The 288358-nt window shown below is 44.0% G+C and overlaps 6 protein-coding genes, 1 non-coding gene and 2 pseudogenes across 10 annotated transcripts in view; 4 read left to right on the top strand and 5 right to left on the bottom strand.

Moving 5' to 3' along the window:
• Psmb7 (proteasome 20S subunit beta 7) overlaps window positions 1-21722 on the bottom strand; it is a 59593-nt gene extending 37871 nt beyond the window's left edge. Inside the window, exons 1-5 of the mRNA XM_038336437.1 lie at window positions 21633-21722; window positions 21147-21240; window positions 20153-20250; window positions 18380-18520; window positions 10882-10997 (exon numbers count right to left, since the gene is read on the bottom strand). Coding sequence (XP_038192365.1) covers window positions 10882-10997; window positions 18380-18520; window positions 20153-20250; window positions 21147-21240; window positions 21633-21694 — 511 coding nt within the window. The 5' untranslated portion in view covers window positions 21695-21722. The remainder of the gene's footprint in view (window positions 1-10881; window positions 10998-18379; window positions 18521-20152; window positions 20251-21146; window positions 21241-21632) is intronic.
• Window positions 13898-14436, top strand: LOC119818702 (60S ribosomal protein L27a-like). Its single transcript, XM_038336438.1, has 2 exons — window positions 13898-14321; window positions 14374-14436. Exons 1-2 carry the CDS (start codon window positions 13898-13900, stop codon window positions 14394-14396), a joined length of 447 nt encoding a protein of 148 aa, XP_038192366.1. The 3' UTR covers window positions 14397-14436.
• Window positions 21723-51835: 30113 nt separating the features above from the next.
• Window positions 51836-54482, top strand: Adgrd2 (adhesion G protein-coupled receptor D2). Its single transcript, XM_042055396.1, is given in 8 exon segments — window positions 51836-51918; window positions 52605-52651; window positions 52654-52688; window positions 52691-52735; window positions 53550-53600; window positions 53602-53654; window positions 53854-53956; window positions 54207-54482. Coding segments are annotated over 8 exon segments (693 nt in total).
• Window positions 54483-67902: 13420 nt separating this feature from the next.
• Nr5a1 (nuclear receptor subfamily 5 group A member 1) lies at window positions 67903-83598 on the bottom strand. Its single transcript, XM_038337696.1, has 6 exons — window positions 83497-83598; window positions 83258-83399; window positions 80597-81225; window positions 75149-75268; window positions 73464-73611; window positions 67903-68150 (listed from the first exon to the last, which is right to left on the bottom strand). Exons 1-6 carry the CDS (start codon window positions 83596-83598, stop codon window positions 67903-67905), a joined length of 1389 nt encoding a protein of 462 aa, XP_038193624.1.
• A 5792-nt stretch (window positions 83599-89390) lies between these two features.
• On the bottom strand, window positions 89391-89693 carry LOC119818366 (annotated as a pseudogene).
• Window positions 89694-99930: 10237 nt separating this feature from the next.
• Nr6a1 (nuclear receptor subfamily 6 group A member 1) lies at window positions 99931-249676 on the bottom strand. 3 transcript variants are annotated; one of them, XM_038337697.1, is made up of 11 exons: window positions 249429-249676; window positions 222847-222888; window positions 213621-213665; window positions 125963-126205; window positions 121570-121625; window positions 116060-116214; window positions 113206-113433; window positions 111738-111992; window positions 105033-105154; window positions 103238-103390; window positions 99931-100989 (listed from the first exon to the last, which is right to left on the bottom strand). In XM_038337697.1, the coding sequence occupies exons 1-11, from the start codon at window positions 249526-249528 to the stop codon at window positions 100901-100903; spliced, it is 1488 nt and encodes a 495-aa protein (XP_038193625.1). In that variant the 5' UTR covers window positions 249529-249676; the 3' UTR covers window positions 99931-100900. The 3 variants fall into 3 exon arrangements, with proteins under 3 accessions (XP_038193625.1, XP_038193627.1, XP_038193628.1); XM_038337699.1 differs by having other exon boundaries at window positions 113206-113430; XM_038337700.1 differs by lacking the exons at window positions 213621-213665; window positions 222847-222888; window positions 249429-249676 and adding an exon at window positions 140656-140781.
• Window positions 154261-155168, bottom strand: LOC119819477 (annotated as a pseudogene).
• On the top strand, window positions 195268-195375 carry LOC119820057. Its single transcript, XR_005286336.1, has one exon. It is a non-coding gene; the product is annotated as a U6 spliceosomal RNA (small nuclear RNA).
• A 3325-nt stretch (window positions 249677-253001) lies between the features above and the next one.
• Olfml2a (olfactomedin like 2A) lies at window positions 253002-284556 on the top strand. 2 transcript variants are annotated; one of them, XM_038336740.1, is made up of 8 exons: window positions 253014-253300; window positions 260925-261188; window positions 267468-267575; window positions 268709-268918; window positions 271269-271530; window positions 274601-274813; window positions 277999-278184; window positions 280537-284556. In XM_038336740.1, exons 1-8 carry the CDS (start codon window positions 253034-253036, stop codon window positions 281139-281141), a joined length of 2115 nt encoding a protein of 704 aa, XP_038192668.1. In that variant the 5' UTR covers window positions 253014-253033; the 3' UTR covers window positions 281142-284556. The 2 variants fall into 2 exon arrangements, with proteins under 2 accessions (XP_038192669.1, XP_038192668.1); XM_038336741.1 differs by lacking the exon at window positions 274601-274813 and having other exon boundaries at window positions 253002-253300.
• The last annotated feature ends 3802 nt before the right edge of the window (window positions 284557-288358 follow it).

The following is a 288358-nucleotide window of genomic DNA, read 5'->3' as shown; positions in this document are numbered from 1 at the left end:
TTCACAATACCTCAAAAAATGGCACCGAGGGCAGAGCAGCACATGCAGGTAACAGTGCAGATATTATATTATGTTCACAGACATAATATCTCAAGTAACAGTGCACAGTGACCATGTGTTCACAGACATAATATCTCAGGTAACAGTACACAGTGACTGTGTGTTCACAGACATAATATCTCAGGTAACAGTACACAGTGACTGTGTGTTCACAGACATATCAGCACATTAGAAGGATACGATTAGTAGGTATGGCTCTCAGCTCCCAAGATTAAAAGGCCAAGTTTGATTTGCAGACTTGCCAAAAATAAAGACACTACCACCATCAAAATCACACCAGCTTCATTTTTAAAATAACAGATCTCAGGTTCCAAGACATTAGGTCCAAGCAGAGCTAGGCCTAAAGCCAAAATTTCCACAGCTTCTTCCAAAACTCTAACTTAAACCTCGGTACTTCCTGAACAGTCCTCTCGGGGCCACTGCTGTCTCACAAAGCTTCCAAGAAATCAAGTTTCCTGGACCAGCACAGATCCTTCCTGGCCTCTGATTCAAAGGATGCAGGGCACAAAAAGAAATCTATAGTGATATATAGAACTTCTAAAACTCCCAAAGCAGCAAAAAGACCCCCAGCAACACTTCAGTGACGAAGTCCATAGACCAGTCTTCTAGGAAGGTATCCACAAATGCCGAAGAACTAAATACAGCTGCAGCTAAATCCATAGCTGACTTAGGAACTAAAAGTGAATATGAAACATTTCCCATCCTGAAGCATGTTGATTTGATCCACTACAGGAAACCTTCCCAAATTAAGCCCCAGGGAGACAGCAAGTCTGCACAACAGGAGTGGTCGCACTCATCCATCCCTGCAGCGCTGGGGAGGCTGGGCAGGGAATCAGGAGTTTTGAGGTCAGCCTAGGGTATATAGCAAGCCTCCAGAAGGGGGGATATCTACACAAAGAGTGTACTTTAGTGTAAAATATAGAAAAAGTGATCCTCAAATTCTCTTGTACAGCAGGCTGGCCTTGAACTCATTGAGATCCACCTACCTCTGTCTCCCAAATGCTGGGATTAAGGGCGTGTGCCACCACTGCCCAGCTAATTCTCAGCTTCTCTATATGTGGTGGTTTGAGCACAAATGGACTCATGTATTTAAATGCTTAGTTATCAGGGAGTAGCACTATTAGAAAAGAATTAACAGGTGTGGCCTTGTTAGAGGAAGAGTATACGAAGGGTGGGCTTTGAACTTCCAAAACCTCATGCCAAGCCTAGGCTCTCTTCTCCTCTGTTTGCAGATGAGGATGTTGCTCTCAGATACTTCTCCAGCACCATACCTGCATGCCACCATGCTCCCTGACAGGATGATAATGGACTACTCCTCTGAAACCATAAGCAAGCTCCTAGTTAAAGGTTTTCTTTTGTAAAACTTGCCTTGGTCGGCCGGGCGGTGGTAGCGCACGCCTTTAATCCCAGCACTCGGGAGGCAGAGGCAGGCGGATCTCTGAGTTCGAGGCCAGCCTGGTCTACAAGAGCTAGCTCCAGGACAGGCTCTAGAAACTACAGGGAAACCCTGTCTCGAAAAACCAAAAAAAAAAAAAAATTGCCTTGGTCATGGTGTCTCTTCACAGCAATCCAATAGTGACCAAGGCACTGTTCATATTCCAGCTTAATTTCAGGATTCATCTGTCTGTAAGACAGGACACTGGTTTGTTTCTGCCTCTCTGCCCCCAACTTCTTAACTATTCAGGGCCCCTGTAAACTAGGGCTTAGGAGGGATATTCCAGTAATTAGGAAATTGTGTACTCAGTTTATCTGGAGATAGACTTTTCCTCAATAGCCCTTGTAGTGACCCTGCATCTTCCCTAATGATGTATACCAATGTTTATTCCTTACCTAAATTGTCCAAGGGCCTCATTTCCAGGAATGTCATGCTTGAAATGTATTCATGTTAATTCTCTATGTGGATAAGCAGGCAAAATAAAAATTTTGTATACCACACCAATGCTGCTATAAGGAACACTGCCAACCTAACAAAAAGAGGGTCCCCAAGCTTCTCCTGACATGACTTCAATCTGCCTAATAAAGGAAAGATGGCAAGTCCACAGAATAAGCTAATTAATCTGAGAATTAAAAGCCTGTATTTGTCTATCAAAAAAAAATTGAAACATTCTCTCTTCCTTAATTTTTTTAAAAAAGCCAGAAACTCTTGTCCAGCTTCCACAAATCACATTGGCAATCTCTTCCAAATTAGTTTCCTAAAAACGACGTAGTATATGAAAACTTTAGCGTTCCCTCTTCTAGTTTATGCACTTCCTTGCTAGGTGTCAAGAACCCTCTGGGAGCCTCTCTCTCTACTTCGGTGGGTAAAGCCCAACGGTGGTGAAGCATCCCCCATAGCTGTGCTGCTGCGGGGTCTGAGTGCTGCTGTCCCTGCGGTCAACATGCTCTGGGGCAGGGCCAGACCACAGGGTGGTCAAGGCATTCTTCCCCCTTCCCTCCAAACCCAGTAAGACCAGCGTGTAGCAGATCACCTATGCTAGCGAGCCAAATGAGAAAGACAGGATGGGCGACATCTATTCAACATAGAAATAGACTTCAGGCACCTGGCTGGTCGCCAACACAACCCTGCGGCAAACTTTAGGTACACCTTTTTAGAAGTTGGGACTATTGGTGCTTACTGTCAAATCACCAAAAAAACAAACCAAACCAAACCCACCTTATTACAAAGTTTAGCTTCTACTTCTCATAATAAAGTCAGTTAAAAACAACAACAACAACAGAGTTTAGGTAAGTATTCATTTTCTCACTCAAGCTTCGCTAGCAGAAGCCTGAAACTCCCCCAGGGTATTCACAACCCAGGCAAACATGGACTATCTGGCTTGAGGATGGCCCTCCACCTGCTTCTTCATCGGAGCTTTGGGCTGTTGTTCATCCAAAATAATGAGCATGAATGAAAACAAAACACATCAAATCCCGCCAATTCTGCAGCTCTCCCTCAATCTAGCTCTCAACTCTCAACAGGACAGGAAGAGGAGGAAAGGCAATCAGAAAGAAGACACAAACCAAACCACAGAAACAGAACCAAGTTAGGAAAAAAGCTTTGCACAGCACCTTCCACAGGACAAGGCACAAGGCAGGCCCAGGCAGGGCGCTATGAAACTGCATGTGCTGGTTTTGCAAAGCCTCCCACTTCACAATGGACATGGACTGGAAAGAAACAAAAAATAAAACTATGTTGTCTTAGGGTTGCAGAATTATAAAAAAATTGAAAAATGTTTTGATTTTATAAAGCTATTTCAATAAATACCAGGTGGTGGTTGCTGTTACCATGCAAGGTGGAAAGGAAAATCTACACATAGAACAATCAAAAACACAAGGAACATATAAAGGTCCTTTGGGAATTTGGGCAAATATTTTTACTACTTAGAAGCAAGGCTTAGTTTAATGAAACTCGAGCTGTAAGTTGGTGACATCATACCACCAATGTTGTACTAGAACTTACTTGAGGAAAGCCAAAAGTTCAAATCCTGCTTTGCAACTTACCAACCAAGAATAACAGCTTTGGGTTTCTCATCAATAAAATAGCAACCACAGAATCAGTTGGATGGAATTTAACAGGTGATAATGTGGCAGCACCCAGTAGACTGTACAAAAAGACACTATATAAATATGCTTTATTTTTAATAAATTTAAAACACTAGATTCAATAATAAAAAAGGACCAGCCACATGAACAATGCTTTCTGCTAATTTCTTACAGCTAAATTAGAGCTACACACACAGAACAGAATCAACACTAACTCTACTCCAGAACTGAAAACCACTAGTCCACAGTAGACAGCAACTAAGGTTACTAAGTAAGTTCACTGGCACAAACAAGTTACAAAAGCAAGATTCTGGTAGACTCTTAGGACAAGATTCCACTCTCAGAAAGCACAGAGTTTTGAAGAAACTAAAAGGCTTGACAAGGCCAGGAGGAACGGAGTTTGGCTAAGGTCTGAATCCTAGAATTAGGACATGCGAGAATGGCTTCAGGCTGGACTCAGGTAACAGGGAAGATGTTTCAGACTGCAAAACTACTCCTGCAGAAGCAGCCTGGAGGTAGCAGTGAAAACATTCAGGTGAGAACAAGGGGTTGTTGCCACAGACTATACAGAGCATATACACAGAAAAGCAGCAAGAAACGAGACTAGAAAGGCTGCCCAGGTAGAAGAGTTACTGCCACATCGCAGCTACCAGCAATTCAGCGGTATGGAAGAAGACAGCAAAGAACCAACATCAAAAATGCAGGGGCCGGGCGGTGGTGGCGCACGCCTTTAATCCCAGCACTTGGGAGGCAGAGGCAGGCGGATCTCTGTGAGTTCGAGACCAGCCTGGTCTACAAGAGCTAGCTCCAGGACAGGCTCTAAAAGCTGCAGAGAAACCCTGTCTCGAAAAACAAAACAAAACAAAACAAACAAAAAAAAAATGCAGGGTCTGGCCTGTGGTTCGGCAAGCTACTGAATACTCTCCGCATCCCTCTTGCCGCTGGGCCAGTCCACAGCTGTCACATACCTGGTCAGAACACAATCTACCTCCATTTCCAAGCCTCTTTCGTATCAATGCTCCCTTTGATGCCAGACTGATGTCTCACAGCAAATCTAATCATACTAGATTAGGTAGGATTGCCTGGGGTTAGGAACCTCCAGGACAAAACCAAAACATCTTGTCTAGCATCACCTCTGGCCCATCCTCGCAATATTCACACATCTTCGTCCCTTCCTATTTCGCTTCTACTGGGCCCCTAGACAGAATCTCCCCCACTCCTCAGCACTGCTCCTGCCTCACCTACAGAGCTTGGGAAGCACAGGGCCAAGGAGGACTGCAGGTAGAGTGAAGCAGCAAACTTCTTCCTGGTTTTTTCCCCCTTATCAAACTGGCAAAAAAAAAAAAAAAAAAAAAAAAAAAAAAAAAAAAAAAAACCAAGTGTCAGGAAGGCTGCTCCAGAAAGGTATCTTTGTTTCTCTTGGAGGGAGGGTAAACTAGTGCCATCTTTTTGGAAAGCAATTTGGCAATAGCTCTTGAAAGGTAAAACACCCTGTCCTGTCTACCATATGTCACTTCTGGGGACTGCCTGCCAAGCAGCTGTACTTTCTTCCTGTGTCTGAAGAAGTCCACCCTCACATAAACAGGCTGAGCTTCAACCTCAGAGCACCCACCCTTTCCTACACAGTTCTCTGGCAGTGCACGGACTGCAGCCTCAGCTCAGAGCCTGTCCAGCTACCGCTGTGGCGGCTCTACAGACCTGCCACAGTCCATTCTCAAGTGGGTTTTTTTGTTTGTTTGGTTTGGTTTTTTGGCACTGTTCTTGGCCCCAAACCCAGTTTTTGTCCTCCCAGGTAGGCTAGAAACCACCTGCTATTAAAACAAAATACCTCTTTTACTGTGACATCATGCAATATTTCTTATTAAATTGCTATTGCTTATAAAAGAATTCATGAACACATTCTAATCTAGAAATTTAATACTAAGAATGTACCAAAATCAAGTATGCATTCATAGAAACCAATCGATACACTGGTAAAACTCTGAAAAGCAAAGCGTTCATTGCTAAGAGAATGATAGGTAAATCATGGTACAGCCATATAAAGCAATCAATTAGAGCAACTACAGAAATAATGTTCTTCTTATTATTTAAACCCACAGAGAAACAAAACCCTTAAAACCAATTTATAGAGGGGCTGGAGATGTAGCTCAGTGACAAAGCACTTTGCTCATGTACAAGACCTATGTTTGATCTCCAATACCACAAAAAATAAAACATACAACAAGCAGTGGGAGAGGATTATGAGAGACAGCATGGCTTCATCTATGCATTTTCTTTTTTAAAAAATTATTTTTAGATTTAATGATTTTATGTGTATGAGCATCATAAACATACACATGTACATATGTGCAGAAGTACTAGGTCCCCTAGGACTAGAGCTATAGATGGTTGTGAGCTGCGATGTGGGTGTTAGGAGTTGAACCTGGTTCCCCGGCAAGAGCAGCCTGTGGTGTTAACCAGTGAGCCAACTCTCTAGCTCCCATCTATTTTTTAAAAGGACAACTATACAAGCTAAGAAGTAAGTCATAGAGAAGAATAGATGAAGATGTACTATGGTGATATTTTGTTTGTGCTTTAACAAAAAAAGCTTGCCTGAAGATCAGAGTGCAGAACTAGCCACACAGAGGCCAGGCAGTGGTGGCACACACCATTAATCTCAGCATTTTGCAGACAGAGGCAGGCGATCTCTGTGAGTTCAAAGCCACCCTGGGCTACACAAGATAGAATCAGTCTAAAAGAGACTCAGACCTTTGGTACCAGCACTTGGGATCACACGCCTTTAATCCCAGCACTCAGGAGGTAGACTAGAGAGAAAATATAAGGCAGGAGGATTCGTAGGGACAGGATAGCCCTTTAGTCTGAGGAGCCAGCAGAGTTAAGTCATAGAGAAGAAGATGAAATCTACGGTGATATTTTGTAGAGGTAAGAACTAGTGGCTGGATGTTTTGCTCTGTTTCTCTGATCTTTCAGCATTAACCCCTATATCTGACTATGAGTTTTTATTAGTAAGACCAATTAGAATTAACACACAATATACCATGACATATCTTGGGGATAAGAAAACAACACCTAACTAACAGACAGGCCTTGAGGAGGGCATAAGGCAGACTTATCTTCCCTAAGTACTTCACCTCTCAAGTCACAGCTCTTGTCATGAACATACTACTCGCACCACAATGTTTCAGTGTCACCTGTCTCTCACCTTGGGTACTTACATCATGGGGTCTCTTAGAGTTGAGTTGCATGTACTCACCTGCATAATGCCATTCCTTTTTTTTTTAACCCAAGAGAAAGTTGTTTTATTAAGAGCAAAACAAGTTGTCCAGACAAGGAATTCTGCTTGGGATTAGAGTATGATTCCAACACATTTTCAGACTGTCAACTTGCTCTACAGATTTTGACTTGTTAGTTTCAACAATTACAAGAACCAATTCCTTAATATCCATCTATCCACCCACCCACCCAACCCATACACCAATCAATTAGCCCATCTATCCATCAGTCCATTGATTGATCGAGAAATGCATCCATTTATCATGTTAGTTTTGTTTTTCTGGAGAACCCTGACTAAGTGTTAACATGTTTGATAAGAGCTCATCCTAATGTTATTCTTATATTTCAGGATATTGTCTGAACACTTTATATGCATTCTCATTTAATTATCATAATAGTCACTTAATGCCATTCTTAGCCACAGAGCAACAAATAAGCTTGGAGGTGGCACTGTGCTGAGCACTATGTCCCTAGCACCAAACACCATGCCTAACACTAGTGCTGTCAAGTGAGTATCTGACAAATGACTGTAAGGACCCTGGTCTCCTTTTTAAGACTCAGCCAAACCTCCTCTGCTTTACCAGTTCAGTTCAGAAGTGACCCTTTCTCCCAGGCTTCCACTGTCTTAGCTGACACCTATTATCTGCTTCTCTGTAAAGACTATCCCTATCCTGAAGGCAAAGACCCACCCTCTCACACATCTCACTCAAAAACCATTGTGGAACTGGCCAGGAGTGCTGGCACATACCTTAATTCCAACTCTTGGGAGGCTGAGGCCAGCACTTCTGTGTGAGTTGAGGCCAGCCTGATCTACATAGCAAGCTATCAGGCAGCCTGGGCTACATAAAAACCCTGCCTAAAAAATAAAATAAAGGGGCTGGAGAGATGGCTCAGAGGTTAAGAGAGTTGCCTGCTCATCCAAAGGTCCTGAGTTCAATTCCCAGCAACCACATGGTGGCTCACACCATCTGTAATGGGGTCTGGTGCCCTCTTCTGGCCTGCAGGCAAACACACAGACAGAATATTGTGTACATAATAAATAAATAAATATATTAAAAAATAAAATAAAATAAAATAAAATAAAAATCTACAAACTAAATTAAGACTTAACATCTAATTTAATATGCAAGTAAATTGTTGAATTTGACAGTTTGCTCATCATTTGTTCCTCAACTTAATTCAGTCCTTCAGGAGAGCAAAGCAGAGAGTGTAGAATAAGTAGGCTAAAGTAGAACTATCTTACAAGCTAGGCATGGTGGTAAACTCCTTTAATCTCAGTACTTGGGAGGCAGAGGCAGGAAGATGGATCTCTGTGAAGTCAAAGTTAGCCTCATCTGCAAAGCAAGTTTCAGGACAGCAGGATTATAGAGGATTTGTCTCAAAGTGAACAAAAGAGAGAGAAGAAATATTCTACAAACTCAATTATGGACTGTTGTCCTGAACTCAACCAGGTTCAGAGCAGCATAAAACTGTGGCAGGCCACAAGCAAAATGGACACTTGACTGCTTACTTCAAATGACGTTTTCTAAAGTCAACACGGAAGACAAATCATTACAGTTCAAAAGCAAGAGAAAAATTCCATTTCCCATTTAGAAAATGCTTGTTATCTGGCCGGGCAGTAGTGGCGTGTGCCTTAAATCCCAGAACTCAGAGGCAGAGATACGTGGATCTCTATGATTTCAGGGCCAGCCTGGTATTCAGAGAGTTCTAGGACAGGCTCCAAAGCTACACAGAGAAATGCTGTCTCGAAAAAACAAAACCGAAAAAACAAAACCAAAAATAAAAAGACAAAAAAAAAACAAAAACAAAAAAACATGCTGCTGGGCAGTGGTGGTTCATGATTTTAGTTCTAGTAATCAGGAGGCAGAGGCTGGTGGATCTGAGTGGAAGGCCTGGTCTACACAGTGAGCTCCAGAACAGTCAGGACTAAGTAGAGAGACCCTGTCTCAAGCCCCCCCACCCACTTTAAGTGAAAGAGATGAAGCTGAGTCTGATGGTACAGTTCTAATACTCCTAGCTACTCAAAAACGCTGAGGCAGAAGGATCACAAGTTCAAGGCCAGTCTAGGCTATAAAGCCAGAATGAGCAACTTAGTAAGATAAGATGGCATCTCAAAATTTGAAGAGAGCTGAAGCTTGGTACTTAACTCAGCGATAAAGCACTTGCTAAGCACATTCAATCTCTGGTACCACCAACAAATAAAATCTTCCCTTTACTACCACTTCACGGAATTAGAGGGAGAGAAATAAAAACACTTTGATACAAAAATAATTCTTAAATACATCAATTTAGAACAAATTTTAAATTATAATATCTTCATTTTTAAGAGAATTACTATTGTAGAATATAAGTTAAAATATTATATTAATGCTGTTGAACATTTGTTTAATGATGCAAAGATGTGTTGCATTTATTTAATTCTGTGAAACTGTGTTACTTTGCCTATCTAAAACACCTGATTGGTCTAATAAACAGCTGAATGGCCAATTGCAAGGCAGGAGAAAGGATAGGTGATGGCCTGGCAGGCAGAATAAATAGGGGTAGATATCTGGGAAGAGAAGATCTAGGAGCAAGGGAAGGAGGATGACTCCAGGACCAGCCACACACAGCAAGCCACAGAATAAGAAGTAAAGAAAGGTATATAGGATAAAGATAAAAGCCCAGAGGCAAAAGGTAGACAGGATAATTAAGTTAAGAATAGCTAGCTAGAAACAAGCCAAGCTAAGGCTGGGCACTCATAAATAAGAATAAACCTGTGTGTGTGTGTGTGTGTGTGTGTGTGTGTGTGTGTGTGAGAGAGAGAGAGAGAGAGAGAGAGAGAGAGAGAGAGAGAGAGGGGAGGGAGGGGGAGAGAGAGAGAGAGATTTGGGAGCTGGGTGGTGATCCCCTCCAAAAGCGCAAAAAGTAAAAAAAAAATAAAAAATAAAAACAGCCAACAACACATTACAAAGACCCACCCACCCATGTATACAAACATGGTTGTACACTGGGAGGTGAAGACAGGAGGATCATGAGTTTAAGCCCATAAGAATTTGAAATCTTATCTGAAACAAACAAAAACAGTAATTACAAAGATCCACCCAAGTGGTAAGGTTCCCCAGCAAGGAGGGAACTACATCTACTACAAAGCACCTTTTAGAGGGCTAGCCAACACAATGGAATAGCAAAGTCTCCAACTGGCAACTTCCAACTGTGCAAAGCAACCATCTTCCCAGCTCCAGAGCCAAGTCAGAAAGACAGACAGCAAATAGCAAGAAAACCAGCAACCACACACAACTGGATTTACACAATTCTATTCAGAAATTTAACATAAACTTTTATTTGAAAATCTCAATTTGTCTAAGCACAATTTTATCACTTCCAAAAAGTTTTTAATTAGAGCAACAACAAGAAAAAATTACTAGTGTTGGTAAACCAGGCGATAGAGCAGATTCTTCCTGGATCAAACTGAACAAACTGGTGCCCAGGTACAGCTGACAATTCACAGGCAGGAACGAAGGTTCTCCACAATCCCTCAGACATTAGGTAGGTGACAAAAGGGACCTGTCATTTAGCTTCATAGAGAGCTCCTCCAGCTGGTGAGATGGCTCAGTAGGTAAAGGCACTTGCCACCAGGCTGGATGACCTGAGTCTGATCCCCAGAGCCGCATGGGTTCTCCTCTGACCACACATCTGGCACATGTGCACCTGCCCACACAAGACTGTCTATAGTACCAGATGCTGAAAAGTGAGGCTCCCGCTCTTCCTCTCACCTGCCTCATCTTCTACCAGGACCTGTCCAAGCTTTCACTGGACTTTCCCTTGCTTTCTGCCTGCCCATCACTCCCAAATCCTCTGAGCATATTTATAACTTTTTGCTTTTAGATCATTGCAAATTCTTATATAGATACAAGAAATAACAAGGGGTTCCCACATAGCATTAACACCTGAAGTGACTACAATACAATATCATCTACACTGCTGTCCTTCCTGTGAATAGTCCGCACTTCCTAACATTGCTATTGTCAAGAAAAACATAATACTCACCCATGGTGACATAAGGCAATTTATCAGTTGATCCATGAGGATAGATGCTGTAGAGATGAGGTCCAGTAACATCTACTCCCCCCAAAACTAGGGCTGCACCAATGTAACCTTGATACCTGGGGATCAGAATAGACATAAAACATTTAGTCCAGATAGCATCACTGTAGCTTACGCAAAAGCTGCAAGAGTCAGACAAGAGTTTTCCTTACATGTTTCATTAAGAAGCTATTGCTTGCACGGGAACCAAGCAGGGAAGGGAACTAAAATCAGTTGAACATCTACAATTGGCAGCTGTAAACTGTGAGGTATACCACATGACTCATTTCAGCTCAGTCACCAAGCCACCTAAAAAAGCCTATCATGCCCATTTTAGTGAAGAAAGACAAAAAAAAAAAAAAAAAAAAAAAAAAAACAACTAGAAACATGGAGAACTTTTGTTCATTGTCCCTGAGTCAAGGCTGGCTTATTCCAAAGCCTATCAGCATTATCCCCTTCAGTTCTCTGGGGTGGCTGATAAGGTAGTGATCAGGTCAGTCAGCAGTGAGAAGCTTCTCCTGTGTTCAAGCCGTTCAGCTGTTCTAACAAGCAGCCCCAGCAGATGGTATCAACAGGTCATGTCCCAACACCCTCCCCCTGAACCAACCTACCCACAATAATCACAGACACTGAGCAAAAGTGGGAAGTGCTCCATCCTTCATGCCATGGAGTTCTGCTGACTCACAAAATAAAGCTACAGTTGTTCAGAAACCCACCCATCTCCCGACCTGTAACTGCACACAGGTTGATTCCTTTCCCTCTACTGGCTCAGATTTTCACCATCAGGACTGCTGTACTAGATGAACATGGTGGATTTAAAGTTTTCCACTCTGAACCTTTAGCTCTTGACAAGAAAAATGAAGCCAATATATGATGAACTGCCATACAGCCTAATTCTAAGACGCAAATAAAGGAGCACACAAGAAAAGCCATCATCCAGACCAGAAAGGGCTCCATGACACCCACTGGCCCCTGATCAAACTGCTGACAATCTAACATTTTTAAAGTGGAAAAAGTCGAGGCTAGGAAAGAATTTTATGAGCAGCCTGAAGAGAGGTCAGAGATTGCTCAGCAGATAACTGTGCTTGCTGCCAAACCTGATGATCTGAGTTGAGATTCAGTCCACACGACCCATATGGTGGAAGGGGAAAACTGACTCTTCCAAGGTGTCTTCTGACCTCCTCCACATGTGTCCCATAACACATACAGACATGCATGCACACATACTAAAAAGAATGTAATTTTTAAAATGTTAAACTATTTTAAGGTAGCTGGAGAGATGGGTCAATGTTTAGAAGTATGTACTGCTCTTGTAGAGGAACCATGTTTTGTTCCCAACACCCACACCAACAGGCTTACAACTGCCTATAAGTCTCACTCCAGACAGACATCCAAGGGCGCTTGTACCTGAATGCACATACCACACCCACACCCATACACAAAATTAAAAACAATTCTTTAAGACTCGATCTTTACTACATAGTTTGCAAGGCAAGCAGCCTGAAGAGGGAACATAGGCCCGCATGGTGGAAACATCTGGTCCAAGGCTTGTTAGCAGCAGAGTCAAAACTGGAGCCTGAGATACTGCACAGAAAAGCCAGAATGGCGGCATGCACTGTGCCCAGCAGTGCCAAGCCTGTTCCACTGCCTGTTGAGGAGGGCATATGAAAAATGTCAGTCCCCCTAAAGGCTATAACAACCACTGCATGACTTCAAAAAGTCTAAATGTTTAGACAAGTGGCTGGCATCCTTAAAATCTGAACCAGAGGGTAAAGTTCAGTAGCAGCTCACATGCCCTGCACATGAAGGACGGAGTCTGAGCTCCAGCACTGAGGCAGTAACACAAAAGCCTTGATCCAGAAACCCTACTTCCAGGACTTCAGCCCAAGAATGTGTCAGAAAAACAGACAGAAGTGTGTTTACCACAGCACTGTTAGTTACGTAAAAGCAGCAAAAGAAATGGTGAACACAGAGAATATGACATGCGCATTAAGTAGTCATTCACTAGTCATTCACTTCCGCATTCACTAGTGACCGTGGAACGATCTTTGGTTCCAACAGTGAGTCAACAGCTAAACCTGTCTTTATGAATCATGGAATTTTTTGGAGCCAAGGAATTTATTCTAGAAGATAGCCTAAGTAATTAATTATGCAAATACCCAGAGATTCATGGAAATATCTTCAAAAGGGCTATATTGTTAATGTTCAAAAACTAACAACACTAAAATTATATATATGATTATATATAGTGTGTGTATATATATGGTGTGTGTATCTATATGTACATATATATATCATATATCATACATTGATAGTTGGTACTTAAAACTTTTGTGGGTTAGACCTCTTTGAAATTTATTAAACTTCAGGAACCTTTGCCTGTAATAAGCATACACACTTAAATATTTTATTTCATATGGTTCTAGGTCTCTAAAATGTTTCCCTGGGCTCAAGAGAAGAACTCATGAGCCTGAGCTCTCTACTAACAGAAACAATATGCACAATCAGCACTGTATACAGGGCAAGCTATAAAGCAGTACATGTGTTAGCATGGCATTCCTGTTCATGCATAAATATGAGGCTGTAGGTAAAGCATAAAACAGCTGAAAAATATTCAAATAAAAACCTTTAGGCTCCATGGTAGGCACCGTTTTAGCTATCTGTGTGGATACATGAAGCCCATACTACACATGTGAATGCCAGTAAACAACTTACAGAAGTCTGTTCTCTCCACCACCATGTGAGTTCTTAACTATCAAACTCAAGACTTTTGGGCTTGGCAATAGATACCTTTACCTGCTTAGCCAGCTCAGCCCTTTCCTTTATTTCGTTCTCCCCATTAAGTCAAGGAAACCACAACTATCAGTGGCATTTTCCAAGAAAAAAAACCTATCCTTAAGAAGTGTAAAACAGCCCGCCCCCACACTTGCTACCTCGCGATACTTCGTGGGTTCCTCCCTCTTTCCTTTCTGCCACCGCCATGCCATCCAGACTGAGGAAGACCCGGAAACTCCGGGTCCACGTGAGCCATGGCCATGGCCGCATCGGTAAACACCACAAGCATCCAGGAGGACGCGGGAACTCTGGAGGCATGCATCATCACAGGATCAACTTCGACAAATATCATCCAGGTTACTTCGGGAAAGTTGGTATGAGGCATTACCACTTAAAGAGGAACCAGAGCTTCTGCCCGACTATCAACCTAGATAAACTGTGGACACTGGTCAGTGAGCAGACCCGGGTCAACGCTGCCAAGAACAAGACTGGAGTTGCTCCCATCATTGACATCGTGCGATCGGGCTACTACAAAGTTCTGGGGAAGGGAAAGCTTCCTAAGCAGCCTGTCATCATGAAAGCCAAATTTTTCAGCAGAAGAGCTGAAGAGAAGATAAAGGGTGTTGGAGGTGAAAGCCAAATTTTTCAGCAGAAGAGCTGAAGAGATAAAGGGTGTTGGAGGTGCCTGTGTTCTGGTGGCTTGAAGCCATTCAGGGAGGCCAATTAAATGCTAACATTTAAAAAAAAAAAAGTGTAAAACAGCCCATCGGTCGTCGTGCATGCCTTTAATCCCAGCAATCAGGAGGCAAAGGAAGGCAGATCTCTTGTGAGTTCAAGGCCAGCCTGGTTTATAAAGCGAGTTCCAGGACATCCAGGGCTATACAGAGAAATAAATAAATTCCTATGATCCCAGGCTGGGCAGTAGTGGTGCACACTTGAGAGGCAGAAGCAGGCAGATCTCTGAGTTCAAGACCAGCCTGGTCTACAGAGTGAGTTCCAAGACAGCCAGAGTTACACAGGGAAACCCTGTCTCAAACACACACACACACACACACACACAAAGCAAAAAAGTGCAAGATCAAGCTAGAGAAACATCTTGGCGGTTAGGAATGCATGATGTTTACAAAGGACCTGAGCTCAGTTCTCAGCATCGCATCAGGAGGCTCACAACTGCCAGGAACTCCAGCTCCAGAGATCCAACACCCTCCTCTGCTCTCTGTGAGCACCTGCACGCATGCCGTGCGTGCGTGTCTGTGTCACACATACACAAAGTCACAATCGGCAGTTCTTGACCCAAAGTACTAAAGTCAGATGCAAAGTTTTTTTCCCTTAAACTTTATGTAAGTCACCCAAAATGTCACCAGATATGAAGGACGATACTACCTTTTTTTTAAATTTTTAAATGTTCCCCTCAAAACATTTGACAAAATTTAACTCTGGCCAGGCATGGTGGTGCACACCTTTAATTCCAATACTCAGGAGGGAAAGGCAGTAGATCTCTGTGAGTTCAAGTCTAGCCTGATCTATATTTTAGGCGCCAGGTTAATCAGAGATATAGTGAGATCCTGTTCTCACAAAATAAATAAACCTTTACAAACTGTACTAAATAAAAATGAACCACTGGAGAGAAAAAAAGAGAAACCGTAGAATTCTTAAAATGCTATAGAGATTAAATATCCGCTAAATTATTTTGCTAAATACCTTAAATAACAATCACAAATTGTTTTATATGTAATAGGCCATATGAGCCACCAGGGGGTGCTTTATATTGAAATTTATAAAAAATATAAATATATATTTATTATTTTATATATAAACATATAATTTTTAAAAAATCTGTGTTTTAAATGATCAGATAGTCTCATGCTGTAACTGGAGCATTTATTTGGTGGCAATAATTCCCCTGCATTAGCATGGTGGCTTCATATACAAAGGGCTAAGGTGCAGAGGAGAGATCACCTTCCTGCTTGTGACTCCATTTCTGTTCTCTCATCTATAAGTAGGAACTACATCACTATCCTTCCTCCATAAACACCACTGAGAATATAGAACAATGCTACAAGGACCTCACATTATTAGGAAAGCCAGAGCACAAGGACAATAAACCAGAGCCAAAAAGAAGCTAAGACAAACGAAAATCCCTACACCAAAGGTGACACTGACCATGCAATCCCTGATAGGTACTGCCACATTATCCTACCTTCATTTCAGTTTTTTAAAAAATGTGTGTTAGTGTTTTGCCTGCATGTTATGTCTGTGTAAGGATGTAGGATCCCCTGGACCTGGAGTTAGACAGCTGTGAGCTGCATGTAGGTGCTGAGAATAGAATCTGAGTCCTCTGGAAGAGCTGCCAGCACTCTTAACCACTGAGCCATCTCTTCAGGCCCGTATGTATGTATATATGTATGTATGTATGTATTTTTATTTTTTTTTCCAAGACAAGGTTTCTCTATGTTGCTTTAGAACCTGTCCTAGAACTCTTTGTAGACCAGGCTGGCCTCAAAATCAGAGATCCACCTGCCTCTGCCTCCCAAGTGCTGGGATTAAAGGCGTGCAACCACCACCACCCGGCCTAACCCCTAATAATCTTTTAAAAGACAAAAATTTGTATTTTTAATTTAAACCTCCCAATTTATAATTATTGGCCACTATTTTGTCTTAAATACCATGTGACCTACAGGAGACTTTTTTGGTCAATGATCTCATGAGAATCATAGGGCAAGTGTCTGAAAAGGATGGATGCCCTAGAGACAGATGAACCAAGCTTGTGGGAACTCATGAACTCTAGACAGACAGCTGTGGAGCCTTGCATGAGACCGAAATAGGCTTTCTGCATATGGGATACAGCTGTCTTGGTCTATCTGAGGGGACCCTAGCAATGGGACCAAGATATATCCCTAGTGCATGAGCTAGCTTTTTGGAGCCCATTCCCTATGATGGGATGCCTCCCTCAGCCTTGATGCAGTGGGGAGGGGCTTGGTCCTGCTTCAACTTAATGTGTCAGACTTTGTTGACTTCCCATGGGAGACCTTCTTACCCTCTAGGAGGGAGAACTGTAGTTGGAATGTAAAATGAATTAAACAAAGAATAAATGAATGAATGAACGAATGAATAAATGAATCGATCGATCGATAAATAAATAAAGTAAAAAGAATGGATGCCCTAAAACTAAGGCAGGCCCAGGAAAACAGATACTATTTTCACTATAATAGACCTGTGAAGGCTGGTCTTGGTGGTCAACTTAACACACCTAGGAAGAAGGGACCTCAACTGAAAAACTGCCTCCATCAGATTGGCCTAAGAGCACTTTTCTTGATTACTAATTACTAATTATGTAGAAGGGCCCAGCCCACTACAGGCAGTATTGTTCCTAGGCACGTGGTTGTGATATACATATATACATACATACATATATATATATATATATATATATATATATATATATACATACATATATATATAAAATCTAGCTAAGCAGGTCAGAAGGAGCAAGCCAGCAAGCAGTGTTCCTGACTTGAGTTCTTGCCTTGGTTTCTTTCCCTGTAAGATATAACCTGTAAGATGAACTAAACCCTTTCTTTCCCAAATGGTTTTTGGTAAGGGTGCTTATCACAGCAATGGAAAAGTAAACTAGACAAATACCGCTTCCCATTTATGCAGAGTAAATGAGAAAACCAACTTAAGACTTTAAAACTTAGGGAGGCAGAGGCAGGCAGATCTCTGTGAATTCAAGGTCTGCCCGGTCTACAGAGAGAAGTCTAGGACAGTCAGAGATACACAGAGAAACAAGAAAGGAAGAAAGGAAGGAAGGAAGGAAGGAAGGAAGGAAGGAAGGAAGGAACGAAGGAAGAAAATATTTTAAAACTATCAAAACCTATACAAACACAAGGAAAAAAGAAACAAAACTCCTATGAACTGTGTGAGAATTAGCAAAGAAAGAAGTTCAGATTAGGCGAATTACTATACCTATTAAGCCTCAACTTATTTATAAATGGGACACAGCAATACCCCTTAACTCAGAGATAAAGAAAATATGAGACAGTGCACAGAGCATTTCAGGAAGGGTCTGCAAGACAAAGAGAGAGAGAGACTGGGTGAAATCAGTATTATTTTACCCACTTCACCCACTCATAATGTCACCTCTCACTGTACTGTTACTTTGCTACTAAAAAAGGAAAGAAAAAATATTTGTGTTTAAGTGCTACAGAAATGGGTAGGATTTACAAGACAAACTCAAAGTACTGTTTGACTGTGAGCAAAAGTTGTCTTATCCAGTAATATTTCTGTTTCAAGAAATTATTGGCCACAATTCGGGGCAAATCAAAAGATACATCAGACCACACAATCCATTTAATTACCAAAATGCTTTAAAAATTAAAAACGGCAGCCAGGCAGTGGTGCAAACACCTTTAATCCCAGCACTAGGGAAGCAGAAACAGGAGGATCGCTGTGAGTTCAAAAACAACCTGGTCTACACAATGAGTTCCAGGAAAGCTAGGAGAAACCCTGTCTCTAAAAAACAACAACAAGAAAATAAACAAAATTAGAAATGGCTAATTGATTTCTGTAACAAATGTGCTCTTCTAAACACTTCACCCCTAATGTCCAGGCTTTTCTTATGCTAAAAATCTAAGATTAAAAAAAAAAAAAGACAACTATTACAGAGACGTCCGCCCTGAAGCTCTACCTGAAAAGCATCTGCTTCAACATCCGATTAGCAGTCACAACTCTCGGGAGGCGGCCGGTGGTGAGAGAGTGGAGCTCCAAGTTGGAAGAAATAAGCTGGGTTGTCATGTCTGTGTCTGCAGCTGTCCCAGCACCACAGCAACTGAAAAATACCATAGAAATTTAGTTGGCATTTAATTATCAGAAGGCTAAATTAGAAATAGAGCCTCCCTGAGTGGTGGTGGTATGTGCCTTTAATCCCAGCACTTGGAAAGCTAAGGCAGGTGGATCTCTTTGAGTTCAAGCCCAGCCTGGTCTATAGAACAAGTTCTGGGATAGCCAGGAATACACACAGAGAAACCCAGTCTCAACCCCCGCCCCCCACCCAAAAAAGAGAAAGAAATAGAGCTTCTTGGTTAACTCTACAAAGTTTAGATACATGAGAGTCGCTCTGAGTAGTCTGCAATGCATTTTCTCTAACTAGTTTTAAACATGAAACTGAGAACACATACCCTAATAGCATGCAAAATATATCCTCTATGGTGCAATGGAACATTTCAAATCATTCCTTTCTCTGCTTCAAACAGAGTGCACATTTTAGTCCTACTACAAATGCATCCAAATTGTACAAAAGAGCAAGGCAGTGTGTGAAAATTTTACAATTCAATATTGACACTGGACAGTCTTGATTTATTCAGAACTAAGAGGAATGGAAGAGAAAATTTATAATGCCATAAAATAACATAGGTACAACAGGCCATGGAAAGCTGGAGGGCAGAACATTTCTTTTGCTTTCTTCTTTAGAGAGAGAGAGAGAGAGAGAGAGAGAGAGAGAGAAGGGGGAAGGGAAAGGAGACTTGTGCCATCTAAGTATGTGGAGGTCAAAGAACATCTTTCAGAATTTGGTTCTGTCCTTCCACTATGTGGATTCAGAGGATCCAACTCAGATGGTCAGGCTTGATGGCAACCTTCATTACCTGCTGAGCCACATCAACAGCCCTGAGAGCAATGAATTCTAATTGTTAAGGAATGGTTTTCATGAGCTGGGTTTTGGAAGGACAGCAACAGTCTAAAAGCAGAAAGGACAAAAGGGTGTTTTTATTTTATTTTTTAAAATGTTACTGATGACAGTATGTGCATACGTCTGTGTGAAAGTGTGCACACAACTGTTTGTGGGTATTCTCAGAAGCCCAAAAAAGTGTGTTAGATCCCTTGTGTGAGCTCTAACCCTGTGTTTAACAAAGGTACAGTAGAACCTGTGAACATTAGTATGTTCACAGAGGCAGACATTCCAATTAAATAACTGTGCTTGTCCAGATGAGAAGAAAGAACTGAAATAAAGGTCTCAGCAGAGGGAAAAATAGGAATAGATTCGAGAGGCACCTGGGAGGCAGAACCTTCTACCAACTAAATCAGACTGAAGCAACAGAAGGACTTGACCATGAGGAGTACCAATGACCAGTGTGTGAAATGCTTTGAGCTACTTGTTTGACAGAGTCTTAGTTATCTGGCCTCAAACTCCCTAGTAGCAAAGATGACCTTAACCTGATCCTCCTGCTTCTACCTCCCCAGGGCTAAAATGCAGGCATGCATCACCACTCCCCACTTTCTGCAGTGCTGCTGACAGAAGCAAGAACTTTGCACATGCTAGCTAAGCACTACAACCGACACACAGTCCCAGTCCAGAAACACAGACTGAACCTCAAGCAGGTTGCAGGGAGGATGGCGGTTATGGTCGATTTTCAGTCCTGACATATTAGAAAATTTCAGAGTAGTTCAATTCATCAATACTTACTAAATATTAGGAGATATGAAGTGAATTTTTGAACAGTTTTTGTCAGCAACAACCATCCCTTCAGTTGCTCTTGTGTCTGCTCCAAGAACTATGCCATCCTATTAAAAAAAAGAAAAAACACTGTAAGCGTGTTGACCTCCACCCCAAGAACCACATGAAGGTGAGAATGGGCTCCACCAAGCTGTTCTCTGACCTCAACACTTGTTCCCTGGCATATGCACACTCACACATACCTGACAAAATTAAGTAAACAATTACCTCTGTCTATTAGATTTCTTTCTTTTTTACTTTTTGGTTTTTCAAGACAGAGTCTCTCTGTGTAGCTCTTGCTGTCCTCAAATTTACACTGTACACCAGGCTGACCTCAAACTCACAGAGAACTGCCTGCCTGTGTATCTCGAATGTGGGATCTCTTCACCTGTAACAGCATTAATCACTAGTCTTTATGATCTTTACAGTTAAATTCTGGATTTATCTCCATTTAACAAATGAGGTTTAACTCTGTGAAGAAAGCTGAGGACATATGGTTACCTATTTTTAATCCCTTAATCCCTGCATTTGGGAAGCAGAAGCAGGTGAATCTCCGAGTTTAAAGCAGTCTGATAGACATGGCACGTTCCAGGAACAGTCGGGGTTACATAACAAGACCCTGTCTCAAAGAGGGGAGAGGGGCTGAACTGCCCAAGACTGGAAGCAGCATCAATGCCTTAAACATCCAGACAAATCCATCTGACCCCAAATTCTACCTTTTCCCAATACATCATCCTGCTTCCTACCCGTTTTCCTTTAAGAAAAAGCAAATTGCCTTCATGTCAAAAACTTCAAAATGAGTAAAGAATACAAACTATTAAACACGTAAAGCCTACATACAAAATCAATTTCTAATGAAAGCCCTTTCGTGACGTACCCTGACATTTGCACTACCAGATCTAGCTGAAAACTGAGGAGTCAAGTGGCCTAGCTGCTAACATGGGTCTGGTCTGTCTCGGCTTACCTTATAGACCACCCCCGCGATGGTAGTGCCAGTTTTTCGGGCTTTCGGAAGCTTGAACCCCTTCTTTGCAAAATCAGCTTCCAAGACGGCATTCCTGAGGGAAAGCGCAGAAATCAAGTGTTGGAGGACAAGACCACAATTGCGCCGTACTGGCCCGAGTGTGCTTAGGAGGGAACTCGGTTTGCTTTCGCCCCAATCTGTTCACTGGAGCCTCCCACCATCCGCACTATCCGCACAGAGTCACAGATCGGGGCTGTGACCCGCCTAAAGCCACGGGGAAGAACAAAGTCCTTAAGACTGGCACACGGAGAGTGCCGCGCGGGCCTCGGAAGCCGTCCGCGCTGGAGCGCCGATTCCCTGAGTCACACGGCCGCGGGCGCCGTCCCCACGTCGCCTCCCGTCCCCGGCCCAGGCCACGGCTCAGCTCCGACCAGGGGCACCGAGCTCCCACCCACGCCTCGATCGCTGCCCGTGGCATGGACACACCTGCGGCAATTATCAAAAGAAAACCCTCCGACTGGGGCCTGAAACACCGACACTGCCGCCATCTTCCCAAGAAAGTGTTTCCGGGCCGAGGGCGGAGCGAACAAGAAGAACAGAACACTTCCGGCGCCGCGGGCTAACGGGATGGAAGGGCGGGGCAAACTTCGAACTGGCGCGGCGGCCACAGAGTTCTGGGTTCTCCCTCTCTAGAGAGGCTCGGCGGCGTTTCAAGTACATCGCCTCCAGTTCTGGGGAGGAGAAACTGACGACAGCCGAAGGGATGGGGTTTATTAAGTCAGATAAAATCCCCCAATTATCAAGTCTCCTAACGCTCCGATCATTTTCTACCGTTAGCGTCCAGGTGCTTGACTCCCAGGTCCGAGACCCAGGGGAGCGTTCACTTCCGCAGAAAGTCAGACACGTGAAAAGACGATCCATGCCATGAGTCATCAGGGAAATGCAACTCAAAATTCCCAAAGAGATACTGCTTTGGACCTACTAAATGGCTGGAATTAGGCAAAATCACAAGTATGGAGAGAATGTAGAGAAATTGTAAGTCTCCTATGTGACAGGTAAGAGTGTAAAATAGAAGCTCCAGAAAATGAATTGGAACTTGAACCAAAGTTTGTCCTGGATACACACCCAGAAGAACTGAAAACCTAAGTTCAGAAAAACTTTCACACGAATGTGCACAGCAGCGAGTTTCAGAACATGCCAATCTGGAAACAATTCAAACACCCATCAATGAATGAAGAAATAAACAAAATGCATATCTACACAGTGGGATAGTATTCAGCTATAAAAGGGAAGAAAACATGATACCTACTAAATCAGAGATGAACCCTGAAAACAATTTAATAAAATCGTGAGGCCAGACCTGAAAAAAACACATATTGTATAGTTCTACCCACGTGTAGTATACATGTGCACACTTGTGACAAGCATGTTGGCATGTCTGTGAGTGCATTGGTGCATGTGCTCCCCACTATTACTCTCCACCGTGTTCATTAAGGCATGGTCTCTTGGTTGAACCCAGAGCTCACTAACGCAGATGGTTAGCCATCTTACTCCAAAGATCCCTCTTTCTTCCCTTTGAGCACTGGCATTACAGCATTTACATGAATCCTGCGCATTCAAACGCCAATCTTCATGCTTTCATAGCAAGTTCTTCAACCACTGGGCCATCTTCCCAGCCCCGTACATCTCCATTTTTATGAAGTATCATTCAATAGGCAAATCAGAGAAACAAAGTGAATCAGTACTTGTGAGCACTGGAGAAGGGCACCGATTTTATAGTGTCAGAATGTATGTTATGTCATTTTATCACAATCGTCTCCTGTTGGAAATTTAAGGCTTGTGGAAGTCAGGGAAGTTTTTTAAATTTACTTAGACAATAAATGACAGTCTCCATAACTGTGAAATTAATTCATTTGCAATTCATTAAGCACCTCTGGGCTTGGCATGGCTCTAGCTGTAGACGAATAAATGGCATACCAAGTGTCAAGAAACAGAGTCACAACTATCTATTTAATGAATGGTCACTAAATATTAAATTCTCACTGGACATGATGGTCCATGCCTTTAGTTCCAGCACTAAGGAGGCAGAGGCAGGAGGATCTCTCAGTTCAAGGCCAGCCTTGTCTAAGAAGTGAGTTCCAGGTCAGCCAGAGCTACACAGAGAAACCCTTTCTTGAAAAAAATGAACAAATGAACAACCAAAAAAGATTAAATTCTCTTTGATTGCATCTCTGGATCTCTTGAAACAAAGAAAATAAATTCTATTTTTGAAGCCTTATCCCCCTATGCTAAAAATAAACTAGGAGATTAGGTCCTAATCCAGACTACTTTGAGTCTTTATAAAAAGGGGAAGTTTGTTGACAACCACAGGTGTTTCCACAGCTGGGGAAAACAAAGGCCACCCACCAGAAAACAGGCAAGAGGCTGAGCCAGACTCTCTCGCAAAACCTCAAAAGAAAGTCATGCTGCTTATATTTCCAAACTCCTGAACTGAGAGACAATATGTTTCTGTTGCCTATGCCATCCAACTTAGAGTATTTTGTTATGGCTGCCTAGCGAAGCCAGGCACATCACAAGTTTACAAGCCAAAGAAGAGAAGATTCCCAGAACAAGTCCCTCTGGTGTGGGAGGGTAAGTGGAGTGGGCTGCTTTAGAAGCCTGGGGATGTAAGCTCGTGAGATAAGCAAGAGGAATAGATGAGAAACAAGACCAGACTCTAGACGTGGCTTTTGGGAGTTGGCCAAAGCCTGCAGCAGAGGGCGGCACAGAAATGAAAAGATGTTTCTGTCCTTCTGTGGGGTCTGGGTGGAGCTGTAGAGCCACTGACATTGAGGTGTTGTTGCCTCCGAAGATGGTCTGCAGAGCCCAGCAGAGGGCGACTGACGGCCTTCAGGAAGCCTGGGAGTAGACAGTGACTGAGCCAGAGGCCAGCAATGAGTGACAATTCCAGGCAGACCAGGCATCAGATGCTGTATTTCTGGATATGATCAGTGAAGCGCTAGGCTCGGCACTAAGAGCTCGGCTCAGCTTTCTTGTTTAACTTCATTGCTGTTCCCTGGAACTGCAGTCCAGTGCAGAATGCCCATCCTCATCCTGGTCACTGCCCCACTTACTCCTTGGCTGTCAAGTCTAACTGATCAGTGAAGGTACTACTGCTGCCCTATGAGGCTGTGTGACCTCAGGGAAATCAATAGGTTCTCTGTGTCTCAGTTCCCAAACACTAACAACCAACAACTGTGAGCAGACTTGAGGTCCTGGGCTCTGTGCTATAGACAAGATCTCGGGATCATCTCAGGTACCAAGAGTACACCAGACAGACACTGGGAAAACAGACAACCTGGCGACAAGCACGATGTCTACCTTCAAGGGCTGACAGTCTCTAAGAAGCCAGGATCTTTTTTATTCAACTATACAGATGAGGCATGAGTGTGAGATCTTAGTTCAAGCCTGTACTGTTGATGAATGCAGAGTCAAGAGTCAGCCTCAGGGCACCTTCACCATCAGCTCTGACAACTGCAGCTCAGCTGTAGCCTGGCTCCTGGATCCACGAGGTTTCCTCCTCCCCAGCGCCTACCCACACTCAGCTGCTTACCAGCCATGGGATCTCAGGCAGATCTCTTTGTAGCTCCACATTTTTGTCTACAAAATGATAAAAAACATTGCAGTTTCCCTCCGTGCATGAGTGCGGTATGAACACCTGTTAAGCATTCATTCACTCACTCATTCATTTAGTTTTATTAAGCCCCTCTTTGATGCCAAGCTTTGTGCAAGATCATAACCTTGAGGGGCATTGCTGTAAGGATGGTATGTCCAGTTCTCTGTGCTAAGTGACCTAAGGGACACGTGGGAGCCCAGCTGGAGGGCTTCCGTATACACCTAAGGCAGCAGGCAGGCACTAAAACAACAGCAGGTAACGAGAAGACTTGGAAAGCAGGCAGCACCTTCCACGCAGGAAATTCAAATATGCATGGCCCCAACATGCCTCTGGATTTCACAAGCACCAAGAGAGCAGTAGCCCCCACCCTACCCAATCTACAGACTGCCTGGGAACCCATTGTGAGATGGGTACAGAAGGCCCACCCCAGCCTCCATCATGATATACACAGTAGAGGGCTCCCCAGAAGAGCTGACTTGGCCATCTTCCCATTGCAGGGAAAGTGGTCCATGATGCTCCTGGTTACCATGGCAACTGGGCCCTTGTTTTTCTTCCTTCATAAATAAGCTATAAATAGACAGGGCAACCTGTGTGCTTTCCTTTGCATGAATTAGCGCAGCTGTTCCAAGCTCCAGGGCCCTTGGCCCAGCACCCAGGTGCCAAACTGCCCTGCGTGGCCCACAGAAGCCCAGCTCCAGTGGGAGGGGTGCAGTTAGGGACAAGACAATGATTCCAAGTGTGGATTCCCTCCACCTGAGACCCACAGAACTATAGCCATTATACTATAAGCACAGACTAGGCTAGCTGGGCCCTGTGTTTGCCAGCCCTGGCTGACAGTGAGCAGAAGTGGAGACCCTCTTCCTGCTTCTAGTTCAGCCCTAGCAAGGGCGACAATGAATTATCAGGATAGCCCCCTTCTATAGGATGGGAGGACTTCCCAACTTCCCAACCTGACTGAGTCATTCTGGTTGATATCTGTTTGTTGCAATCTTTCAATATGCCAAAGGTTATATTAACTACCTCCCAAGTTACATACCCATTCCTCCCTGCCTCCTCTCTCTCTCTCTCTTTCTCTCTCTCTCCTTCTCCCACTTCCAATGTGGCAGATTCTCTCTCACTAACCACGAGACAGAGAACAACAGGTGAACCTTTAAGTCAGGAGCTTAGAAGGACCAGGGACTGGCCTGTACTCACACAGTGAGACAATTGGTCAGGGCAGACTCCAGCCATACAGGGTCCTGGAATGTAGGAAGAAGCTTGGTCCTCTCATGAGAGCACTGGGGAGCCATGAAAGGTATTTAACCAGAGATGCAACACATGGCATTTAAGTAGAGCACCACCCAAAGACAAGGCGTCCTGAGGCCACTTTTCCATTTGTTTGTTTGTGAGACAGGTTCTCAAGTAGCCTAGGCTGCCCTCAAACTTGCTGCTTAGCCAGGGATGACCTTGAACTTCTGACCCTTTGCCTCTACCTCTCAAATACTGAATTTACAAATGTCAGCCACTACGCCTGTGTGGTGGTTTGAATAAAAAATGGCCCCCGTAGCTTTATATGGATGCTCAGTCATCGGGGTGTGGTACTGCTTGAGAAAGATTAGGCAAGGTGGCCTTCTCGGGTGAACATTGAGGTTTCAGAGGCAGAAGCCAGGTCTAGTGTCTCTCTCCTCCTCCTGCCTGAATTCTCAGCTACTTCTCCAGCTCCATGTCTGCCTGCATGCTGTCATGTTCCCTGCATGCTCACTGCCATGATGATAATGAACTAAACCTCTGAAGGAAATCTGTTTCCTTTTATAAGAGTTGCCTTGGTCATGGTTGTAATGGTCTGTCCTGTCCCTTTAAGAGACACTTTAAGAGACCGCATACTCCCCTCACCCCATTCCTCTCTGCCTTTCACTGCTCTTCCTTCTTCTCCCCTTCCCCCCTTTTCCATCCATAACCCACTAAATAAATACCCACATTCTCTGCATGATATGCCTATCCATCTCTGTCTCTCACCAGCCGCAAGTCCTCGCGGGACCAGCTAACCTGCCGAAGTCTCTCACCTGCTGTGCAGCTCCCTGCCTAGGACCCACTGCCCTTCATGGCTTGCTGCCCGCTGCCACCACTCAGGGACCTGCAGCGTTTTATTTTTACCATTACAATGGTGTCTCTTCATATCAGTAGATTGCTAACACAACCTGGTTTATGCGGTACTCATAACTTTGTAGATGCTAGACAAGTACTCTACCACCTGAGCCATATCCCAAAGCCCTGGTTTCTTCATCAGTTTTGCAGAGCTTGCCCAGATGGTGTCCCCACTCCCAGGTAATACCCATTACCTTCTCCGTGGTTCAAAACTTCCTGGTTCTTCACTCATTTCTCTATTCAGCTGTTCCTTCATCAGACTTCAACCCTGTGTTGCATACTTTGCTGGGTGCAGAAACAGGGCTCTGCCTTCAAGAGAAGCAGACACATAAATAAAGGAAGCAAAAGTAGCAGAGGGTTCTGATCAGGACTGCAGAAGCTCATGAAGTTCCCAGGGAGACAGAGCTCAACTCCGTTCAGGGAAGAAAGTCTCAATAAGTGCTCAAGGGGAGTGCCACTGCAGGCGAGCCCCAGCACTGGATAGCTGAGGCTGGAGAGAGGAGGTGGCTTCAACAGACTTGTGCACAGAATTGTGCAACTGCTGAGCCTGGGGTAGCAAACACTAAAGTGTGTTCTAGGGGCGGGGGGCAAGTGGAAACTTAGGTGTGGCCAAGGCTGCAGGGCTAGGTGCCCATGCCAAGGTTCAAAACTGGATGTGGCTTTTTTTTTAAAAAAAGATTTATTTATTATGTATACAATGCTCCTTCTCCATGTACACCTCTATGCCAGAAGAGGGCATCAGACCTCATTACAGATGGTTGTGAGCCACCATGGTTGCTGGGAATTGAACTCAGGACCCCTGGAAGAACAGCCAGTGTTCTTAACCTCTGAGCCATCTCTCCAGCCCCTGGATGTGGCTTTTAATCCCAGCACTCAGTAGGCAGAGGCAGGCAGATCTCTGTAAATTCAAGGCCAGTCTGATCTACAAAGTGAGTTCCAAGACAGCTAGAGCTGTTATACAGAGAAGCCCTGTCTCAAACAACAACAATAAAAAGGACCATTGATAGTATATAGCAATATTATAATGAAACTCCAGAAATAACTTTACTACCAAACAATGGGAGAATAGTTAAATAATTTACAATGCAGTATATGAGACCATTAAAATTTGCATTTTTAGCTACAGGAGAAATGAGACAGTGTAATATGTGTGGGTGGACCAGTGTGGCTGTCCCTTGAGTGTTGAGTGTCCTGTGTCACCAGGTGAGGTTCCTCACTGGAGAAACTTCAGCTCACTCTTATTTCTTTCCTCCTTTCAGCCTTCTGTACTTCTTTTCAGATGCTGTAAACATTTGTTACTTCCCCCTGTGTTTTTATTTTGAAGCCTTCCAACCCTCCCCAGAATGCCTCATCAAACGCATAGCCCTGCTATCTTGCAACTCACAAGAGACCCCATCATTTCTTTCTTTACTGAGTATGTTATCATCCATTTCTGTAGTGTGTGCACACGTGTGTGTGCACACATGCTGTATGTGTATATGTCTTGTGGTCGGGCAAAGCCTGTGTGTGTGAGTACAGAGGCCAGGGAGACATTACGTTCTTCCCCTAGAGCTCCCTATCTTAGTCCTTTGAAATAGGGGCTCTCACTGACCTGGAGCGAGGCTGGTGGCCAGGAGCCTGGTGATTGTCCTGTTTTCCTTGCAGTACTGGGGTTACAGACATATGTGGTTCCCCATTTTTTATGTGGATGCTAAAGATGAAGCCCTCATGCCAGTGTGGCAGCATTCTTACACCCTGAACCATCTCTTCAGGCCCTATTGTCCATTCTTGGACGATCATTGTTGCTGTTTTGTCTTTGGTTATCCCAGACTTAATCCATGGGAGCCCACAAGTGTGAACTCTTTGCCTCCTGGCCCAGGGAACCACACCCAGCAGTAGAGTGTAATAGTCAGTAGGTCCTTCCTGCCATGTGAACTACAGAAATAACCCCCCCACCTCAGGACTCACAGGACTGGGAAAAGGAGAACAGGCGTGGTGGCAGCAATGGAAAGGGACATGGGGCAGACAACACAGCACTCACTAAGGGCTGTCCCCAAGGACAGAGCTAGTTGCCTGAATGTGTTGCAGGCCCAGGGCACCAACTTGCTTAGGCAGCCCCTCCCCCGCTTTCATATCTTGCCATTGACTTCCTGAACACGGAAAGAAATTAATCACAGAGCAAGGACGAAGAGAAGCTGCATTCTTTTGCTGCTTTGCTGCTTCCCTGAGGAAAGAAAAGAATTGAAAGCAAGCCCTGATTTTCAAAGGAAAACGTATATGATTGCCTTCAACAATGTTGGTTAGAAAAGGGGGGATATTATGTGTTACATCTGTGAGTGTGGCTTACGGATGTTGAGAAACAGCATTACAAGTGCGTGAATGTGTGTGTGAACATGTTCATGTGTGTGAGCGACTGTCTGTCTGCTCCAGGTTCTCCATTTTTCTTCTCCCGTCCCTAACTAACATTTTTCCAAGACAGTTCTAGCTGTCCTGGAACTAGCTCTTGTAAACCAGGCAGGCCTTGAACTCACAGAGATCTGTCTGCCTCTGCCTCCTGAGTGCTGGGATTGAAGGTATGCGCCACCAACTGCCTGGTCCTTCTCTAACTTTTGAGGAGAGGTGCAGGTGATTCTAGAGGGCAATGTGTAAATGAAGACAGCATGATGAGTTTGAGCAGACAATTGTTCAGCTGAGATCTAGAACCTTCCACCTCTTCCCAGAAAGCACTTACAACCATTTTCCATAAGGCAACCATCTTCTGGCATTTGGAAGCCCCAGATCTCTGGTATATGTTCTTGGGAGGACATACCCTGCCCTCTTACCTAATTGTGGCAGTCAGCCCACAGTGTGTGCTGCCCTGGACCTTTCTTCCCAGGGAGAAGGAAGGAGGCTATGCCCTCCTCCACACCCTGCTCCCAGGCTGCTGGCTGAGAAGAGGACTCAGCCCAGGCTCACGTGCCCTCTGGAAGAATGATCTGCCAGGGCTCAGAAACCCCAATGGCCTTGGCAGGAACTGTCTAGCCAGGAGTGACACTCTCAGTTCAGGCAGCCCCTGAGCCCTTGACTGGGAAGACCCCTGGGGACTATAGTGCTGTTCACTCCAGCTAGAGCAGAGAGGCATTGGTCCTCATGCTGAACTTTGCTGTCAATCTGCCTGCCGCCCTGGGTTGTTTACTGGAAACTGGCCTCCCTGCAAGGATTCAAAGCCCTGGCCCTGAGCATGTCTGCGGCAGAAAGCCGGCCAGGCAGTAATTGGCGGTCTGGCCGAGCTAAGTGGCCAGCGCTGACCCACCATCCTCCTCCAGCAGTTGCCTTTGAGTGATTTCACAGTAGCCTTCCAGGCCTATAGGGACTTCCTGCCCAGTGCAGAGCCAGCATCAGGAACAAATTACTCATTCCCTGAGAAATCTATTAAAAGGTGACAACAGTTTGGGGATAGGTGGCCCCCAGCACATGGAACCTAATGCCACAAGTCTTCTCCCTTAAACTGACCAGCTCGGAGTACACTGAGCTAAGTCTCTAACTTTTGGGGCCAAAATGATTCAGAGCTGAGCCAACTGCTGTCCTTGGGTACGATCTGTGGGTTCATGAAGGGAAGGACATGGGACCTTTGTCCCCTCCCTTGGTTCCATTTTCCACGCCACTGTGTGTGACCTCAAGTGAGTCATCTAGCCTCTTCAAGTCCTCATGATTCTTTAAGTAAATAAGAAGCCCAAAGCCTAGGCTGACAAAGGCAAGTTCATGTGCACAGCCAGGCAGGCACACAGCAGACTCCCGGCAGGACATAGTGGGTTGGATTTATTTTCTTTCTGGTTGAGAGAGAATGACCTACTATGCTCACATCTTGATGGAGGGCAGTGGCTGAGCCATGAGCTAGAACCAAGGTAGGGTTCCAGCTAGAGGGATGATGGAGCAGGCCATGACAGTTTCTAGTTCTCCTCATAACAAGTTCCTGCCATTTGCTGCCCATCTCGGGCTGAGCCAGACACCACTGGTGCGTGACCAAGCAAGTTGGGGATGGACATCTCCGTTGTTGCTGCATGCAGCCAGCTGAATAATGATGCCCTGGGATGATGTAATAGTTACTCTTCTCTTGCTGTGTAGTAAGGCAGTAAAGGGTTGCTTTGGCTCAAGGTTTGAGGGATACAGTCCACCTTGGTGCAAGGAGATCATGGCAGAAAGAAATGATGAAGCATCTGGTCACATATAGTTATGGTCAGGAAGCAGGGAAAAGTTCAGCCCGGTTTCTCCCTTTTCTGCAATCCTGGACTCCAATCCATGGGATGGTGCTGCCCACATAGGGTACATCTTCTCCCACCAGAAAACCCAGTTGAGAAAATCCCTCACAGACAGACCCAGAGATTTGTTTTCATGGTGAGGCTAGAGCCCAACAAGTTGTCCATCAAGATTGATCACCCCAGTGTGTTTCTATAAATTTTGTAGGTATAAACTGCTGGCCTTGAAAAGGTTAGTATAAGAACCAGGGAGATGGTGCAGCTGGTAAAGTTGCATCCTGGCAACTGAGTTCAATTCCTGGACCCACACAAAGGCAGGAGTAGAACTGAACCACCAAGTTGTCCCAACCTCTACACTTGAGCCATGGCAAACATGCCTTCCTCTTCATGTCATACACATATACATGCAATAATAATCATTTAAATGTGATTAATATGGAGTATTTGGGAGGTCCCAGTATAACCACAGGGGTCCTTCGAAGCAGAGGCAGAAGGCAGAAGGAGCAGAATTTAAAATGTGTGTCAGAAGCCAGGCATGGTGAGGCACACCTTTAATCCTAGTTCTCAGGAGGCAGAGACAGGCAGATCTCTGAGTTCAAAGACAGCCTGGTCTACAGCTCAAGTTCTAGGACACCTTAGGGCTACAGAGTGAAACTCTATCACAAAAAACCAAAAGACAAACAAAACAAAAAGAAACTGTGGTAGAAGGGACATTGCGTGGGAGTGAACTTGCCTGTCCTGTTGGAAGGAGGCCATGACAAGCATGAGGAGGAACTGGGTCTTGTTGAGAATAAGGCCTGGCTTCTGTACAAGTAGCAGGAGACTTTGGTCCCATTACCCCAGAGATAACCTGGCCAACAGCCTGAGTGCACTTATAGGTAGAATACTCCAGGTCTAGGAAGGGTGGGCAGCACCCAGAGTCATCCTAGACTCCTGCCTACAAAACCTCAAGTCATCATATATGGGGCTTTAGTTGATTTGTGCTCACTGTAACATCATGGAAGAGAGCCTATAGGCAGGAAAGGGGCCAGGGGCTTCCCCAGGACCCGCTTCTACCTTCCAGGGTCTCAGACTCAGCATCAGTCAGACGGGCTTTCTCCTGGGCCATGGCCAAGCCCAGCAATGACATGGCAGCTGGTTTCCATGCTTGGGACCTTATAGCTCCTAACACCCTGCTCTCTCTCCGTATTGTGTTTTTAAAAATAACTTTATCATATTTATTTGTTTGTTTGTTTGGTTATGTATTGTGTGTGTACATGAGTGCAGCCACCTATGGAAGCTGAGAAAATTTTCCAGACAACACTTCTCTCTTCCCACTATGTTGGACTCAGAGATGGAACTCGGGTTATTAGGCTTGGTGGCAAACAGCCTACCCACTGAGCCATCTTGCTGGACCTCCATGTTCTGCTCTGTTCAATTGACACTACTCTCCTCAGAGGTCCAGAAATTCCCTAAGCCTGACCATTGGCACAAAACAGTGTCCACACAAGTCCATCACAATCAGGGAGTGGAATCCCGAGAGTGGGTGATAGCAGGCAGTGTACGGCTGCTTCAGGCAGGGCTCCTTACAGACACAGGGACTATGATGAGGCAAATGCCCACTTGTGCTTTGGAATGATCATCCATACATATGTACACACACCCTTTAAGTGCTTAATTCCCATTTGTATTTTTAGCTTTTTATTATGCGATCACAAGTGGCCCTGATGTCACATCTTTTCAACTCTGAAACCCTAGAGTTAGGAGCCCTGCTTGTCATGCCCAAAAAGTATCCCAGACGGAGCCTTGAATGGCACAGCGAGGGTCACACGTTGTGGTTCAGACCCCATCAAATGAACTCTGTGCTACCTGCTTGTTATCAACGCCCGATAGCTGGAGTGAAGGGAGTTCTCCAGAAGCATGTGGTTTGTCTGCAGAGGGAGTGATGGATATCTTCAGCTTGCCTGTCTTACACATCCATACTCTCCCTGCATTACAGAGACTCTATCCTGGAGAAGGGTTCCTGAGCCACTTCTCAAAAGCAAGACCATGAAGGACCTGACACAGGTTTGACCTTTCTCAGGGAAGTTCACTAGAGCCAATAGGTGTGGGTCAAGAGGACAAGGGGACTCCAAGGCCATTCAAAGAGTACATTCAAGTCAGCACCTCCAGGCACTCCTAGAAGGCACCTGACCCTGGGCCACAGTGCGGTCAAAGCCTGCCTCCATTACTCCAGCTGTGGTAGGTCACTCGCTTTCTCTTTGATCTGCCTCCCCAGCTGTTCACCTCCTTTTTCTTTCTCCAAACCTTCTGTCTTCTCACTTGAAACATAGCTTCAGAGAGCACCAGCTCACCAGCTCCCACTGTGATCCTCCAGGGATACAGCCCAGTCAGAGAGCACCAGCTCGCCAGCCCCCACCATGATCCCACTGTGACTGCCAGGGATGCAGCCCAGTCAGAGAGGACCAGCTCGCCAGCCCCCACTGTGATCTGCCAGGGATACAGCCCAGTGACCAGAGAGCCATTGCCCCTTTGGTCCTGGAGGCAAGCTTTCCCCGGGGCAATACTAAGGAAGAAAAGAGGCTAAGAACCAGATGGGTTGAATTTTCAGAGTAGTGACCATGTGAAATAGAAACTCCTCCAGCCTGCATGGCTCACTCCAGAAAGCTGCCTGGTGAAGATTCAACCAGTAAACAACCCCTTGGGTTCCCACCTGGAACCATGATGCCAGAATTATCTTCTCTGGAGATCACACGGCCTTTTCTGGAACAAAGGACAGGGCTAGTAACCCTGAAAGACTAAGCCAGGAAAAATTATTTTTTTACTACTATTATTTGTTGTTGTTTTTTGTTTTGTTTTGTTTTGTTTTTTGAGACAGGGTTTCTCTGTAGCCCGGGCTGTCCTGGAACTTGCTCTATAGACCAGGCTGGCCCTGAGTTCAGAGATCTGCCTTCCTCTGTCTCTCAAGTGCTGGGATTAAAGGAGTGTGTCACCACTTCCCAGCTGATTCTTTTATTTTTTTTATTTTTTTGAGACAGGGTTTCCTTGTAGTTTCTAGAGTCTGTCCTGGAACTAGCTCTTGTAGACCAGGCTGGCCTCGAACTCAGAGATCCGCCCGCCTCTGCCTCCCGAGTACTGGGATTAAAGGCATGCGCCAACACCACCCGGCCCAGCTGATTTTTTTTAAAAAAAATTATTTACACTTCATTTCCTTAATATTTATTATTTAAATTTTTATTTGCATCCTGTGAGTATAGTCACATATTGCTTGACATGGGAAAACAGCTTATTCTGAGAGTTGCATCATTTGGGGGTTTTGTCATTGTGTGAACAGTAGTCACACACAAGCCCAGATTGACTAGCCTGCACCCCTCTGCTCTAAGGGGACAGACCCAGAGAGCAAAGTATTGGATGCTGTGGGCAACAGTGAGGTAATGAGACTTATATATCTAAGGACACAGCAGGGCCACCAAATTCCTGGTAGTAGTACATTTTCAGTTCCCTGAGCCAGTGACCTGGGCCAGAACAGACCTGAGACAGCAAACTCCACAGTTCCCATTATTTTCTTAACAAAAACAAGCAAACAAAAACTTTAAAAGAAAAAATCCTCACATAGGCCAGTCTGGACTCGAACTCTATGTAGAGGATGATCTTGAACTTCTGATCCTTTTGTCACGGTCTCTTGAAGGTTGTGATTACTGCCAGGTTTTACGTGGTGCTAGGAATCAGGAACTTCAGTCACCAGCTCAGGACCTAGTGGGCAGGAGGGGTTCAGTGTGTTGAGGAGAATGGGAAAGGGTGGTGGAGGCAGGGGAATGGCCCACCCAGGCCTTCCTGGACTTTACAGAGACTAGTACCGCTGGTTGGAGGGCCCTGGGAGGATCAGAAAGTCCTATTAAGTCTCAATTCTAGAACCGGGACTTTCTGGACCCTCAAGACCGCCATCTAAGGAGATAAAGGCAAACCTACGCTGTACCGAGGACGGGCAAAGCCAGGAGGAGGGACTTGGAGACACTGAGAGGTATCTTGCCCGTTTCTGGAGACACCCCCTCGGAGCCCTAGCCACAATTGAGCAAAAGCCTTGGTCAGTGGCTGCGATTGCCCAGAGCTCCCTCCCCCGCCTCTCAGCCTTCCTGCTGTTCAAGCTGCGGTGATGAAGTTGGAACCTGCCTCTCCGGAATGGCTCGCAGGCGTTCAGACCGGATTGGCATGAGGCCGTCGAGCAGTTGGTGGCAGGAGCCAGGGGACTCGGAGAGCAGGTTTTCGCCGGAGGGGACATGAGCTTTATTTCCCTCTTGGTTGCTGACAAGGAAGCAGCTGGCCTTCCCTGATTATTTTTACCCGAAGTCACAGCCGCGGCTGCCGAGCCTCCCCAGCGCCCGCCGGCACGCTCCCAGCTTAGCCACGCACCGCCAGCGCCACCTGCCGCCGACTGCTACCGCCGCAGAGAGAGCGCAGCGGCCTTCAGACCAGTGCTGGCCACCGCCCTCCCAAGTCTGTGGTTATTTTTGTCATCTTTTTCTACGTCCTACTCTCCTCACTCCCCTCCTCCCTCTCTTCGTGTGTGTGTGTGTGTGTGTGTGTGTGTGTGTGTGTGTGTGGTGTGTGTTTATAGACAGTCTATGTAGCTCAGGCTGACACTGGACTTCCCACTCTCCTGCTTCTGGGATCACAGGCCCACATCACTACACATGGCCACGGGAGTGGTTACAGTTAGCACAGCACATCCACATCTGTAGGGTCGGTCCATCCTCAAAAATGCCGGATATATTGGGAGGACCCAGCGGTTAAGAGCACTTGCTGCTCTCCCAGAAGACAGGAGTTAGGTTCCCAGCACCCACATCAGCTGGTTTACAGCCAACCTGTGACTCTGTTCCAGGGGATATGATACCCTCTTCTGGCCTCCTCAGGTACCTGCACATATATGGCATTCACTTATATAGACACATGCACACAAATAAATGATAAAAAAATAAGTTTGTCGTAAGTGTCAATGCACAGGTGGAAAGGGCTTGCCTAGAATCACACAATGCAAGAGTAGGGGAAATTAAATCACAGTATGCCTGGCTCTAAATCTTGGCACCACCCTTTGACTGTGTATCGGTTATGAATGCTCACAGCTACAGATAATCACAGCGCTTTAAGTAAATGGGGACTTATTTTCTTCATTGGTAGGTGAGTTGGGGAGCCACTTGACTATGTCAGGAACTCAGAGTCTATGCCGATATTGCTGCTCCCCCAGCCCAGATAGATTGTCTTTGAACATGCTTCAACCTCACGGTCACAACAGCTACTAAAGTGCTGGGCATCTTGTTAGAATTCAGGTGGGGGTAGAGAGATAGGAGGAGGCAAGGAATGAAGCTATGATAATCCGTTTTGTCAGGAAAGCAAAGTACTTCCCTCATCTCTCCCCCCAGAACTGTAGATTACATGAACTACCCAAAACTGTGAGGGAGGCTGAGAAAAATCAACATTTCTTGGCTAAAAGAGAAGGGCAGTAACGGCAAATGCTGGGTCAGCGTCCATAGCATCTGCCTGGCCCAGGCAAAGTTACTTAGTTGCAATTATATCGCACAGAGATTTAACTCTTGCTTCCCACTTTGTTCTTTACTGTGTAGCCACTCGCAGCTTCTGTATCACTGTGCTTTTGTCTGGGGCTCCTTAGACAAGTTTTATCATATGGCTCTGGCTGATCCAGAATTTTCTTGTAGATCAGGCTAGCTTCCAACTTGTGGCAATCCTCCTGTCTCTACATCCCAAGTGCCAGGATGATGGGCATGAGTTGCCATAATCAACACTATGTTGTCTTGGTAACTCTCATATGTAGTGGTTTAGTGTTTCTTCAAGTTAACATGTCATATTGTACTTACAGGGCATTTACCAAGAGACTTTTTTCAATGCACCTGTGTATTACAGGAGTACATGTGCGTACATGTGTGTGCATAAGTGCACATGTGAAATCGTAGGAAAACCTTGGGTGCTATCCTCCAGAACACAATCCACTTCTTTTGAGTCAGGGTCTCTTATTGACCTTGGGCTTCCACTTAGATGGAGCTAGTTGCCCAGTGAACCCAAAGGGCCCCCTTTCTCTGTGTCCCCAGTACTAGGACTACAAATACATGCCTGATTGTTTTATGTGATGCCTAGGCAACAAAGGCAGGTCTTTGTGCTTGCGATGTAAGTATTTTAAGCAACTGAGAAAACCCTCCCAACTTTGGACCTACCTTTTTTTAAAAAAAATTATAGAGAATATTCTGATCACTGCTTTTAGAAAATTGTGATTTTATTATTTATTCTTAATTTATGTGTGTGTATGTTTAGCTGCATGTATGAAGTGTACCATGTATATGCAGTACCCTGGAAGGCCAGAAGAAGGCATCAGATCCCTGGCACTGGAGTTGCAGATGGTTGTGAGGCTGAGGCGCCATGCAGATGCTGGGATCAGGATCCTGCAGGAAAAGCATGTGCTCTTAACCAGGGAACCATCTTTCCAGCTCCATTGCCGCTTCTTTCATGCACCAAGCATTTACCATAGGATAAAACTCCTAGCGTCAAAGACCATAGTATCTCTTTTTTTTTTTTTTTTTTTTTTGTTTTTTGAGACAGGGTTTCTCTGTGGCTTTGGAGCCTGTCCTGGAACTAGCTCTTGTAGACCAGGCTGGTCTCGAACTCACAGAGATCCGCCTGCCTCTGCCTCCCGAGTGCTGGGATTAAAGGCGTGCGCCACCACCGCCCGGCCATAGTATCTCTTTGATGCTATCAGTGTTATTCCATTGCTCTCCAAGAGGGCTATGCTGGTTTACACTGTAACAGTACCTAAGTATTCTTACTGACTTTATCACAACTGTGCCAGCACAGAATTTTATGGTTTAAAGAACTTTCCTTTTTGCCCAATTAGTATCATAAAATAATATCATAAATTGTCATGTTTTTATACCTTTGATTAAAACTGAAGAGAAATACATATGCCTCGTGATATGTATTTATTTATCATCATTATTTTGAGACAGAATCTCACCAGACTGGTCTAGAACTTGCTACTATATCTATACATAGTGAATATATATCTATATGGTATAGAATTTGCTACTATATCTATATATAATATATATAAATATATCTACTATATCTATATAGATCAGGCTGGCCTTGAACTTACAGAGATCTGCCTGCCTCTTCCTCCTTTGTGCTGGGATGAAAGAGTGCACTACTATGCCCACCTCCCTAGTAACATTTCCTTCCTTCCTTCCTTCCTTCCTTCCTTCCTTCCTTCCTTCCTTCTTCCTTCCTGATGTGTGAATCTAATTTGTTTTTTGGGTTTTTTTGTTTGAGACAGGGTTTCTCTGTAGCTTTGGAGCCTGTCCAGGAACTAGCTCTTGTAGACCAGGCTGGCCTCAAACTCACAGAGATCTGCCTGCCTCTGCCTCCCGAGTGCCGGGATTAAAGATGCCACCACCACCCGGCCAAATCTAGTTAGTTTAAATCAATAAGAACCCAGAGTCAAGACAGGCAGTCCGTCCTGACTAAACACCACTGGAGTCCCTGCAACTTTCATTTTTATTTTTCTCTTTTTATATTTACACACTGTACATGTATGAGAATATGGAAGCCAGAGGGCAACGTGACCGGTCAGCACGGTCATCTACTGCTCTCCACCTTAGTGTTCTGAGACAATGTCCCTCACCGAACTTGGACCTTGTCATTACAGCCAGGCTAGCTGGCCAGCCCCTGGGATCCTTGTCTTGGTCCCCTGAGTACTGAGGTCCTGGTACACACCATTACACCTAACTGTTAGTAGATACTGTGAATCTGAACTCTGGTCTTGGTGCTGGAGAGCAAGCACTCCTCTCAGCCAGCTCCCAGCCCCACACTTGGAATTGACCTGACTCTGTAACTTGTCCTCTTTGATGAAGCCTTTGTTCATCTTCTGGAGGGAGAGACTCATTTTTCCCGATATGACTATGGGAATCTGCTCTGCCCTCATTGCTCCTGACAGTCTTATTGGGTTCTGTAAGCTACTGGGGGAGAAGAGGAACTCCTAGATGAGGGGCCTGGGCTCATAAATTTCATGCATATGTTAAAAGCAGTTCGTCTGGATTCAAGTTCAATGCCTTCTCTTCTCCAGCATTGTCTTTCCCCAAAATAGCAGGTGTTCTTGCTGAAGTTCGCATAGCACACCACCCATCTGGTCAGAATACCACTCAACGCTCTTCGGTGAGTTCACGGTGGGACAATTTTTATCACAGTCCGTTTGAAAACATTCTTGTCCCCCAGAAGGAACACCATTCCTAATGTACAGAGGCACCAACCCCACAAATGTGAAAATGTCTTTAAGCTTGGAGGAAAGAGGTGGGTGGGGGCTGTGTGAGGCTAGCCCAGAAGGCTTAGGCTATGCATGGACTTGCTACATGGCTGCTGTTTCTTCCCTATTCTGTTTTTTTTGTTTGTTTGTTTCCTTGTAATACATATAAGCATAGTTTTTGTTTGAGGCAGAGTCTCATGTAGCCCAGGCTACCCTCAACACTTTAAGTAGCTTAGAAAGACCTTGAGGTTCTAATCCTTCCGCGTTCTTTCCCCAGTGTTATAGCACTGGTTTACAGCGTCTGGTTAAGGCCTACTCTGTGCAGTGCTGGGGATGGAGCCCAGGCCTTTGTGCCCACTAGGAAAGCTCTCTACCCACTGATCAAAGGGATCAGCAGATGCCGAACCAGATCAATAAAGGGGGACAGGAAGACAACCTAGAAAGGTCGAAGTTGAGACCTAGAGGATGAAGAAAATGAAGTAGAGAAGCCTTGGAGTTCCTGACTCTACCTGGGTAGAGAACAAGAAGATGTTCACCTCAGTCAGAAACCAAGGGAAGAAGGCAGGAAAAGGGGGACAAGCAGGGATGGGTCATGGCAACCATGGGCAGGAGGCAAGGCTTTCTCTTGGACATGCCAGGAAGCCATAGAACAGTTTAGAAGGGAAGAGCTGTGTGGCATAGGAACTTGAGAAGGCTTATTCCTTGAATCCCGTGGTGGAAGAGACCGGGGCCAGAGAGAGAAGAAGTTGAGTGACTCTGGGCCCATCCTAGATACTCTGTATAACCCTGACATTCACAAACCTTCCCTCTTCTCAGAGAAGGAGGTGACTCTCCGAGGACTTGAATAGAGATACTTGTCAGAGTCACAGGAGAGTTAGTGAAAGCCCAACTCCATTCCTGGTGACCCTAGGGTGAAGACATCCATACTGCTGCCGCCTTCTGGCTGCAGGTCTGAGATTGGGCCAGACCCAGGTCCAGGTCCAGGGAGAAGGGCCAGTGTCCTCAGGTCACCCCGAGGTGCCCCTGAATGCTCTTACCCTTCCCATTTCACTCCTCAGACAATAGGCCTGATAGGTATTGGTCCCCTTCAGCCTCTGGGAAGAACAGAATAGGTAGGCCATGATCCAGACAGATCTGCCTGCCAGTCAGGGCCTTGGGTAGAGGCCCATATCCTCCACCCCCACCCCATGCTTCTTGGCCATCTCCAGGAGTGACCTTGGGAAATGTAGGCCCTGTGAAAGGGAGAGAGTTAGTAGGGGGCCCAGGCAAGGACTCTGTAGAGAAGAGAAAGGTAGATGTCAGGCTACAGCTTTGTCATGGGTAATGCTAGCATTTAGAGGCTGAGACAGAAAAATCACAAGTTTTAGGCCAGCCTTGGCTACATAAGCAAGACCGAGAAATAAAATAGGGCCAGGTATGGTAGTGCATGCCTTTGATCCCAGCACTCAGGAAAAAGGAAGTCTGATTTCTGTGAGTAGAGGGCCAGCCTGCTCTATCTGGCAAGTTCTAGGTCAGTCAAGGCTACATACTGAAACCCTGTCTCAAAAATAAATAAAGAGCCGGGCGGTGGTGGCGCATGCCTTTAATCCCAGCACTCAGGAGGCAGAGGCAGGCGGATCTCTGTGAGTTCTAGACCAGCCTGGTCTACAAGAGCTAGTTCCAGGACAGGCTCCAAAGCTACAGAGAAACCCTGTCTCGAAAAACAAAAAAAAAATAAATAAATAAATAAATAAAAAATAAAGAAAGAAAGAAAATAAAAATAATTATTACAGATTGTAATGTGCTGTGTATTTTACTACAGTTTAAAAAATGAAATTAGAAAAAATAAACAATTATGTTGCCAGCAGGCTACTTTAACAAGTGTTAATTAGGCTTTGGCCAGAATACTGAAAGTATCCGAGCTTTACACCAAGTCAAAGGCACCAAGCTGGCACAGCAATCCCACCTCTTTTGTACTGGTTGCAAAGAGAGCCTTACACGTGCGGAAGCTGAGGATCAATGACAAGAAAACGTTCCTCACACGGGAGACGATGTGAACCATAGCAGTGCAGACCCAGGCCTTTTGGTGGTGGGGTCATCCCGCCAGAGTTCCCGCCCTAGCAAAAGTCCTTGCTGTTAAAACCACTTTGGCCAGTGGGGTGGGGCCTCCTCAGCCCAGGCTTAGCTTTCCCTGCTCTCCTGGAGCTGCCTTCTTTCCTAACTTCCATGCTAACTGTCCACAGTTCTGTTGTAAAGCAGAACGTGCCAGCTGTCCTCAGAGCGGGGTAGATGGAAGGCAGGGTAGGCTGGGGAGCAATTCAGGTTAGTCATATACTGAGGGCTGCTCCGCTCTGGTCCCGCTAACTTGGTCTCCTAAGGCGTCCAGAATTTCAAGGGCCCCTCAGCTTCCCCAAGTTCATTTTTTAATTCAAGTCTCACAAGGTGACTCTTTCTGTTGGGGAGCCTTCAACAGCGATGGCTGAAGCACAGAACAACAGGCAGGTCTCCGCCGCCAGGGCTAGAGGTTCTGTCCCAGACCCGGGGGAGGGGAGGGTCTCAGGGAGGAGTTACAGAGCCCCGCCCCCGTCCTGCGCCAGACTGGTTGACCTACCATTTGGAGGCGACCCCAGACATAAAGTTGACTGGGAAGATAGCACCATGGTAAGAACAGGGCCTGGGAACAGGGAGGGTACGACAGTAAAGTGAGACCCAGGTTCTAGGTCTCATCTGCCTCGAAGGGATTTCCCTAGAGTTCTTGTGGAGAGGAGACCTATGGTGGCCGTCATTTTTTTTTTTTTTTTGAGCAAGAGAGGTGGGCCCCAAGGGGTTGGAGGGTACAGACAGAAGCAAGGGACACAGCACTCACTGAGCCCTACGACAATGTACACAGCATATAGCAATAATTGAACCTCACCACCCACTTTCATTGGAATGGGGTACACAGACACAGGAATTATTTAAAATGGGACAAAGTTACAGGAAATTGGCGATTTTCAGAGTGAGCAACGATGTTCACTTCTGAGGCCTCCTAAGCACAGGACTGATTTTCTGTATAAAAAAGGTCATGGATTACTATTCTGAGGGGCCAGACTCCCAAGTGGCATGAGGCCACGACAATGTGTTGTCTAGGACATTTGTGCATGCCAGGGCTGGACCAGAGACCCAGGAGGCAGAGCCATATAGCTTGCCAGGAGCAGCCTCCAAATCACCCATAACTACCACATCCCCAATTTATACATCTGGGTTATGATAGGCCTACCACCAGTGTTGGGTGACTGGAGTGACTGAGAATCCATCTTGAAGAAGGGACTTTTGAAGGTGTGGGAGACTGGTCCAGGTAGTGGAGACAGTGTCATCAAAGGTCTCAAGAAACCGGAGTGGGCATCTGGAAACAGACCGGGCTTAGATGGGTGGGGTACAACCCTCAGGTAGGACCAGCACAGCTACGTGGCCGACCCTATCACAAACAAATACATAGGAAAACAAATCCAGGCAGCTGCATGAGGAACGTAGGACAGGCAAGGCAGAAAGCCTGGACCACCAAGCTGAGAACCCCATGGTCTGAACTCCTGGGTTGTGTCTGCCTCACTCTAAAAAGTGGATTGTGCCGGGCGGTGGTGGTGCACGCCTTTAATCCCAGCACTCGGGAGGCAGAGGCAGGCGGATCTCTGTGAGTTCGAGGCCAGCCTGGTCTACAAGAGCTAGTTCCAGGACAGGCTCTAAAAAAAGCTGCAGAGAAACCCTGTCTCGAAAAACCAAAAAAAAAGAAAAAAGTAAAAAGTGGATTGCTGGAGCTGGAGAGATGGCTCAGTGGTTAAGAGCACCGCCTGCTCTTCCAAAGGTCCTGAGTTCAATTCCCAGCAACCACATGGTGGCTCACAACCATCTGTAATGGGGTCTGGTGCCCTCTTCTGGCCTGTAGGCATGCATGCATAGAGAATATTGTATACATAAAAAATAAATATTAAAAAAGGAGTGGATTGCTGTAGCCCTTAAAATGCCCCATTTCCTAGTGTCCATCCTGAAGACCATCCTTTTATATAAGCAAGTGCCACCCATTTTCCTGAACTCTAACCCCAGGGCTTGGCTTTCAGCCTGGTGAGGTCTGGGAACCAAAGAAAGGGGAGGTCTGTAGCAAGGCACAGATGGCTGAGTTGCTTTCTTTTGCTGTTGTTCAGAAAGGGAGTCTCATGGAGCTGGGCCGGTTTGGCATGACTATGAAGTCAATGTTGTTCCTGTATTCCTGTCCCTCTCGCCATCACCTCCCAAGTCCTTAGACTGCAGTGTGTCCCCAATGCTCAGCTCACTTACCTCTGCTTTATTGCTTTGTTTTTTTTCTTTTCTTCAGTAGACACTGGCCAGGCGTGTGGTTCCCACTGTCCCTTACGTGTCATTGCCGCATCCAGAATGATCTCCTTTGGTCACTGTCTCTTCTATCTTCTGGTACCTAATTTCTGGAGAGAAGACTTCAGGGGTGAGGTCAAGAGAGCCCATGGTTTTTTACTTTCCAAGTGGCCACCAAACATCATGATTATAAACAAAACAAAAACACCTACTAGGTGCTATGCTAATGACATTCATTCATGGGAGGGGTGTGTGCCCAATATCAAACACATGGGCTGCAGAGCCTGCAACTTCCATGTCTCCCTTTGAACATATAGTAGACATTCAACTGCCATAGACATTGGGGAGCTTCATCTTCTCTCTCAGATCAGAAGTCTCTCTGGGACCTCCTCTAACTACCCAGGTGAATCAAGGAACCCTTTGGCTGAAGGTTGGTATGAGGGGTCCTCACAGGAAGGTGCCCTTTAGAGACAACTCAGCTGAGTCAAGTGGTTGGCATATTGGTCTGAACTATGCAGAAAGGGGAGGAGGCAGGGCTTCCTTCAGACCCCGTGGGAGGCCCCAAGTCATTCCTGTTGTACAGAAAGACTGAGGGGCCAGGCGGTGGTGGCGCACGCCTTTAATCCCAGCTCTCGGGAGGCAGAGGCAGGCGGATCTCTGAGTTCGAGGCCAGCCTGGTCTACAAGAGCTAGTTCCAGGACAGGCTCCAAAACTTCAGGGAAACCCTGTCTCGAAAAAAGCAAAAAAAAAAAAAAAAAAAGAAAGAAAGAAAGAAAGAAAGAAAGAAAGAAAGAAAGAAAGAAAGACTGCGGGGAGCAAGTCACGAAGTAGATAGTTCTGTTCTGGCCCATCAAACTCAGAGCCCTTGGTCTTGGCCCTTGTCCTCATCCAAAAGGGTGAGGTGCCCACAAAATTCTCTCCTGAGCTCATTCTCTAATGAGCTCCATCCCCAGTGCCCTCAGGTGAGGTTCTGCGGACTGCAGAAGGGGTATGCAGGTTCACAGGACAGCAGCTGAGCTGGTGGCAAACCCAAGAATACTGTGACCAGAGCCTTGGACACCTGGCATTGGGGCTCCTAGACAGGACTTTCATTCCACGTTTGCCCAACTTGGTCTGGCTAGGACAAAAAGAGGCCTTTCTGTGAAGACAACCACAGAGACATAAGCTCAGAATCTGGAGCAAGGGAAGGTATATAGAGTCCATACAGAGGCCCCTCCATCTTTCTTCTCTGGCTGCATGACCACCTGGAAGTGGGGGTTAACCTCTGAGCAGGGGACCTGGAGCCCCAACATCTTTCTTCTCTGGGCTGGAGGTATCCCAAATTCCATGACAGTCTCTGGAGCCCCTCATAGCCTGTGCACATTTAGTGAGATGCAGACAGAGGCACAACCATGCTCTTCGCCCTGGCCTCCCCCCACTGTAGCCAATGGTCTGCAGCTGCGTGCCTTGCTGAACCCAGAGGCCCCTGTGCTCAGGGACTCAGCACCGGTCACCTGGTGCCTCCCAAGGTATCCTTTTGCTGGGTCAGGATCAGAATTTCCCGAGTGATGGGTTCTTGGTCTATGACACATTTAGTGGCAACCTCACCGACTTTCACCCCTGGGACCCGGTGCTGAGCCCAGCGCAGGTGAGACAAGCTTGTGCCTGCGCGCCACCCCCAGGGGACCTGCTCTTACAATGGGACCCAGAAACTCTAGGCTTCATCCGCCTCCAGCTCCCCTCCCCCGCCGCTGTTCCTGGCCATGCGCATGCGCTTGCTCTGTCCTGGTAGGATGTGGGCACCTCCCGGCCCAGCCCAGCTGCTATGCCTTCCCCTGGGTAGCCCACTGGGTCTAATACCAACCCTTCTAGACACTCCAGCTCAGCCTTTGTCAATTTGATCTCTTCCAGTTCTGGCCATGCCCTCTCCAGGCCAAAAGTGTTTGTCCTGAAGCTGCCAAACCTTAATAGCCTAAGGCTTAGTGTGGGCTTGCTCAGTGCTGTCTTTAGTGCCCAGCTACCATCTCAACACACTAGCCATGGTGCAGTGATGCTGCCTGCTGGTTCCCAGTCATGAGCAGGCACCTTTTGAACCTGCATGGGTAAATGGGTACAGTACCCACTGGGTGGAGAGCCAAGATGTGGTCTTGTTATCTTGCTACTCTGGCCAGTGCCCACATAGGAGTGCCCCACGTGGAACCCAGGATCCAGCACCAAAGGCTCTCTCTGAACTCTGCTTGCACCCACAGCCCTTTCTCTGCTGCTACAAAATAGGTGCATCTTAGCTGCTGAAGAGCCGGACAGGCAGAGAAGCCGGGGCATTTGTAATCGCCAAGGTTCAGATCTACACAACAGGCAGGTGTCCCAACAGACCTGGAGTGAATCTTAGCTACATGACTTTGAACATTCTGCCATGCTGTGCCTCAGTTTCCCAATCCAGCACACTGTTCAGTTCTCCAGACACCATCACCAACGTGCTCTTCCCGTCTAGAGCAGCACATGGGGATGGTCATCGTACAGGCTGGCCCCTCTGTTGTCCAGGGCCCAACCTGGCCTCCACTCTTTTGCAGAGACTTATCAGCAGCTTCAGGACTTCCAGTTACCGCCAGATCAGGATGTCATCAGCAGAGTCAATGCTTTGGCCAATGCCACTGTGGTAAGGCCATCTCTGGAGTCTGGAACGCCTGCAGCACCGTGGGTCAACTCCCTGGACCTTATTTTCCTCACTCACATGAGGTGTTACAGAAATTCAGTTTGTTCCTACTCTTGTTTTAGAATCTCTGGCAGCTGGGAGCTTGTGACAGATTTGATCCACTAACAAGACTCTGGTAGTGCCCAACTGTGACCCTGGAAAGCTCCCTCTTGTCAATTGTTCCTCAGCCCATGGCTTCTCCCAACCCCCTTCTCTGAAGCTCCTGGGATCCTGTCCTTCGGACTCCTGGAGAGAGTCCTGGCAGGAGAGATATCCCCTGGGGCCTGCTGCCCTGCTGGCCATCCTGCACTTTCTGAAGAGGGCAACTGCTCTCAGAGCTGAGGAGCCAGAGCTGCAGACCAAGCTCTGGGAGGAACTTGGCAGAGGCTTCATGTCTGTGGCCAGTCTGGTCCTGGAGGAGTGTTAATTAGCCCGTGTTTGGCTGTCTATCACCGAGGTGAGGCAGGCAAGGCCGGGCGGGATCTGGTCTTGCAGCTCCCTTATTGTATAACTGGGTGAGTCAGCTCCTGTTTCTGGACTGCATCTCTCCATCCCGCAGGAGACGCTCCTTTCGTCACTGAGTGGAAATCCCACTTGAACACTGCACATAGCTAAGAATGGTATTAAGAGGCACTGGTGGATAAGGACCTTCCCCATATCCAAGAATCTGCCAACTGCCTCAAGTGGGGTGTCCTCCACGTGGAGTGGTGCGCCCAACACGTCCTAAATCACAGGCAGGCGCTCTGGAGAACAGGAATTGCCACTGGAAGGAGAGGCTATTATAAAACTCATCCTTGCAAAGTGCTAGCGGGCTGAATCCAGAACAGGGTACGAGGGTTAGGAGAAATGGCACAAGCCAGGAGAATGTTGCTAAGGAATGGGTCACCAGATAGGCAGAGATGTATGAAATCCGCCTTTAACTATGGATTTGGGGCACTGTGGTAGAGGAGGAAATACCAGACTGTGGACCTCAGTTTTCTCATTAGAGAATGGGCACACTTGCCTTGTTAAGACTGGATGTCTTGCCTAGCAGGAGGTGGAAAACAACTCAGTGAATTTTCTTGGTCCCCTCCACTCCCACATGACTTTGGGTTTTGTTTTTTTTTTTTTTTTAATAGGAGACTTGACTACCTATTCACCCTGAATCAGTAGTGAGGGGCGAGTGGCCCAGAGGCAGCTGGCTCCAGCTGGCAAACAGGCCAGTAACCACACGCCATGCTAGACCTGCAGGTTGACTCAGTAGACAGTGGTTGGAGGGGTCTGAGGGAGGCAGTAGAAGCCAAGGGAGGCAGTGGAAGCCAAGACTTGATCTTGAGGCCATTAAGGGTTTGTAGCCAGAACTCCAAGTGTCTCTGACTCCCAGGTCAGGGCCTGTGGTGGTGGAGCCTGGAGTGGGGGTGGGGGCAGAGCTACAGCTTCCTTCCAAGCGGCTGGTGAGCCTGTGTTCTGGAGACAGTGTGAGCACTGGCATCCCTGCTGAGTTCAACGCTGACCTCTGAACAGACCCACATTCACCCCCAGCCTTGCCTTACTGGTGAGCAACCATCCACTCCCACAACTAGCCCAGAGTCCTTCTCAGTGTGCTCCCTGAGAGTTCACTCTCTGTACCTCCATGCACTTCATGCCATTCAGACTCCTGCCCACGATGCCCTTTTCCCCTTGATCTCTGAGCAAATTTCTCCCCTCAGAGCCCTGCCTGAACAGAAACACACACACACACACACACACACACACACACACACACACACACTTGAGTTCTCTCTTTGCGGGCAGGTCTTCCTAACATCTTGAACATGCCCCTGCATAATAGGACTGTCCCTCCTCTTCCTGTTGCCCCTGGGGTCCCAGGTGTATCTGAACATCTCTGCCCAGGGCTAGACCCAAATTCACATTCATCAAGTGCTTATAGATCCATTTGGGGATTCCTATAGCGAGTTCACAGGTCCCACCCCACGGTAATACCCTTCTCTCAGGACTCCAAAAAGCATTGGTCTAGGGGCTCCACCTCTCTGGCCTTGAATAGCAGGCCCCCAGTCCTACGTGGGTAGAGGGGAAACCCACCCTGCAGCTGGACAGCCTGGCAGAAAGCCCTCCATCCTAAAGTTAAATGGCTCCATTTGATCCCTGGCCTGGAAGTTCAAAGCCTGCACACTGCAGGGCACACATTCACCGCTTCTGGCAGGCACCCAGATGTACCAGGGCACATCCACATCCCCGCAGGTGAAGTGAGGCTGTGGCGGGTGAAGAGGAAAGCTGTCTGGCTGTGCTTCTCTGAGAGGCTGCCTTCGCTTGCAAACTTGATGACAGTAGGCAGAGTCCTACTCAGAAAGCTCTGAAGAGCTACCCACTTGAGTGATGGACTGGTCACTGTGGCTGTATGAGGGAGAGAGCTCTCTATAAACTGGCGTGGAAAGGCTTTCACGGCATGGGGTTTGATGCTTGTAAAACCCAAACTCCCAATTTCTTCTTTCTTTTAAGCTCTTGGGACATTTAAAGAAAGCTTAAGTCTCTGTTTCTCACAGGGGGTCATTCTGGGGCACACATACCTCTACTGTAGCCACTGTATCAGTCCGTCTGCATAGCCTCCTAAGACTCTTCATCTGCCTGGTTACAGTTTTGTTCCTCACCCCCTAGACACCTGAACCTAGAAACAGATTTTCAAGTCCTTTACACAGCATGGAAGTTACAGTGTCGTGCACACAGTCTCCAGGATGCTCTCAGTCCCCTAGTTCACTCATGGAATCCAATACAATGTATTGTGTGAAGTCATATTCTCAGGTCTGCTTTAGGAATGCATGACAAGAAAGTCTCTTCATGTCCAGGATAGAGGCAATTTTTGTTTAATATTTTCTTTGATCCTGTTGAAGACATGGAAGCAGAACCTGAGAATACAGTGAGTAGACTATATAAGTATGCAGTTTACCATACTACTTAAAATGTTTTCGATTGCGTTTTTAGTTATTTAAATAATGACTTTATTGATTTTTTTGAGGATCTTCTACTCTGATTTCCATAGCCACGGCACTGGTTTACGTCCCCACCAGCAGTGCGCAAGTTTCCTTTCCCTACGTCTTTGCCAGTGTGTATTGTTGCTTGTTTTCTGTTTTAAAAGATGTATTTGTAGCCAGGTGTTGATGGTGCATGCCTTTAGTCCCAGAACTTGGAGACAGTGGCAGGCAGATCTCTGAGTTCAAGGCCAGCCTGGTCTACAGAGTATTCAGTACAGTCTGGACTATACGGAGAAACTCTGTCTCAAAAAAAATAATTTATTTGTATCATTTTAGGTTATGTATACATGTGGGAGGTACAGGTACCCACATAGGACAGAAGTGTTGGATTCTTGCTCTCGCTGCCCACCCCAGACAGGTACCCACATAGGACAGAAGTGTTGGATTCTTGCTCTCGCTGCCCACCCCAGACATGGAGTTATAGGCAGTTTGAGTTGCCTAACATGAGTGCTGGGAAACCAGCTTCCAACCTCTGCAAGAACAGTGCGTATGCTTAACCCCTGAGTCATCTCTCCAGCCCCCATTGTTTTCTTGATGATGCAATGGGCAAGATGATCTCAAAGCACTTTTGATTTGCAGTTCCCTGGTGACTAAGGGTATTGAACATTTTATTATATATTTATCAGTTCTCTTTGAGAACTGTCCATTAGCCCATTTATGGATTGAATCATTTGTTTGGGGAGAGTTGGTGTTTAATTTTTAGAGTTCTTTATAGATTTTATGTTAATCCTTGTCATATATATATATATATATGTCATATATATATATGTGTGTGTGTGTGTGTGTGTGTGTGTTTGTGTAGTTAGTTAGTTAGCAAAGATATTCCCATTCTGAAACCTGTCTCTTCACTTGACCCAATGTCTCTTTTTGTGCATTTAAAAAAATTTAATTCCATGCAATCCCATTTGTCAATTCTTTATTTTATTTTTAAATATTTTTATGTATGTATTTTATATGTAAGAGTGCTTTGTCTGCATGTATGCTTGTACACCAGAAGAGGGCATCAGACTGTGAGCTGCCATGTGGGTGCTAGGAATTGAACTCAGATCCTCTGGAAGAGAAGCCAGTGCTCTTAACTCCTGAGCCATCTCTCCAGTCCCCCATGTGACATGAAGGCCTGCTTGTTGGGGCTTCTGCACTGCCCAGTTCCCACAGCTGGTAAATCCCAAAGAAATCACACAGAGGTCCACATAAGTTATAAACTAATTGGCCCATTAGCTCAGGCTTCTTATTAACTCTTATAACTTATATTAGCCCATTATTCTTATCTATGTTAGTCACATGGTTTGGTATCTTTTTCAGTGGGGCAGGTCACATCTTCCTTCTTCAGTGTCTGGGCAGGACTACAGGAAGAGCTTCCTTCTCCCCAGAATACTCCTGTTCTCATTGACCCACCTCTACTTCCTGTCTGTTTGTCCCACCTGTACTTCCTACCTGGCTACTGGCCAATGAGTGTTTATTTAAAATATAATTGACAAAATATAGACCATTGTCACACAACACCCCCATTTGTCAATTCTTTTTTTTTAGATTTATTTATTATGTATACAACATTTTGCCTCCACATATGCCCCTACACCAGAAGAGAGCACCAGACATCATTACAGATGGTTGTGAGCCACCATGTGGTTGCTGGGAATTGAACTCAGGACCTCTGGAAGAGTAGCCAAGGCTCTTAACCACTGAGCCATCTCTCCAGCCTGTCAATTCTTATTTTATTTTATTTTATTTTATTTGAGAAAAGATCTTGCTGTGTAGCCCCGGTTAATCTGAAACTTGCTATGTAAACAACACTAGCATCAAGTTTAAATAGGTACACAGCCTCTGCCCCTAGATGCTAGACTAAAGGCACACACACCACCATGTCCAACCCCAATTCAGAGTTCCATGCATTCATTATATTAAGGTTGATAAATTATGATTTTTTTACATTTATTTATGTGTGTACACATGCATGAAAATACTTTACATTAGCCACACCAGTGTGTATGTGAGTTTGTGTATGTGTGTATGTGTGTGTGTATGTATGTGGGTGGGTGTGCGTGTGTGTGGGTGTGTAGGTCAGAGAACAACTTACAGGAATTAGTTCTCCCCTTCTACCATGTAGGCCTTAGGGACTGAACTCAGGTCATCAGACTTAGTAGCAAGCCCCCTTACCTGCTGAGCCATCTTACCAGAATTGTTTTTTTATACAAAGTGAGAATTGGGGATCTAGTTTCGTTCTTCTACAGGTGAGCATCCATCTTTCTCAGCAGCGCTTGTTGAAGCAACTGTCTTTCCTACAATTTATGCTTGTGGTAACTTTGCAGAAAATCACATAATTACACACACGTGCATGCACACACATGTACACGCATGCCCATATGCATGCACACACTCACATGAACACACACACTATGTTTATACCTGCCCCATGCTCCTGTACACATTCCTACCCCGAGGTCTTTCCACAGAAGATTCTGAAGCCTGTCTGTTCCTTTGGAACTGCAGTGTCAAGTGAGTTCCATATTCATGTATTTATTTCTGTCTTTGTATGTGTATGTTGAGAGTGTTGGTCACAAGTTGTTACAGATGATGGTTAAATAAAAGCATTAAACAAAGGAGTGTTTGTTTTTTTAAAAAAAAAACAGGAGCCGGGCGGCAGTGGCGCACGCCTTTAATCCCAGCACTCGGGAGGCAGAGGCAGGCGGATCTCTGTGAGTTCGAGGCCAGCCTGGTCTACAAGAGCTAGTTCCAGGACAGGCTCCAAAGCTACAGAGAAACCCTGTCTCGAAAAACCCAAAAACATAAAAAATAAAAAAAAAAATAAAAAAAACAGGAAAGTGCTATGGGACAACAGTCTTGTATCCTATAAAGATTTGCCACTTGTATTGTTTTAATAAAATTCTGATTGGCCAGTAGCCAGGCAGGAAGTATAGGCAGGGAAACCAGGCAGGAAGTATAGGCGGGGTGACGAGAACAGGTAAATTCTGGGAAGAGGAAAGGCTCAGTCTGCAGTTGTCACCCAGACACAGAGGAAGCAAGATGAAAATGCCTCGCTAATAAAACTAAGCCACATTACTAACACAGACAAGAATAATGGGTTAATGTACAATGTAAGAGTTAATAAGAAAGTCTGAGCTAATAGGCCAACTAGTTTATAAGTAATATAAACCTCTGTGTGTTTCTTTGGGACTGAACAGCTGCAGGAACCTCAGTCAACAGGGCTCCTGGGCCACCAGCGGCTGCTCACGGTGCACCTGAATTCTACCACCTGCTTCTGCAACCACACAGCCCTAGTTTTGCCATCCTGCTGCAGGTGTTTGAAGTCCAGGTGAGCAAGGGAGAGACAGGGTAGCCACAGCTGCAAAGGGAGGTTATTGCAGGTAGCAAGGAAGGAAGCCATGCCAACTCATCCTGAGATCCTGCACAGGCAGTTGGAGGTGAGTCAGGGACCAAGGCCCTGCTGGAAATTGGGCTTGGAGAAGACCCATGTGGGGAAATGGTTGGGTGTCTGGTAGGGATGTATGGAGCTATGGGCTCTAGGATCTAGGGTTCAGGAGGTTGTCCTGGTGGTCATGGGGAGCCTGCAGATAAATCATAAGCCCAGAAGAGTGTGAGAGGAAGAGGGGACTCAGTCAGCGGGAAGCAGACTCCAAAGCAGGCCAGGCAAGATGGACTCCCTGGAGCCAGAAAGGAACCCAGTGTTCCTGTGCTAGGAGGTCAAGTTAGACAGCCGGTGTTGTGAAAAGACGCTGGTCTGGAAGAGGCAGGAAAACTTACATGCTTATGCCCTGTAACTGTCACATCATAACCCATTGGTGGCCTCATTTCTAACAGTTGTCTGGGATCCTTATGGTATCACCTGCCCCCTAGGACCATCCCTAGGTGTGTCACTCACTTCCAACCCAGGACTCTGCTGGGTCAGGGGAAGCTTACCTGGAGGGGTAGCTTTTAGGGAGATCCAGCAAGAAAGATACACTCAAGTGCTCATTTATTAAACATCTACTGTGTGCAGGCCTGGTCCCTAGTGGTTAGTACCATTGCCATCCTTGATCCCTGAGGAAGACTTGAAGTTCCCAGGCAGGGTGAGTCTGGTGCAAACCAGGATGGGGATGGATTGATTCCTCACTGTAATTCCCTGTCAGGGAGGTCCTGAAGAGGCATCGCTGCTGAGGACTCTGTCATTTGTGGACTGTGGGCATGTCCCTGTGTGCTCTTGCCACCACCTTCCTACTCTTCCTGGTGGCTGGGTAAGGAAGTGTCCCATATCAGGGCTCTATTTGTCTCAGATTCCATAGCAATCCCCATGATTGGCCTGGGGCTTCCCCTAGGGTGAGCTGTGCCTCTTGCTGCCTGTTTGAGCCCAGTAACAGGGGACGCAGACAAGACTAGGCTGAAGGGCTTAAGGCTCATGATGCTGCCCTCACTAGCCAACCCTTCTGCCTACAGGGTCCCCACTTCTAAGTAGACCACAATTCACAAGAACCTCATTCTTTCCCTGACCTCTGCTGAGGGCTTCCTCATGACCAGTGAGTGGGCGAAGGCCAACATGGTGGCAGCCAACTTGTAAGCTCTGGGACCAGCAAAGCATGGGAGGCCTTTCCGTATCTCCTCCCACTGTTATTTGCTGATGGCATCCTTGCCCTGGTAGGGAACAAATCCCAAAGAAGAAAGACCCAGATGGCACAAGTACAGAGCCCTTCCCCTGACTCCTATTTGGACAAGAATGCCAAACCTGGTCCTGGGATCAAGCTGAGTTGTGCCCAGAGCTGATCTCAGTGGTGACCTCCATCTTTCTCCAGGTGGCCTGTGTGGCTGTCACAGCTGCCATTATCTTCTCTTTCTGGCTGCCTTCTCCTGGCTGCCAATGGAGCAAGGTGGTAGCTGTGAGCATGCACCCAGGCCCCAGGATGAAGATGCTGCAGGCTGGGCTGAGGACCCCTGATCCCATTTCTTGTTTTTTTCTCCATTGCTTTCCAACACTGCCCCACACCTTGACCCATCCCCAACCCATCAGTACCATTCACCATCCAACAGCACCTCAGAACTGCCCAATACATAGCACCCAGCACCACTGAGCACTCAGCACCCATCACAACCCCAGACTGCTTCTCCCAGCAGTACCTAATACTCGTCTCTAATGTGAGCTCAGTTATTAGACTCTAGCTTTCCCCAGCCTTTTTCTCTCAAGCCCTGCCACTCAGCAGCCTCAGCTCCCCACCTCCACTGTTGCTCCTAATCTGAACCAGCTAACACTTGCCCGTCGCTACCCTTCCTGCTCACTGGCTCCCATCCCTAAGGCTTCAGGCCAGTCGTGACTCTCATTTTGCAACCAATATTATCCCTCGCCACACACACACACACACACACACACACACACACACACACACACATGCTTAGCTATGGTTCTCAGATTGACCCTGGGATACCAGGGGACAACTGTGGGCTGGATTCTTGAGAGAAATGGGTGGTGGCATGGCCTGAGGTCATTTTTTCCTTCCTTAGGCATTCCTGTGGCCATTGTGGCCATTTCCCTAACAGTGCAACCTCATGACTACATGACGTCTGGACGTGATGGTGAACTTGGAGGTGTGGGTGCCACAAGGGAAGGACATATCAGGAAGAGGGGATTTCCCTTGCCCTCTGGCACCCAACCTCCAGGCCAACACCTGCATCCTGGTCCGTGTGGTGATGGTCACCGTGTCCAGCGCCCACCATCATGAACGCATGCTGAGCCCACAGCCTGGTCTGCAGCAGAAGATCAGGTTCCGGATGTGATGAGTCCCAGCAGGGAGACAGGATGAGATTGGGGTGCAAGGCAAGCTGACACCCCACATGAGCCCAGTTGAGTATGGTGAGTCTGTGTTGGGATGTGTGGCCAAGTGTGAGTGAGACCTTGTGAAGCAGAGGAGCACATGTGTCCTTACTTAGATGGCACTTATGCTTGGGCACTGTGTCTACCAGCCACTGTCCTGGGGCCTCACTCTCTGCAGAAGGTGCTGAAAGTTAGCTTGAGACAAGACAGGAGGACTCCCCAAGTCAGGACATCCCAGTTTAGGGTCAGGGGAAAGATCCAAATCTCCAGCTCTACCAAGAGCCCTTCCTACTCCCCATGGCTGCTGGAGCATGATGGGGTGACCTCCTTCATGCCCTTTTTCACTTGACCCATCCCCATACAGCATGACCACTCAAGTCAGCAATTCCCTGGGAATACAGGGAGCCCAGGCTCCTGGAGAAGGGGTGCAGAGCCTTCCTGGCTCGGCCCATATCTCTGCCCAGTTCTGGGCAGTTGCTCTCATTTTTGCAAACTAGGCTTGGGGTGAAATCTCATCTCTCAGTACTACCACCCCTACTAAGAAGGAAGGAAGGTCTATCCAAGGGCTTTGCAAAATGTTCTTCCAGCCAGCAGCTGCAGGCCCTCTTCCTGGCTACTGCTTCATCCACCAGACCTGAGGGAGCATGCTGGCCTCTCAGATCTGCTTCCTTTCCTCATGGGGCTCTGGTAAAGCCGGTGCTGGCTCTGCTACCTGTCCTGGGCTGACCTGACTGGCTGGCTTCCTGGTACACCTGAACCCAGCCCGGGCCTATGCTGCTGTGGGCCTCAATTCCTTTCAGGTATTTCTAGACCCTGGCCATGTAGGATGGCAGAACTCTGGTTCACTGAGTGTGTATGCTTTGCCAGAACTAAACAGGGGGTAAGGCTCAATCACAGAAAGCATTCTACAGCAAAGTGGAGCATGCTACAAAAAAAGAAAAAAGAAAAAAAAGGACATGGCAAGTGGTGTCCTCACATCCACAAGTAGGACATGAGAGAGGACTTTTGGTTCATTGGACAGCTGAAGAAGCTGAGTCCTACCAAAGGGGAAGTCAAAGGTCATGGTATCTGGACCCCTTCAAGGATCACCAGGACTCTCTCTCCTTAGGTGACCCTAGGTCACTGCAGGGTTGTCTCAGGCCACCTAATCTGTGAAGACAAAGGTTTAGGGAAGGGTTCAGTCAGGAGGCTGATATTTAAGTCATACAATGAAGCCATCATGGGCTTGGTGGCAGAGAAACTGAGTGTCCCTATCTACAGGATTTACAGATCTGTTAGGGACCCAGACTGGGACAGATGGTGCCATCTTGGGGGCTAGGTGGTAAGAGGATGAGGGCCCCAAGGAGTGGTCCCTACCACTGCTGCCTTGTCCCACGGGGGATGGTCCCCTTTTTCCATGCCAGATCTCCCTACCCTCCCTCCCATTCAGGGTCAAAAAGAAGAACAGATCAGGACAAGACTGAACAAAGGCATGCTCCCAAAATCAAGGGCAAACTCTGTCTAGGGCCCTGTGTCCTCAGAGCAGCAAGATGCCCTTGGAGATGAGGTCTAAGCCGGTAAATCCTGCTTCTGATGCCTGTGAGATTTCTCTGGCTCAGCTCTCACAGTTTAATCTCAAAAACAAACAAACAAGCCGAGAGGGAGAGGCAGAGGCAGGCGGATCTCTGAGTTTGAGGCCAGCCTGGTCTATAGAGCTAGTTCCAGGACAGGCTCCAAAGCTACAGAGAAACCCTGTCTCGAAAAACCAAGTCAAACCAAGCCAAACCAAGCCAAAACCAAAACAAACAAACAAAAACAAAACAAAGCAAAAAACCCTTATAGAGACACTGAGGCCTTGTACAGTTAATTACTTGCCCGAGGTTGCAAAGCAGGAGGAAATAAGATGAGTCCTACATCCTGCTGTAACATATATTTTGTTGTTGTTGTTTTCTGAGGCAGGGTTTCTCTGTGTAGCTCTGGCTGTCCTGGAACTCATGATGTAGACCAGGCTGGTGTTGAACTCACAGAGACCCACCTCCCTGCCTCTGCCTCCGAGTGTTAAGATTAAAGAAGTGTGCCACCACTGCCTGGCCTGTATCTGGATTTTTAGTATCTTGGGTAGCTGACTTTGCCTGCAGACTTTGCCTGCAGATAGGTCCTTGAGAGGGGAGCCCTAACTCATCCGTTCATGTCACAGTCAGGTCACCCACCATGTAAGGTGCTGGGGATACAGCAGGAAAAAGTCCCATTGAAGGTGACATCCAGAAAGTAGAGGCTGCCTAGGACCCAGATAAAGGGTGGTGAGGTAGGGTTAGGGTTAGGGTTAGGGTTAGGAGAAAGAAAAAAAGAAAAAGAAAGAAAAAATATAGAAAAAAAGGGTGGTGAGGGCACAAGGCAGGGATGGGTAAGGACCTGGCCTACGTGGACCTGGGAGACTTGGCTATTCTCTGCTAGGTTAGCACTGAGAAAAAGAAAGGATTTCCTAGGGAGATGGCTTGGTAAGGAAGTAATTGTCACCCAAGGATGTGGACCTGAGTTCTGATCTCTAGTATCCAATTAAAACGTCGGTGTCGCAGCATGTACCTATGATCCCAGCTCTGAGGACGTGGAGATAAGAGGTCCTGGACCTTACTAGCCAGTCAGACTAGCTGAATAAGTGAATCACAGGTTCAGAGAGACCTTGACTAAAGATCAAGTGGATGAAAATTGAGTTTGAGACCCCACATCGACCTGTGACCACCAAAAGCATGCATTTGCATGTGCCCCACATTCCTGCAGAAACACATGTACACACCCACAGAAACATCTGCACGCGAGAGGGTGGGGCAAGAAGAAAGGGCCTCACTAAGGAAGACCCCGTCAATGGTAGAGTAAGCATGGTTCCTAGGACCCTGTGGGCCTAAATGCAGAGAACTGGGTGCTGTGTCCCCTCTCCTGGCATAGCTTGGGGTCCCCAGTACTCAGAGGCTCTGTCCCAGGTCTGCTCCGTGTGTATGAGTGACCCTGGGGAGGTTTCTCTAGCTCAACACAGGTGACAGAAACTCGTTGTCATGGTGATCACTCCAGCTTGCTGCCACTGCCCCTTCTTGTCCAGGATTGTCTCCAGCCCTGCTTGGAGGGCGGACTCACGTCAGAGGCGCAACAGTAGACAGGCATACTAGATTCTCCGTCCTCCTCTCCCTCCCTATCCTCCTGACCTGTGGCTTCTTTCATTTCTAAACTTTCTCTGATTCTTTCTGACTCTCATGTTTTCTCTGTCTCCCCTCCCCTCAGTTGATATTGTTTTCTGCCATTGCCACTAGGCTTGTCTCCATCCTCTAAGCCCTCTCCTCCCCAATCTGTAGCCCCTTCCCTGCCTCTGTCCCTGGTTCCTGTGGGCATGGTACTGTAAGACAGGCCCCTGACTCATGCCAGGCTATGTCCTAGGGACCTGGGTTCCTTGTGACTTCCCCAGGCCTGGCTCTCCTTTTCTCCCCTGCTTTCTGTCACACCGCCCATCTCTTTGTCTCTCCTCCTCCACTACACCTGCAGCCCTGCCCTTCTGTCTTGGGCATAAACTGGGCAGGACAGTGATATAAGGTCCAGTGAGACCAGAATGGGCCCAGCCTCACTTGTTCTTCAGAGGTGATTTTGTTTCCTTCTGATCCATAATGGCAAGAGAGCAATATCTCATTTCTGTAACCAGCTGTAGCTCACATCTACCCTGTTAGACCTGTCTAAGGGGGACTGAAGTCCTCCACACATCAAGGAACTTCCTGGTGGTGCGACCAAGATAATCTTTACAAAGAACTGAACACACTACCTGATGCACACCAAAGCTCTGTGAATGGAGAGTCATTTGCTCATTCATTCATTCATTCATTCATTCACTCATACTTCACAGATTCTTCCCATCCCCAGGCCAGTTCTGGTTCACACCCCAGAGAATTGTGGGTATTCACAGTGTGGTACCACCAAGGCTGAAAGACCAATGGACACAATCAAGGCAGTGTGGGAACAGAGCGGCTATTTATGGGGAAAGACTGATTCTCAGCTAAGGTGTGAAAGCTATATGCAGAGGGGTCATTGTAGGACCCAGAGGAATGGGCAACATGAGGAGGGCTGGTGAGAAATGGGGCAGGAGGGACCGTGGGACCAGACAGTTCCGGCCTCTAAAGCTGCTATAAAGAACTCCAATTTGTAGGGGCGGAGCTATGAGTGATATCAGGCATAGTGCCAGGCATCAGGGTAGGTCTGGAAGTTAAAAAGATGCTTTTCTTTGCTGGAGATGAATATGAAAGGGAAGTGTATAGGGAAGGCAATACCAGGGCTGAAGAAGAGACAGGTGGCTCTGGGGCTTCGTGACCTGTCCTAGGGGCTAACGGTGGGGGTGTCAACTCAGTTGTGCCTGGGAACCAGGGACCCAAGGGTTGGAAGACCTAAGAGTTCAATATTCTCTGGTCTTGGCCTCAGGCTTGAACAGGTAGCTGCCTTTTATGTTGTCTGATAGTCTCTGAGTAAGTTCCGGGCTCCAAGTCTAACTCATCGGACCACACTACCTTGGAACTCTCTGTTCATCAAACAGGGCCACATGAGACCCAAATATGGTGGTACTTTGTGGGTGGCAAGCTCTGCCCTTGCTCTGAAGGTGGAGCACTTCCCAGCCAGTCCCTGAAGGAGGCAAGAGACCAGGCCCCTCTGTAGAGGCACAGGGTGAAACACGTGGTTCTGGGTCTTCGGGAAAGTGCCTTCTCCACTCCCGTGGGGGCTGCAGTGGGAGTGGGTAGGCTACAGACCAAAGGGCTAGAGGGAGGGCAGGGCAGGCTTTGATTCCTTCCTGTCTCTCGCTGTCCCTCAGTGTCTCTACTGTGGTCCTGTGCCCTTGATCCGAGCAAAGTGGGAGGCCAGGCCACAGAGTGGATGGGGTTCCTTAGTGACATGAGGTCTGTCCTCACGGCCAATACATCCTCCTTGTCTCTGCTGCTTATAATGGGGAGGTGAGCACAGTGAGTGGGCTGTGGGGAAGAAATCAAGGGAGGGTGGACTGGGGTCCCTCTAGCCCTGGTTACCACAGATGCAAGGATGGACCCAGGGAGGTCTGACCTGTGCCACCCTGCAGGTACGGAAGATATTATGGAGGATGGCAGAGAAGGCGGCAGCTGAGGTGTTCAGGGGAGAGCAGGTGCCCCTGGCCAGAAAGGCAGGGCTAAGCCTGGCACCTCTTCTTTTTTAAATTTATTTATTTATTATTTATACAGTGTTCTGTCTACATGCCAGAAGAGGGAACCAGATTGAATTACAGATGGTTGTGAGCCACCATATGGTTGCTGGGAATTGAACTCAGGACCTCTGGAAGAACAGCCAGTGTTCATAACGTCTGAGCCATCTCTCCATCCCCTGGCACCTCTTCTTTCAGACACTCCCTGACCCTTCTGACCCATAGGCTTCAGGTCCCCAGACCATGACTCAGGAGAATCCCACAGCCTGGGATCCTCTGAGAAGATGTGCTGCTCTTAGAGGTACAATCTCTCCACCCCCTGCCTAGCGTTGTCTGGTGCCTTGATTTCTCCATCAATCAACCAGAGCTAGGAAAACAATGGCAGATTCTATAAGCCCACTTGAAAGACAAAGAAACTAAGACCTCAGAACCTCTCTAATATTGGGCCTCAAGGAACAGCTTGGAAATGCCTTGTCATCCCCAATACCACCACCAGGGACTCTGGGTACCCCAGAGGTGGGGCTTACCCAGCCCTCCTAGCATGGACGTGGGCATGAGCCCCTGACACAAGAGCTGGGATTAAGTACTTGGGCCTCAGTTTCCTCACCACTAATCAGAGTAAAGTTCTGAGCAGATGTTTAGGGTGTTGATAGTGGGGGCTCAAGGAGGGAAAACACATTTCCTGTCTTAGCCTGTGCACAATTCACCAACTACTAGGATGCTATAAACCCAAGACCCCCACTGCCTTCTATTCCATTACAGATCCCAGGAGAACAGTAAGGTTGGAACAAGGGACCAGCTAGTGTGATGGACTGGGCTGGGAACACAGCAAAGGTCAGGACTGGCCCCAGAAGCCTTGTCCTCAGCACTGGAAAGCTACAGCCTGGAGGCTGGCAGACCTAAAAGCCAAGGCCCTTTGGGGAGGGACAAGGGCTCCTAGGCAAAGGGGAACGGGAGAAAGGGCCGATCTACCATGTTCTGTTTCTCAGGCCATGGAACTGACAGCATTCGGGACTTCAGGTACTGCTCTTGCTGGGCTGACCCTCACCCTCACCCCTCACCCCTGCTCATCACACTGCTCCAAGATGAAAGTGATTTGAAACAACTACACAGAACCTCCCTGAAGAGAGAGACTAAATGGGTGGAATCCTTTCTAGAGCTGGTGCTAGGCAGATGGGCCTTGTCCAAGAAGCCTACCTGTCTCCCAGCCCCTGATCCCTGGCCCAGCCTCCAGGCTCCACCCTGTGCACCTGGGTCCTTAACAAAGGGCTCCTTATGAGCCTTTCCAAAGCGCAGGGCAAGTGCTTTTCCCAACCTAAGGGGTCTGTGGGCTGCTGGACCAGGCTGAAGACACTGCAGGCCCTATTCAGGTCTTGGGATGGGGTTCAGCCTCACCCTAGGGGACGGTGGAGACAGGCAGTCACAGTGAACCACACTGACCCTGAGTTCCCACCGTCGTAGACCAACACGGCCTAATACTATAGCCAGGACTGGAACTATCCTATCCACCCTATCCTATCCACCCTATCCTATCCACCCTATCCTATCCTATCCTATCCACCCTATCCTATCCTATCCACCCTATCCTATCCACCCTATCCTATCCACCCTATCCTATCCTATCCTATCCTATCCTATCCACCCTATCCTATCCACCCTATCCTATCCACCCTATCCTATCCACCCTATCCTATCCTATCCTATCCACCCTATCCTATCCTATCCACCCTATCCTATCCTATCCACCCTATCCTATCCTATCCTATCCTATCCACCCTATCCTATCCTATCCTATCCTATCCTATCCTATCCTATCTTCTATCCTATCCTATCCTATCCTATCCTATCCTATCCTATCCTATCTTCTATCCTATCCTATCCTATCCTATCCTATCCTATCCTATCCACCCTATCCTATCCACCCTATCCTATCCTATCCTATCCACCCTATCCTATCCACCCTATCCACCCTATCCTATCCTATCCTATCCTATCCTATCCTATCCTATCCTATCCTATCCTATCCTATCTTCTATCCTAGCCTAGCCTAGCCTAGCCTAGCCTACACTATACTATACTATAGCCTGCTTTAGGAACTCTTGCTGGGGTTAGCTCAGCGTCAACCCCAGGCCCCTGCTTGCTCCAGTCTAGTAGCCTGTGGAAGAGCCCACAGTGTTCAAAGGAGCTGCAAGTAAGTAGCCAGTGGTGCAGCAGGAACCAGGCTCATTCCCACAGAAAGGAGTAGTCATAGGGATGTAGTCACAGACCTAGGCTTGAGGCGGCCTTGGCCATCCGCTTTTGGTCAGCTAAAAGGGACGGGAGCGCCCCGTGCAGGCCGATGGTGGGGTGCAGGGCTAGGCGGGATTAGAGCACGCAGCGGCCGGCACCCACCACCCAGCCCCCCCTCCACCCAGCCCCCACCCACTGGCACAGCCATCTACGAGAGAACAAGAGCCACTGCAGCGCCTCTGTGCTCAAATGACAGCGCCTTTGTCTCTGCTGAATGGGTGCGTTGCTAAGGCTTCTCGTAGCAACGGAGTCCTTTCCACCTCGGCCCCACCCTCTGGCCCCCAACCCTAGTCTGATGATCCCTGCTTCTCGCCCCCAGCTCCTCCCAACCAGGCACTCAGGCAGCCTGGAAAGGTGCGACGAGCGGGGGCGGGGGGGTGGGGTGCGGGAGTAAAGGGGGGTTGGGAAGGGAGTTGCTGGCTGTGTGTCCTTTCCAAAAGCTCTGGGGACACACAGGTGTTCTAACGGGGTTGCAACTGAGTCTCAGGGAGACCATGAGAGGCAGGCCCAGGTGGCAGGGTCTCCCCCACGCCTCTATTCTCAAACTCTGTCTAATTTTGGCCATCCCTGCCAGTCCTGCTCAAAGAAAGGGTCACTTTCCTTACAGGGGTCTAACGGGCATGTGTAGGGTTTTCATCCCAGCCTTTGGACCTCAGAGGAACCCCAGATTCAATGAAGCGCACAACTGGCAGCTCCAAGTGAGAGAAGCAGCTTCAGTCCAGCCTGTCTGGTACTTCTGTCTGTCTTGGTTCCTTCCATTTCCCCGATGCCCTCTGCAATGTCTGGTAATAAACTAGGTGTTGGCGTTTTCTGCCTGTGCTGTCCGGGGGTCCTCCTGAAGTGGGAGGGGTGGAGGCACAGGGCTGTCTGGGAAGAAGGGGAGACAGAGAAGCTGCTGCTTTTGCTTTTCACCAGGGTTGGTAGTTATAGTTAGCACTTTAAAAAATATTTATTTAGTATATGCCTATGCCCGTGTGTGTGTGTGTGTGTGTGTGTAGGTCAGTGACAGTTAACACAAGTCACTTCTCCCCTTCTACCATTTAGGTTCTGAGCATAGAGTCCAAGTTGTTTAGCATGAGTTACCTTCTCTGCCCAGAGTTGACCAGCTCAGCATCTGCCATGTCCCTGACCTGGCGCTGAATTTGCTCACTCTGCATAGAGACCACCTTCACCCTGTCTGCGACACAGGCCTTGGGCCTCCCTGCTGACATGGGCAGTGGGTGTGGGCCCCAAACACCTAGGCAGTGTTTCCTGGAGGTGCCAGGCACCACTGTTTACAGGTAGCTGGGGCTCTCTTGGGGGTGGGTGAATTGCTGTCTCACTGAGGAGGAACCTGCCTGGAAATCAATAAGGAGCAGTCCAGGGTACCCACCACTGTGACTTCACCAGCCAGGTCTTCATCTCAGAGAATAGGACTGGCTTCAGGACCAGGGGAAGCAGAGATGTGTTGGGCTTAACATCAGGCCTGGTGTTGGGGAGGTCCAAGACAGGAGCCAGAAAACAAAGGACCCAGACTGGGACTTTGTGCTCAAAGGTTGCCAACACCATCCAGCATGCCTCCCTGAGGCGACAGAGCTGGGCGGAGGTGTGCATGAAGCAAGTGAGAGGGAGGGGTGAGTGAGGAACTCTCAAGTCTCAATGAGGCACAGACAATGCCAGGGGCCTTGGTGGCTTCCTCCCTGAACCCTATGTGGGTTGCCCCTGGGACACAACTTCTGGGGATCATTGGCTCACCTACAAAAGGTGTTCAGGCATTTCTTTCTGGAGACCTAGGATGTGGAGGATCGTAAGTGCTGTCTTTCATTTGCAGAATGGGGAACAGCAGGCTCTCTCAGAAGACCTGTGATACTGTCCTGTGCTAGTTTTGGCATGACATCCACCCTGCATGTCCATGTCCCTGTCATGCCCAGAATGTCAGCTGTGACCAGAGACATGCAGGGCTGTCGACACAGAGAAAGCTATGTTCAAGGCGTTGAAGGCTCTGGGTGGGAGGCCAGAGATTCATAAGCGAGAACACAGCAGAGCCCCTGCCATTCACCTGGGAAAACAGGCAGAAGCCCAGGAGGATGAAAGGCTGGGCTAGTGGCCACTTCTCCTGCAGCAGGGGCCCTGCTAAGTATCAGCAGAATGCATTCTCAGCCCTGGTAGAACCCACTGCCTGTGGCTCAGGGGAGGGGAAGGAGCATGCAAGGAGGTAGAAGTGACTGGGTCCAAGGTGGCACAAAACCATCTGCACTCCTTCCCTCGCAGAAGGCCCCTGCCCCAGTCATAAAGGTTTGGGGAGCAGCAGACAGGACTAAGGGGCTCTTTCCAGAGCCTTCATCCTGCACCTCTCTCTCTCCCTGCGCCCTCTCTGCTCCAGGCACAGTCAGCTGGCATCTCCCTCTTCCTCTTATAGCCACACTGCTCTTTCTGCCTGGACTGCCTTGTTTCTATCAAGCCGCTGAATCCCTAGGCATCCTTCAAAACCCAATTTGAATGACCCCCTCAGCCACAAAGCCTTCTCGTGTGAATCAAACCAATGACTTTCTTATCTCTGCTCAATTACATAAGGGATCACATCATATAATCTGGTTAAGACAGTCTTCTTTAAGCCTGGGCATGGCCCTGGTACAGGCACAAAGCAGGAGAGCAACATCTTTTCTGCCACCTCACTCTAGAGGAGGTACCTTTTCATGGTTGTTTCAGAGACCCTGGGTGGACCAAGTGTAGCTCTATATTAATTAGGTTGGTTAAAAAGGGAGGAAAAGTGGAAGTCTGCCCAGAAGCTGGGCCCTTCCTAAGCTGTGTGAATTGGCTTTGAAGAGCAGATCCAACAGGAACTGAGGTGCTGGAGCAAGAGATGCCGGTGTTGACCTAGCTCACTGCTGCCACCTAGTGGGATGGGAGGAAGAGGACTCATCAGTGGGGTGGGAGACAGGGCAGAGGTTGGAATCTGGTTCCCCACACTGTTGGAGAAGAGCTCTCCACCCCTGCTGGAGTTATTGCAAGGACAGGGAGCTGAGGGAGGGCATATGCCAGGCGTTCATGGAGTGAGTGCTCTTTCAATACGGGGTTAGAACTGACGTGGCAGGGTGGAGCTGAGCTGAGACTCCAGAAAGTCACAGCATTTTCCAAGCCTTGTGTATGCTGGGGTCCTAGGTACAGGGCAGGATCTAAAACCCAGCAGTGCCTGCTCTCTCTATACCCTGGGCTCTCCAACCTATCTTCCACCTCACCTTTAAAAGATATTTTCAATGCATATAGTATGTATGTATACATATATCATTCAACATATTTAGATCATATCCACCTCCCACTGCCCAACTCCTAGGACTCCCTCCACATCCCCCTACTAGCTTTGTCTTTCTTAATTTTTATAACCCTGTGAGTCCATTTAGTAAAGCCTGTACGCGCATGGATGCCGGGCCCTCAAAAGAGCACTGGAGTATGAGTAGCCTCCCAAGGTCACATCCCTAAAGAATCTGACTCTCCTCCAAGAACCCATTGACAGCCAATAACTCCTGAGCCAGGAGTGGAGAGTTCATGAATTCATCCCCATCCATGTTGGACCATTGACTGGTTTATCTTGGGCAAGTATTTGTTCGTGTGTGGTGTGTGTCTATGTGCGCGTGCACACAGTGTTAACATATGTAACATAACATACAGGCCAGAGGACAACTTATGGGAGTCAGTTCCCTCCTTTTCCATGGGGATTCCAGGACTCGGGCCATTTCAATGGCTCCCCTCCTCAGAAGTTTGAGCTGAACACCATTTTGATGACAGGCAGATTGCCCTCACCACCCAGAACCGACCCCAGGGACGACATCTTGCTTCAGAATGCAAATTCACAAATGCTACTGGAAACTAATTGCAAAATTTATTTCAGGGCTGCAGGGGTGCTGGGCTTGTAAGGGCACTTCTTGTTTCAGGGTAGTGGGTCTTGGCCTTGGCGGGGACACACATTTCAGGGGCAGAGGTGGTGTCTAAGTCAGGATGGTGAAAGGCAGGAGACAGCCTTGTCCAGCTGGGCAGGCTAGCATAAGCTGTAAGTCTGACATGAAAGCAGGAAGGGCAAGGGAACCCCAGTCTGGAACAGAGGACGGCTTAGGCCTCTCCCCTCAGTGCCTGGCCCCGCAGAGTGACTTTCAGGATGTAGAGACCAGAGAACTGAGGCCAGCTTCAAGAGTTGCGGCAAGGGATCCAAAAGGATGGAGTCATGAGAGACTCCTCGGCACTGTCCCCATCTAAAGACTCCTGAGTCCTCCTAGGTCCCTCCCCCGCCCCGTACCCGCCCCCTGCAGGGACTCTAGACCACTGCAGGTCTCCTGCTGTTGACCTAGTGGAAAAGGTAGCGGACAAGCTACAGGTCTCTCTGGAGTGAGTTGGGTACACAAAAATAAGCGGGTGCCACCTGGACTCTTGGAAAGAGAAACAGAACTTTGGTGCTAATCCCCATATCCCAGCTCAGTCCTCAGTCTGTCTCCTGCTGTTTCTCTCTCACACACCTTCCAAGGACTGTCCAGCGGGGAAGGAAAAGCAAATACCAAAGAATCTTGGTGACTGCAGCCCCGCAGGTAAGTACCAGCCCAGCCGGTAGTGACTGGGAGGGGCTGGGGCAAGACTGTTGATTCCACCAGACTCCACCCCCCTAGGTCACAGCTGGGAAGATGGTTTACAGCAAAGCCTTTTTTCAGGGAATGGGTCAGAGTTAGACAGGTGGAGGGCTGGAGAGGGGTCTTTTTGCCCTCTAGGGAAAACAGGCCCTACCCAATTTAGCAGACTCAGTTTACAGCAGTGGACTTCCTTCTCTTCTTGGGAGGAAGTCTGGAGACCCCTCCCCTGCCCTCACTGATGCCTGTAGACCTTCCCCTGCCTCCCATTACAGGAGAGAGGGAAAGAATGACTGGTGACCCAAGGGACATCAAAGTCCACCAGGGAATCACAAACCTCCTCCCCGGACCTGTACCTCAGATTCCAGGGAAGAAGCTGGGGGCAGGTGGAAGGAGTGGTTAGAAGCCACCTCTTTGGGGCACTCTAAGTGACAGATACGTTCCAGTGGCTGGTGAGGGCAACCTGCCCCAGGCAGACCCTGCCCATCTTTGCCCGCCATCCCAAACACACAGCTCTGGAGCTCAAGGGCAGGGGCCTAGGGACAGGGCTCCCGGATCATCTAATGCAATGAGTCATTTGGAGGCAGTGGTATCCCTACCTACTGCCTGCTGCCAGGTGCCCAGGCTCAAGTCTGCTTGGCCTGCAGCATCTCAATGAGAAGGTTGTTGCGGGGCATCTCGTTGCCCAAATGCTTGTGGTACAGGTACTCCTTGGCCTGCATGCTCAGTGCCCTCACCTCCACCAGGCACAATAGTAACTGCTGGAATTTGTCCCCGCAGTGCGGGTAATGACACAAGGTGTAATCCAGCAGGGCGGCGTTGGCTTTCTCCTGGGCATCCTTCACCAGGCTGTGGTTGTTCAGGAATTTCACATCTGCAACAAGAGCAGTCCATCACCCTCCGGTCACTATGCCATTCCCACAGCTGGGCTGACACTGTCACCAGTGTTACCAACACCACATTCCCAGGGGATACCAAACCCAGGGGTGCAGAGACTGCCATGACCCTCTTAATGGCAATCCTGTGGCCACCACACCACCACTGACGTCACTTTATTAGTGCCCCCAGGTTTGTCCTTGTGTTTTTTGTGATTTTTTTCCTTCTCTTTCTTTCACTATCTCCTTGGCTGGCCTGGAACTCACTATGTAGACCAGGCTTGAACTCACAGAGATCCAGTTATTTTTCCCTGCCTCCCAAGTGGATTAAAGGCATGTGCCACCACCCTAGAAAACCCATTTTATCACCAGTATGGCCACCACCATCACCAACCACTAAACCGTAGCACTAGCCCCATCATCACTGCTGCTGTCACCATGGATCGCTGACAGCCACCAAGATCATCAGCAACAGCAGCAGGTGCATCGCTCTCCATTTTCTCATCTACAAAATGGGATGCAGTGGTCCCTCCAAAGACGTAAGGTGCTGACTCGTGAGAAAGCATGTCAAAGCCTTCCTGTGGCCATCACCACTGGTCCCCAGGCATCACTATCAACATCACTGTCAAAAGGATCTATCTTGGGTGTCAGGCCCATTGAGTACTCTGCACAAGCCCTGCAGATGCTCCACAAATTCAGTACTGGGGCTCTGGGGTCAGCTTCTTTGCAGCACTGTTCATGATGAGAAAGAGGGGCATGGTTGGCTGTGTGCCAGTTACATCTGCGGAGCTGTAGAATGGACAGATGTGGAGCACAGAGCCATTTAGAAAGGCAGAGCAGAGTGGGAGGTGAAAGACAACAGAAGTTGGCAAGGCAAAGCCATTTGTGTAAGTTTAAAATGACGCTGAGGCGTGGCTTAGAGCAGACCGTGACCTGGCACATGCAGCCCTGGTTCTCTCCTCCGTCCTATCAAAAACTGGAAGAGTAGGATGCGGGCTGGCTGGCTAGCTCACCAGCCCTCCCCACACAGACGTGCTCAGTGAGAACAATGGAAACCCTGAAGCCGTGGTGAGACATGGAGGGCGAGCCACTGTGAGAGGGAGAGGAGCAGGTGGCTCAGTGGACCACATGTGACTGGGGCTTCTGTGATCAGTGCATCCTTGGGCCTTCGTCCTGGGCTAGACACAAAAGAGGTCTTTGGAGTCAGTTAGGAGTAGCTGCCCTATGAAAAAGTGCCTGCCTATCCTGCAGAGAAGGGGGCTGGAAATGGGGTGCTTGGGCCTTTTTCCTTGTCACTCAGGCCCGTCACAGCTCTCAGACTCTGTTAGCTCACACCCTGCCTAGATGTTTAACATCAGCCCCCAGCCTTCAGAGCCTACCCTGGCCTCCCTGAGACATAGCTTCCTGGATGTCGGAAGATGGGTCACTCATCTGCTTTGCTCCCTTGGGGCACTCCAGTCTCCACTGTGGGGGAGTTGGGCCAACATCACTGTCGGCCCTCTAATCCCTCTTAACACCCACTGCGCCAAGAAAGCCGAGGTGCCTGGCAACCCTGATCCTCAGCCGCCCCCAGCACAGCCGCTGGGGCCTGTGTTGTCCAAAGATGGATTTAGGGAAACCGGAGCTGGGCCTGAATCGTATGGCAGTATTTGGCAGCTGACCTCCATCCTGGCTCCCATCATCCTCCAATACGTGAGCCAGGGTCATTTTCTTCCTTGCCTCCCTGGAACAGCCTCCAGGTCATGAGCCATCTTCACGCACTTTAGGAAAAAGCTCCCTTTGGAGAGCTGCACCTAGGTCAGAGCCCTGCTCCCACCCCGCCTCCATGCCCCTGTACATTGAGACCTACCCAGCTCTACACAGCAACCTGCTCCCTAGTAGCCTGGCCAGCTTCAGTACCTTTACGGGTGATCCTAGGAAGTCATCCCACCAAGCTGATTGAAGCAAGAGATGCCTACTGATCCCATATGCCTTTGCCTCAATCCCTTTCCCACCCCAACCCTAGCCCTGTACCACCCGTCATCACCCCCATACTGTCCTTGGGCTAGTCTGATTGGCAGTCATAATAGGAGAAAGATGGGATCTATCTGAAAGATAACCAGAGGGAAGAGTGAGGAGGAGGAGGATGGGCCAGGATGCTGCTCAGATGGTGGGGTAGGAAGGGACGGGGACACCAGGGCCCAGGCCTTCTTGGCTTTACCAGGATTTACTGTTCTCAGCAACAGCATCAGGGGCTCAGGATGGCAGTGGAGTAGAAGGGGGAGGGTGCAGAACAAGCACAGCTTTCAGGGACAGCTTCTCTCCCAGTGGGCCTCTGGTCTCTCAGGTCCCACAAACTAAGACCTCCATGACGTTAGACCTAACTTCTCCCTCACCAAGAAACCACTTCCCATACCCCCAGTCCCCAGCTTGTCACGGAGAGATGGAATACAGTCCCATCCCTCTGAGTGTGGTACCTTCGCCCCTCAGACCAGGAACAGCAGTCCCACAACCTGGACACTCAGCTCTGCAGCCAGAGCCCCTTCCGAACCTCAGCTTCTCCCTTCTATAAGATGGGGCAGGTCAGGAGCTCCAGCCTGGGGCTTGAGCCTGCAGACTACATCCCTGGAGGCGGAGGTGAGTGGGAGATGGCACCCCAGCCTGGGAGTAGCCGCTAGCTCCATGAGCTGGAGCCCCCAGGATCTCAGAAAGGCCCCCTTTTCACGGTTTAATTGAATATTTGAATAATCCTTTCATTCCAGCAAGGCATAAAGAATGTTGTCCCAATAGCAGTGACTCAGGCAGGCGCCCCCGCACACAATGGCCCCTCGAGTGGCACTGCTATTCAGTCCGTCTTTTGTTGGCTTGGAGCAGTGGATAAATTGCAAACGCTTAAGGGAATGCTGCCGTGCGCCTCAATGGGAATCAGGAAATCGAATGTTAGGTCAATCCATTAAGCTTCGATTAAGTCCTCGGCGGAACAATGCCGGCCGGGCCCATCTTCATAAACACTGCGATTGCCAGGAGAGAGGCACTAATTTTAATTAAGCCTCCTTACCTGCCTCTGAGCTACCCGAGATGCTATTTAGACGCCAAATGGCACCCTTCTGCAGAGACAGGCGAGAAGGAGGCGTGTAGAGGGGGTCGGGGTGGGTGAGTGGGTAACAGTCACTGCCTGATGTTCAGGCTGTCCAACCCAGTACAGCGATGCTGAGGGTTCCACAAGCAGGCTGACTGGAGGTCTGTGGATGAGTGTTAAGCCCTGCTTTGAGTCCCAATCTCCTTGAAAGCTCAGCTCTGATGAGGAGTCCTGTGCTTAAGATCCAGAGGGTCATACACCATCACCCAGGTACAAGTGTTGCCTGCTGCAAGGCTCTGGGCTGTTCGCCTACCGTCTGACCCCAGGCTTCTGCTAGAAGGGCCCCACCTTATATGGTGATATGCAGATGTGAGGTGGTTGTGTTATTCCCAGAATGGGAGCCATGCCAGAGGAAGGCCACACAATAACCATGGCCACGCACAGTTCAGCCCCTATGCACCTTGGCCTCATCGCTACCTTTTCCTCTCCCCACAACTTCCAATAGACTGATCCTTCTGTTTGTTTCACCAGGACACTCCTATTCACACTGCAAGGTTCAGCTCAGATGGATCCACCTCATCCTGCATCCAGACCAAGCCCTAACTCTGCTCATACTGGACCTGCTCACCTCTCCCAACATGGAATCTCTTCCCAAGGACCCTGTGATCCAGTGTGCCTCTGTCACACTCATTCTAGGCTCCAGGAAGTTGAGGTTCCAGGATCACTGCCTCCTGTGCCTTGACACCCCCATCCTCACCCAACTTCAGACCCACTAAACTCAGCCACCGTGGCCAGATCTGAGTCCCTGTGCCCAGAGACAAGAAAGCCCTGAGGCAGACACAAACCATGTGATAAAAACTGAGCCCGTAGCCTGGATTGTTCGTTCACTTTGTTCTCTGGCTCATTTGTTTTTGGACTTAATAAGGATGATTAATAAGACCATCAGCACAAACTTCCAAGGGCCAAGACTGTGGTAGAATTGTCTCATTATCCTTGCAGCAAGTCAAGAACACTTACAGCTGTCATTTCACACAGGGGGAAACAGAGGCTCAGAGAGCAAATGTCTTGCTCAATCACACAAAGCTAAAGAGACCAGAATTAGAATCCAGGCAGCCAAGCCCTTCCACAGGCTTTTTCTGCCCTCCCCACTGTAGCCCTGATCTCTCCAGGTTACAAGAGGTAAAGTTAGCTTGTGGGGGAAGGCTGAGAAGCTCACATGGCTTGGAAGAAGAGCCTGAAGTCACCTCAAAGGAAGCCAAAGTCACTCTGGACCTAGTACCTTTGGTTGTACGGGAAAGGGGAAGGCAGGTCCCTCTTAAGGGAGCAGTATGCATGGATGAAGCTCTGACTGTACTGATAGCTCCTCTCTGCCCAGCACCCTCCCAAGCCTGGTCAGGGCCCCTAATGCTCTGCTACACTCCAAGGTGGCAGCCTCATGACAGTCATTTTTTAACACTCTGTAGAGCACCAACCAGGTCGAGAGTCCTTGTCCTCTGTCCCTAGCCACGTGGTCACGGCAAGTAGCCCCAACTCTGCCTGAACACTGGGCTTCCTACAAGTTCCCTTCTTCCCTCTACTTCCAAACACTTCCTACTCCCCAGGAGCATCATTGCCAAACTGCCGCAAAGACATGTCTCCATTTTGTCCAGTTTTGATCCCATAGCTGGTCCCTGCTGAAGAACCAACCCTCTTCCCAAGTCATCCTCTAAGGCTCTTCCAGGCTTTCCGCACCAGGACGCAGGTTCTCTGAGGCACACCCTCCTAGTTGCTAGATCTCGCTGCTATGCATTCCACCCTTCATAAGGCACTTGCTGTTTCCCTAACAGGAGCTGGCTCTGAGAACAGCAGTTGGGGTCTTTCCCATTTGCTGTGCTACCCCCAGTCCCTGGCACCCGGCAGATGTTCAGCAGGTGTCTGTAGAACAGGTGAAGGGGACCCAGTAGTTCTCAGAGTTAGGGAAAGCAGGGACCCCAGGATGGGAGCCAGGCAAGAGAGTCCTAAATGCAGCAGACATTTAAGTATCCTGGGTACACGGAGCAGAAGGGTCATCACCCCATGAAAGACAAACGCTAGACAATATCTCAGCCCTTAGGGACTTCACACTGAGAAACTAAGCTCCCTGCCCCACCGGGAGCAGCCAGGCCCTGATTGTGCATCTTATGCCACTCACTGAAGGAGGAGCCTTATCCCTTGGGCTTTTTGAACACAGTGGCCCCCAATTTCTTTGCCACCCTCTGCTGCAAAGGCCACTCACCAAGGCTGAAGAGGATAAGGAACTTGAGACAGACGAACTCCTGGCGGTCCAATTGCAGCGCATGCAGCTGTAGCACTAATTCCTGTGCCCGCAGCACCAGGCTGTGAAGCAGGGAGCCAGCCTGCACCGCCACTGTGCTCAGCTCCACCTGCATCGGCAGAGAGTGGGTCAGGGAGGGGGGGCAGAGATGAAAGGGCATGGGGCAGAAGGCTCTGATCTACCACGCTGAAGGCCATTTTGCCAGCTTTGTTCTACCTTGGCCTAAGCTGAGCACCTTTGGCGGTAGTGGAGCAGGCACCAGGCAGCAGGGACACTGGAGAGCTGAAGGATACTTCATTCACAAAGGGCTGCCACCAGCCCAGTTGTGCGAACTGTTCTTGTACAGCTAACTGCAACAAGTGCCCTTCCCTGGGGCAGAGGAGGGGGCAGTGGGGTGGTTCTACCTGAGTGATCACCAGATAGGTCCCAGTCTATCACCACAGCGTTCTCTCTCTCTCTCTCTCTCTCTCTCTCTCTCTCTCTCTCTCTCTCTCTCTCTCTCTCTCTTCCTCTATCTCCACACACACACACACACACACACACACACACACACACACACTCATAAGGCTGTTACATGCTCGCTGAAGCTATGGTACTCATGTCTGCACACCTACACCCACTCCTGCCCTTCAATGGCCATTCACAACAATGCAGACACACCTGCACATGTACTCATGCTTACACAGTGGCAGGAAGTCATGGACACCCACGCATCTCTGTATGTGCAGAGTCACACAGTCAGACACAGGTGTGTGGGTACACGCCCATGCGTCCTCACTCATACCCCAGATCTTGTATTTGCATTTTTGTCACCCAGAGTCACCGCTGGAGATTAGTGTTCCCATTTCTGCTCCAAAGGCCTGAGACCTGGGCGGTGAGAAACCGGGCTGAGGACACAGGTCCTGAGGGGCAGAAGTAGGGCCAGTCTGCATTTCATTACAACATCCACTACGCCCACTATTCAGCCTGTGTCCCTTCTCCTGTCTCCAGTCTTTTTTCTCCCACACATTCCCTGTGTCTCCTCTCCCATTTGCGGGCTGTCTTCTTTAAAGATTTCTCCAGACCCAGCACTTTGGGCTCCTTCATCTACATCCACTGGCAACCCCAAAGTCCCCCCTGTGGGGGTTCAGGAATTTCCAAGCCTTCTCCACGCCTTCCCACCCCTGCCATGTTATATTTTCTATACAAAAGGTGCCAAAATTCTGACTCTGATCTCTCGGCCTTTTGCCTTCTCTTTCATTCATTTGTGTGTTTGTTTACTCACATGTTCATCGTTTATGAGAATGGAGAGCCTACAGGGTCTTGCCTGCTAACCAGCAATGGCTGCAACCCCATCTCTCACACTTCCCACCCCACAGGCCCCTGGCAATACTCTGAACCCTTCTCAGAGTCCTTGATCCTATTGCTTATACATGTGGGAGTGCAGACTGCCATCCATCCCCTCGGCGCCAGCTAACTGATCCAATCCCCCTGTGGTGTCCTACAAGGGCCTCCCCTGGCCATCCCACACTCTGGATCCTCAAAGGTTCCAGAACACAGAGAGGTCTGGCCAGTGTATGTCCCCAAATTTGGAATTCAGGGTGTACATAGTCAGCTTGGAGAGGTCTGGGACCATGCAGGACTGGGGATTGGAACAGTTCAGTCACCTCCTGCCCAGTGACCAGCAGGATGCTGTCCTCCTTGCCGTACTGGACCTGGCGGTAGATGTGGTCCAACACCAGCAGCTCACTCCAGCAGTTCTGCAACAGTGTCATCTGGTCGGCCACCTGCAGGGAAGAGCCACGCAGAGGTCCAGCTGGGGCCTCGCCTTCAGGCCCTTCAGAGTCTTAGATGGGTCCCAGCTGCCCACCTGAATACTTTGTTGGGGTCCAAGGAGAGCCTCTTTTAGGTCCCAGCTCTGTCTCTCACAAGCTGTGTGACTTTACACATGCCCCAGGGCCTTTCTGGGCCTTCATTTTCTCAATGGTTCAGTGATTCAAGTGTGTGGAGATGACTGGTCCCATATCACACACCCAGTAAACCTCAGAGATTAAGGTCTAATGCTGCGAAGACCAGCCCTCGTCCCTTGTGCTGTTGGCATGTGGAGGACCTGTGGCCACATCTACCCTAAAAAGGACCCTGGGGAAGCTGCAGAGGTATCTAGACTGCTGGGGAAGAAAGAAGGGCTGCCTGGCTCATGGCCACCTCAGCAGTCTGCAGCAATAACCGAACAATGACCAAGGTGGATCCTAACCATCAGGGTGTATTGGGCCTTGGGGCCCCGAAGAAGACAGCTCCTGTTGAGTGTCCCCCAACTCTGGGGGCTGCTGTATCCTTCCATGGAAAGGGCAGATGCCCCTGAGAGGAGCAAGTCCTGTTTAGAACCGTGGAAAGTGGCAGCCAGGGACATGTCATCATCCTCTTATCCCCCCACATACCCAACCTCCCTACCTACCCTTACCTCCCCATCCTTACTCCCACTCTCCTCCTTTTCCCCAAGCCCAAAGCCTTTCTTTTCAAAATAATCCTTTTACATTTACGTGTGTGTGTGTGTGTGTGTGTGTGTGTGTGTGTGTGTGTGTGTGTACGTACCACAGTACATGCAGAAATCAGAAGACACCTTGTGGATGTTGGTTCTCTTCTTCTACCATGTGGGTTTCCCAGCCCTCCTGGACCACGCATTACAATGACTACTAACCTTGACTACAAGCAGTCTTTGCTGGGTGACTTGTCAGCCCTGTTTGCAGTCATCGCTCGTTTTACAGAGAGAAGGAATTGAGCACTGCACTTAGCCAAGTTACCTAAAGTTGCACAGTTGATGGTGGCTCCAGGTCCATTCTCTCTACCACCAGTATAGAAAACAACTTTCCCTTGCCACCCTATCCACCCAGGGCTTCAGAGTCTCTTGTAGACTGGTCCCATGAAGCCCTTCTCAGCCCCTCTTTCTCACTACCTTTTGGAACTGGGATGGCAGCAATCCATGCCTGTCTTCCCTGGTACTTGGGAGTGTGCAAGGGCAGGACTGGTGTCCTCCACATCACTGCTGGCCCTTCAGGCATCAGTGAGAGGTTGATGAAGGTGCACATGATCCATAAAACATTCATCTCTACCTCAAACCAGACCCAAGGAGAGACGACTAGACGTAAGAACTAGCCCTGTCCTTTGGGATAGCAGCCTTTTCCTCTTCTGTGGGGCTTTCCTCGGGCAGATGCAGAGAAAGAAGGCGGATGTGCTGGCTAGTTCTATGTCAACTTGACACAGTCATCGAGAGGAGGGAGCCTCAAGTGGGGAAACGCCTCCATAGGCAGGCTTGTAGAGAATTTTTTTAATTAGTGATTGATGTGTGTGGGGGAACCCACCACCATTGAAAGCTGTGGTCCTGGGTTCTATAAGAAAATGGACTGAGCAAGCCATGATGAGCAAGCTAGTAAGCAGCTCCCCTCCATGTCCTCCACATTAGCTCCTGCCTCCAGTTTCCTATCCAGTTTGAGTTCCTACCTTGGCTTCCCTTAGTGAACTGTGAATCAGGATATGTTAGTAAATAAACCCTTTCATTTCTAAATTGTTTTTGGTCATGGTGTTTTATCACAGCAATAGTAACCCTAAGAGAGGGTTAAAAAAAAAAAAGAGCAGCCCGACAGTCATGCAGACTCCTCAGGACCCTGTCAGCTCACTACTGCCCCAACACGCAGTGCAGGAGACCTGTAGGAGGAACCTGCTTCTGCCTATCCTTACCATCTCCTTTCTGGGTCAAGAACCCAGGCCATTGTTTGCGCTGAGCCCCATCACTGTCAGAACAGAGAGCCAGCCTGTGTAGGTTGCTCCCCATCATCAGACAGGACCATGTAGGTGACACCAGGTAGGGAGATCTTGGAAGATCCTGGGAGACCCTGAGAACTGCTGGGTCCAGGCAGGGCTGGGATGCTCCACCCCCATCTCACCATCGGAGCAGATACCCTTGTGCCCAGATGGAAGGAAGAAGCGGAGCAGGAGAAATGAAAAAGAGGAGCGTTAGGAGATAAGCAGACTGAGCCTTGGCAGAAGGCAGAGGGGTCACAGTGACCTAGGTACCCAGCTCTGGAGCAGACTCTACCCAGACCTCAGGCCTGGGGCTGGGTGGCCCAGCATGTGGAGGCTGGTCAGCCCTGGGCTGTGATGTGGGCACTATGCTGAGCACTCCAAATCTGAATTTTAGCCCTTCGCCTGGCTGTGCACTTCCCTCAACCCTTTTTTCCTGATCTGTGATGGGAGAGGGCACCTTCCTCTTCCGCATAGTGAAGATCTGTATCAGCCCCAAAGGTTCTGAAGAATGTGCTAGGCTTCTTCTTCTCCTTGGCCAAGCAAATTTTCCTGCCATTCCTATGCCCACCTCTTTCTGTGGGTGGGGAGATGGACACATGGACATCCAACTTCAACACACATGGCAACTGTCAGCCCTCTCCACAATAAATTAGTGTGTAAGAGTGTCTCTCAAGCCAAAGATCTAGTTTCTACTTCCTATTGCCACCTTGGGAACAAGGTCATCTGCAGTTCTGGTTTGGGGTCCCTGGCCAGCCCAGCCCCTCTGTTGGGCCCTCCGATGGCCCACCATAAATCTTGGAACCTTGACACTGCAGTCTGCCTCCAGGAAGGGTATTGATGGCACTGCACTGACCTCTCCCTCAGCAGCCTCTCTGGAGCCCCTGGGGTCTGATCAGTCTGGCAGGCAAGGCCAACAAGCTCAGTAATTCTTCAGGGTCTGACATGCCATGGCTGGCCATGGCACATGCTGGCTGAGCAATTGTTTATCAGCCCAGTACTGACAGACTTACTGTGTCTCAATAAACCATCTATCTGAGTGATTATCTGCTGCCAATGGGGCCCCCTGGGGGGAAGCAGCGTGAACACTGAGGGGAACAGATGTCAAGATGAGCTGCTACCCCTCCTCCAGTCTGCCCTTCATGGTGACCATGCAGAGCACCTGGTGAAGGCAAGTCTACCACGCTTCAGGTAAAATGTTGGTATACCACCAGGACCAAAGTGTGCACCCTTCATGCTACCAAGGGGCAGACCAGAAGGGAGGGGCCAACTTCACTGATGGGACTTCCTGTGTACTGAGCCACATGTCAAATTCTTTACCTGTTCTAGCTTATCCAGCCTTTACAAGCCTCTAGAGAAATATTACACCTTACAAATATACCATCTTACAAATAAGAGCAGACTTACTTGCTAAGTCCCACAGGCTGGGTACCCTGCCTGTCTCTGACCATCTCTGGAAATCTTTGGCGCCCTCAGAGGCAGCGGCAGTTTCCCACTGGGTGCTCTGTTTCTCCAGAACCCAAGGATCTATTCATTGACAGCCCACACATCCCCTCTAGCTTCCTGGATCCATTTCAGGAGTCACCCAGGCTCGGAACCACAGAGCTCCTCTCCCAGTCACCTAAGATGCATCCTGCCTGGAGAAGACAGTGGCTGATGTGTCATGGTGAGAAGCACCTCACTGGGCGTCCTTGGCTTTTCTGACCTGCATGCCTGGGCTCTGCGTCACAGACCCAGCAGCCTGGGGAACCATGGCTCAAGAGGGGCTGCAAGGGCTGGGTTTGGGCTTTTTTCTCTGCAAGACCCCTCACAAACATTGCTGACGGTGGCTAGGATTCCTGGGCTCCTTCACAGGTTCTGGGAAGGGGAAGCAGGAAGATTTGGGCCACAGAGAAGCCAAAAGCAGGAAAAAACACTCAGTAACGCTGGGACAAAAGCCCTTCCCATCCTGCGTGACCTGGACCCCCTACACCAGGAAGGCTGCCAGAGGAAGTGCCCCGCCCCTGGATCCAGAGTCCTGGAAAGCTGAGAATGCTCAGCTCCTCTTACTCTCTGTGCAGGGGATGTCTGCAGTGTCTAGGGGTGGGGGTGTCATCTTCCAGAGCACTCAGCCATGAATACAGGACAGGTGGGAGGACCCATTATCTGACCTATGTTCATCTCCTACATCAGTTGGCCTAGAAGAGCCAGTGAGAGAAGTCACCCAAAACAGGGACATGGCATGTCCTTGGCCATGGCCGGCCCTCCACAGTAGAAATGAGAGCCATGGTCATCAGTTCCTGACTCCCAGGGTCCTCTAGGTTAAATAAACCTTGGGGTGCCCCTATAGGGTTCAGAATGCTCATGCTGCATCTTATTCCCCTCCATGCCAGCCAGCCAGGCAGTGCCCCTGTCCATCTGGCCACATGCCCAGAGGAAGCCCAGGCAGAGTGGCGTCAGCATTGACGGTCGCTCAAGGCTGCAGTGGCTCCAGCAGGGAAGGCAGTGGCCCTGCTGTTTATAGCTAGCCTCAGAACAACCAGGGGGGCTTGACCTAGAGGGTCAGGCTTGAGTTGTATCCATGCCAGCAGCAATGAGGCTTGGTCAAGAATCTGGAGTCTTGGAGGTGGTGAACGTCACCCCTCAGGCCTTAGGGTCTTCACGAGACCAGATGAATGCCTGGGAAGTTCTTCCTATGACTAGCCTCTGTTCCTCCCACTGTTTCCACTTTCCTTAGTGTCGTTTTAAACTCTAGTTTTAAAAAAAGGCAGTTCAAAGAAAGGATTTTCTATCCAGTTGTTCTGCATTTGCACATTTGTGCATGCACACGCATGCGTGTGCACACACCCACTTTATCACAGGGACAGTGAGTTCCTTCACTTCAGCTAGGTAGGAATCAGGCCCACAAACACCCAAAGTCATAGACTTAGAGCCTCATTTATGACAGTTGAGAATGGCAGGGATCGGTGTGCTTTCTGAATGAATGAGAGGATAGGATGGCTGGACCTACTTCTGGCATAGGCTGACGATTTAGGGGACAAGATAAGTGTTTTGAGGGAGCTCAGGGTCTCCTGTAGGAACCCGAACTAGGAGAGAAGCAAAGGCTGGAGGAACATGGAGGTACTGAAAGATCTCAAGTCACAGAGGGGACATAGGAGAGACAGGGAGAGGGATGGGCAGGGGGCAGTGGGTACCAGGAAGCTGCATTGGCTCCTGTGGTAGTACCTCTCCAGACACTGCCTGAAGCCACTGGGTAGGACTGCCCATCCAAAGGGTTATGCTGGGCAGCCGAGGGGAGTGGCTGGAGCCAGGGTCAGGGGTCTGTGGGGAGCACCTACCTCTAGCTCCTTGAACACCATGCACCTTCGTGCCCAGTCGACAATGGAGATGAAAGTCTGGTCAGCCATCCTGCAGAGGAGGCTGAAGTGCGCTGGCTGGTCAGAGCGACTTTTGGTTGGCTCCTGCAGGCAGCCCACTATGCGGGCACGCACCTGGTCCTCCTCTGGCTCTAGCTGCAGCAGCTGCAGTATGAGCTCTGGTACGTTGGGCCCTCCTGAGAAGGGCTCTGGATAGCTGTAGGGTGGCCCTGGCTGCTGAGGGGGGCTGGCATAGGGCTCTGGATACTCAGACTTGATGGTGCGGTTAGAGAAGGCAGGATAGAGGTAGCCAGCCAGAGGCCCATGGGTACCAGGCACAGCCATGGGCAGAGCTGGGGCTCCAAAATCACCCAGTGGCCCAGTGGGTGGGCCAGAGACTAGGGCCTTGGGCTCAGGGGCATGCAGGCCAGGGGGTAGCATGTAGTCCGGAGGGGGAGGGGGCGGCGGGGGCACCCCCATCGGAGGTCCAGTTTCCAGCTTGAAGCCATTGGCCCGAATCTGTGCTTTCTTCTGCTGCTTCAAGGCTCGGTCCCTCTTGTACATAGGCCCAAACTTGTTCCGACCGCCCCTCATTCGATCAGCACGCACAGCTGTGAGCAAGAGCAGTCAGTCAGCTTCCGCCTTCCCAACTACTTCTCACAGATCTTCCCAAAAGGATATGTCCCTGTGTCTCTGACACACACACACACACACATGCACGCACGCACGCACGCATCGTTCTTCACCTCCACTCAGTGGCCTCCTCTGCCCACAGGTGAGAGCCTAAGATAACCTTAGCTTGGCAATCTAGGCCTTTCTCCACCTTCTAGTGACCTTATCTTTCTCTCCTCCTCCCTACTCCTTTGTTTCTTCACTTAACACACTTTCTCACCCACCTTGCCCTCAATTATTGGTTCCCTCTGCCTAGAACCCTTTTCTGACTCCCACATCTCCTGTCTTATAGCATAACCCAGTGGCCAGGTTGCCACCTCCAGGAAGTCCAAGAATTCCTCCAGGCAGAACCTCTGTCCTGTCCCATAATATACCTCAGGCTGAGAGCACCTGGGGCTCAGCTCTGGGTTCATGGGCCCAGCCTAGGGCCTGGCATGGAAATGTGAGGAAAGGGGGCCCTAGTCTGCTTTGCTCACAGCGGGGACCCAGCTACTTGCTGGAGCCGCCTTAGTTCTGTCTAGCTCCTGGTACAAGATGATGGGGCTTTCCCCGCTGCCTTCTACTGTGGAGCCTAATTCAGTGTTGGAGAAAGGGACCTATTTTGCTGACCAGATGTTTTTATTCTGGCCAAGAATGTGTCACCAGCCAGACTTAACAGGTGCATCTCTGCAGCTTGAGTGTGGCTCCAACCCCTGTTCAGACAGGACCCCACCCAAGCTCTGAGGGAAGGGAGAAAGTTGGAGAGAGGGGTGGTATTTCACAGAACTCAGGGCTTGGGAGCCTGCCCGACACAGACCTTCCTGCAGGGAGGTGGCCATTCTGCTTTGCTCCCTCAGCCTGCCCCGGAGGCTTCTGCTATCCACGCTAGCTCTCTGCCCACTCAGGACCTGGAGGTAGGAGTGATGGCTCCAGGCACAGGACAGGGTCCCTCCTTCAATCTGAGTCCTTCTCTAGGTCCCATAGCTCTCTCAGCCTTTGGAGCCTTTCCTGCAAAAACTTTAGCCAACAGCTGCTCTCTGGGCGCTCAGCCCGACTGGGGCCAGCGGGGTAGAAGCTATGACTGTCCACTCTCTGAGCCTGAGTCTCTCCTGATGGACCATTGCTGTCCTCTCTGGAACAGAGATAGGGAACAGGGGTAGAGAAGAGGCAAGGATAGGCCACTGTCCCCCTCCCCTCCCCAACCTTCTCAGAGCTGCACTAAGGATGCATGGGAAGGAATCTCAGTTCCTGCGAAACTTAGATGCCTGGACAGACAGACAGACAGATGCACAGGGTGGCCAGTGATGAACAAATAGCAGCAGAGAGTGTGATAATAACGACAATCACAGCTATCCTGTATTTGCCCTCACAGCAGGCAACTCCAGCTTTTTGTAACCCCCCAGTCTTCCCACTGAAACAGGGCAGGCATTACTTTTTAGCTCATTATTCAGAGAAAGGCATCTGCAGCTCAGAGAGGTTAAGGTATTTGCTCAGAGTCCCCAGCCTACAATTGAATAAGCTGGAATGTGAACCTTCAACTCTGGCTAGTGTGGGGATATATAGGGTGGCCCCTCACAAAGTGGGTCTGTTGCGGCTCTGCTCCGTATTGGAGAAAGGCTCACTCCCTAGTGAGGGAGGAGGAGGGAGTACTGGGTCTCAGTATGCAGTCCTTTACTGGTAATCACCGTGCCTCAGACTCCTCATTCCTGGGATTGCAAGCATGGCCCACCGTGATCGAAGTCTCGCTTTTGATATTTCGGAACTGAGCCCAGACAGGTTCTGCCTGCGAGGCCTCTTCTGGCGCTTGCCTTCCCTGCAGAGCTGGGGCCCTAACGTCACGCCAAGGGGCCAGCCACCCAGATCTAGAAACTACGGGGCCAGCCACCCAGATCTAGAAACTACGCTGCTTTCCCTTCAGCCTCTCTCCCAGGCCCGCCCGCGACTCCCTGGAGCGGTCAGCAGTCAGGGGTCCCGGGTGTGCAGAACGCGCACCTTCCAGGCGCATGCCCACCGTCAGACACTTCTGGAAGCGGCAGAAGGGACAGCGCTTACGCTGCGTCTTGTCGATTTTGCAGCTCTGACTCTCGGTGCACGTGTAATGCTTGTTGTTCTGGACCGTTCGCTTGAAGAAGCCCTGTGCGAGAGGAAGGGAGTGAACGCCAGGTCCCGACCCTCGGTCGCCATCCGCACCCCTGCTACCTGCAGCCTAACCCTTCCCTGCTAGCGCTCACCTTGCAGCTCTCACACGTGAGCAGCCCGTAGTGGTAGCCCGACACCTTGTCACCACACACCGGACACAGCTCGTCCAGGTCCTCGTCATACGAATAGTCCATGCCCGCGGTGTCCGCCTGTGGAAGGAGGAGCGGATCAGCACGGGCCGACGGCAGCTGGCCTGGGGCTGCCCTGGTCTGTGCGCCCGGGATGGCCCACAGCACCGGTCTGGTGCGGGGGTTTTCGAGCGGTGTCCCCTCGCTGCAGCTCAGCCACCAGCCGCGCTCCAGTGCTGCTTCCACGCCACCTCTGCCGCACCCGATCCGGGACTCTAGGATTCGATGCGTTTCCGTTCTGATTCGTTTATCTGAAAACAAAACCCCGATTCTGAGAAAATCAGATAGGTTCGGGTGCGGGGAAGACGGACGCCAAGCAATCAGGGTGAAGTGGGGCGTGCAACTGGAGTGGTTTGGGGGCTTGACAGAGACCTGAGGCAGAAACAAGTCTAGAGAGACCCCAGCCGATGCTGCTCAACGAAGAAAGGATCCTGGGCGAAGGAGAGAGGAATGCCGAGCTAGAGACATTGGGAGAGATTCCTGGATGGTTGGTTGATAGTTACTGGTTGGTAGAGAGATACTGATAGATGATAGATTATGTAGATAGACGATAGATAAATGATAGGTCAGACAGATGATGGATAGATGATGATCAGTGACCGACAGATGGTATAAAGATGGTAGATAGTAAATAGACGAAAGACCAATGCTGGGTAACGAAAGAGAAGGGATCAGAGGTTCGGAGTGACAGACTCAACGAGAAAACCCGTGAGACATAGAGACAGAGACACAGGGAGAGACACCGAGCAACGAGAGACATCCCTAAGGAGATGGAGACAGCAAAAGTGACAGAGACAAGGACCTGGAGAGACGGAGACCTGGAGACGGAGGTGCCCAGCGAGAGGGTCGGGGACCTGTAGACAGACTCTCGGCGGGCGGCGGTGCGGGCAGCGAGCTCAGAGGTGTGGCCGTGTGGAGGGATAGGGGCTGACCCTGAGAGGCAGAGAACCCTGTCGCCGGACCACTGAGTCCGCAGACAAAGCCGCACAGTGACGGCACCCACCGGCGAGCCCGAGACGTCGGGCCGGCAGCAGGAATGGAGGGCGCAATGGGGTCGCGGGCGTTGGGCGGAGACCTCGGGCGGAGACGGCGCGGGCGTCCAACAGAGGTTGGGGTGCAGGCTGCGGGAGACCTCAGGCGGAGAGTCCAGATTCCGAGAGCTGTAGCCTAAGACGGCGAGAGCCGTACGACGGCGTCGCCCACCCAGGCCGCTCCGGCGAGCAGAGCCCCGCACCTTTCGGCCGCGCCGCCGCCTGCAATGAAGCCGCACCCGGGCGCAACGCCGCCCGCCCGCGATGACGGCCACTTGGGCCGGGGGCGGGGAGACCGGCCCGCTCTGCCCCCGCCTCCCCGCGCCCGCCGCCCGCGGGGCCTCTCGAGGCGCACCTGGGACCCGGGCCCCTCCGCCGCACTGCGCGCTGCGCGAACCCACCTCGCGGTTCTGGGGTGGTCGCTCTATATGCGCGCGTGCGGTATCCGGGGGCGGAGGCGCGGGCCGCGTCCTCCCCACAGATCCGCTTGGCCTTCACTCTCACCTCCCGGCCCTCCAGCCCCAGTTCGGTCCTCCGAAACCCGCGAGCTCTAAGGGAATTAGGGACCCCGAACACCCCAGAATCCGGTCAGGCGTCGTGCGCCGGGAAGCTTCAAGCCACAGCCTACGCAGAAAGAAGGCGAACTGTCGTTTGCTAGTCCAGTTTAGGGGTGACCAGGGCCAAGATGGGAACGCTGGTCGTTTTGCGGTGGAAGTGTTTTGTGTGGAAGTGACTAAGGGGACGTGGGTAAGTCACGAGGCCAAGGTAGAAAGTAAGCTTTCGAGTTGACACTGCCACATTTGCTTACTCAGGCTGCAAGCACCCACTCTGGCTCTGTTTCTTAATCCGAAGTCAGGTGCTTCAGAGGGTGGTTGCGGATGGACGAGTGATGCGGTGGAGTGGGTAATGAGAGTTGGGGTGAACCCCATTTCTGCGAGTCTCCCTCAGGATGCTCGTCTGGAAATGGGAAGCGTGGTCATCCCATTCTGCAACATCCCTAGGTCTGGTAAGCAGCCTGAGCTCCAAGGGCGCAGAGACCTAAAAGCAGAGGCGGGGAGCTGCACCCCTGCGCCCCTGTGAGCTCTCTTCTAACTACGGCGTAGGGGGAGGAGGAGCTCCCAGCAGTCCGCGAGTGAGATGGTAGAGAGATCGCTCTGGGCTGGAAAAATCCACCAGATCACACGGCTTTTCAAGTTAGTTAACTGAGGCCGAGAGAGCTTGAAGAGGTCTGATCAATCCCGCCCAGCCCGCTTGGCCACCAAGGGTGGAAGACAGTGCTGGGGGCTGGACATGAACACCAAAAAGCCGCAGTGGGGAAGCACAGAAGTTATGCCTTGGCAGAGCCCCACCGATCCAAAACTCTGTGTGGATCTCACCTGGTGGCTCAGGCTTCTGTGGATGCTGAACTAGGGTGCTCGAACAAAGCTGAAGACCCACTGCAGCAACCAGAGTCGTTAAGCCCATGGAGGGAGGCACGGAATCTGACCGACTTGGCTGTCCTGTCCTAGCTCAGGCAAGTCACTTCCCTCCTTGGGAAAAAATCCGGTCCTACAGACCAGGGTTCCTGGGTAAAACTGTGTGAATTAATCTTGGAAGGAGAGAGCGCCAGAGGCTGTCAGGCCCTGTCCTCACACCCGAGAACCTACAGCCTGTGTTGTAGAGCAGGGGATGGGGGCTATACGGGTTTATGAACAAATCCCCTTCAGACAGGAACCCTCAGAAAGTGAAACTGGGGAGGAAATGGGGTTCAGTGGCAGGACCACACCCAGTGTAAGGCTCTGCCTTCATTTCCAGCATAGCAAACACACAAACACAAACAAAACAAAAGCCACAAAATATACCAAGCCACAGAGGCCAATAGGCAGCGGGGATTGAAGGAATGGGGGTTGGGCTCCTGAGTAGGCACCGCTAGGGTAGAGCCCACTAGGGGCCTCTTGGACAGTGTGGGCACTCCTCTGGGCTAAACCCCTGGCGGGATGGGGGATGGGCAAGAATCTGCCCCACCTTTCTGCCTCGACCTCAGCCCTTTCCCCCAGGGCTCCACAGGTTGAAAGCCATGTTTCCACTGAACCCTTAATTTGCCCCATATACTACTACAGTGACTTACAGCCCTTCAATCCATCTACCCAAGGAAGCAAAGTAGACACTGGCCCAGACTGACAGCAGAAACACAGGCATACATCTATGGAGTCTCAGATACCTTCATAGAGGCAACCCAGACATTCAGGCAGCAAGATGCCAAGACTGGAGGATAAGCCCGAGACCCTCAGGACAGTCACAGAACACCACACCCACAGGAACACACCTCTAAGACACCGGGGGCCACCCTCAGAGGCCACTAGCTCTGTGCCATAGGCCTAGTTCCTCCTAATAAAGCCTAGGGAAGATGAGGGGTATTGTAATGAGGAAATGGATCTGGGGAGACCCCTGGCCTTTTCCCTGCCCAGAGTGGTGGGCACCGGTCCTTCTGTAGAACAGGCAGTGGCTAGTCCAGGCCCCAGTGAGGTGCTGAGAAGGGAGGCTGGCCATTAGAGGCCTGGGCCCTGGCCCTCACTTACTGAGCGGAAGGAGAACTCTCAGCCGGATGAGGATGGACACTGGGCACCAGGGTCCTGGTGGAGAAGCTCCCAGGGCCCAGGTAGGGCAGTGGTGAGCAGACCGTCAGGAACTTCTTCACCCAACAGCAGGCGGGTAGCAGGCGGACAGCAAACTGGCCCTGTCCGATAGTCCTCTTCTCCTCCCCGTGTGGGTGGGGGGGGCCACCGGAGGCCCAATTGGTCTCTGCCCCCACGTGACTCTGCAGGCCTCTCTCCTCCTTTGTTGGTGTTTCTCTTCATTTAGGTCTATATCTTTTTCACTCTCCTAAAAGAAAAAAAACACCCCTATCTTTCTGGGGGCCCTGGGCGGGGACAGAGGCCAAGGCACTGGGGAGGCCTTGGCCAGCTGGTTGTCCAGGCCACTGTGGGAGCCTGAGGCAGGGTAGGCAGCCGCTTGTTAGCGACTGGGTGGGAGTGGGACCTGATTTACGGGCTGCTCCCTCACAAGGCTGCAAGTCTCTCCTCTTGAATGACTTCCTCCCTGGGTATTGACCTGGACACTACTTGGTCCAGCTTGTCTCAGATCTGAGTGTGGAGTCAGAATGGCTGATGGGGAGGAATGGCATAGTGGATCTCGGTCAGGTGGGGCTCATGTGGCTTTTGATTCTAGCTTCTCTGAATATCACTATGCATTGGGAGCTGCAGATATGTTCTGAGGCCATGCCAAGACTGCTGGGCTAGGGGTGTGGTTACAGGGACTCCAGACTGGGCTATGTGGGTACCCAGGCCGGTAGGAAAGGAGGTAGTTTTTAAATCTAGAAGGCTTTTTTTTTTTTAAAATCTTCCCTGCTTTGCCTTGGATATCTCTGTACACTTTCTTCAAGTCCATACAGGTCCTGGACTGGCCTGGTCCTTTTGGGTCCAGATTGCTGAGCCCTGCATGGTCCTCTATCCCAGACCTCTCTGTTCATTCCTTCTTCATCTCCAACAGACTGTGTGCTTTGTGAGCCCAGCACTGTTCTGTGCACTAGGGGATGCTGTGGTGAAGAACAGGGAGTCTGTCCCAAGAGGATTTGCAACCATTTGTTCTGGGGAGTAGCTTAGGGCACAGGGCCACCAAGTGGGGACAGAACTCCCACTCCACTTGAAGAAACAGGCAAGTCACCCAAAACTTCTCGTTTATGTAGCTCTGGATGACAGAGACTTTTCTAGATAACTGAGCCAATTGGATTTAAAATCTAGAGTGTCTTTTCCTTATGTTACCATTTAGTTCTTTGCTGGTTTTTTTTTTTTTTTTTTTTTTTTTTTTTTTTTTTTTTTTTTTTTTTTTTTTTTTTTTTTGCTTTGAGACAGTGTCTCATTATGTAGCTCTGTCTGGTCTCAAACTTTCCAGCCACTCCCTTGGGAGTGCTGGGAGTATAAGCCTGCGCCACTGTGCCCTGCTTCAGGTTTAAAATAGTGAGTTCAGCCGGGAAATTTACTGTCCATCAGAACATTTGAGTAAGTTTTAATTGTGTCAGTACCATTACATACAACTCCCCCCCCCCCAGTCATGCCTTTTTTTTTTTCTCTCTTTTTTTGGTTTTTCGAGACAGGGTTTCTCTGCAGCTTTTTTAGAGCCTGTCCTGGAACTAGCTCTTGTAGACCAGGCTGGCCTCGAACTCACAGAGATCCGCCTGCCTCTGCCTCCCGAGTGCTGGGATCAAAGGTGTGCGCCACCACCGCCCGGCCCAGTCATGCCTTTTTAACCTAGGTCTGTCTAGAGCCAGAACTTAACCAGACTCCTTTTGTTTTATTTTTATTATTTCTCAGTTCCCTGTTTCATTTTATTACTTTGCTTCATTTAAACATTTTGTTTTTCTGATTTACTTATTTTTTACGCTTCATAAATCATCTTTAGGTCTAAACAAACAGAAAGGAGAAAAATTAATTGTTCACTAGATACTGTGTGCTTTTAATAGCTCATCACTGGTAACACTTCATAATCAAGAGTAAGTTAACAGGCTAATATGTAAAGATGTGACTTTAATAGGTATGCAGGTCAGCTTGTTAGAGAAGCTGACCAAGATACACTGAGGGGATACAAGTGGCCATCTAGAGTTTCTATGCTTCATTATTTTTACAGAATATTTATTAAGGTTGTTTAATATACAATTTTTGCTTGACATTTTGGAAGTCCTTTATTGTAAAGACAGTCCTTTTGTCTGGCGACAAACAGCAGCCACAGCGATCATTCTGAACCTCCACGCTGGATAAAGTCCATTTCTTCTTGAGATATAGGTTTCCTTCTGTATTTCTGAGGTAATGTTTTTAGTATTTCTGCAGTGTCTGGTGGCCCCAGATGCATCAGCAGATCTGGGGATATGCTTCCTTTAGAATGCTGTGAAATTACAGAAGAGTGAGAGGCCCAGCAGACCTCAAATGTCTGAGGCACTGAGTTTAGGATGGTCTCTTCTGTCAGGGAACCTTATTAATGGAGCATGTGGCTTCACTACTGCACGACCCTGCTGGCGGAAGCCATCTTGCTGCCCATCGTGGCTCCTGAGCAGGGGCCTTACTTATTTTTTGTTTGCTCTGAGCTACTACTCTGTTGTCCAGGCTATTCTCCTGGCAGCAATTCTGCACCCAGCCCTGAGATCTGGAATTACAGGTGTAAGCTGCCATGCCTGACTCGTCTTTCCTGACCTTCCTGCAAATATTCTCATTTTGAATCCATGCTGCTTGTCCTCTGAGTTTAGTAAAGACATAGGCTAGAAAATATCATTTCATCAATTTGTCACATACATGCCACAACAAAATCTTGGCTTTTTGCCCCTTTAGATAAGAGACTTCAAGAAGTAGGTTCTATATCTCCTGGTGTGTGTGTGTGTGTGTGTGTGTGTGTATGTGTGTTCAAACCCAGAGCTTTAGAAGTGCCTAGCTTGCCCTCTTTTTTTTAAAAAAAAATTATTTTTGCATATTTATTATTTTTGAGGTAAGATCTTACTGTGTAGCCCTGGCTGGCTGGAACTCTCCAAGTAGACCAGACTGGCCTGGAACACACAAAGATCCACCTGCCTCTTGAGTGCTGGGATTAAAGGCATACACCACCACGAGCAGCAGAACCTGCCTTCTTAAACAGGGTAAGTGGTGTCTTTCAGCACCATGGTGCTTTGGAAATTACCGGCCAGCTTAGCTGTTGTGTCCTGACAAGTCCTTGAGATCTGAGCACTGCCGGCAAAGACTCTGGGTTCCATTTCAATATGGCTCCTCTCTGGGCCTCATGTTTTCCCTTTATAATGGGTATGAAACTTGCCTAGTGTCCCCTTAATATGCTGTGTGTGCTCAATAAGTATAAGCAACACACACACACACACACACACACACACACACACACACACAGGACCAGGGGAAGACCTGGTTACTCTGTCTGTCCTTAGAGGCATTTTCCTTGTTGAATCTGACATTGCAACATCGCTGTCAACGTTGCTTGCCCTTCTGGTGACTCACCTCAGCTAGGGGAAACCCTCAGTGGAGGCTTGATTTATCTTTAGGTCCTCAGCACAACTGAATGCTTGTTTTTGCAGAAGCCCCCATGTGCTTGTGTAAGAGGCTCGGTCTCAGGCTTATCTTGGCTCCTCTCTAGGTGTTAGCTGTCCCTAGTCAACCTTGGATATGATAGACCCACTTTCTCAGGGCTGCCTCCTATTCTGGCCCATCGACCCTCACTCAAAGAGGTGCTCCACCACTGGACAGAGCAGGAAGGAGCCAGGGTTGTGAGCATGGGAATGGCACTAAGTCCTTGTGAACCATTACATACCTAGGCTTAGTCTTCAAGCCTTGCTGCCATCCTAGGAGTCGGGTAGAGTATCTTTATTTCACCTCCAGTGAGCAACGTTCACAACTCGGTCAGAAGGCATCCCTCTAAAGTTACTTAAGCACAGACAACTCAGCAGTGGGAAAGCAGAGAGCTGAGGCATAGCCTACGTTATGTGTGTTCCTGTGTGAGCTCAGTTGCAATGCTGGGGGTCCAGGCCATCCCTCTTGCAAGGAAGCCGAGCCACAGCCCTGATTCAGAGCTGCCACCCCAAATGCAGACAAAGCTTAGAGGCTCACTCCTGAGTAGGGACTTTCCCAAAATTCCAGGCTTATTTCCTGGAGGTGGAAGAAAGGACAAAAAAAGCAGATACTCAGACACTGGAAGGGAGGGGAGGGGAACAGTTGTAACTGAGGGACAGTAGAAAAGAAGCTGGGAGGGGAGATCAGAAACCTACTGATGGTAAGGAATTCCCATAGATGGTGGAGGGGAGGAATGAGAGAACCTCAGGAGAGATGAGAAAGAAATACGCAAGAATGGAGAGGGAGGGAGAAAAGGAAAGGGAGGGGAGAGAGAGATAGAGAGATTGAAGCAGAGAATGGACTAAAGGCCAAGGGGCCCAGGGAGTTGGGGGCAGAAGGAACTGGCTGTGAAGACCCCATTCCGGGCAGCGCAGGGGGCGGGTCTGCTGGCAGCAGCCGAGGCTGTTTCCTCTGCACCCCTTATCAGCCGGCTGCCAGATGTTCAGATCCGATGCCAATGTCAGAGAAGTCCATAGTGCTGGGTCAAGGCCGTGGTCAGCGGGAGCCTCAGCTGCATCATGGGGAGGGGGAGCTGGGGGCCTTCTCTAGACCTGCTGCCTTTTCCTCCTCCTGTGGCTCATCAGGCTGGACCACCTGGTGAGGGTGGGAAAGACGGGTGCTTCCCGGGGGCTGTTCTCTAGACAGAGAGCCAGGGCCTGTGGAGAGTGTCACTACTGCACTGCCCCCCAAACATTGGACACACACACCAGTACAGAATCACATGGGGACAATGTGGGGTTCATTTCAGAACTGTCCGCCGCAGTACTTCTCTGTGTCCCAACCTGCTGGCGCTCCTGCTCTGCTTATGGCTTCGTGCCCATCCCTTTCCCATCCCCCAAACTTGAGCCAAGGCTGTAGTCAGGTAAGTGTATTTAGAAGCTGCCCGTCCTCCAAGGAAGGCAGGGCCAGAGGGACCTGGGACCTTCTAGAATGAAGCCTGGTGGAACCCCTCCAGGTAGGGCAGGTGCCTGGGGTCTGGTGGTGCTGAACCGCCAGCCTTGGGCCTGGACCTCTCATGCTTCTGGAGCGTGCAGTGCAGCTGTGGCCCCTTCCTGGGGCAGCTTATCTCAGAGCGCACACGCTTGGCCCTCAAGAGGTGACCCAGCCTTGCTCCCCACATTCCTCTCCAGTTTTGCAGCCGGTGGGCCCCCCACAGCTCTGAGACTAGGCTTGTGCTTGCCGAGGGGGGGCGGGGGGATCAGAGCTGCCACCGGGCTATGGCCCTGCTCTCCTGGACCTAGGCCACTGCAGTTACTGGTTGTGTCTCCTGGCTTTCTCTGTCTCTATGCTGATCAATCTGTTTATTCCCCTGACTTTCTCTTGGACTGTCTCAATTTGTTTGCTACTTTCAGTGTTCTAGTATGTTTTTCTTTGCTTTTTCTCTAGCGTCCTTGAATGAGACCAGATCTGCGGACACCTCCACTCTTCTGACTCAGTGACCATCCTCAATCGGAAAAGTCAGTCCGTGGTGAGGGGACCAAAGGGCTCCAGAAAGGGGAAACCTGTCCTGGAGTAGTGGGGTGAATGGAGCAGCATACTTTTAGGCCCTGTTTTGCCCACCTAGGAAGCCATCCCCAGTAGGTACAAGAATCCTGCTCTGGTGTGCTCCCCCATGTAGTAGAGAGGGCTGGGGTGGGGGGAAGGGGAGGAAACTTGGGACTGGAGGTCTTGGCCTGAGGACCTCCTTCCTGTTTGTAGGGAAGTGACTGCCTCTGAAAGCTGCTGGGGGAGAGGAGGGAGGCCATGGTGACTTCCGGGAAGCTAGCCAAGGGAGGGCCTAAGGCCACCCTCCCCTGTGCCCGTATGGGGCCCTCCAGTCCTGGCTTAAAATAGTGCAACTCCTCCATTGATGTAGGATCCTGCCTGGACCTCAAAGGGCTGCAGCAATGGTTTGTGTGCCAGCAGGGGCTCTCTCTCTCTGTCTCTCTCTCTCTCTGTGGTGTGTGTGTGTGTGTGTGTGTGTGTGTGTGTGCACCAGTTATCTAGTTCTAGCTAGACTGTAGCCCAAGGCTATCTTGGCCACAGGGAGGAGAAAAAACAGATCCCAAACCTAAAGCCTAAAGTTTCAACTCCTGCACTGATCAGCTTTGTGACTTTGGTCTGGTGCCTGCCTGGCTTTCAGCCAAAATCAGGCAGAGCATGGCCACCATAGATCCTTCCCAGGCATAGATTTGGGCTGCTCCTGCTGGCTGTATGCTTCCTTATTGCACTCTGTTATACCCACATGCTCTTAGGACTGGGTGCAGAGCAGGGAAGGTTTGTGGAGAGGGAGCTTGCAAGGAGGGCAAGGATGGGGCTGTGGTCTCCATGGTGAGACTTGTTACCAAGGGAACAAAGTCTCCACGAGCCCTGGGTCTGGCAGTTGGGCACTTTTGCCACAGGAGCTGGCAGGCTGATTGTCACTGCACCCAAACTCCTGATGGGCAGCCAGGCCAAGGCTAGGCAGAGTAGAAAAGAGGCTTCTGGCTTTGCTGGGCCTCTGCTGCTGAGGTGGAGGGGGCTGCAGTTTCAGCACACAGCCTCCTTGTACGGATGGACTTCAGTAAGCCCTTAGAGCTAACCACTATCATTCCTAAATTCCTGAGCCATGGACAAACCAAGTGGGGACCACGGAGGCATCTATCTGGGTCAATGTTAAATACCACCGTGGAGATGAGCTGAGACCCCTTGTTGATGTTCCCCACCTCACAGGTTGCCAAAGGAAGTAAACCCTGGAAAGGACCCTTGCAGCCAGACCACCCTAGCCCTACCATGCACCCTACCATCATTTCTGAATGTGTCTGGTTTCCCTGATGGAACCTGGAGCAGTCAGCTCCCAGTGCTGGCTGCACAGATATCCTTACTTCCAACCTGGTGAACTCAGTGGACATGTTTCCAATAGGCACTCGTGAGTGCCCCTTAGTTAGGTCACCTATGCAAACTATTTACCTTCTCTGGGCTTCAGTTTTCTTATTTGTAAAATGGAATTACCACAGCACATACCTTACTGGGTTGCGCTAGGGAGTAAGTGACCTCGTGGATGTCACTTGTTATTTTGGTGCTAAAGCTGAACCTGGGTGTCACAGAGCTACACTCCTCCATTCTTCTTTCTTCCTAGACAGTCACCTCATACCCCAGGAAGCTTACAGTTCACTATTACTTAAGAAGCCACTTAGATATTTGGAGAGCACGGTCCTAAATTTTATCCCATGGAATGCTGACCCAACAAAACTTTCATGAAAAAAATAAGTAAATCTGATGATCAAGTATTTTTGGCACAGCCTGGTTGGGCTAAATGGTAAGACTTCCCACAGCCTTGGGAAGGAAGCCTGGGAGTCTGGGAGGAAAACAAAGAGCATGGCATCTTCCTAGTTCCTGGCAACAGACGGTTTCTTTTTTGACAAGGCCTTCATCAGTGGCTATGTTCAGTAGCATCCCAGGGTCTTGGGGACATCATTGCTTTTCAGCCAATTAAGTCTGGCTTGCATATAGTTTACAGGATTACTCTTTTGCTGGTGGGTTTGTTTTTGAACAGTGGAAGGTTCAACCAAAGGCCGTCTGTTGCTAAGCTTTGTTACAGACTCCATTTGTGCTCAGAACTGCTGAAGGAGCAGGGAGGACACTGTTGTAACTTTGCTATCAGATAGACCTGGATTCAAAAGCAATTCTGCTGCTTGTTCATGTGTCATCTGAGCCAGTTTGCTTCAGAGCAGGTGGCCATAGGGCGTGGCTGTCACTAGGCAGCCAGTGCACTCCCTTCTTGTGCCTGTTTCTATCTGCTTCCTCTTGAAGACAGCCTCCTTCTGCTGTGGTCCTTTTGTTTCAAATCACCTCTTTCAAGCCTCAAGGGCTCTTTGGTATCTTGGGCTGGGCATGGAACATAGAAGGTAGCTGGGTGTCCCTGTTTCACGCAGAACAATTTAATAGACTGAGAAGATTCCTCAGGCCTTTATCTTGCCACTGGGGAGTCTCCCTGTCTTTTCAGGCGACATCCTGCCTACATTTGTGAGCAGGATTACAAACGGCTGGGCTTTGGAACTGGCAGATCTGGGCTCATGACACTGTGTGTTGCCTCTGGCCATGTCCTTTGACTTCTCAGTCACTATTTGCTCACAACCTACATAAGTTATAAAGAAGCCATATTGGTTTTCTGGAGAGTCATCACGCAGCGCCCTGCTGTCCCTGACACAGCTGAACTTCAGCACATGACTTCTCCCAAACCCTGAACTCCTTCCAGCAGCGCTCTTCCCCAAACTCAATTTCTTCATGTTCTTTTGTTTTATAGGATCTTGGAACCAGCTGCAGTGGTGTATAGTTCTCATCCTGGTGACTTTCAGAACCATTCTCATCAGGGAAGCCTCTCCTTTATACTTTCTTACTACCTGTTCCCATCCCAAGTCACAACGTTCCTCACACTTTTAAAGGTCTAAGTAGCTCCCACCAGGCGATCCCGTAGTTGTGCTTTTTTTCTGGTTGTAAACCTCGTGCACCATTCTCAACCTTAGTTTCTTCATCTACAAACCGAGACAATAGTCTTGGAATAAACCTAGTCCTCCTGGTGGTCTAGGTTTATGAAAAAGCAATGCAGTGCCTGGCATACAGCAGGCACTCGCTGGTTTCTGAAATTCTAGAGCAGACCATTATCTGCCAGGCTCTCAGCAACAGAAATGGGTGGTGCTGGCTATGAGCAGAAGTCCATGCCTCAGGACACCTAGCCATCCCTCCCCCAAGCCCCAGATAAGCTTCACAGACAGATGGCATGTGCAGAGGATTCACATTTATTGGTTCAAATACAGTACCTAATGCTTGCTAAACATGCATTTCACACTAACTGGTCACATTTCCAAAGGTAGTCAATTCACAGAACAAGGCCCACCCCTTGCCAGCAGGCAAGTGTGGGAGGTAGCAGAGGGCCTGAGCAGCCTGCAGAGCCCGCCAACTATCATTTGGTCATGCAGGGTTGATGGAGCCAGGCTGGCAGGCTTGGCCGGCCCTTTGGGAACAAGGGCTCAGAGACATCCTTTTCATCCGATTCCTACTGTGGGAGGACTGGGAGGTAGCCTAAGGTAGGCTCGTGATGCACTTGCCATCAGAGCTCCTGAAATCCAAGCAATGGAGCACACATAGGAAGGCCTCTTCCAGGGGTGGCTTGTCCCTAGCTGGACAGGTGAGAAGAACTCCCCAGATACTGCCCAGACATTACAATGCAGCCACAAGCCCCTATTGCAGGCCTGGGATGGCAACACAGACAAAAACACCAACAGTCCAGAGTTTCATTCCCGACAGAAACATGTAAACAGCATGGGAACAACAGTATTCTTTTCCCACAGACTCCTCAGAGAGGAATCGACCAGGATGTCACTCAAGAGGTAGTTTTTTTTTTTCCCCATGGAAATCTGAGTCAAAAAACATTATCACCTATTATATTTCTGCTAAGAAAAAGGTCACCAAAGGGCAAGAGAACCCTTTGGCTGGCAGCGCTGGCTTCAGGGTCTGGAAAACTAGCCTCCACCAGTAGCACATTTTTCTTGGGTTTGCAGTAGGCCCTGGCCTTTCCCACAGCTTCCATTTAAGCCTCCAACTGATACCCATGCAAGCTGGTGTCTACTCAGGACTACAGCCTGAGAAGAGGACTGGTCCTAGGCAGAAGGGCCAGGCCTCCCAGGAGCACCATAGAAGCTCATGTGCAGGATGGCTGAAGTCTTGAGGAAGCCCAGACCTAGCCAAGGAAGCAGCCTGCTTCCAGCTCAGTAGAGTGTGGCTGCGCCCCCTGAGGAAGCACTCAGGGTTTGACTCCAGGAAAGATGTTACTTGTGGCAGCCAAAAGAGGGCTTTCTGGGGACCCTGTAATTAAATACACATCCCTGAGCTGTGGTCCCAAAAGCGCCTGCTTCAAGGCTGACCAGTTTCCAGCACCTGGTGGAATGATTGCCGTTTTTCATCCTAAGACACAGATAAAACACTACTTCACAGACACTGGGCATGAGGAAAAGGGAGGAGGACCAATGGCAGAGGGACGTGTGGGTATTCCCATGGACCAAGGTGGGGGAGTCAGTTAATGGGTTTTCTTTCTTTCTAAACTTTAAAAAAATAAAAAATAAATCAAAGTTTAATAGAAGAGCTGGTCTAAAAGAATGAATGTCTTAAAAACTGCAATTTAAAAATAAAAAAGTAACAAAAGAACAGTGTTGCAGAGGCAGAGACACAGCAACTGCTCAGCTTTCTGCCCTATGGGAGGCCAGGGCCCCTTTAGTTTAGCTAACTTCGGCCACAACTTAAAGACTGCCTTCTGCCTATCCGTCCCATTACTCAAGAAGTCAAGAACAAACAAGAGGGGGGGGGCAGGGCAGCAGGCTAGACAGCTGGCTCAGACCAAGGCAGCATGCACTTCCCTGAATAGTGGGGCAAGTCAGAGGTAGGCTACGTGTGGAACGGGCAACTCTGGGTGATGCCTCTATGTTCTCCTATCCCTCCTGAGTCTATGATCAGGATGGGGAGGGTTCCTGCTGGCCCCCTTCAGCTGTCCTAAGCCAGGTGGAGTGCTTTGAGATGAGTTAGTTGTAGGGAATTTCTCCAAACTAAGGGTGAGACCAGCAAACCCTGCAAAGGACACTGAAGGTCTGTAATGGGAGTGGAGAACAACTACAAAGCTCCAAGACTCCAAACACACAAGAAAAGGAAGGGGATGCCTTTATGTCCCGGCACAGTGCAAGGAGGCTTTAGGGGCTATATTTTTTATGGTGGAAAAATTCTCACTCAAAGTGAGTACTTTTAGTGGCCAGGATCAGAGAGGGTAGAAAAAAAAAGAAGAATGAGAAATAACGTGCACAAATTTTTCCTTCTTCCACTAGCAAAAAGACTGCCTGTCAACCAAACATTATGGGGGGGGGAAAGCACACCAAACCTCCCCCTCCAACCTTTCTCTGTGTCCTTCAAACCAAAATCACAAATACATCTAGTGGCTGACCTAATGTCTCCACGCTGCTAGTTGCACTCCTCCCTCTCCTCACCACACCCGAGTCTGCAGCACACTCACTTTACCCTGTTTAAAGATGCCCGTGTCATAAAAGGACTGGGAGCAGAAGACATTAAAGGCGGTCCACAGGTCAGGCTCCAGCTCAGAACACACAGCCACTTGGCTCAGAGATTCTGCAGGGCTCTTGGCAATGAATGGGCTCTTTGTTCTGTGGAATCTGCTGCAAACATTTGTAAAAATGGATTTGTACGATGGCAACTTGCAGACCCTTTCCCCCACTCTACAAATTAACAACTTGCTCTGCTTAATACTACATTATTGGAGAGACATGTTCCTGCCTCATCAGAGCTCTGACATTCAACGTACCAGGTAAAATACTAATTTGAAAAGCAATTTCAAAAATTAACAATTTGACAAATGGAGGTCTATGCAAAGAAAGCTGCCACGCACAGGCACTGTCTCTAAAAGGTGTCTCTGATTCCTAGCTTGAAGAAAGCAGCTGAGACTCTGACCTGGAGCCAAAGAATGTGATCTGCTTGGTTAAATGCAAAAATTCAGGCAAACAAGAAAAATACTGTGAACTTAGAAATGAAAAGACACATCAACACACACGTATCTTCCCACCAACATGTGAAAAACATTCTGCCTGGAACTTTCCTGAGAAACACATCTTTCTCTCTCTTTCTTTCTTTCTTTCTTTCTTTCTTTCTTTCTTTCTTTCTTTCTTTCTTTCTTTCTTTCTCAGAGTGGCTAGTGAGTAAGACTGAGAAGTAATGCTCTGAGCTTTGGGCATCAAGAGACATTGAGTGTCACTTTGCTGGTACCCGTAACATTTTACTAGAGAAAAGCTCTAGTGAAGACTTCTTAGAATACACAGGATGCGGCAGCCTCCTGGGTAAGTGAACTAGGCTTCATTGGGGTAGAGTAAACAGTTCCTGACCAAAGAGGCTCAAGGAGATGCTGTGGATGCAGCAGGCCAGCCAAGGGATGCACCAGTGAAGCAGCTGTCTGGGGCACCGACTGTAGGAAGGCCTGCTGAGGGCAAAGAAAGGAAAAGCAGCTCAAACAACTCTATGACAAGCTAGGTGTAGCCTGAGCCGAAGTCTGGAGGCAGGAACTTTTCCTAGAATGAGGTGAGCAGGCAATAAAGCACAAGGGCTCCAGGCTGCATCTGCAGAGGCAGCAGACAAGCCCTAGACACATGAGGTAGTTTAAAGCCCCTATCCCTTCCAGGTACTTCTGGGCCCATCCCTCTAGGCCTTGGTAGACCAGACCACTGGTGAGAGTTAAAGGAATAACTGGGCATCTCTGGGACTTGGCTTTCTGCTCTAGAGCCCTGGTATACTGGTCTCATTATGAAAATAACAGGAGAGCTTACAACAAAATTTAGGAGCCAAGTATCTGGTTCTTTCTACTGTTTAAAAATGGCAGTTTTAGCCACGCGGTGGTGGTGCACACCCTTAATCCCAGCACTCGGAGGCAGAAGCAGGTGAACCTCTGAGTTTGAGGCCAGCCTGGTCTACAGAGTGAGTTCCAGGACAACCAAGGCTACACAGAGAAACCCTTTCTCAAAAAAACAAAAACAAAAACAAAACGAAAAACAAAACCCCAAACCAAACCAAACCACCACCACCACCACCACCACCACCACCACCACCACCACCACCACCACCACCACCACCACCACCAAAATATAAAACTAAACAAGTTTTAGATTTCGTTCTAAGGATAAGGTAGGATGAGAACAGGGGCTTCCAAACGAGTCTATTCTTTCAGCAGCCTGGCCTTCGTCCCTCTACTCTTTGAGGGAAACAAGTTAAAGGAGAACAAATGAGAAATGACAGAACAGGGCATTTTTCTGTTACCTTTGCAAAGGACAGGGAGTCAAATCCATAGGAGGAGGGATGGAGTCTAAAGAAGGAAGGCCTTGGTAGACCTGGGTCAGGAGACTGGGCAGCTGGGAGGCAAGTCCTGCAGACTGATTTATAGTCAGGACTCTGCCTGGACAAAAACCTGACAGCAGCATTCAACAGACAACAGTGTGTGAGGTGGGAGGGTGCAGCAGAAGGGAGGAACACAAGTTTCTGCCCTTTGGGCTTGTGGGATGAGGTGATGGTTAATCCTCATCAAACATTGAGGGTTAAAATAAAAACTGCTTCTCAAACGTCCTGCCCACCTCTCTAGTAAGTCTCCCTGTACTGTTTTGCTCCTTTGGCATATTTCTCTGGGGCTATAAAAAGGCAGCCAGTTCTCGGACAGACAAGCATACGTCTGCTGAGAAACTGTGGAAAGGTAGGGATGGTCATATCCCTGTTTCCATTGAGGTAGTTGTCTTTGTCAACATTATGGATATCCATCCCACCCTCTCCCTCAAAATACAAAAGAACTATCTCTAAACAATGACAACACGGTAACATTAAACATCTTCACATTCTGTAAACTGCAAGGAAATGCATCTGCTGCATTCACACAAAAGCATGTGCATCATGTTGAAGGCCATACATTCAACTCTGTCGTGAAATAAATATATAGAAAAATGAGGTTAAAAACAGACAAACAAACAAATTCTTCTTGTGATGGAGGCAGCTGCTCCACAGTCTCCATCTTGGTCTCTCTGGCTCTTTCCTCTGGAGCCTGTCCTGCCCACTCAAGGCACTGCTGGCACCCGAGGCAGTGCTGGGAACAGGTCACTCCTTCACTGCACTTGTCTTGCAGGAATGCAGCACCACCTTAAAGAGGAGGGGCAGCTGTTCCAGGGGCACATTCACCATCTTTCCTGGATAAAAGGGAAAAGAGGAGTTAGCAGCAGCTACCAGCTAGGGAAGGAAAGCCAGTGTTTCTCTTCTCCGGCTACTTAATCTCCTTGGTGCAGGACAAAGGTAAGACAAGTATCAGGAGTACTGGCAAGGTCATAAGTGTTAGATAATGTCAGCGTATCTAGGCTCACTCTTCCATATGCTGCACTTGTTCTATGCCAGTTAGTTCAAAGCGTTGTCTCATTTAGACTCAATGTTTTTGTGATTGCCTTTTACAGCTAAGGCTTTGAAATGGACAGGAGTCCTACAGAGCTCTTTGTAGATAAAATACTATAGGGAACTTGCTTCCTGCAAACTTGCTAACATTCTATAAAACAATGTTCTTCAAAACATTAATGCAAGTACTAGGGAAGTAGGAGGAAGAGTTATAGGGACAAATACATTTGAAATGCCTGGAGATAAAAGAGTTTGACAGGTTTTTTTACTGATGATTTCTCAGAGCATTAAGCATACAAACAGTGTAAGCAAAATATAGTGTAGTTCTCCCTGTCAGTAACTTAGAATGACCTGGAGGACATTAAGAAAATACTGATACTTGGGCTTCACCCCATACTGATGAAGCCAGAATGTCTGGAGATGCAAAAACAAAAACAAAAAACAAAAAAAAAAAAAAAACCAAAAAACAACAACAAAAAACCCCACTAAACTAAACCAAACCAACCAACCAACTAGCCAAACAAACAAACAAAAAACGAAAACACAACAACAACAAAAAAAGCTGTTTTCAAAAGCTTTCCAGGTGATTGGAAATATGGCCAGGTCCAGCTTATATCTGCCAGACTGCTCTGTGGCTCAAGAAATAGAGAAAAAAAAATTCTGTCAGACTGACATGTTTGGTGTGGGATATCTGTACACTATATGAAGATATAGTGCTGTGATTGGTTCAATAAAAAGCTGAACAGTCAATAGCTAGGCAGGAGGTTTAGGAGGGACTTCCAGGCAGAGAGAGAGGAAGTAGGAAATGCAAAGGAGATGCCAACTGGAGAGAGTAGGACATACAGAATGAAGGAAAGGTAAAAAGCCATGAGGCAAAACATAGATTAATATAAATGGGTTAATGTAAATTATAAGAGCTAGTGGGACAAGCCTAAGTTAAAGCTGAGCTTTTATAATTAATAATAAGTCTTCGTGTTGTTATTTAGGGCTGGCAGTAGAAAACAAAGTCTGATTATATATGTTTTCCTTCAAAAATTGTATTACTGGGGGGATGGAGAGATGGATCAGCATTTAAGAGCACAGGCTGCTCTTCCAGAGACCCTGAGTTCAATTCCCAGCAACCACATGGTGGTTCATAGCCATCCATAATGAGATCTGGTGTCCTCTTCTGGCAGAATGCTGTATACACAATGAAGAAATCAATCTTTAAACTTGGCAGTGATGGTGTGCGTCTTTAATGTCAGCGCTTGGGAGGCAGAGGCAGACATATCTCAGTGAGTTCAAGGTCAGCCTGGTCTACAAAGTGAGTTCCAGGACAGTCAGGACTACACAGAGAAACCCTGTGTGTGTGTAAACCTTAAAAAAAAACTTAAAAAATTGTATTACTGAATTTTACAGAAACAATCCCAGTCTAAACATCATCCCAGTGAGTGCTAGACATAGAAAAGAAGAATCCTCACTATATGAAGTAAAGCAACAACAAAGAGCCAAGTTATGCACTGGAACAGAGGGCTGAAGCCACACACAAATTTCCTTTGTAAACAGCTCTATGGTGCCAATTTATATGGTACAATTCTACAAGACACAGTTTTTGTTGTTTTTTTTTGTTCAAGACAGGGTTTCTTTGTGTAACAGCCCTAGCTGTTCTGGAACTAGCTCTGTACACCAGGCTGGCCTCAAACTCACAGAGAAGGTCTCCTACCTCTGCTTCCTGAGTTCTGGGATTAAAGGCGTGTGCTATCACTGCCTGGCAAAACAAAGTTTTTTAAATTGATATATAACTTGCATATAAAATTCATTATCTAAAAGTATACAGTTCAGGACATGAAGTGGAGATACTGAGCTTGCTTGCCTCATCCACAGAATAGCTGCACATCACAGGTGCTTGGGAAACGGAAGCTTCTCTTTTCTAAGAGGAAACGCTAACTTTCTATTCCAAAAGAACTTTTCTGGTAATGGGCCTAGAATGAGCATCCTATGAGCCTTGTCATCTCAGCTTGTGACAAGCTTGGAGAAGCAAGGAAGGGAGAATGCCTGGACCCAGAATATTACCTGCAATGTATCGGATCTCTGGCAAGCACATCATAAGATCAGGAAAGCGGTTTGGTTGATGTGTGTATTTATATTCAGTGAAATCCTGACAAATGTACCAATACCGCTTATTCAGTTGTTCCAGTTGTGAGGCACTGGTCAGACCCCTGATATCTGTAAACAAAACAAAACAAAATAAAAATCACACAGGGAACAAACAGGATGGTAAACACCAAATTTTTTTTTAATGAGACGTTATTAAACACAGTCATAAAAAAGATCTTTTCTCCTTCTAATGTGGAGAAAGTAAAACCCAGAGTCGGTAAATAAGATTTAAAAAAAAAAAAAAAAGGGACCTGCTCCTTTGTCTGAGCCCTAAGTGCTGAGCTGGGTATCTCCACATTACATCAGGCCTTCTCAAAAAAAAAAAATTATTTATTTATTTATTTATTTATTTATTTATTTATTTATTATGTGCACAATATTCTGTCTGTGTGTATGCCTTCAGGCCAGAAGAGGGCACCAGACCCCATTACAGATGGTTGTGAGCCACCATGTAGTTGCTGGGAATTGAACTCAGGACCTTTGGAAAAGCAGGCAGTGCTCTTAACCTCTGAGCCATCTCTCCAGCCCTACATCAAGGTCTTAATACAGGGTATGGTGGCACAAACAGGCACCAGAGAACATGGAACAAGGGGCTATCTCTTTACTCAACAATACTTTGAACAAAAACATTGGTTATCAAAAACATTGCTGATACCATCTCCAGCATCCCTGTGTTCTTACCATTCTATCTTGATTGTAAGTATGTATGTCTCTATCTAAAGTACAGAAGATGAATAAAGCATACTGTATGTAAATCCTACCCAGTCTTTGAGGTCTGCACAGTTCTCCTCCTCTAAGAAGTTGCTACTCATCTTCCCCACATACAGTACAATTCATGTGTTGAGTGCTATTGGAGTGTATACTCTTCAGGGACCTGGGAGCTGGTTTGTTTTTTTTCTCCTCCTTCCAAACCCCTGCTACTATCTTTAATATATGGTACAAGGCTTGGCTAGAGAAGGCATGTAGGTCACCTGACAATGCATGATGATATACAGACAGGAGTAGGAGTCTGACAGTTACTAGAGGGCAGAGTGGGGAGCAGTGGTAACAAGGTAGGCATGATCAAGAGTCTCTGGACTGGAAAACTGAAAATGGTAAGACAGCACTTTCAAAGTCACAGGGAACAAAGCCACACAGGCCTACTCTGGGAATGGGACATTCATACACTACTTTTGATAAAAACAAAACAAAACAACAACAACAACAAAAAAAAACCACACCAATCTTCCTGCATAGATGATTACCAGCAACTACCATGCGTTACTTGTTGGCGATGTGCCTATAACCTGACTGGACTCTTCTAACAGAGGAGGAGTCGTGTGTGCCAGCACTCCTCCTGAGCATCAGAGCAGCTGCCAGCATGTCAACCACTGTCTTATCGCCAGCAGTTTCATCAGTCACCCTGCTCTTCTTCAGCTGCTGGTAAACTTGGTACATATTTTAAATGACGCATGTTCTGTCCTTGGTGTCTGTGTTTAAATGCATTAAAACTGACTAAACAAAGCGAATCCTCTTCCTTCCTCTGTGAGTTATAGAGATTGTGGCATTTAGATTTCAAGAGAAAAATCCAAAGCATTCCTTACACTGCAGAGGATCAAGTAGGGTGATGACTAGGGGGAGCACAGGGCCTTCCAAGACTGATGACCACGTGGTGTAACAGATTCTGTGACACATAAAACACACTGCTGCCTTCACCCCACCACCTACTCACCTTGATTCAGGAAGTTAATTGCTTTCATGCATGCATACTCCTCATTGCTGACCTTCAGCTGATGGAACTTGTGATACAGGTAGATAAGCCGTTCAATCACCTCCATCCCTTCATCACTAAATCTAGACAACAGATAAAGGCTTTTACCTGGGGTACCAATATGAGCAAAGGCCAGTAAGGGAACACAGAGGTTATCTATGATAGGAAAGAAACTCCACTTGGGGGAAATGTCACCCACAGGAAAATCCATGCTCTGTTTGGCAGCCAGTGTAGATTCTGCAAGCTGCTGTTTCCAGGGTTGGGCAGAGTCAAGTAAAACCAGGTTCAAATCCAACTGCACCACACAAAGCTCTGAGAGTCTAGGAAGGTTATTTAATCCCTGTAAGCTTTGAGATCTCCCTCTGCAAGATGTTTACCTGCTTATGCTAAAGGAAATTTGGGATAGAAACCGAGAAGAATGTGACACTATTAAGATACAGCTTTTGTGGCGATACAGTCTGCAGTATCAATGACAGCTGCCACGGCGACTCTATGAGAGCCTCAGTCATGGTGTGGAAAACGCTTCCAGTTCTGTTCATTTAGATTCACTATTTCTAGCAAGGCTAAAACAATATACAATAAAACAATCTTACTGGCGTCTCTGACTGTCCTGGGGGAAGGAAACACTTGCTGAGTTTTTCCACCACAAGAGCCTTGTGCTGAGCACCTTCTGTGCATTCTTAACCCTATGAGCGACGGGAAACAATCACTATCAACACAAGAGGAGAAACTCAAGTTCAACATGGAGAAGGGACTGGCCCACCAACACACAGCCAGCTATTGGTGCGATGAGAACCTGGGAGCCTGGGCTAGCTTCCCAAAGCTAGCAGAACAGACAGGTTTCTCCAACTATTTACATGTAACTTCTTTCCACCTGATGAATTCTTACATGACCCCAGGGATAAGGGTAATAAAATAGGTATACAAATCCAACATTGATAGTAAACCATAGTGAAATTCATCTTATTTTTTTATATGTTGGTGTATATGTGTGTGTACATGTTCGTGTATGTGTGTAAGGGTAGAGGTTGACACTGGGTGTCTTTTACTTTTATTGTTCTCCACTTTATGTTTGGGGATAACAGTCTCTAATTGGATTTGAACCTCACTACTTGGTTAAACTGGCTGGCCAGCAAGTTCTGGGATCTGTCTATCTCTGTTCTCATTCAGTGCTATGGTTATAGACATTTCCAGATTTTTATATGGGTGCAGGCACCTAAACTTAAGATTAAGTTACATAGCAAGGATTTACCTACTAAGCCAGTTCCAGTAAATTTATTTTAAGACAGCTTTTTGGCATGTAATTATATAATTTACTAAAGATAAAACCAAATTTACAGACTAATGAGATGAATATGCTTATTATTTTTACATGAAGAATTAAGTTGCACCCAAGTATTCAACATTGCAGGACACACAGCAAAGTTTATCAGAGTTTCTCTCTCTCTCTCTCTCTCTCTCTCTCTCTCTCTCTCTCTCTCTCTCTCTCTCTCTCTCTCAACAAAGTGTTATCATTTATAAAGAGGTGGTGGTGGACCAGTCACATGAGGAGCGGCGGCAGGTCACCGGAGGCCTGGGAAGACAAACAGAAACACTATGCAGAGAGTTTGGGTATAGAGTTTATTTAGTGGGTTACAGAGGGGAAAGAGAAGAGGAAGCGGGGAAGGGGGAGAAAAGAGAGAGAGGCAGAAGCAAACAGAAGAAGGGCAGATGGCAGGGTGGGGGGAGGGAGGGAGTAGGAGGGGGAGGGAAGGAGAGAGAGAGAGAGAGAGAGAGAGAGAGAGAGAGAGAGAGAGAGAGACAGACCAGGCCAGTAGATTATACAAAGTCTCACCATATATCCCTGGCTGGCCTAGAACTTACTGCATGAAACAGACTGGTCATGTATATATCCAGATCCTCCTAAAAAAGTATATTAATCAAAATCTCCTTTGCTCATGTGTGGCAAGGCTCAGAGTGGTCACTAACTGTGCTCCTGACATAAAGGCCCTTTCATAGGAAGTCTTACTTTCCTGACAACTTGTGAGATGAATCATATTTCTGTATTAGGATAAGAGTGTAGAAAGAGGTGACTCTCTCAAAGTTACATAGTAAGAAAATCTTCCCCAATCCTGTCAAATTCTTCAGTGCTACCTGAAAAAGGCTGCCACATGCTATCCTGTGAAACCTTAAGAGCTTTATGTTCCCACAGCAACTCATCCTGGGGCCTGACCCTAGGAGGTGATGGGTATTTCTGCATAACTAGCATGTTGTGTCTTCGAGGAAGCAGCACACCTAGTGGTGAAGACTACTCCTCATCAAAGTACTTGCTGGCTACTTAAGTTCTTGAGAAAGAAAGGGCAATGGTGGTTCCCTGTAGTATCTGCATGGAGGAGTTGTGATATGCTAAGGTGGGACATAACAAATAAGACGGGGGGAACAGAGCTGATATCTGTCTGGTGGTCGAGCAATGCAGGAAGCACAAATAATGCTCTGTCTCTTAATCAGCCCCAGACCTCACTATGGCACGGCAGGATCTGCAGGTGTGTGGCTATCATCCAGACTCTGAGCTGGCAGCGCCAAATCTGTTCCTGGCTGTCTTGGCCTGGGGACACAAAGGGGCTCTGAAGAGCTTGGGCCTGTACATATGCCCAAGCCCTGCTCTTTCTCTTGGGGACAGCACACCCCTTCAAATACCTTACAAGAAGCAGCCATCATAGTCCCTTGGCAGTGGTCCCCACTCAGTTGCCACAACTTGGCTGCAAAGCTTTCCTCCACACCCACATCCCACCCTTTGATAAACAGAGCTGTTCTCTGTTCCACAGGCCTGCTTTCTCCTCCAGCCGTTCCTCCTCCACATCTGCCCACTCCACAGTTCTGACGCCCCTGTAGTCCCTGTCTACAAATTATCAGCACTCAAAGCCATAAAGTTGGACAAACACACCCATTCTTCTCTTAGGTTCCTATCACACAAACATTCTAGGACAAAGAAAACATTCCTGCCAGGATCCCCCAAACCACTGGACCATTCAGTCAGCAAATGAAGCTGACACCATATAAGTTATATTCCAACAAGGGGCAGAGAGGAACGGCTCTCTTCCCCATTCATCTAAATATACCCTCCTCAGCAGCAGTCAGCAGCAGCCACCTTCACATCCACACACAAGCCAGATTACAGCTCCAGGATGCATTCTAGAAAGTCATTCCTTCTAAGAATCTGGGATAAGGCAATGGCAGAGAGCTCTGACTTTGAAGCACAACAGACCTGCATAGGAATCTTAGCTCTGTCTTTTTCTACCTTTGTAGCCCTGCATTTTCTTCACTCTGAAATTCAAGGTCCTTATTATCTAAGTCTCATAGGATGGCAGTAAGGACTCAACAGCAATGTAAGTAAAAACAGTGATAAAAACTGGTGCAACAAATTCCATTGATCATTACACATTCACAGTATCACTATCATTGTCATTCTCTTGTAATAAGGAGAGAAAAAAACTGTTTCCTGAGCCTGAGAACTAGTCAAAAGTGCCCATTAAAGCCCATCTAACTCAAAGCATCTTCTCCAGGGAGTGAAAGGGTGTTGATTAGGGCTGGGAGAGGTCCCTGGCTGGTGCTACAATCTGCTTTAAATCACATTTGTCCACCTCTGTGTCTGATAACAGTCTGATGAGGAGTAGGCACCATAAACTTGATTCAGTATTAAGAAGAGAAAAGGAGCTGGTCGTGCATCATCTGGGAAGCCTTGTCCTGACAGCAGGCACTCACACTCAGGAGCTGGGAAGAAGCAAAGACTGCCTGGGGGAGTAGGAGTAGTACAGCAGAGGAAGAAAGAGCTACAGCCAATTAGACACTACACCCTAGGGATGTGGCAGAGAGGGGATGCTTGGCAGTGATTAACCTAACTCCAGAGGCTCAACTTCCAGATCTTATGACTTACATGCAACTCAGACTTCACAGGCACCCAAGCCAAACACAGAGTGTCTTATGTCCCCCATCATGCTCTTCCCTGATGCTTCGTCCTGGCTAGGATAACGTGTGCCCACAACTTTCCTTACTTAACAGACGTCCTGCTGATACCTTGCCTCTGACACTGCTAGCTTGGCGCTGTCCTCTCCATATCACTGTTCTGTCCTTCAGGCATCCTCTGCCTTTCCATGGACACAGACCAGCCTCTGGTCAACCATGCTCTTGTCTGAACAGCCACAGAACGCTTTCTCAAACGTAACCACCCAAGTAATTCCTGTGACGCAATGCTGCTAACAATCAAATCCAAAGTCCTCTCTCTGGTTTGTTTGGTTTTGTTTTTAGGCAGAGTCTCAGCATGTATCCCAGGCTGTCCTGGAATTTGATTTGCAGACTAGGCTAGCCTTCAACTCAGGGATTCTCCTGCCTCTGCCCAGTTCTGGGACTAAAAGTGCGTGCTACCATGTCCAGCTCTTCTAGGGTCTCTCTGTGTAGTGCTGAAACTTGCTCTGTAGACCAGGCTGGCCTGTCCTGCCTTCATCTTGGTCTCTATACTGTATTTGGAAAATTCTCTCTTCAAAATGCAGCTCAAATGTCTGTTCTTGTGGTAAGCCAAGTACATAACTACAGCCCTCTTTCCTTAGTCTGGGTTTGAATAGTCCTTATACCCTCCTCAATATCCTTCAATATGACCTTACATTGTAGATTATATTTGTTACAATAAAATGAGAACCGGGACTCTCAGAGTTAGAAACCATGTCTAAGTTGGGTGTGGTAGTACATAGCTATTATTGAAGCTACTCAGAAGACCAAAGCAAGAGCATTCTAAATTTGAGGCCTTCCTGGGAAACTTAGTGAATTATTTATTCAAAATAAATGAAACATAGCTAGGGATTCTATCTCAGTGGTAGAGTACTTACATAGCACGTGTAAGGCCTTGGGTTTAAATCTCTGGAACCAGAAAGGAAAGGAGGGAGAGAAGGAAAAAGGAATGGAAGACAAAACCTTATCTACATGGTTTGTGTTCATAGAATCATTGCCTCCAACAACTCCTAACACATGCAGTGCCTGCAGAGGGCCTGGAAAACCTTCCATCCTGTAGGGAGTGGAACCTAGAGGCTGATTTCACTGCTGCTACAGGGAGTCCATCCCAGGAAGAGCTAGTAGTTCCCAGAAAAACAGGGAGACTGGGCTCCCTGAGGCCAGATCTACAAACCCACAACATTACAGCAAGTTTACTGCTGTCCACACAGCCCTTCAATCCAGAGTTATGATCTGGAGACAGAAATCTGATGGAAACAATGAATTAGAGGCTCTAGACAAGGGGTCAGGTCATTTGTAAAATTTGATGGCTCTGTTTATAGGATAAAATGTCAGGTAGGTGCATCTTGAAGTCAGTAAGCAAGGAAACACTAGAAAAGCAAAAGAGAGAGCCAGTTCCCAGATTCTCACTCAGCTGCGTACAAACTCCTGAAGGTCGTAAAGCCTTGCTCCCTGCTTAAGTGTTAGCTTTGTTTTATGTAATGCACAGGATGGTGGGGCTGATGCACCCTAGTCCTGTAAAGAAAATTATGGGAGTTGGTACCCTATCTCCTCCATATCTCATTTATTCTTGTTCTGGGTACTTTTAAGTTATATGACTTATATTAGTTAACTGTCCAAGAAAAGGTGATTTACTGAAATGTTTATTTAACTGTGAGTTAAGCTACATAAGACATTTCACATGAATAAATTAATAATCCAAAAAGTTATTGAAATAGACACTTGTTTTTGTTTTTTCGAGACAGGGTTTCTCTGTAGCTTTGGAACCTGTCCTGGAACTTGCTCTTGTAGACCAGGCTAGCCTCGAACTCACAAAGATCTGCCTGCCTCTGCCTGCCAAGAGTGCTGGGATTAAAGGCGTGTGCCACCAACACCCGGCTGATACTTGTTGTTTTAATTTGGAGGTCAGAAATGAAGAGTTTTCCCTTAATTTTTCCCTTCCATTTTCCCTAGGTCTTCAAAGAATGTGACTAAAATAGTTCATGGACAGGTTATAGAAGCAGCAGGGAGGAAAAAGGCTGTTCTAGAGAAGGTTAGAGGACGCTGTTTAGTCAGAAGGAAAATTTATGGCAAAGAACAGCCAGGAGACCTGTTTGGTTCAGTCCTATGCTCTTAACATCTCATCCCACCTCAGGTACCACGAAAGAGCCTAAGCAGTCAGGCAGAGGGCAGGGGATGGGGATAGGAAGCTATGGGACAAGCTCAAGACCAGGCTCTAGATTAAAATCTAAAACCTTTAAGGGTCAGATTCTCTGAACTTCAACTTTCTCATCTATAAACAAGCACACAATAGCGCTTATGTACTTTAAGTCGTAAGAAAGAATCAATACAAAGTTGCCTACAAATGATACCAAGCTGACTCGCAAGTCCAGAGTCCCTTCCCTTGGGGGTCGAGTTTAGATTTTTGTTTTTCTCAGGTATATCATCCCACTAATGCAGACATAACATTAAAGCAACAGCTTAGCATTCTACCAATCTGACTGTGTGACACTTATTCATCACCCCTGCCTTGTTGGAGAGTTACCTACTCTATACACAGAACCTGTGATTTGGACAATGACAGGACAGTATTAAAATCCAGGTCCATGGGATTTAATATTCCCCTTTGGAGACTAGGTAGCCTTGCCTCACAGGGAGGATGATGGCTTGGCTGCTCAGGATGTCCTCCTCAGTCAGCGCTCTCACCTGTGTAGCTCTTCATCAGACGGTGAGTACTTGGCAGTGACATCAGCCAGCTCCCCAAAGATTTGCTTGCTATAAACTGTGAGGGAAGAGAGCAGGATCAATTCCTGCCATGTAGAGCTCAAGAGGCACGTGTAATCCTTGATTGAGAGCTCGCAGAAGAAAGGCAGCTTCTTGATCCAGGCAATTTGTCTAAAGAGCAACTCGTCAGCCAGGCGGCAAAGCAGAGCAAACAGCTCTGCTTGTGTCACAGCATATCTGGAGGTGGGGACAGGACAGAGAGTGAGGGTAGAAGCAAAGGAGGGAGGGTATTCCTCGAAGGCACAGTATGTCCTTGGCAGGAGGGCCCTTGCCCTTGACTGCAGATTTCCAGTTTCACTCAACTTCTTATAAAGGGGTAGGGCTGGAGTCTGCAAAAAGCTGGGATGGGAGTTGGGGGCAATGATATGATTTTCTGAGAAGAGGCTGCTGAGAGAAAAGGAGGTTTAGAAACTTGTGGAATTATGAGGGGCTTTCACTCTTAATGCTGGTGTTCTCTGATGTCTCATGACCTAGAAGAAATTCTTACTCATTCCTGCTCTAGTTTTGGTAATAAAAATACTAATGCGGTGGGTCTGGAGCATACCTATTATGAGGAACAACAACCACACATACAAGAAAACAGAAACAAAAACAAAACGCAAAGCCAAACAAATCCAAGGACCAGACTGCTGCAGAGAACAGGCATTCAGAAGCCTTTCCTGTCCTCACTGTGCCCCCTGGTGGTTACAGTTCAGGAACCAGAGTTGCTCAGCCTTTCTAAAAAGCTATTTCTCAGCTCTAGCCCACAGGGGCCTCTGAGTCTCAGCTTTATTCCTCTCAAAGTCCTTGGTCCTCTTCCTCATTCCCTATATAAAAGCTCTAGGGGATCCTTCCTTTATGTATTTAAGTCTACTCTTCTGAAACTGGAGCCTAGCCGAGGATCTCAGGATACCTCTTGGGAGGCCTAAGACTCTAGCAACCCATGCTCTCTACCTAAGAAGTAATGAGCGCAAGAATGGGTGGCCCAGATGATGAACTACGCAGCACCCAAACAGAGCCAAATGCAGACTGAGGTATCTCTTCCACCCATTCAGGTCTGTACCAAAGGCTGCCAGTCACATGCCATTGGTTACTAATGGGCATGTTGGCTAGGTATATAGACAGGTCACAACCGATTAGGGTTTGAATGATTTAAAAACCTTAGGCCCGATAGAAAGCTTATTTCTGACACAAAACCAACCATTTCAGGGCTTGGTTTACATAGAACCACAGAGAAATGAAGGCTCTTCAATCCCAATTTCATAGGAACTAAAAACCCGAACTCTCTGAGAAAAGATGCTTAAGGAAACATGAGGGACCAATGCCTTCAGTGACAAAGCTGGGGATACAACTGGTGCATGGTAGGAACATTTTGAGACTGAAGGGGCCAAGTAGGGCAGAATTCACTCACCCATCTTCAATCAACATGGGTGTGCCCAACGGCTCCAGGTCTTCGGCTGACATGAGCTGGTGAATCAGACTGTAGGACTGAGGGTCCAAGCTTCGAGCTTGTGGGGGCAGAAGTGGTGAATGGCCAGAATAGCTAAAAAGGTGTGGTATGTATTGATAATGTGGAGGCACTGACATCCCCATGTACTGATCCCTGAATGTCATGAATCCATTTAGTTCCACAGACCTACTGAAGAGAAAAACTTCACATCAGGAAAAGCCATCAGGAAAAGCAGGTTGAGCACATGCTCAAAGGAATAAGATAGCCGAGGTGTTCTCTGATCATAAAGTCTGTAACTAATCAAGTCATAGGACAAAATTAAAGATTATATACATGTCTACCCATTAGATTCCAGCCACGAGACATGACTCTGTGAGAGTACAGAAGCATGGGGCTGGCTCACCATTGGCAAACTCAGTGACCAACAGTATAGGAGATATAAATAAATAAGGATTGGCTGAAGTCTTTGTCCTGGTGTCACAAGTAGCACCTCGCTCATGCTAGGTAGGTGCTTGCCCACTGTGCTCTATCCTAGAGCTCTTCTACCATCTAACATTATATTCGAGATCCTGTCTCTAGGGCTAGTTGTCAGGGCCAACCCTGAATTCATTCTGTAGCCCAGGCAGGTTTTGAAGTTGTGATCCTCCTGCCTCAACCTCTTCGATAGTTGAGACAGTAGGTCTTCACCACCAAGCCCAGACTGAAAGAGTTTTTAATGTATACCAGTAGACTACTGTGACAAAAATGTATGTTTATATTGTTGTTTTACTGTTAGGAAAACAAAGGCACAGGGCAGGCTAAGTGGACTTAATTAGTCCAAAAACCAAATCCAGTACCTAGCATGAAATATAGCCTGAGGTCCTTAAGTTCCTAACCCCTAAGAAGAAAGAACAAGGGAACAAATAATGGAATTAAAAGCTCTAATTGACTATGAAGAGGAAGGCAGGTCTTCCCTGTTTCCTCTCTTTGGGAGAAATCTAATCATTTTCTCAACTGACTAAAGAAGTTACATCTGTTTATTTATATTTCTCCACGGTGTGGAGCTCTCCTCTTCCACTGTGTGGCCATCAGGCTTGGCAGCAGGTGCCTTTACCTGGTGAACCATCTCACCAGCCCATTATTTATCATTTTGAAAGTCATTTAGCTTTTCCTAGATGTATCTCCTATGACTGAGTTTGGCAAACTATAGTTTATAGGCCAGACCTAGCCTAAGACCTATTTTGGTAAATTGACTTTTTTATGGGAACAAAGCCACACTCACTGTTTTATACATATGGTGTGTGCAGCTTTTGAGCCACTAAGGCACAGTTGGGGAGCTGGGACCCAGGCCAGACTTAGAAAGTCTAAAATAGTTACTATATGGCCTTTTAAATTTTTGTTTGTCAATTTGGAAACAGGTTCCCTATGTAGTCCTGCCTGTCCTAGAATGACCTTTTATAAAAGGAGGATTTCTTTCTTTTATCATGTGCATATATGATGATGCATGTGTGTACAGGCCTGAGACTGATGTCAAGTACCTCTCTCAATGGTTTTCCACCTTATCCTTCTGAGACAGGGTGTCTAAAAAGACCTGGAGCTTATAAATTCAGTTAAATTAGCTGGCCACTGAGCCCCAGAGGCCACAGCCTCCCTAGTGCTAGAAGGAAACAAAGTCTATATAGTCCTCACCGCACCTGGCTTTTATGTGGGTGCTGGGGCTCCAACCTGGGGCCTCATGACTGCAGAACAAGCACTTTACAGCCTGAGCAATTTCCACAGGCCCTACTGTGTAACATCTTATTCTCATTCATTCATTCATTCATTTATTTTTTAAAGAGTTATTTACGCTGGGCAGTGGTGGCACACGCCTTTAATCCCAGCACTTGGGAGTCAGAGGCAGGCAGATCTCTGTGAGTTCGAAGCCAGCCTGCCTGGTCTACAGGAGCGAGTTTCAGGACAGCCAGGACTGTTATACAGAGAAATCCTGTCTCAGAAAACAAAACAAACAAAAAGATTTATTTATTTATGTATATGAGTGTTCTGTCTGCATGTTTGCCTGCACTTCAAAAGAGGTCATCAGATCCTGTTACAGATGGTTGTGAGCCACCATGTGGGTGCTGGGAATTGAACTCAGGACTTCTGAAAGAGCAGTCAGTGCTCTTAACCTCTGAGCCATCTCTCCAGAGATTTCAAGAAAATATCTTTAATTCTTGTCCTATATGAAAGACTTCTGGGGCAAAGAGCCCTCCATTATAGCTAAAAGCTATACTTAAAGCTATTAGCTAACTTAAGATAGCATGATTGCCTCAAGAGGCTTTAATTTTTTTAAAAAAGATTTACTTACTTATTATGTATAGTGTTCTGCTTGTGTGTATGCCTGCAGGCCAGAAGAGGGCACCAGATCTCATTTTAGATGATTGTGAGCCACCATGTGTTTGCTGGGAATTGAACTCAAGACCTCTGGTGAATAGCAAGTCTTCTTAACCGCTGAGCCATCTCTCTAGCCCCTGAGAGTTCCCCAATAACACTGACTCTCGTGAGTCAGAAAAACTGTTAACTCAATTCTGCAAACAGTGTATTAAAATGTTATTCTGCTAACTGAAGCCTATGTAGGCATGTACAGAAGTGGTGCTTATCAGTCTGAAAAAGAGATTGACGATATTTTGTTTTGGTCTTGGAAAGTTGGCCTTGTTCCATCCTGGTCCCCAAGAGCCTGGGGGACCAAGGGCACAAAGGCTGAGAAAGCTTGGTAGAGGAGCACTCTATCAGAAGTTCTTTGGAGGACGACTTGCTGGGTGGTCCGTAGATGATGATACTGGGCTTGCCTTTAGCTTACCTGGATGACAATGTGGAGCCTGGTGAGGGCTGGTTGCTCTCTGAAGCCCTGTTCCCAGGGGAACTGTGGTCGCTGTCACCATGGTTGCTCCAGTGATTGGCTTCTTCCTCAAACTCTTGTCCAGACATGATTCTTTCAATCTCTTCTTCTGATATCTTTGACAAGAAATGGACACATGTTAACCTGATACTGTAGATAACTCCTGTTCTGTCTGTAGGACACCAAGTTTATACTCCAGGTCTCTCATACTCTTTGGAGTTTCTTGGCTATGCCAGAATATCTGGACACAATCTTTGACTTTTCCCTTGCCCGTTTACCCTACCTTCCAGTCACAAAGTCTATTCCTCAACTCTTGTCTCTGCGTCCTCCCTTTCCTAACTGAAATTTCATTTCATTCTTCAGTGACAATCCCCTATGTGCTCTACCCAATAATGAATGTTATCTCCTTTGTAAAATTATCTAGCATTATTTACTATTCATAACTATATGGATTCTGAGAAAAGAAGGGCAGCATCATGGTTAATAGTATAAATTCAGGAAGCAGACCATCTTTTGTCAAATCCAGACTTCTGGAACAAACTTGGTAAAGTTACTGAATTATCTCATGTGATGTATGTCCATTAATTTGGTAGATAGAACAAAATCCCCACCTCACTGGATTCTTGAGGATTAATCAAATCAGATACTTAGAAAGGGGACTAGCAAGAATAACAATTAAAGAAGCACTGAGAGTTACAATATCATCATCTTTGGGTTGCTTTGTTTGAGACAGGTCTTGTTACAGTGCTCAGGATAGTCTTAAATTCCTAGGCTTAAGCAGTCCTTCTGCTTCAATTTTTCAAGTGGCTGATAGGTGTGTGTCACCAAACTGGGTTGTTATTGTTACAGAACACTCATAGTAACATACCATTAAAATATCCTTTGTATAGCTAAAATGATGGATGATAGGATCTAACAAAGAAGAAGTGTATAATAAATGGGTATTAAGTAAGTGGTACTCATCTGTTAAGAACTGACATGTACTTTCACATGGATTTTCTTTTTTCCAAGAAAGACATCACTTCCGGGCAGTGGTGGTGCACACCTTTAATCCCAACATTTGGGAGACAAAGGAAGGCATTTGAATTCTCTGTGACCTCTGTGAATTCGAGGTCAGCGTGGTCTACAGAGTAAGTTCCAAGACAGCCAGCCAGGACTATTTCGCAGAGAAAACCTGTCCCCAAAAACCAAAAACCAAAAACCAAAAACCAAGCCAAACCAACCAACCAAACAAAAACAGAAAAAAAAATTATCACCTAGTCTATTACTCTATTAAATAAAACTTGAAGAAATCACAGCTCACATAAGTCATACTGTGTGCACCTAGATGTGGTCGGGGGTAAGAGGAAGAAACAGAAATATACTAGAACTTAGCCCAGTACTCTATAGAAAACTGTATCTTCTATACAGTTTCTAACTTAGGGATGAGGCCTAACTGGTCACAGTCAACACAGAGCAGATAGAGTAAGTGCTAAAGATTTTATATGATGTTTCTATGGAAACCACAAAGTCCATTTTCTCCCAGGCTCTTTTGGTTCAGACCTGCATATGTATTTGCTCTAGCGGCCTTTAAGAAAACCCTGAACTGTCATGGTCATAAACAAAAGCTTTCAGAAAGGGAACACTACAGGAGCAGTGAGATGGCTTAGCAGGGAATCGAGTTTGCCATTCCAGCCTGAGGACCTCAGTTCAACCCCTGGAAGCGATGTAAAGGTGTGTGTAAGGAGAAAACAAACACCTCCAACAATGAACCGTGGTGCTTGTGTGCCTGCATGCACACATGTACAAACATATAAAACAATGACAATAAACTTTTTAAAATTCATATATTTATTCTCTCATTTATCCTGACTCTAGTTTCTGATCACTCCACTCCTCCCAGTAATAATACAGTTTTTTGTTTGTTTATTTTTGCTTTTTTTTTTTTGTTTTTTAAGACAGGATTTTTCTGTGTAACAGCTTTGGTTGTCCTGAAACTCACTCTGTAGACAAGGATGGCCTTGAACTCACAGGGATTTGCTAGCCTCTGCCTCCCAAGAGCTGGGAATTAAAGACATGTGCTACCAGTGCCTGGCATAATAAAGTTAAAAAAAAAAACCTGAACATTAATGAGAATATGGGACTAGGCAAGAAGGATTTAACTAGCAGATAACAAAGGAGCTGGTCTGCAATTATTTGGTGTATACATTGAAATGGAGCAACTGTTTTTGAAAATTAAGTCATAAATACCAAAGAAACAAACTCCAGCTTTTCTCTTAATGGTCCTTAGAACCCTGAAATTGTTGTCACTCGAGTGATGGTACTGACAGCAAGAAGAGTTTGAAGGCCGGGCGGTGGTGGCGCACGCCTTTAATCCCAGCACTCGGGAGGCAGAGGCAGGCGGATCTCTGAGTTCGAGGCCAGCCTGGTCTACAAGAGCTAGTTCCAGGACAGGCTCTAGAAACTACAGGGAAACCCTGTATCAAAAAACCAAAAAAAAAAAAAAAAAAAAAAAAAAAAGAAGAGTTTGAAGACTTGGTTTGGGTGAGAAGAGCCAACCCATGAAGGCAGTTTACTCTACCTGGGGGTTGTGACTGCTCCCCTGTGGGCACCATGGGACACTGACTACAGAGAGGACAGAACTTGTTGGAAATGCTTGACCTGGGTTCTAATTTCATTTGTTATTTCCTAGCCAGATGCTCCTGGGAGAGTGAAGTCACCTGAACTCTCTGTGCTTCAGCTTCTCTGCCTGCAAACAGATAGCTCATGGCTATCCCATCAGAGCTAGAGCAGAGAAGTATACATGTCAAAGTCAGACAGACTTGGAAGTTAACCCAAGATAAAGTTATAAAACAGACAGAGAATAGATGCTTAATAAATGGAAACTCCATCTCTCCTTGTTGTTGTTTTTCGTGGTTTTTTTTTTTTTGTTGTTGTTGTTTTGTTTTTCGAGACAGGGTTTCTCTGTAGCTTTGGAGCCTGTCCTGGAACTAGCTATTGTAGACCAGGCTAGCCTCGAACTCACAGAGATCTGCCTGCCTCTGTCTCCTTGTTTTTATTAAGACTAGCTAAACACAGACGGATAGTGGTAGTGCACGCCTTTAATCCCAGCACTCAGGAGGCAGAGGCAGATGGATGGATTTCTGTGAGTTTGAGGCCAGCCTGGTCTACAAATTGAGTTCCAGGATAGCCAGGGCTGTTATACAGAGAAACCCTGACTTTCATTCTTTTTATAATTTTATGTATATGAGTGCTCTATCCGCACGCCAAAGGAAGGCATCAGATCCCACTATAGATGGTTGTAAGCCACCATGTGATTGCTGGGACTTGAACTCAGGACCTCTGGAAGAACAGTCAGGGCTCTTAACCTCTGAGTCATCTCTACAGCTGGTTGTGATGGTACATGCTGGTAGAATTTGCTCAAGGAGGCTGAGAAGGAAGACTACGAGGCCAGCCTGAGAGAAACGTTGTCTTGAAAAAAAGAAAAGAGAATAGCTAAACACAACTGAGAACTTACAGATCACAGCTCTAACACACTACCCATAAAAACCAAAATAATATGCTTAGCATAAAAACTCAAACATAACTGGGTGGCGGAAGAACATGTCTTTAGTCCCAGCACTCAGGACATAAATGTAGAAGGATCTCTGAGCCAGAGGACAGCCTGGTCTACAGAGTGAGTTCTAGGATGGACAGAGCGACACAGAGAAACCTGTCTCAAAAAACCAAAACAACATCAACAACAACATCAACAACAAGGAAAACCCTCAAACACAGTAGCAGGTGAAATGGCTTTTCTAACCACTGGTGTCTTCAGTTCTAAAGGAAACAGTAGGACCTGAGCGTCCCCTGGCAGGGCAGAAGTCTTATGGGCACTAAGAATGCATTAGGAGGCCGAGTGGTGGTGGCGCACTCCTTTAATCCCAGCACTCGGGAGGCAGAGGCAGACGGATCTCTGTGAGTTGGAGGCCAGCCTGGTCTACAAGAGCTAGTTCCAGGACAGGCTCCAAAGCCACAGAGAAACTCTGTCTCGAAAAACCAAAAAAAAAAAAAAAAAAAAAAAAAAAAGAATGCATTAGGTGCTACTATAGCAATAGTTCTCAACCTTTCTAATGCTTCAACCCCTTAATACAGTTGCTCGTGTTGTGGTGAACCCACCAAATATAATTTGTTGTTACTTCATAACTGTGATTTTGCTACTGCTATGAATTGTAATATAAATATCTGTGTTTTCTGATACACAATCAACATAAACCAATTCTTTTGTTATAGGCTATCAGGAAACAACCTGAAAAAAATTTTTTTGTTTGTTTATTCTTTTGAGACAGGGTTTCTCTGTGTAGCCCAGGCTGTCCTGGCACTCAGAGATTACCTTCCTCTGCCTCCTAAATGTTGGAATTAAAGGATCTGTCTTTAGGTCATTCCAGTCTATTCTGTCTAGCTTTAGTAAATGATGTGTAGCTTTTCAACACAACTACTTCTTCCTTCCCCTTCAAGGATAAGTTCAAAAGTACCTTAAGGAACCTTTTCATGAGTGTCTCCAGCCTCTATATCTTCTGCTAACTCTCAGTGTACTGTGTATATTTAGTATCTGTCTGTCTCATTAGATTGAGCCCATAGTATATAGACTAACAGAGTAGGAACTTGGTAAATACCCATGGAAAGGAGTGGAGTAGGAAGACTATTATTACTACTTTATATGAGCAACGGCCAGGTGGTGGTGGCAGCATACACCTTTAATCCCAGCACTGGGGAGACAGAGACAGGTGTGATGTGGAACCTCCTTCAGCCAATGGCCTTTGAGAGGCTGGACCAGGTAGGCGTGGAAATAAGTGACTGCTAGGCCTCTTCCACACCTGAATGTTGGACCTGGTTCCTGTTTCCTCATTGTGATCCGTTGAGTTTCCCTTTTAATAGAGAAAAACCTTAGAAGACCCTATTCAGAGCTAGTGTGGGATTATTTGATTCACATTCCCTCATCTGATAAATTCTGCTTCACAGGTGGATCTCTGAGGCCAACCTGGTCTACAAAGTAAGTTCTGAGGCAGCCAGAGCTGTTACACGGAGAAACCCTGTTTCAACTCCCCATTCACAATAAAACCACACACACACACACACACACACACACACACACACACACACACACACACACAGAGAGAGAGAGAGAGAATATGATTTTTGCTAATTTCTGCCAGGCTAAGTTACCTATAACTAAGTTATTGATCAAAGGGGAAAAAAATATTTCTCTGGATGGTTTGGAACCAGAACTGAGTTCATGACCTGTGAAATTCTTAGGAAGGATTAAGGGATCATAAGAAGAGCTTTAGACTTTAAACATTCAGACTCTAAACACGGCTTTGAGTTTGAGGCCAACCTGGTCTCAAACTCAAGTGAAAGCCAAAATAGCAGGAGAGAGACTCAAGGTGAACAGCTACAGGAACTTTGGAGCACTAAGCTTCCAGATCACACTAAGAGTGGGTGCAAGAACTCACCTGCACTGGCCCAATGCTCTTATTCCGGCCTCCAGGCATGCCATCCTCTCTGATAGCTAGAAGAAAATATAAGACAGTCAGAAGCACACTCACAGTCATTTAAAAATGAAAAGGAAACTTATCTGTACCAGCACTAGGAAGACAGGCAGGCCGATGTATGTGAATTTGGGGCCAGCCTGGTCTACTACATAGTGAGTTCCAGGTCAGAGCCACATAGTGAAACCCTGTCTTAAGTGCACGCACGCACACACACACACACACACACACACACACACACACACACACACACACACAAAACTTACCTCGCTGAAAGTATAATGTAGTAAATGATGAAGCCACAACCAAAACACAGGCCATTCTGGACACATAGTGCACGTTACTGCTGTAAGTTGGTCATAAGCAGCAGATACTTTTGGGTCCCCAAGGTAGTGGATGTATACCGCATATATTATACACATTCAAGATGTCCAACAAAAATGGAGCATTGTTAACAAGTAACAGTTACAAATATCCCACAAGAAAGGGATATTTCTGAGGGACATTTTAGTGTGTGTGTGAGTGAACAGTTGCATTTAAAAATAAAATATATTTCATTCTTTGCCTAAGTTTAATGTAAAGGATTGGAACAGCACTCTACTACCCAGGTAGATGCACATATGGCTTTTGATGTTGAGTTTTTATTAATTGCAATGTTCACCTTACTAGTTTCTCATTACAAAAGCAGGAAATCGAAGCTGAAGGAACTTACTTAGAATTTTCTTATTTTATATGTATGAGTATCTTGCCTACTTGTGTGTACCCATGTGTGACTGGTGCCCACAGGTCAGAAGAGGGAGTCAGATTCCAGGAACTAGTTATGAATGTTTGTGATTTACCGTGTGAGGCCTGGGTGCCATCCAGATCCCCTGCAGGAGCACCAAATGTTCTTTTTTTTGTTTTGTTTTGTTTTTCGAGACAGGGTTTCCCTGTAGTTTCTAGAGCCTGTCCTGGAACTAGCTCTTGTAGACCAGGCTGGCCTCGAACTCAGAGATACGCCTGCCTCTGCCTCCCGAGTGCTGGGATTAAAGGCGTGTGCCACCATTGCCCGGCCGCAGCAAATGTTCTTAAAACACCAAGCCATTTATCTAGTTATCTAGTCCCCAAATGATTCTTAGGTTGCAGGTTTGTTGTTACTGTTCGTTTAAATTTTAGAATTTATCTCTATGCATATGGGTGTTTTCCTGCATATGTCTGTGCACTATGTGCCAGGTGCCTAGTAAGGCTGGCAGAGGGTGCTGGATACCCTGGGATACCTTAGAAACCTGTAAGCTGCCAAACCAGAACCCAACACTGCACTTAGAGATCATGTTTTGGGGCTGGAGAGATGGCTCAGTGGTTAAGAGCACTGACTGTTCTCCCAGAAAACCAAGGTTCAATTCCCAGCACCCACAAGGCAGACAGCTGACAACTTTCTGTAACAGTTCCAGGGAATCTGACATCTTCATACTAAAAGCAGATAAAAATAAAGTTAAATAAATATTGAAAAGAAAGAAATCATGCTCCTATAGTTTTCTCCAAATTGTAACAACTCTTTAGTCTTTGTCCTTGTGACCTTGACACTTTCCACTAGTGTGTCACATGGTCGCTTCCTACCATCTTAGTTATTTTGAAAAACAATCTTCTAGCTTGGGGCGGGGCGGCGGGGTAGTTTATGTCTTTAATCCCAGCACTTTAGAGGCAGAGACAGAGGCAGGTTGATCTCTGTGAATTCTAGGCCAGCCTGGTCTACAGAGTGAGTTCCAAGACAGCCAGAGCTACACAGAGAAACCTTGTCTGGAAAAATCAAAAAGCGAGAAAATAAAATTAGAAAAAAAATAAAAAAATTATGTCAATAAGGGCTCCTAAGTTTTCTCATGAGTATTCTGATAATGAACTTCATGCTTTCTCTCCTCCCTCCCTCCCTCTCTCCCTTCTCATCTCTGTGTGTGCCAGTGCTAGTCTTGGCATTCTTCTTACCAGGGTAAATTATATTGGTATGCTTACTAGTGATACTAACTATGGTAGAGGGTAGTTTTACTTGACACAAGCTAAAGTCACAAGCTAAGAGTCACCCAGGTGATACTGGTTTTGAAGGCTTGAAGGGGTCATGGAGAACAGCTGAAGCTTGGCATTGTGAGAGGCCAGGAGAGGTCACTGGTAAAGGTGCAGCCTCAGTAGCACTTTGATGGCCCGGGATTGAATGGCTCATGCTGACATGTTGAGGGTTGGCACCACAAAGAGGCTATTGATGAAAAGTGCAGCCCATTTGCAGCAGAGACCCCACCGTTGGAGATGCCAGTGCCACGGGATGACCATCAAAACAGCAGCAGCAGTGGATAGGATCCTGAGCTTAGAAGACAAGCTGTGTGTGCTGCAGAGGGCAGAGCTGGAGAACTGACCCAAGTCCTTTGGAAAAACCCCAAAGATCATTGAGTGGATCCCAGACATTAGACATTACTCTACACTCTTGGGAGTTTGATTTTGCTTGGATTTGATTGTGACTATGCCTTGGTTCTTCCCTCTTGAAATAAGAAAGATTTTAACTTAATTTTTACTTTTAAAAGTGCCCACACCTTTAAGACTTTGAATTTTTAAAAGACATTTTGGATTTTTAGAGATTGGATATTTTAGAGATACTTTTAATGTGTTTGAATCTGTAAAGACTGTGGGACTTTTAAAGTTATTTATGTCTTTTTGTTTTTTTGAGAGAGGGTTTCTTTGTGTAGCCCTAGCCATCCTGGAACCAGTTCTACCAACTGCCCTCAGAGACCCTACTACCTCTGCCTCCCTAACAAGGAGTCCTGCTGGGTGTTGTGGCGCTATTTATGTTTTTAATGTGAGAACTTGGGGATGAATGAGAAAAAGAAAAGTGTGTTTCTGTTTCAGGTTGACAAGGGGTTAATTGTGCTGGACAGTCTTAGGTCAACTTTTAGCAAGTCATTTGAAAGGAGGGAACCTCAATTGAGAAAATGCTTCCATAGTATCAGGCTGTAGGCTAGCCTATAGTACATTTTTTAAATCAGTGATTGAATGGAAACAGCCCAGCCATGTGGATGGTGCCACCTCTAGGCTAGTGGCCCTAGGTTCTGTAATAAAGTAGGCTGAGCAAGCCAGTAAGCAGCACTCCTCCATGGCCTGCCATCAGCTCCTGCCTCCAGGTTCCTGCCCTGTTTGAATTCCTGCCCCAACTTCCTTCATTGATAAACAGTGATATGGAATTAGAAGCCAAATAAAATAAACCCTTTCCTTCAAAATTATTAACTATCACCATACTGACCCCTCAGCTGCATGTGTAAACTGAAGTAAGAGTCAATAGGGTTAGTGTCTGTGACCAACAGACACCGCACACAAAGTAAAGAGGAGTTTTTTGGCACCTACACCTAAGCGTTCAATGTTAGTTCTGCGAATACACTGTAGGACACCTAACTAAATGTCCTTAAATAACCCTCTTACCTTTCTTTCTTTCTTTCTTTCTTTCTTTCTTTCTTTCTTTCTTTCTTTCTTTCTTTCTTTCTTTCTTTTTGATTTATTGTATGCGTGTGTATGGTGGGGTATACATGCCACAGCACACCTGTGGAGGTCAGAGGACAACTGTCAGGAGTTGATTCGCTCCTTCCTTCCAGCATATGGGTTGCAGTAACTGAACACAGGTAATCAGGCTCGGTGCCAGGCACCTTTACCTCCTGAGCCATCTTACCAGGACCCTCTCACCTTTCTATAGTAAAGCTCTCAAATATCCTTCATTTTTACCTCCCCCCCCAAGTTTGGTTTTTCAGCCTCATTTCTAACTCCTTAAAAATAAATCATTAGAGGCCTAGAGAGATGGCTCAGTGGTTATGTGCACTACTGGTTTTGCAGAGGATCTGGGTTCAGTTCTAGGTTTGGTTCCCAGCACCCACATGGTGGCTCACAAATGTCTGGAACTCCAGATGCACAGGATCTGATGCCCTTTTCTGAGTTCCACGGGTTCCTCTGTGCATAGGAGCAGTGCCTACTCTCTCCAGGGCTCTTCCGGGCATTTCTAACAACTTCATAGTTGGTTTCCTCTACTCAACTTTCAAAGCTCTATAGAGTCAGTTTATTCATGTCGCTTTAGGGTAAGAGCTCCCAGAAAACTTCTCAATAAATTTCAAACTCTTTACCTTCCTAGACAAAACTTCTAAATAAACCTTGTGTCTGAGTATGCCGTGTTTCTAGCAAAAGGACATCAAGTCCTACTCCATGCCTTTCCAATTAAATTCCTGTCATTAGTCCCTGAAAAAGTTGGTGAACTATATATAGTGCACACATATGGAAAAAATAACTAAAAAGTTTAATAGTTGCAGATGAGGGGACAGATGAAGGACAGCAGAGAGAGCCCTAAGCACCAGCTTACCCTTCCTGTTCATGCCCATCTGGAGACACTTGAGCAAGCGGCAGTACTGGCACCTGTTCCTCTGCTTCCGGGACATGACGCAGTTCTTATCACGACTGCACCGATACACACGCTTGTTGCAGATACTCCTCTTGAAAAAGCCTTTGCAGCCCTCACAGGAGATGATCCCATAGTGCAAGCCTGTAGCACGATCCCCACAGATAAGACAAGTTCGTTGTTCAGCTCGATCATCTGGAACAGAAACTGAACATGTACAAGTTAGAGTGCTGTGGAAACAATGGGGTTCTGTTCACAGTTCCTAAAACCTTCAGCCCTGCTCTGAGTAAATCAAAAATACCACCTTCAGGCTAACTGGAAAGTCACTGAAGTGTCTTCTCCACCCTCATCTGTTAGCCTTTGGGAAAGAGTTGTTTTGCCAACTAAATGCTAACAATGTTCTTTTTGTTTTGTTTTGTTTTTTTCAAGATAATGTTTCTCTGTATAGCTCTGGCTGTTCTAGAACCTGCTCACATGTAGACCAAACTGGCCTCAAACTCAGAGAGATCTGCCTGTCTCTGCCTCAGAAGTGCTGGGATGAAAAGGTGTGCGTGTGCTGCCACCACCACCTAGCTTGTGTTCTTAATCTATTAACTCTGTTCTTCCTCTGTATTATTACTAAAACAGAGTGAAGAAAATGGGCAAATAAGTACTTTAAAGTCAAGACCAAAGTTCAGAAGATGTAGCTGAGAAAGAGCTGAGGTCCTAATGATAACAGGCATCTGAAACACTGAATGAAGTTCGTTATCTACAAAAACATCAGTGGGTAAAAACTGTCTGGGAAAAGAAAATACTCTAGGGTAGGAGAGATGGCTCAGTGGTTAAGAGCATGACTGTTCTCTCAGAGGACTTGAGTTCAATTCCTAGCAACCACATGGTGGCTCACAACCATCTGTAATGAGATCTGGCGCCCTCTTCTAGTCTGCAGGCATACATGGAGGCAGAATGTTGTATACATAATAAAAAAATAAATATACAAAAAAGAAAAGAAAATACTATAATTTATCAGTGAAACTGGCGTTTATAGGGCCCGAACTTTAAATAATAACTCCCGCAATACTTTGGGGGAGTTTGCTGATCCCAAGTGCAGGATAGAAAACATACAAAGTAACCTTTGTTGTGTTAGTCAAACTAGTCATGAGGATAGTCAGAAGGAAACATGAGATAATACGAAATTCTTTCATAAGTTCAGGACAAAGCAAGCTATGCATCAAAAAGAATACTAAAGGCAATGGACAAAACATTTCAAATACATGGCCAGTGATATGCCTCAGTAGTCTGATTACCTGAGTTCAATTCCCAGAGCCCATGGTAGATAGAAGAACCAACTACCAAATATTTCCTCACCACAACAAGCACATGATACTGTCATAACACACTATACAAAACAAACTTTAAAAATTTCAATACAAGCCAGGTGGTGGTGGTGCACACCTTTAATCCCAGAGCTTGGGAGGCAGCAGAGGCAGGTGGATCTCTGTGAAGTTCGAGGCCAGCCTGGTCTACAGAGCGAGTTCCAGGACAGCCAGAGCTACACAGAGAAAACCTGTCTCAATTTTTTTTTCTAAATATAAAAACCAGTATACTCATTAAGATTAAAAAATGAGCCGGGCGGTGGTGGCGCACGCCTTTAATCCCAGCACTCGGGAGGCAGAGGCAGGCGGATCTCTGTGAGTTCGAGGCCAGCCTGGTCTACAAGAGCTAGTTCCAAGAGAGGCTCTAAAAAAGCTGCAGAAAAACCCTGTCTCGAAAAACCAAAAAAGATTAAAAAATGAAAAGCCTCATTAGTTATCACTGAAGATTTTCAGGACCTGAATTTGCTATTTAAAAAAACATGAAATAAAGGAAATGGGGAGTATGATCAAGCATTTAAATAAAATTACTAGAATTATCACCGTATTCTATGTCCCAACAGTAAGAGAAGGGAGCAAGGATGGAAAGACAGTTCAAAATGTCTAAACATGGCATGGTGTGGAAACCACTCAGCTGGGCTCCCACAGCACAGCAGAGACAAGCAAAGGGAACATCTGGCTTACACAGCTCTACAGCAGAGGCCAAGACTTTAGACCTCTGGGTTCAAAACCAGGCTCTGGAGTCTGCTAGCTCTGTCTCTGTGAGAGGAACTGGTAAATTTTGAAGTGTAAGTAGCTACCAGCAAGACAAATGATGGTACAGCCAGAAGGAACCACTGCCACAAAGAGTCACACCCTACATGTGGTACTAGACAGCTCTAGATGGCTCTCTTCAACTTGGGTTTACTGAGCAAAGTTACACTCCTTTCTTTTTTCTCTTTTTCAATAATGGGTTTTTTGACTATAACCTCATTCTGCAAACTGTTCTGGTTGTTGACACAGGATATCATGTAGCTGAGACTGGTTTTAAACTTCTGATCTTTCTGTTTCCACACTTAATGCTGCGATTACAAGTGTGTGCCACTGGGTCTAATTGCTTTCTTTTCTTTTCTTTTTCTTTCTTTCTTTCTTTTTTTTTTTTTTTTTTTTTTTTCGAGACAGGGTTTCTCTGTAGCTTTGGAGCCTGTCCTGGCACTAGCTCTTGTAGACCAGGCTGGCCTTGAACTCACAGAGATCGGCCTGCCTCTGCCTCCTGAGTGCTGGGATTAAAGGCGTGCAACACCACCACCCGACTCCTAATTGTTTTCAAGATGGTGCTGGTTACCTATGGTAGCCAGTAGTAAGACATTAGCCCCATAGTTACATACAGCATGCAAGAGAGCGGGGAATTGACAGCTCAGAGCTTATAGGTAGCAGCCATGCTAAACAATGGCTGGTGGTGATGAAAACAAAGCTTAGGAAATAAAGTAAATGTAATAAAACTACACATTTCTGGAAAAAATTCCTGCATGTGGCCTTTATTTATCTAGTCTTTAGTACAGTCTTGCAAACCTAGGAGCAATCTTAAGAACTTTTCTGGGCTGGGCGGTGGTGGCACACGCCTTTAATCCCAGCACTCGGGAGGCAGAGGCAGGTGAATCCCTGTGAGTTTGAGGCCAGCCTGGTCTTTAAGAGGTAGTTCCAGGACAGCTAGGACAGTTACACAGGGAAACCCTGTCTTGAAAAACCAAAAAAAAAAAAAAAAAAAAAAAGAAAAAAAAATTTTTTTAAAAAAAGAACTTTTCTGTAGTCAGAAATTACTGTGACCCAGGTGGTGGTGGTCTAGCCTTTAATCCCAGCACTCGGGAGGCAGAGGCAGGCGGATCTCTGTGAGTTCGAGGCCAGCCTGGTCTACAAGAGCTCTAAAACTACAGTGAAACCCTGTCTGGAAAAACAACAACAAAAAACAAAACAAAACAAAAAGAAAGAAAGAAAGAAAAAAGAAAGAAAAAGAAGAAACAGACTTCCTCACTGACAGCATGGGCTCCTCTAGTCCCTAAATGGGCACGATTTCCAGGTCAAAGTACCTTATATGTGACCCTTATTAAACAAACAAACAAAAAACCTTGTTTAGGGGCTGCAGAGATGGCTCAGTACATAAGAAAACAGGCTGCTTTTCCAGAGGTCCTGAGTTCAATTCCCAGCACCCACATGGTGGCTCACAACCATCTCATAACTGTCGTGAGAGCCAATGCCTTCTTTCTGGTGTGCAGATATACATGCAGAAAAGAACATATATACATAAAATACCTAAATAAATAAATAAATCTTAAAAAAGAAATTACTGTGAATGAAATACTGTTATGTTGAATGTTGCTTCTCCAAACTTCTACTAAAGACAGTTACAAACAGATCCAGAGCTCAGTCACTGTTTCCATGGACATGGAACTACTCAGATTCAGAATGTCAAATTCAAAAGAAACACTGAGAATGCTAAGGCAGCTGATGAAGTGGGCTAGAAGACTGCACCCAGCAACAGTGTTTCAGAGCACGCCTGACATGCATCTGTTTAGATAGATCTATGTATTCATCTTCACATCACTTACAAGAAGCAAAAAGGCCAGTGAGAACAAAGAGATTTAAAAGTGTGGTCATTAATCTGACTAGAACTATACAAGCTTTTTAAAATCTTGTTTCATAAAAGTGACAGGACCTTTAAGTTATATCACATCTAACCAAAGTTACTTTGAAGACAAATTTCAGAGAATTAACAGTAACATCTGGTGTCATGTCCACCATGGAAAAAGTGTATTTTTGTTCTTAGTTCTGAAATTTTAATCTAGGGCTCCCCTTTCTTATTTGTTTGTTTGTTATATACATACTTGCTAAATTAAACAGGCAAGCCTTGGATATGTAACCCTCTATCCTCAGCATACCAAGTAGTTGAGATAAAATAGTATCCTACACCACTTGGTCTAGCTCATATTCTTTTGAATAAATGTCTAAGTGGGTAAGCAGTATGACTTAGTGAAGTGTTTTCAAAATTACAAGTTACAAAAACACAGCGTTGTAACTTTTTGAAAAAGAAAAGAAAAAAAGAAAATGTCAAGTGGAAAATGATGAAAAAGACACCCAATACCAACTACCTCCCCTCACCTTTCTTTCAAGACAGGGTTTCTCTTTGTAGCCCTGGCTGTCCTAGAACTGGCTCTGTAGACTACAATATCCTTGAATTCAGAGGTCTGTCTGCTCTGCCTCCTGAATGCTGGAATTAAAGGTGAGCACCATTACCACCACCACCTGGATTCCAACATTGACTTCTAGACTTCACATATACATGTACACACACAGACATATATACACACTACAAACAAGTATACACGCATATACCACATACACATGCATATATTTAAAATAGAATGTGTTATATAAATGTAAAATATTGTTAGATTTATGTCAGTTAAAGCACGCACATTTATTTGCATGCACACTGCTTGTGTATATTGTTTGTGTAGGAGGCTACTACATCCCAATGAGCACTGTATCAAGTATTAAACAGTTCAAAATATACTGACCTGGTATTTAAAACTGAAGCTGGATCCAGGCATGGCGACACACACCTTTAATCCCAGCGCTTGGTGAGTGGAGACAGATGGATTTTTGTAATTTCAAGGCCCACCTGATCTATGTGCAGAATTCCAGGCCAGCTATGGCCATGTAGAGAGATTTTTTTTTCTTTTTTTCTTTTTTTTTTTAAATATTTATTTATTTTATATTATGTAGACAATATTCTGTCTGTGTGTATGCCTGATGGCCAGAAGAGGGCACCAGACCTCATTACAGATGGTTGTGAGCCACCATGTGGTTGCTGGGAATTGAACTCAGGACCTTTGGAAGAGCAGGCAATGCTCTTAACAGCTGAGCCATCTCTCCAGCCCTTTTTTTCTTTTTTTCAAGACAGGGTTTCTCTGCAGCTTTTTTTTTTTTTTTTTTTTTTTTTTTTTTTTTTTTTTTTTTTTTTTTTTTAAGAGCCTGTCCTGGACCTAGCTCTTGTAGACCAGGCTGGCCTCGAACTCACAGAGATCCGCCTGCCTCTGCCTCCCGAGTGCTGGGATTAAAGGCGTGCGCCACCGCCGCCCGGCTAGAGAGATTCTTAAAACAAACAGAAGTACTAGAGCTGGGTATAGTGGTACATACCCACTTGGTAGGTAACAGAAGTGTCTTGAGAATGACATTAGCCTGGACTACTTAGAAAGTGCCTATCTCAAAACAAAGTACAACACACACACACACACACACACACACACACACACACACACACACGACTTCACCATGCTTCTTCCTAGCTTTGGAACCATGGGAAATGATTGACTTCTCTAAATTTCACTCACTACAAAACACTTATACAACAACATAGTTGACTTGTATAAAAATGTTTGGCCAATGGGTTGGAAGATGGCTGGCTGGCTCAGTGGTTAAAGAGCACCTCTTGGTCTTCCAGAGGACCCAGGTTCAATTGCAAGCACCCACATGGTGATTCAAAACCATCTGTATTTCTAGTTCCAGTGATCCAAAGTCCTTTTCTGGCCTCCTCGGGTACCAGGCATGTACATAGTACATAGACTTACATACATACAAGCAAAACACCCCCCATAATAATAATGATGATTATGATGTTTGGCCAAAGCAGTCAGAAAGAAACACATACTATAGATTTTCATTTTATTAAGTTTTTTAAAAACTGGTAGCCGGGCGGTAGTGGCGCACACATTTAATCCCAGCACTCGGGAGGCAGAGGCAGGTGGATCTCTGTGAGTTCGAGACCAGCCTGGTCTACAAGAGCTAGTTTTAGGATATGCTCCAAAGCCACAGAGAAACCTGTCTTAACAAACCAAAAAAAAAAAAAAAAAAAAAACCTGGTAAAGAGAGTTATATAGTATGAAGAGAAGAGGTGTTAGAATGCCTTTAGATTCTGAAGATGATCTATTTCTTGACCTGGGTAGTGCTTGCTTTATAATTTTTAAAAAAAGATTTATTTATTAATTATGTATAGTGTTCTGTCTGCATGTATCACTGCAGGCCAGAAGAGGGCACCAGATCTTATTACAGATGGTTCTGAGCCACCATGTGGTTACTGGGAATTGAACTCAGGACCTCTGGAAGAGCAGTTAGTGTTCTTAATCTCTGAGCCATCTCTCCAGTCCCTTGCTTTATAATTTTTACAATTACATTGTATTTTATACACTTTTTCCCTGAGTGTTCATATTTACAATAAAAGATTAAACAGCAAAATATGAAATACTCCAGTAAGAGAAATAACATAAATAATGGCAAAAAGGAGAGTAAATTTGAAGAAACTTCATGAGATATTAATGCTATGCACAGAGATTTGAGGAATAAGGCTTAGAAAAGCTAGTTTAGAATGAAGTGCAAAACACAGTTTCCCAGCTAAGAGACCACAGGTCAAAGTAGGGTCTTAACTCCACAGCAATGCAGAAGAAACAAAAGAGAGGGAAAAGCAGGTGGCACAGACACACAGGTAACAAGAAGTTAAAGAATGTCTGAGTGGCAAAGAAAGCTAAGAAACCCAGAGAGGCTGATGATGACTGGAAAGTCAAGAAATGATGAGGAAAAAAGAAGGCAGGAAAATGTGCAATGTGAACTCTAAATCAAGGTGGTTCTGAGAAACATGACTTCATTAGTAGCAAAGTAGCAGTCAAAATAAAAACGTAATGGCTTTGGCTTAAGAGAAGATGGCATGTAGGAGACAGTGTCAGGGCCAGAATTAAGGATTTGGGAGTCAACAACATTTAAGGAGCTAAAGCTAAAGCTAGGGCAACACATCTGAACCACCACCAGGGCAGAAGATCTGAGGAGATACAGAAACAGGATAAACACAGATATGCAGAAAAGGTAAGGAATGAGTTGCCACAGAAGAAAAAGGTAGATTATATGTCTACAATTACTGGAAAATAAAGAGTTCCACAAAGATGACAACAATATTAAATGCAAAAGATGGAAGAATGTAAGAAAAGGAAAAGGCTCTAAGACAGAAATAGAACTTTTCAGGGCTTAAGACAAGAATCACACAGAGTTAAAAACAGATGACTGGGCCAAGAAAGTAGGCATCTGTAATCCCTGCACTCCAAAGGTAGAGGCAGGAAGATCTCAAATTCCAGACTAGTCTGGGTCACACAGTAAGATCTTATCTCAAAAGACCAAACAAACAAACAAACAAACAAACGGCAGAGAATATAGCTCAGCAGTGGGAGTGCTTGCCTAGGAGTGCTCAAGACAATGGGTTTTATCTCCAACACCAACACAAAACGAATAGCAAATGTCTGGTAAAAAAGGAAACAACTACTTATGGATTACAATCCATATAAAGACTGACTGAGGTGCTGCTCAGTCAATAAATTACCTGTTATATGACATGACACCCTGAATTTAGATTCCCAACACCAAAGTCTGTGAGCCCCCAGGACTGCAAGCAGAAAGAAGGCTGGTGGATCTTTGGAGCTCACTGGCCCCCCAGCCAGCCCAATCAATGTGACCTGGACTCTTTAAAGAACAAGATGGACCACAATGGAGAAAGATGCAACCCCCCCCATGCACACCCACCTGTGCGCACACACTTATTTGCATAAACACATATGCATACCCCCCTTGAACATACACCACATGTGTACACACACACACACGAGTTTTAGTGCATTCAAACAGATTGCTTTTACTGTATGTTTATAAACTAGAAAAGATTCAGTTTAAAGAAGGCAAATATAGAAACAAAGGCTTTCAAGGGAATAAAGATCAACTCCCTAGCATAATTTGGGAGTATGTGGAATAAAATGTAATTCAGGCATACTTAAAAAGTAGAAATGTTCCTTAAAAATAAAATCAGTTACTTTTGCCGGGTGTTGGTGTCACACTCCTTTAATCCTGGAACTTGGGAGGCAGAGGCAGGTGGATCTCTGTAGTTCGAGGCCAGTCTGGATGGACTATAGAGTTAGTTCCAGGACAGAATCCAAAAAAAAAATTAAAAAAAATTTTTTAATGTGTACGCTTTTTCATGTTTTTTTTTTTTTTTAAAAAGTGATTTACACTGATCAGGAAACTAATGTGACTTGCTTAATCAAGGTGATATGGCAAGTCAGTGATGTACGTGAGTTTCAACCTCACCATTTTTCAAAAGGCAGATTTCCTGTGATACCAGCTGCCTCTTGAGAGGGAAGGGAAGGGAAGATTAGGGGATGTGATAAACACGTCCAGACAGCTGCATGGCACTGCTTATTTAGAAAGAAACAAACTTCAAAAGTAATAAAAAATGTGACCCCCCCCCCCCAAAAAAAAACTACTAACTAGATACTGCTCTACCAAGCAATGTGCTCTATTATAATCTGGTTAAGTGCAGGCTACAACCTGCTACAAAACACCTCTTACTCGCCTTCCTCCACTAAGCCTTGCTGTAACTAAATACCATCCCCTTCCCCAAGGACATTTTAACCATTCCAAGGGTTCTGGTTACGCAAATTACAATTTGGAAACTGATTTTTATCAAACCCTGTTATTCAAACTGTGATAAAGGGCAGATTTAGGAAAAGGGCAGCACAGCTGCTCACTTGACCAAAATTACACTGACAGCCAGAGCCAGGTGAATGTGCCTGACTACGGAGTTGTTAAAACAAAGGAGTCTGTTTTCCTAGATTACTGGTTCCAGCTTCCAGATCAGCTGCATACTTTTAGGACTGACTTTAGGTTCCTAGGTTGCCATCAGCTAAAATAAAAGTTTCAATCTGGTATGGCAGAATTGAAACTCTCAAATTTTCATTTGAAGTAGGGTTTTCCGTTTGTATGCCACTCCTCCATACACCATTATAAAAATCAATTTCTAGGGCTGGAGAGATGGCTCAGAGGGTAAGAGCTCTTCCAGAGGTCCTGAGTTCAATTTCCAGCAACCACATGGTGGCTCACAACCATCTAAAATGAGATCTGGTGCCCTTTCCTGGTCTGAAGGCATGCATGCAGGCATAATATTGTATACATAATAAATAAATGAATCTTTTTTTTAAAAAAAAAGTGCATAAAAAATCCATTTCTAGAGGCCATATATGGAGTTCTTCAGAGAATCTTTCCAAAAATTCACGTCACCTGAGTGAAAACAAGCAAGCAATTAATTACCATTTTATACTGAGATATAGGCTTATTTTACTCCTCATCAACTTTTCACTACATAAGTACGTTATATATTCTGTGGGCTTCTATGAATGACCCAAAACTAGAAGGAAAAGCCTATAGGCAGGAATACAGATGACTCAAGTAAGTAAATAAGCAAAATCTGTATTCAATGCAAAGATCCAGCTCACTGGTAACCCGCGACAAAAAGGCTGAACCGTTCTTCACTGTCTTTTATTAATACATCATCTTTTATGCAGTTGTATAGTATATACTTTCAAAAACACATTATAGGCTGGAAGGTGGTAATGCACACATTTAATCCCAATAGGAGGGAGACAGAGGCAGGTGAATCTGTGAGTTCAAGGCCAGCCTGGTCTAAAGAGCAGTACAGCCAGAGTTGTGACACAGAGAAATCCAGTCTCAAAACAAAAGAAAACAAACAAACAAACAAACAAAAAAGGAAGAAAGAAAAAAGATTAGAAAATTTTTAAAAACAGAAGCAGGATCACATTAGCCATTCTACTTTGGCTCTCTTCCTGATGGTGCAGGTAAGGGACTCCCTAGTCACGGCCTGCTATGGCAGCTTACTTACTCCTGTACATCTTAATTTAGCATCCACAACTTTTCACTAATTTTACTATCCTTTATTCTGGATTATGATTTGACCTCTCTATTGTCTTAAAGGTCAAGGTCCTTTCTTTCCCTTTTCCAATCAACACAACTGCAAAAGATTCTGGAAGAGAAAAAGCTCAAGGAATTTGCAGGCAACTCAGTTTTCACTAGCACAGCACTTGGTCCAAGAGAGTGCTCTGCAGCTGTCTCACTGGTTGTACAGCATTTTCAAGGCTGAATTTCCAAAGTGCTGATTATCACCTACTGAATTGAAACATTCCTGGGGACCTTTTCGCCTTAGGTATAAACAGCATGAGCTGTTTTTCCTAATCTTCCTAAATTTGCTACTCTTGAAAATCACTCCCATTTCAAGCCGAGTCAGCCATGTCACAGGCGCTCTCACAGACGCTGTCTTACCAGTGTACAGAGCAGCTTGCTGAGGATAGCTGCTGCTGCCAGGCAACAGAATCAGGCTGATTAAATTCACTCCCCCAATATATCAGAAGCCAGTGATGAGCCATCTAGGCAGCAGAGACCAAGGGATCCAATCAGAAATAACAGAAATAACAGCAGTTTGGGATTGTTTTGATGGCTTAAAAATTCTACAGGAGTTCCAGCTAACCCTACTGAAAAGCCTTGAACCCATTAGCCTGGAAAGGCCCAACCCTCCCAGCTTCTTACCCTAATGAATGCAAGGTCCTTGGATCAAGACAGCAATGAACTTTACATTTTTCAGGCTTTTCAAAATATGTAAAACAGCTGGGCATTGGGAATATCCTCAAACTCTTAGCCCTGATATGTAAATAGGTGCATTTTTCATAATTATGGTGTTTTCACCCAAGTTTTAGAAAAAAGAAATTTTGTATTACTAAAAAAAATATTTGAGATGTGAATGTATTTCAATTGCTTTAGCAAACTACTGAGGCATGTAGAAAGAAAAATCTTGTAAAAACATGACTTCCTTATATATTAAAAAGAAATCTCAGCAGCATGGTGACACAGAGAGTGATCCAAAAAGGTCAGTGTGCGTAGGAGTCGTCTGGTTTTCATACGTGTCTGATATTTTTTTCCACTTCATTATATTAAGGATGTTAAATCAAACATGATTGTAGTGATGATGTTTGTGTGTGAAAATGACAATCCTAATGAGCCCAAATCCCAACCTCATCTTGAACTCTAAAGATTTCTATGGCTTTCCCTTCACTAGGCCCTCCCCCTAATACACATTAAAGACCACATTGTTCAAGGGAGTCATGGTAGGTTTTATACCCCATTTTAATACAATGTAATAGTAACTAAACTTCCAAGTTTTGCTGGCAATATTTTTTGGTGTAAGTATTAGTGCAGAATTACAATGTATCCAAGAGGGGAAAAAAGTGCTATCAGGCAGGCACTAGTTCCAGGGATTACATCAGATCAAAAGGACATGGACTAAAATATATCCAGAAGACCTATGAAATGTTTAAGTAGTTGTCTTAGCTCAAATTGTACAAAATAAGTCAGGTCTTATTAATTTAAGAAGCCTAAATAAATTGAACTTGCTGCTAATTTCAAATGCAGGCTCTCCCTTCCCCTCATTCTCCTCTTCCATTTGTATGTCTGCAAGTCACATTATGGACCCCCAGCTGTTTTATTCATTTATTTCTATAAGACTTCAATTTGGGGGACGAATTAGAGGCTGTTTTTGATTCATTTTTCTCAGTTCTTACTATTAGCTGTCACCAATACTTTGAAGGGTTAGTGGAAAAGAGGCAGCGACTACTCCATCACTTTTTCAACTACCATAAACAGACTGCATAATGAAAGCCACTGAATTAACCCCCAGGTCCTCTGAAAAAAAGATCCAGCTAAAAAGGGACTTTACAGTTGTACTTGGTAAAAGAAAGTCTGAAGCATAAAAATCTGCACTGAAGCAAAGGAGTAACAAACCCTTTCAACTTTTAAAAACCATAATTTAATTGGCAGAACTGCTCACTTTCCCCACCTCAGGGATTTGTTTAATATTTGTTTAATAGACATTAAAATGATTTTACAACATCAGTGTATTTTAAGATTTTTGTATGTTTCTTAGACTACAAACCTGAGTTTTAAAAAAAAATCTCAAAATAACATACTAAGAGCATCTGCTTAGTTCAATTCGAGTTTCAAGAGCCAGTACCAGCTGTTGGGGGAGGGATCTCACATGTGTTACACAAATCCTAACTAAAGCTTGTCATCCCCACCCCCATTTTCTCATTGATGAAAAACCAGTAAGTAAAGCAAATGTTAAAATCAAGAAGAAAAAAGGGAGGAAAGGAAGACAAAAATCACTAAAAGTTCTCAGTGTCTAGATACAACCACTACTAAGATGCTCACCCTTTCCAGTTCCACACAGTGTCAGCATGAGGACAAAACACATTTAAAAACCAATTTGGAGCAATTTCTAAGAGGAACCTAGCTCTACGAGTTGGAGAATGAGAACTCCCCAAATGTTGAAAGGCACTCAAGTTACTAAAAAGTTTTCTCTTGTAGGGAGCAATCCACTTTTCACAGGAAATTTCATTTTGTAGCATGTTTTGCTTTTAGGTGTCTGTCCTGCCAGAGGGGCTGTTCACAAGGGTTGCATCTATCTTGAAGTGTGCACAATGGTTTCTCTTGCGGCTCTCTCCCTCTGTTATTGATCCTTGCAGATGCTCCAAAACCCTTCCCCCACCTTTCTCCAAATCCCAACCCCCCATTCTGAAAGATAGCTTAAGAAATAAGACTTCCTGCCTAGCGACTGGCAGGGCTGAAAGACCAGATTGTATGACTCCACAGAGCAGGCCGGCCACAGTGAAGGCTTGAATAGAGTTAACCCTCTGTGAACCAAAACAAAACATTTGCATGCCCAGCTGTGACAAAGGTTAATTTAAATGGACCACGGCCCAATATCTAAAACCAGGCAATGTCTTATTTTTTTACAGTAGCATTATAAAAAAATACACCGACTTTTATAAGCAGTTATTTTTGCCTTTTAAGTTTCCAAAGACCTCATTCAGCTGGGATAATTTTGTTTTCTGGAATTTAGAAAGAAAGATTTGGGTGAAACTGTAACATTTTCTTGTTTTGTCTGTGCTCTCATTTTAGCAGCCAAAATTATTTTGTGCCACTGAATGGCTAAGGAAAGCCGTATTGGTGTTTAGGAGCTAATGAAATACTTTGGGAGAATCACCCAGCATCAGGAGTGCGTGAACTACACATCGTAAGAGATTCAAACTGACGGGAAAAAAAAAATTCCTCAAACCCTAAATTCCCCACAACTGTCCCTTCCACACTCACACACTCATGCTCTGAACCTCTGCCTATCCCTAAACTACCCAAGAAAAATCTCAGTTCTTAAACTATTTCTTTCTATAAAATACATCTAATAAATTCAAGAGTAATTAAATAAGAATTACTATGTATATTAAGAAAAGAGGAAGCTGTTTATGATAAAACTACAGGTCTCATACATAATTGATCATTTCTACACACTTACAATAATCACCAATGCAGTAATGTTGGAAACCACATCTAAGGAAGAATAACAACAACGTATAAAGATTACTACTTGCAGTGGAAGGCTTATGCAAAGCTTTCTATGACAGATGTTAGTTAGCCATGCTGAAAGGGGCTGGGAAGCTTTACCGGGACGTTCACAAGAGGTTACTGCCTTTCCTAGAAATTTATCAATTACTTCAAAAACTTGAGAATTCTTTTGGCTTAGTAATAACTACCTATAAGGAATCAAACTCTTAGACTCTACATTATCAGCATAGCAAATCATCAATGCTAAAGTTCACTATTTGATAGCTATATTTTTCTTTCCTGATCCAAATAATAATATGGGATACTGGGTTTTCTCATATACGGAAGAATCTATTCAATATAAACAAGTTATAACAAAAACTAATCAATGTTATTTACCTACATGCACAGAAAATCATCTACTCTCTTAAAACACACTTTAAAAGAAATTAGCAATGGCTTAGTCTTATACCCCAAACCATAAAGCTTTAAAGTCCCCCAAGAGGATGAGGCTACCTTATCAATGGCCCCATGACCCCAACTCTATCTACAATCAACAGTACTAAATTACAATCTGCTTTGACAGATTGTAAATTGGATTAAAGAATTAAAAATACAAAAAATTCTATCAAGAGGTAAAACCCACATTGTTTAAAGGTAAAATTTACTGTGTACCGAAACACAAAGTTTGATTTTTTTCAAGTCAATATAAAATTCAAATCCATCGTCCCTCCCTCTTCCTTGCTTTCTCCTAACAACATCTACAACAATTAAATCACTAGTTTCCCAAAGCTGCTTTTCCAGCCAGTTCCCATAAAAAAAAAAAAAAAAAAAAAAAAAAGAAAAAGAAAAGAAAAAAAATCTGTTGGCTAAATTCTGCCAAGATACAAAAAAAACCTCAAAACAAACAAACAAAAAACCCCAGCTGTCTGTGAATCTGATCCAAACGTTTCTTCCAGGAATTTTTCTAAACTGCAGACCTGGGTCCTGGACTTAAACAATTAATTCCCTTACCTTCCCATGTCTCCATTTCATGCTTCTCGGAGTCTGCTGAGAAGTTCCACTGCAGCCATGAAGACACTGAGATTACAGGGCAAACCCAGCTTGATGACTACCCTTCCCACACTTGGTCAATTTCTTTCTCTAAGGCGAACTACAACAGTCATCCTCACAGGTCAGTTTACAAGCCGGTCATGTGATTACAAAGTTCAGGCTCTAAGGTCACAGTGTGCATGGAGTCCGTTTATTACCAAAGGTTATCTGAGTGGAACTGATAGACTTATTTTCCTCAGCTAACAATACTGCCTCACACGCCTTTCTGAGAGCTAATACCAGAGCATTTAAGGCAAAACACTCCTCCAGTCTGAAACAGACCCAAAAAACAGAGTGTGTGTGTGTGTGTGTGTGTGTGTGTGTGAGTGAGAGAGAGAGAGAGAGAGAGAGAAAGAGAGAGAGAGAGAGAGAGAGGCAGGGAGGGAGGGAGGGAGGGAGAGAGAGGGAGGGATAGAGAGAGAGAAAGAGATCCGGATTTTCTGGTAGCAGCAGGAGAAAGGTGAACATGCACCTCACTGCCTGTGAGGTATCAGAGATAAACTCTGACATCAGCTAAGGCTCTGGGGACTGCAGATTCTTTTTAAATCCTAAAATTTGTGAGAAAGAAAGGGAAAAAGAAAATAAGTTAGGAAATTTTTTGATTTGCTAATATTAGAATATTAGCTTTGTAATATAGACAGGGTAGATGAATAAAACCTTACACCAGCACTGTATCTGAGTCCAAATGTAGGGTGGAACCTTAGCCTGTAAGACACTTGGTTACATCTTCAGTTTAAAGATGGAGAAAGGACAAGGCAGATCATCAAATCAATTGAGAAGAAAACAAAATATTCTCATTTCTCACTTCTTTTCATTGTATCTTTGAATATAATGAAAATGCATAGCTTTAAGGGCAGAAGCAAAACCTCTCTTTAAATGCCAAATGCCATGCTTCCCCATATGTTTGTTTATTCAAATGAAGACTTTCAAAGAGGCCTACAAATTCTAAAGTTGAAGCAGGTATCAAGACTAATATAAGTTTAGTGCATCAATGTAATTAAAAGACTCTGGGTAGTTCCAGTGATCTCAAGGTCACGGCAGTCATTTCAACCTTGCTCTAAAGAATGTTTGCTGAAAGCCTGAGACAAAGTGAAAGCTGTGGAGCCACGTTTATAGAGACTTCTGATGATTTCACAAGTTCAAATATACAAAAATGTTTTAAACTTTCTAATCTTGCAAAGATTAAAAGAGAAAATAAAAAATAGGAGCCCAAGACTCTGGTTCCATGTGTTATGCCTTTGATAAAGACCATCCACTTTGACAAAGGAATTAGCTCAGCTGAAGAGGGACAATGAAGTAGGCAAATGCTCTGCCAAAGACTGCAAAGGAAGCACCTGACTGCAGAAAACACGCATAAACAGAAAGATGTCTGTGGCCTCCATGGATTTAAACGGTGGGGAGAGGGGAGCTTAGGTATCACAACTAATGAAGCACTCCAGAAACTGGCTATTTTCACCCAATTCTATAAACACGTGACAGAGAGACACACCCACCTTATGATCCTTGCTCTAACAGTGCTCACACTGCAGCCTTGCTTTCCCACCACTCAATACTAACCCACTGGTGACAAAATACATAAATCATATCACAGTGTTATGAATACTCTGACAGAATAGGGTAAGAAAACTATTAGAGAAATAGGAATGAGATGGCTTAGTGGGTAAAGGCACTCGCTGCCATCTGAGCTCGATCCCCAGGTCCCATATGGTGGAAGGAGGAAATAGACCAAGGTCTATCAAAATGGCTCAGCAGGTAGAGTCACTTGCTGTGCAAACCCATGTTTTTGGCCCTGACTATATAAGTCATTTTCTATTTTCTTTATTGCTTTATTTAGTGTATATACAATGTTCCTCCTGCATATACACCTCCATGTCAGACGATGGCACCAAACTGCATTACAGATGGTTGTGAGCCACCATGTAGTTGCTGGGAATTGAACTCAGGACCTCTGGAAGAACAGTCAGTGCTCTTAACCTCTGAGCCACCTTTTCAGCCCGCCATTTTCTATTTTCACACCTACTAGACACTAGATCTTCCAATAAAATTCTGCTGGGAATAAAAGTTTCCTACAGTTATCTTCTATTTACTATATACATGTTGGGAATGATGTTTGACTGACACATACACATTATATATGCCCCAGTAGATTCCAAGCTATTTGAGACTATGTCCTGTATATCCTTTTGTTTTTTTTAAAATTTTATTTATTATGCATACAATATTCTGTCTGTGTGTATGTCTGAAGGCCAGAAGAGGGCAGCAGACCTCATTTACAGATGGTTGTGAGCCACCATGTGGTTGCCGGGAATTGAACTCAGGACCTTTGGAAGAGCAGGCAATGCTCTTAACCACTGAGCCATGTCTCCAGCCTGCCATTTTCTATTTTCACACTTACTAGACACTAGATCTTCCAATAAAATTCTGCTGGGAATAAAAGATTTCCTACAATTATCTTCTATTTACTATATACATGTTGGGAATGATGTTTGACTGACACATACACATTATATATGCCCCAGTAGATTCCAAGCTATTTGAGACTATGTCCTGTATGTCCTTTTGATGGCCACTGCATTGTTAGTACATGACCAAAATGAAGGCAGTTAAATATTTTATTAAAGAAAGGAAAGAGAAGTTGGCCCTGAATCCAGCAACAAGGAAAAAAGAAATTTCTTCAAGAACGTAACAGGTCAAAAAATTTGCCCCTGGCAAACAGATAAAGAGTATTATCAAACAAGATATAGCATATTTAATTCCAATCTGAGTCAAGTGTACCAAGCAGCTGGGCCCTCTGCTCCTTGAAGCCTCATGTCCTGATGATATCTGTCTCCAGGGCACCATCACCTAGATGTATCTATCTTAAGTACCTCAATATGTCTTCTCTATAAAATTTGCCCTTTGTCTGGGCTCTTTGTTCATTAATGACACCAGCCAAGCACCTTAGCCAAAGACCTATGACTCCTTCCTTGATTCCTTCTTTCCTCTTTCTACCTATTCCCTCAAAAGTAACAGAATCAGTCACTCTGAAGAGGAATCACTAACCAATAGTGAAAGTGAAAGAATTCAAGCAACTTTAACTATATAATCAACTGAAATACAAAAGTTTAGATCTCCAAACTAAGATTAGGAATATAGCTCAGTGGAAGAATTACTGACCAAGTGTGTGAAGTTGAGTTCACTTGCCAGCATCACCAAAAATAAAAGAAAAATCTGTGAATTAATGAAGCTATGGGTGGGGTTATAGCTCAGTTGGTATAACAAAGGACAATAAATGAACAAGAAAAAAATGGAGTTAGGTTATTACTATACAATAATGCTAAGTACTAATAATCAAAAACTGCTAACACGACAAGACAACTCAACATACTCATGGAGTCATCTTCTCAAAAGCTGAATCTGTGAACATAACAACGGACAGTCTCTAGCCTCCATCTACTAAACTAATACAACTACAAGACTCAGAAACACATTCATTTATATCACAAGGATACACTGGTGGAACCCTTCCCAAGTTCTTTTTCTCATATCCTCACTGCTCTCAACAGTGTGCTAGCAGAAGATTTCCAAAACATGCCTCTGAACGCACATTCATTATGCATGATAAAAAGACAAAAATGCCTCACTATTTTGTAGTCAACAAGGTTGAAGAGATTAAGTCTATCTGGATGTTTCAAAAAGACTGCAAATAACTTTTCCCTTTGAACATTTAAATTAGTGCTATCGCTGGATGTGGTGGCACACACCTTAGTCCCAGCACTTGGGAGGCCGAGGCAGGTGGATCTCTGTGAGTTGGAGGCCAGCCTGGTCTACAGAGCTAGTTCCAGGATAGCCAGGGCTACACAAAGAAACCCTGTCTCAAAAAACCAGTAAGTAGATAAATAGACAGACAGACAGATAAAAATTTTAAAGTTGGGGGGCTGGAGAGATGGCTCAGAGGTTAAGAGCACTGACTGTTCTTCCAGAGGTCCTGAGTTCAATTCCCAGCAACCATATGGTGGCTCACAGCCATCTTTAATGAGATCTGGTGCCCTCTTCTGGCATGCAAGCATACATGGAAGGAATGTTGTATACATAATAAATAAATAAAATATTAAAAAAAAAAATTTTAAAGTTGCAACCAGTAGGGAGTAATTATTAACATATGCAAAACATTTAGTTGATACAAAGAATGAGGTGAGGGTGGGGTCGATCACAGTGGGTAAGAACACTGGCTGTGCAAGCATGAAGACCTGAGTATGAATCTCCAGCATCCCAGAAAAACTTAGATATGGGTGCAGGTGCCTGTAACCCCAACATTGGGGAGTGGAGACAGGCAGATTCTAGAAGCTTGCTGACCAGCCTTGCCTAGCCAAAACTGCAAGCTTCAGGTTTGAAAGAACCTGTATTAAGGAATTAAAGCTAAGGGCTAAAGAAATATATCCTAGTCTTCCTCTGGCCTCCACATGCATAGACCTGCATGCATCTGACCCTCTGGTGCATGTACATGTATATATTACATGTCATATGCATACTAAATATTTAAAAAGTGGTTTTTCAAGATACTGTATATATAGCAGCTAATAACATATTGCTAATATTTGAAAAATGAGGACCAGTTTCCTACCTTTCATGAAAAAGCTGATTATTTCAAAGTGTAGGGTAGGTCAAGGCAGGTAAAGCTTGATGACCTGAATCTGATCCCTTGGGAACCTACATGATGGGAGAAGAAACTGTCTGTCAAGGGTGGTCCTCTGATCTTCATATGTACACTGTAGAACACAGACTACCGCCACAAAATAAAATGTAAAAAGAGATAAAATACAAGTATATACAAGTATGAGAGTTGGGATGTAATTATGTCAGCAGAGCACCTGCCTACCAAGCATGAAGCTCTAGGTTAGATCCCTAGCACCACATAAAACTGGATATGGCAGTCCCTCTCTATAATACCAGTACACAGGAGATTTAAAACAAAACAAAAACCAGAGGGATATAAAGTTTAAGATCAGCAGCAGCTATAGTGAGCTGGTGGCCAGTCTGGAGACATGAGACAGTGCCAGCACCTCCCACCCCACCTCGGGAGATGTACTTCACATTTGTATTACAACAGTTTCTGGGTACTGAATTTCAGGAAATGAAGGACAATGATTTCTGGGAAACGAATCAAACACAGTGAGCTCTGTGAGTGTCCTATGTAACTATTGAGAGCAGTGGTTCTCAACCTGTGTGACTGGACCCCTTTGGCAAACTTCTATCTCCAAAACTATTTACATTATATTCTTAAGAATAGCTAAATTACAGTTATGAAGTGGCAATGAAAATAACTTTATGGTTGGGGTTACCACAAATGAGGAACTAACTGTATTAAACTGCTGCAGCACTGGGAAGCTTGAAAACCACTGGTTAGAAGTTTCCTAGGCTAGAAAGGGAAGAGAACGACCAGTTAGAATAGAACCTAACAGTTTCTCAGAGTTATAGATATGAAGCTAAAAATCAAGGAGGTCAATAAAATTGGAAAGAGAAGTTCATAGGGCATGGGATTAGAAGGTGAGGGTCCCACAGAGAGCACACAACTCAGACCTGTACAGAGTTCTCTACGTCTTCAGCTGTAGATTGCTCTGTGCATGTATTAGAGAAAAAACATCCAAGCTGAGGAATGAACCGCCAAGTAGGAGAGTAGTAGAAAAAGCAATCTCTGGGGATCTTTCAGATAGGATTATCCTCAATACTGGGGATAGAATTAGGGGGCATTATGCATGCCAGGCAATTACTTGATCCCGAAGCTACAGAGCTGTTTCAACCAGCCATTAATGGAAAACTCTCTGGATTAGAGATTTACTTTCTGAAGACAGATTAGAATTCATGTATTTCCCAACACCTATCCTGCAGGCATTCTCCTAGGAGCACTGACTGGTTTATCAGACTAACCACTTGATAAATTCAATACAAATGACAGGCTCTAAGGCAGGTGGTAATGACTGGTTTGTGGAATGAAAGATAAAATCAGCAGGAGCCAGATGAGACTAGTCCAACAGGTTGAGGACAGTCATCTTAATTAACTTTACTTTAGGCTCCTCTTAAAAGAGACAAAAATGCAATAGTATAAGGATGTTAGCTTATACAGAATAACTGTAAAAAAATCATCATAACTTTATTTTAATGACCCAAACACCGAAAATTTCTATTGTATGCTTTTAAGGGGTCTACAATTGTTTATACAGTGGACCTTAACAGTTCACCACATTTTTGCAAGAGACCCTCAAATGCATTAAGGCAATCCTGGTGAGTCTATTCCTGGGAAATGGCTCTTCACACTCTTACATGCCCTTTTGGTCCTAATGAGGTAACTTTATAGTAAGTTTGGTATTGCCCCTTTAATGGTGTTTACTCAGTTTCACACAAATAAGACACTTAGATTCCAGTGAATATCTTTGTCCAGATTAAGTAAATACAAAGTTGGAAAGCCTGGATCCCTGCTTGTGTAACATTACGATTTTTCAGATGAATGAGGCATGGAAAGAAAAACATTGAGAATACAATTCCAGCTGAAAAGAATTCAGCTGGCTGTGGTAGCACGCCCTTAATCTCAGCACTAAGGAGGCAGAGGTCAGTTTAGCCTACAAAGCGAGTTCTAGGACAACCAGGGCTACACAGAGAAACCCTGTCTTGAAAAAAGCCCACAAAATATTAAAAAAAAATTCACTATAGAAAAAAATAAAAATAAAATAGGCTGGGAATTTTTTACATATGTGCTTCATAGTAAGAGACACATGATCTGAAAAATCAACACTCAACATGATGATATGACTTGACAGACCATGGTCAAGAAAAGGTGCACAGTGTTGGGGACTTGAGAATGGGAACAAGGTATAGAACTGGAAGTGAAGTACTGGTGCATTAAAGGCCCAAACAGCTTCAGGAATCAATAATGTGTTTATGACGAATTCATTCCGAAAGGAATACTAAGCCAGCAGCAACACAGTATTCCTTCAGCCATTTCATAATTCCACCCCCCCCCCCCCCCCCCCCGTCTCTCTGGTTTTTTGAGACAGGGTTTCTGTGTTGTTTTGGAGCCTGTCCTGGAACTAGCTCTTGTAGACCAGGCTGGCTTCGAACTCACAGAGATCCACCTGCCTCTGCTTCCTGAGTGCTGGGATTAAAGGTGTGCACCACCACCATTGGGTTTATTTCATAATTCTCATTATCTCATCCAAACTGCTGTGGGTGTTCGTTAGCTCACCAGCAGAGGGCAGAATTTCCCACATAAGAAAGGCCCAAGGATCCAGAATTCAAATTTTAGATTGAAAAGGATCACACTCCGCAAAGACCACAAAGGCAAACTCTACAAAGTAACCTCACCCAAAGAGGAAAATGAAGATTAATGACATAGTTGGTAAAAATTTATTTCTATTTCTAGTTTATCTGCATTTCAGCATTTATTTATATTGAACTGGATAAAATATTGTCAACATTGAAAGCTATCTTTAAGATGATATAGTTGGATAAAGAGATCTTAGCAATTAAGTAGAAATAACTTTTTTCTTTTTATTTATATATTAACCTCTAAATCACTACAAAGAAAAAAGATTTTAACACAGTTTACAGTTATGCAGTATAGCTTTAAAAGAAATGAAACCACTCTGTAATCCCGTAGATTATGTCTAAAAATAGAAAGATGGGCCAGCTCTCAGGTGCACACATTGTACACAGAATGAGGTCTACTAGAATCTTCAGCCAAAGACCACTATAATTCTTGTGGCACCTGCCCCCACTAGAATAGGTAACTCCAAACAACGCAACTCTAGCAGCTACTCATCCCTTTCTCCCTCTCCCACCCAAGACAAGATCTAATTTTGTATGCCCCAGGCTGGCCTCAAACTCACCAGCCCACCTTCTTCTGCCTCCCCAGTGCTGGAATTAAAAGTATGTGCCATGACATCTGGCTACTGATTACTTTGTGAGTTCAGACAAGAGTTTGAATACATAAGGTTGTAAAACTGCTTGTGATACCTCCCTAAATTTACAACCTGCTATTCCTAACTTGGCACATGCTGGAAAGGCCATACAATATAGAATCTCTGCCCAAATGAAACTTTTAAAATGCGTTTTTGAAAACGTGTGCATGTGTGAACATGTATGTGATCTCTTCTTAAATCACTTAACTTGCCAGGTGCCACACACCTTAATCCCAGCATTTGAGAGGCAAAAAGCAGGTAGGTCTCTGAGTTCAAGGTTACCATGGTCTACAAAGTGAGCTTGAGGCCAGCCAGGGCTACAGAGTGAGACCCAGTTTCAAAAAACAGGAAGATATTTTAATGTCTCTCGTGCTGATTTAGATATATGGGATCAGTAAGAAAGGGCTCTATTGAGAACAAAGTGTAAGGAGTATCTGTCTAAAACAACTGGCCCAGGAAATACAGTTTGTGTGTATGTTCATTCAAATACTGAGTACTCACCACCAAGCAATTTGCACCTTTAGTGAAGAGCTAAAGAAACAATAGAACATAAAATGGTTCAGCCTCCTATCTAGTACACTCAATACTCATAGCTTAGGAAGGGTCTAGCTTGCTTCTTCAATGACTGTAAGTTAGTTTCAAATAAAATTAATTCTATATGGTATGTGAGGAGGAAGTTGTTGGATGAGACAATAGGATGAAAGGTAACGTACTAGCCATTTTTAGTATCAATTTCCTTTCCTAGTTAGTCCTACCCAGAAGTGGTGGCATTGTTATAAGAAAGAAAATGATGCACTAGAGATGTAACAGAGAACAGTTTCTGAGTTGTCTACTAAATCCCTCTAATCTAATAAAGGCTTGGTCAACTAGTAATACCACTTCCAGAACACTCCATCTTGTATGAGATGCTTCTCCCGCAAAATCAGACACTTGTCTTTTTTAAATCTCAGATCCTCTATACACTGTTGAGACAATTTACTCAATGAGGGTAATGAGTTAATCGTTAATTTAATAAATACTAACAGAGCATACACAATCTACACTGGGGATTTAGTGGCAAGCAAGACCAACATGTCCCTGCTTGTTCAGACCTCCAAACTGCTGGAACAAACACTAAATAAGAGTCGGGTGGCAGTGGCACAAATCTTTAATCCAAGCACTTTGGAGGCAGAGATAGAAGGATCACTTTGAGTTTGATGCCAGCCTGGTTTAAAGAGCAAGTTCCAGGTTAGCCAGGGCTACACAGAGAAACCCTGCTTTGAACCTCATCCCTTCTCCTCCCCCCAACAAACTAAGCAAAGTTTAAGAACTTTAATTACAAGGCAAATCAGGAGGCATGAGTAGAAACACTCACTGCTTAAGCATACATAGAAGAATAAAGTATACCATTTCTTCCCTAAAATATAGTCTAGCCTCTCCACTAGCTAAGTTTTAAACACATTTATTCTTGATGCTCACAATACCCTATTTCTCAGGATCAACAAGTGAAGTGCAACATTGCTCTCGGTTTATAACTCTGTGTCCCTATTGCACTGCGAATTCTTCCAGGACAAAAAACCTCGGTGTATAAAATTGAACTAGCTACTGAACAGATCTTAGAAAATGGTGACTGTCATCATGATTACTGTTTTCTAGATTGATTCATGCAAAGTTTGTTCCTGTTGATTAAGCCCAACAACCCAACCTGTGCTATAGCTTTCAATTCCTTTGCTGGGATGAATTTCACCTCTTTACATGGCTGATACAGAGTTGTCTTTTCTGCTGTGCTGTGGTAATGTCTATCATAAAACTGTAGGCCAAGAACAGCAATGCCTTAGAGGCAAGTGATATGAAAATTATAAGTGGAGAAAGGGGCAGTGAAGAGAACTGGGACATGGTTGTAGTATTCTATAGGCTAGAACACAGGCTCAAAGTGTCACAGAAAATTTAATCACAGGCTGAATATAAATTTTAGTCTCTTGACTAAACATCATCTGATGGAGGACTCTCATTGGTTAATAAAGAAACTGCCTTGGCTTTTTGATAGGGCAGGATTTAGATAGGTGGAGTAGACAGAACAGAATGCTGGAAAGAAGAGAAGTTAGGCAGACGTGATGAAGCTCTGGCCCAAGATGGACGTGGGTTAGAATCTTCCCGGTAAGCCTCCACCTCGTGGTGCTGCACAGATTATTAGAAATGGGTTAACCAAGATGAGAGAATTAGCTAATAAGAGGCTGAAACTAACGGGCCAGGCAGTGTTTAAATGAATAGTTTGTGTGTTGTTGTTTTGGGGCATAAGCTAGCCAGGCGGCCAGGAGCCGAGCGGGAATGCAGCCCGCGGCTCCACACTACAATCATCAGGTGCCTGATATTGTTTCTGGCTACAGTGGAGCCATACTAGAACCTCAGTGACATTCAGTTATAAGCCTCTGTATCATTCTAAAATGAGAAGGAAAAACATCTCTGCTCCAGCATGTCAGATTTTACAAAGCTCCAATTGCCCCAGACAGGGTGGGGGGACAAAAGAAGCTGCCAACTGCTAAATTCACATTGATAGCTGCAGGAGAATTAAAGAAACTGCACACATGCGATGTTCAAGTCTAAGCAATGAAATTAACTCCCAGTGGACTGCCTAGGCCTCAAAGGATTTCTTGTTTGTTTTCCTATTAAGAACCCCAGTATCTATTTTCATTATAGCTGCATATTAAGAACATTTCTTTTAGAAAGGACTGTTAAAGGGGCTGACACATTTGCAATCTGGGTGCAGATTTTTGATTTAGTAATTTGTATCTACTCGGTGCTTGGGAATGAATTAAGGTCACTATTCAAAAGATGGTGATCTGGATTATATCTGTACAGTTAGAATGAATCTTCTTTGCAACTAAAACACTTTTTTTGTATTTGGGGATAATTTGTTCCACAGAAAATGTTACAACAGGTTAAATTTAAGGCAATTTTGTTTTTTTAATGGAGCTTACATAGAAGAGTGTTTAACACGTTTTAAGATTTAAAAATATTTCCTTGAGATATTTATTTTTCTGCAATCATCACATGTTCCTGCAATTTGAAAAGCCTGTGCTAAACTCTGGCCATTTATAGACTGTAGGTATGTCATGGTACTTCACTGTGTTTTCAATATGCATCTTCCAGACAGTATCTTTTCAAATGCTTTTCTGCCGCTTGGATCATTTTCCTTGGGTTATGTGTGTGTCAACACAGGTTTCTGACCCATCTGGTCCTGCAGTCATTCAGTCCCAAAGAAACACAGAGGTCTACATTAATCATAAACTGGTCGGCCTAGTAGCTCAGGTTTCTTAACTCTTATAACTTATACTATCCCAAAATTTTTGTCTGTGTTAGTCACGTGACTTGGTACCTTTTTCCAGGGACAGTCACATCTTGCATCCTCTGCGTCTGGGTTTTGACTGCAGACTGACTCTTTCTTTTCCCAGAATTCTCATTGCCCCACCTTTACTTTCTGCTTGGTCACCCAGCCTATAATTCCTGCCTGACTACTGAACAATTAGCATTTTATTAAACAAGTACAAGAAAAAAATTTTTGCCGGGCGGTGGGGGAGGCAGAGGCAGGCAGATCTGTGAGTTCGAGGCCAGCCTGGTCTACAAGAGCTAGTTCCAGGACAAGCTCCAAAGCTATAGAGAAACCCTGTTTTGAAAAAAATGAAAAGAAAGAAACAAATCTTTACAGGGTAAAACCATTGTCCCACAGCACGTGTGTATTAAAGTCTCTGAACCATTTTACAATCAGATTGTGTCTTTATTGCTGATAAAGAGTCCTCTATTCTCAGTAACAGTACTTTATTAGAAATGTCATCTGAAAACATTTACTCCCAGTGTTTGGCTTGCTTCTTCATTGTCTTGACCATTTACTTCACAGAGAAAAACTCTTATTTTAAAGAACCCTATCAATTTTTTTTCTTTCATGTGTCTTGCCTTCATTGTTACTGCCATTAAATAGTTATTCCACTAAACCCAGGGCCATCTAGGTTTTACTTACACATTATATTCTTGGAGTTTTACAGCTTCTCATTGTACATGTAGGCCTGCAATGCACTCTGAGTTAATTTAGTGAAAGATAGAGTTTGTCTAGATTCATCTTTGGCATATGGATACATGGTTGTTTCAGTACCACCTACTGAAAACGCTATGTCCTATTCATTACCTTTGCCCTTTTACCAAAGACCACCAAACTATGAGAATTTGTCTTTGTCATCCTCCTTTTGTTCCACTCATCTATTTGCCTATTTTTTTTAACCAGTAAAACAACTGCATTGATCACTGTAACTCAACAAGGTTTAACACAAAGATATCTGCTATTATATTCTCCATATCTAGAACAAGAACTGAAAGAGCCACTCCTGAGACGTAGTAATGTATTCTAGTGCGTCATAACAACAAGGAAATGCTAGTACAAGACCGCTTGTGGATCTTTGTGAGTTCGAGGCCAGCCTGGTCTATAAGAGCTAGTTCCAAGACAGGCTCCAAAGCTAAAGAGAAACCCTGTCTCAAAAAACCACAAAAAGGGGCTGGAGAAATAGCTCAGCGGTTAAGAGCACTCCCTGCTCTTCCAAAGGTCCTGAGTTCAATTCCTGGCAACCACATGATGGCTCACAACCATCTGTAATGAGGTCTGGTGCCCTCTTCTGGCCTGCAGGCACACACCCCGACAGAATATTGTACACATAATAAATAAATATAAAAAACCACAAAAAATCCTTTGAATCAATCATTCCATTTCTAAAACCTGTCTGCAAGACACAATTAAGCATGTCTGTCCAAATGCCAGAGCTTTCACTGCACTACCATTTACACTAATAATAAAATTAAAACTCCTAAGAGGAAAATTAATACAGTATGGTACATCTTACTGAAGTCCAGTAGTCCTACCTCAATGAAATTCTCCCAAGCCAGCCTTAGCTTTTCCCTTCAATAGTCTCATTCTTGACAGTGGTAAAAAATGTGAAGACACATTCGAAGTGATGGAATCTTGGGGGGGTGTTATTCATCTCTAATAAAACAAATGTCACAACTTTATAAAAAAAATAAACCTGGACGCTCCAGCAGCAGTTTCTATTACTGCAGCTAAGGCAAAATGAGTACTGTAATGCTAATGACAACTTAAACCTTACCCTATATGTAAGACAGACATCACAGAAAACAATATTTTAGAACTACTAAATTTATACAGCAACAATAGTTACGAAGATGTATTTCTTGAAACTACAAAACATATGTTATCACTTTTAAAAAAAGTTAATATAGATTCATTTCAATAAAAGTTTCTGGAACAATAACTCGTTTTTAGTAGTTCTCTAAAAATGCTTGCCTTCATCATGTTTACACTTTTCTGTTTTCTTTCTTTAAAGCACATTTATCATTGGAAGATTCTATCATCATTTCTATCAGTTACAATTCTGTAAAGAAAGATGTAAACATATTCAAAGAAGCCACTGAACTGGAAATCTGCTCTTAAATAGCCTTTGGGTCCTTAAAAATGTTTTAATAAATAAAATTTGACCACATTTAGCACTTTATTTTAATGAGCACAGAAGATTGTTATTTTCATTTTTCTCCCCTTATCATGACTTGGTAAATTTCATATTAAAATTTCTTCTGTGAAACAAAAACAGTCCCAAAATGAAGGATCCTCTGGTGTAATAGGAATAGCAGATGCTATCAAATCATTAAAGTTAAAAATGGTAAACTGCCTCTGGGATGGTTTAGAATCATCTTGATATAAAATATTTGTTGTTTAGATCTATTGGGTTTCCTAACAGCCACTGCATCAAAATGGTGCTCATCTATTTTACTTTCCTCAAAAGCCCATTCTTTTTCTTCTTCCCCATCCAAGAACAAACGTGTTTCCTTATAAACCTGACCTATATCCAAGTTTAATGGAGATATAGCAAATTCAAGCCTCTGCATTTCAAATCCCAATCCAACACCAATGCTTTTAAGAAGCTTTCTTTTAGTGTCCAGTGCCAATAAAACATATCCAACTGAGTCCATTCATTATTAAAACATCTTGATTGTTTCCCACTCCTTGTTGGTAAACTTTCTTTTTATAATATGAAAGAATTCTGGAAGCGAACCACTATCTGGAAACCTAGTCTTTACTATATCAAGGCCAACTTGTAACTCAGGTTCTACAGCAAGAACTGCAAAGTCCCCTTGGTGTGAGATGTTAAAGTTGAAGTTGGGATAGGGATTCAAAGAGTCTTTTGCAAGAACCGGCTTTCCTTTTGAAGTTCTTTGCAGATGAATATGATCCCAAGGGATATTCAATTTCTCTGCAACTAATTTCCTTATCATCAGATGACAGGCCATGGCCGCCTTGGCCTCACAGGCAAACACAAACTGGCTGATGAGCTCCTTCTCCTTGGGCTGGATTGACCACACCACCAGCAGTTATTCGGCTCAACTCGGCAGCCAGGTCCCACAGAAGGCCCAGTGAATGCCCTCCATGGACTGCACCACGCAGAGCCTCTTGGTGGGGAACACCATGAGCCTCAAAGCGACTACAGCTCTTCAGACCCAATGGCACGAACCAATTCCCCTCTTATGACTATTCTTGATGTCATCTTGACTCCATTTGGAATTAACTGGATTCCACACATGGAGAGCACACCTGTGAGGGATTTTTTTTTTTTTTTTTTGCCTTTGAAGTAGGTGTATCCACTTCAGATCTGGACTTTGATTGGATAAGAAAAGAGTCTATTGAAGACCAGCTAAAACATCCAGCCATGTGGACTAACCATTAATTGGACTGTAGCCTATAAATCATTCTAATAAATCTAATCTGATAAATTCTCTTCCTATGTGTGTGTGTGTGTATATATATATATATATATATATATATATATATATATACATTCATTCATTCTATAAATCAGTCTAGAGAACCCTGACTAACACAGTTATCTTTCTCAAATCAGATGTTTGTTTCCAAAAACTACCTAATCTCAGCCTGGCTGTGGTGGCACACACCTTTAATCCCATCAGGGAGGCAGAGGTAGGCAGTTCTCTGGGAGTTTGAGGCTAGGCTGGTCTACAGAGTGAGTTCCAGAACAGCCAGGGCTACATGGAGAAACCCTGTCTCAAAATACTATTTTAATCCCGTTGTATCGATTCTGTCACAGAGCGGCATGGGCCTTGTAGTAAGGAGCTGTGGGCTGCGTTCCTGCCACCCGGCTCCGGGCCACCTGGCTCCTGCACAGCTAGCTTTATACCCGAAATAACAACACACAAATTGTATTCTTTTAAACACTGCCTGGCCCAACATTTTCAGCCTCTTACTCACATCTTGACTAACCCATATCTAATAAGCTTTGTAACACGACGAATGGTGTCTTACCGGGAAAGATTCAGCACGTCTGACCTGGTGGCTGGCTTCATTGCATCTCTCTCCCTAAGGAGAGGCATGGCGGTCTTCTCAGAGAGGCGAGGCGGGGTAATTGTCTGAGCCATCTACCTCACTTCCTTTTTCCTGTTCTGTCTACCCCACCTATCTAAATTTTGCCCTATCAAAAAGCCAAGGCAGTTTGTTTATTAGCCAATGAGAATCCTCCATCAGGCCGTCTGTGTCCCGTGTGTGAACCTTCCCACGCCCTCTTGTGGTGTGGGAAAAAATACTATTTTAAGGTGTGTTACTTTTTTTTTTAATGTTGCACTTGTTTAACTCTGTGAAGCTGTGCTACTATGCTAGCCTAAAACACCTGATGGTCTATGTAGTGATGAGAGCGGCGGGCTGCATTCCCACCCAGCTCCCAGCCGCCTGGCTAGCTTATGCCCTGAAATAACAACACACAAATTGTATTCATTTAAACACTGCCGGGCCCATTAGCTCTAGCCTCTTACTGGCTAACTCTCACATCTTGCTTAACCCATTTCTAATAATCTGTGTAGTACAAGGTGGTGGCTTACTGGGAAATATTCAGCATGTCTGACCTGGTGGCTGGCTTCATGGCGACTGTCTCACTGCCTTCTTCCTCCCAGCATTCTGTTCTGTCTTCCCCACCTACCTATGTTCTGACCTATCAGGCCAAGCAGTTTTCTTTATTAATTAACCAATGAAAGCAACAAATAGATAGACCCACCTACAGGTCTAATAAAAAGTTGAGGACTTCAAGGGTCAGCCACCCAGCCAGACAGAGTAAGAAGGAAAGAAAAGATATACAGGAATAGAGAGAGATAAAAGCCCCAAGACCAAAAATAGAAGGGATAATTTTTTAAAAACAGGAAATAATTCATTTTTTATAACTGAATAGTAATCCACTGTGTAAATGTACCATATTTTCTTTATCCATTCTTCGGTTAAGGAGCATCTAGGTTGTTTCCAATTTTTGGCTATGACAAATAATGCTGCTATGAATATAGCTGAGCAAATGTCCTTGTAGCATGATTGAGCATCCTTTGGGCATATGCCAAGAGTAGTATTGCTGGATCTTGAGATAAGTTGATTCCCAATTTTCTGAGAAATCACCATGCTGACATCCAAAGAGGCTGTATGAGTTTCCACTCCCACCAGCAATGGAGGAATGCTCCCCTTATTCTGCATCCTCTCCAGCATAAACTATCATTGGTGTTTTTGATCTTAGCCATTTTGACTGGTATGAGATTATGGTATCTCAGAGTAATTTTCATTTGCATTTTCCTGATGGCTAAGGATACTGAGCAGTTCCTAAAGTGTTTTTGGCCATTTGAGATTCTTCTGTTAAGAACTGTTTGTCTAAATCTATAATCCATTTTTAAATTTGGTATTTTGATGTCTAGTTTCTTGAGTTCTTTATATATTTTGGAAATCAGTCCTGTCTGATGTGGGGTTGGTTAAGTTTTTTCCCCCCCAAGATGGATGGTGGTGGTGTCCCCCTTTAATCCCAGCACTCAGGAGCCAGAGGCAGGTGATCTCTGTGAGTTCAAGGCCAGTCTAGTCTACAAGAGCTAGTTCCAGGACAGGCTCCAAAACAACACAGAAACCCTGTCTCAAAAAACAAAACAAAACAAAACAAAACAAAAAGAGCTGTCATGGTCATGGTGTCTTCACAGCAATAAAACCCTAACTAAGATAGTCATTAAAATACATTTTATTCAAAAATGCCACAGTAATTATCTAGTATCTTGTATAGTAACTTTTAAAAAAGAAATATTTTGGAGTGCACAACAGGTCAAATCTAGAGGCTTCATATATACTAAATAATCACCCTGGCAGCACTACAAGCCCAGCTTATTTTAAATAAAAATAAGATCATTTTACTTTATGATTCCCCAAATCTCAGATGTGTCATATTATTACAGGATACTTAGGAATACAGATAATCAAATATAGTAAGGTCTGGAGAAACTGTAGGGGTAAAGACATTCAAAAATATATACATGCATGAAATTTTCCAAAAATAGATAAATCAATTTTAAAAAATTAGAAAATGCAGCGTATTTTAGAAACTTTGAAGAGATTTGTGAGAAGTTGGTTGGAAAGAGGGTCTTGAGTTCAGGCTGGAGAACCAAAGCGACTCTGTACTGGGGACTGTATGTAGAGAAGCAGCAAGACACAAGCCACAGACAGAGAAACAGAGAGAAGAACTGCAATGAGATCAGGCGGGACACACTGTTAACAGTCCCAGTAAAAGTAAAAGTCAGGCTGTCTGTCCTGACCATTGCTCAGGCTCTTGGTAGATAGACCAATGTTTGAATTTGGTTTTGTCACCTATTAGTTGCATGGCTTTGATCCAGTTACTTAATTCTTTAAGACTCAGTTTTATCCTGAGTTTGGTTTACATAGCAAGTTCCAGGACAGCAAAAGATACATAGAGATCCTGTCCAAAAAAAAAAAAAAAAAAAAGATTCAGCTTTATCAACTATAAAAATAATTAGGGAAAGAAACCCACCTAAAGGGATGTAATGAGAGTTAGGTACTATGGAGCACTATACAGTCTGACTGACTCCCAAGGTCCCTTCAAGCAACAGTCAAGAGAGGATAAACACAGAGCTGACCTGAGGCATCTAAATACAGTGACTGTACTTTAGACATTAGATTGAGTCAGATATCTCAAGTTCTAAACTATTGGTGTATCAGGCTGAATAATCATTTTTATATGAAACTGCTGTGCATAACAGCAAGTTATGCCAACAGAGACTAGAGGCCAATAACAGTCAAAAAATTGTCTCCAGATATTGCCAGTCAACCTCAGCTGAGAAAATAAGTTTTTAGGTAGGGGAAAATGACTGAGAGGGGAGGAGAAGGTGGTTGTTTGGAAATGACAGCAGAAATAAAAAGGGTGTTGACCAAATTCATTGACTAGATTCCGTAGATTCAGAAGCCATTAAAAAGGGAGGTAGTAGAGTAACCATAATTCCAATTTTAATGCAGTGTGACTAGATCAACCAAAATAATTAAGGAAGCCACAGCTGTTAAGGTTTGAAGGACCAGAGGGGCATATGTATGAAAATACTTGCAAATTATTAAGAATCCTGGCCTAGCTGGGTTTGGTGGTGCACGCTAATCCCATCACTTACATCACTTAGGAGGCAGAGGCAGGTGGACCTCCAGGACAGTCAGGACTACACAAAGAAATCCTGTTAAAAAAAAAAAAAGGAATCTTGGCCTAGAGCCAAGAAAGGTTTGGAAGAGATCCCCACATCAAATAACAAAACCATTCCTTACATCTTGAGGTCTTAAGGATTTTGTTTTTGTCTAGCAGCTCTCAAATGAATAGTAATTATATGCCTCAACTGTAAAATCCCTGAAGAATAAACTTGTAAGACATATCTTGCTGCGGGAGCTCCTTCCTCTCCTTCAGCCAATAGCTGTTGAGATACCAGCCCATGGAGCATGGTCTCTTTCTTTTTAAAAAGCAGCAGCAGCCCTCTGCTCCTCCTCTTACAACAGATTAAATGGTGTAGGAGTTCCTACTGACTTATGTGTTGCTTTCATAGGTTGAATAAAGAAACTGCCTTGACCTTTTGACAGGGCAGAGATAGATAGGCGGAGTAGACAGAACAGAATGCTGGGCAGTGTGGCAGATGCCATGAATCTCTGGCCTGAGATGGACGTAGGTTAGACTCTTACCACAATCATGTGGTGATACAGATTAATAGAAATGGGTTAGTCAAGATGTGAGAGTTAGCCAATAAGAGGCTAGAGCTAATAGGCCAGGTAGTAATTTAATTAATACAATTTCTGTGTGGCTATTTGGGGAGTTAAGCTAGCCGGGCAGCAGGACACAGCCCGCTCCTCTTACAACAATATCTGACAATGAGTATAGGTTGCTCCATTTTATAAATACGATAAAAACTAAACATATTAAAAAAAATCACTGTATACTTATATAGTCATAGACTATAATCTTCCATCTTTGTACTATACAAAATCAGATGTGTATAGATAGATCCTGCTGAACATTAAATTACTGAGTTTTTAAATATGTATCACATATTTTAGATAAACTGGTGCAAAGAGGAAAGACTATATACAAATTGATATGCATCTAAACTCCAGGTAAATGATAGAGAAGCCACCCCCCCTGCCCCATATTACTCTTAAGACAGTCTTTTGCATTCGCAGCCTCTGTCTCGAAACTCAAGCAAACAAATCTGTGAATCTCAGCCCTACAAACACTTTCCAGAGCAGAAAAACACTGGAACTAACCTCAGGTACACACATATAGTGATTATACTTTTAATTTTCCTTTTTTGCTGTTGCTGTTTTTTATTTTAGGTGTATTAGTGTTTTGCTTGTACTTTTATGTGTGTATCGCATGTGTGTTTGGTACCTGAGGATGTTGGGTTACCCTGGAACCAGAGTTACTGAGATTTATGAGCTGCCATGTGAGTGCTGGGAACTGGATCCAGGTCCTCTGGAAGAGCAATCAGTGCTCTTAAGTCATCTCTCCCACTTCTTAAAATTTCCACCAATATTCTGAATCTCCCCAAATCAATATTCTCCAAACTCCTTTTTTTTCTTTCCTGAGACAGGGTTTCACTGTAGCTTTGGAGCCTGTCCTGGAACTAGCTCTTGTAGACCAGACTGGCCTCGAACTCACAGAGATCCACCTGGCTCTGCCTCCTGAGTGCTGGGTGCGCCACCCGGCTAATTATAATTTTTTATAATTTTTCATAATCCTCTCTAGTTCTGGGATTAAGGGCATGCACCACTGCTGCCTGATTTATATGGCAAACTAGTGTGGCCCCTGGGATTAAAGTTGTGTGTCACCACTGCCTGATCTGTAAGGCTGGACAGTGTGGCTGTTTTACTTTTCTGATCTTAACGAAAGCTTTATTTATTAAAATACAAATGAAATGCTACTACATCAAAGAATACATTTAAAAAAAAACAGGAGCTGTTTCATGTATTTTGACACTCTTGTTAGGTATACACATCAGGAGTTGATGTCTTCTTGGGGAAACAGACTCTTTTATCATACATTACCTGTTAACTTTCCTTGCTCTGGAGCCTTCCTTGTCCTACAGCTGCTTCTGTTCCTTTTAAGTGGTGTTCACACACTGTGTATTTCTTTATTTTCCTCATCCTTTACTTTTAAGTGAGTTTATTATAGATAAAATGGAATTGGATTTTAGTTCTTGGCATTCTTGAAGAGTCTAAATTACAATAGTGTATTACCTTGACAGTCAAAATGATTTTTTATACACTTGAACTAAATATCTACCATATTTTTATCTTTATCTTTGTTTTTTCTTCCAAATTTTCTGCCTTTAGTAATTTGTGCATTTTGTTTCTGTTTATTTCTTTCTTGTTATATTAACTGTACTTTTGGAACTTATTTTCAATGGTTGCCCTAACAAGAACAGTATAATTTGGAGCTAGTCTAAGACAGCCTTCAAATAACATTCCTTTCCATTCCCAAGTATATACTATAATCATAAAAATATTCCTTTTAAGGTCGAGCGATTGTGCTGCAAGCCTTTAATCCCAGCATTTTGGAGGCAGAGGCAGGTGGATCCCTGTGAGTTCGAGGCCAGCCTGGTCTAGAAGAGCTAGTTCTAGGACAGGTACCAAAGCTACAGAGTGATGGAGGAGAGTTATCTGTCTATGTTACTTTCATTGGTTAATTAATAAAGAAAACTGCCTTGGCCCTTTAAGAGAACAGAAAATTAGGTAGGCGGAGTAGACAGAACAGAATGCTGGGTAGCAGGAGTGGGGAGAGGCTTCAGGCAGTCGCCATAGTGAGTCGCCATGTTTCTCCTCTCCAAGATGGACGCAGGTTAAGATCTCTCCTGGTAAGCGATCCACCTCGTGGTGCTACACAGATTACTAAATATGGGTTAAAGCAAGATATGAGAATCAACCAATAAGAAGCTACAGATAACGGGCCAGGCAGTGTTTAAAAGAATACAGTTTCCATGTAATTATTTCGGGTGTAAAGCTAGCCGGCAGCCGGGTGGCGGGACGCAGCCCCGCTGCTTCTTTCTACAACAGAGAAACCTTGTCTCAAAAAATTATATATATATAATTATAATTGTGATTATAAAAAATCATCATTTTTGGACTGAGGTTGAGGTAAAAGCCAGTGGTTGGCTGCTTTGCTTTTTTGGTCTTCAGGTTGAATCCCATTATCATTATTATTTGAGTTTTTATTATTTGTGCTTCACTTTAAGAATTTCGTACAGACTATTTTTATCATATTCTTTCCTGTCACTCCATTTGAAAAAAAAAAAAAACAGATTTTCTCTCTCCCTTCAGCTATTATTTGCGAAAAGCTTTCTGGCCAGGGGCAGTATGTTATGCCCACTTTCTCGCATTTATGCTGGGATTTTTGTCTAGCTTGAGTTGGTGCATGCTGCAGCAGTCTCTATATGCCCATATAGAGCTCATATCTGCACAAGCCCTGTTGTATCTGGAAAAATGCCATTGCCTTAAAATTGTTAAAAAAAAAAAAAAAAAAAAAAAAACCCTGGCTCTTTGACTATTTCTGCCCCTCTCTCATATAAATCTGAGCCATGGCATTCCACTTACAACTAGAGAATTCAAATCTCTGTACAAAATGGATACAAGCTGGCAGACATTCAGCAAGAGCACACTGTACTCAGTGACATTGTCAGTCGTCTGGATAGAATGAACATCTATGACACCCCAGGACAATACGTACATAAGTTCACATGAGGCATTCTGAACCATAAAACTTATCCAAACAAATTTAAAATAACGTATCACATAATATCTGCTCTGATCACTGGAAATCAGCAAAAGGTAAGCTGAAAAAAAAATCCCAAATATTTAAACACTAAAACATTATAATCTGAACTAAGAATCAAAGAAATTGTCTTAAGAGAAAATTAAAAATAATTGGAACCATCCAAACACACTGTGAGGCAGGAAGATCATTTGAGACTAAGAGCTTAAGATCAAACCAGGCAATATGATAAGACCTGCAAATAACAAACAAATGAAAAATAACCTAAGTGAAAAGGAAAGCCACAGCTGAGCAAAGTTTGTAGGGTGCAATAAAAGTGGTGCTTAGACAGCACTGAATGGATTTTTAAAAAAAGTCAATCATATAAGCGTCCACTTGAGAAAATGAGAAAAAGGACTAGAAAGATACCCCGTCAACAAAGTGCTTGCTGAGAATGGGCATGACACATACTTGTAAACATACCCTGGGGATGCAAAGAGCGGCAGACCCCTGAGACTCAGCCTAGCCTAATTTACAATTTCCAGGTCCCAGTAAGGGACCCTATCTCAAAAAACAAGGTGAACAGCTCATGAGCTGTTAGAGATTGAATTTTGCCTCTACATGTACACCTTTACGAACACACACACGAAGGAGAAATACTACAGTAAAAGAGTATAGACCCATATCTATCACCATGCACAAAACTCAAGTCCAAATGGATCAAAGACCTCAACACAAAGCCAGCCACACTGAACCTTATAAGAGAAAGTGGGAAGTACACTTGAATGCATTGGCACAGGGAACCACTTCCTAAATAGAACCCCAGCAGCACAGACACCGAGAGAAACAATTAATAAATGGGACCTCCTGAAACTGAAAAGCTTCTGTAAAGCAAAGGACACAGTCAACAAGACAAAACGACAGCCTACAGAATTGGAAAAGATCTTCACTTACCCCACATCAGACAGAGGTTTGATCTCCAAAATATACAAAGAACTCAAAAAACTGGACACCAACAGATCATATAATCCAATAAAAAAATGGAGTACAGACCTAAACAGAGAACTCTCAACAGAGGAATCTAAAATGGCTGAAAGACACTTAAGGAAATGTTCAACATCCTTAGTCATCAGAGAAATGCAACTCAAAACAACTCTGAGATTCCATCTTACACCTGTAAGAATGGCCAAGATCAAAAACACTGATGACAACTTATGCTGGAGAGGTTGTGGGTAAAAAGGAACACTTCTGCATTGCAAGTTGGTACAACCCCTTTGGATGTCAGTGTGGTGATTTCTCAGAAAATTAGGAAACAACCTTCCTCAAGACCCAGTAATACCACTTTTGGGTATATATCCAAAGGATGCTCAATTGTGCCACAAGGACATGTGCTCAGCTATGTTCACAGCAGCTTTGTTTGTCATAGCCAGAACCTGGAAACAACCTAAATGCCCCTCGATTGACGAATGGATAAGAAAAATGTGGTACATTTACACAATGGAGTACTACACAGCAGAAAAAAAATAACGACAGCTTAAATTTTGCAGGAAAATGGATGGAGCTAGAAAACATTTTGAGTGAGGTAACCCAGACACAGAAAGACAATTATCACATGTATTCACTCATAGGTGGTTTTTAAACATAGAGCAAAGAAAGCCAGCCTACAAACCACAATCCCAGAGAATTTAGACAACAATGCAGACATTGTGATGTAGGAGAGTCTTCTGTTTGAGTTGATTTCATTGGCTAATAAAGAAACTGCCTGGCCCATTTGATAGACCGCCCCTTAGGTGGGTGGAGTAGACAGAACAGGAAGAAGGAAGTGAGGTAGATGGCTCAGTCAGATGCCACGCCTCTCCTAAGTTAGTCAGACCACCGTGCCTCTCCTGAGAGAGATGCCAGATGCAATGAAGCTCCAGCCCAAGATGGACGTACGCTAGAATCTACCTGGTAAGGCACCACTTTGTGGTGCTGCACAGATTATTAGATATGGGTTAATCAAGATGTGAGTAAGAGGCTGGAAATAATGGGCCAGGCAGTATTTAAAAGAATACAATTTGTGTGTCGTTATTTGGGGGCACAAGCTAGCCGGCGATCAGGAGCAGGGCTGCAGGAAAGCAGCCCACAGCCCCGCACTACAACATTGAGAGACATATATAGATCTAATCTACATGAGAAGTAGAAAGTATAAAAAGACAAGATCTCCTGAGTAAATTGGGAGCATGGGGACCTTGGGGGAGGGGAGAGGCAGGGAGGGGAGCAGAGAAAAATGTAGAGCTTAATAAATATCACTAAAAAAATAAATTTTTTAAAAAAGCAAAGAAAAAAAAGAAAACATAAGAACATAGATAAGCCGGTGTGGCAGCGCATGTCTTTAATCCCAGCACTTGGGAGGGAGAGGTACTCAGATCTCTGTGAGTTCGAAACCAGCCTGGTCTACAAGAGCTAGTTCCAGGATAGGCTTCAAAGCTACAGAGAAATCCTGTCTCAAAAAACCAAAATAACAACAACAACGATAAAACGAAGAGTGCTGTGCCTGGGTTCACACACCTTTGATCCTAGCACAGCAGAGGCAGAGGCAGGAGGGTCTCTGAGTTCAAGGCCAGCCTGGTCTAGGCTAGCAGTGTAGCTCTGTGTCAACAACCCAACCGATCCCTCCCCACCCTGGGGAAAAAAAAAGGCTGGAAAGGTTGCTCAGCAGTTAAGAGCATTTGATGCTCTTGCAGAGAACCCCAGTTCAGTCCAGCACCCAAATGGTGGTTTATAACCATGTGTAACTCCCATTTCAGGTGATCTGACACCAGGCACATATGGGGTGCACGTACATGCAGGCAAACTTTCAAACACATTAAACAAATTAAAAAGAAGTCATTTTAAAATTACTCAAAAATCCTTATAGCTTTAGTTATGCAATCAAATGATTAACACTAGACTAATCTCATTTTCTGAGAAAACAGTCATTTTCCTAGAAGAATGTGAGAGTGTATGGTCCAGTCTTCCAACCCAATTTTCTCCACATGATTGACCCTTCTCTCTAACAGACATTGGGACCTAACTATATCTACCTCCCTCAAGAAAGAAAGCTGTCCAGAACCTTTACAGAGTCACTTTGGTTGAAGTGCAATGAAGAAAGCTATCTCCAAGTAATGGCAAAAGAAAACAAAAATCTGAGCTGATTAATCAATCTGGTCTTAAGTTGGCTATAGAGGTGGAGGATGGCTGAACTTCTGGTCCTCCTGCCTCCACCTAAAGTGCTGGATTATAGGCATGTGACACTATGCCCAATTTACAAAGGGCTGGGTATTGAACCCAGGGCTGCATGCATGCTAGGCAAGCATTCTACCATCTGAATTACATCTCTGCCCCAAATCTCATTTTTTATTCCAAAAGCTAACTCATGAAGAGTAAAATACCTGAACCTAAACAATTTAAGAAGTAGTCCACTAAAACAATGCAGCTCAATTTTCTTCAACCCTACTGGGTCTTCAGTTATCTCATATAACATAGCTTCTGTTCCCAGGGTCTAAGAACAACCACTCCCACACTGGCTCAGCAATTTAGACTCTAGCTCTTCAAGGAGAAGGCACAAAGTTTCTACCCCAACCTCAGGACTACCTGGATGTGATTCATTCTCACTACACCCTAAAATCAGAATATCCCACAAAAATAGCCATGAAAACTACATAACAGTGCCAGTTGCTTATACATACACACCCTGGTCCCCTAGGTAAACCTAGGGCTTCAAATAAACATACACACACACACACACACACATACCACCACCACCACCACCACCACCACCATCAACACAACACATTAAATGGACAGAATGGAAAAAGTATTTATATACCTAATACTGATTAGATCTTATTAAATTATTGGAGATAGGAGTCCCTTAAGAAAATAAAAATGATGGGTCCATGTAGAGTAGATTCTTTATCTCAGAAGATCTCACAATGCAGTTTTTAAAATAATGTGTATGGGTGTTTTACAAACTATTACATGGACCATTGTGTGTCTAGCACCCGAGAAGGCCAGAAGAGGACATTAGATGCCCTGGAGTTATAGATGGTTGTAAGCTACCATGTGGATGCTGGGAATTGAAACTGAATCCTCTTAACATCTGAGCCACCATATCTCAGCCCCTCATAATGTAATTTTATTGCTTAAATTTTTAAAAATAAACTTCAATTTAATTAATTTTACTAAACAACATTACAACTGACAGTCCTTTATGACTACCTGGTTTATCAATGGCCTAGAAAGATAGGTGATAAACACCAAGGACTGTAGTTCAGCCTAACGAGAGAAACTGAGGGTTGTATTACATGATTAAAGGCTATACCACAGCTCCATGGAGTCTCTGCTTTCATACTAGCCATCTCCAAAACCCCCATGTGACTAAAGAGTGACAGTCTCAAAAAGGAACAATAAAAGATAAAGCTTCTTCATGTGTTCAAACACTCTAAAACTAAAAATTCACTTCTCTGCTGTTTATCCAATTTTCATTAAGTATAATTTACACTTACAAAACATTCCTCCTTCCTTCCCTCCCTGGATAGGATGTTACTATGTAGCTAAATTTGACAAGGCACTCACAATCTACATCTGCCTTCTAAAGCAGAACTTGCTACAGGAACACACACCACACCACTCTTGGCTTCATACACTACTTTTATAATTCTCAAACTGCAAAATCAAGACCATGTAATGGTCTGGATAAGAAGCTGATTAGAATCACAATAAATTTCCAAATAAAATTTAGTTTAGGTATAGCACAATTCATCAATAAAGGATGGCCCAGGATTCTGGCAGTCATCTGTATTATTTTATTTTAGAAAGTCTAGTTCCCTAAATACATGTATATAGGTGTAAGCAACCACTGTGTGGGTCATGCCATCAAACAAAAGCAACACCTACAAAGTCTCTCTCAGTGACTGGAAGCAGCCAGACACTCAAACTGCCAGTCCTGAATTATAGCCTTTGAATGGTGAGGGCTTCACATTTCACCGATCTGGGCACAACCCAATCAGAAGACAAACCCCTGCCCTGCCGGGGACCAGCAAATCCGCTTTCTTCCAGTGTGCACATGACTGACTGTGCTTTCTGTCCATCATCTGGGTCATATATAGTTCAATGCAAGCTAAGCAGACAGGGCTGCAAGGAAATCTGGCGCGGTTCAGTACCTTGTCTAACCTGGGCTCCAGTATCTTTAAAAAAAAAAAAAAAAAAAAACTAACAAACTCATTTTTCTACCGGGACAGGATGCTGTGCTGGCTGAAGTTCCTTTTCTACAGCAAGAATCCAATCTGGAAGCACAGAAGTTGTCCTCTAGCAACAGCAGTTCCAACTTTTTTGATTGTTGTTGCTGCTTTCTCCCATCACCCCCACCCCTTTTGACAAAGATCCAACTGTAAAAAGTCTTACGTAACAGTTCAGGACTACTTCGGTTCTTTTACCGGGTAAGCACTTTCAATTTTTTTCAGCTAAAAACCATTTTAAAATTGCATCTGTTAAGAGGCTTGACTAAAACCTTTTAAGTAATTTATGTGGTGAAATACTGTCACTGGATATTTTAGTCTCACTTCTGCACGTGCTCCTTTGTTCTCAGAACAGAAGCTTTTATACACTCCCCATAACGCAGCTGCAGAGTTATTAAGTCAATTATTATAAGGAACACAAAGCTTGCTTTGCATTCTTTGCCTTTAGATAATTAATTTTGTATTTGTTTTTCTTAAAACAGTATTTAAATAAGGAAGAAATTTTAAAAAGAATAAACTCTTGTAGAATCTAGCAAAGTTTCAAGTTTTTACCACCTTTTTATCTGGAGTTTTGTGTGGCCAAACACTTGTGCCGCCTGGAGCGTTGGGGGTAGAGGCAGCAAAGACAGAGAGGAACTAAGCCAGACATGGACAAAGGCATGAGCCAAAACCAGACAGCCCTGGCCGTTCGATAGGCCAGCAGTGGGTGAGACAGGTCAGCCAGCTGCAGAGGTGGGAGGGGGAAAAGGGGCATGGATGTGTGAGGTGCTCATGCGTGTGATCGTGACTAGATTCTGAAACTGCCAGCCATTTTCCAAGCTATGCTTTGTATAATCTAAAGGAATGTGTCTTCTCTAAAACAGTCTTTCCAGAGTCACTGAAAGAGATGAATACAAGTGACACCAGCAGCACATAGAATCAGAAAATACCAGGAACTTGAGTGGGCAAGAGAGAATGCAGGGTGTGTGGAAATGTTTTAGTGATCTGGAATGTGTTGAGTGACAGGAAGTGCCCCAAGATCCCCCCCCTCCAAAAACCAACTCTTCTCAGTCCCGCCTGCTTTTGTCTAACTCTGTAATCTACACACTACTGCTTACAAAGCTGTCTGAGTTTGAGACAAAAAGAACATAAAAGGCTGTCCTTCTCATAGTAACTCTGACATATCAGAAATGTAAAAGCATGGTCCTTATCAAGACTATTTTTTTCCAGGTATACAGAAGATACTTAAAATAACTTCACAGATAAATGAGAATCATGAATTATAGTACCATTTTAAACCTATAACTTAAAAACAGTAACTGATTCTGAGATAATTGAGTGGGTTCCTAATTTGAAGGCCACTTGTTTTTGTTGTTGTTGTTTTTTGTATATTCCATGTGAAGTTGGATTTTCTTTGTATTGATGTGGGCTGCGGGTGGAAAATTTAAAGTATTAAGAGGAGTGTATTTTAAAAAAAGGTGTGGGTGATTTCCCAGCATAAGCTGGAAAGTACGTTAAAAGACTAGTTCCTTGGGAAAGCACTGTCTCTTATGTTTGTTTGCGTGTAATCAAGTAGTAACTTTATACTATAATAAGTGTTAAGAAGGAAATTTTTCAGAGAATAACCTTGTTCTAAATGAAAAAAACAACTCGGCATTTTCCCCAAACTTCAGACAACACGAAAAACCAGCCAAATAATTAAACATATAACTCTACTTATGAAATAAAAAATTAAGTATTAAAAAGATGATTCTTTCTCATGTTTCCAGCTCCTACCACAAAGAATGTGTGGTCAACCTAGGAGTTAATCTTTCCTAGCATAGCTCTGAGCCTTCACGCCGAGCAGACGTTATTCACATGACGATTCGAAAAGTCCATTCATATATCTCACTACCTGGATTTGAATAGAAACCAGACAGCAATTCTTCAGTTCCAGCCACATTCGCCCCACTGGACAATAGTGATTTGTTAGTGCAGTGTTGCAGGCTGTGGGACACAAAGCTGGGGAAAGATGCAGATTCAGAGAACAGGAAGTTACAAGCGCCGTTCACTCCTAGCAGCCCTGAGATTTAAAATAAGAGAGAGGCATCAGGGAGATGCCATGTTTAAGAGCTACTTCTAGCATTTTAACCACCTCCAATGTCATAAAAGTATTGTTAAAGTGCATAAAGTCACGAGTCCCGTGTGTTCTCTTTTCTCACTACAAAAACTCTATTCAAAGCCTCAGCACAGCCAGCAGGATCTAAAGTGCCCACTGCTGATGGGCTGCATGGTCTGCTCTAGAAAGAAGTGGAACATTTTATAAATAAAGCATATTAGCACAAGTAGACCATAATAAATCTTTTAAATTTATTTCAGAAAACCATTCAAAAATTAATTAAATGTAACAAAACTGTATATACTAATTTTATCCAAGATATCATGTAATATTTCAACTAAGGTTTCTTAGAACACCAGTTTAAAACTAGTCTTACATAAAAACTTTTAAGTTTTAGATTGTATTTGCCAAACCAAAAATTTAAAATCAAAGTCTCAAGCACTTAATTTTGGAAACAAAAGCAAAATCATATTTTCTTTTGTTGATTATCAACTTATAAATTGTCTCTACTTTATCTAGAAACCTTTAAAAAAACTATTAATGGAGTCGGGTGGTGGTGGTGTACACCTTTAATCCCAGCACTTGGGAGGCAGAGGCAGGTGGATCTCAGTGAATGTAAGGCCAGCCTGGTCTACAAAGAAATTTCCAGGACAGCCAGGACTGTTACACAGAAAAAAATCTGTTTCGAAAAGAAAAAAAAATTAGTGGGATGCCAGGCAGTGGTGGTACATGCCTTTAACACCAGCACTTGGGGGGCAGAGGTAGGCGGATCTCTTAGTTTGAGGCCAGCCTGGTCTATAGAGTGAGTTCCAGGACAGCCAAGGCTACACAGAAAAACCCTGTCTCAAAAAAACAAAAACAAAGAGAGAGAGAGAAAGAGGGGGGGGGGGAGGAAAAGAAAGATACTAATGGGAATTCTAAAAAGGAGAGGGCATATTATTAATCAATCTCAATTAATAAGCAAGGGGAAAGAAAGTATGGTTTCTATTCTGGCCCTTATGGTGCATCAACAGGACAGACTGGTGTCCATTCATTCAGTAGGAACAAAAGACCCTTACAAAAAGAAAAGGTACCTAGTATGCAATCTATGATGAAAACCAAACCATGAACAGTATCATTCCTGAGATCACAAATAATCAAAGAGCTTTGCAAACATGAACTGTTCTGCTCAGTTATGTCCCAGGATAAGAGTTTTGAGTTGGACCCAAGTAAGTTTCATACTGCTTCCAATGACTGAACTTCTTCAACTTTTTTGTTTGTTTGTTTTTGTTTTTTGAGACAGGGTTTCTTTGTAGCTTTGGAGCCTGTCCTGGAACTAGCTCTTGTAGACCAGGCTGGCCTTTTTTTTTTTTTTTTTTTTTTTTTTTTTTTTTCGAGACAGGGTTTCTCTGTGGTTTTGGAGCCTGTCCTGGAACTAGCTCTTGTAGACCAGGCTGGTTTCGAACTCACAGAGATCCGCCTGCCTCTGCCTCCTGAGTGCTAGGATTAAAGGCGTGCGCCACCACCGCCCGGCCCAGGCTGGCCTTGAACTCACAGAAATCCGCCTGCCTCTGGCTCCTGAGTGCTGGGATTAAAGGCTTGTGCCACCACCGCCCGGCAACTTCTTCAACTTCTATCACTGCTAGTCATACCACAAATATCAATCACTACCTCTATCTGTGCACTGTCCAATACAATAGCCATTAGTCACAATGTGTCTATTTTGCTTTACATAAAAGTGAAAGTTCTTTACCCTTACTAGCCTTATTTTAATTTAAACTTTCAATATGCTCATGTAACTACTGGTTATTATTATACTGGATGGCCCAGATAGAAGGTTACTTCCTTCACTGCCAAAGTCACTGGACAAAGAGCTGATTTAAGCCATGCTCACACCTTATACATTGCCTTCGGCTACACATACAGTTGGATACATGCACACAATCTATAGGTAATAGCAATAGCATGTATGACAAAATAGTTAGTGATATGACATTTGACAAACACCCAAAAAGAATTTGGAACCGATGGTGAGGCAGGAGGTTTAAATCCATTTTTTAAAACTTGATTTACAGTAAAAAGCTACAGTTAAGAATATAAAGAGAAGCTGGGTAGTGGTGGCGCACACCTTTAATCCCAGCACTTGGGAGGCAGAGGTAGGTGGATCTCTGTGAGTTTGAGGCCAGCCTAGTCTACAAGAGCTAGTTCCAGGACAGCTAGGGCTGTTACACAGAAAAACCCTGTCTTAAAAAAAAAAAAAAAAAGTAAAGTGAGCCACAGAAGTTCTTTCCAAATATGTAGATAATTCTGTAGTCTCTCTTACATTGCCATTGCTACAGATTAAACACAGAGTAACAAAATTCAGACCTGGGTGACTTTTATAGCTCGATGCTACAAGGCAAATGAATTCACCTCTCTCAAGCTTCTGCAAAATAAGGAAATATGAAAGAATTCACAATAAAGCATCTAACAAGATGCTGAGCATAAAAAGGAGTAGTGATTATTTACTACATTTTCCCCTTTAAATCTTTACAATATAACTTCTTCTGAACAGATACTGTTCAGAACACAAGGTGAGCCTTTAAAAGCAATTATCCTCATATCAACTAAGTAAAATGAAAATATATGAATACGAGACAACTTTTCCAAGTCACAAGGTGCCAGTGATATCTATGATTCCTGAGCTTTATAACAGATTTGCAGGGTGACATTAATATTCTTGTTTTAGCTGTATGATGGTGGTACACACCTTTGGTCCCAATACTTGAGAGGCAGAAACAGGCAGATCTCTGAGTTCGAGGCCATCCTGGTCTACAGAGTGAGTTCCAGAACAGTCAGGGCTACACAGAGAAACCCTGTTTTGGAAAACCAAAATAAGTAAATAAATGAATAAATATATTCTAGTTTTATTGATGTAGACTTATGGAAGAGGAGGAAGTGACTTATTCCTGGACAAGCCAGGAAAACCTCATGTCACATTTGACTCAAACAACCAGCATGGTTTCTATGTGTTCAGATCTTAGGTATTAAACAAAGGCCAGAAGGCTGAAGAACAGGCTCAGTCTTAAAAGCATAAGGACTTGATCTCTATATCCGGCACCTACAAAATACTGATGGGAAGCAATGACAGGAAGACCCCTTGGCTTTGTTGGCCAACTCAGCCTAAGCAAATTAGTGAGTCCCAGGTTGAAATGACAAGTTCCAGATCTTACCATAAAAATGAAGTGAAAAGTGAATGACGAAAGTACCATTTGTCAACCTCTGACCTCTGCACACACGTACATGTGTACCCACTTATATAAATAAACTATAGTCAATAAAAAAAGACCCTAAATTGTCAAGGAATGTCAACAGTATCCAATGGGAACCCAGTATCTGTTCAATAGTAAAATAAAAGCTATCGTATTGTATTTACTTATTATTTTGAGGGAGTGTGAACATATATACAGATGTCAGAGGATAATTTGTAGGAGTAAGTTCTCCTATCCACCATGAAGGTTTGGGGACGGAACTCATGAGGTCAGACTTGGCAGCAAACATCCTTATCCAGTGGGCCATCTCACCCTACTTGAAAAAGCTATTTTAGAAATACAACTAGGAAACCTGAGTCTCGTGACTTGATTAAAGCACGCAGAGAAACCTTTGGTAGAAAACCTTAAGAAATCCTGAACTGGAGCTTCTTCAAAGAATATTCAAACCACTTAAGTTATAACACAGGAATAATGAGCCAGAAAAAATACCTAATGCCTTATGACCTTCAATTACATGAACTGTTTTATGATGGAGACTGGATGCAACGAGCTGTACTTCCTTTCAGGGCTTTGGTGTAAATAATAACAAAACACTATAAGTGACTTCTATCATGACCACAAATTTTAAGCCCAAATCTACCACCAAATAAATGTGATAAGATTCATAGATTGTGATGTCTCTCAGCCATTCAATATCACACCTCTTAGTATAAGAAATATGTCTTAGGGTTAGTAGACATATCTAAGAATACTAGCTCTACCATCTAGTGGCTATAAGGTATTGAGTAAGTCCCTTCCCCCTCTATCAGTGTCTACGTTAATAAACAAGTATTAATGTCACTTGCAAGACTGTTTAAAGGCACAAGAATCACAAATATTAAACACCTAGCACATGGAAAACACTCTAGACATCTGAACTCTATCTTAACTTCTAAAGGCTTTAAATCCAGACCAATATCTGATACTTTTCCTGGATAGAGAATGGAAGTACAAGTGTTCTAACCTAATTCATAGTGCCCAGTATTCTGTTTAAAATTAAGTGCACAAGTGTAAAAACAGTCAACATTGCACAAGGAATTTTAAATCTTAGAGACAAAAACTAGCTGGAATCCATGTATCACATGAGAGGGATCACTGGTGACCACAGGCTCCAGACAGAGGTTGGCCCGCTCAGTGTGAAAACAGGTTCCTAGTCAAGTGTTGCATTGGCTGAAGGACTTTGATATCTGTAGTTGTATTTTTCTTTGGGTCACCAGTTCACAAATAATGACATAGAGACTTATTATTAATCATGAAAGCTCAGTCAAGCTTAGACTTGTCCCACTAGATCTTATAACGTTAATTAACTCATTTATTTTAATCTGCTTTCTGTTATATGGCTTGTTACCTCATTTCTCCACAATGCCCATGCTGGTGACTTTGCTTTCTTCTTTTCTCTGCCAGGATGTCCCATCTATACCTCTGCCTAGCTATTGGCTATTCTACTTTTTCTTACACCATCACCACAGCAATACATTTTCACATAGTGTACAAATATCTCACAACAGGAAATAGCCAAACATGCTACTCCAAACCATATAAAAACAAACTGAATAATGAAATGAACAGTGCCCAGAGTCAGACATCTGAGTTTGAATCTAGATTCTTTTTTTGGGGGGAGGGGGGAAAGGAGGTTGGGGTTGTTGAGATGGGGTTTCTCTGCAGTTTTCAGAGCCTGTCCTGAAACTAGCTTGCTTGCTTTCTTCCTTCCTTTCTTCCTTCCTTCCTTTCTTTCTTTCTTTCTTTCTTTCTTTCTTTCTTTCTTTCTTTCTTTCTTTCTTTCTCTTTCTTTTTCTTTTTCTTTTTGAGGCAGGGTTTCTCTGTAGCTTTAGATCCACCTGCCTCTGCCTCCCGAATGCTGGGATTAAAGGCGTGTGCTACCACTGCTAGGCCATAAGTAAATATTTTTAAAAATATAAGCAAACCATTTTATATTTAAAATAATAGCATCTCTGTGGATATAAAAGGTATTTGTAAACAGAGAATGAAAATCATTAACACTTTATTCATTTATTATTATTGTTTTGGTTTTTCAAGACAGAATTTCTTTCTGTAGCTCTGGCTATCCTCTGTAGACCAACCTGGCCTTGAACATGTCAGATCCCCTGGAAGTAGAGATACAGTGAGCTGCCATGTAGGTGCTGGGAATTAAACTTGGGTCCTCTGTGAGAGCAGTCAGTGCTCTTAACTACTGAACCAACTCTTCACCCTTCTCCCACCTTTGTCTTTATTAGGTTCAGATAGAACTCAAAGTTTACTAATAAGTATGTAGGAACAAGACTGTACCAACCAAAGCTTGGGTCCAGAGGCAAATGATTCTTTCTCTAGTCTTCTGATACTCATTTATTCAGGTACTTGTATATTCAACTTTCAACATAGTACAATTTATTAAAAAACAGTCACTGAGGCTAGGCAATGGAGGTACAGCCCAGAATCAACAGTTGGAAGACTAAAGAAAACTAAAGTTCAGGGTCAGCCTGGGCTACCTGTGTCTATAGACCGCCTTAAAATATTTTTAAAGTCACTGAAAGCCTTTTCTGTGGCATGCCAAGGACAATAATGCCTTCAAAATTCCCACAAAAGCTCCCAGTCTAGGTTAAGAGACAAATCTGAATATAGGACACTGCTAAGAAAAGTACAAACTAGAAGCACTTAATCTTCCACTTGAAAGACAACTTTGAAGACAGGATGTCCGAAGTTTGAAAGATAAGAAGGTTTTATAGAAAGAAATAAAGGAGAGCTTCTCAGGCACTAATAATATAAATGAAAGTACTGATATTATGTTCAGATTTGCTTAAACACAGACAACAGAGGTTGAAACGGTAGGAAGAGGCCTGTCTGGTTCAAGCTATGAAAGACATTGCAGCTCCAATGTCGTAATTCACTAAGCTTGTATTGAGAGTAACTTCAGGAGTTGCAGAGATGGCCCAGCAGTCAAGAGCACACACTGCTTTTTCAGAGGAGCAGAGTTCAGTTCTCAACAACACCCTTGTATGCCCATAACTAACTCCAGGGGATCCGGTGTTCTCCTCTGGACTCTACAGGTACCTGCATTCACACATATACAAACCTACAAAGATTAAAATCAACATTTTTTTTTTTTTGAGACAGGGTTTCTCTGTATAGCCCTGGCTCTCCTAGAATATGTTCTGTAGACCAGGTTGGCTGTGAACTCACAAAGACCAACCTGTCTCTTCCTGGTCTATAGAGCAGGTTCCAGGATAGCCAGGGCTACACAGAGAAACACTATCTGGAAAAACAAAACAAAACTTTAAAGTAGTATGCTATTTCCTCCAGTGTGTGTATGTCCATAATCTTTTGTGATGGGTATGTGAACTTCAAGCATAAATCTAGTAGTGAGAAATCTAAATTCCTTGTTTAATGGGACATTGTTAAAGTTTGCAAATCTACAAATTTCTCTGGTATACTTTTAACTTGTTGACTCATAGTTATGAATATATATAATAACAGGCTCCAAATAAATATTTCCTGAAATAGTAAGATTAATAGGCTTAGTGATTTGCAATTTTAAAATAAACTTCCATTTTTTTCTCCCTACATTTCCCATTACAAAATCAAGAAATTATTTTGTTTTTTCATAACACATGACTTTTGTCAAGAAAAGGTCTAAAAAGCTAGATACTGGGAAATGTTTTTAATTACTGAATTTTTATATTCTAACATTAAATTGGTTAGCTCCAGGCACAGGCAGCTGACAAACACAGCTTCAAGTAAGTCACAAGTCACTGAAGGAGAGCATCCAGATATGGAAGCAGTTCAGAGTGAGTGAAGCACAGGGCATTGTACGGTTTGCGAGCAGTGAGGAAAAGGTATGGCTGAACAGGGATCTACTGGGGTTCAATAATATAAACTCATCTCGAGGAAAAGAATAGTCAGACTATAATGTTGCCAAGCAAAGATAATTTGAATTTAGCTATTAGATGGATTCAAAATAGGCAATGCTAAAAAGACATACTTAGGTATGTTGCACTCATTCAGATGAAATCACTGTGCTGACCTAGATGACGGCAGTAAAGTTGCAAAAGGCTGTTACATGAGGCAGTACCTATAGCAGTCAGATTCATAAAAATTCAAAATAGAATTGATGGCTATAAAAGTTGAAAAACCAAACGGTTGCATTCAGTGAACACAGGATTTGGGGTTTGTGAGGAGAAGGTGCTGTAAGTCTGTTGCACGTCAGTGTGAAATTTGCTCAACACTAGTGAACTGGGCACTTTAAAAGTCAAGGATGTAGGCTGTGGTGGCACACGCCTTTAATCCTAGCACTCAGGAGGAAAAAAACAGGTGGATCTCTGAGTTCAAGGCTAGCCTGATCTACAGAGTGAGTTCTAGGACAGCCAGGAAACCTTGACTTGAAAATCAAGATATAATAATAATAATAATAATAATAATAATAATAATAATAATAACAACAGCAGTAGCAATAGCAGCTACAGTGTTGTCGTATGTCATGTGGGAGTTAATCTTGTTTTGTAACCCAGCAATAGATCAGAGTCTTGCTAGATTGCCTAAACTAGATTCGAACTCAAGGGCAAAGAGGTCACTGCCTCAGTATCTTAAGTAGAGAGGACCACAGGCATATACCACATGTATTTGATGTTGTTTTTATTTAAACAGCTTAAGAAGAGAAAAAAGAGACATGAAGTTTATTTGTGGTGTGGCCAAGGAAAGTGAGGAGGGAGGAAGAGAGATAATTTGCTCTAAATAACCTCTAAATTGCTAGTGCCCCATACCCCAGTTATAAAATGAATATGGCTAAATGGGATCCTATTTACAGGGTACCACAAAGTTTAAACATGGTTCTCAATATCTACACTATTAATTTTCATGCTATTTAACATTTCCTGAACCACAGTCATTCTTCGTTTTAAATAAAAATATTAAGAAATAACTTAAAATGTGAGAAATATAGAACAAATGTAACCTTGGGCTAGGGCTGTTGCAGTTTCATGGTAAAATGTTTATCTAGCATGCACAAGACAGCTCCCAGACCACCAGAAGAAAAAGCTAACAGTAGACTAAACAATAAAAAGCCAAGCAGGGTATGTATGTGTGCAACTCTGCTAAATCTCTTACAACCATAATGCTCTTTTGAAGTACTGTTTCAATGATCACCCAAAGCCTTTCACTAAGTATTGTTTTAACAGTCCTTGATTCCCTGCTTCAGAAATAAGGCCATGCATGCAGTCCTACCGTGGAGTACAGGAACTGTGTGAACAACCCAATGTTGTCTTTTTCAAATAGTGTGTTAAAAGCACATTTTAAGAAAAATTTTAAATTTGAAAAATTAAATGCAAAAAGCCGGATGGTGGTGGTGTATGACTTTAATGCCAGCACTTGGGAGGCAGAGGCAGGTAGATCTCTGTGAGTTCGAGGCCAGCCTGGCCTACAAGAGCTAGTTCCAGGAACAGGTTCCAAAGCTACAGAGAAACCCTGTCTCAAAAAACCAAAACAAAACAAAAATTAGATGCTGAAATTCTGTGCAGCAAAAGGTCAAAAATGTCTAATTTTCACTAAATGGTTACCATTAATTAGCATTTACTCTGATGGACACATGGGTATGCCATTAATGACATTAAACAGATAGTTCAGCTAAAGAAGCTTTGGCTTCTATTACTATTTTTGTATCAAACAAATATGAAAAGTGACAATTTAATATATACCTACAGAAGCTGCATATACTTATTGTATTAGAAAGCAAGACATTTTCTTCCAAACAAATGTGAATGAGTCTTTTCTAAATTTCCTCCATGTATTTTTCTTAAGTTTTCTGTTATGATGTTGGTTTTAGTCACCAAAATGCAAAATTTATTAAATGGTATTTGTCTTATTTCAATCAAGACATGTTTCAAATAGTTGATTCATGAAGTTTATTCTAACAACAGTTCTAGCTTTTTCTTTCGAGGAACAAATAAATAATATTAACCTTATTACATATGTATATAATAGCTATAGAAAAAAACACTGGGGCTAAAGAGATAGCTTAGAGGTTAGGAGCTCTTGTTGCTCTTCCAGAGGTCCTGAGTTCAAATCTCAGCAACCACATGGTGGCTTTACAATCATCTATAATGAGATATGGTGCCTTCTTTCGCAGGCACCATCTCTGAGTTGGATAAAAAATATTTCAATCAAATGGACCTAAGAAACAAGTGGGTGTAGCTATCAAAATATCTAACAAAATAGATTTCAAACTAAAATCAATCAAAAGAGACAAAGAAAGACATTTCATATTAGTAACAGGAAAAATCCATCAAGAGGAAATCTCAATACTGAACATCTATGCCCCAAATACAAGGGCATCCTCATATGCAAAAGAAACACTTCTAAAACTTAAATCATACATTAAACCCCACACACTAATAGTGGGAAACTTCAGCACTCCCCTCTCTCCACTGGACAGGTCAGTAAGACAAAAAATGAACAGAGAAATAAGGGAACTAACAGATGTTATGACTCAAATGGACTTAACAGACATCTACAGAATATTCCATCTAAACAGAAAATATACCTTCTTCTCAGCACCTCATGGAACCTTCTCAAAAATTGACAATATTAACTATTTTTAAATTTAATATAACCTGGAAGCTCAATTACAAGTGTGTCATGGTATATGTATTGTATGTGCTTTCTAACTCTGCTTTAAATGTGTACAAATTCAAGGAGGTCTGCATTCCACAGGTAGAAAGTAATCATTGTTTCCTACTCTCATCTTACTTGATGGAGCCTGACAAACCAAACAGCTAAAGCTACCTGTACACACTCACATCTTTCTTAAAGGAAACATTACTTAGACTAGAATGACCAATTCTGGAAGCTGTCTTAGAACGGTCTTCCTGTATTATACTAGTTTTTATAGTTCTGAAACTCCATAAGTTGTCAGTCCTGGACAAATCAGGAGAGGTGGCTAAAGAGGCAAAACTTCAAGCAAATTAGCATGTTTTAGAACTGCCAAGAAATCCCATGAATGTTAAGTCAAGGGATCAATCTTATAGACTGGCTACTGTCAGCTTTACTTACAAAAATAAAAAAAAAATACTAAACTGTATGAGCAAATACAATTAATGGATTGTAATTTATCTACTTCAGAAGCAGTGCTTCCCCCAGACTATAGCTTCTTGGGGGCAAAAAAGAATCTTAATTCATCTCCAGTACCTACACATTGAGTAGTCCTCACACAGGGTATGTAGTAAGTGCTGCATACAGTTTGGAAGCATTTCCTCTTTGTGCAAGGTACCATTGTATGCCAGAGACCCCAAAATGGCTAGCTTGCATTGAAATGAAAGGGTCTGTTCAAAATGTAGGCAGGCATGGTAAAGGAGCTGCAGCTGCCTGCTCCCAGCCAGGATTTCCCAGCAGCAGCACTACTTCCCTTGGCATGCCCATTACTATTTCTCTTAAATAATATGGTGGTTTCATGGAGTTCCAGCATGTAACTTTTTCTGCCCAGCAAAAGGGATAAAACTCCAGAATCTTTTGGTCATAAAAATATGGTTAAGCAAGAGAATAAGCCTAATGCACTTCAAAACGTGCAGAATTCTGATTATCGACAGCACGACTCAATCCAAAACATCTGACTTTGCTTACCTGGTTTCAATCTTTCTCAGAAAGGGGCTAGGAAAAATTATGTTCCTGTCAGTACGTAAATGTGTGACTGCATATTCATATTCTTGGGACGAGTCTAAGGCTGAGCAAAATGGATGGGATTTATCACATAGAATAGCCAGAATATACTCACGCAAAGAGCAGGGTGTTCATATAGGAAGAAATACTGCACAGGGTGTTCATATAGGAAGAAATACTGCACAGGGTGTTCATACGAGAAGTAACACTGCACAGGGTGCAGACTACTGCCGTGCGTCACTAGTGGAAGGATTACCCAGAACAGTAGACCATCGGAACTCACCAGAGGAAGTGTCTGGTAGCACTGCAGAGGCACACCAGGACCACCACCTTGGAAAGCAGCATATCTATGACCCTTAGTTTCCCTTACTCCAGTGAAATAAATGGGGGGTCAGTATGGTAATTATGGAGAAATACAGAGTTATGGTATTTCTTGCAAACAGCCAGCATTGAAATTAAACACTGTGAGCTTTTGTGGCTGCATTAAGTACTCACTATTACACCAAGTTAGCTTGGGTTCTGTAGTTTAAAGAAGAACTTATTGCCTTAAAAATAAACAAAAAAAATCTACAAATAGTTATTTTAACTGTTATAGCAAATATTTCATTCCAGGTTCATTTTAAAGGATAGAACAGTATTTCCAAGTTGCTAAAAGAGTAACTTGTGTGGCGCAGCATGTCTGTGATCTCAACACACCAGAATCAATCAGTTTATAATCAGGATTATAAACTAGAGGCCAGATAGAGTTAATATAGGGAGATTCAATCTCAGAAATATTAAGTGCTAGAACTAACTCTATGGAGTTGAAAAGACCTTAATGGGGATTTTTTAAAGAGTTAGGGAAGAAGTATATGAATGCCTAGCAAGGAATTCAGGTCTGTCATGTGCAGCCCTGAAGAAGGCTGGGTCTTCTGCACCCACTCCCCTTTGCATGTTGCAAGCTTGCTGTAGTCTTGGGCTTGGCTGATTCTTTTTTTATAGTTTTATTTTTGTGTATTTTAACTGACCCTGTGAGTAGTTGGAACCACTGAATATGCTAGCTTTATCTGTGTCTCCTAACTGTGGCTTTGAATAAACACAGTGGTCTTGATTTGCTGGCTGACCTACTGACCTCAACTGTCACAATGAAATTAGTTTGGGAGAAACCAATTTACTATTTTTTTTAAAGTCACTGACAAGAAAAGTTTCCTCTTGGAACACAAAAATATTAGGCCAGACATGTAGCTCAGTTGGTGGAGTGCTTGCTCCAAAACAATATATATATAATTCCAGGTATGCTGGTACTGAGCTGCAATTCCAGCACACAGAAGATAAGGGTCACAAGTTCAAGGTCATTCTCCACACATAGCAAGTTAGAAGCCATCCTGAAATACACAAGATTCTTCCTCAAAAACAAACAAACAAACAAACAAACAAACAAACAATACTGTCTCTTGAAATAGTGATAATTTATTTGGGAAAATAATATTTCTAGTCTGACACTGAACACTGCAGTGTCCTTTAGAGATGTTTAGAGAACTTTGCCTACCTCAGTCACTAGCACATAAACAAGTTACTTAGCCGGGCAGTGGTAGCACATGCCTTTAATCCCAGCACTCTGGAGGCAGAGGCAGGAGGAGTTCTATAAATTTGAGGCCAGTCTGGTCTACAAGAGCTAGTTTCAGGGCAGGCTCCAAAGCTACAGAGAAACCCTGTCTCGAAAAACCAAAAAACAAAAACAAAAAATAAAAATAAATAAAAATAAACAAGTTACTTAACCTAAGATCTACCTCCATGTCCTCAAATGAAAATGAACAGTAGCCCCATCCCACAAAATAGTTTCCATACTATCTAATATATGGCCAGTACTTATGAAAGACAGAACCCTTAAAGTGGGTGTTGATGAGAGCTTCATAGCTTCTAACTTCACTCAGGCAGAATTGAAAAAGAACTCACATATAAATTAGTTGAAAGATCAAGACTGGGGCCTGAGGCTGTAGCTCTGTGGTCTGAAATCCTGGATTGAATGTCAGCATTGTGTGTGAGTGTGTGTGGTGGTGCTGATGGGAAAACAAGACTGGTCTGCTATCTTTTAAAAGAGAGTGTAGGTAGGAAGTGGTGAAGGCCTTTAATCCCAGTACTCTGGAGCAGAGCCAGGCAGATCTCTGAGTTCAAGGCCAGCCTGGTCTATAAGGTGAGTTCCAGGACAGCCAGGGCTACATGGAGAAATGTCAAAAAAAAAAAAAAAAAGAAAGAAAGAAAGAAAGAAAGAAAGAAAGAAAGAAAGAAAGAAAGAAAGAAAAGAAAAGAAAGTGAGAGAAATTGGTTAGTGACTAAGTAGGTAAAAGTGCTTGCTATGAAACCTAACAATCTGAGTTCAAGCTCTGGAGCTCACATGATGGAAGAACCTCCTCCCATAAACTGTCATGAGACCTCCACACATATCTCATGGCATGAGACATTTTATTCTTTATTTCCCTTGCTAACATCCAATAAAAAAAAACATTGCAAATGTCTTTAAACTATAGTTTGATTTTTTTTGTGCATCTGTCTTTAAAAGTTATTCCAAAATACTTCAAATTTCATGAAAATACAGTAACTATACAATAACTACCAAGCACATTCAATAAGTACTTTCCTCTGATATAATTACTATTTTACTTTCTGAAGTACTAATTACATGTGACAAGATAAATTATCTTTAAGTTTTGATCTGATGGTTATGTGTACTCCCACATAACCATACCCATATCCATGAACTAATGTATATTTTCAGCAGCCCACAGTCCTCCGTGACCTTCCTCTACAAAACCTGTCTACCCTATGACCTCAGACAGGCAAGATGGCTGTGGAGCAAGCCCCAGCAATTGTTATAACTTCTCCTCCCTAGTAGTACTGGCTTTGCAAGTTTGTGCCATCATATTGGTTTCAAAACAACCCCCCCAAAAAAGAAAAAACATATGGGTCAGGCATGGTGGTGCAATCTTAGTACTAAGAGGAGAGGTGCGAAGATCTCTGTGAGTTCAAGGTCAGGCTGGTCTACAAAGTGAGTTCCAAGACAGCCAGGAGAGACTGACCCAAGCAAACAAATAGATAAATGAGTAAAGTAAAGAATAAAGGGTTTGGGGTATTGAGCCCAGATACCCTAACAGAGCTGTCTCCAAGTCACACAGTGACACTCTTTAAAATTCAAAACCAGTTTAAGAATATGTTCCCTGTCTAGAAGCTGACATCCTTCACAAAGAACCAGATCCATTCAAAACCTTAGCACCTGTGTTCATATAAACTTATCTATTCTGGGTCACAGTCCACTGATAGAAGCTAATGCAAGAACTTGAGGCAGCAATCTGAAGGCAGGAACTAAAGAAGAGACTATAGAAGAATGTGGCTTACTGGCTTGCTTCTCATGTATAAAAGTTCAGACCATGCTCTTACAGAGGACCATCTGCCTAAAGGTGGGACCACTTACAGTAATCTAGACCCTTCAACATCAATTATTAATCAAGAAAATGGCCTACAGGCTTGCCCATATAAACTCTAGCAGAGGCACTTTCTAAGAGAAGGTCTTTCCAGACAAAACAGCAACCAGAATAGAAATCCTGGAGGTAGAGTTATGGATGGTTGTAAACCACCTCACCTGAGTGCTAGGAAGTAAACTCTGGCCCACTGCAAATGGAGTGATTGCTCTTAACTTCCAAACCACGGCCAGCCCCGACATGAGAATTCTCAGGACTTAAGTTTCTCAAATTTATAAATTGGAAGACATCTTATATAGGCACATTGCAACTCTCCAAAGAGACAAAATTTATACTAAGTATTCACATTTCAGAAGAAAAGTTATATATTATAATTATATACTAAATTATATTATATACTAAATACTTATAGGCATGTTTTTATATACATGTCTTTGTGATGCTTTTTTTGTTTGTTTGTTTGTTTGTTTTTTCGAGACACGGTTTCTCTGTAACTTTGGAGCCTGTCCTGGAACTAGCTCTTGTAGACCAGGCTGGCCTCAAACTCACAAAGATCTGCCTGCCTCTGCCTCCCGAGTGCTGGGATTAAAGGCGTGTGCCACCACTGCCCGGCGTGATGATTTTGTATGTATACAAAAACCATAATTCAAAGAGGGCTCAAAATGATCTTTAAATAAAAATTATTTTATGTGTGGGTGCTTTGCTTGCATGTATGCACACAGTGCCTGAAGAGTTCAGAAGAGGGTGGACCCCTTGGAAAATATTGTCACCTTTAATCTCATCACTAAGAAGGCAGAGGCAGAGGGATCTCTGTGAGTCTGAGAACAACCTGGTCTACAGAGCAAGTTCTAGGGCAGCCAGGGATAATGGGAAGTAAGACCTTATATAAAAAATTTTTTTTGACCTTTTAAGGAGGTTCAAACTTTAAATTTTGTATCTTGTACTATGAACTTCACTGCTTCCCAATATAATATAACTTGTTTAACAGCTATGTTCTAATTGGCCAATACATGATGTTAGAAAATCATGATCAAGACTGGAGGAGGTGGCGCACACCTTTAATCCCAGCACTTGGGAGGCAGAGGCAGGTGGATCTCTGTGAGTTTGAGGCCAGCCTGGTCTACAAGAGCTAGTTCCAGGACAGCTAGGACTGTTACACAGAGAAACCCTGTCTCAAAAAAGAAAAAACAATCAAAAAACAAAAAAAAGGAAAAAGGAAAAAGAAAATCATGATCAAATAAAAGGTCTATACAATGATTTTAATAAGACACAATACATAAAGTTTAGATACCTAGCACCTATGTAATAACCCAGGTACAGCAAACACATCTATAACCCCAGTGCTTAGGAAGTAGAGACAGTTCTGAGCCTGAAGATTGCTGGCCAGCCGATCTAACCAAGTCAGGCAGCTCCAAGTTCAATAAGACTATCTCAAAAAATAAAGTAAAAATTGGTAGAGGAAAAGACACCCAATTTTAACCTCTGGCCACAGTACACATGTACACACACACACTGTATGTATATATGTATGTATGTACACACACACACACACACACACATACACACACACACCTCTACCTTTTTGTTTGGTGACTTGTACTGTTGGGGGTGGGGGTGGGCTCAAATAAGACTTCACCCAAACAAGACAAGTGCTTATTCTGTGAGATGTAACTTTGACCCAAAAACCACATCTATTTTACCGTTTTTGTTTTGTTTTGTTTTTTTTAAATGTATCTCAGGTAGATCTAGTGCGTACCTGAATGAACAACACAGCACTTCCCTCCCATGGACAAGGCTCTGAACTCACTGTTCTGCACTCTGTAAGGAAAGGGCACTTACTTTAACAGTGTAATGGATTTACTACTTTTTTGTTTTGTTTTGCTTGTTTTCCCAGACAGGGTTTCTCTGTGTACCCTGGCAGTCCTGAAACTCACTCTGTAGACAAGGCTAGCCTTGAACTCAGAGCTCCACCTACCATTTAATGATTGATGCCCGTAATAAGTATAAAACTTGCTGACATCAATAGTTCTTTTTCCAGGAACCACCGCTTCTAGTTCTATGCTACAGAGACACTAAGACTGGCTAGCAGCAACAGTATTCCATCTGTAAGCCACTTGTACTAGATAGAGAACAAGTAGCAACAAAATTTCATTATCTAACTCCCCAACAACGTGACAGATGCCTTCTTATACTTAGTAATTCAAGTTACTTTCAAAATTCTGAGTTTTATGTGTAAATATTTAGGGAGATACCTTTGCATGGGGTTTCCAATTATGTTACCAAACTTAATCCACACAATAAATGAGGTTGGAACCTCTATATTCACTTTATAGATTAAAGAAAATAAAATGTGTGAGAAGAAAACCTTATTAAAAAAGCGATAAAGCATTAGTTTAAAATGTCTTTAAAACATACGCACGTGCCAGGTGGTGGTAGTGCAAGCCTTTAATCCCAGCACTTGGGAGGCAGAGGCAGGTAGATCTCTATGAGTTCGAGGCCAGCCTGGTCTACAAGAGCTAGTTCCAGGACAGGCTCCAAAGCCACAGAGAAACCCTGTCTCAAAAAACAAAACAAAACAAAACAAAACAGAAAAACCATACACACATGCTAGTGTGGTGGCATACTCCTTTATTACCAATGTTGGTGTTGGTGAATTTGAAGCCAGTCTGGTCAACACAGCAAGTTCTAGGCTAGCCAGAGCTACAGTTAAACTAACTAACTCTCTCTCTCTCTCTCTCTCTCTCTCTCTCTCTCTCTCTCTCTCTCTCTCTCTCTCTCTCTCTCTCTCTCACCATATATAATGAGAATACAAGACTATTCGGACTGAAGACAGACAAGTTTTTATGTGAATGTGCAAACTAAAAGAAATCCTAAGCAAAACATTTGATTTTATTTAATAACATATAAAGGGTGGCTATGTTGATTTTAATAATGTAATTCAGAACCGGGCACACACCTTTAATCCCAGCACTTGGAAGGCAGAGGCAGGTGGATCTCTGTGAGTTCAAGACCAGCCCTTTAATCCCAGCATTTGGAAGGCAGAGGCAGGTAGATCTCTGTGAGTTTAAGACCAGCCTGATCCTCAAGAGCTAGTTCCAGGAGAGGCCCCAAAGCTACAGAGAAACCTTGTCTCAAAATAAATAAATAAATGAATAAATAAATAAATAATAAATAATGTAAATCAGCCAGGCAGTAGTGGATGACACCTTTAATCCCAGCACTCAGAAGGCAGAGGAAGAAAGATCTCTGGGAGTTTGAGGCCAGCCTGGTCTACAGAGTAAGTTCCAGGATAGCCAGGGCTATACAGAGAAACCCTGTCTTGGGGGGAAAAAAAAAGTAAATCAGTTTGAATTAGGAAGATACTGGAAGTTATGAGCAGAGGTTATGAATGTTTTTACATCAGCCATGTTAGTTCTCACAACTACCCTATGAAGTAAATATTATCATGATATCTAGTTTATGGAGGAGTCACCAATGAAGATGATGATATATAATTCTCCTAACTCTAAAAATTGAGTGTTCTAAAACCTGTGCTTGTTTATATAATCATATTGTTTTTATAAACTGTAACATAAAATATTTAAACTACAGCCATTTTAAAAGAAGAAAAGAAAAAACAAACATTTATCTAATTTGGAAAAGGCTATTATGAGAATGCACATCAGTTCTATTTTGGATAAGCCAAGAGCAGTGACTGGAGAGAATACAGCAATTAAACATGCATTTTCAAATATATGACCATATCTAACTTAGAAAATTGTATATGCAGTAAGTGCTATTTGTTGTACATTTTAAACAGAAGATAACTTGAAAGTCTGAGACTACTATCCCTACCCACCAGTGTCTGCATACTCCTTTTCTAGAATGTCCTGTCAATCCTTTCTCCTCTACTGGAGTGCTTTTCCTTCTCTGTCTAGTGAAAATCCAACTAAGCCTTTTAAACACAGATGGGATACTACCTGCTTAGATACAGCATTTCTAGCAAATTAACACTCCTATTTCCACCAACATTCTCTTTGTTATCTGCTGTATAAGTCTTACTGGCTTTGTGACATCAAGGACTGTAATAAAGAGGAAACAGTCCCTAAGGTTCTACAGCTTCAGTCAGTAAAAGGGTGAAATAGTAAAAAGCATTTGGGCTAAAGGATGCCTGGGATTCATGCTGACATAGTGCTATCACTCAAAACAAAAATTTATCCTCATTTGAATGACCCCAGAAGTTTCTGGCAAAGCTCCCTGCAAAAAAAAAATATGGAAGTAGGAAGACTCCTACCAAGACAGCAACTATGTACTATGTATCACCAGTCATACTGTTTCATTGACTTCTTTTTTTTTTTTCTTTCCTTTTCTTTTTCTTTCTATCATCTATCATCCATCCATCCATCCATCCATCCATCCATCCATCCATCCATCCATCCATCCATCCATCCATCTATCTATCTATCTATCTATCTATCTATCTATCTATCTATCTATCTATCTTGGTTTTTCGAAACAGGGTTTCTCTGTATAACAAACAGCTCTTGCTGTACTGAAACTAGTTCTGTAGACCATCTTGAAATCAGAGATCCATCTGCCTCTCTCTTCTGAGCACTAGGATTAAAGGCATGCACCACCACCACCACCTGGCAAGTTTATACTTCCTGTTTCTCTCAATTTCAAGAGGTCCAGAAAGCCTCTGGAAATACATACAGCTCCTTGTGAAAAGAAAAAAAAAAATGTATGTTTGAGTATTGCAGGTCTCTCTGGAAAAGAGGGACTGTGAGTGAAATTATAATGACATGGTAACCTCTTACAAACTCAAAACCAGTTTGAACTAAGAATAATTAAACATTGAAACAAAGTCAGTAAATATTCAGCTATATAGCTGTCAGACAAGGTGACCCTTAACTTTTAAGTTCTTTAGAGTTCATCAATGCATAAATCCCTTAGGCAAATTCATTTAAGGCTGTGGAGGTGACTCAGTGCTCGCTGCACCTTCAGAGAATGAAAATCTGGTCCCCAGCAATTAAGTCAGGAGGCTCATGACCACTTCCGTTGCCTGGCATGTGATGCAATACTTTTTCTTATTCTTTAAACTCCACGGGTACCTGCAAACATGTAGTGCATGTGCATGTACAGACACACACACATATTTTTGTAAAATAACCAATGAATACCTTAAATGTGAACAAACTAAAATTAAAGGCTTAAAGCAAACTGAAGAAATATGGACAATAACGATGAAAAGTAGCTGGGTGTAGTGGTATACACCTTTAATCCCAGCACAGCCAGAGGTAAGATCTCTGAGTTAGAGGCCAGTCTATATAGGTTCGTGGTGGCGCACGCCTTTAATCCCAGCACTCGGGAGGCAGAGGCAGGCGGATCTCTGTGAGTTCGAGACCAGCCTGGTCTACAAGAGCTAGCTGCAGAGAAACCCTGTCTCGAAAAAACCAAAAAAAAAAAAAAAAAAAAAAAAAAAAAAAGTGGAAAGAATCAAGTTTCTTCCTGTGTAGTATTTTAAAAACTTTGTATTAGATTTCTTTTAAATGATCTTTGCCTGTGTCTGATAAGCAATACCAAGCTTTATATTATTTTAAACTGATAATAAGAAGTAATGGTTTTTTTTAGATTTATTTATTTATTGTTATAGATGCAGCATTCTGCCTGCATGTATGCCTGCAGGCCAGAAGAGGACAGCAGATCTCAATAAGGATGGTTGTGAGCCACCATGTGGTTGCTAGGAATTGAGCTCAAAACCTCTGGGAGAACAGTAATTGCTCTTAACCTCTGAGCCATCTCTCCTGCCCTCCTTTCATTTCTTTATGCTTGCACATCACAACAGAAACTCAGCAAAGCCTCCAAGTAAATTTCTATGAAAGATGGAATAAAATTATGCTGAGTGTCAACAGTTTTTATTTGAACCAAATTCTCACTGGTTAATTTTTTTTTTCTCTCAAGAAGTGCCATTTAGGTACTTTAAAAAATGAATTTAGCCAGGCAGTTGGTGTTGTACATCTTTAATCCCAGCACTCAGAAAACAGACAGGTGGACCTCTGAGTTCAAGGCCTGATCTACAGAGAGAGTTCAAGGACAGGCTCCAAAGCCACAAAGATACCCTGCCTCGAAAAACCCAAAATACATACATACACACAAATGAATTTGAGCTGGTGGTGGTGGCGCACACCTTGAATCCCAGCACTCAGGAGGCAGAGACAGGCAGATCTCAGCCAGGGCTCCATAGTGAGATTTTGTGAGAAATAAAGAAGAAAGGGAGGGAGGGAGGGCGAGAGAGAGGGAGGGAGGGAGGGAAAGAAAGTTAAGTAATAAAAATAATCACTCTAACCAGGCGGTGGTGGTGCACGCCTTTAATCCCAGCACTAGGGAGGCAGAGGCAGGCGGATCTCTGTGAGTTCGAGGTCAGCCTTGTCTATAAGAGCTAGCTCCAGGACAGGCACCAAAGCTACAGAGAAACCCTGTCTCAAAAATACCAAAAACAAAACAAAACAAGAAACTACCACTCAAAACAAAAGTCAGATATATCTGGCATTTTAGTTACTCTGCAATCGTTTTAAGATTTTTTATTAATTATGTGTATATATGTGTGGTATGTACAAGTGTCCATGAAGGCTTGAGTTAACAGACCTGTGCAACAGGAATTGGGAGTTACAGGTGGTTGGAAGGTAGGTGCTGGCAATCAAAGTCGGGTTCCCTGCAAGAGTGGTACATGTCCTTGGCTGCTAAGCCATCTGTCCAGCTCCATGCTGTATACTACGGTATACATAAAATTTTGTTCTTTCAGTATGGAAAATAGTTCATGAGACATCTGTGCTAATTTAGTGGCCCATGATTCTAAGCTCGGTAGTTTTGTTTTCATCTTTTCCTCTGGAACATATGGCTTTGGATCTACTTTTTATTATTACCAGTAAATAAGGATTTACTTGTTTGATATAGCTCTCCAGTGAAAGTCCTACACAAGCTATGATCAAGTCATGTGGTGGGCAGGAAGAAGCAGTACAACAGTGAGCACCAAACCACCAAGTCCGCTGTTCAAGTGCTGGCTATGTAACTCTGGGTAAGTCAGGGTTTTCTCAGGGAAACATGGGCTAGAGTTAAAGAGACAAACCCTACTACATACACAAGAGCCCCCAATGTATGTTACCATATTTCTGATTCTTGTACCTTAATTATTAAAATATTACTATAAAATTGGTAAATGACATCTTCAGAACAATAATCCACTGAAAATCCACTTGAGTCAGCAGTATAATTGGCAATCTCACAACCCTACAGCTCATCACCTGTCTGCTGTATGCAAACTAATGTCACAATTTAAGCACACTCAACTTGAAACCTTGGAAACCATAAGAGAGACCCAACAGCAGTGGAGTCACTGCTCACTGGTCCTCAGAACATGAAAGCAGACCAAAGACAAGCAACCAAGCCAGCCTTAAGAGGACTCCATGGAACATTCAACGCTGTCGGTGAGTTTGGGATTAAAAAAGAAAAAAACCACCAACCGTTGACTGTACCTTGGGATCCTTACAGACAACAAATTTCCTGAAGCAAAGAAATAGGCTGCGTTTTCACATCTTATGACATCACATGAAATAGTAATATGGTCTGTTCTCTAAAGGTAACCAGAAACTTTTTTAAAGCTTCCATGTTCATTCTATTTACATTGTTCATTGATTTAGTTTGAAATATTTTGATAGTGAAAGGCTTCATTTTAACAATTTATAAGGAGTGCCACCAAAGAACCAAATGCACTCAAATGTCTTCCAGAAATGTGCCATTCTAGCTGGGCAGTGGTGGCACACACCTTTAATCCCAGCATTCGGGAGGTAGAGGCAGGCGGATCTCTGAGTTCGAGGCCAGCATGGTCTACAAGAGCTAGCTCCAGGACGGGCTCCAAAGCTACAGAGAAACCCTGTCTCAAAAAACCAACCCCCCCAAAAAAAAACCCCAAAAAGAAAAAAAACAAGAAATGTCCCATTCTAGTGAGAAATAGGGTGTATTAAAAATATTTATTTAGTATAAAAATGAACCTAATTAAATATTTTATTACTATTTCTTCCACATCCTTTCAAGATTTTGCTTTAGGGGTAAGGAGAGGATTTAGTCAGCAAAAATAGCATAAGACTGTTTAATGTCTATACCACTTACTATATTGTACCTACAATTGTACACCGTGGTTAAGATTTGACAGCCCCCATGAAAGCACCAGCTACTTACTGCTGATTTCTATCGCTATGAGCTTATTTAAATACTTCCTAATTTCAAGCAAAAAGATACAGAATGAATTTTGAGTCACCTCTAGCTGTGCGACCCTAAGTATCCAAGTTTGTTTTCTCAAGTCTAGAAAGGGAGATGACAGCCTATCCCTCCCAGTTTTGATTATTGAGATGTATGAAGAGTAATTTGAACTATTTCTAGTTTATAGCAAATGCTTACTACATAAACTATTACCTAACTACAAATATAATCTATACTACTTTATCTTGAAAATAGGTACTTAGACTTCTCAGTTTGAAAGAAAAGATGAATTGATGTCTCTGAGCTCTGCTTTACAGACACTCCAGCCCATGTAATCAGAGCTACCTGTGAAGTTCTTAGATAGTACCTTCCTCTTCATAACTTTTCTGACTTCAAGTTCTTGCTCTGCAGTCAAAGTTATCTATAATTATGAGTCCTTAACCATACAGTTGGCTGGTCACTAACACGTAACAGACTTCAAAGAACCATTGTGAGAAGATGACCCCGGAGATGGGGAAGACCAAGGCAATCTCACCAACTGGAAACACTGATGGCTGCATTCAACATTCATTGCTGTCGGTGGGTTTGAATGTCAATGGACTCACTGATCAATGAATGCAAACTGCGGACCAAAAAACACAAGGAGGCAAAAATACTCCCAGATAATCACCAGATCATCACTGTTCTAGGTAGGACTCCAAACTTCTACCTAAAGCTTCTTTAGTTTGTTTCTAATATGAAGGAAGCTCTGTTATCCTAGTACTTTTTGTTTTTTTCTCAAACATACCAAGTTTAAGGAAATTATATTATCACAGGCAAAATGAATAATGCCTTAACATCATACTTAAAAATGCTCTCATAATTTTTAAATTAAAAAGAAACATTCTCATTATTTTAAATCCATCCCCTGTGAAATGCATTCCCTCTGTGAAAGCCACATAAGAACATCCGTTTGATAGTATTTCCCAAACAGTAAAGATCATGAAGTTAAAATTTTATACCCTTGAAGACTGCTTTTCCTCCAGAGGACTTGAGTTCAATTCACAGCACCAACATGGCAGCTCACTACTCTCTGTAACTCCAATTTCAGAGGATCTGACACCTTCACATCAATGCACACAAAGTTAAAATCAAAAAACAACTGAGACATAACTAATTTGGGGGAAGTCCAATGGTAACAAATTGAGCTCAATGCTCTTCAACTTACATTTTCACTCAGTTATATACACTTAGCAAACGTCATTTTGACTATTTTTTTTAAATAGGTCTTATTATCCCACTCTATGTAGCTCAAAGTGGCCTTGAACTTCTGATTTTCCTGCCTTACCCTCCCAAATACTAGCACTACAGGTGTGCACCACAAGGCTTGGTGTACATGGTGCGGGAAATTGAACCAGAGGCTTTATGTATGATAGATAAGCACTCTACCAATAACTGCAGCTCCTGTGTGTGTGCATATGTTAGTGCACGTATAAGCCAGAAGCAGGAATAGATATATTCTTCACTCACTCTCCAACTTTATTGACAAACATGGGGCATAGCTATTCTGTAAAACCAGAAGGCAATCAAGTTTCAGGAAGCCTCTTATCTCCACTTTCTTGGTCCTCACTGCCATGCACGGTTTCTACAAGAGTGCTGGGAAGCACACTCAAGGCTTCACGTCTGCATGACTAGCACTCATCTAATGAAACACCTCCCCGTCCCCATCAATTATTTCACATTCTTTTTTAAATTTTGTTGTTGTTGTTGTTTTGGTTTTGCTATTTTGAAACAAAGTTTTTCAGTAGCTATGGAGGCAATCCTGGAACTCACTCTGTAGAAGAGGTTGGCATCTGCCTCCCGAGTGCTAAGATTAAAGTCGTGTGCCATCACCGCCCGGCTCTTTCTCATTCTTTTGAATGACTGTATGTCTAATTATGAATACTCTGGCTTTTATGGTTCAAATACATTTAAAAAAAAACTCTCAACCAAAACTATGAGGCCCATCTACTCTTACATTTACAAAATATGTTTTTAAAATAATAAAAAAAACTAAGTAAGATAGAAAGCACCCATTTTGTGATAACAAAAACTAAAATAAAATAGCAACTCTGCAAATTCTGTTTTCTTTTTTTTCTTTTTTCCGGTTTTTCGAGACAGGGTTTCTCTGTAGCTTTGGAACCTGTCCTGGAATTAGCTCTTGTAGCCCAGGCTGGTCTCTGCCTCCTGAGTGCTGGGATCAAAGGTGTGCGCCACCACTGCTGGGCATCCAAATTCTTTCTCAAAAAAATTTATCTATTTATTTATTTATTTACTTACTTATTTATTTATTATGTATACAATATTCTATTTGTGTGTATGCCTGCTGGCCAGAAGAGGGCACCAGACCTCATTACAGATGGTTGTGAGCCACCATGTGGTTGCTGGGAATTGAACTCAGGACCTTTGGAAGAGCAGGCAATGCTCTTAACCTCTGAGCCATCTCTCCAGCCCCCCCAAATTCTATAATAAAAATGAGTCACCAAACCTTTCCTGCTAATGAATTAAAACATAAGCTTTAGTGCTGGCTTCGGCAGCACATGTACTAAAATTGGAACCAATTTGAGAAGATTGGCATGGCCCCTGCGCAAGGATGACAAAGCAAATTTGTGAAGCGTGTATTATAATTTAAAAAAAAATTAGCTTTAGTCATAAATTAATCATCATACAACTTAAGTGTAAGAGAGAAACAGTCTTGTTAATTTAGTTTTCCAAACTTTCTTCTCATGTACAAGAGAGAATATAGTTGTACTAAACAAGAATCAAAAAGACAAAAGAAAGAGGCAGGTGGATCTCTGTGAGTTCAAGGCCAGCCTGGTTTACAAGAGCTAGTTCCAGGATAGGCTCCAAAGCTACAGAGAAACCGTGCCTTGAAAAATCAAAACAAATAGGTAAATAAAAATTTTTAAAAATTTAGTAACAAAAAAGCAGGGAAAGAAGGAAAGCATGAGGTTCAAAGATAGTGTTTCCCAAACCTGGCTGTATATACAATCATCTAGTATTTACTGTAGATCAGAGATAAGGCCTTAATTGTGTGTTTTAATAAACCCATTTGGTGATGTCTCAGCTACCGATCCCTGTGGAGACACTTCATGCTGCCCAGTTCCCAACTACTGCCTGTTGTCTTGCAACACTCTTCACGGGGCAAAAAGGTGTTGCTGTGGAAGAGCTCGCTCCAAACATATCAGATTATCTTGAGTTTCATAGAAGTACATATACTTGTGTCTATGTCATCACAAAACATGAATGAAGAAGGTTAAAATTCAGACTGTGTCACCCAACAAATTTGGATACAAATAAAAAGCTTTCATCTGGCAGGAAAAGTACTTGGTACTTAAACCTGATGGCCTATGTTCAACTAACTCATAGAACCCAAATAAAAATGACTGAGAAAACCAGCTTCTGCAGGTTGTCCTCTGACCTCCACTGTTGTGGGATTTTTGTACATCGTGAAGATGTATCTCCATGACGTGTGTAATAAAAATCTGAATGGTCAATAGCTACACAGGAAAGATAGGTGGGATTTCCAGGCAGAGAGAAAATGTTGGGAAGAAGGTGGCAGAGTTGAGACAGAGAGGAACCAGGATGAGGAGTACCCTCATCCCCTAAAGACAACAGGAAGCAGCCTAGGGAACTTAATGGTCACATTCCCAAGAGGAGGGGCAGGCGGGTTTTGGTTGCTCAAAGGATTATGGATATTTATAATCATTTCAGAGGGTTAGTTACAAGTCGTTGTTGGTCATAAGCAGGGGAAAAATGAAACAAAATAGATTAGTTTCGGGGATCTCTTTCTGAAGGCAAAAAAGTGGGATATAATATAGAAATGATGAGATAAAGGGTTAATTGTTGAGTCTTTAACAACCAGTAGTGTCAAATATATTACATCAGAATGGATTTTTATATATTGATACAAATTTAAAGTTATTTTTGTGATACTATTTATGCTTCTACTCTTAAGGTATTGTACCTATGCAGCTCATTTAAAAATGTAAAATTCTAGTCCTTAAAAGCTATTATTATAAACCATTTAGGATTTTTTTTTTCGAGACAGGGTTTCTCTGTAGCTTTGGAGTTTGTCCTGGAACTAGCTCTTGTAGACCAGATTGGCCTCAAATTCACAGAGATCCTCCTGCCTCTGTCTCCTGAGTACTGGAATTAAAGGCATGAGCCACCACTGCCTGGCTCATTTAGGATAATTAAAAATGCAAGTTAATAGTCATCTTTAACAATCAAATCTGTTTTCAAAGGTCATACAAAAGATATATTTTTTGATAGAGTGATGGTCTCCAAACCTCCAAAGACCTACAGAACATGGCATTTAAAATGTTTTAATAACATGAGGCTTTTTCATGACAATGAGACACATCTGCCTTTGGCAGCACCAATTTACTTAAAAACGAATGATGGGCATCAAAGAACCTCCATATGGACTTTGCCTTCTTTATGGCAAAACTAGCCACTTCGGCAAGAACTTGCCCTTGCCTCAACTGCTGACAGTATGCTATCCAAATGGGACAAGCAGGACATAAGACAGTGACTACCAAACTTTGCCAAGCAAGGTAGACCAGTCCTTAAAAATTCCTGCTTGAATAATGACAGCTTGAATTTTGCAGGAAAATGGATGGAACTAGAAAACATTATTTTGAGTGAGGCAACCCAAACATAGAAAGACAATTATCACATATACTCACTCATAGGTGGTTTTTAAACATAAAGCAAAGAAAGCCAGCCCTCAAACCACAATCCCAGATAACTTAGACAACAATGCAGACACTAAGAGAGACTTAAATAGATCTAATCTACATGGGAAGTATAAAGTATAAAAAGACAAGATCTCCTGAGTAAATTGGGAGCATAGGGACCTTGGGGGAGGATTGAAGGGGCGAGTGGAGAGGCAGGGAGGGGAGCAGAGAAAAATGTAGAGCTCAATAAATTTCAAATAAATAAATAGATAGATAAATAAATAACAAAAAAGAACTGTGGTCATGGAAAGAAAAACAAAATACCTTCAGAATAAAAAAAATTCCTGCTTCAGATTGGGCAGTGGTGGTGCATGCCTTTAATCTCAGCACTCAGGAGGGAGAGGCAGGTGGATCTCAAGAGTTCGAGGCCAGCCTGGTCTACAACAGCTAGTTCCAAACTGGGTGGTGGTGGCATACGCCTTTAATACAGAACTCGGGAGGCAGAGGCTCTGTGAGTTAGAGGCCAGCCTGGTATACAAGAGGGAGTTTCAGGACAGGCTCCAAAGCTACACAGAGAAACCTGACTTTAAAACACACACACACACACACACACACACACACACACACACACACACACACACAAAGAGCTAGGCACCAAAGGCAGAGAAACCCTGTCTCGGGGAGGGAAAAAAATTCCTGCTTCACAGAAAAGTCTGTCAGATATTCTAGGCTATAGGCTGAAGATGGATGCCCCAACATTAAAGAGAACCTTGGGAAACAGATGCCTGTGCCATTTCTACAGTTTTAGAGGTAGCTTGCTCTGCACTTCCTGTTTACTAAGGTAATATTACAGTTTTCTTTGTTACCATATTAAAAAACAAACAAACAAACAAACAAACTCAAAAGAGGACCGGGCACATGCTTTTAATCCCAGCACTCCTGAGGCAGAGGCAGGTGGATCTCTCTGAGTTCAAGGCCAGCCTGGTCTACAGAACGAGTGTCAGGACAGGCTCCAAAGCTACAAAGAAAACCTGTGTCAAAAAACAAAACAAAACAAAATAGAAAAAAAAAAAAAACACCTCAAAAGAGGTGTAAAGTATATAAGGTTGAGAGACATAAAAACTTAAGTTGTTTATCTAAGAAAATGTTTTGAGGTCTAAAAGAATAGTTTTATGTTGGTAATATGAGTTAGGATACAAAGCAAATTAGGCACAAAACTTTTGACTCACCAAGATAGGATAGATTATAGAATATTTTCTCTGAATGTGTTAAATACAAATAGACTGAACATTGTAAATGCAATTCTCACCTGATAATTATTGTATATAGCTTTACTATGCTAGGAGTTAAAACCTTCCTTTTTATTTAGACAAAACTGGGGGAATATTTGTATACTGTAAAGATGTATTACTGTGATTGGTATAATAAAAAGCTGAATGGCTAATAGCTAGGCAGGCAACTTCTGGGACTTCCGGGCAGAGAGATGAAGAAGACGACCAAGTCACCAGCCAGAGAGGAAGCAGGATGGGGAGTATAGAATAAAGGTAACTGAGCCATATAAAAGAACATAGATTAAAAGATATGGGTTAATTTAAGTTGTAAGAACTAGTTAGAAACAAGCCTAAGATAAGGCTGAGCTTTTAGAATTAATAAGTCTCCATGTCGTTTTTTTGAGAGCTGGTGGCCAAAAGAAAAATACATCTACACTCCACATATGCTGTGATAATTATGAATTATTTGATGTTATATTATATATAAGCTATATATAACATATACATGATTCTACTTAGATGAAATTCCTAGACTCCCTAGAAATTAATGAAGTATTCCTGTTACTCTTGAGCTAGCCTGGTTAATTTGCTACAATATTCTGTATGCCATTTCCTTAAATTTAGAATATCAATAGGTTTTAACTACATCAACATAGAATTCTATTTCAACAGACAAAATTTTATGTGGTTTAACTTAGAAAAAATTAAATACTAGATACAGAAGACAATTACATGACTTTAAGGATGTAATCTAAAAATGAGACTCAAAAAAAATACCTGCACAACAGATTAGAGCACAGGGTATTTAAGACACATCCTGTATCTACCATTAGCACTGTGAGTGAAGCCACGGAAAAGAGCTTTGTAGACAGCACCTAGTATTGTCCAAAATATCCTGGTCTCACAAGGCACCTCTAGAGCAGTAGTTCTCACCTTCCCTAATTCTGCAGCCCTTTAATATAATTTCTTATGTTGTGGTGACTCCCAACCATAAACTTATTTTCGTTGCTACTTCATAACTGTAGTTTGGTTACTGTTACAAATCATTACATAAATGTCTGTGTTTAATGATGGTTTTAGATGACCCCTGTGAAAGGGTTGCTCGACAACCCCAAGGGTTTGCACCCACAAGTTGAAAACCACTGTTTCAGATGGACTCACCACTTTCAGCAGCACAAACACAATCCCTCCACTAACAACCAGCAGAATATGTATATAAACTGTCTATAAAGAGGTAAGCTATAATCCAGGATTTGAAGGCACCTTTCTCTAGCCAGTCTGAATGGAATATGTCTAACTCTGGGTCCATCAGTAGAACCACACACCAAATGTTCCTCAAGTTTGTGGTAGATTCTGTATAGGGGAGGACACAGGATACAGCTTTCTAAGTATAAACTTCCAATGCAAAGTCTAGTAAGTGAGCTTACAAACCTTAAAACCATTTAATCAAAATTTCTTCTTTTAGCTCCAACAGATCACAGGCATTTTTAAAAGTGTGGTTTAGGTATAATTTATATACCACACAACTTATCCACTGTATACTTACAAAATTTATATTCATCTAGCTATGTAACTATTACCAAAATTTAAGAACAAACATTTCTACAAAAAACTATGTAGGCTTATTCCCAATCAATCCCCATTCTAATACCAGGCCACAAATTAATCACTAATCTGCTGTCTCTCTAAGTGTACATTATATAGATAGTTCATTTTACCGAAATCACAAATATAATAAATGATTTTTTATATGTATATATAACATATACTGTTCTACCAGATCAATCATTTTGAAGTATGACTTTTATAGCACTGTGTTAAAGTTACAATGCAGTGTAACCACAACCACTGGACACAACCAGACTTTTTTTTAATAATCCTAAACTGGAAACTCATTAAATAATAACCACCTATTCCCAATATCCCCTAGTAAACTTTATCTTACTTTGTCTCTGAATTTTGCCTATTCTGGTTTTCAATACAAGAAATCATACAGTACTAATGATCTAATCTAAAAACTGACATTATTTCATGAATTGTCTGAGTCAGGCCCAGCAGCACATACCTTGTAATCTCTAAACCTGGAAGGCAGAGGCAGAAAGACCAATCACTCAAGACATGTGTCAAGTCAGCCTAGGCTACTTGTGTTAAAAGTCAAACAGATTTGTGGTCTTAGTGTTTATATTAAGTGTGTGATACCCTATGAATTATTTTGTGGTCTAATGTAGCCTGATGTGTGTTTTCTGCCTGTAGGCTAGCTGGATTTTTTGTTTGTTTGTTTTTTGGAGACAGGGTTTCTTTGTGTGGTCCTCGATGTCCTGGAACTCCTTTGTAGACCAGGTTGGCCTCAAACTAACAGAGATTCTCCTGCCTCTGGCTCCTAAATCCTGGAATTAAAGGCATGCACCATCTTTTCTGATATGTTGTTCTGTACTGCTGCTGGTTGGGTTTTTTGGTACAAACATATCCAGCTTCCAGTATCATGCAAGATAGAAGCCACACTCCCCCATCATATTAAGCAAACACCTTTGCCAAGATTCACCTGGCATGTAGATCGGGATCTATTGTCGCACGCAATCTGATTCCAATGCTCATCATGACCAGCATCATACTGTTTTGTGTCTACAATATTTGAAACTGCACAGTTAAGTCCTCAACCTTTGTTCATTTTCAAAACTTCATTGGCTATCTTAGGTACTTTGCACTGCTATCAGTGTTGGAAGCAAGATGACAACCGCTTTAAAAAAATTAGTTGAGTTTTTTCATAAATACTTAAATGAATGAATAAAACAATCTAAAAAAGTTATCTTAATATTTAGTCTTTTAACCTATAAACATGGACTATTATTTCTCCATTTAATGGCATCTTTTAAATTTTCTCTTGGCAATACTTATAGTATCTATATCTTGTATTTGTTAGGTTTACTCTTTGGCTGCAACTATGAAAGCAACTATCTTATTATTAATTTTATTATTTTATTATGACTTAATATAAAAAAAACACAATTTTGTATGGTGATCTTGTAACAGTGCCAATCCAAATTAATCAATTTTGTGGAATCGTTAGGATTGTATATATATAAGATTACATTATCGACGAATAAAGAGTCCTTTCTACTAAATTTGGATGCCCTTTCTCCCTTATTGTATTGGCTACAATCAGTGCTGAAAGGGTGAGACTCTAACCAGCCCTGAAGCCTTCTAAAAAAAATTCATTAATTCATTCATTCATTCACTCATTCACTCATTTTTTAGCTTTGGAAGGCAGTCCTGAAACTAGTTTCGTAGACCAGGCTGGTCTTGAACTCACAGAGGTTTGCTTGCCCTTAATCCCAGCAAAACAAAACAAACAAACAAACAGTTAAGTCATTCCAACAAACCTAAATGGTTCAAGAGCCCCAAATCTTTTCCTGCCCTGATTTTATGTATGTGTGGTTTTTCAAGACAGAGTTTCTTTGTATCTTCTGCCCAACTCCTGCCATGATTTTCAAAAAATATTGTGGGACCACTAAGATGGCTCAATGCAAGAGTACTTTCTGCCAAGCCAGGCAATGAGTTCAATTCCCAACATCCACAGGGTAGGAGGAGAGAGCTGAGTCTGGCAGGCTGTCCTCAGATCTTCAGACAGGTGCTATGGGTACATATTATCTCCTCAGATACATGTGAAGAAATTTTAAAAAGGGGAACAACTACTGCTATTTGGTAAATTAAATCTTGTTTTAAGTTTGTAGTCAGGTGGCAGTGGAGAGGCAACTGGATCTCTGTAAGTTCAAGGCCAGCCTAGTCTACAAAATGAGTGCCAAGACAGCGAGGGTAACACAGAGAAACCTTGTCTTAGCAAACAAACAAACAAAAGATGAAAATAATTATTTAATTTTTAATTCCTGAAATAAATACCAAGAAGTCACTGTGTATTAGGTATTCATACATTTATTATATTGTTTAACCTAATTTGCTAGTGTATGTTAAATATTCTTCTGCCAATGTTAAAGGAAAAATGGTCAGGGGTTTCTTGTATCTGTTTGACTATAATACAGGGACAATGTTGTGTTCAGATGAGTTAAAATGCATCCCCTTTTCTATTTTCTAAACGAAAGTGAAAGGTAAAATTACCACTTCTAAAAACAGCTGACAATTGGCACAGCCGCATATCCCTATCGTTTTCGATTTGTGTGAAACTGTACTTTAATAAATGCTCCTTGTCGTAGATGGATCAGTATATTTTCCTCCTCAGTTTTGATAATCCCATCTTTCTAAGTTTTCTAATTTGTTCAGAATGAAGTTTCATGGGCAATCGCTTTTATTTTCTGTTCTAATAACTCCTCTTTTATCACTTGTTTTTGTAAGTTCAATCCTCTTGATTGTCTTGGTCAGACTAGGTATGGGTTGGTAGCATTTATTCGGACTGAGAAGATTGGTTTCACTGTTTTCCATCTTCCTTTTTACTGCTTTCTGTTAGAGAAAATTAGAATAAGTTGGGCAAGCTATAAACTTTCTCCAAGTATAGCTTTGGTTGTAGATCATAAAATTTTGGCATGCTGTAGGTCCATTTATATTTAGCTAAAAATATTTTTAAGTTTGTCTTGAAATTCCTTCTTTTTCTATGTTATTTAACTTTACATGTTTGGGATCATCACAGATTTCTTTCCACTGTAAATATCTCATTTAGTTCCACTGTAGTTACAGAATGTACCTTGTATTAAAGTATTTCAAAATAACAGATGTATGTTATCAACAGATGTCAGCTTCCTTTTACCCTATAAACCCTTCGTATAGTATTTAAATAAGATCCTCTAGAAAAAAAGTTTTTATAGGTGAGAATGTCACTGGACTTATTTTTAAATAGCTTTTCAACATAGATAAATCTTGGGTAGAAATTGTTTTTCCAGACACTGAACATTTTTATCCCACTGACTTCAGCCACCCATTATTGCTAAATTAAAATTCAACCATAAATCTTATCTTTGCTTTTCTTTTTCTTGCTATTTTCTTTTTTTTTTAAATTTATTTATTTATTATGTATACAATATTCTGTCTGTGTGTATGCCTGAAGGCCAGAAGAGGACACCAGACCTCATTTCAGATGGTTGTGAGCCACCATGTGGTTGCTGGGAATTGAACTCAGGACCTTTGGAAGAGCAGGCAGTGCTCTTAACCGCTGAGCCATCTCTCCAGCCCCCTTCTTGCTACTTTTCAAATTTTCTCTTTATCCCTGTTTTCCAAATTTGGCGTTGATATATGCTTATTATATATTAAACAGTGTTTAATCAGATACCCTGGATGTATGGATTGTTTATATTTATAGTTCATATTAAGCTACAAAATGTTTATTATCAGGATTTTCTACCCCTTTTTCTCACTCCTTACTTCCTGATTCTCATTAAGGGCATATTTGATGCTACCCTATAACTCCTCAAATTTGTTCATTTTCCTTTTTCCTCTTTCTGTTTTGCATATTAAGTAAGACATACAGTGATCTATCTCCCAGTTCATTTTTTCCTTCTATCACTTCCAAGCTTCTACTGATCCTTCCAGCTTAATTTTTCATTTCAAGTATACTGTCTATACCCAGTTTATTCCTAATATCTGGCTATAAAAATTATTTGTATTTGTATTAAGTCAATGTCTTCATATTTTCTTCTAATTCTTTAAACATGGTTTTATTCCTTTGAAATATCTAAAAGCTGCATGCCAAAAATGTGTAAGCATTGCTGAAAGAAAAAAATTTAAGCTTCGAATGGCTGAAATATGTCCTGCATTCCCAGAATGTAACTAAAAAATTCAGGCAGGATGATCTCAAGTTCAAGACTGTCTCAAAACCCAAAAAGAAAAGAAATGTCTATAGCAACTGGAGTCAGTGTGTGTGCCAGATCCAACACTTGAATTACTTGAGACAGTTTCTACTAAATGATTTTCCCTCTCACATCTGACAGGTCAGGTTTGTCTCTTTGTATATTTTATAATTGTTGTTGCTGGACAGTGACTGTTTTGTTTTGTTTTTCAAGATAGGGTTTTTCTGTGTAACAGCTCTGGCTGTCCTGAAACTTGATTTTAGAACAGGCTGGCCTTCAACTCACCAAGATCTGCCTGCCTCTGCCTCCTAGTGCTGGGATCAAAGGTGTGGCACCACTCTCTGGTGTATATTTAAACATTTAAAATAACGAACTGTGGGGATGAGGTAGAGGAATGTGAATTTTTGGCTATTCTGAGCTACACAAAACCCAACTCCGAATGATCATGATGAGTTAAGTTGGTGAGCTTTGTTTTCACATTTTCTGAACTAAATCTATGAAGTCTCTGCCTCGATGTCAAGTTCCTCATATCTCAGGGCTGTCCCTTATGTTACAGAGACTGATTTCTAGAATGCACTCAACCTCCTTCCATCTGTATAGCTTACTACTCATTCATTTAAAGATTGGTTAGATATGGATTCAACTTGCCCAAAGTAATGGGCTAAAATCTTTTTACTCTGCTGTTGAAACTGTGCTTGGAAAACATGGAACAAGTCTATTCCAGATTTCTGTTTTAATTGGGCTTTCCCACAGATCCCTGGTATTGTCTCATACTGTTTTCCTATTGTTCTGACATGGCCTCATCGCCCGCATCACCTTGTCAACTCAGGGTATCAAAGAGCGGGTAAAGGTGCCCTATAGCTGTCTCACGTCAAAACCTTCACAGTAAAGATCCTTTGCTATCACAATAGAATGATAACCCCAGGCTAGCAGAGTTGTCACCAAGATTGCTATGCTTTTCTTTGTAAATTCCATGACAATGGAAATAAACCTGGGATCTCAATAAATGCTGAATATACCTTCTACCACTCTGCACATAAGATCATCATTTTTAACAGGCAGTACTTCAAACTTAGTGCCTCCCTCCCCTGCCACAGCAGAAAGGATGCTGGTTTGTAGCCTACTAGTAATCCCAAATAAAAGGAATTCATGTTGATCTTAAACAACCTCAGTGGTTTTCACATATACACCCTTCTTCATTTGTCAGGTTGGTTTTTGTGACAGTAACTTCTTTGGTGAAAAAAAATTTGCTAACTATAGCTGGTCAAACATATTTTCAGGAATTATACCCAACTGCCATAGCACCTACATGGCTAAAATATAAATTAAAAAAAGAATATACTGGAGAAACTCCGCATGAATGAAGAATGATAGAACTACTCTGGGGTTGTGGGGTCGTGCTCAATTATAGGATACAACAGTTGAAAAACACTGGGTTATTTTTAGTTTCTTCATCCCTGAAGCACTAACTGTCAAAAGTTACTAGCATCTTTTTCTGTGTCTAGACCAACCCAAGAATCAATCTCAAGTAGGGCAAGAATACGAAGATAACTTCAGACTTTGTCAGCATATGGAACTCCAACAGGTCTTAGGCAAATAAGTACACAATGTTACATCTGATCCTAACCACTACAACTGAGACCACTAAAAACTAGCCAGGAATGCCAAGTCCAAAAGACTAGAAAAGAGAAATAACAACAAAAAGAATGTGTACATATTATGTGCATTGGTGTTTTGCCTATCTATATGTCTGTGTACGGGTGATCCCCTAGAACTGAAGTTACAGACAACTGTGAACTGTCGTGTGTGCTAAAAATTGAAGCCGGGTTCTCCAGAAGAACAGCCAGTGCCTTAACCTCTGAACCTCCAAGCCCAAGAATGTGTACTTTTAATTAGTTTTCATGTACGTTCCTACAACAAACGTTATACCTCTCAAACTTTAAAGCTAGTTGCATTACTTTTCATGCATCATTGTTTTTCTGTTTCTTTCCAAGTAACATTGTCTTCTATTTTTCTTAGGGGGCTTCCCTCTGTATTCTTCACTTAGGTCCTGTTGCCACCTAGTGGACTAAGCACGAACACACCAATGAACCACCACAGTGGCTCACCACTTCCATTTCAGAATAAACCACTAGATGGAGTCTTTAAAATCAGGGAAGAACTAAAGAACCAGTTGGGTAATTTGTAACTACACAAAATGCAAAAACTTTTAACACAAATAACAGATGCTATATACTGAAGATAATCAATGGGTTAAAGAAAAATAAAAATCTGTTGTAGGAAGCATAGTAATGTAGTTAATATAAGTTTTGGTTCCCAAAGATTAACCTCACAAAATGAATTTGCCAAGCTTAAGTAAGCAAGATATAAAAATTAAATACCTCATGACTACCTGAGGTTTTTCCCCAAGGTTATATGGCTCATTCAGTTTTAAAACTTCAATAAGTAAAACCACATCAACAAAATACACATCAAGATGCAGAAATTATGGCCGGGTGGTGGCGGTGCACTCCTTTAATCCCAGCACTTGGGGGGCAGAGGCAAGCAGATGTCTGTGAATTCAAGGCCAGCCTGGTCTACAAGAGCTAGTTCCAGGAACAGGTTCCAAAGCTACAGAGAAACCCTGTCTTGAAAACGAATAAAAAATAAAAAAAATGCAGAAATTGTATTTAAACACATGGTTACTGCTCATAAGAAAAGTACCACCACGGGGCTGGAGAGATGGCTCAGAGATGCCTGCTCTTCCAGAGGTCCTGAGTTCAATTCTCAGCAATCACATGGTGGCTCACAACCATCCGTAATGAGATCTGGTGCCCCTTTTTGGGCAGAACACTGTATATATAATAAATAATTAAAAAAAGAAAATGAAAAAGAAAAGTACCACCAGCTGGGCAATGCTGGCACACACCTTTGATCCCAACATTCAGGAAGCAGAGGCAGGCAGATCTCTGAGTTCAAGACCAGCCCGGTCTCCAGAGGAAGTTCCAGGGAAGCCTGGAAAAAACCTTGTCTTGAAAAGAAAAAAAGGCTCAGAGGATTGCAAATTCCAAGGCAGTCCAGACTACACAGTGAGAGATTCTTCTCAAAAACAGGGGGGAAAAAACTGAAAATGGACCTGGACATACTGGCGCACACCTTTAATCTCAGCACTTGGGAAGAAGAAGCAGATGGGATCTCTTATGAGCTAAAGGACATCATGGTCTTCACAACAAGTTCTGGCCAGTTAAGGCTCTGATAAAGACACCTTGTTTCGATAAACAAACAAAAAAACAAAAAACCAAGTTGACTACAGATATACAAACACAGCCCGTGTGCTCCAGAGGTCAACACTTGCCTCAGAGAGCTGGACCTGAGCTTCAATGACTTGGGAGACAGGGGCCTGCGGCTGCTGGGAGAAGGACTGCGGTATCTGGCCTCCAGACTCCAGAAGCTGTGGCTGGACAGCTGTGGCCTCACATCAAAAGCCTGTGAGGACCTCTCTTCCATCCTGGGTACCAGCCAGAACTTGATGGAGCTTTATTTGACCAACAATGCTGCTTTGGGGGACACAGGGATCCAGCTGCTGTGCAAGAGGCTAAGGCATGCAGGGTGCAAACTTTGAGTCCTGTGGCTGTTTGGAATGACCCACAGGAGGCTGGCAGCCGTACGTGGACACTAGGTGCTGAGCATTGTTGCAGCATCAGAATGGAGGCGACCAGGATCTTTTTATTCCCTCAGATAGCTACAATCCAGCACAGAGACCCTGACTTGGGGCAGGAGGCCCAAAAGTGCCAGTTGGCAAAAGTGTTTGTTCTTCTTGAGCCATTAACAATCTTTGATGGAGCTCTTTGGATTTGGGAAAAAAAAAAAAAAAAAAAAAAAAAAAACTAAAAAAAAAAAAAAAAAAAGTAGCCCTGGGCGATGGTGACACATACCTTTAATCAAGTACTCAGGAGGCAATGTCCATGTACAAAATAAGCTAAATATTACCTCACACCATATGTAAAAATTAACATCAAATATGTAATATAAAGAAAAAACAGGCCGGACATTGGTGGAGCACACCTTTAATCTCAGCATTAAGGAGGCAGAGGCAGTGAATCTCTGTAAGTTCGAGGCCAGCCTGGTCTACAGAGTGAGTTCCAGGAGAGGCAGGGCTACAAAGAAACCCTGTCTCAAAAAACAAAAACAAAAACAAAAAAAAAAAAAAAAAAAAAAAAAAAGCAAGCAACAAGTAGAGCCAGTCCAAAAAAGAGGTTGTGTATGCTGAAACCTGAAAGACTAGGGTGGGACTGTGCAAATGCCTTTGAAAATAAACTAGGTACATTATGGGTTGTTTTGTTGTTGTGTTTTGATTTTTCAAGACAGGGTTTCTCAGTGTAGCTTTGAAGCCCATCCTGGAACTCGCTCTGTAAACCAGTCTGGCCTTGAACTCAAAGAGATCCTCCTTGCTCTGCCACCACTACCCAGCTTGGAATTCTTATACATGTTAGAAAAATCATAAAATGGATTCTGGTATTGAAAACAATACAGCATATATACAAACATGTATACATAATAACAATGAAAAAAGGCCATGAATTTGAAAGACAATGGGAGGTGGTACATGAGAGGATTCGAAGGAAGAAATAAAAAAATAAAAGTTACATAAAATTTAAAAAGCAAACAAAACAGAAGTTACTCAAAAATGGAAAAGATAGGGGGCTGGAGAGATGGCTCAGTGGTTAAGAGCATTGCCTGTTCTTCCAGAGGTCCTGAGTTCAATTCCCAGCAACCACATGATGGCTCACAACCATCTGTAGTGAGGTCTGGTGCCCTCTTCTGGCCTGCAGGCATACACACAGATAGATAGAATACTGTATACATAATGAATAAATATTTTTTAAAAAATGGAAAAGATAATTATCACATGATTCAGCAATCCCACTTCTGGTTATCGATCCAAAAGAATTTAAAATAGGAACTCAGAAATACACTTTTGTACACCCATGTTCATAACAAGACAACTCACAATAGATCAAAAGCTGAACAAAACCAAACATCTACTAACTGGTAAATAATAAAATATGATCTATACATACAAAGTAACATTATCCAGCCTTAAAAGAATAAATAAATTCTAATATATCATACAATAATATGGATAAATGTTGTAGAATATTATTTTAACTATGTAAAGATGTTAGATTTGTTTAAGCTGCAGAATATTACTTTAACTGTGTAAAGGTGTGTTACATTTGTTTATGCTGTGTTTTCTTAATTATGTAAAGATGTGTTGCATTTGTTTCACCTTGCCTGTCTAAGGCACCTGATTGGTCTAATAAAGAGTTGAATAGCCAATAGCTAGGCAGAGAAAGGATGGGCAGGGCTGGCAGGCAAAGAGAATTAAGTAGGAAGGGAAATCTAGCAGAGAGAAAGAGAGAGGAAGGGTGAGGGAGAAAGGAAGGAGAAAAAATGAGGGAGAAAGACAGGGACATGCCTGGAACCAAAAACCAGCCAGCTGCCAGTCAGAGAGACACAATAAGCAGAAAAGTAGGACATGCAGAAAGAAAAAGGTAAAAATCCCCAAGGCTGGGGCTGGAGAGATGGCTCAGCAGTTAAAAGCATTGCCTGCTCTTCCAAAGGTCCTGAGTTCAATTCCCAGCAACCACATGGTGGCTCACAGGTCTGGTGCCCTCTTCTGGCCTCCAGGCATACACACAGACAGAATATTGTATACATAATAAATAAAATAAAAAGAACAGAAAACATCCTTATTAAAAAAAAAAACCCCAAGGCAAAATGTAGATAAAGAAAACAGATGAAAATAAGAGCTAAGATAAGGCTGAGCATTCATAAACTAATAAGTCTCTGTCATGATTTGGGAGCTAGTTGGTGGCCTAAAAGAAATACTGCTACAGATAAATCTGGAAAGCATTATGCTAAGTGAAATGTTAGAAACAAAAAGACAAATACTATGATTCCACTAATAGGGTTATCTATAAGGGTAAAGAACTGGCCAGGTGGTGGTGGTGCATGCCTTTAATCTCAGCAAGCACACACACACACACACACACACACACACACACACATTCACACATGCATATGTATATACACACACGCAGAGCCAGACATGGTATTAGGTGCCAGTAATTCCAGAACTAAAGAGGCAGAAGCCATACAACTTATGAGCTAGAATCCAGGCTGAGCTGAGCTACATGGTATACTATAGGCCACCAGGAGCTATACAAAAAAACCTGGTATAATTACATACATCTGCATGCATACAAAGAAAACTGTAAGAAAAAGGTCTGGCTGGGTGGTGGTGGCGAACACAGCACTTGGGAGGCAGAGGCAAGCAGAGCTCTGTGAGTTTGAGGCCAGCCTGTTCTACAGAGAGAGTTCCAGGACAGGCTCCAAAAGCTATAGAGTAAGAGAAACCCTGTCTTGGAAAAAACCAAAAAGGAAAAAAGAAAGAAAGAAAAAAGAAAAAGGTTAAAAAATTAACATTGTATTTGATCATGGACATTGAAATCCACCTAAGAGTAAGAACGAGACAAGAATACCATTGCCATTGCTTCTCCCTACTATTATATTGGAAATCTTAGCCAGTAAGAAAAACAAACACCATAAACATCAAAAAGGAAAACACATGGCTGTCTTTATTCATAGTTGTGCACACAAAAGTCCCAACAGATTTATTGTTTTAGGTGATTACCAGAACTAGTAAATTCAATACAAACTCAATACACAAAAATCAATTGAATTGCAACAATTTGGCAAATAAACTTTAAAACCAGTCTGATTCATAATAGCATTAAAATGCAAAATGGAAATAATTTTAAAGTAAAACAGGATGTCAACATTAATCCATTTAAAACATTAATGAGGAAAAGTAAAGATACTACATTTAGAAAAAAGACAAACCAAATGTAAGGATTAGAAGCCCTGCTGTTGTTAAGGTGGCAGTTTGAGCCAGGGACAGAACACAGTGATAAAGCACTTTGCCTCACAGGCAAAGCTTCTTAGTTTACCTAGTAATGAAAAGAGAAAAGACAATTCTTTTGATGGAATCAGTGCAAATCAATTTTAAAAACTCAGCAAGTTTTTTAGTTTTTTTTTTTTTTCAAATAAGTTGACTCTAAACTTTATAGGGAATAGTTTTTTGAAAGGAAAAAAAAAAAAAACAAAAGTTCTAAGCCAAAATAACTTTGGAAAGGAAGAATGGAGGCAGCTTATCCCGTTTATTATAAAGCCACAAAGTTGAGGACACCATGGCTTTGATGAAAAGATTCAAAAGAATTAATGAAAGAGAATACAAAAAATCCACAGATTCGCCAGTGGTGGTGGTATACACCTTTAATCCCAGTAGTTGAGGAGACAGAGGCAGGCAGATCTCTGTGAGTTTGAGGCCAGCCTGGTCTACAAAGCAAGTTTCAGCACAGCCAGGGCTGTTATACAGAGAAACCCTGTCTCAAAAAACCAAAAAGAACCCAATTTATTCACACAATTTATTAAAGAAAACCTTAAAAATATTGAGAAAAAAATCTTTGACAAATAACACGAAGAAACAAATTTTCACATGAAAAAGTTTTTGATTCCTACTTTATAAAACATGGCAAAATTGTGGACAATGAATGTAGACCCTAAAAATAAAAAAAATCATAGGCTGGGTGGTGGTGGCACACGCCTTTAATGGCAGCACCTGGGAGGCAGAGGCAGGCAGATCTCTGTGAGTTCAAGGCAAGCCTGGTCTACAAGAGCTAGTTCAGGACAGGCTCCAAAAGCTACAGAAAAACCCTGTCTCAAAAAACTAAAAAATAAAATAAAATGTTTAAGTTTTGCCGGGCAATGGTGGTGCACTCCTTTAATCCCAGAGTGCTGGGAAATAAATAAATGAATGAATGAATAAATAAATAAAGCATAGTTTCTAAAAGAAAATGGAATTTGGTTATACTAAGAATTATTAGTGAGGGGCTGGAGAGATGGCTCAGTGGCTAAGAGCACTGGCTGCTCTTCCAGAGGACCTGGGTTCAGTTCCCAGCACCCACATGGCAACAGTTAATTTAAAAAAAAAAGATATTCATTATAAAATATGTTAAAAATGAAAAGGAAAACCACAGGCCAGGAGAAAATATGAATACCACATATACCATATGACATCCAGAATATAAAAATGCCAACAATGCAAAAAGTAAAAAAAGAACTTAATGCTTCTAATGTTCAAGCTTTGAACCATTTAAAGAGATAACATATGAATAGCCAGTAGGTATATAACATAGTAACCAATATAACTGGCCATTGGGGGAGATTCTGGCTAAAAACATACCTTCCCATCACAATGTTCACTAGAGTTACAAAAATTAAAAACCCTGACAATATCAATTACTTGCAACATATGAAATAGAAATTCATATGCTATTAGAACTATAAAACATAAAAACAGTTTGGAAAACTGGCTACTCTATAAAAATTTTAATGTGTATCTACCTACCATACAAACCACCAATTTCTACTATGCTTTAGAGGATCAATATACAAAATGTATACAAAATTTTGTGTAAGAAATTTTTATTTATTAAGCATACATTGTTTTGCCTGTATGCATGCCTATAGGCCAAAGAGGGCACCAGATCTCACTACAGAAGGTTGTGAGCCACTATGTGGTTGCTGGGAATTGAACTCAGAGCCTTTGGAAGAGCAGGCAGTGCTCTTAACCTTTAAGTCATCTCTCCAGTCCTTGTGTAAGAAACTTTATAGCTGCTTTATATGCACTAAACTAGGACCAGCCCAGGTGTCAACAGATGAACTACCTGTGATACTGTCAGTACAATACCCCTAAGGAAAAAAAAAGAAAAAAAAAAGAACTATTAACACTTGCATCATGGATTACTATGAAATATTGGGCTGAAAGGCACAAAAGAACAACTGTGTAAAGCTAAGCATGTGAGATTTTAGAACAAGTAAGAAGTTACTAGGTTTTAGGGATAGACTAATGAATCAAAGGGGAAAAAGCAGAGGGAATTTTGAAGTGGAACTACAATGGTGAAAACTGCTTCGATTTACATTGCAGATAGGAGCATTTCCTTGTATGAAAATTTCATATATCAATTTTAAAAAGATACAAAGAACAAGGGCTTTGGGATCACATAGAGCAGTTCTACCACTTACCAGGTGTGTGACCTTGGCCAAGTGTTAAACTGTCAGTCTCCCCATCTGCAAAACAGAAAGAACTAGGGTTGAGAATAACTTCATAGAGCTGCAGGAAAATTAAACAAGATAATACTTTAATGATATAATACACTAAATGCTCAGTAAATATTAACAAAGAAGAAATTTTACTCGCATATTTCAGTCTTGTTTACAATGACACCTAGTGGGGGCTATTACAGTTTTATGAAGAAACCAGGCTTCATAAGAAGTAGCAAAGATCAGCATGCAAACTGTCACCTATGTTTTTTCTTTTCTTTTCCACAAAGGGTCTCCTGTATTTCAGGTTGGAATTTACTCTGCATCCCAAGATGATCTTGAACTACTGATTCTCATGCCTCTACCTTCCAAGTTCTGGGATTATAGTTCACTTATTTTCTATTGCACCATGCATCCTAATAAACTACTCAACATTTATTTAAGAGAAAGCATCTTACTGTGTGGCCTAAGACTAACTAAATAGACCAGGCTGGCCTTGAAATCACAGAGACAGTCAGCAACTGTTGGGATTAAAGGTGTACACTGCCACCAAGGCCAGCCTCAATTGATTCTTGCAAGTATTAACTCAAGCCTCACTTTATGCGGCTGAGCTATCTCACTGACCTATTCTAGGCTTTTAGAGTATCCCTTCCACAGAGCAATTTCAAGATAAGAGAATTCTGGTCTGGCACAGTGACTGACACATGTAATTCTAGAATTTAGGAGGCTAAAGCAATAAAACAATCTTGAGTTAAAGCCAACCGTGACAACATAGGATATCCAGACCATTCCAAGCTACATACGATCCTTTCTCAAAAAACAAAAACAAAAACAAAACAAAACAAAACAACAACAACAAAAAACCACCTGGGGGAAAGGAGTATGAATGCATATAATCTGAATACAAAACCTATGCTCTAAGTGGGAAGCTGGAGCTAAGGCTTGATTTGACAGAATAGTTTCGAAAACTTGTCAGCTAAAAAGTAAGCTAAATTCTTTCTAAAATATATTCCATTTTTCTTAATCATGCAAGACTCTTACTTTAAAAAGTTAAAATTATGAGGTGGGTGGGAGTGCAATCCTTTAAACCTAGCACCTAGAAGGCAGATGAGCAGATCATTTTGAGTTAGAGGCCAGCGAGATCCTCAAAGGGGAAATCCCTAAAGTGAAAGACCAAAACAGAAGAAAAATTCTCACGCATTCTGATACCAAGGTACGCAATTAAAACAACCATTTTCAGCTTTTTTCTTTTTAAATATGAGGGCCAGAGAGATGGCTCAGTGGGTAAAAGCACATGACACATAGGGCTGATGACATGAGAATGATCCCTGGAATCCACCTAAAGCCAGAAGGAGGGCGCTGGTGAGATGGCTCAGAGGTCCTGAGTTCAATTCCCAGCAACCACATGGTGGTTCATAACCATCTGTAATGAGATCTGGTGTCCTCTTCTGGCCCACAGGGATACATGCAGGCAGAATATTGTATATATAATAAAAATAAATAAATCTTTAAAAAAAAAAAGCCAGAAGGAAAGAATCAACTCCACAGGGTTGTCCTCTGACCTTCACACACTTGCTTTGGCAGATATAGCCTACCTCCCCCCCCTCTCTCTCTCACACACACACACACATACACACACATTTCAAAATGTCACAAGACTGCTCCCATAGAAAAAAATAATTGCTACAATCTAACCTCAGATTTTTTTACATTCTTTCTTAGTCATCCATTTTAAATTTCCAGACTTAAGTGTCTTAGCATTTCCTACACCATCAGATAATGACAGACATCCATAACTGAATAACTAACAATTGACTTTGAATGTAACTATCTTTGCATCAATTGTAAAGAAATGCTAAACTCCTGGCTCCGCAGAAAATGCCAACAAGTCAGTATAAACTCTGAAATAGCAGCAGAGGTCAAGGGAATGGAGGTTCAGCCTATGTTCTCAATTGCATCACACCCCACTTTGTTCAAAACAATCCTTATGAATCCTTAGAAAGCACTTCCCACCAAAAGACCTGAACCAGCAATGATGCAGCATACTGAACTGGAGCTTTAGAAGCACAGGGAATGTTGCAGAGGCGATATTAAGGAAAAACAGGGAGACTTGTAAAAGTTTCTTAATTTGCTTCAGGAAAGAGCCTGTCTCCTAAAGAACCTGTCTCATGGAGTCCTGAACATAAGCTAGAGAAAAAAAAAAAAAAAAAAAACAAAACAAAACAACTCTTTGACAGTGAATTCTTCCAGTTTGTATCTAAAATCTACAAAAGATGCTAAAATGACACATTATTGCCTTATTCTTTCACACACCAAAACACACACACACACACACACACACAAAAGAAAAAACCTAAAAATCACAGCTGGGCGTAGTAGTGCACAACTTTAATCCTAGCAATAAGGAGGTAGAAGCAGGCAGATCTCTGTGAGTTTGAGGCCAGTGGGGTCTACAAAAGTGAGTTCCAGGACATCCAGAGCTGTTACACAGAGAAACCCTGACTTGAAAAACCATACGCATACAGATACACGAAGAGAAAACAACCATCATATATGTACACATATGTATATATATGTACATATATATGTATATAAATGTGTTATAAATCATTATACTGAACTGGGCATGGTTGTACATGCCTTTAACCTCAGTACTCAGACAGAAACAGGTAGATTTGTGAGTTCAAGGCCAGCCAGGACTACAAAATGAGTTCCAAAGCAGCCAGGGTGACATAGTAAGACCCTATGCCTTTAACTCTTTATATATACATATAAAAAACACATATACATAGATACACACACAGAGAAAATAAAAGTCGGGTAGTGGTGGTGTACACCTTTAATCCCAGCACTTGGGAGGCAGAGGCAGGTGGCTCTCTGTGAGTTCAGGCCAGCCTGGTCTATGGAGAGTTGCAGAACAGTCAAGGTTATACAGAGAAGCCCTGTCTTAAAAAAAAACCAAAGGTAGGGAAAATAGGAAAGAAATAAAACATAGGTTAATCTAATGAATAAAATACAGTTACAATATTCCATGAATACAGACAATGAATTTCAACAATACAACAGCATACATTTATTAGTGTTTACCATTCGTTAAACATTGTTCTAAACCCTTTACATGTATTACTACACCTAATCCTCATAATAGGCCTAATAAAATTGTTATACTAAAAAAAATACTTGTTCGAATTTTCAGATGACAAAACTGATACACAAAGATTACATAATTTAGCCAAAATTGTAATAGAGCCAAGATACTGAGCTAGAGCCTTCCTTTTTATATATATGTATCTATGTGTATTGTGTATGGTGTGTCTGTGTGGTTTTGTGCACATTTAAGCATTGCTTACAGAAGCCAGAAGAGGGGATCAGATCCCCTGAAACTGGAATTACAGATGTTTTGAGACACCATGAAGATGCTAGAAACTAAGCCAGGTCCTCTAAAGAAGTCTAATCATCTATCTCCCCAGCCCCTGATCATGTTTTTTTGTTGTTGTTGTTTTGTTTTTCTTAATTCAGAAGTTTTTGCTTATACAAAAAACTGAAGCACTTCATTTGAAATGCAGACTTATGCACTATAGAACATGTCCACTGTGGCACTGTCTATAATGTAGGAAAAGTAGAAACCATCTGAATGCCCAGGAGTGAGAGAATGGCTAAACAGACCACGCCAAAGCTACCCCACCATTCAAAGAAGTTGCCATACTGCCATTAAAAATATTTATTAAAATAAATGTCTCATGACTTGGGGCCAATGTTCTACATGTATAAGGAAAAATGAGATAACAAAAACACACAGATGTTATGATTATTAATAATTTAAAAGATTATCTCAAACACAAACTTAGAATGGTTGTTCTCAAATGAAAAACAATGTTTATTTCTGAGTGGCAAGATTAGAGATTCCTGTGTTTTCATTTTAATGTTTTAAAGAAAAATACAAGTTTCTGCTAATTCAACTATACCAGTAACCTCAACTGTCTGGGAAGGAAGACAATGCTAAAAAAAAGATTCTGATCTGTCTAGCTGCAAGTGGCTTCTTTCCTTTTGAGTCATAATCTTGGACATCATACAAAAAGCAAGCAGATACAAAAAAAATCAACTTCAACTTTGTAAACCAAATGAAAGTATTTTCAATTTTGTAAAATGATTATTTTAGGATCACAGCACAAGAGGAGGGACAGACTTCACACAGGCCAAAACTTCAGGATAAGAGACAAGAATTGGACTCCAGAGAAGGAGCTGGTGTTGAATACAACCATCTACCCTTTCACCCTCTGTCTGCCCCATAACTGAGCAGGACCAATTGTTTCCCTGTATTATGGGATGTTTACAATTCCAGAGCTCCATGAAAGGAATTAATAATTTAGCTTAGACAGCTGACAGCCTTTATTGGGATCCTCTGGTCTACAGGACAGACATCAGAGCAAGCACTGTCTTGAAATCACAGGTCCCTTTACTGTTTTATAGCTTAATTGGCCCCCAAACATAAATCACTTATTTCTCCTGTATTAGGCAACAATGACTTCTTTTCTCTAATTTTCCTTGTTATCAAGTCAGCCCTTGTTCTTTTGAGTTTTACAACTACACGGTAAACACAGCAGCTGAGGGAAAACTCACGGAGCCATGCAGATGGGTTATTTGGAAATAGCACAGAAAGGTTATACTGTTTTGAACTTCTCTTGACCTCCGACTGCCCTTGTACCCAGGCTTATGCAAAGGACACACAGTACAGGGCACTTCTTGTAGAAATGAACTTAGCCTGAACCTGGGTCACAACATTGGACTCTAGGAAGTCCAGGAATTGTAGGAAGGAGCCAGAATGTGAACACCAGCTCATATTAGAAGCATGGCTGCCCATCTGCTTTACCACAGAAACAGTAAAACAACACCTGGCAGATAAGTAAGTCACCCCTAACTAGTTCCAACACATTCCACCTGTTGCCCCAAATCTGCTATCGAGAACCACTGCCAAGCACAACTGGAAATCAATGTAAAGGTAGGCTGTCACAATAAAATAGGAATTGACTTTTCTCACTAGGACTTCATAGTGGGAAGACATTAGGATCCCTAAATTCCAGAGATACAATAAAGAGAAAGTTCTAATATTCTCAATCTAATGTGTAAAGATAATAACGTAGAAAATATTATTCCTTCTAGTTAGAATCCACAGAAACTGCTGTATCAACAATACTAATCAGGGGCCTGGTAAGATGATTTAGATGCTTCCTACTTTTACAGAGGACCTGAGTTAAATATTCAGCACCCATGTGAGGTGACTCACAATCACCTATAAGTATTCTAGCTACTCCAAGGGATTCAACTGACCTTCATGGCCACTCACACTGACATGCAGGTATACACAGAGGCATACACATAATTAAAAATAAATCCTAATAACATCATAATCATTATCATCACCATCACTACCACCATCATTATCATCAGGCTAAGCCTGGTAGAACACACCTATAATCCAAGTATTGGGGGAAGGATTACTTTTGAATTTGAGGCCAGACTGTACTACATAGTGAATTCAAGACAATTCAGGGTACAAAGAGAGACCCTGTCTTTAAAAAAAAAAAAAAAAAAAAAAAAAGGAAAATAAAACATCACAATCGAATGCACAGTCCATCTCAATTTTATTTTTTAAGATTTATTTATTATGTATACAGTATTCTGCCAGAAGAGGGCACCAGATCTCATTACAAAAAGGTCTGAGCCAAGCCATCATGTGGTTGCTAGGAACTGAACTCAGGAACTCCAGAAGAGCAATCAGTGTTCTTAACCTCTGAGTCATCTCTCCAGGCCCACCCTTCTCAATCTTACAGCTTCTTAATTTGACAGAGTCAAGGTCCAAAACTAATACAGACTGAGATGATAATTTTACTTTTGTCAATTAATTATATTATAATTAGATCCTTATATGTTTTTCAAAGACAAAGAAAAAAAGTAAAGTACTAGCTTCACAAAAATGATATAGGAACTGAGAATATTACCTATATACACGAAGTACATTTTAAAGTATTTTTAAAAGAAAAGTCATTTTAGGTGACTCCCATTCTACAGTGATATACAAAATTATGTTTACTCGCCAGGCGCGCTGGTGGCACACGCCTTTAATCTCAGCACTAAGGAGGAAGAGGCAGGCGGATCTCTGTGAATTCAAGGCCAGAGCGCTCTATAATTCAAGACAGTCAGATCCGTTACACAGAAAGACCTGGTCTCAAAACAAACAAACAAACAAACAAACAAAAAACAAAACAACAACAACAAAAAACAAACAAACAAAAAACAAACCCAAAAAATCATGACTACTCTCACGAAAAGGAGAAGTCTGTAAAAACCACCATATTCAGTAAGGGAGCAAATATGTAACAGAAGTAGGATTACTTAATCCACAAAATAGAATAACTGAGTAATAATCTCTAAAGGATTTTCTCAATAAATGGCATGAACTTTTAGTAAATGCAGAATTGGATGCCATTTCAAAATCTGAAAACTATCTTTCCAAATATCTTTAATATATTCCTAATATGTGAAGGCAAGAACTAAAGTTAATCATTTGTGCAATCTGAGGCTAAGAACTGGGCCTGGAGCAAAGAAAAGCCCAGTATTTCATTCAGCTTTAAATTATTTGGTATGCTTTCTGCATAGTCACACAAAAAACTGCTTGCAGAATCTTAGTACCTTCCAAGTGATGACAAGGTGTTCTATGATAGGACCAAGAAAGTAACTGAAGTTAGCTTTTCTTCCTCCCAAGGTTAATCATAAGAAAATGACGAGAGTCAAAACAGTGTGCTGACCCTCAGCTATTGTACTGATATAGTGTATGGTCATAATATAAAACCGACTCTGACTTTTGTGAATTTCAAAGAGCCATGTCTAGGACTGCTGAGCTGCCAAATATAAGTCTGATCCCTAGAATACACATGGAAGAAGGCAAGAACTAATTCCCACAAGTTATCCTCCGATAGCCAGATGCATGTTGTGGTATGCACAACCCCCTATAGACACAATAATTAATGTTTTTTAAACAGCAAATCTAATTCCCTGCCATTTGATAAATATCATGGACTTATTTTGCTTGACAATAAAGTAATAGTTGAATATATATATATGAATACTTATTTTAAGGTACGGGGGAAAAATACATAAAAAGGTCCATATTCTCAGGGATGGAATTAGCTCATGGGTGAAAGATAAGCTTCATTACTTACTTAATAACATACTGTTCAGTTAGCCCCATGACCCTTTAAAAGTTCTAGAACGAGAAGGTAACTCTAGACTGTCTCATGAATGTTAAATCTAAATTATCATGTGACCTTTTAACATATAGCAAAATAAAGTTAATACACAGTAGACATTCATGTTTTATTTCTGTAACAACTATAACCATGTCCGAGAATATTTCATGCCACAAATTGGAAGCACAAGAAATTTAAATAGTCTTTATCAAAACTTACAGAGTCTTGAAAAACATTATTAAAATAGAAATGGTCGCTCTCATTCCCTCATCTTAATATACATGCAAATGCTTTACAAATTAAACTGGAAAAAAGATTATCAATTATAAATTTCTAACAAAACATAAAGCTAGGCATTTATATGGCACATATCTGTAATTCCAGCACCCAGGAGGCACAGGCAGGCGAATCTGGAATTTAAAATCATTACCTGAATTTGAGACTACATATATACACACTGAATTTGAGGCAAACCTGAACTCTAAGACCCTATCTAAAAGAAAAAGAAAATATCAAGAAATGAGGGTATCAAGGAGGTTCAATAGGTAAAGTGTTCCCTAACACCACATAAAAGTCAAGCATGGTAGTGCAGTGTATGCCCACAATCCTAGTGTTGGGGAAATGGGAGACAGGTCAATCTCTAGAGCTTTGCTTCAGGATCAATGAGAATTCCTGTAATAATAATTATCATCATTATAAAAATACAATAATAATAATTATTATTATACTATTATTATTATGTGAGTAGCAAATAGCAAATTGCAACCAATTGGCCTGCAAGTGCAGGTACAGCCAAGTGAGTCCATACCTGCACAAACACAGGTATACGTATACTCAGAGGGAGGGAGGGAGAGAGGGAGAAAAATGAAGGGGAGGGAAGTAGGAAGAGAAGGGAAGGGAGGAGAGAACAGGAGGGAAAGAGAAGGGGAAGATAGAGGAGGGAGGGGAAAGGAGAAAAGGGAAGGGAGAGGAGGAAAGAAGAGGAAAGAGGGAACAGGGGAGAAAACAAGTGGGCTTCTGTAATGCTTGACCTTGACTGTGATAGTTGATTCATTGCTAACTTGAAGGATTTATAATCATAACCACTTAAGGGACAAACCTGTGCATATCTAAGAGGACATTTACAGAAGGCTTTAACTGAGAGTAAACCAACCCTTAATGTGGGCAGTACACAATCCGACATGCTGGGGACCCAAACTCAATAAATGTACGGAGAGCACTGAGCAATAAATAGCACTCCTGTCTCATTTCCTTCCTGAATACAGACATAAGTATGACTGCTTCACGCTCCAGATGCAAAACCAGATCTGCTCCAGCAGCCATTATCACCTTTGTCATAAGGAACTGGACCATAAAACTGTGACCAGACTGACACACCCCTCAATAAGCTTCTTTTGTTACAGCAATGACAAAATTAAGTACTATAACTCCTTGAATAAACTATGACAACTACTACTTCAAATGTTTTTGCTCAGTATGCTGGCTCACACTTTTAATCTCAGTACCCAGGAGGCATAGGAAAGAGGATCTCAGTGAGTTGAAGGCCAGCCTGGTCTACCAGTAAGTTCCAGCATAGCCATTGCTACATAGAGAGACCCCGTGTCTCGGAAAAAGGAAGAAAGAGGAGGGAGGGAGGGAGCTAAGGTGGATAGTTTTGAATACACAGTTGCATATGTACAAAAATCCAACACTGTTTGCTGCTAGTTTCACTGGAGGATGGAGAACTGAGCAAGGGGGGTCTGTTTTAAACAAAATTTTCAGAAAACAACTTTATACTAAATGCATATATCTGGCCATCAAACAGTACTAGCAAATGAAAAAGAAAATGTCACAAGAAAGATTATCATCCTTACTGTTAAGAGAAGATACACTTCAAATAACAACAAAGATGCCAAAGTTAAACACTCAGCACAGCCACACCTTTTCTTACGGACAAACACCGGGTAACATTTAGAACTTACTAGTGCCTGGATCAAGTTCTGCCAATTCATCCTGACAGAAACCTAAAGAGAACACAAAAGGGGGAAAAAGAATTATTTTTTTAATTACTCAAGCTGACTCTAAATATTAAAAATCAAATATCTTTTTTTTTTTTTTTTTAATTTTTCGAGACAGGGTTTCTCTGTGGCTTTGGAGTCTGTCCTGGAACTAGCTCTTGTAGACCAGTCTGGCCTCGAACTCACAGAGATCCACCTACCTCTGCCTCCCGAGTGCTGGGATTAAAGGCGTGCGCCACCACCGCCCGGCAAAAATCAAATATCTTATGAGAGGATTTAGACTTCAGGTGGGGTGTGTGACTCAGTTTTTGCCTAGGTGAGCAAAATACTGGGTTCAATTTCTAACAACACTCCCACATCCCAAATTAAACTCAAAAATTAGTTTTAAATCCTAGGGTTTTTTTTTTGTTTGTTTATTTTTTGTTTTTGTTTTTGATACACGGTTTCTCTGTAGCTTTGGAGCCTGTCCTAGAGCTAGCTCTTGTAGACTAGGCTGGCCTCGTACTTAAATCCTAGTTCTAACAATTACCTACTGCACAGGCCCCTCTCTGGGTTTCCATTTCATCACATTAGTACAGAAATAAAGATAAGAGCATGTACCAGAGTTATAGCTGGAGTAAGAGAGCTTAGCACATTTCTTAGCACAAAGTAGGTGCTCAATAAACAACAGCACAGCAAGAACAAAAGAATGTCAGTGTCCACTGGAATATGCAAAATTTAAATTTATTTAATACTTGGGTTTTTTTTTTAATAGTATCAATTATGTCCCAAAAAGAAAGCAAAATAAGCAAAACAGGAATCTGAACAAATATCATACATGGTGAATTTACTTAAGATTATCACAGATTATGGCTGGGGATATAGCTCAGTTGTTAGAGTGGTTGCTTAGCATACATGTTCTACAATCCCAGCCACCAATAATTAGACACGGGAGGACCAGATCAAGATCAGCCTGGGAGGCATAAGAACAGACAGGAGGACCAATGGAACAGAAAAGAAGACCCAGATATCAGGCTGGAGAGATGGCTCAGCAGTTAAGAGCACTGGCTGCCCTTCCAGAGATCCTGAGTTCAATTCCCACATGATGGCTCACAACAACCCGTAATGAGATCTGGTGCCCTCTTCTGGCCTGCAGTCATACGTGCAGGCAAAACACTGTATACATACTAAATAAATTTTTTTAAAAAAGACTCAGATATCAATCCACACATCTTAGAACACCTGATCATTGATAAAGAAGCAAAAAATATCAAATGGAAAAAAGAAAGCATATTTAACAAATGGTGCTGGTATAACTGGATATCAACATGTAGAAGAATGAAAATAGATCCATATCTATCACCATGCACCAAACTCAAGTCCAAATGGATCAAAGACCTCAACACAAAGCCAGCCACACTGAACCTTATAAGAGAAAGTGGGAAGTACACGTGAATGCATTGGCACAGGGAACCACTTCCTAAATAGAACCCCAGCAGCACAGGCACTGAGAGAAACATTTAATAAATGGGACCTCCTGAAACTGAAAAGCTTCTGTAAAGCAAAGGACACAGTCAACAAGACAAAACGACAGCCTACAGAATGGGAAAAGATCTTCACTTACCCCACATCAGACAGAGGTCTGATCTCCAAAATATACAAAGAACTCAAAAAATTGGACACCAAAAGTTCATATAATCCAATAAAAAAATGGACCTAAACAGAGAACTCTCATCAGAGTTCTAAAATGGCTGAAAGACACTTAAGAAAATGTTCAGGGCTGGAGAGATGGCTCAGAGGTTAAGAGCACCGATTGCTCTTCCAGAGGTCCTGAGTTCAATTCCCAGCAACCACATGGTGGCTCACAACCATCTGTAATGAGATCTGGTGCCCTCTTCTGGCCTGAAAGTATACATGCAAGCAGAACACTGTATATGTAATAAATAAATATTTTAAAAAAAAAAAGAAAATGTTCAACATCCTTAGTCATCAGAGAAATGCAAACTCAAAACAACTCTGAGATTCCATCTTACACCTGTAAGAATGGCCAAGATCAAAAACACTGATGACAACTTATGCTGGAGAGGTTGTGGGGGAAAAAGGAACACTTCTGCATTGCTGATGGGAATGCAAGCTGGCACAAATCCTTTGGATGTCAGTGTGGTGATTTCTCTGAAAATTAGGAAACAACCTTCCTTAAGACCCAGTAATACCACTTTTGGGTATATATCCAAAGGATGCTCAATCGTGCCACAAGGACATGTGCTCAGTTGTGTTCATATCAGCTTTGTTTGTCATAGACAGAACCTGGAAACAACCTAAATGCCCCTCGATCGACGAAAGGATAAGAAAAATGTGGTACATTTACACAATGGAATACAGCAGAAAAAAATAACAGCTTGAATTTTGCAGGAAAATGGATGGAACTAGAAAACATTATTTTGAGTGAGGTAATCCACACACAGAAAGACAATTATCACATGTACTCACTCATAGGTGGTATTTAAACATAGAGCAAAGAAAGCCAGCCCTCAAACCACAATCCCAGAGAATTTAGACAACAATGCAGACACTCAAAGACTTACAAAGATATAATCTACATGGACAGTAGAAAGTATAAAAAGACAAGATCTCCTGAGTAAATTGGGAGCATGGGGATCTTGGGGGAGGATTGAAGGGAGAAAAGAAAGGCAGGGAGGAGAGCAGAGAAAAATGCAGAGATCAATAAATATCAATAAAAAATGTTTTTTAAAAAAAGCAGCTGGTGAAACTAAACCACTAGCACTCCTTCACTGTCACACATCCACATGCCTTAGACAGGGGATCTCTGCAAACTGGAGGCCAGCCTATTCTACACAGTGAGTTTCAGAATACCCAGGTCACATAGAGACCCTGTCTCAAAAACAATTAAAAAAGAGAATGCATGCCTGTAATCCCAGCAGAGGCAGGCAGATCTCTGTGAGTTCAAAGTTCAAGGCCAGTCTGGTCTACAGAGTGAGTGCCAGGACAGCAAGGCTAAGGCTGTTAGACAGAGAAACCCTGTCTCTGAACCTTGTGGTGGTGATGGTGGTGGTGCATACCTTTAATCCCAGCACTAGGGAGGGAGGTAGAATAAGGTGGATCTCTGAGTACAAGGTCAGCCTGGATTACAGAGGAGTTCCAGGACAGCCAGGGCCACACAGAAGCCAGGTCTCAAAAATAAATAAATAAATAAATAAATAAATAAATAAATAAATAAACAAACAAACAAAACAACAACAAAAGCATTCCTTTGGAATTATATGAATCGATTTGAAAAAGTTCCTATCTTAAAAGAAAAGGAAAACAGGAAATTAGAAAATCAAGTGTAATCATGACTTGTAGAAATTCCTGTGCAATTTGTTATCAAGTATAAAATACTACTTAAAATAATTCAGTGTTGGGAGCAGGCAAAAACACCTTGTCCTAAGTACAGCCATTTTGACTGAAGACTCCACATTGCCTGTATGGTAAAACAAAGTTCAGATTCCCAAGCCCTAGGGGAGCTGAGAACTTTCCAATAGCTGACCTACCTCCTCCTTAAACCACAAAGTCATTATGCATCTTTAATTCTAAACATAATGTTTAGAAACATTATGTCCATCCCTAACAACAGAAAGAACAAATGAATCTGATTGGTTCAACTGAAAGGCTTACATTGTGTATCGATTGACAATGTTGGAATGTTCAATGAAGCCCCAATTTCTATATCTTGATCAGTGAAAATTGTAACTGTAACTTTGGTGTGGGAAGTCCTTCTGTATATGTGTTGTTTTTATTGGTTAACGAATAAAGAATCTGCCTTGGCCTGTGATAGGGCAGAGTAGAGTTAGGCAGGAAAAACTAAACTGAATGGTGGGAGAGAGAAGGCAAAGTCAGAGAAAAGCCATAAAGCCCCTGCCAGGGACAGACGTGCTGAACCTTGCTGGTAAGCCACAGCCACACGGCAATACCCAGATTAATAGAAATGGGTTAAATGAAGATATAAGAGCTAACCAGTAAGAAGTTAGAGCTAAACCGGGCAGTAGTGGCGCACACCTTTACTCCTAGCACTCGGGAGGCAAAGGCAGGCAGATATTTGTGAGTTCGAGGCCAGCCTGGTCTATAAGAGCTAGTTCCAGGACAGGTTCCCAAGCTACAGAGAAACCCTGTCTTGAACAACAAGAAAAAACAAAAAACAAAAAACAAACAAAAACAACAACAACAAAACAGAAAGAAGAAGTAGTTAGGGCTACCATGCCAAGCAGTTTCTGTGTGGTTGAGTCTGGGCAGCCGGGAACAAACAGGCGGGCTCCTACAACATAACTTGGCAACAAATGTTTATAATTTTTATACTTAAATACTTGCTTCAAGTTGCATTTGGGGGCCACAGTTCAGCTCCTAAATCTGTTCTTGGCCCCATCAATCAGCCCCTCCCCTTTCCCCCTTCTTTTGTGCTATCCCACATTAAATCTTGCCATGTGTTAACCTCTTGTGTCTGTTTGGGTTGATTTGGAACCTTGGTCTACAACTCAGACTAAGTATTGTGTGGTGATGCATGTCTTTGGTCCCAGAACTCAAGAGGCATAGGCAGATGTGGGCCTAGTTCATATTATATAGCTGAGTTTCAAGACAACTAGAGTTATGTAAAAAGAGCCTAAAATTCTCAGTATTTTAAAAGGGAGGGGGCCTGGACAGATGGCTCGGTGGCTAAGAGTATCTGGTGCTCTTGCAGAACACCCACGTGGTTTATAACCATTTGTAACTCCATTTCCAGGGCTCCAACCCCCTCTTCTGGCTTTTATAATAATTATTATTATCCAGGCTGGAAACCTTCTTGTGCATGTACAACAAACTTTTAAAAACAAGGTTATGGCCGGGCAGTGGTGGCGCGCACACCTTTAATCCCAGCACTCGGGAGGCAAAGGCAGGCAGATATTTGTGAGTTTGAGGCCAGCCTGGTCTACAAGAGCTAGTTCCAGGACAGGATCCAAAGCCACAGAGAAACCCTGTCTCGAAAAACCAAAAGACAAGGTTATGAAATTCTTCCCTTTGTATTTGAAGAAACTGTCAAAATACAAAATTAAATTAAGAAAACATGACAATAGGACATACTTTTCTCTTAATTATTCAGAAACTTTAAAAATAAAATACACCATGAGGTGGTGATACAAGCCTTTAATCACAGCACTGGGAAGGCAGAGGCAGGCAGATCTTCGGGTCTGAGGCCAGCTTGGTCTACATGTAAGTTCCAGGACAGCCAGGGCCACACAAAGAAACCTGTCTCAAAAAGCAAAACAAAACAAATTTAAAAATTAAAAAATAAAAATATAAGCAATCACCTCCAAATCCCAGAACCATATGGCAACTCACAACCATCCATTATTCAATGCCTTCTTCTGGCCTTCAGAGACATGTGGTGCACACACAGGCATATAGGAAAACACCTATATATATTAGACTTTTTAAAGAATTTATTTATTTATGTATATAGGTGTTTTGCCTGTACATATGTCTGTGCATCAGTTATGTGCTTGGTGTTAAAGAAGGGCAGAAGAGGATCCTATGGAGTTACAGAAAGTTATGAGCTGTCATGCGAGTGCTAGGAATCTAACCCCTGTCCTCTGGTAGAGCAGGCAGTGCTCTTAACTGTTAAGCCATCTCTCCAGCCCCATCATAATAGTTTTTCTAATCAACTTATAATCTAGATTCTAATCATGGTAGTTATATCAGGTACCTATTTACTGTCTCTAACAAAATACACTAAGATGGCAATTAAATTTATAGCAATTATAAATTATAAAGTTGCAATGCTTTTTAATTGTACTTGATATAAAAATCACACTCAGTGGCGAGATGGTGAGGCATACCTTTAATCCCCACACTTGGGAGGTAGAGGCAGGAGGAGCTCGGTGACTTTAAGGCTTTAAATTCTATGGCTAGAAATTTAACACATTTTTTGTTTTTATTGAATTTAATCTTAGTGTCCCATATTTTGGCAAATAACTTTGAGGGCTGCACAAGCTCTTCTGAAAAAGTTGTGGTAGCTATGCAGAATGCTTTACTCACAGCATTTAGGAAGCAAAGGGGGACGTTGCACATCATTTGATTACACTTTGTAAAGATGTGCCACTATGACTGCTTTAACAAAAAGCTAAAAGACCAGTAGCCAGTCAGGGAAAATAGGTGGGTCTTCAGGGCAAAAAGAGGAACTGGAATGAACCTAGGCAAGCAGAGGTGGCGCCAGGAGTGGTAGAACAAATCGGCGGTATAAAATGAAAGGTAAAAAGCCACGTGGTAGAACATAGATTTAAAAATATGTGTTAAGATATAAAACCTAGATGGGGAAAAGCCTAAGCTAAAGGCCTAGCATTTATAATTAATGAGTAGTGTCTATATTATTATGTGGGAGTTGGCTGGTGGGACACAGAAAGACTCCTTACAGTGGGCAGAATTCTGTGGGTTTGAAGCCAGTCTGCCTTATACTGAGTTCTAAACCAGCAGGAACTTGTCTAATAGAAGTTTTAGTCTACATGGTACAGAGAACCAGCTCTCAAAGGTTATCCTCTAACCTCCACACAAATATTGTGGCATGAACTCAGGCATGCACATACACACATAATAAATAGAAAAATGTGAGCCAGATAGATAGCTCAGTGGTTAAGAGCACTGACTATTCTTCCAGAGGATCTGGGTTCAACTCCCAGGACCCACATGGCAGCTCACGAATGTCTGTAACTATAGTTCCAGGGACCCCAACACCCTAATAATAGGCAAAACACCAATGCACATAAGAACAAAAAATAATAAAGAAAAAAATGGATAAATGTTTTTAAAAAGTTGGGTTCTTCAAACAATTACCATTTAACATTAAAAATATTAAACAAAAGAAGATATTATACAATCATAAAATTTATGATATTGGGCCAGGCGGTGGCGGTGGTAGTGCACGCGTTTAATCCCAGCACTTGGGAGGCAGAGGCAGGCAGATCTCAGTGAGTTTGAGGCCAGCCTGGTCTACAAAGCAAGTTCCAGGACAGCCAGAGCTATTACAGAGAAACCCTGTCTTGAAAAACTAAAATAAATAAATGAACAAACAAACAAACAACAATGATACTGATACAAGACTGAAGTTTGGAAAAATACTGGCTTAGAGGGCACGCTTAGTATGCAGAATTCAATTAATCTCCCGGAATTAGGAGGGGGACTGATATATTGGAATAGTTGTATGAGAAAATTACTGTCAACTCTAAGTCTCAGTTCATTCATCTTCAATATGGGCTTGTATTGTCTTTCAAAGAAAAATGTAGAGAGGATTATATGAGTAATGCCTGGTTCTCAGTATCCAACACTATCTTATTCCTTCCCTTTATTAAGGGGAACTCAGGGAAAAGCTCCAAGTGAGGCTGGAGAAGCCTGGTTTCCTATGTATTAAAGGAAGGAGTATATTCCTTAATTGAACCTCTGGGGACCTTGCTTTGCTGCTAAAGCTGTAGTCTGCTCTCCTAAGACTTGTAATTACAGTTTCACACCAGTAATTGAGAATAAAAGGCTACAGAAAAGGTAGTGGAGAAATCTGGTTCCAAAGAGTAGGGTAGGAAGGAAAGGCAATTCTACAACCTAAGTCCAAGCTAGAAGATGCTTTAGGGCTGGAGATTCTTCAGTGAGCAAGGGCTTTTGCCACCAGACTCTCAGGAACCACCTAGTAGAATGAGAGATGGACTCCATAAACTGTCGTCCACCTTCCACACACATGCCTGGCACTGAACACTCACTCACTTACTCTCTAAACATTTCATTTGTGCAATTGAATTAAAGAGTCTAGGTCAGTGGTTCTCAACCCTGCTAATGCTGTGACCCTTTAATACAGTTCCTCATGTTGGAGTAAACCCCAACCATAAAATTACTTTTGTTGATACTTCATAACTGTAATTTCGTTACTGTTATGAATCATAATGTAAATATCTGTGTTTTCTGTGAAAGGTCATCAGAGAAAGGGTCATCAGAGCCCCAAAGGAGTCAAGACCCACAGGTTCAGAGCTGCTAGTCTGGATGATCCACAAACCAGTCTTGACCACTTCATCACTTGTTACTGTATTAGAGCCCACAGGAAAGAAAGCCATTGTGGGGAGTTGAGCCTTGAGAAGAACTTCAAGAAAACCTGAAAAAAAGAGTGAGAAAGGAAGAGGAACGGAAGGAAGGAAGGAAGGAAAATGAGAGAGAGGTAGGTAGGGAAGAAGTGGAGGAGGGTGCAGGAGAAGAGAGAAAAGGGAAGGGGGAAGAGACAAAAAGAACACCTATTATAGTCCTACCACTGTAGGATATTAGGAACTTTACATATGTGGCTCATTTCTCCCAAACCCATCCATGAGGTAATTCCAACCTCTAGATTTGCCAGTTTATAACAATTCTCACTCATGGGGCAATCTGCCTGCCCCATAATTTTGATTCCTCAAAAGTTCAAAATAAAAGATTAAAGTTATAGTACTTTCAAGAACGTCCAATTTGCTGGAAAGAACTGGGACAGACAGGCCTTTGCTGGAGGATAGATACTGTAGGACCCAGCCATGACAAGCTCAACAGAGGTCTGAGTCTCACTCAGTATTTTACCCTGAGGAAATATCTGGTTCTGAGAAAGACCTGAGACTACCCAGACACCACCCAGGAACAGACCATCCAAAGGAAATTCCTAACATTCCAATTGTTGTAGATAGGATCACCTGCCAGCACACACCCATTGCTTTTCAACAGGACACCCCCAGACAAATGTCAGCCAATCAGGAGTCATGAACCTTAGAAATTCCTCACCCCCACCTTTGCTATTATAAAAACCCAACTTTAACTGAGCTTGGGGCTCTCAGATCACTCCAATAGCAGGACACACAGAGAGTCCGAGTTTGCAGACTTGTGTAAAATAATGGCTCTTTGTTCTCACACACAGGACTCAACTCCTAGTTGGTTTTGGGAGGACTCTGTGATCTGGGCAACAGATACAACCAGGTTTTGCTACAGAGAATGAGAAAACAGGAAGGAAAATGGGGAAAAGAAAGTCACAGAACAACAATTAAGGAAATGAATAACTGTAAATTCTACAAAGTAGACTCAGCCAACTGATTAATGAACCAGATATAAGTAAATTGGACATGTGGCAAACTGGTTTTCAGCAGACTGGATTCAATAAATTGGTTAACTTTAGTTAAAGATTGTGACGGCTATCATTGGTTGTCAACTTGACTACATCTGGAAATAACTAAAATACAAAAGTGGAACGCACACCACAGCGAGGAAGTTTTGCTTAATTTGAAGTAGGAAGATCCACATTTTTTATTTTTATTTTGTTTTTCAAGACAGGGTTTCTCTGTGCAGCCTTCACCGTCCTGGAACTAGCTTTGTAGATTAGGCTGGCCTCGAACTCACAGAGATCCTCCCCCCAAGTGCTGGGAGATCCACTTCTAATCCAGATCTTGAGGCAGGAAGACACACCTTTAGTCTGGGCCATACTTTCTGCTGGAAGTCTATATATAAGAACATGAAAAAGGAAAGCTTTTGTTCTTTGTCTGCTGGCAAATCCATTTCTTTACTGGAATTAGAGCCTACTTCTCTGTGATCCAGTGTCTACAAAGACAGTCTCTTAGACTGAGCAACTACTGGATCCTTGGACTTTCTTTTCATAACCAGCCATTATTGGTGGACTCCAGACTGTAAATCATTCTAATAAATCCCCTTTCTACATTTAAAAATTCATTTTGTTAAGTTCTATTACTCTAGAGAACCCAGATTAAAACACAGATTTAAAAAATTAATAGGGAATTGCATTCCTAAAGTAAAATGGTTATACTCTTTACTGAAATAATGCCACCCAACCTCTAAATAAAAATTACAAATCTTTGTAGAAATGAACAGTTGTTAGAGACTTCAACAGTGGGGAAGGGAACTATTCGGCTGCAATGATCACTAGATGTGCTAGAGTATGAACCTTGAGTTAGATCTGAGTTACCTTGTTTTTGCTGTTTTGTCTTGAGGAGACATAATGGTAACAGATGTAGAGTCCCCACTCCTACTGGACTATAAAATAACATAGTATGTGGAAACTCTTAAACAGAAACATAATTCTTTTATTTAGCCAAGGCAAACCTATTGCTCATGAGATTACATATCAGATTTTGCAGCACTGAAATTGCTACTCCTACCCCCACCAATAGCATCCTTACAGGCTGCCAGGACTGGCAACAATGGTTTTACTTTTGCTACTATACACTGTCTTCAATCACATACATATAAGCATACAATTTAATGATAAATTATTCTGTCAAAGTATGGCTAGCTTAATTTTACTAAATAAATGTGAGAATTTGCTGGTTGTGGTGCCCTGCCTCACTGAGTTAGAAATCAGAACCAAGCATGAAGTTTTATAAATATTAATGTTTACTTTACACTGCCTAAGTATAATCAGAAACTCTTACTACCAAAATTCCTGCTCTTTCTTATGATATTTAAAGAGCTTCTTTTTATAATATTTATTATGTATACAATATTCTGTCTGTGTGTATGCCTGCAGGCCAGAAGAGGGCACCAGACCCCATTACAGATGGTTGTGAGCCACCATGTGGTTGCTGGGAATTGAACTCAGGACATTTGGAAGAACAGGCAATGCTCTTAAACTCTGAGCCATCTCTCCAGCCCTTAAAGAGCTTCTAAATATATATTTGTTACTTCTAAAATGTATTGAAATATTTCTGTTTTCTCCACTGTGCTAAAAACTTTTCTTTGATGTTAAGATGGTAAAGACAGATCATTTCAGCAAATCTGAATAGCACTAAGTGACACTCTGTAAAATGCCACCATACCCTAAACCCTTTCAAGTCTACATTTTAAATGTCCAACAAGTGAATAACATTTCTAGAGTCTATTTTGAGCTTCTCCTGCATGTAAGAGTATCTCTTAGTAATTATTTCGGTGTGCACGCAGAGCAGCACACAGAAAAGAGATTCTACCTAATCTCTTTTGGAATTAAGAAAAGCTATAAAATTAACTGGACAGCTTTTATACCTCAGTTAGATTCAAGGTCATTTTGAGGCAATTACCAAACAAGATTCTGAAAAGTAAACACCTACTCCCTACAGCTGAAGGAAAGAGCAGATGGCTTATTCACTTTCTTATTAGAAAAGCATCATAAAAAAATTTTATGAAAAAGATATTTTCTGAGAAGTACAAGAAGGTTGATAAGAGATAAGGCAAAGCAGTTTACAGGAGGGCTTATATATACAGGAGAATGGTTTTTAACTTATCCCAAGTAAATGAAGAATAAACAATTTTGAATGGATTACCTTGTATTTATTTTATACAAGATTCATTATTGGTATTGAACAAAATAGAATCAAGGGAGTGAGAAACAAGAACCCTGAAGAAATGTCAGTAGTGGTGAAAATTGAGAAGGACAGAGTTGAGTACTCAGAGCACAGAAGTCTGCGCTTTATAGCTGATTTGTTGGACTGTATAGACTTCCAGCAGAAAGTATGGCCCAGACTAAAGGTATGTCTTTCTGCCTCAAGATCTGGATTAGAAGTGGATCTCCCAGCACTTGGGTGGAGGATCTCTGTGAGTTCTGTAGGGAAAAAAATAATTTTTTTAACTATTGGCAACTTAAAGTTCTGTTGACCTGTGACAGTCAGAAGGAAGCACAGCAATGCTCTGCAAACATCAGTGCTCACTTTCAACCAACAAAAACTTTAAAAATGACTACAAAATTCCTTGACTTTAATTTACCTCTGAATAAAAATTTATAGATAACTATGATCCTAAAATGTTCCTATTTCCATTCTGAAATCATTCCTATAAAAATTTCTGAGTGTTGCCGGGAGGCAGTGGCCCACACCTTTAATCCCGGCACTTGGGAGGCAGAGGCAGGAGGATCTCTGTGAGTTTGAGGCCAGCCTGGTCTACAGAGAGTCCAGGACAGCCAGGGATACAGAGACAGGAAAACCCTGTTGGGGGGAGGGGGAATTCTTAGTGTGCTAGGCATTGTGGCACATCCCTTTAATCCCAGCATAGGAGGCAGAGGTGGATTTCTGAGTTTGAAGCCAACCTGGTTTATACAAAACAAATGAAAAAGGTTGTGAGTACATTTTAAATTATTCTGAGATAACTCCAGGCAGGATCAGCAAGCTATTCAGCAATTTACCCAAAAACAAAAAACAAAAACAAAACAAAACAAAAAAAACCCTAATTTCTAAGGAAATTCATTTAACTTCTCCCTCTGTGTGTCTAATTTTCCAATCCCACTCAGTTGTAGGCTTCAATACATGCTCATGCTGAAGACACTGTGGAATATGATATAACTGAGTTCGAGGCCAGAGCAAGCTCCAGGACAGGGTCCAAAGCAACAGAAAAACCCTGTCTCGAAAAAAAGAAAAAAAAAAAAAATAGAAATTACTTCATCTGTCAAAAAATAAATAAAAATAAGAACAAAGCAAATAGCCTACCAATGTCTCAATGCTAACTGTAGCATAAGAATTTCTTTTTAAAGAATTAGTCCTGCAGCCCTGGTTAGCAGAGGTACCTCAGAATAAATTAAGTCAATTACTGGTGAAAGAACAATGAGGTCAATCTTCCTAATTCCAGAATGGCCTGCAATCAAATGCCAAGATAAAAGAAAGCACAAGATAGTATAGGAGCTACTGTTTTAAAAATAAAAAACTATTAACTAGGTTTCATATAGCCTGGAAAAGTTTCAAATTAAACACATGCTCAATGAATGAATAAAAAAAAAAAAAAAGCAGAAGAGTTTTTACCATCTGATCACAAAAACAGTCACTCCCCCCACCAAAGGAAAAAAAAAAACTTAGAACTTGAAGAAAAAGTTAATAACAGTTGCTTGGAAGTAGAATTACCGGCATTTCCTCAGTAGTTTCAACAGTGACTGTATCTTCAGACTTAAAAACAGAGAAGTACTAAGGAACTCATGCCTAAAACCCAAAGAGCAACCGGTAATTGAATTCACAAGCTCAGAAATAACTATTTAAAACCTAAATACAAGCTACCAGAGCTCTCCCAACTTGTATTTATATGCAAGCAATCCCAACTACTGCTCCCCAGAACATGCCCCATAGACATTTACAAAACTAGGTTTTCTCTGGCCAGAAGTCGGAGAATAGAGTTGCAATACTTTACAAGTTACCCATAATTCTAAACTTTTAATTAATAGAAATGTGTGAAAAGCAAACTTATGTAAATATTTTTGAAAAGGCTCACAGCAGACAGAACATTTTATCTTCAAATGTTAAATAAACTTCAACACAGCAGTATTTTCAGGGACTAACATAATTATTTGAATCCTGAATATCTCACAGCCCAACTATTTATAGGATTTGATTTGTCAGCAAGAAAGAGAATATTTGGGGGGGAAAAAACAATTGTACTTTCCCACATTAGGTGACTCATTAAGCTCTCTTCTCCAAAGGCTGATTGGCTTCCTGGTGCCAGTAAAATGATTGATGAGTATTTCAAATGCAGTTCTGGGCTGCATGCTCCACTCTGCCCCTCCCCCATGCCAATGCCTTCCCTTCCCTGCTGGGCTCCCCTTTCACAGATCTGCAGCATTTAGGTTTCCCTTCTGTTTTGCAATTTTCTTTAATTGAATCGATGTTCTCAAATGCAAGGCATTTGATCTTCAGAAGACACCGCTCTTCTCAATTATAGTTTTACAGTAAAAATCCCTTTAAAGTAATGAGGGAAAACTCTGAAGTTAACTATGGACTTGGCTCAGTGAATGAAACTCACAAAAGAGAAAGTGTGGCAGAAACAGGTTACAAATGGAAGGAAAAGTGATCCCATTTAAAAAAAAAATCTTGATTTTTCTCTCAAATTTATACTCACTACAAATTATCCTAACATTAGTACTTTAATCATAAACAAAGTTGACTTACAAACAAATTTATACGTAAATCACATGGCCGTGCAAACTTTATAAAAACCATTCCTTCTAATACAAAAATAGAAACAATGTAAATTTAAGAATGACTAAATGGTATAATCCTCTGAAACTCTGGGATGTGAGGACCATAGGTTTATGTGAGGACTTGATTTATGCAACACTTCCTAAATATCAGCTTCCTGTTCCTCCCAATTCATTCCCACCAAAAAAAACTGGAAAATCATTCCCAGGATTAGTGAATTTAGTCTCATTTTATAGGTGTGTCCATAGAAACATACATACCTTTGAGACCGAGTGAGAATCAGAACCCAGTATAAACTCCTTCCCTGGCCTCTCAGAACACCTTGGATGTGGCTGGTCTCTGCTCAAAGTACATTGCTATTGCAATCGATGGCCCACAGTGCCTATCATTTCTCAAACTGTTTTTCTTTTGCTCTATATTATACAAGTCTTAAGCAACTAGCTTTTATATTTCCATTTGCAAAGGTCCAGATCAATATCTTGCACTGGATCTCCCTTTTCACATAACCAGCTTTTGTGTACCAGGTATGAAAAAGGTAGTAGGGGATAAAGGCCCCCTTCCTTCTTAAATCCAGTCAAGCAGTCAGAAGCTTATTGACCATTCTCCTTAACCTAGGATATCTATCTAGTCTTTTTTAATTATAAGGAGAACGAATTTCTAATCAGAAACTTTCTTTGTTCTAGTTTCAGGACTCATCGAACTTTCAGGACTTAGCTTCAATACACTTGTTAAAAACACTGCTGGCCCCAAATTTCTCAATTTCCCTCTCTTCTGTTTTATAGACTGTTTGACTGATAACAGCAAAGGATTGAGATTTCCAATCCACTTTTCTTTTATTCATGAAACAGCAATTTCATGTATATTGCACAGGAACATCAGCAATTCAAAACCCCTTCTTTCCTGAGTGCTCACCCATCTGATTTAACAGGAATTATTGTTCCTTTAGTAGCGATATAATCTTCTAGCCAATCACTTGTTAAATACATCATGCAAAGAAGAAAAAATAGTTGCTTGCAACTCAGAGTGAATCTTTGTGACTCTCATCTATCTGTAGGAGCTAGATTCTGGACTTTCTCAACAAATATAGGTACCCTGCATTCTCAGTCGCCTGTTTTGGGGTAAACATAAGCTTGGCACTTCATGGACCTTGTCCCTAATCCTAATACACTATCAGGCAATTTCAGAGACAATAAAATATATAAAAAGTGCATATATATTCTAAAAAATAAATTATTAGTATGTCACTGTGAAATAAAGTGGGGGGGTTAGTTTCTGCACTTTAAAGTTGGTTTTCTTCTTTAACATTACTGTGCATTGTACATGGGCATGTATGTGTAGACATCAGAGGTCCATCACTTGCAGGAGCAGCTTCCAGGGTTCTCAGTCTTGGCAAGCAAGAGCCCTTACCAGATAAGCTACCTCCCTAGGCCCAGACCCCTGTAGAACAGGGATAACGGAGCTCATGGCTCACAAGGTTATAAGGATAAAGTAAACACTACAAGTTAGCTATTATTAAAAGGGAATACTGAAATTCAGAGAAGGGACATGACAAAGTTAGATAGTCAAGATCTTTATTCAGTTACACGCCAGTTCAGCATTTCTCAACCTGTGGGTCACAACACCTCTAGGGCTCAAATGACCTTTTCAAAGGGATCACCTAAGTAGAAAACACAGGTATATATAGTAGTGAACTGCTATGAAATAGTGACGAAAATAATTTTATGATGGGTGGGAGCAGCCTTAGAGAGGTAAGAGAGCCAGGGCTCCAGTCCCAGCTCTTTTCCGCTCACACCATTCAACCAAAATCCTTCCTCCTGGGATGGCATAACTAGCAGCACTTCCAAAAAACAAAGCCCTTTAAATGGGTGTCAGTAGGGGGTTCCCCCAGGTGGTTTATTATCCTGTTGAAAAGGCATCTTGGTGGAGGGACTGAAAGAACAAATCAGATTAAAAGGGTACAGTATCAACACATAAGGAAAAAAAGTAAGCTTCAAAAACTGAGCTAAAATCATTTGACTCAACTAAAGAATTTGTTTAAAGACTTCATCAGAAACATAAAACCCAGGCATTAAAATCAAAAGATAAGGTTATAAATTTCTTATAACTAAGCTGTACGTTTCATGGAACATGTTTGTACAGGACATGAACTCTCAAACCCCAAGATAATTATAGAGCTCTTAGGACAGAGCCTCAAATGCTTAAAAGACCTTTCCTCACCCACCCAAACTAGGTTCTGATGCAGTAACTCCCAACTGTTACTCACAGTTATGTGGCATTTCTTCAGCCAACAAACTCTACAGAATGAGTTCTAGTTAGCAGTTAGTCAAAGGTAAGGAGTAAATCCCTAACTTTTTTTTTTCTCTTCAAGACAGGGTTTCTCTGTGTAGTTCTGGCTGTTCTAGAACTCCCTCTGTAGACCAGGATGGCTTCCAAGTCAGAGATCTGCCTACCTCTGCCTCCCAAGTGTTGAGTTAAAGACGGGCAGCACCACTGCCCAGCTAAATCCCTAGTTTTTAACAACATAGTAACTGACTTACACTAAAAGGTTATTCACACTAAGAAAGGTATTCCTAAGCCACAGGAGGATATGGTTCTCCTATCCACACTTCATTACTAACTCAGTGAAAATCAGGTTGAAAGCAAACAAATCTACAAAATGGCATTGGCAAATCACAACTTTAAAAAGAGCTCCTAAAGACAGATTTGCCTAAGGAAAGTCAATAAGACAACCTCTTTGTTAAATTTTTATTTTATTTTCAATTATGTATACATGTGTGTGTTTGTGTGAAGGTGCAGGTGCCCGTGGTCAGACAAAATTTGAACCCGACAACTATGAGCAGCCAACTTGTACCAGGAACCGAACTCTGATTCTCTAGAAGAGAAGCAATTGCTCCTAACTGCTGAGTCATCTTACTAGCCCCATATGATTGTTAGTTTTAATTGTGATGTAACAAAAAAAGGCTGAGTAAGGGATTACCTAGATCAAGATGGTCTATGGGCTTCCAAGAACCCATGTTATTCTTTTTTTAAAAAATGTAATTTGTATCTGAGTACTCTGCATTTTGTAGCAATCATACTGGTTTGTTACTAAACTTGGTTCTACAACTTTAGTATATACTTCTTGCAGAAGAATGGAGTTGCTGAGTGCTGGTGAGATGGCTCAGAGGTTAAGAGCACTGGCTGCTCTTCCAGAGGTCCTGAGTTCAATTCCCAGAAACCACATGGTGGCTCACAACCATCTGTAATGAGATCTGGTGCCCTCTTCTGTCTCACAGGGATACATGCAGACAGAATATTGTATATATAATAAAAATAAATAAATCTTTTTAAAAAAATTTAATTTTTTAATTTTTAATTTTTTAATGCTGCTGCCCAACACAGCAGCTAAGCAATCGGCTAATGAGAGCGCTGAGACACACACTTCATTTAAGAAATTCAAACAGAAGCCGGGCGGTGGTGGCGCACGCCTTTAATCCCAGCACTTCCAGCCTGGTCTACAAGAGCTAGCTCCAGGACAGGTTCTAAAGCTGCAGAGTGAAGGGGAAGCCTAGCCCAAAACCTTGTTTTGTAAGGCGTGTCCCCCTTGGTCTAAAGGCGTGTCCCTCTTAGGCGTGTCCCCCTTAGGCTAATATTGACTTATAAAATCTTGTGGGCCTGCGGCCTGCCTGCTCTTTGTTTTCCTGCCCTCCTCGCTGGAACCTTGGATTTGTAAGTTCCCTTTCCTTTCCTTTATTAAAACTGACTTATATATATTAAAGCTTGTCTGGTGAATCATAACTGCCGATCAACCACGCACCTTCATTTGGCGCCCAACGTGGGGATGTTATTCTGGGAATTTTACCATCATTTGCTTTCATGGAACCCCCTGAGAAGAACGTCGCCCCCATGTCAGCTAGAAGCAATCTTAGAGGATGACGCCCCCTCTCCCAACAGAGTTTGCCCTCTGGTTTAGGGACATCATTTAGTAGATGGTATAGGATTGAGGGGATGGGGGAGGTATTATATGGACTCAGGGGTGTTTATGAAAAAAAAAAGGGGGGGGGGAATTACCTGGTTTGATGGGATGATTGGTATTTGTGAATTATTGTTATTAGAAAATTGCATTGGTGTTGATTCTTGTATATTGAACATTGTATGCGAGTATGCTTCTACCTCTATTGTATGAGAGTATGCTTCTACCTCTGTTTAAAATAATTGTTATATTGAGATATTTATCATATTGCAATGTACATTTCTACCTCTGATATTATTTGTATAATGACATTGTTTACATTTGGGGATATTGTCCTCATTTATTGCAAAGTTGTTTTTCAGGTTTTTTAGATACATAGAAATTATATTTAGTATAGATAGTATAATCTCCGACCTCTTTGAAGAGCTGTAGAACATGGCCTTTAATCTAACCTAGAGTTTGGTACTTATGAGACACAATCACTCCTGGCAACACCACTCTACTCCCGAGAGAATGTTGAGCACCAAAGACACTCCACTGGGAGCTTGTCTTCTTCTTGGCAGAAGTGGCCTTTAGGCAAAGAAAAAGCCCATACCTCAACCACTGACAGAGTTTCAGAGTATCCGTAAATGGATAAAAATAGGATTGTCTTATCTTGCCAAGACAGGGTAGGACAGTTCTACAAAAAGTTCCTTGCCTTTGAAAAATGTTATGTCAGTTGTGTTAGGCCTTAGCCAAAGTTGGTTGCCTCAACATTGCAAAACGAAACTTTGGGTGACTGCCCAGGTAGTTAGTTGTCTCTGTCATTTGTTGCACATTTTGGAAGTTTCTTGTTTGTACTTCCTGGTTGCTTAAGTAATATTACTTCCCTTCTCAGATCTTTAATGGGGTTGAAGATTAGATAATTGTAGTTACCCTCTACATTATTTAGACTCCTTGAAATAGAATGCTTAGTAAAACTTTTGTTATATGTTTCTTCTTAATATTGTTTGTAATTTTATATTTATTATTTGTTCCTATTGAATATAGTTGTATTTGGTTTGGTTCTGTCTTATTTAGACAAAAGGGGGAGATGAAGGGGAAGCCTAGCCCAAAACCTTGTTTTGTAAGGCGTGTCCCCCTTGGTCTAAAGGCGTGTCCCTCTTAGGCGTGTCCCCCTTAGGCTAATATTGACTTATAAAATCTTGCAGGCCTGCGGCCTGCCTGCTCTGTTTTCCTGCCCTCCTCGCTGGAACCTTGGATTTGTAAGTTCCCTTTCCTTTCCTTTATTAAAACTGACTTATATATATTAAAGCTTGTCTGGTGAATCATAACTGCCGATCAACCACGCACCTTCAGCAGAGAAACCCTGTCTCGAAAAACCAAAAAAAAAAAAAAAAAAAAAATTCAAACAGAGAAAACAAAATTATAGTATTCATTTCCAATAAAAGAATTATGGAAAGAATAATAATAATTATGGAAAGAAAAGAAAAATCTAAGTCAGGTGTGAGGGTGATGCTGGGTGCTTGCCAGTATCTCAGTACCTGAGAACCTAAGGAGAGTGTATGAAGGCACCCTAAGTTACATACAGCAAGACTGTCTCAGGAAAAAAAAAAAAAATGAAAGGGAGGGGAGATGATAGGTGAAGACAGAGAGAGGGGAAGGAAAAAGGAAAAAACCAACAATAAATAGCCAAGTACTTGCAATAGTGGTGGCTTATTAAAGCTTAGTTCAAGGTAGGGTCTGACTTATCATTGGCTTGGGGGATGTAGTTCAGTTGTAGAGTGCTTGCCTAGACAAGTACAAAATGGCCCTGTCCAACTCCCAGCATTGCAAAAATTAAAAACATATCAGTAAAATATGTGCACTCAGGTACATTAAATTGCATTTTGAATAGATCTTTTCCACATAGAACTTGTGATAAATGCTAACAATAACACCTGTAACTCATAATCCTTCTGTTTTAACCTCCTGAGGGCTATTATGACAGGCACCACCATGTCCAGCCAGTTATTTTCAAATAGCACACTTATACATGCTTTGAAAAACAATGTATCACTTAATTACAAAGAGCCTTTAAATAATAAGCACACATCATTATACAATAGCAAAAAAAAAAAAAAAAAAAAAATTTTTTTTTCCCCCAAGACAGGATTTCTCTGTGTAAAGGCCCTAGATGTCCTGGAACTAGCTCTTGTAGACCAGGCTGGCCTTGAACTCACAGAGTTTTCTACCTCTCCTATGCTGGTTGGGATGAAAGGCATGCACCACCACTGCCTGACTAGAAAGTTTTTAGTACTGAGAAGCTGTGAAGTTCATAGCAGCAGGTCCAAGATTTTAAAAATCCCATTATGCCAGGTGGTGGTGAAGGCCTTTCATCCCATCACTAGGGAGGCAAAGGCAGGCAGATCTCCGAATTTGAGGCCAACAAACCTGGTCTACAGAGCAAGTTCCAAGACAGCCAGAGCTACACAGAAACCCTTGAAAAACACTAGAAAGATAAATATAGATAGATGTTTTGACCTGAAAAATACCCTGAAAGGATCTCAGGTTCCCCCACAGGTCTACATTTTGAAAATCACTGGTTTAGATGCAAACTACATTTAAAGAGTCAGTATGTTAGAAGCAACTAAGTCTAAAACAACTTAGCAATAAATGATCAAGAAATAATGGAAAACAACCCAAATGAGTACTGCCTCATTACTTTTGAACATTATTTAGTACAGTGGTGCTCAGACCACATCTCTGAACTAAACTGTAGTAAGAAAAATATTTTACCCGATCCAGTCGAATATGCATTATTATCGAAAATAGTCAAACTGAATCTTTTAGTTCTTCCAAAGTGATATGCTTCAAGACTGATATGAACACATGACTTAGAGGCTGTTAAGTGAAAACTGGTGTAGTTAGTTCTCCACACTGAGCCTTGCTACTTTATTTTGAAATAGATGTTATGAATGCTTTCTTCCTTGAGACAGGGTTCTCTGTAGCTTTGGAGCCTGTCTTGGAATTCACTCTGTAAATCAGGTTGGCCTCGAATTCACAGAGGTCTGCCTGCCTCTACCTCCTGAGTGCTGGGCTTTCATAAATCTTTATCAGATTATGTCTCAAGGAAAGATAGGCAAAATTTCAAGGGAAGTTCAACTATCTCTTTATCCAATTAGTCTTTCAGAAGAAAAATAAAAAACATGGAAATCTTAGCACTACAAGAAAGAATTGGAAATAGAGAACACACTAACAGAACTCTGAAAATGCTTTTAGAGAAATTCCATGGTTCTATCAATTAAAAGGAGTCAAAAATTAAGAAACTAAGGAATTCCAAATGAGGAATTATGTGTCTCTCCCTCAAAATTATCCTCAAATAGATTGTTTCCAATGAAAAGAGTAGTTCAAGCCAGACAGTGGTGGCACACGCCTTTAATCCCAGCACTTGGGAGGCAAGGCAGGCGGATCTCTGTGTGTTCGAGGCCAGCCTGGTCTACAAGAGCTAGTTCCAGGACAGGCTCTAAAGCCACAGAGAAACCCTGTCTCAAAGAAAAAAAAAAGAAGCGAGAAAGGAAAGAAAGAAAGACAGAAAAGAAAAATAAAGAGAGAAAACAGTAGTTGAAGCAGCTCTAAGGCACATGTGTTATGGACACACTGTGACCACAGACCCAATGGTCTACAGCTTACTACTATTCTAACAAGTCTTGATCACCATCACCGAGTTAAAAAAAAAATCTCACTTTGACAATGCAAGTAAGTCACTGCTCTGGCACACACTCAAGAGTGTATCTCCAGATCAAATGCTGGGATTTGTTTTCCGGAGTACATTACATGCTGTCCAGGGAATTGGTTTTGGAAACATTACACCTGCCAGGTGACTTATCACAGTGTCTATAGAATTAACACTAACCTAAAAGTAAAAATCAGCCTAGAAAACAAAAATATACACTACTACTGCCAACTGTGGTTTAGGGTTGAACAGCCTCTCTGCTATAAACAAATTTAAGTTTTCAGTTAGGATGCAAAGATATCATTTCAGAAGAAACTTTTAAAAGTTAACTCATAATACAACAAAATTACAGCATTTACTTGTTTGAAACTTAAGAATTCATAGTTTCTTAATCTGGAATTACATACTTCTACAGAAAAACCACAAACTACCTTGAATAAAAATGTTTCCATTGCACAAAGGCTAACTTTTGAAAACATTAAAACAGATCTTGCATTTTTTACAGAAATCTAGGAGTTTTCTCTTCGACATAATAGTAAATCCAGCTTGCTTTCAACATGATAAAAGTCTGAAGTTCAATTATTTCTATAATTTAAGAACAAAAATCGAAAATGCAAAAAAAGCTCAAAGTAGGCTATTTTCCCAACTTATTTTCTCTCAATTTGCTTTCTCAAATGACAACCATGGTAGCACTGGGATCAAACGATTCTGTGCAGTTGGGGGTGGGGAAAAAAGCAATTCAGATCCCCAGCAGCTGAGGCAATCCTTGTCCTTCCAAGCTCAATCACTGTTAATTAGAATTGCTGAGTACACTAGAAAAGGCTTATTAAAATAATTTAAATAATTGTAACCCTCGGGGAAAACAAATCTATTTTCTTCAGAGACATTTCTAGAAAGGATGCTGTTTAACGGGTCATAAGAGCAGAATAAAATAAGCAAGAAATATTTAATTTAAATAAATTATACCTATTTGTTTCTAAACAATAGCTATCTCACAATGCCATTTGTTGTTTTTTTTTTCTTTCTAATTTCCCTAACTTACAGTCTAACAAGCACCCAAAACTATGCTACAAACACCGGGGAACAGGAGACTAAAGCTGATTTTAGGGATATTGTACAGCAAAGTTATATCCAAAGAGTCCTAAAATTCACAATTAAAATAAAGATGAACCCAAAACTACAGTTACAAAAACCTTAATAACCAAAACAGAATTCTCTGGCTCAGTACCAAGCCACCTTGCAAACTTAATAATTTTGTCATCTCTGAACACCACTTATCAAACAGTGATAGCCATAAATGTTCAAGGAATTACCTAAGCCAGGAAAACATTTATTAAGAATAATTTTTTAATTTTTAAGTTGACTTCAAGAATACAAAAAACACTTCCCTTCACAACTTGTGTGTTTTGGAAATGTGTTCGGGGTTTTACAAAGAATTGGTTATATTGCACCACTACCTACAGGGGCACATTAAAAAACTTCTGCTCCTTAAAACTGCTTCCTTGTTGAAATGGAAGCCTGTGTATCTGTAGTCAGAGCTTTCTAATTTTGACCCCTTTTCTCAAATAAGAGGACTGACTATAATATGGTTTTTTCATTCCTTCTTCTATTTCAGAGCTACTTTAGCAACTGTCCTAAAAGTGTGTTTTAACCTAGAGTTTTTTTTCTTTGTCCCATAACTCCAGAGGAAAAAGGGAGCTGAGAAATCAAGAAATACTGATTCATATATATATATATATATATATATATATATATATATATATGAGTATAGTTTTGAAAACCTGCATTTTTTTTCCATTGGCTTCCCTTCTAACACCTTTTCATGTACTTGAACAAGGTTACAACTTCTGCTACAAAATGTAGCATGAATTTCATATTAGTAAGCATGCTCTCATACTCTGCAAGAATAAGGTGTTTTCAGCCTTTGGTGAACAGTAGGTACATCAGAACCTGGAAATGTGGTAACTTTACATCTCAGATTTTTCCTTAAGGAAACTAGAACATTCTCAGTTGATTCAGAATTAAATTTTCAAGTCACAAAAGTAAAAAGTTAAATTTTGTGAAGTAAAGTGCTTCTTAATTTAAGAAATAAGCATTTTAAGCCGAGCATAGTGGTGCACACCGTTAGTCCCATCACTCAGAAAGGCAGAGGCAGACAGTTTTCTGAGTTTGAGACCAGCCTGGTCTACAAATTGAGCTCCAGGACAGCCAGGACTACACAGAGAAACTGTGTCTCGAAAAACAAAACAAAACAAAACAAACAAACAGAAGCATTTTGTTGGTAATCTCATGTGAGGAAGCATCAACAGTACTTAGTGAGCTCATTTTCTCCAAAGGAATAAGGTGAAATTATGCACTTAATTCCTTATAATGATTTATAGTCTTTTTGCCATTTAAATATTTAAAAACCTACTCCCTCACTCTCTTGAAATAAAATGAACAAATGCTTCCTTAAAGCATTCATCTCTCTTTGAAATCCCAAAAGGGAGCAATCATTATTACAACTAAGTGAGTTTGTTTGTTATGAAAACCACAAGCAACAGCCAAAAATAGCAGAGTCAGCACAAGGAATTCCCGGAAGGGTGATGGTGCATCAAAAGGGTAGCTACTCTGTTCGGATGGAATCATAAAAACATCTGGAGGACTGTAAATTCAGCACAGACCGAAGACCTCCTCTCTAGATAACGACTTCAGGAAAAATGGAAATGTCACCAGGATGAAAAGTTAAAGAAGTGCTTTTCCCCTCAGATATCAAACAATCTCATTTATCTTTGGAGAAAACTATTCATTAGGGAGGAAGGAAAAAAAAAGTCCACTATTCCAAAGGAAAACTTTATATTTTGAAATTTCTCCCGAGCACTTTTTGGGTACTCATTAACATAAACTACAAAACACTACTAATTTTAGCTAATTTTTGTACTGAAAAAACAAGCTATGCTACAAAAAGTTCCTATTTTCTCTTGAACAAATTAAGCTGGCAAAAGTTCACATTGTGTTTTTGGCAAAAAAAAGAATATATTTGTATCACTAACTTGGACTGGTGTAAAATAGTAAAAACGCTTTTAGCTTAACAGACTGTTCCTTAAAAGTCTTTTAAATAGTTCTGATCCGTTGAGGAAAAGATGAGTATTAACAAATAATCTGATTAAGAGATAAAATTGCCACACAGTTCTTTAAATGTTCCAATGAATAATTAATAACAACGGCATTGTTCTCTTGCTTCCCATACAATAATCTCAAGTAGAGCTGAAAGTGATGGCTGCAATGAAATCTGTCCTCCAACAGTAAGCACAGGTGGGGACAGGAACTACTTGCAAACAGCAAAGCATTGCGGAAATACATTAACAGGGACATCCGATAGATCTGGGAATGGAATTTTAAAGTCTGCACGGCAAATTTGAGGTCAAGAATTACAACATTCCCAGGTTAACATCAAACCAAATCTCTGCATAAATTAACTTTTAAAACGTCAAAAACATTAAAGAAATCTTGGTTCTAGACACTGTCCCTTTCTACCCTAACTATATTCCTTCCTCCCACTTTGTGACGTGGGATTTTATCGATCCCAAACACGTTCACATGCAGAATCACTCCCCACCGGATGCCCGGCCACCTAGATCCCACACATCATACACATCTCAAACTCAAGAGCTTTGAAAACATCACCGTTCGATCACCATAATATCAAATTAGCCAGGCTTTCTTCTAAACAGACTTTTCCTCTTAACTGGTTAAAAAAAAAGAAGAAACTAAAGATCTACTGAATTAACAATAAATGGTTGATGAATTAATAAACGTATGACGCAAATCCAGCCTGATTTCCCTTTTGTGGCTCCCCATTCATTCATTCCACAACCGAGCGCCCTGATGACCGATTTTCGGGTTGTTTAACCCACACCTGCCAGGTCACTGTCCTGATTTGAGAAACTTCTTACTAAAGCAATTAATTTTTAGTGCCTCCTAACTGTCCCGGGTGTTTGCATTCAATCTGAAATCTGTTACTTGTTAGACACTGTTCGGGTCCTAGATCTTCCAGAGAATTGCGCGTTTATGGCGCAGAGAGGGGAGGAGGCAGGGATCTCTGAGAGCCTGCCCTTTATTCGGAAATGAGATGTGAAAGGTGGAAGGCAGGGCAAATAAATAAATAAATCGGGTTTACCGCGGGAGCGTTTGCCAGCCGCAACGAGCACCCTTTGTAATGCAGGCCTCCCGGGGCTATCGCCTTCGCTAATTGCTCCAGGGCGCTTTCCAAGTTCAAAAGTTCACCTTTTACGACCTCACAAAAGCTCCTTACACGTTACCAATAAAAACATTCCGCCGCAAACACCGAGGAGGAAAAATATCAAACAGAAACAAAACACTGCGCGGGGGGAAGGGGAGAGCCAACCCGGAGGAACCTGCGGGCTGGGCCGGGACAAGGGGACACAGCGGCCCGGCCAGGTGAGGAATTCTCAGCACCCCGGAAGAGCTAGGCTGGGCGGCGAGGGAAGCGTCCAGCAAAGGCCAGGAAAAGGCAGGTGTCCAGAGCCCCGGGGTCCCGCCGGAGACCTGAGCCTAGGAGAGGGGGCCTGGGCAAGGGGAGGCTGGGGGACCGGAGTGGACACCGAGGTCCGAGGAGAGTCACCATTAGGGGTCTACGCAGAGGCGGACGCTCGCAGGGCTGGGAGGAAGCGTGAGGCTTACAGAAGAAAACGCCCAGGATAGGTGCACGGTGCCAAGGTGTGGCGTCTGTGAGCCCCCAGATAAAAAAATAGGGTACTCCATAAACCAGGGCCCCCGAGGGAAAAAGGGGGGCGACGGCGAGGGGGAGGGTCCGCGCTGAGGGGACGGGGACCCTGCGGAGAGAAAGTGCGAGCCCAGGGTGGAGTCCACGCTGAGGGCCGCCCGGCGTCCGGGGCCAGAGCCGGCTGAGAGAAAGAGGGGATCGCGGGCGTTGGGACCGCCGGGACCCCGAAGGCCCTTCACCCACCGTTCCGCGGCGGCGGAGGGAGCGCGGCGGGCGGCTCCAGGAACCCCGCCGAGCCCCCGCCGCCTCCTGCTCCGCTGGGCGGCCGTTCGTCCCGCTCCATGCGGCGGCGCTCAGGGCCCCCGCAGGCTTCGCTGCTCCGCCATGACTCGCGCCCTCGTAGTAGTCGTCGTCTTCCACCGGGGGGAGGGGGCTGTCAGGGGCCGGCGGGCTCCCGGCCGCCGCACGCTCTGGGCCCCGAGCCTCCCGGCTCCGCGCCCCTCCGCGCCGCGCCCCCTCAGCACTGGCCAGCTCCCTCCTCTGACGTCACGCGCTGCTGCCACGCACGTGCCCGCGGGACACACTAGGAATTGTAGTCCTCCGGGCGAGGCTGGTCACACGGGACTCTACCAATTGAGGGGGTGAGGTAAGAAGATAGGCAGTCCTGAGGAGGGAGAACCAAAACATGTCATTATTCTAAACTCTAATGAAACTTCCCATAGATACAGACCATAAATCGTTAGCCATGGTCCTCTCTGTTGTGACTTTTCTGTATTCAGAGTTCCTTGTAATTCCGACTCCTACCCCGCGCTAATAATGAGTCGTTCCAAGGAGGCGGGTCCACCAGGAGCCCGCTGAGCACGTGCAACCAAGCCCAGCCCTGTGGGGAAGGCCCCCGGGGGCGGGGTGTGTAGGTACTCAGGAGGGCTTTCCTCCGGAGCTGCGCGACAAATTGGGCCAGAGATTAAAGGACCCGAGTTTAACCCGAGGTGACTGCGTTCGTATGCAAATAGAATCTATACAGCTCTGCTTTCCGGAGAAGTGTTTAAAGCCTCTAACCTCCGGATGGGCGGGAAAGACTAAAGTTTCTCTTCCTCCTCTATCCTTCCCCCCGCACCCTGCCCATAGAACAGATGGGCAAACTAAGATCAGGGTCTTTGATGCCTTCAAAGAAAACTTGAAACTCTTGACTACGGGTATCCTAAAATCCTCTTTTCCGGCCTGTTCGTCCCACCTCTTCTCAGTTTTCCTGTCTGAAAAATGGGAATTGTAATAACCCTGTCAAATGATAAGATGCTAACACACACACACACACACGTCACCTTCCGTTGCACCGTGACCAATGGTAACATGCTAAAACACACACGCATGCCTCCATTTACCAAAGTTTCACACATGTCGCCTCGGTTTACCAAAGTGTCTACCAAACAAAATCTTGGATTTTCTCCCCTTCCTCCACCTTGGCACAACTCCCGCGACCACAAGGTGGCGCGCGGCCACGGGCTTCAAGACAAGCTGTGGGGGCTGCTTTCCATGACGCCCCCCACCTCCCTTAGGAAATCACTGCTGTAGTAGGCTACAGCCCAGGACGTAAGCGCTATCTGACCCACTAGAAGACAAAGAACCCTAGTGCTTTACTTGCTTGTTCTCTGCTAGGTCATGTCGAAGCGTCTTCACTCTGTCACCTCACTGCCCCATCTGCCTCCGCAGTCCTCCAGTTTCTGTGTGTCATTCCTTACCTAATTGTTTAAAAGTCTTTATCCTGGCATGTGCAATCTAGCCTGTTCCGACTGGTTCCTGCCCACCCACACCTCTTTCCTCACCTGCTACCCAGGAGACTTTGCCACACCCACATGCATTTTCCAACAGCTGTCCATTACCAATAGTAGTTAACCTGGGTTTTATGCTTAATTCATGCCAGCCGCTGTTATGAGAGATTTACACAAAGTATATGCTGTCTAGACCTCCCACACCTGCTCAGTGAGGTATTCCCGATACTGTTGCTTTCACATGCAAATAGTATGGCCCAGAAGTGATTGCCATTATGTACTTGGTGGGTCAGAAAGCTGAAATGCCACGGGGTAGTATTGACGCAAGCATTTGGGAGTCAGAGGCAGGCAGATTTCTTTGAGTTCGAGGCCAGCCTGGTCTACAGAGCTAGTTCCAGGACAATCAAGGCTACACAAAGAAACCTTGTCTCGAAAAAAACAAAACATAAAAGAAAGAAGAAAGCTGCACTGTCCTTGGCCTGACCACTATACACTCTTAACTCATCTTTTTAGATCCTGTTCCAATCCTTCCTTAATACCTCTGATCAAGGGACAACTAGGTCCCTCTGTGTTCCCTGTCTAGGTGGACTGTAGGAAATGGTCTTCCGCGCCACTTTCTGAGCTCCCCAAGGGCTGGGCACTGTACTCCGCAGCAAGCCCTAGTGTCATAGGAAGAAATCCTTCTTCAGCTCTGCATTTCACCATGTGTCAGGATCACATAGTCTTCCCAGAGCCAGCTTTCTCTGCATCACAGGCCCCTTCCCTGGAATGCCAAGTGGCTGGACAGACATCTGATGCCTGAGGATTGAAGGCAGATAAAGATGAAGTCAACCCAACGCTGAGTTCAGCCACATGCGCACCTCCTGGAAACAGCTCATCCTCCTGTTCAGCTCCACACGTCCTCCTTCCCAAAGCCTCCCAAATACCCTTACCAGCCAATCCTTGTACTCTCTCACCATTATCTCCTCTGCTACTGAGTAGCATGCAGTAGGTACTTGCTAATAGGCATCCACTAAGAGTCCAGCACCCAACTGGGCCCTATTTCTCATTTTTTGACATTTTTCCCACAACTCTGAAAAGTGAGTTCCCTCTCTGAGTTTCCAGCTGAGGAGACAGCCTGTGTAGTAAAGCAGATTTAAAGGGCCCTCGGCATTTATAGGGAATACAAGAGAAATGGAAAGGAAGCCCTCTGAGGATGAGGGGGAGTCTGCAGGAGACCCCGCTCAAAACGAGATCCCAAAGCCAATCCGGAACTTGGTACGTTTGAGTTGTGGGTGATCCATAGTGACAGAGATGACTGTAGGAGGATGCCATTGGTTGTCCAGAAGAGGGCAGAGTTCCTCTGGTGGCCTTGCTCTAGCAGGACAAGCCTTCAAGAGTCAGTCAAGCCGGGCGGTGGTGGCGCTCGCCTTTAATCCCAGGGAAACAGAGGCAGGTGGATCTCGGTGAGTTTGAGGCCAGCATGGTCTACAGAACGAGTTCCACGACAGGCTCCAAAGATACACAGAGAAACCCTGCCTTGAAACAAACAAACAATCAAAAAAACCAAAAAAAAAAAAAATAGCTGTTACTGGCACAACAGAGAGAAGAAAGATGGAAGATGTGAAAGAAAAGGGGCTCAGAGACTGGAGAGCTTTGTCGGAGCAAAGGGTAAACTGTAAGTACCACTCGAACTTTGTAGCCATTCCAAAAGGGCAATTTGACTATTCCCCCACCACCACTTTTTTGTTTTGTTTTGGTTTGGTTTTGTTTTTCGGGACAGGGTTTCTCTGTGTACCCCTGGCTGTCCTGGAACTCATTTTGTGGGCCAGGCTGACCTCGAATTCAGAGATCCTACTGATCTTGCCTCCCGAGTGTTGGGATTAAAGGCGTGCGCTAGCACCGCCCGACTATTTTCTCCCTTTTATCAATGAGGAAACTGGTACTCAAAAAGGCAAAGGGACACTTTAAGGACCTTCATTTCACAGAACGGAACCTCAGTTCGTCGCGAGCCCGTACTTCTCTTTCGGCCTGGCTGCTGCTACGGCTCTCTCCCACCGGCACTTCTCAGAGCCTCAGGACCTCAGGGGATGGGCGGGGATGGGAAGGGAGGAGCGGGCACCCCTCCACCCTAGCTCCGCCCCCAGCGGCACTGCAGGGGCCCCGGGCTGGGGGGCGCCCCGCGGCAAAGCCGGGCTGCAGCGTCGAGCTCGCCGTGCTGCCGGCGATCCCAAGCGTGCTGGTGGAGACGTCCGTTCCTGTCGAGTCATGGCAGCGGCAGCCCTCCGGCCTTGGTGCCTTCATTTGAGGCTGCTGCTGCTACTGCTACTTTTGCTTCGGGCTGATCCCGTGCGGCCCGACAGTAAGGTACGTGCGCTGCTGGAACCTGGCACAGCTCGACGATGACCGGCGCGAGGGGGCGCTATGGCCGAGGAGGGTGCCTTCAGCGGGCAGATGGGGACTAGGAAAGGCAGATCAGATTTGGATTTGGTCTGGGCTCTGTTGGAATCAAAAGCCTTAAAAAAGGAACATGTGCGGGAAGAAGCGTTGGTATTGATAGAGTGCTTGGGTCCTGGAGCCTGAGAAAGAGGCGCTGTGGACCTTGTAATGCTCAGAGATAGGGCCTCAAACCCAGGATCAAGTTGGGAAGTCCCAGGTGCTCTGGGGCTGGCAGGGAAAAGTGGTCAGTAAGAGCAAATGGTTGAGTTTCCATGCGGAGACTGCCCACGTGGTTGTAGACCCACGCGTGGGCAGTTATCCAGGTACTCTTGGGCTTGCAGTGGGCCTAACCAAGACTTTCAGGAGATGCTGGGAGCTCAGAGTTTTTTCCTCAGTGAAAAGGCCACCTGGCCTCTGAGACCTGAACTCACACATTGTACTCAGCTGTAGCTGGTGCTTTTACCTCTCTTAGCCTCTCTTTCCCTCCCTTCCTCCCTCCCTCTCCTCCTCCTTCCTTCCTTCCTGCCTGCCTTTCTTCCTTCCATAGTCTCACTATGTAATTCTGGTTTTGCAGGGAGGTAGAGGCAGGCAGATCTCCATAAATTCGAGGCCAGCCTAGTTTACAAAGCAAGTTCCAGGACGGCCCAGGTTGTTACACAGAGAAACCCTGTCTAGGAAAACAAAAAACTCTGGCTGGCCTCAAACTCTCAGAGATCCTTCTGTAGCTGCCTCCCCAACTCTGGGATTAAAGACAGTCACCATCATTCCTTCCCCTATAAGCATGGGGAGTGGGGAATTGTACCAACTCCCTACTGTTGATGATTTCTAAATTCAGTGAGAATATGCAGAATGTTTAGCACTGCACCTAGTAGGTGCCCAATGGATGCTACCATGCTACCACAAGAATTCAGGTATTAGATCCAGAACATAGAGGGAGCAAGAACAGATCAAGAACCTCTTAAGGTTCTAGAAACGACCTGATAAAGATGGGCCTAGAGCAGTATTTTTCAACCTGTGGATCTCAACCCCTCTGAAGTCAAATGACCCTTTCACTGGGGTCACATATTCTGGATATCTGATAACTTATGCGTCATAACAGTTATTAAGTAGCAATGAAATCATTTTATGGTTGGGGTGGTCAGTGGCGGATAGGGGCGGCAGTGACTTCTCTTGATGTCACTCCATTTTTTTTCTAGTAGAACCTAAGTCTGTCTGTGAGCAGGCAAAAGGTAAAAGCTATTTTGCTGTGCAAACTTGGAAATATGACTGCGTGTTTCTGGACTTCAGTTCCTCTAACTGAAAATAGATGTCCCCTCTGGCTCATTGAGCAAAATCCCAGATGACCTGATCACACTCTCTCACCCTCTGACTGTCCTCTGTGGCTGGGAAGTACTTTTGGACCTAAGCATCTCTAAGATTTGCAGAGGGCTGTAGAGCAGGAGGGCTTACATCCAAAACAAAGCCAAGACAAAGAAAACCCAACACCCTGTTTATGTAGTGAGTCAGCCAAACACTTGCTAGGATGGGAGGGGGTATATTTACTTGTCCCAGGGCAAGCTGGAGCTGGTGGAGTAGGGAGGCTAAAGCAGTGGGGACCTAGTACAACTCTCCCCTAGACACTTCCCATCCCTGCTCCACTTCAGCCAGCTGGGAAAAAATAAAAATCAAGTGCTGGATGAATTTCCTCTGCATTCCTGCCCAGCCAGACTCCTGCTGGCTCTGCAGAGCTGCTTTCATTATCACTTTCCCTCCACAGTAAGGTAAGGACCCAACTTCTTCCCCTCCAAGCCTGGCCTGTTTTTGTTGGGGGAGGGGAGGAGCTTAGAGGACCAGGACCACCTTGGAACTTGAAGTGAATCGAGGGTCCCAGAGCCTTGAGTTTGCCTCTCATCAGCCTTCCTTTCTGTCAGGCTCTTGCCCATTGTATTCACCCTGGTACTGTTTGCTCGCCCTGCATTCTAAGTTGCTGTTTACAGTGAGGCTCTCCTAAATAAACAGGATTTGGAGTTTCCATCTAAGGAAGTGCTTTGTCTGACCTAAAGTAGGAGGGAAATCCCAGCTGCTGTGGTGTGTCTGCCTGGCTTCCTAGCATCGAGGCTGGGGAGAACAGGCAGTTAAGGCTCCATGTCCCCCAGCATGGCAGCAGACACTCCTGGGATGTGATAATGTACCTGTGCCTCCGTCTGAGAAAGAGCTCCTGGGACCTTACTCTTCATACATGCTGGGACAGAAAGGGCTTGAGCAAAGAGAGCAAGGGACCAGTCCAGGCTTAGCCCAGCAGGCAGTGGTTTCCTGGGCCAGGTCAGATATTTCAGGCAGGTCAGTCCCAGGGGCTTAGGTGTTGCTTCCCATCTACTACCAGAGTTTCTGCACGTGGGAGTAATTGGAAGCAGACCCCTGAGCAGAAAAGGCAGAATGACATAATAATGTCATTCTTTGTGGTACAGTGTCAAGCCAAACAAAACCCCACCATCTCTCTATAAGGAATGGAGCTGCCTCAACACTCCTGTGAGAGCAGAGAATGCCGGGACTAAGGTCCATGCCCAGCATTTTATATTCAACATCACATACAACCGCCAAAGGTTAGTGTCCCTCCCCAGGGAATAGATCTGAATACTCTAAAGAATCACACTGGGGTGGTGGTGGCGCACGCCTTTAATCACAGCATTCAGGAGGCAGAGGCAGGCGGATCTCTGAGTTTGAGGCAAGCCTGGTCTACAGAGCAAGTTCCAGGATAGCCAGGGCTACACAGAGAAAAACTCTGTCTCTCAAAAAAAAAAAAAACCAGTAATAATAATAGTAATAATAATAATATTCACTCTGGGATACTGAGGCATCTGCATTTTCCAAGTACAATGCCAGATACTTCGTGGGCTCAGCCCCAGCCCAGCCCAGAATTTATGGAGACAATATGGAACTAAGATCTGTGGAGCCAGGGAGTAACAGATCCTCAAAGTGATTTTTGGAAGATTAATCTAGCAGAGAGGAAAGCACACTGACATGGGACTGTGGTCATGGAGCTGGTGGCAAGGTACAAAAGTGGGGCATATTTGGGGTAACACCTCAGAAAACCATTACTACTAGTAAGTTGTCCAGGGTACAGAGGAGGCACAGAGACCTCACCCGGGCAGGATGGAAGGTAGACACAGGATGGGATAAGATGTTGCCTAGAGTTTACCAGTTTGAATTTGGGGCCTCCAGAAAGAGGTGTCTGGATGGTGGTGAACTTCAGTTGAGGGCTTTGCAGGTGAACTGCCTCAGGTAAAGTGGGACAGTCATGAAGAAGGCGGCCCCAATCTCAATGCAACCTCATGGGAACCTGCCCAGTCATTAAAGGAACACTCCCTTACTCTAGCAAGAGTGATCCGGCTCTCTTCGGAAACATCTCTAGCTGTTTGTCACACTGTGAACTTTCCTTCCAAATACCCAGAGGCCTTCTAAACCCTAACCACCACCACTGACACATCGAGGAGCTTTGGTGGTGCTGATGGGGGAAAGATGGGGGCTGAGGCAGGGATTTTCCTTCAGCCTTCATGCCAAGGAGCAGACCCAGGAGGTAGTGCCAGGTCCCATGACCACCTTCTATGTGGACCTCTGTTGATCCCAGCTCAGTTGCTAGGCTAGAAGCTTTAGCTTATTGACTGCAGATGTTCAGGACAAGGGCACCATGTAAACAAAATTTGGAATCAGGCTGTGTGGGCAAGCTTCTAGACTTCTCTAATGTACCACGGAGTTGTGGTAAGGGCAGAGAGAGGTGGAAAACATGGAGGAAATGGGGGGGGGGCTTCCAGAAGTAGCAGATAGAGCACAGATTACTAAAATTAGGAGTTACTCTGGGCCATAACTGCCAGGTGCTCTTCATACATGGCTGCAGTTTCATGACAAGCTCAAGAAGGGTTTGATAGCCACCCCATTTTACAGAGGAGGAAGCTGAGGTTCCAAGGGGTCAACACCATGCAGGAAGGAGGTATCCGGAATCAAAACTATAGCCCAGACACAGCTTTTCACCATGGTGCCTGGCTGTCTCCAGCTTTACCCCACTGGAGGTGGGACCCTGCCACGTTCCTGGAAACCAGGTCTGGGATCAGGGACTTTCTTCCAGCTCCTGGCATCGTGAGATTCTTGGCCACCGCCATTAGGACATAGTACCTCATCTGAGAAAGAAGGAATGCATAGTCTAGTTTGGAGGCAGTTGCTGGATGGGGATGGTTAAAGTCAATGGGGGGGGTCCTCCAGGAGAGAACTCTATGGGTTCACACATACACACACACACACACACACACACACACTCGTACGCCTATTTGCTGGGCTTTTGACCCTCATGGGGAAGTAATATACAGTATCGTGGAGTTTGGCAGAGCTGAGAGGATGTGAGTTCCTCTCTGGTGGGATTCTGGGGCCAGCAGAAGCCTAAGGAACCAGCAGGCCTCTGAGGCTGTCTGTCCACAAGCAGGGGAATAGTCTGCAACACCCAGAGTACACTCCACCCACAGAGGACCAAGACAGAAAGCAGGACCCCAGCCTTCTTTCTAACTCTCCTCTCCGCCCACTGTTCCCTGTTCCGCCCACCGCCCCCCCCCCCCCACAGCTGCAGAAAAAAAAAAAAAAAAAGGAAATCCACATGGCCCAGGCTTATCCTCCCCAACCTGGCATTTTTATGGCTTAGGGGCTATTTTCTTATCTGTAGGATGTTGCTAACAATAGAAAAAGTAGACCAGTGCACCCACCCAGAGAAACAGATCACCTACAGCTCAGTGTGTTCCTGCCCTGTCTGTGGGACCAGCACTCCACCTCTCAGTCCCCCCCTGTGTCCTTGGTGGGATCTGTGCCCACAGCTGTCAGCCCTAGGCTAACCTGGTTGACCATGGCCTCCAGCCTCCCTGCCATCAAATAGCACATGAGGCCGGGCTATGGTGGCACATGCCTTTAATTCCAGCACCCAGGAGGCAAAAGCAGGCGGATCTCTGTGAGTTCCTAGCCAGCCTGGTTTACAGAGCTAGTTCCAGGACAGCCAAGGCTACACAGAGAAACCCTGTCTCGAAAGACAAAATAAAGTAAAATAGCACATTGGAGTGGGTGAGCCCAGGCGGTGTGGACTTGGGTTTCTTGGGAAGCTGTGGAGGGTGCACGCTGCAGTGAAAGCTGGAAGGAGTGGGGAGGGAAGGCAGCGGGATGGGCGGGCTGCAGAGAAGAACCACTCTTTGGGGCACACCCTCAATGACCTAGGCCCCCTCCCGGGTTGCACCGCCTCCCAAAAATGCCATCCAATTATGAATCCATCCATGGATTAAGCCACAGATGAGCTCAGAGCTTTTGTGATTCCTCCTCCCTGGCCCATCAGCAGGCAACTGAGCCTTTAGCACAGGAATCTTGGGGAACATTTCAGATTCAAATAGAAAGCTGGGATCCTCAGCCAGCCCTAGACCCTCTAAGACTGGGCTCTGCCATGTTTCACCTCCTGCCACCCTGCACCCATGAAAGCACCAGTCAGAGTGATCTTGCCACCCCCACTTCCAAGGCCTCCTGAAAAGCCAGGCTCTCTCTTGTTTTTGTCTGATTTGCATTCCAGCAATGTCCTCTCCACAAGGGCACACTTCTCCAAGCCCCCTCAACACTCGCAGAGCCTCTGCATTTCATCTCTGTATCTAAAGAAGTCAGGATAAGCTGGAGGCTTATCCAGCACTCAGGACGTAGAAGCAGGCAGATCTCTGTGTTCGAGGCCAGCCTAGTCTACAGAGTGAGTTCCAGAACAGCCAGGGTTATACAGAGAAACTCTGTCTCGAAAAACAAAACAAACAAAACAAAACAAACAAACAAACAAACAAAAAACCAAAGAAGCCAAAATGTACCCTGATCTATTTCTCCTGCACTTCTAGCTGTCACCCACTTGGGGCCTGGCAGAAGCCAGGGGCTCGCACAGGTATCTGAGGATCTAGAGAGGAAATGAAAGTCTAAGTCCCCTTCCTTAGGCAGTGTCTCGGGGCTCAACAGAGGTCCAGGGTGCCATGAGCTCACCTGTGTCCTCATGGTTTCTTATCCAGTGGCAGCTGAGCAGCTGTAGCACTGGGGTGAGTTTTTGCGAGCTGGGCTGGGACTAGTTGTTCACAAAGGGTCTGGGGCCCAAGGTACAGGCCAGGTGTATCTGTGCAAGGCACCTGCCTCCCATCTCACTAGGTTGATGTCTGAGGACACAGAGCTGGTGATGTCCTTGAAACAAGTGGCCACATGTGGTCATGGGGTGTGTAGCATCCAAGGGTGGCATTGAAGGAGGAGGGGGCAGAAAAGGAAACCACTGGCTTGAGGTTGTGTTGTCTCATGTGATCCCTGCTTTGAGAAGTCTGGATACTCCATTGTGCCATTGAAGAAACGAGGTTAGAGCCTGCTGAAGGTCCCCTCTACCCAGGGCACAGGAGAACAGCTCTGTAGAAGTCACCTAGGCAAACAGGCTCTTGAGGTCCCACTCCTCACTATGAGACATTTGGCAGTTAATGATTGTGGGTTAGGGGTGTTGTTTTAAAACTCAGTGAGAGGGCTGGAGAGATGGCTCAGAGGTTAAGAGCACTGGCTGCTCTTCCAGAGGTCCTGAGTTCAATTCCCAGCAACCACATGGTGGCTCACAACCATCTATAATGGGGTCTGGTGCCCTCTTCTGGCCTGCAGGCATACACACAGACAGAATGTTGTATACATGATAAATAAATAAATATTTTTTTAAAAAAAAGGCAATGGGAAGAAAATGACCAAAATATATCATATACATGAGTGAAACTGAAAGAATGAATAAAGGGAGCTGCAGAGCAATGGTGTGTTGTGGGCCAGTCTTCGACCTCAAAGTGGTGTCTTCTTTAAGATTGTGACCTGCCGGGCAGTGGTGGCACATGCCTCTAATCCCAGCACTTGGGAGGCAGAGGCAGGCAATCTTTTCCCATGAGTTCAAGGACAGCCTGGCCTACAAGAGCTAGTTCCAGGACAACTAGGGCTGTTACACAGAGAAACAAAACAAAAAAACAAAAACCCTTGTGGCTCTAAGCCTGTCCTTATCTGTGTTAATAGTGCAAACCTAAGGCACACTTTGTATGTGTTTTTTATGTTTTGTTCTGTTTGGGTTTTTTCTATGTTTCATTGACTAGTCACCAGTCTGAGTTAGGGAGCCCTCTCTTCCCGATGCAGGAAAATGACAGGGACAGAAAGGATGTTACCTGTTACCCCCTCACCAAGGATCCAGGCCGTGTGCATTTTTTTTTCTTTTTGACAGTGTTTCTCAGTGTAGCCTTGGCTGTCCTGAAACTTGCTTTGTAGACCAGGCTGGCCTCCAACTCCCAGAGATCTGCCTGCCTCTGCCTCTGGAGTGCTGGAATTAAAGAGTGTGCCACCACCGCCACCCACAGTTCCATGTTTTGAACTTTTCCACAGCTGGGCATTAACATTTGAATTGTAGTTGTGTGTGATGTGCTGTTGAGTCCCTGCCTCTTCTCAGCTACCTCTAAGTGCCATCACCCCAGCCTGTCACCACAGCATGACACATGGAACCCCACTGGCCCACCCTTTGTAGGTGTTCAGCAACCTGGACCACGTACGGATGACCTCAGAGGGCTCTGACTGTCGCTGCAAATGCCTTCTGAGACCACTGAGCAAGGATGCGTGCAACCGGGTACGAAGTGGGCGTGGACAAGCAGAGGACTTCTACACTGTGGAGACCCTGAGTTCAGGGACCGACTGTCGCTGCTCCTGCACTGCTCCTCCTTCCTCACTCAACCCCTGTGAGAATGAGTGGAAGATGGAAAAACTCAAGAAGCAGGCACCTGAGCTCCTCAAGGTAGGCTGACACAGTGAGGGGGTGACCTGGCTTTCCCAAGACATCTGTGTCACAGGTGAGTGAAGCCAGCTGGTGTCATCTAAACCATTTTTTTACCTTCACCTAACTATATTACAAATGCTGGGGCATTTTATTATTATTTTGTTTGTCCTGTCTTGCTTTTTGAGACAAGGTCATACAATTTGGCCTGGATTCACTATATATACCAGGATAGCCAGCCTGGAATTTGCAGCAATCCTCTGTTGCATGAGTTCTGGGATGACTGGCTTATGCCATCATGCCAGGGTTATTTTTGTTTATTTTAATCGACATAGGGGTTTCAGGCTTGCCTCAGACTTCCTATGTAGTTCAAGACGACCTTGAACTCTGATCCTCCTACCTCTGCTTACCAAGTACTGATATTACATGTTGGCAGCGCCATGCCAGTGATCGGTGGGCCAGGTGGGGCTGGGCTTTGAACCCAGATCCTGTTGTATCTGAATGTGCGTCTAACCCACCTGCTCCTCCATCACATGCATGTTTTCTGCCTATGGAGACCAGAAGAGGTTCTCTGCAAGAGTAGCAAGTCGTCTTAACTGCTGAGCCATCTCTCTGCTCCTTCTCGTCTTGTATCTTTGTAAGTCTTTTCTCTTACAGTGTCTTCCAAACATGCATCTCATTGGCCTGTTGGTGCTGGAAACAATGAATGATCTGAGATGCTACCTGACATAGAAGTTTACAAGGTGACATAACCCTGGATGCTAGTGGAAGACCCAGATTCCTGGGTCACAGACAAGGGACTTCATGACTCCCAGCTCATCTCCATTCTCTTTCGCTGGTTTGCTGTGCTCCAACGTCAGTAATCAGTATGGTATTCAATATGGTATGGCCCTGAGTTCAGAGAACTAGAACCTTGTGTCTGTCATTGCCTGCAGGGAAATACTGTCTCATGACCCAAGACTACTCTAACTAGATGACTCAGAAGTAGGGAGGTTGGTTCCTTTGCATGCAAGACACAGAGAAGCAAGAGGCCCATGAAGTGCTGTTTCCAGTATTTGGCTAAAAATTCTTTAAATTTAACTTTAGTTTTATTTTTGTACTATATAAATTGATGCCAAAATTATCAAACTTGGAGGGAGTAGCCATTTTAAGCCAATGACCCTCTAGCATTTTGGCAGTGTCTGGATCACACTGACTCCATGGGCCTGTCCAGTGCCCTGTTTTCTCCTGCATCTAACCCACAGACCTGCTGCAGTTACAGGGACAAACTCAGTTTCTCCTCAAGTGAGTGCTCCAGTAGCTGGAGGTTCTGTTTTTGTTTTGACTTGTAGACCCAAGATCTCACACTGTAGCCCAGGCTGACCTCATACTTGTAGCAACAATCCTCCTGCCTCAGCCTCCCAAGTGCTGGGGTTGCTGGCATGCCCTTTGATACCCAGCTTCTGCAGCTGAGTTGTGAGCATGCTCACTATGAAGTCACCAAGGGCCTCTGTCTAAACGCTGCCTCATGCCATCCTTGCTGGAGTCCTTTAGGAAAGGGGCTTTTGGTGACAGCTTTATTGTAATGGTCTCTGAATCCAAAGAAGGGTTGTAAATTGCCTGAAGTCACCAAGAGGAGTGAGCTGAGCCCCAAATTCTCTGTTGTGGTCACTTGCCCACCTAAAAGGTCACCAGGCTGAGGTTCCCACCAAGTCACTGTCCCTGGGCCTTCTTAGTGCATGGCAGACACTAGGTCTTAGCACAGAGTCTTGACCTGACCTTAGAGATAGAAACCCCCAGCAGGTAGGACATGCCAGAGGCAGGAGAGATTACCTAAAGTGTACTCAGGGAACCCCCAAAATGAGAATGGGCCAGAGGCAGTGGGAGCCAGTACAAGGGTTTCTCCCTCTCAGTTGGCCCTGCTGACATCAGCAGGAGTGCTGTGTGAACATCCCAGGGAGGACAGAATTGGCCTTGCAGCCTACCTCTCTATTCCAGCCCCTTCACCCATGCAAATACCTCCAGTTGTGGTCTGGCCTAGGCTACATAGGCGTAAAGGAGAGGGGATGCCCTCCTGCCCCATTTCTTGGCTCTACTGGCCAAGAAAAATGCCTTTTAACCACTTTCCTCTTTTTCTTTCTGGACATGGGCCAGACATAGCCCCAGCCTTGAGGAGTCACCAGGCTTCTAAGGACACAGCTGCTGGCCCCAACAATGACAATATGCTCTGTATTGACTGGGCTAGGGATTGTGCCAGGGATCATGGGAGCCCCAAAGCAAGAATAACAGTGGGCCTGGCAATGCGTAGGAGTCCTCAGGCAGATGGAGCGTTCTGGGCAGAGGTTGGTGGAATGCTGTGACAGGATGCATCTGTGCCCTCTCTAGCCCTGTTTAGTCCCATGGTTACCTGTCACTTCCTCATATACATGATGCGTGGCTTCTGATCACTATCTGTAGTGAAGATCCAATTTAAAAGGGGGGTAGGGGGAGGGGAAGCTGGAGGTGTGACTCAGTAGTTAAGAGCCCCGTTGCTCTTCCAGAGAACCTGGATTCAATACCCAGCACCTACCTGCCAGCACACAACTATCTGTAATTCCTGTTCCAAGAGATTTGACAAAATCATACAGACACCAATGTACATAAAACAAAAATAAGTTATACTTTTTTTGTTTTTTGGGGGGGTTGGTTTCTTTTTAATTTATTTATTTCATATGCATTGGTGTTTTTGCTTTCATATATGTCTGTGTGAGGGTGTTGGATCCCGAGGAACTGGAGTCACAGACAGTTGTGAGCTGCCATGTGGGTGCTGGGAATCAAACTCTGGTCCTCTGGAAGAGCAGTCAGAGCTCTTAACCGCTGAGCCATCTCTCCAGCCCCTAAATTATACTTTTAAAAATGAGGCTATCTATTGGGCTAGAGAGATGGCTTGGCACTTAAGTGCTCTTTGTGCCACCTTCAGAGGACTGGAGTTTGGTTCCCAATACTCGTGTTGGACAGTTTACTGCCTGTAATTCTAGCTCTAGGGGATCTGACATCCTCTTCTGGCTCCTAAGCACACCTGTACTCATGTAAACACACACACACACAAATTAAAAACTAAAATAAATCTTTACAAAAACAACTACAGGGGGCTGGAGAGATGGCTCAAAGGTTAAGAGCACTGGCTGCTCTTCCAGAGGTCCTGAGTCCAATTCTCAGCAACCACATGGTGGCTCACAACCATCTATGAGATCTTGTGCCCTCTTCTGGCATGCAGGCATACATGCAGACAGAACATTGTATACATAATAAAATAAAAAAAAAAAAAAAACAACTACAGTTTGAAAAAGTCTATCAAGAGGTGAGCCCTCAGGGCTGGAGAGATGGTTCAGCAGTTAAGAGCACTACTTGCTCTTCCAGAGGTCCTGAGTTCAATTCCCAGCACCCACATGGTGGCTCACAACCATCTGTAATGAGATGCAGGCATAGATGCAGGTAGAACACTGCATACATAATAAATAAATAAATCTTTAAAAAAAGAAAGAAAAGAGGCGGGTCCTCTCCATATGCAGCCACGTTGGCTACCCAGGATGTGGCCCAGAGGTGCAAGGAGCTGGGGCATCACATATCAAACTCCACACCACAGAAAGAAACAAGACCAAGACCCCTGGACCTAGAGCCCAGTCAGCCCTCAGTGATGGAGGACTCTCATTGGTTAATAAAGAAACTACCTTGGCTTTTTGATAGGGCAGGATTTAGATAGGTGGAGTAGACAGAACAGAATGCTGGGAAGAAGGGAAGTTAGGCAGACTCCATGCCTCTCCCCTCTCTGAGACAGCCGCCATGAATCCAGCCACCAGGTCAGATATGCTGAATCTTTCCCGGTAAGACACCATCTCATGGTGCTACACACATTACTAAATATGGGTTAAAGCAAGATGTGAGAATTAGCTAATAAAAGGCTGAAACTAATGGGCCAGGCAGTGTTTAAATGAATACAGTTTGTGTGTTATTTCGGGGAAAAAGCTAGCTGGTGGCTGGGAGCCGGACGGGATGAAAAGCAAGCCTGCCCGCAGCTCCTCCTACACCTCAGAGTTCTTGCTCGCTCAGGGATGAAGACTGGGTAGATTGAGAGTGACACCCCCATTCGCTCTGACAGCACCCGAAGGAAGAGGGTTGTCATGGTCACCGTCTGTGAACAGGACCTCTCAAATTAGTTTCTGTTAATAAATTGCTTTGTATAAACTTAAGGAAAAAAAAGTCTGTCAATGCCAGTCATAGTGTCTCAGGTCTTTAATCCCAGCACTTGGGATTAAAGCAGGCGGCTCTGTGAGTTTGAAGACAGCCTGGTCTACACGGTGAATTCCAAGACAGCCAGGGCTACACAGAGAGACCTTGTCTTGAAACAAATAAACGAAAGACTCAGTGAAGGACTAATACTTTGTGAAATATTCTAGAAACGGACGGAAGTTGGAGTACAGTTTGGTGGTAGAGCACTTGCTTAGCATGCACAGGTTCCCTGGGTGCAGAAAAGGGAAGGAGAGGAAAAAGAAGAGGAAGGGGCTGGGGAGAGGGAGCTCACTGAGTGAAGTGTCTGCTGTGCAAGCCTGAGGACCTGAATTTGAATCCCAGCACCACACAAAGGCCAGCCATGGAGTCACATGTTTGTAGCCCAGTGCTGGTGAAGCAGAGACAGGAGGATCCTGGAGCTTGCTGACCTCTCAGTCTAGCCAAAATGGTGACTTCCAGGGTCCCTGTCTCAGGACGTAAGATGGAGAAGGTTAGGAGACAACTAACATTGACCTGTAGCCTCCGCTGTTGAGCTCGCCTACATTGGGAGATGGCGGAGGAAGAAATGTGAGAGAGAGGAAGAGGGAGGGAGGGGGGAGAGGAAGGTAGGAAGCGGGCGTGCCAAATTTGAAGTCCAATCTCTTATGAGTGTCAACCCAAATAAAATTTCTCTGCTGAGGGGCTACAAAGCATCATGAAAAACCAGAATCTCTTCTCCTGTTCGGCACTGATTTCTGCCACAGGCACCTCAAGCTGTTTGTTCCTATGCCTTTCACTCAGCAGTAAAAGAGGCAGAGCTCCATATTCCCCGCTCACGTGGCTCTGAGCACAGGCTCAGGATGTCTTCTGCAGTCAGCTCTGCCAGTGTATGCTCCTTGAGCTTACTTCAGACAATAGTAACCCACTGGGGCTGGAGAGATGGTGCCTCCCTTAAGAACACTGGCTACTCTTGCAAAAGGACTGGGGTTTGAGTCCCAGCACTCAGATGGTAGCTCACAAACATATGTAACTCCAATTTCAGGGGATCCAATGGCGCCTTCTAGTCTCCAAAGTGCCCACGTGATATACAGACATACATACAGGCAAAACACCCATACACATAAAATAAAAAAGTCTAAAAAAGAAAAAGTAAAAAGGTCCATGTTTGGGTTGGGTTGATCAATTAAAACAGGTACTCGTTGTCCAGTGATTCATGACTAAAAAGCAAGTTATAAAAGTGTCCCCCAGGGGCTGGAGAGATGGCTTAGCTGTTAAGAGCATTGCCTGCTTTTCCAAAGGTCCTGAGTTCAATTCCCAGCAACCACATGGTGGCTCACAACCATCTGTAATGAGGTGCCCTCTTCTGGCCTTCAGGCATACACACAGACACAATATTGTATACATAATAAATAAATAAATATTTAAAAAAGTGTCCCCTAGACACAATAGCAAAGTACATAAAGCAGGGCCCTGAGGCGCCCCCCCCCCCCCCCCCCGTACAAATGTGGCCAGAGACAGCTGCAGCCTGAATCCGAGGAGCCCATAGCTCTCAGTCATGCTGCAGGGCTGCCTCTGGAGACACAGACTGTAGGCTCGCATGGAGAGGATGATTGCTGGGCACATGCAGGTCAGAGGAGGAACTCCCCATTCCATCATATAAAAGGGTGATTGTGGATGATAGCAGCTAATTGTCTATTTCAAAATATTTTATCAGAGAGGAACTTGAAAGGTCCCATCACAGAGAAACTGGAGATATATCACCTACATATAACCCCCACTTCCTGGAGATGTGACCCAATGGTGTAATATTTGCCTAGTATGTAGACAACCTTCAGAGACATCCCCAGCACTTCAAAAAAAGAAAACACAAATATGCATATTTGTGAAATGAATCAATAAAATCTTATCTGCTCCTTGTGATTACGAGCAGGCTGGAGCCCAAGCCTCTGTGAGACCCTGGGATTCTGGGCCTCTTTTCTGCGGTGGAGCTCTTTTGTGCCCTCTGGCCTGATATGTTCAGGTCAGAACCATCTTGCTTAACCATCTGTCTCCCTATTCCACTCCCACCTCCAGCTGCAGTCTATGGCAGACCTCCTGGAGGGTGCCCTGTACAGCGTGGATCTGATGAAAGTGCGTGCCTACATCCACAAGGTGGCCTCCCAGATGACCACGCTGGAGGAGGTAAGGGCAGGGCCAGGGGCCCAGGGCTGTTTCATCCTGGTAGCCATAGGAAGGAAACTCCAGCAGGGAGCTGGGAGGAGGGTGTGAACTGCAGGGTCCTGCCATTGGGATAGAGGTCTGGGGGTTTCAAGAACCCAAGGAAGCTAAAAGCCTGGATAAAGAAACTGAGGTACTCTTTGGTAGTGTGAAAGGAGTGTTGAGGGGTGCTGCCAACATCGGGATCCACACTGCACACGGTCTGGGGTACCGCTCCTGGAGGATTGTCTTACCATCGGTTGTGTACAACCTAACAGACCTGACCAAGCCCCAGTGGATTTAACAATCCCAGCACTGCCTGTGTAGAAGCAAAGGCACTAGAGTACAGACTGAACAAGCTGTGTATTCTGAGTACATGAACAGTTGGACAAGCCTGGAGGTCCAGGCTGAAGGTTCAAGGCTTGCCTCTCTTGGCATCACCTGGCCTCCACCCTCCACCCATTTCCTGCATCCGGCTTCTGCTGAGCACCAGGGATCTAGTGACACGCAGCTGCCAGGAGCAGGCGTGGGGACTTCCTTTCCCAGCTTCCTTTCCAGAGGGAGGTGGTAACTGGGCATCCTGTGCTACAGGAGAGAAGACTTACCCTCACTAAACCCAAAGCTGGGGGTCCCAGTGACTTATCTGAGACCTGTTGGGTCAGACCAGCTGGGGAAGCTGATATGAGAGTTTTTCTTGGCACAGTATTACCTATATGTGCTCTCATAGTGCTCTGCCGCTGCCTCTGTAGACCAGACTGGCCTCAGACTCACAGAAATCCGCCTGCCTCTGTAGACCAGGCTGGCTCAGACTCACAGATCCACCTGCCTCTGCCTCCCTAGTACTGGGATTCAAGGCATATGCACCATACCTGGCCTACTCACATCTTTTATTAATATAAACATATATTACCTATTTTTCATTCATTTGGTCATGAGAATAAGATTCATTAACTACAGGTCTTACGGGACATGCTTTCTTCCACCCTGTTCACTTCATAGATATAAACTGCCCCTTATATCTATGCCCCTTGAGTCTTGATGGCCAAGTTGGCATGCCCTTCTAGTGTGGCAGCTCAGAAGAAGCAGGGCCAGGCATGACCATGAATCCTGCTCCACAGACAATTAAGGCCAACCTGAGCCAGGAGAACGAGGTGGTAAAAGACAGCATACGCCATCTCAGTGAGCAGCTGAAGAGCTACGAGAACCAGTCAACCATCATTCTGAGCATTAAGAAGGACCTGTCCAGCCTGGGCCTTCAGCTGCTGCAGAGGGATGCGGCTGCCGTCCCTTCTGCTGCCTCAGCCTCAAGCTCTGACAGCAAAGCTCAGGTGAGACCTTTGCTCTAGTCACAGGGACAGTAGGTGGCTGGGCTTGAGGACACGGCCTTGTGTGTGTTTGCAGAGTCCATGGTGTGCAGGGCAGGAACTGGGGAGTGTCTGTTTTTACTTTGTGGCTAGCACAGGTAAGCTGGGGCACCCTTGTAGATTCAATCCAGGGGCCATGGCTGGCCCCTAAACTGGGTATTTATTCTTATCCCCAGTTGCCAAAGTACTGGAAATGAGGTTGTGAGAACCTCCCTCTGATCTTAGAGAACCAAGCCAGTGTTCCTGCAGGACTGCTTCTAGCCTCTCCTGCTGTAGCTGGGCCCCTGGGTGGGTGCAGGGTAAGTACGCAGTACTACAGGGACCTCTGAAGACTAATATCTTACCCATAGCAAGTAGCATGTCTTTGCACACTTAAATTCCCCTTGTTCTAGTTTTCCTTCACAAATATTGCTGTGATAAAAACCATGACTAAAAGCAATGTGGGGAAATGTCAGGTCATACACCATCACTGAGGAAAGTCAGGGTGGGAATTCAAGGCAGGACCTGAAACAGAGATGTGGCAAAAACTCTGTGTTTTAAAAATAAAACTTACCTGAAGATCAGAGTGCAGAGGTAAGCCACTAGAGGCCAGGGAGTGGTGGCACACACCTTTAATTCCAGGACTCTGGTGACAGATGTAGACAAGTTTCTGTGAGTTCAAGGCTACCCTGGATTACACAAGATCGATCCAGTCTCAAAGAGAAACAGAGCCAGGCAGTGGTGGCCCACACCTGTAATCCCAGCACCAGGGAGATGGAGGCGGCAAGTAATATGGCTGGGCAGAGAGAGGAATATAAGGTGGGAGGAGACAGGAGCTCAGTGCAGACTGAAGCAGTCATCTGAGAGTGCTGTCTGAGAACAGATCGCCCTTTTGGTCTGAGCATAGATAAAGGCATAAGGTGGCTGTCTACACTGTGTCTCTGATCCTTTAGGCAAGCTTTATTTGTTAAAACACAAACAAAATTTCAACACACAGAGTCCATGAAAAAAAAACTGCTTACTGGCCTCCTCAGCCTGCTCTCGTATATAACCCAGGGCCATTTGCCTAGGGATAGCACTGCCCACAGTTGTCTGGGCCCATCCAATCCATTGTTAATCAGGAAAATGCCCGCAGACTTGCCTACAAACCAATTTGGTGGAGGCATTTTCCCCAAATGAGGTTCTCTCTTCACAGATCACCCTAGCTTGTGTCGAGCTGGAAAAGAAAATAGCCAGCGTACCCCTGCAGGTAGAAAAATTGACTTCCTACTTCCCAGATAAGTCTGGAAGTTAATGTTCTTTCCTTGGGTGATACTCAGTATGTCATTTGGCCAGGAGGGCAACAAGTAGTGCCCTTTTGGTGCCCCTCAGATCAGTCATCCATGGGCAACCCAGTAGCCTCATTTTCTGGTGATATTTTTAGGAGTCCTTTGAGCCTGACTCCCTCACATACAGTGTTAGTTCATCCCACAGCCTGCGCGGAGAATTGACCCCCTGCCTACTTGGCACATGAAGAAACAGGGAGAGAGGTCACAGGGAGAGGGGGTGACTGAGCCGGGCTGCAGCAGCCTTCGTGACTGGCTAGCCCCAGCCCTTCCTTCTCAGCTTGCACCTCCTGTGCTGACAATGCGAGAGTAGCACTGTCGATGACTGCAGGTGGGCCTGCCTAGACACAGGAAAGCATGAGGAAGTCTACACCGGGGCCTGGAGCCGCTGCCAGGGAGATGCCAGCCCTGCAAGTGCAAGCGAGTCCTGCGTTGGCCGCTGCTCAGAAGCCATCAGATGCTGCACAAGCCTTATCTGCCTGTCTCACAAAGGTGGCGTCCCAGGCCCTGTGTTTTTGTGCCAAGCCGATCTCAGAGCATTTGAGTAGGAAGTGAAATAACAAAGCTCACAAAATGTTAGATATGGCATTCCCTAGGGCTAGCCAGACCAACATGGACTGAAGGGCTTCTCAGAATGCTGTGATTTCAAGGCTAACATGGAGAGCATTCTGGGTACTCTGTAAAGAGACTCAAGAACCTCCCCCTTCCCCATAAGCTAAGACCAATGAGTGAGAGACAAGGGTAGGAGGCCTCCTCGGGAGCCAACCTGCCAGTCAAGCCAAGAGAACAAGTGGACAGGAGTTGGGAATGAGTGTGGAAGCCGCCAGATTGGGTCTCAAGCCTGCAGAGGAACTAGAAAGGTAAGGGGAGAAGCAGAGGCAAACAAATTATTGGATATATCCACTGTAGAACTTCACATAACCTGTGATCACCTCCAGCTCCCACACACTGAGCTGTGACTAAGTCCATGAGTATACTGTCACCAAGTCTGAGACTTCTGTTCTTCCCAGGACACAGCTGGAGGGCAAGACAAAGACCTCAACAAATACGGCAGCATACAAAAGAGCTTCTCAGACAAGAGCCTTGCAAAGCCTCCCAAGGAGAAGCAGCTGAAGGTGGAGAAGCTGAGGAAGGAGAGCATCAAGGGCAGATTACCCCACCCCACAGCCAGGCCACGTGCTCTGGCCCAGCAGCAGGCTATGATCCGAGGCTTTACCTACTACAAGGCGGGCAGGCAGGAGGCCAAACAAGAAGAAACGAAGGCCGCGACTGGTGAGTTGGAGGGAGTGGGGCCTATTTGAGGGATGGCCACCTCCAGAGATCCACCAGCTTCTCAGCAGCCGCAAAGTCACAGATCACAGCACCATTGTTTGCTGCTTTTAGGGTCCGTTGCTCAATCACACGCCGCGTAGAAGACCCCAGGTAGGGCTGCTGATGAGGAAAATAATAGAGGCAACACAAGAGGCCTCTCTCAGTGTCTTACAGCTGTCCTCACCTTGTCTGGACTTTGGTTCAAAGATTTGCTGCCGGTCAGCTATGTGCAAGGTCACGGAGTAAGGTGGACGAGGGTCCTGCCCGCCATGGAGCTTGTAGTTCTATGGGAGGAGCCGCACCTGTGACAGTGGAGATGCGAGAACGTGGGGCTTTTGGAGAGTGGGTGGCCGCTGGGGAGCCCTCTCACTTCTGGACCGGCCTCTCTAGTTCTCTCCTGTGTCATTTTCCTGCCCTTTTCCTGCCAGCTTGATCCCTGGTGTCTCCACCTGGGTCATAGCCAAGGGCTACACAGAAGTAACTGGGTGCTTCCAAAGGCAGGGATTTCAAGCAGTTAGAGTCCAATATTCTTCAAGAATTCCCTCCTGTCAGGTTCAGAGGTGAAATTCCAGGCACTCAAGAGCTTGAGGCAGGAGTTCAAGGGCAGCCTGAGCTATACAGTAAGAGCCTCACTTAAAAACAACCAAAAAGGCTACTCCAGGCTTGGTAGCACTGACTGCTAAGATATTGTTTGTTGTTCTTGTTTTAAAGATTTACTTAATGTACACTGGGCTTTGCCTAGATGTATGTCTGTGTGAGGGTGTTGGATCCCCTGGAAGTGGAGTTACAGTGAACTGCCATGTGGGTGCTGGGAATTGAACCCTGGTCCTTAGGCTCTTAAGAGCCTTCTCTCTAGCCCATACAATATTGTTTTAAGTTCAAGGTCTCCCTGGTACTCAGAGTGATTTCAAGAGTAAGCTAGGCAACTTACTGAGACCCTGTCTTAATATATGAAGTCGCAGTGGACTGAGGCTGTGGCTCAGTGGTAGGGACATTAGACACTTATCTAGCATACCCAAGATCTTACTGATAGGTGAAATTCTCACCACAGGAACTAAAAAGTGCTCAGTCAGTAAAGTGCTTGCCTCAAAAGCATGAGGACCGGGCTGGAGAGATGGCTCAGAGGTTAAGAGCACTGACTGCTCTTCCAAAGGTCCTGAGTTCAATTCCCAGCAACCGCATGGTGGCTCACAACCATCTGTAATGAGATCTGGTGCCCTCTTCTGGCATGCGATCATACATGGAAGGAATGTTGTATACATAATAAATAAATAAATCTTAAAAAAAAAAAAAAGGTGTGAGGACCTACATTTGATACCCAAAAGCCACATTTAAAAGAATACTGGGTATGGTAGCCCCGACTTGTTTGTTTGTTTTTATTGTTGTTTTATTTTGTTTGGTTTGAGTGTTGTTTATTTTTATTTTATGTGTTTTGCTTGCGTGTATGTCTATCTATGTGAGGGCATCAGATCGCCTGGAACTGGAGTTACATACAGCTGTGAGCTTCCATGTGGGTGCTGGGAATTGAACCTGGGTTCTCTGAAGAACAAGTGCTCTTAACTGCTGAGCCATCTCTCCAGTCCCCCCCCCCACACACCTTTAAAATAACTTTTTTTTATTTTTAAAGATTTATTTATTTTATGTGTGTGCATTGGTGTTTTGCCTGCTGCATGTCTGTGTGAGGGTGCCAGAACCCCTGGAACTGAAGTTATAGACAGTTGTGAACTCCATGTGAATTCTGGGAATTGAACCTGGGTCCTCTGGAAGAGTGGTCAGGGCTCTCCACACACACACACACACACACACACACACACGCACGCACGCACGCACGCCAGGATTTCTCTGTATAACAGCCCTAGCTGTCCTGGAAACTCACTCTGTAGACCAGGCTGGCCTTGAACTCACAGAGATCCTCCTGCCTCTACCTCCCAAGTGCTAGGATTAAAGGTGACCCACACACAAGTGCACCCCATACCATACATTTATGAGAGAGGGAGAGAGAGAGGGAGAGAGAGAGGGAGAGAGAGAGAGATAGAGGGAGAGAGAGAGAGAGAGAGAGAGAGAGAGAGAGAGAGAGAGAGAGAGGAGAGAGAGAGGAGAGAGAGAGAGAGACCCTGTAAAAGAAAAGGTCCCTTCATTTCTGAGCCCTCAGGGTGTAACCTCCTCCCCTAGTCCCTGATACCAGCTGTTGTCCTTGAGTCCTGCCAACTCAGCCTGGCACAATACAGGGCCTCTGACCCCTGGCTGGACCACTGCCCAGGCACAGCTTTGGACATCTGACTCTGCCAAGAATGCTCATGGGAATAAGCCTCCTGACCTGACAGGCTGCCAAGGCCGTGTTCCCTGTGGATTCCCTGAGCAAAGAGGCTTTCCTCCCACTGGGTCTCCAGTGTGGGGACAGAGTGGCCTGCAGGCAAAGAGGAACCTACTCAGCTGAGCCTGTACTAGCACTTTGGACCTGGAAGGTACAAACGCAGCTAGAGAAGTGAGTGTTAGAAACTAGCTGCATCCATCCCTTCCTTGACTGAGGTCACAGACATTAGTGAAGGAGGTTCAAGGCTATCAAGGTTCCCAGGAAGGTGACTGAGAGAAAATTTACAATCCTAAACAAGGAGTTTTGCCTGTGGAACTAAGTTTAAGGCATGACAGAGTTGGAACAACGTCCTTAACACTTAGAAGAAAAAAAGAACCTTGTATTTGCCACCACCTGTTTGCAGAACCAGTACAAATGTCTTATAAACATATTCTTCTCATCAGCACTATGGTTAGGACACTTATTTTAAAGAGGTGCAAGCCCAAGGAGGTAAGGGCTTGGTCTTTAAAAACTCACCCAGGAAAGGAGTGGCAAAGCTGGGCCCCAGGCCAGAGTGCTCATGGGAAAGTCCTATCCTGTGGACTAGAAAGTCTACCCATCTCCTACTTTGAGGCCTTTCAACTCCTCCATGGTCAGAGAAGACCCTGAGGAGGTCTGTGGCAAAGCTGTGCATCCGCACTTCTGGGGCATGGCCACTAAGTCATCTTCTCTCCACAGACAACACCCTCAAGGGCACTTCCTGGCTGGAGAAAGTACCACCCAAGATGGAGGCCAAGCTTCTAGAACCAAACTCCGTCAAACATAATGGAGTCATGCTGAAGGCTTCAGAAGGACCCAGCTTGGCCTCTCAGATCTCTACTTACACCCCAAGTCCTGCCACCACTCCCCGGCACACTGAGCCACCTTTGCTTCCAGAAGTCCCAAGCCAAGGTGAGAAAGTCTCCTAAGACTCAGAAAACTTGGTCAGCTTGTGACTAAATCCAGCTCATGTCTTGTTTGGCTCTTGATCCAAGAATGTTCAGTTATATCAAATTGTTGATGTTTCTTTATTTAGTTTGTTATTGTTTGGGTTTTAGTTATTTTGAGGCAGGGTCTCACTGTAGCTCAGGCTGTGCTGGAATTCACACCCTTCTGCCTTAGCCTCCTCGGTGTTGGCATTATAGACACATGCCCCTGAGCCTGGCATACTTTGAAATTCTATTTTTTTAAAAAGGAGTGTGTGTGTGTGTGTGTGTGTGAGAGAGAGAGAGAGAGAGAGAGAGAGAGAGAGGGGGGAGGGGAGCGTTTAAATCACTTTCTGACTATTTTTTTTAAAAAAAAATTTTTTAAGGCTGGTCAAGTGAAGTAGTGGGAGTGGAGTGACTATTCCTTTTTTAGAGGCAAGGTTTCTCCCTAAACCTATGGCTTGTGTTTTCTTAGCTAGCCTGAAAGTCAGAAAATTCCAGCAAACTGCTGTCTCTGTCCCCTCAGAACTGGGGTCACAGGCGATAAGCATTTTTGAATCCCCAGTTTTGGGTTTCTCCACCAAAACAGTAAGCCAGATCAACCCATATTAAAGGTAAAGGACCAGGGTTATCCACGCAAAGTATCCCCAGGTGATCTCTGGGAAAGAAGAGAAATCAATCCCATGGCAGTTCTATGGACCAGAGCTTAAATACCCTGTAGGCAGGGTTTGAGCAGCTGGCGGGGAGGAGCAGGGTTTGGAGAGGGAGGAGGGGACCTGAGGCAGAGCTTCCAACAGAACAACAGGTGTGGGGGCTACCCCACTTGCTAGGACTGTGCTGGGCTCCAAACACAAATCCTCAAGACTGCACAGCAAGCACTCTTGGCTTGAGCTTTGTGCTTTAAAAAGAATGATATGGAAAAAGAAAGACTATGGGGTGGAAGTTTGTCCCCCTCCTAACCTAACATAGTTATCCCAGGAGCCTTTGCAGAAAAATGCCAACATTTAAAGTGACTGTTAAACAGGTATAGTTGCAATAAATTCTCTTTAAAATGTGAACTGGATATCTACCACTAAATCCAGCCACTGATAGCTTTCTTAGGTCCTCTTTCCAGTCTGCTTTGTTTGGGTTCCAAGGTGTCAGGACTGAGCCCATGGCCCAGCTGCCACCTCTGAGATACACCCCACCTCTGAGCTGCACCACCAGTACTCTTTGGTTGTTATTTGTTTCTTTGTTTATTTTGTTTTGTTTGATTTTGTTGTTGTTTGTTTTTTGGTTTCTGCATTTTTGCTCATTTGTTTTGGTTTTCAGTGTGGTGGGTTTTTTGTTTGTTTGTTTGTTTGTTTGTTTTGGTTTTGGGTTTTTTTTTTTTGAGAAAGGGTTTCTTTGTGAAGCCCTGGCTGTCCTGGAACTCACTCTATAGACCAGGCTGGCCTTGAACTCAGAGATCGCCTGCCTCTGCCTCCTGAGTGCTGCAATTGAAGGTGTGTGCTACCATGCCTGGCTCTTTGTCTTTATGTCCACATTGATAGCTATGATTTGTGTCACACAGTAGACACTGTCTGCAGTAACTCATGGATCAGTCCTTCTGAAGGGCTGTGACCGCCTGTGATTGCAAGCCTTCAGACCCTTTCTTGCTCTGGTCCAGTGTCAGCTCTTTCACGCCTGTCTTTCCAGAAGGACCCACAAGCAACGTGGACAACAGCTGCAACTAATATGGCTTCCTCCCAACACAGTTCCTGGTGCCAGAAAACTGGAAATAACCTACAGGGCTGAAACTGGGGATGGAGAGTGTGCATAAATTAAAGGATACAGCTGTCTGGTGGTGGCAGGAGGACCCAGACGTCCCATCGTTAAAAGACTATTTAGCGATGTGAGAAATTGTTCAGCAGCAGGAGAAAACAGGATACAGAAAGCCATGTATGCAGAAGGATCACAGTTTATTTATTTATTTTAATATATATATATATATATATATATATATATTATTTATTTATTTATTATTTATACAGTATTCTGTTTGTATGCCTGCAGGCCAGAAGAGGGCACCAGACCTCATTACAGATGGTTGTGAGCCACCATGTGGTTGCTGGGAATTGAACTCAGGACCTTTCAAAGAGCAGGCAGTGCTCTTAACCTCTGAGCCATCTCTCCAGCCTGATTACAGTTTTTTAAAAGTCTGTGTGACTTCATGCAAGGAAGGAAGATAGGGAAGGAAGCACCATGTATTCAGAAGTTGCTTTGTATATTAGAATTCATCTCAGGACTGTCCTCTTTCCTCCTCTTTCTTTCTCTTTCTTTCTTTCTTTCTTTCTTTCTTTCTTTCTTTTTTTTTTTTTTTTTTTGATAGAATTTCTCTGTGTCCTGGCTGTCCTGGAACTTGCTCTGCAGGCAAGGCTGGCCTTGAACTCAGAGATCCACCTGCCTCTGCTTCCCCAAGTACTGGGATTAATTGCATATGCCACCACCACCCCACTTCTTTCCTTCCTCTTTAAGACAGGGTCTTGCCATGTAGCTGACTGGCCTGGCACTGTATAGTCCAGGCTGGCCTCAAATTCTCAGCAATGGCTGTCTTCCTACATCAGCCTCCACAGTTCGAGGGTTACAGGCATTTCCCCCACAACCAGCCTCAATTTTCAAATATTAGGAGACACCCTGAACTCATCTTCTTTCAAACGGTACTTCTAAAGGTTTGGTCGGCATCTCCTGAGCCCACCATTCCCACCATTCTAGTCTCTGCTTCTCTGAGATGAACCTCTTTTTTGTGTTTTGTTTTCACATACAGTGGATGCTGGAGTTTTGAATGGTATGCATCTTCTCCATTCCCTTTTCTGCTGTTCCTGCTTTTTCCAGTGATCAGGCATTGTTTTGCTCATAGGCCAAAGGTCACCAATAAAACCTTTGAGAAAGTTAAAGTAAACTGGAATAAGCCAGGCATGGTACCCAGCATTCCAGAGGCTGAGACAAGTGGATCTCTGAGTTTGGAGCCATCCTGGTCTACAGAGCCAATTCCAGGATAACCAGGGCTACACAGAGAAACCCTGTAACCCTATCTTGAAGAAAAAAAAAAAAAACAAAGAAAAGATGGACTTGGGTCATCTTCCTAGACCCAGTGCTCTGTCTTGGAACTAGTGACTGTGTATCAAATGCTATGTCCTTTGCTCCTCACAGGTAAGGAGGACAGCTGTGAGGGCACCCTCCGAGCTGTGGACCCCCCTGTGAAGCACCACAGTTATGGGCGCCATGAAGGTGCTTGGATGAAGGACCCTGCAGCTCTAGATGACAGGATCTATGTCACCAACTACTACTATGGAAACACCCTCGTGGAGTTTCGGAACCTGGAAAATTTCAAACAAGGTCAGGGAAACTGTGTAAAAGAGGGGAGGGCAAAGAGTGTGGTTGGCCTGTGACAAGCGTGTCCCGTAAGACTCAGCCTTCTTGTGCCTATGGTTTCCAGTACCCAGCCTGTCCTCAAGGTAGCCTCCTGCCCTAAGGAAGCCTGTCGCCCACTGCTGGGAACTGAATACAGGGGCAAAGGAGAGAGTGTGGCCCTGCCTCATGACGTGATGTTATGTGATATGCAATCAAACTTCCACTTGCTGAGTGTTCCATGCACTTGTCTGTGTCTGTCTGTCTTAGTTAGGCTTTCTATCGCTTCATGACCAAAAGCAAGTTGGGAGGAAAGGGTTCATGTTGCTCGTCCTTTTGTATCATCATCATCATCATCATCAAAGGAAGTCAGGCGCCCTTAATCCCAGCACTCAAGAGGCAGAGGCCAACCTGAATCTGTAATTTAGAGACCAGCCTGGTCTACATAGAGAGTTTCAGGACAGCTAGAGCTACATAGTGAGAGCCTGTCTCAAACAAACAAAAACTATTTACCTCAGTGTCCACTCACGTTTTATGAATCTTCCTAAATCCACGAGATTGTTGCCTGCCATCCAAGAAAGCAGGCCTCAGGCCTCAGAAGACTTGTGACTCTGGGCAAGGCCCATAGGAGGTGTGAGCATAAGGACGACAATCATTGGCTCTCGGATCTGGGGCAGGACAGGGTCATTGAGACTGTCTCACCTTCCAGAAACCCATATTCTAGAGGAGGCAAAGGCATAAGGGGGCAATCATGGTGCAGCTTAGAGCAGTCTAGTTTGGTATCTATGGGAAGAATGTGGAGACATAGGAAGGCTTCCCCAGGGGGCTTTAGGGGCTTTACTGAGCTCTATGGAGGATCAGGAAAACAGGAGAAAAAAGGGAGGGTGTTCCTCACAGAAGCAGTGTGGTATCATGCCGTGGGGTACACCCACCCAATCCCATCCTGGGAACCATGGGATCCTAGAAAATGTCCTGAAATAGCTAGTGTTGTAAAACGGCGGGAGAGGAACCTTGGTGGGCCAAGGGGCTGCGTGGCAGGTGAGAGCCCAAGATGGGTGAGGTACAGACACGCCATGCAGGCAGAGCTTACATGGGAGTTTTTGTTTGTTTGTTTGTTCGTGTTGTTTTTAAACATTTTAAATGATTTATTTATTCTTATTTTACATGCTTTGGTGTTTTGCTTGCTTGTATGTATATATGAAAATGTCAAATCCCCTGGAACTGTAGTTGTAGAAAGTTGTGAACTGCCATGTGGGTGCTGGGAATTGAACCCAGGTTCTTTGGAAGATCAGGCAGTCAGTGCTCTTACCCACTGAGCCATCTTGCCAGCCCCTACGTGGAAGTTTTATTGAGATAAAGGGAGTGAGGGAAGGAGAGGAGGAGAGGAAGGACCAGCCTGCCTCTTCAGAAGAGCAGTGGGAAAGAAAGCAGGAATGGGCAGAGCTCGTCTCTTAAAGGGACTTTTTGCACCTACATACAATCTATATAATGACATTGCAGCCACAGGACCCTGGCCTGGCCTGGCCTGGCCTGGGTATTGCCTGATACATCCTGCCAGGTGACAGGGGCCAGCATGATCCTAACAGCTAACATCCTTTCTAAGCTCAAAATTGGCTTGCTCTGTGGTGTCTGGAGCAGCTCACAGGCTAGTGGATGTGGCAAGTGCTAAGACAGAGGGGAGGGGAGGCCCTTCACTGAGTCTAGGGAAGTCACGCTGGCTAAGGACACCGAGAGACAAGTTGAATGGGGAATAGCATACCTGACTCAAGGAACATCATATACAAAGTCTCTGAGATCGAACACAGGGTTGGTGGGCTGGAGAGATGGCTCAGAGGTTAAAAGCACAAGCTGCTCTTCTAGAGGTCCTGAGTTCAATTCCCAGCAACCACATGGTGGCTCACAACTATCTGTAATGAGATCTGATACAGTACCCTCTTCCGGCATTCAGGCATACATGCAGGCAGAACACTGTATACATAATAAATAAATAAATCTTTTAAAGTGGGGGCGCACTCCTTTAATCCCAGCTCTCGGGAGTCAGAGGCAGGTGGATCTCTGTGAGTTCGAGGCCAGCCTGGTCTACAAGAGCTAGTTCCAGAATAGGTCCCAAAGCTACAGAAAAACCCCGTCTTTCTTACACAGCCTTGGCCACTTACCTAGGCATGGTACCACCCACAGTGGCCTGGGCCCTCCCACATCCATCATCAAGCAAGACAATTTTCCCAGATGTGGCCACAGGCCAGTCTGGGCAGTTCTTCTAGATTGTGTCAAACTATGCAGCACATGGGAGCTGGGGCTGCCCAGGGTACTCTGATATGACCCTCTCCTTTCCATATGCAGGGCGGTGGAGTAACATGTACAAGCTACCCTACAACTGGATAGGCACAGGCCATGTGGTGTACCAGGGTGCCTTCTACTACAACCGTGCATTCACCAAGAACATCATCAAATACGACCTGCGCCAGCGCTTTGTGGCCTCCTGGGCAATGCTGCCTGACGTGGTCTACGAGGACACCACACCCTGGAAGTGGCGTGGCCACTCAGACATTGATTTTGCTGTAGACGAGAGTGGTCTGTGGGTCATCTACCCAGCTGTGGATGAGCGAGATGAAACCCAGCATGAGGTGATTGTGTTGAGCCGCCTAGACCCCCGAGACCTCTCTGTGCACCAAGAGACCACGTGGAAGACACGGCTGAGGAGGAACTCCTATGGGAACTGCTTCCTGGTGTGTGGTATCCTGTACGCTGTGGATACTTACAACCAGCACGAAGGCCAGGTGGCCTATGCCTTCGACACCCACACAGGCACTGATGCTCACCCACAGTTGCCCTTCCTCAATGAGTATTCCTACACCACTCAGGTTGACTACAACCCCAAGGAGAGGATGCTGTATGCCTGGGACAATGGCCACCAGCTCACCTACACCCTCCACTTTGTGATCTGAATGGCACCTATGTTCACAGGGGAGGGCAGCAGAGGAGTGGGGGCTGTCCCTAGCAACTCCTGCAACTGCTGTCAGTATCAGTTGGGGGTGTCCTGGGCAGGTGTTAGCAGGTGACACTCGCTTCCCCTGCAGAGTGTTGTGCTGAGGGCTTTTCCTGCATTTACCCTTTTGACTCTTGCCACTGCTTCCCCTGGAGGCAGAGATCCTTAAGCCCACTGAGCAGAGGAGGTGACTGAAGCCCCATGGAGCAACATCTCAGTCATAGTAGGGCAGGCTATGTTCTCACGATAGCCACATTGTATAGATGAGATGACCTCGTCTAGTTCTTCCCAACTCCAGGACTTCCCACTAAGGTCTCTGGGTCCTCTGTGCTGAGCTCTGGAGCTCCAGGCCCCTCTTCTGGTTGATGCTGGCGACCTTGAGCCCAGAGCCTCTTGACCTGTGGTCAGCTGCTGAGCAGGAACCATACCCTGAAGCAAGCACTGCCTCCCTCTGTAGCTACTTATTGTCTTCCTGCTCCTTGCACATTCTCGGCAGCTGAGAAGGTATAGGCAACTCAGCTGTACCAGGGTAGGGTGCTGGTCTGAGCTCCCCCCATCTCAACTCCTGTACCAGAAGAAGCCTTGCTTGGCTTTGGCCACCCAATAGGCCTTGGCTCCTTCCCTATCCCTTCCCAAAGGTTTGGGTCTGGGGTTCTTTATGGGCCTTCAAAGCTAGTCTGCTCACACTCAGGGATTGCCAGGAGTAAGGTCTTTGGCCCTGGAGAGGGTAGTCCCAAGATGGAACAGGCTTCCTCTTCCTTGTCCATCCTGAGCTGGTCACTTGGTGGGCTAGTTCAATTCAGTAGATTCAGTATGGAATCTGGGAAAGACAGGACAGAGGGGTTCAGAAGAGACCTTGGGCCTTATTAGGTTGCAGGACAAAACCAGGAGATAGAAGCAGGGAAAAATAGCCTAAAGTCTCAGCACCAGGGTTTTCTTTGAGATAGTTCATGGGGTTATGGACATACAATTGTATAAGCTATCCTACAAGGGGATTGGCAGCTGCCCTAGGGCTGCTTGTGGCTCACAGTCTCCAGACACAGGCAGGCCTGAGAACTTGACCTTTTAAGACACCTATGACTGTGTTGGACATTCTTTTTAAAGATGTAGAGAAACTTTTTTGCCCATCTCCTTGTTTTACCAAAGAAAATATAGGTCCCAACAGTTCTAGGGTATGGGGTGGAATCATTCAGGGCAGGGTATGGCTGATCTCCTTTGGGAAAGCCCTGTTCTCTCCTACAGATCCTCACTCAGAACCTTTGAAGGTGTCTACCAATGACCCCTACCCAGACCCTGGGCCCTTCCTTGTGCCCTGTGCTCACTCCTAAGATACCTGCAGTGGGTACCAGCTGCCCACTGTTCAGTGCTGGTAGGCAGATTTAGGCTGTCTGTAGACTTCATTTCCTCCAGACATTGCCGGGTGATGTTTTGCTTAAGGAATAACTCACCCAGAAATAAAGAGGGACAGTGACACCCAGCCCAGGCAGGTCTGACTCATAGTGGTAGCCACACCCAGCTGACCACCACAGGCTCCCCTTCCAGCCTCTTCAGAGAACTTGGAATCCCCTGTTCCCACCCTCCCCCCCACCCCAAGCCTATGCACACCCTGACCTTTCCCTTGGCCCTGGGTGTGGGTTTGTTTTTTTTTCAAGACTGTGTGTTTTGTGATGTCATAGCCCAACTATGGGAGAGGTGCTGAGGCAGCTGCAGCAGTCTGAAGGAAGGGAACACTAGGACACATTGGTCTGAAGAGTAAACACACAGGGGCGGGACAAGGGCCTGCCATAGTGGCCAGTCATTCTTCAGGTCCCTTCTGTTTTCAGGCCTTTGTGTGCTGTGTGGTTAATACAGTTCATTTCTTCATTTATAGATAGTCACACTGGATGCCAGGTGAGTCACTTGTCACATAGGCTGGTAATGGAAAGTAACCTGTTGCTGTTATCTGAGAATCATCGGTGTCCTCAGCGGACAGGGCCCACGGGCATGTGGAGACAATGACATGGAGGAATTTGCCTATGATCACACAGCAGTGTAGTCTATGGCAGAGCGAGGGGTTCAGGGCTCCTCAGAGCATGCTTTTTGCCATCTTCATGCCATGCTGGCAGCAAGCTCCAGAAGGGCTGTTAGTTGCAGCCACTCAAGATGGCCATGGAAAAAGCCAGCTTGTACAGAGCTTTGGGTGCCAAGCCAAGGAGTGGATGCATCTAGCCAAGTCTAAAGCAAAATGGTATAAACTAACAGAGCCAAAAAAATTCTGACACACATTCTGACTGGATTGTGTCCTGTTGGTGATGAAAAGCAGGGAAGGAGTTTTGAGTTTGCCAGTTTGTGAGCTCTGAAGGAAATGTGCCTCCCACTACCACACAAATTCACAGACACCTTCACACACACACACACCACATACATGCACACACACACAACACACACACACACACACCTTGATGTATTATGTTGGGCAAAGGGTACTTCCTAGGAGGCAAGGCCTGGGCTGTATAGAACTGCCCACTGACCTTTTTACAAGGGCAAACCATCTAGTGTCTGAACAACTCTAGAAGTGAAGGAGCTTTGGCTTCCATCACTAATTCTTCTCCAGATTGCCAGGCCTTGAAGGATTTTGGGGGTGCTAGGCAAGTGCTGGATCACTGAGCCACTCCAGCCCCTCAGTCTTTGAATCCCACTCTGGGGGGGGTCGGGGGGGTTGACCTCCACCTTGGGGCAGCTGAGCTGAGGTGGGAACAACTGTGGGGTCCTGTAGGGAACTATTCTCCCTACTGCATCAGAGAACCTTTGTGGTTCGGTGCAGAGCACTGTGTGTCAGTCCAGGTACAGGGAATGGGGAGCCTGCCTCTTCCATGCTGCTCTTCCCTAAGCCTGGGAGGGGTATTAAATTCCTGAGACAGCTGGACCAAGGCTTAGGACAGAGGACTTAAGGAACCTTCCCTGCACCTCCAGAATTGGGAGTCCCCTTGACTTGTAGTCTCACCAATCCACCCTGGAACTCCCAAGATTTCTCTCATGGGTTACGAGCCACAAGTTCTGAGAAGTTGAGCAATGTGCTCAGGGCCAGGTAGCTAGCATGTAGAAGTGAGATGCAAACTAGGTCTCTTTAAACCAAAGCCCCTAACTAACTGTTGTAAGTAGTCACGCTTTATGTTCTGTTTTTTGTTTTGTTTTTCTTGGTTTGGGCCAATAGGAAGCTCAAAGACAAGTTTGCGATCATTTTGAACATTTAACCGACTTCATTCTAGCCTTTTGTATGTACCTTTACCCTGATTTATTTTTATTCTACTGTATTTAATCTTATTAAGGTGCACCAAGATCTTTTTTGCAATAGTGTGGCATATACATAAATAAAACTCATGAATACAGCTGGATGTAGTAGTGCACACCTTTGATTCTTGTACTTGGGAGGCAAAGACAGGCTGATTTCTGAGTTTGAGGCCACCCTGGTCTACAAGTTCCAGGACAGCCAGGGCTACACAGAAAAACAACTTAAACAAAAAACCTGAAAGCTTGATTTAAAAATCTTAAGTAAGGCCGGGCGGTGGTGGCGCACGCCTTTAATCCCAGCACTTGGGAGGCAGAGGCAGGCGGATCTCTGTGAGTTCGAGACCAGCCTGGTCTACAAGAGCTAGTTCCAGGACAGGCTCTAAAGCTGCAGAGAAACCCTGTCTCGAAAAAACCAAAAAAAAAAAAAAATCTTAAGTAAGGCCAGGTCGTGGTAGCACACACTTTTAATTCTAGCACTCAGGCGGCAGAGGCAGGCAGATCTCTGTGAGTTACAGGCCAGCCTGGTCTACAAGAGCTAGTTTTGGGACAGGCTCCAAAGCTACAAAGAAACCCAGTCTCGAAAAACAAGAAAAAAAAGAAAGAAAGAAACCCTGTCTTGAACTGTGATCTACAACTGGGGTGTAGCTCTCTGCCATACTACTCCTTACAGCATAGAGGGCCTGGCTGTTATTCCAGCATCACACAAGAAGGAGAAAGCAAACAAACATTTCTGGTCTGTATCCTTATCATATCATATATATTTAATAAATTTTTTTTGACCCAGGCTGGCCTCAAACTTGGTATGACTCCAAAGATGGTTCTAATTCTTGGTTCTCCTTCCTTTGTCCTTGAGCGGATGCAGGTGTGAGCAATCGTGTCCGGCAGTATATTTGTCCTAGTTAGTCTGTGTCGGTGGGATCAAAACACCATCAAAACAACTTGGAAAGGAAAGAGTATATTTTCTCTTGCGTCCAAGTAACAGTTTATCAGTGAGGGAAGTCAGGGCAGGACTCAAGGAAAAGAACCTGGAGGCAGGAACTGTGGAAGAGTTGTTGAGGACTTGCTCCGCCTTTCTTGTACAGCCCTGGGCTGGCTCTGCCTACAGAGGCCTTGACCCTCCCTCACCAATCATATCCCACAGGCCAACATGATGGAGACAGTTCTTTAGCTGTTGCTCCCTCCTCCCAATTTGACAAAAACTAACCAGCACAATCTTTAATAGCCTAAGAAAGAAAACATTAGAGCTGGGCATGCGTGCACTCAGGAAGATGAGGCAGGAGGATCTTACATTTGAGGCCAGTTTGGGCTACACAGAAAGACCCTGTCTAAAAAAGAATGAAATGAAAACTTATTATAAAACAGCAGCAACAAAAGTTTAGTCTGAGGACTGATTGCTTCCCTGTCCCTGGGAACCAACCAGTATACTGTGCAACGTAGACTATAACAGGGTAAAATCTCTGGTTGTTTGTTGTTGTTGTTGTTGTTTCTCGCCATTTCCCCCTTTATATGCCACTGCAGAAATTTTTTTTTTCTCACTATGACACCGTGGCTGGCCTTGAACTCACTATGTAGACCAGACTGTCCTCAAATTTACAGAGATCTTGCCTCTGCCTCCAGAGTGCTGGGATTAAAAATATGCGCCACCATGCCTAGAGAAAGAACTTCTATGTGCCTCAGGGATCAGAGATGGGAAGTGGGACAGAAAAATATAGTGATATTTTACTTATGTTTTAATAAGTAAAGCTTGCCTGAAGATCAGAAGGTAAAACAGCCTCTAGAGTGGTATCACACACCTTTAATCTCAGGAATTTGGAGATGGGGCAGATGTGAGTTCAAAGCCACCCTAGGCTACACAATATCAGTGCAGAAACAGATCCTGGTGGTAGTGGCTCACACCTTTAATCATAGGGAGTCACATGCCTTTAATTCTTTAATAAGGGAGGCTCGGGGCCTGGTGTGCAGTCACTCAGCCTTGGTAGAGGAGAATAAGGGTGTCCATCCAGCTAAGGAATTTGAAGACCACAGGACAAATCATCCAGCAAAAAAAATGTCTCAAGAGTAAAAGTATATCACATTTCCAACAGGATAAAATTTCATAATCTTCCCAAATATTTGTTTCTGCTGTTCTCTACAGGCATATAATGCAAATGGTCTTTTTGTAATCCCAGTCCAGTTAAAGATTAAAGCTGACTTTGGAGTTGGAGTGTGGCTCTCTCCTTCTCTAAACCCAAGCATGCTTATTAAAGTGAAATCTAAAATCTCTGTCTCATGTCAGAAGAGCCACCTGATGTGGGACAGAAAAAAACAACAAATATTTAAGGACTATGTATGTTATTGCTACTAATCTCATAATCTTTTGGTTTTATATTGATCCTTTAGCAGCTTTTCTTAAGGTATAAGATTTATAAGACATACACAGATACACACACACATATTAAACTTTTTGTCATGATATTAAGGGTCATATAGAGTACTAACTAATTCTAGAAAAAGGTCTCATTTACCTTCCTGTACATGAGTTCAGGCTTGAGTCTCTATCAGTTGTCTGCAGTAAACCACGAGCATGCCTGTTATTGTAAAAGTCAAACGCGCTGTTCCCTGGGCAGCAGATCACAAGCAGGGAGCCACGCAGCTGGTGAGAGACCTCAGTGAGGCAGCCAGTCCCATGAGGAGCTGCAGCCATGCAGGTGGGAGACAGACCGATAGGCACACCATGCAGAGTGAGGTTGGGTATTTATTTAGTGGGTTATGGAGGGAAAAGAGAAAAGGAGGAAGGGGGAAAGGAGAAGAGCAGAGAGGCAGAGAGAGAGAAATGGAGGGAGGAGAGGAGTCACGGCAGCAGCTACTTCTTTGGGAGAAAGACGGAAAGGAAGGGACTCAGGCTGAAAGCAGAAGATCTGCTTGCCTCAGCAGGGGTGGAGGTGGGGGTGGGGTGGGGGGGCTTGTCTCTTAAAAGGACAGGGCAGACCATTGCTTGGCTGTTTTGCTTTTCTGATTTTCAGCTTGAACCCCAATACCTGTCTCTCAGTTTATTATTCATGCTACAGAAAAAGAAGCAAGAAGAAGAAAAAATGTTTTCTGGAGAAACAGTGTCATGAACTGGGAAGTGGCCTCAGGTGGCTTTTGAGACCACTGCGTCAAATGCCAGTCACTTGGACTGCCTTCTCCATCATCTGGGATACTTCTCTATTCCTTAGGTCTGTCTATCTATCTACCTATCTAATGTGTGGGGGCTTTGTATGGTGGTGTGGGTGCCATGACACATGTAAAGGGTACTAGACCACCTGTGGGTGTCAGCCCTTGCCTTTCCACTGTTTGGTTTCTGGGTTTTTTTTTTCCTGTCCTGGAACTTACTCTGTAGACCAGGCTAGCCTTGAACTCACAGAGATCTGCCTGCCTCTGATTCCCAAATACTAGAATTAAAGGTGTGTGCCACCACTGTCTGGCACTTGTTTCTGTTTTTGGTCTTTTGAAACAGGAACTATTTAGCTCTGGCTGTCCTGGAACTTCCTATATAGACCAGGCTGGTCTTAAACTCACAAAGCCCACCTACCTCTAACTCTTCAGGGCTGGGGTTAGAGTGATTACTACTTGTTGCGGGAGCTTCTTCTGCTCCTTCAGCCAATAGCCACTGAGATACCAGCCCACTGGGGCATGGTCTCTCTTTTTAAAAATGTGGCCACTTGCCTTGGCTTGCTCTCTGGCTTCCGGCTCCGCTTCTGATGACTAGGCTCCCTTCCTGATTGCGCAGAGGGCTGTTGTCTGGGACAGTGATCTATAAGTTTTTCCCCTTTAAGTAAATAACCATTCTATTAATCATAATTCCAAACTGGTGTGGGATTGTTTGTGATTTACGCCTTCATCTGGTGCCCAACATTTGTTTTTAGGACCCCTCCTTTCTCCGCT

This window comes from Arvicola amphibius, chromosome 7 (assembly GCF_903992535.2).
Source record: "Arvicola amphibius chromosome 7, mArvAmp1.2, whole genome shotgun sequence".
Taxonomy (NCBI): Eukaryota; Metazoa; Chordata; class Mammalia; order Rodentia; family Cricetidae; genus Arvicola; species Arvicola amphibius.
The sequence above is the reverse complement of the archived record's forward strand: the minus strand, read 5'-3'. Positions and strand labels throughout refer to the sequence as shown.

Bases quoted from the DNA above. Each gene is read 5' to 3' on its own strand.
- Nr5a1 (XM_038337696.1), bottom strand. From the start codon at position 83,598: ATGGACTATTCGTATGACGAGGACCTGGACGAGCTGTGTCCGGTGTGT. The intron at 75,269-80,596 runs GTAGGTGCTCCC...TCTTCCCTGCAG, and splicing joins TGGTGTTCAAGGAGCTAGAG to GTGGCCGACCAGATGACACT. The intron at 73,612-75,148 runs GTGACTGAACTG...CTGCCGATGCAG, and splicing joins TGCTGGTCACTGGGCAGGAG to GTGGAGCTGAGCACAGTGGC.
- Nr6a1 (XM_038337697.1), bottom strand. From the start codon at position 249,528: ATGGAGCGGGACGAACGGCCGCCCAGCGGAGCAGGAGGCGGCGGGGGC. The intron at 121,626-125,962 runs GTAAGCTGGTGC...ATTTTCTTCTAG, and splicing joins GATGGGCATGAACAGGAAGG to CTATCAGAGAGGATGGCATG. The intron at 103,391-105,032 runs GTGAGTAGGTGG...TTTTGTTTACAG, and splicing joins AATTAACTTCCTGAATCAAG to ATATCAGGGGTCTGACCAGT.
- LOC119818702 (XM_038336438.1), top strand. From the start codon at position 13,898: ATGCCATCCAGACTGAGGAAGACCCGGAAACTCCGGGTCCACGTGAGC. The intron at 14,322-14,373 runs GTGAAAGCCAAA...AGGGTGTTGGAG, and splicing joins GAAGATAAAGGGTGTTGGAG to GTGCCTGTGTTCTGGTGGCT.
- Olfml2a (XM_038336740.1), top strand. From the start codon at position 253,034: ATGGGAAGGGAGGAGCGGGCACCCCTCCACCCTAGCTCCGCCCCCAGC. The intron at 268,919-271,268 runs GTGAGACCTTTG...TGTTCTTCCCAG, and splicing joins GCTCTGACAGCAAAGCTCAG to GACACAGCTGGAGGGCAAGA. The intron at 278,185-280,536 runs GTCAGGGAAACT...TTCCATATGCAG, and splicing joins CCTGGAAAATTTCAAACAAG to GGCGGTGGAGTAACATGTAC.